The sequence below is a fragment of the Schistocerca nitens genome, chromosome 6 (assembly GCF_023898315.1).
Source record: "Schistocerca nitens isolate TAMUIC-IGC-003100 chromosome 6, iqSchNite1.1, whole genome shotgun sequence".
NCBI lineage: Eukaryota > Metazoa > Arthropoda > Insecta > Orthoptera > Acrididae > Schistocerca > Schistocerca nitens.
Window position 1 is genome coordinate 573,700,671 of NC_064619.1, and position 288,358 is coordinate 573,989,028.

Consider the following 288,358-nt stretch of genomic DNA (forward strand, 5'->3'; position numbering starts at 1 on the left):
AGATTTTGGAGTAGGAGAATCCGATGTGCCTCCAATGCCACTGGCTTCTGATTGTAGCACTGAAGGATTTAAATATCTTGCTGGATATGTAGCTTATCGATGCAGACAGTATGACAGATCACTGGCCACACCCACTGGAGAGTTACTGACACTGCCGGAGGAGACATCGAGAGGATGGCTGGGCATGGTTTCTCGTGGGGGTTTGCTTGTGCCTTCAGAAACGTGGCTCCAAACAATTAGCAAATTTGAATTAATTTTTGCCCAGATCCATGGACACGACAGTTTGTCCAGGGAAACTGGTGTCATCAAGAACCTGTGCGCATTACTTACCGAGCGATTCTCCACTATTCACCCAGAAATCATTAAGATTTACGCTAGGACGACAACATTTATCCGACTGCGTTGGCTGTCTGCAAAGGACAAGTCGAAGAAAGCGGTTGCCGCTCACCAACGGAAAGCAAGGAAGTGGTATTTGTCATCGCTTTAGAATCTAAATAAACAATATTTGTGAAAGTTAAATAATATATAAACTTAGTGATAGAAGTGAAGGTCCTCTGATTGTGTTTGTTTCACAACTAGCAAGACTCTACACTGACAGTGCCAAGGATTGGCTTATTGTTTCCCACACTACATACCAACTTTGCTGAACGGCGGACTCGGTAAGTTAATTTACCACTATTTCCTGTAAATCGTATTTTGCAGCACTTTTTTGATTCAAAGCCCTTTTATATAAGTGAATTTTAACAACTAGGGCAAACATTATACATCCACCTTGATAAAAATATAAGCCAAAGGTTTGAAGTGTGAGAAAATTTAGAATGTGTGTGTGTGTGTGTGTGTGTGTGTGTGTGTGTGTGTGTCAGTTCAGGTAGGTAATTCAAATGGTTCTACAAATAAGGCAATTGCATAATTTCTTGAGTGAAAACGACAGTGTTTTTGTAGACATGATGTAAACAGAATATAAATGAGCGTTACATAGAGCTTGTCTATAAGTTAACACTTTTCCCAGAGCCAAAGTTAGAAAATTGAATGCTCATTTCAAACGTTTACTTCGTAGAGTACTGCAAAACAAACTGTACTTTGCACTAATTTTTGTATAGTTTGATCTATAGACGCTTGATTTTATTAAAGTCAGCACTCAGCAGTGTCTGTTTCAAGCTGGACAAGCTACAGAATATAGCAGTAACTTTCTAGAAATAGCAGAATAACAATTAACCTTTTACTATTTCTGTAGAAACAAACATTTCACAAATACATCGCTTAAATGCGCGGGCTGCGTCTTGTAGCGCTGTTCCAGAGGCAGCGGCGGTTCCTTCGTGACGTCACAGCCTCAGCCAATGGCAGGACAGAACGCTTACTGCTCAACCTTATTTTTTTTACGGACCTTGGCCCAACCGTATATAAGTGCCGACGGAGTTCGGCCAGCTCTCATTTTGTTGGCATCTCATTTTCGTCGATTCTCTTATTTGCTTAGCTCTTATTCGTTTATGGCTCATGTTATTGTGCTCTTTTTCAGCCATTCTGATTGTTTTGATTTACTTCCAATTGAGAAGTGCTCATTTTGGCATTTCACTTTTGCATATTTCTCATTTTGCTAATAATATACTCCTTAGCTTTTTACAGTTAAATTGATTAACAAAGTCTCATGTACTGTTTGTTCATTTCAGCCTGTTCGTATTTTCATGTTCTTTAAATACTGTAATAATTATCGGAAGCATTTCTTCCCTTAAACTTGTGTAAAGTATCCTCGATGTAGAATTTGTTCTGTGACACAGATGTAAGGTTTTGAATATAAATTATATACGTAACTGTGCTTTAAAAGGAATTTATTTTTTCAGTTTGTACTACATCAGACGACAATTTTGTGATATGAGGGAGGAATTTGAGGGGCGAACCCATGGAAATAGTCTTAAGTGATCCTCTTTAAAAATAAAAATTTGTGTGACACTGAAATATGTGACACTATAGGCACCAAAAAGTTTTATAGGTCACACTTGTCAGTGGCACTTTTGATTTGCCCCTGTAAAATGGGTTGTGATCGCCAGAAGTAGACATGGAAACGCACTAGTAAGAGGTGAAGCGACTTACAGAATGGTCGCTGGTGAATGAAGAGCGATAATCGGACGAGGCAAAGCCTACTCACCCATGGAGCCAAATGTCATCCAACTTGGAAGAGCCTTAAAGGAAGCATATTTCCTGCTCGAAAAGAATTTCGGGAAGACTTGGGAAGAAGGCGAAAATCTTGCTTTCTGCAACAATATAACCTGTACTGTGAACAATGAAGAGGAGGGCTCAGACTTTGAAATTTATCCAGGGAACAAGGAGTTGCCGGGGTAATTTAGACGGGACAGGACTGGACTTGTAAGCTTGTGACGTTTTAACTACTTTCAAACTTTTGTTTAATGTCATTTACTTTGTAATCACAGTTAATTGTAAACATTAAATCATTTTCTTCTCTCCCTTGTACCAGTATTGAGGTGCCTTTTTACTGTGATTTATGTTAATATATGCACATCTATCTCCATAGAAGCACAACTCTGTACATCCGTGGGAACAGATGCAAAACTGAGGCGGGGTCCGCTCCAGGGGCGAACAAGTCGGAAATTTGTCAGGGGCGCCAGTTTGGCTATAAGTGTAAGAAAAATATTGACATGTTAAATATTCAGTAATAGAAAAATATTACTGCACGCAAACATGAAATGTAAGTTGTAGTCGTGCGAGTGGTTTATTTTCTGTCATATCGGTTACGTAAATTTTCATTGTTATGATGTCTCTCGCTGCACGGTCTGGTGCTGCGTAATCGAAGGCGCCCGTTTGACCTTCGCCGCTCCCGGTGATGGCAAAGTTTCTCCGCTTGCTCCGAGTCAACGGTTATCGCTGTTGTGTAATCTATTGTAATGTGGCAAGCTGTTGTCGGGAAGTATGTTCATTTTTAAATGTAGTGCGAAACCTTTATAATTTTTTCTCTGCTTCTACAGTGCTGGGATAAACTTCTTTCTTTCATAAAACTAGGAAGCAAAACGGTAAACAGTTTATAAAAAACACGTTGGTCAGCAAGAGAGGAAACGTGTGTGAGTCTATATGAAAACTGGGAGGGCGTTATCAATGCCCTCACACATATTGCCAATAATACGTTTGAAAAACCACTTGTGCAAAATGAGGCTTCAGCTTTACTGAATCACCTCAGCAGACTAGAAACAGTATTCATGATGACAGTTTGGAAGGACATACTCCAGAGATTTAAAAGCGTAAATCTGAAATTGCAAAGTGTAAATATTGATACTAAAATAGTGCATGAATTATATGGATGGATCACTTGTAGGATTTATTGCATCTATTCGTGGCATGTTCGACTATTATGAAAATAAATCCATGGAGATTGTAACTGATGTAGACTATGAATGCACTTATAAAAGATCACGAAAAAACCAAACTTCATGATGACGAAGAAGTTTTCACTGAAGAAGTTTTTCTGATTAGAAGGGAAAAATTTAGTGTCGAAATATTTCTCCCGGTACTCAACAACTTGCACGCCGAATTAGTGAGGAGGAAGGAAAGCTATAGAACACTGTTGGACTCCCCAGTTTTCAGTAACCTTAAGAACATTTAGCCTGACGATATTGCTGAAAGTGCAGCAAAACTCCAAGCGTCATAAGACACAGATTTAGAGCTTCCTTCCCTAGTGAATGTGTACATTTCGTCGAACTTTTGAAATCTTCTGTGATTAGACATATACCTGTCAAAATGAATAAAGTTTTACAAAAAGAGAGGTTACAGTCCGTGTTTCCGAATGTTGACATTACACTTAGAATATTTCTATGTATGACACTTAGAAATTATTCAGCAGAACGCTCGTTTCCTGTTCTTAAAGGACTGAAATCATACCTACGTTCTACTTTGTCTGAGGAGAGATTGAACGCCTTGTCCATTCTTCACATCGAAGCCGACCTCCTAACTGATAACCGTCTGAACTATGAAGATATGATCAACGAGTTTTCTGCCGTCAAAGCCAGACGCAAACTCTGTTGACTGGTGAGTTTGTTTATTTATTCATATTAGTTTTTAAATTTAAGATTATAATGTGATTTTTATTAAAACTTAGAGCACATTCTTTGGATTTAAAAACTACGTATTACCTGTTTATTTTACAGTTGCCAATGGCAGAACAAGGAACAAAACCTCGTTTACGTGCAGACGTGACCGAAGGTGCCCGACAATACTAAACAATACCCGAATGAAAATTGGAAATTTGTCGTAAGTTCTATGGGACCAAACTGCTGAGGTCATCGGTCCCTAGGCTTACACACTACTTAATGTAACTTAAACTAACTTACTCTAAGGACAACACACACACACACACACACACACACACACACACACACACACACACACACACACACACACATGCCCAAGGGGGGACTCGAACCTTCAAAACATGTTTTCTTCTTTTTTTTTTGGGGGGGGGGGGCATATAATATGGTGTGCCTAGGGGTGCACAATTTTTAAATCCGCCACTGGTCACCCTACAGGTTTAACCCGCGTGGTTCCAATTTTAGAGTTGAACGTGACAATCCAAGGCAGCGATCTGTAACATCATCGATAATGTCAGAATCCAAGATGGTGCTCCAAGATGATGATCCAATATGGCGATCCACAACATCATCAATGATATCAGAATCCAAGGCAGTTGACCTGGGGATAAGGTCGTAATTCAAAGTAGTGTTCTAGTTTACGAAGTGCTGCAGTTGGTATGCAAAAATAGTCGATGGACACGTTGTCTTTTCGGTCATATTTATGTGGTTATTGTAGTTACCTGTAATTCCGGTTGGTAATTCTCATGCTTGGAGTTGTGGGTATGTTTACATTTTGCACTCTACAACTGTCACTGGTACCTACTGTGGGACTCATGACAATTTGTGGATACTGGATACCAACAGACTGTGGTTTGTTCACTGTAGCCTGTGCATTATATACATGCACATTTCGAGATCTGGTAATATTTTCTTCTAAAAGATTGTGGATCCTATTTTCCGCGGCTTGTAGCTTAATGTTTAACTTGTTCACTATTTCATTTTCTATTTTCTGAATAGCCTATTCTACTACATCTGTGTACAACTTACAATCTGTTACTGACTTCTCTGCAATGGTATTATCTTTATCTAACGTACCTGCTTCAACTTGACTAATGATATCACTCAAATTTTCATCGATCTTCTCTGTCTCTCTCCTCCTTAGCACATGCTGAGTCAACTTCCAACGTTGCTACCCTTAAAGTAAGCTCTTCTACACCTGGAGGTACTCCTTCATAGTCCTTATTTAGTTTGTTAATGACAGTGGTTACCTTTTTTATTGCCGAAAACTACTGGTTTTCTGTGGCTTCAATGTTTGTGTTTGCGTCTGTGATTTTCTCTATCTGTTGTTCTACTAGATCATTACGGTTGTTAAAATAATCTATTTTCTGTTTTTACTCCTCAATGTTACTGTTAACTTCAGAAAGTACTTCATGCTTTACCTGTATTTCCATATCATTCAATTTTTCGGCGATTTCAGTGCGAAAGTTTTTGGCTAAGTCATCGAATTTCTGTGAGACCGTGTCTTGCAAATCCTTGAATACTTGTTTTTGTTCTTGTTCATTGTATTTACATCTTGTGTGATGGTGTTCAGATTGTGTGTCAAACTTTGGTATTCATATAACTGAAATTGGTGTTCATATTACGTTTCATATCATCAAATTTCACATTTGTGTTAGATAATAACTGCCATATTAGTGCTTCAGTTGTACCACTGTGGTTGCTGTCAGCTGTATTTTCCAAGTGTTCGTGTTGTAACCAAGTGGTGTTTGTAACGTGTTGTCAAAATTCATATTGGAATCGCTCTCCAATGTTTCATTCATGAGCGGTCTGTCACACTGGGAGATGTGTGACATTGACTTTGTCTTGTCAGTTGTGAACATTGTGTCGTCAAGTTAGATCTGCTGTGGAGCGTCGCTATCATTTGTCACTCCAGCGTCAAGCTTTCTGCAGTAAGCATGCATGGCACCTGAACTTCAATTGTGCAATCTCGCAATTCTACACCATCTTGGCTGATTACGTTTTCACTATTGTTATCAACAATGGGCATATATTTTTCAGCCTTATATGAATATGCAAAAAAATAAAATACCCACAAAAACGTTAAAAATTTCATATGCTAACCATTACACTTGACAAATGAAGTTCACGTGATGTCAAAGCCTGCTTTACGTCTATTATGATGCGCAATCTATTGTGCCACAATTCTTTATGTTTTACTGACAATATGTATCACACTGAAAAATTTATGTAAATTTTTCGCAAATAAAATTCAAGGAAGGGAATAATGAGGAAAGGATCTATTTACATCAAAGGAAGCGCTACACGCGTAACCATGCAAGCAAATTGCGTAGCCGTCCTACGTTTACTGCGCCAAACAAAACAGCTTACTAAATGTTACGTGACCTGTGTGTAATTCTTATTACTTTCCAAAATTTCTCCTCAATTTTCGCCTTTTTGTAATACTTGTTCCTCGTCGTGATTCATGCAAACAGAAAATACAGACAATTAGTTTTTTTTATGACTCATAACAACGTCATACAAATTTCTCACTTTAACATCAATTAACAAACACTACCCACAACCGGTGCTCTGAAGTCCTGGAACACAGGTCAACAGTTGTAATAAAAAAAAAAATTAATTAGTGAATATTACTATATATTATTGACTATGCGTACAAAGACACATTTTTGTAGGACATAATACGATTGCATTATTGAAAATGTTCTGTGCTTATTTGCATCTTTTGGCCACTGGACTTCGCTTACATTTTAATTATGGCTCCAGGAGGACGACTCCGGGAGCACCGGCGCTTGTCGTAATCAAGAAATTCCTCCTTATACGTTCTTCACTTCAATAAATAAAAAAAGACTTGATACTGTTGTTCAATATAATATTATTTACGCACACGTATGATACATAGAGCTCGCAATACATCATATCTAAAATCGCAAATCTTCATCGTCCTTCCAGCTACGAGAAAAAGTACGAGTAAAAACAAAAAAACTACAAAAACTGAATGCTTTTTCTTTCATTTGTCTGCGACTTATCGTGCATTCATAATTAACGTCTTTGCCAACTGTCTGGTCGCTCGGTGTTTCATTTTTTTTTTCTTTTTTTTCCTAATAAATCTTAATTTTACGGCATCCTGGGGGAGCCTTTCACCATGTACCTACACACCACAGATAAGAAAATAAACATGCTTATATTGTAATGTTAACTGGAAAATATAAAGCCATTCCAAGTTTGAAGAAAAGAAAGGCACTGAAGGTGCTCGTTTTTCAGTAGAGATGTTAAATCTAGAAGCAAAGTAATATAAAAAGAACTTGCAAAATCTTTAACAAAATGCCCCAATAGAAAGACAGTTGCTGAAAGCTGGAACAAAGCTATAATTATTTTGCTCATAAGAAAGGAGAGATATGAAAGTGAAAAGCTATAGCCCTATCAGGTTTCACTCTGAAATGTACACTTTCATCCTAATATAAGCGACATCAGTTCAGTCTGAACTAACAAGTGTAAACAACAGATTTGAATTTGACCTGTCAATTAGTTAGCAGGCACTAAGAGTAGTGGATGTGTCGAAAGTTTTAAGAATGTAATACAAATCCCAGTTTTTCCAAAACCTTACCTTCATGTCTTCCCATAATACTTCATTTCAAGCAGTATACAATGCTGCTTACTTTCAAATTGATTTAATTAATTTCAAAAATTCCTTTTTTTGTAGTAGGAAAAAAAAAACAAAAAAAAACCAACAGAACTATTCTTCTACTAGTGACGAATCTGTATCTTTTTTCCCTATTCAAGCAGTGTTTTTTCGCTTATATTCTCCAGTTATTTATATCAGCTGAGCTTGAAGTAACTCCACTGAATGTATTACTAACAACTAACTAACTACACTTACTACAAAATTTTCCAGTTACAATTATTAACAGAGGACATCATCAAAAAAAAAAAAGTAGTACAACCATGCTGAAAGGCATGTAAGACAAAACACACCTAATGCAAGATTTGCTGGTCCGTGAATTTTATCAACAATGAAGAAATGGGTGCTCAGATACATTCATACATACAAGTAGCTTAGATTAAATGTTCTGTTAGCCACTAAATATCTCATCTCTTGTTGCAAGTGCCACTAGTTGGTCCACAACCACCAAACCCTACTGGCCTTGACATATAGTCTCCAACACCGCCTGTGTGAACTGTCTCCCCAGCAGATAGAATTCACCTTCATTACTAAATGCATCACTCAAGGTATAATTGTTTTTTAACACTACCAAATATGTTATCACCTGCTATCATAAACTCATCCTAGGTTCACAAATACAAGGTATTAAGGCACCAAAATACCAGTATATAGCATTTTCAGTGCCAGAGGAATATCATTCACAGCTGCAATATGCATTACACTGAATACTGCAGAATTCTCTTGACGGCTTTTTGCCAATATCTCCATCGGATACATCCTCATGGAGAATGTTTGGAGCTGTACTTTCATTGTATTCACATTTTATTCGATGCAGTGTGTTTTGATCTAACATCAAATTCTTCCTGTGGGTAGTCTCAATTTCTCAATTTAATAATTATTGATTAAGAATCAACTCTTATCAATTCATATTGTACTGCTTTCTTGCCGAGAGAGAGAGAGAGAGAGAGATATTGAGGGGGGCGGGAGGGGGGGAGGGACTACTGAATTAAATATAGTCACAAGAGCTGTATACACCCAATATGCCACCAATTTTTCTCTTATTTTGGGCAATTGGAGTACATACATAGATGTAACAAACTGCTGTTCTAGTACGAGAAAGGAAATACCAGCCATTGAGCAGTGGTGGTTGCGCAACCCCCTCCAGTGACAGACTGGAAATCTGCACAAACTGCATTTAAGCTATTCCTTTTTTGTTCATCTTGTATTACTACAATGAATCACATTTCTTCAGAAAATAATAATAATAATAATAATAATAATGGTGACAATGACAGTGATACATTTGAGATGAGATATAATAAGGAATCGTGTTAACTGCACATTTATTTACCAATACATCCATGAGCATATTTAAAAGTTATCACAAGTCATTGGATTTATAATTTTTGCCATCACTGGTAGGCCAATACTACTTGGGAGGTGCCTATCATAAAAAGATTGATCAAGACATTGAGGGTTCAGAACTTAGGAGTGGACATAAACTTTGCTAATTATAGAACATGTAATTCATTATATGAAGTACGAAGGAGACACCTAGGGTGGGAGGCCCGGCTGTCAATGGCTTCAAGGAACCATTCTAACCAGGTTATGGAGGAGTGAGGAGGCTGCAAGCAGAGAGCGATGACTTGGGGTTCCACACACTGCCAGCAACCTCCTATGCCTCATGTGACATCCTTCTGCATTCCCTATTGGTGGTGTACTGTAGGTGATGCATGCTGACGTGCACTGCTAGCAGTATCCACCTGTGGAAACTGTGCGTAGCCCGGCAAAACGGGCCTTTACTGGTACAGGCTGCGGGGCAGGCTTCCGATAAATGACTCACAGCAAGGAAAAGGAAATTCTTCCATTCATAAAATTTGCAATAAATTTTCCAGATTTTCCCCATGCAAGTGGCCACCTATACACCCGTCTCATTTCAACAGGAGTGACAACTCATAAAATTTACAAAGGGTGGCAGACACTGCTGGGAAGAGCAAGTTCCCCTGATAGTGGCTTTGTAGACTATAGGAACGTACATCATATAGGGAAGGTACTGTTAAAGCATAAGTCGGGCCCAAACCCAGCTGGAACCGGAGATTTTCTCCACTCGTGGACTGGCTGTTGTGTTGTCCTTCTCATCATTTCATCCTCATCACTGGCATGCAAGTCGCCCAATGTGGCGTCGACTGAAATAAGACTTGCACTTGGCAGCCGAACTTCCCCGGACAGGGCCTCCTGTCCAGCAATGCCATATGCTCATTTCATTTCATTTTAATCTGAAAATAGTTTCTCTTTAAAACAAGTCTTTCAATTTACCATTTTGTAGATTTTTAAATGCTTTTACAAAAGAAATCAAAATTAACATCAGTTAATCCCAACATCTAAGATTTCTCTAATTTTAAACTCAAGTGGGCACCTTGTAATCTTGACAATACATTCCTTAATCACACAGAGTGCACATCAATGATTCGGGAGAATACTACAATGACATCTAAATAGACTAAGCGTGTCACGGCCTTCAACTCTCGTAACAACAGGTGTGTGAATCTCTGACACGTAGCAGGCCCTTTTCTAACAATGAAACTCACGAGTGCGAAGCTGCAAATTGCCTATGATGTTTACGGTATTTGAAACCCCACATATTGTCTACCGTGCAACCACAATATTGGCTGATAATGGTAACAGAGGGAGGGCCAGGAGGTATCAAGTGGTGAGCACAGCATGAGGCTATGGAGTGTAGGTGAACTGCTTAGTTGATGAGTAACCCATAGCAGTGCTACAGTGCTAGTGGTGTTGATACAAAGCATAGCATTGGCAATGATAAACAAAGCAAACATTGCATCATATTTACAACAACAGTTGCTGAAGTTGACATTTCATCAGAAAGGAACTCAAGGAATTTTGCAGAGTTTGAAAGTAGTGGCAGATGAAATATTAGCGTTACTGCAAGATGAGTCAGTAGAATGCGTGGTGTTGTATACGCTTGACAGTGCGGACAATGTACATGAGGAGTACAATGAATGACGATACATGTTTAACAAGTGAAAGTGATATTGAAACAGGTGTCGAATTATGTATTTCACCATCCCTGTCTGACAGGGAGCCACAAATCCCATCTCCAGTAAATGTAGGAAAGTATGATCATTACCCAAGGAGTGGGTACTAAACATCATTAGTACATGGAAGATCCGAGGCAGGACTAGGTGCACGTGTTACAAAAACTGATGATTGTGCATTTCAAGGGTGCTCGATACAGTTTAGAGGATGTGCATGACAGTGACCTACTACATTATGCACATCAGATTGCATGCGACACAGATTATGGTGATTTCAAGGGAAGCAACCGAGCGAGGTGGCGCAGTGGTTAGACACTGGACTCGCATTCGGTAGGACGGCGGTTCAATCCCACGTCCGGTCCTCCTGATTTAGGTTTTCCGTGATTTCCCTAAATCGCTCCCGCCAAATGCCGGGATGGTTCCTTTCAAAGGGCACGTCCGACTTCCATCCCCGTCCTTCCCTAATCCGATGAGACCGATGACCTCGCTGTCTGGTCTCCTTCCCCAAAACAACCAACCAATCAACCAAGGGAAGCAGTGAATGTTTGCATAACTTCAAACAGTGCTACAGAATTGGAAGACATAAGATAAAGAAATTTCAAACAAAGCATTAACTTGACAATGCAGAGCAAACTGTGGAATCGGCCTGAAAATTTGTAGATGAAATAAACAAACATATCCCTTCATTCAGTAAATAATTTTTTTTCAACTACAACAAACTGGGATTTGAAGAGAAAATGTGTATGAAGGAAACCATGGAAATTAAGAGGTACCAAAAGAATTGTATCGAAATCAACTAACATCACTTTTTAATGCATTCATATACAATTATGCCGGCTGTTAACCTGGATGGTAAATTGGCTGGAAAGTTATTTATCGTGCTGCGAGAAGTTGGAGATTCTCTGCCCCCTACAATTCTTTCTCGTGTGCCTGATCTTACAACGGCAACGGGGAATATTTATGGCACAGCAAACACAAGTTGGACAATAGGTGTAAGAGAACTACAACTATGGTATGAGCTCTGCTTTTGGCCAAGAGCTGGTCAAAATAACTTGCTTTTGCTTGATTTATAGTCTTTGTACAAAAAACATGCTCCTTTATAGAAAATTATTCCTCCTGAAAAGTGAATGACTTCACAGTTCATACCACCTGGAACCACTGGATCAATTCAACCTCTGGATGTTTGTTTTTTCTGTGTCTAGAATACATACTATCACACTATTTGGAGCTATGCCTTAAAGGATAGTCAGTTTCACAATAAGCTCCATGACACACTGTTTCGCATTTGGTTGCTGCCACCACAATTCATCACTTCTCATTAACGTGTTACACCAATGTGATTCTAAATGCAGTCTTTAAGAGTGGATACCTATTGAATGTCCTTTACAGTTTGCAACTCTCAAGTTCTCCTTTGATCTTGATGGTGTGAACCTTTTGATCACTTTGGCATACCATTTTTCACTCAGTGTTCATGGTGCAAGTTGATGGTTAGTTTTGAACATTTCTCGAATATCGACAGTGTCCATTTTGTGAAATGTTATATATACATACTATAGAAGGTCGATTCTGCACCTTCTGGACACTTAATTTCTGTCGCCTTCCTGATGCACATGATGGGTCATTAGCAGCTAATATTTTTCCTGTCATAATTGTTAACACAACACTTTCAAATGAACCTTACTAAAGACTGAACATATGACCTCACACTCAAGGGGTTCTTTGTTAGACCAGAATACATTCTCAAGAACTCGTACGATGCAGAGGGTACTACAAATACAGATACTGGCCTGTCTTGGGGTGCAATCAGTATCTGGTGATATCCTGATTTCAAATCCAATGTGATGAAGAATTTGCAATTTCCCAGTTTATCCAAAGTTTTGTCAATATGAGGCAAAGGGTACACGGCAGGGGTGGTGACTTTATTTACAATAACCACTCATAGGCAGGAAGTCTTCTCACCATTAACAGATTTTTTATTAGATCATCCACTATCGGTGATGCCAAGGAGATGGTAGCGGGTAGTATAATTCATGCATCAGGCTGTTGCTAAATACATTTTTCCACAACAGATTGTAAGTGATATGGATTCTGTACGGATTGTGGGCTATTGGGCTAGCATTTTCAGCCGGGATTTCATAGTAAATGACATCAGTAGTTGGTAAATATTGCCTCTCCTTGAACAACCATGTGAACTCATCCAAGATTGTTCACTTTCAGTTACCTGGAATTACTTCCCTTGCAAATGAATTTTAAGGGATGACAGAACTGTGTATACTTCCCTTACAGGCAATGACTTCTGTCTCCTACTGCCTCCCTTCCATGAAAGGTACCTCACTCTCAAGTACTTCTTGTATACTGTCCAGTATAGCTCCAGGTGGTATTATTGCATGTCTTGTTCAAAAATTATCTAAGCACACTGGGACACAAATTTTCATCCCCACAGTTTCCTGCTTACATAGACTTACTCTTATGAGAACCAGAAATCTACCACGAATGTAATATTGGGCAAGCAGGTCGACCAAAATGACAGTCCCTTTAGGCTCCTGGGTCTTGACGGTCGGCCAGAGAACCCTTCCAGTACCACAACTTATGGTTACGGGCCAGTTGGATTTTAACACCACAGCAAGCGGTTCGTCAGAACTTCAGAGAATAGCCTTCTTCTCAAGAGTTCCTCATGTCTGTATGGCGTGGTCACTATTGAAACAATGAGTTGTCTCACTGTATCGAACAACACTCAACATATAGTAAATTACATCCTGATAATGGCACAGAAAGTCACTCCCCAGGATGACACCAAACTCCCATCCAGCTTATTTAATGCTTCTATTTCAAAATCAAACTGCTCCATCAATTTCTAACTCAAAACAACATGTCCCCGCTGGCTTTATTACTTCTGCACCCAGACCACTAACACAGCAACAAAGATGCTTCTGCACCAGCTTGTTGGCAGGAGACAAAAACACTAACTTACTTAACCATCTGCATCAATTACAATTTTCATCTTTCTTTGCTGTGCCTTACCCTTCACAATCACACTTGCCACCTCCTCTAAACCTCAGTAATTTTGGTACGTTATGCTGTAACATTTAGTTTTAATTTTGTCCAAAGAAGGTGTCCCTTGTGACACCGAAACCTAGGTCACAAATTAATTGTGTTCGCGACTTTCAAAATTTTGTAATTAACAGAGTTTCCTGGTCTTACTGGGAGAATGAAGAGAGGGCTACTCTGGTTCCCTGGACGCTTTCCTGATTTGGTTTCCTATTCTCTTTGTAAATTTAGGAGCTAATCCACCCACAGTTTGCTCTACTCCATGACCACAGACAATTTGCACCCACATGCCCCACTTCTCTACTGTTAGGACTGCAGGTTGCCCAACACTTGTCTGCAGTATGACCTATCCACCTATACCGTACACAATTACTTTCAATTGTAAAGATGCACCACAGCTCATTACTGGATGAAGTAGAAACATTTTGACCCACTTCTTCAGATAACAATTCTGCCTTTGTGCAAGGAGGTAGATGAAGCAAATTTTACTTCCCCACCAATTTGCAGGTTAATTCCTGGATGAACACATCAACTGGTCATACTTGAACCTCCTCAAAGAGCAGTCCAACAGGCCTTAGTTCTTATTCATTTGGCAAATGTCTTGAAATTTTCCCCTGACCTCTGTCTGAGTGTAGAGAGACTGTCACAGTAATAACTTGGTGAAGAGAAAAGTAACCTCAGGTGCACCACAAGAGAGTGTTATATGACCATTACCTTTCACAAAACATATAAACGACCTAGTTTGCAGTGTTGACTGTTCCATGAGGCTTTATGTGGGTGATACTGTTGTGTAAGTGGCATGCCCACAAAAAACTAGTTATCGGTAAGATAGATGCCAGAGTGAGGTTCATTGGAAGAATCCTCATGAAATTTAGTCCATTAACAAATGAGGCAACTTACAAAACATTTGTTTGAGCAGTACTTGAATACTGCTCATTAATCTGGGATCTATAGCAAATAGGATTGGCACAAGAAACAAAAGATTCAAAGAAGAGCAGTTCATTTTGTTACAGGTTCATGTAGTAAGTATGAAAGCACCATGGAGGGGCTCAGCAAACTCCAATGATAAATACTGCAAGAGAGACATTCTGTACCATGGTGTGGTTTACTGTTAAAGTTCCGAGAGGGTATGTACCTGGATGAGTCAATCAATATATTGCTACCTCCTACATATATATCACAAAAAGTCCATGGCATAAAATGTGAGATATTTGAACCCACATGAAGATTTACCAGCAATTGTTCTTCTGCAAACCCTTCAAGACTGGAACAGGAAAAGTGGGAAGTGACAGTGGTGGACAAAGTACACTCCACCACACACTGTAAGATGGCTTATCAACTATAGATGAAGAGGTAGATGTATTGAAGTTATAAAACAAAATGGTACGTACAGAGTGTTACAGGCTTCTAGGTGTTGTAGAGGGAACTTAGAAGATAAAGTTTTGTCAAGGAAACTGTGTCTGAAAACATACTGTTTAAATATAAAATAAATTTGATCAGATCACTTTCAAATTTCCCACTTCACAATATGCACATAAACCGATAAGAGGACATCATCATCAGTCCCTGTTCTAATAATGACATGACATACTATTTTCACTTAACTGGAACAGTGGCTGCGAGAAACTAATGCATTCAAAACTAAGAGTGTTGACTATTCTGTGCTGCACTCTCAACTTTGAAGGGGACACCCTATGTCATGTGCAAGAGAACCTGATGATGAGAACTCAAAACATTGCCCATGCCACGGGCTCCTGTAGAACACACAGACGAGAGCTCATTGTCTCCACTGGGTCAGTACTGTTAAGAGAAAGATTTGAAAGTGGTCCAATCTGCAAATTTATTTTATACCCAAACCATATATTTCCGGACATGGGCCCTTTGCCAAAACTTAATCTACTCTCTAAAGCCCCTAGAAGCCTGTAATAAGAATTGTGGAACACCCTGAGTGTAGTTTAAAGTAAAGTGACTGAAATTTTGTTTCAATTTATACAATAACAGATCCATAAAAATTTGTTTCAATTTATACAATAACAGATCCATAAAAATATCTCCAAAATAACAGACACAATGCGCATGAGAAGAATCCAATTCATGGGGCATTTAGAAAGAATGGACTCAAACAGGTTAACACACAAAATCCATATATTTTTAAAGAACAAAACAACAAGACCGAACTGGTACAAACAGATGGAAAAAGACCTGAGAGAATTAGGGTCTCCAAATCTACATGACAGAAATGAAATCAGAAAAATCACAAACACACGGGGTTTTGAGGAAGAAGAGAGAAAAACTAACTGACATACGTGGGTCCGTGCAACAAAAACTAGCCCATTCGTTGCATATGAAGGAATACTGGGTGAAAAGGAAGGTCAACAAATGTTGATTACGCATGGTACTAAGTGATCCATTTGCGAAGATGAAGAAGAACAGATCCATCTGTTGATACAAAGCCATTGCCTGTTTAAAATGTACCGAGTGGTTACAATTAAAGTGCAGCTATTCACGGAGGTCCAGTGTGGGCTGTAGTTATCATATGGTGTAAAACTGATAGATATGCTAACACGTTAATACAGAATCACTTTACACTGGGGGAAAAAACTTCAAATTTTGACCACAAGATGCATATTTGGTGTTGTACACTGTTTATATTGTGGTGACATCCAAGCTGTCATTTGACAAACTATAACATGTGTGAACAGTATGCTTATCAAGAAGAGAGGCCGTGCGTTGATAAGGAAATGGTTTTATGTGAACGACAGCAAGATATTGAAATTCAAAAACACGGGTGAGCTTGGTGTAGCACTTGGAAGAGGAAGGTGTCCATACAAGTGAAAGTTACTGATGAGGTTGCTGTTGCTGTAACTGACTATGCAGCAAGTGCCCTGGGCAGTGCTAGTGCCTGTGCAGTGTCGAGAATTGCCCATCCCATAGTCAACAGAATACAAAGTTTTGTGGTCTATTTTATGCTGGTACCCATGAAAGATCCAGATGGTGCAGCAACTGAAATCTCATGGTCCACAGCAAAGTTCTGAATTGGCGCTCTGGTTTCTGCCACAGATCAAAGTTGGTGACATGTGGCTGGGTATTCTTCTATGAACTGACAAGGCTCATTTACATGACAGGGTGCAGTGAATAGACAAAACTGCTAAATTTAGGGTAATGTTGAACAGTGTGTTGGGGACACTGTATGTGACAATGTGGTGTGGATTTACAAGCACCTTTACCCTCGGTTCGTTCTTCTTTGAAGAGAGTACACCCAGAATGCCTGTCAGGTGTCTGTCATGTCCGCATGTTTGTGAGACCTCCTTGTACAGCATGTGATTCCTACTTTGGAAGAGCACAACTGTGTGGAAATCATTTTCTCATGGGCAACACCTCATGCTGCTTGCCCAGTGAAAGACCTCCTTCATGTGTTACCTCCAGAGGATTTCCACATGCATGGCCCACAAGATCACCTGACCTGAATCCATGTGACAGTTAGCTCTGGGGATATCTAAAAGAACACGTTTACCAGGAACGCATTCAATCTCTCACTGATCTGAAACCTAGTATACAGGAACATGTTGCTCAGACACCAAAGGAAGTGCTATGAGCAACTGCCAATCACATCGTTTTACGGATGCAACATCTCGTCAACATCTCTGGTGCTCATATTCAATAAATTGTGTAAGCAGTGGTTCATGTAAAATCAATATTATGACTTTCTAACTCGTTTGCCCTTTTTTGTCCATGTATCATTCCCAGTCTATTACATACGGAAACATGTCTGTGAGTCTTTCTTGCATGTATAGCATCAGATTTGCACCTAGTGGCCAAAATTGGAACTACACATTTTTCAACACAAACTGGTTCAGTATTAATGCATTAGAACATCTACGAAGTTTCACTGCCATGTAATAATTACAACCCACACCGGACCTCTGTGAGTAGCTGCACTTTAATTATAAACACCCAGTGTAAACGTTTAACCAACAATATGTGCCTTTTTATCGAAATGTGTTCCACAGCACTTCAAACATATGTACATCCCCCCCCTCCGCGTCCGCACTCTCTAAGATTTGCCACAGGCCATTTTGGATGAGTTTCAGCTAAAGCCACAGTTTCCACTTTATATTCCAAAGGAATAAAATCAAAAGGCTGTTTCTGGAGTTCTGATTTGAAATACCCATCCTCATTCCTTTTAAGTTGTTAATGGTAATGAAGTTGCATAATAAAATCTTCATATTTGTATGGCACATAAAATCCAACTATTTCCTTGCTAAATTGTCACCCATCAACAGAACATTCATAGTAATGTACAGAATCACTTTCATCGAAGTAGTCTGCAATTCAGGCCCGTTCCTCAAATTGGGGACACAGCTTGTTTCTATTGATGCTCCAACAGCAATACAAATAAAATGTAAATTATTCAAACCAGATATAGCATAGTATGATTTCACTCTTTAAGTGAACATGAATGTATCAATAAATAAATGTTGATATTTCACAATTTTTTATTACACTTTGTCAAGAATTTACCACTATGACTACAATTATTTTTATTATTATTGTTGCTTTCTGAAGAAACATGATTTGTTGTTGCAATAAATTTGTTTGGGTACTACAATTGCACAAAAGAAGACCGAAACTGGTGACATCATGGGTGTGTTCTTCTCTTGTCAGTAGGGTTACAGGGCTTGGATAATGCAGCTGGGTGTGGATGTGTGTGTGTCTCTAAGAGAGAGAACACAAGATGGTAAGCTGAGCTCCTATATTTCAGTTCTTATTTACGAAACAACTGATTGCTCAATGCCTCCACTGTACAGTGAGGGCAATGTTTCCTTAATAAATTGTTTGCATAATGTTTTGATAGTGATCTATATGTTAAAATAAATTACTCCTTAACAGCCAGGGGGGGGGGGGAATAACAAATTAAATACCACAAGAAAAATATTAAAACCCATTCTATTTAGAATTTATACATAATTTGCTAGTTGAAGGAAGGTCTTGCACAAACACTAAGTCTCTAAAAGAGCCAAAAAATGTTATGAAAGAAAAAATTGAAATGAGAGTTATAGAAAGACTAATCAATGGTGACAGCACCTACAAACTCAGCACTGCTTGACAACCAGAAACTGGATTAATGAAAAGACAAAATATGTACCCAGCAGCAACAGTGAAGAGATATCTGATGCAGGCAAAACACAAATGGATACACTGCTCACTGCATGTGCTGCTGGGTGCTAACTTTGGACAGAGCACTGGACACAAATCAGAGCATGAATGGGGTTGGGCACATATACTTCCAATTGGGAATTTATTTGGAAGGAAATGTGGGGAACAGTTCTGACATTCATCTTACAGCCAAGGGGGAACCTCTGAAAACCCAGTCCAAAACTTCTCTATCACATGCCTTGCTGTCATAAGTCCTGGTGGACTACATGTAGATTGACTGTCAATCAGCATGCAAGCGTGGCTGTCATGATGCCAGATGTTTCCCGACTGCATCAATATTTTGCCACATGTTTCTACTGTTGACACTTAAAGGGCTGAGGTTTTGCATCCACTGGAAGGGCTCTATAGTAACTTGGAAGCCCAAGAGTGTTCTTAGCTTGAAGACTCTGTTGGTATCCTTTTTCCAACACTTGCTCCTGGTCATTGTCACAACCACAATGAATAGCAGTGATCTCTCTTTATTTGTCTGTTTATGCAGTTATGCCACCAAACTCTGAACCCAGCATACTGCAGCCTTTTCTGGACTGTAAGAGGTCCGCTCCAAAAATTCTGGAAATTTGCCCACAAAATTTTTCTGCACTTACCTTTTACTTAGCATAGTAATTTTGTTTCTGTACAATAGTCATGCACCAACAGGGATGAATGTGTGGGTGTGTTATCGTGATGCAGGAGCAGACAATTGTCTCACCACATTTCAGGCTGTTTCCTTCTCACATTTTCTCGCAGGCATTACAAAACATCTTGATATGTACCAACAATTAACAGTTTCTCCTTGTGGCATGAATTCAGGTTGAACTAATCCTTCAAAGTTAAGAAAACTATCAGCATGGGTTTGGCGGGAGCAACCTTTCCTGAACTATTGTGAAGATCTGAAACTTGGTCTCAACATCATAACTGTAGATCAAAGTCTCATCACCAGTTATGATTCTCTTAAGAAACATCCCATTCTCATTTGTGTGACCCAAGTGCTCTTCACAGATTGCAAGGTGAAGGTCTTTGGGCCGAACTTGGCAGCAACACAATGCATTCCAAGAGGCTTTGTCAGGATTTCATGACATAATCCAACTAAAATGTTACATTCTTCTGTAATCTCTTGGACAGTCAGTCTTCAACTGACATGCACAATTTCGTAGAAGTACCCGGCATGAGCACAGTCTATGGACATCAAAGGGAATCCTGAACAAGGGTCATCTTTAACTTCCATCCAACCATTTTTAAACTGTGTGCACCATTCGTAACACAGAATATGGCTTAAGCACTCATCACTGTAGGCTTCCTCCATCATTTGGTGTGTCTCTGTAAAGGTTTTCTTGAGTTTCAACGCAAAATTTAATGCAGATGCATTGCTCCTCTAACTCTGCCATCTTCAAATTCGCAAACTGTGTGACACAACGTACTACTCAATACAGTACTGAACAATAACTAACAGACATATAACAATGAAACTTCCAGCAGTTACACACTAAACACAGGCACTTGCAGGGATGCCAACCACATTTCATTCCAACACACCATTAGTGCAAAATTACGAATGTTCCGGAATTTTTTGAACAGACCTCGTATCCATGTCACCCCTTGAAGGAGTTTATCAATTGAAGACATTAAATATGTAATTGAGTGCACAATTATATTACATATTTTGTAAACGTCCGTCTTGATCACATAAACTGCACAGTTCACAACCACTAATTTTGACAGTTGCCATCTTCAGATCTGTTGCAAACATAAAGTTGAATTAGCTGAACCAATTTCTATAACAGGCCAAGTGATCCATTAGAAAAATAAAAAAATTCTAAAATGATTAACAGCCGTGCATACCAGCGATACATACCATAAAAATATTCTGATGTAAGCATCAGTGTCAATCTATGCATCTTGGTACATAGTAAGTGCTGGTAATGTCTGGGTACATCTCGTATTTATACAAATACAAGTGTCTGATATCAGAAAAGGGGACTAATAGTTGGGTACATGACTAACCAATATCGTAAACTCAATAGTTAAAATTCAATATGCTTATCCATTAATTAAAATTATTTTATGTGGCAAAAGAGCATCTGGCAATAAAACATGGACTGACATAAAATATATGGAAATAAAATACGTACTTACAATCCACATAAAACATGTAAAGAGTAATAATAGAAAGTGCCTAGCCAGTCAACACACAATTCTGTAAAAGTAAGAATAAAAAGTTTAAAAGTAACATCACCTCTATAGACTGAAAATTTTCTGCTTGACAAAACGATTAAACATAACCATAAGTGTAATATCATTAACACAACAATGACTTAATTAAAATCTCAATAGTCAATGACACATTCGGAGTGTAATCTCAGTGGCTCCACCTTGTGGCTTCTCTGTGAGAAGTTTCTATTTTCCTGTGGCAGAACCTGTGGAAAAAGGCTCGGTCTTTCACTGCTGGTGGTCAGCGTACCCATGTGGTAAGAAATATAGAGGATAAAATGAAAGTGTTGAATAAGGTGCCCAAAGGACAATTATAATACTTACTGGAAGAAATGGAAATTTATGTACGTTTAAAATGGCAACCATGATTACTGCAGAGAAGCCATGAGGTGGAGCCACTGAGATTCCACTACGAATGTGTCATCACCTATCAAGATTTTAATTAACTCATTGTCCTGTTAATTATCTTATACTTACAGTTATGTTTATTTTATCAAGCTGGAAGTTTTCATTTTATAGATGTGATATACTTTTAAGCTTTTTATTCTTACTTTTACACAATTATGTGGTAGTTACTTTGACAGGCCAGGTACTTCCTAGTATTACTCTTTACATGTTTGATGTGGATTGTAAGTACAGATTTTATTTCCATATGTTGTACATCAGTCCATGTTTTATTGCCAAACCCACTACCATATGATATAATTTTAATGAATGACTGAGCATATTGCATTTCTCTACTAGTCTCAGATACTCACATTTGTGGAGGCAGCCTCAACAATAGCATTTGCTGAACCAGAAGCTGTAATAAACAAAGAGACACGAGATATGGACAAGTACAAGCCAAACATCGTTAACATTATCCACGGCGTTACACATATGACCAGCACTTGCTATGTACCTATGACATTGATACTTATATCAGAATATTTTTATGGTATTATGGCCGGAATACATGGTTGATAATTGCATTAGTATTTTTTGCCTTATGCATCACTTGACCTCTTATAGAAATTGCTTCAGCTAATTTAGTTTAGGTTATTACACCACTGCTCTTATATTGGTAACAGATCTGAAAATGGCAATGATCGTAACTGGAAATTGTGAATTGTACAATTTATGTGATCAACATAGAGCTATAGAAATAGGATGCCTTGGAGGACTGCACTATTCTGTTGGCATCTTCTTCTTCTGCTTTGTCTTTGCTGGCACACTGACAATGTTCCTGTTAACAAAAGTTTACTAACCTTATGGTCATACAAGAAATCTGTTCCTGCAAATCACAATGCCTTGAAGTTCGTTGCAGAACTCCAGCCAGTATCTACCCGTGTACTGCATGTACAGAAAAGGTGCAGGTGATTTTAGCTCATTACAGTTCTTCACAATGACCCTAAGATCATTTACCCATGCAGACGTAAGAGGCTGTATCATTCTTGTAATGCTTATCACAGTGGTCCTCCTCAGGACCCCCAAAGGCCTTCCACTTCCTTTACCGTCTTTACTCATTCTCTGCATCTTCCCTTGCTAATGTTGTGCACAGAAGCAAAAAGAATTTTCTATTTGCTATTATAAACAACTTTGCTGAAATCTGCATGCAACATAGGTCCGTCGGCATTGCTCTCTTCTGCACAAGGTTGGGTGAAGATTCTCCAAGAGTTGTTAAATGTGCATGCTGCATTATGCTGAACGAGGTCCCACAGAAAGTCATATACGGTCACATCTCACAAAACTATCTCTCTCACTATTCTTATCTGACACTTTCAAGTCACAATGCACAGTTGTTGCACACTCTATCTAGTCACCCCCATATCAATGGTCCACACTATAATAATCAGATAACATGCTACCATACTCTCTCACTACTCACATTGTGACCCTTCTAAATCAAGCCAATCACTACCTGTGCTCATTACCTTGTCACCACACATCTCACAAAATGGTCCACAGTTAACATGGCACTGGAAACGCAACAGTGATGCTGTCAATAGTGACCTACATTACGGGATCTCTCAACTATTGAGCGGATGTGCCAATTTTCATAACACGAGTGGTGCACCATACTTGGTACACATGTAAAGAATACCGTATTTTCTCGAATCTAAGTCGCACTCGAATCTAAGCCACACCTGAAAAATGAGACTCGAAATTAAAGGGGAGAGAAAAGTTTTAGGCTGCACCTCCAAATCTAAACAAAGTTGATCCATTGTAATATGAGACACAATTTAGGTAGAATGAATGACGACACAGCTACAGTAGTTTGGTTCGAGTCGTAAGCTTAGTAGTTAAGCTTTACCAGGTAGCCATTGCTATGCGTCAGGCGCTCCGTCCGTATTTATATGGGTACCCTTCCTTTTTCACGTGCTTCGTCTGGGTTGAATCGATTATTGCGTATTTTTTTCATCTGATAAGTGCCGTTCCCTTTCTTATAGGTGTTTACGTAACTCTAAGCTGATAATGCATTACTGTACTGTGTCATGCATTGTTTGTCGCATTCTGATAATGAGTGTTTACGACCTATTGCCGCTCGCAGCATGGCTTGCTTTTGTGCGCGCCACCACCACTTCCAATTTAAAAAAAAAAAGAGGAATCGTCTCATTAGTGAGACAGTGGTAAGAGACTGCTATTTGTTGTTACTTACACTGCTGCTTTATTTGATAATGATCAACAAGAACCAAATAATATACTGCGTATGATAGAAGTTTTGAACGAGAGTTTAGTGAAAATTTTTCTCCGTTTGAAAATCTTTGAAGACGCCTTTTTAGTACATAACATTCTGCACAGAAATTAGAGTCATCTTAGATTTAAAAATCTAGTCAATTGCCGTGCTTCATTTCTGACTGTATCACTATTAGGCATAAGAATAATACGAATATAAGCATGACATGATATGTATATTCTTCCGCGTTTGCTGTTGTCTCACTCTAGTTTCGTAGTTTATTAGGCAGACAGGATTTAAATGAGATACCAGCAAAACACGAAACAATACATGACAAAATGTTTATATTCGTATTATTCTTATGGTGAAGAGAATACTGCATGTGATTCACAGTTCATAAAAGTTCCTATTAGCAACCATCTCTTCTCACAGGTAGGAAAAAATTGAGAACGTAGAGTTGGCCATATTGACAAACATTCCAAACAGTCTTGCCAGTCGGATTTTCGTAGTACATTGAAAGGCTGCTATATTCGTAGATGAACAATACGGAATTTGTATTTACTTCGTTGGATAATGTATGAAAATGCAGTGGTGGAAACTCGGAGCAGGGAAAAAAACTTGTCTTCCACCTCAATTTATTTACTGACACAGAGGTTTTGGCGCCAGTATTTATCTTTGTGCCTGCAAAGCATGCCTGTGTAGCGCTACATATATTCAACGGCAGAAGTTAATTGTGGCGGCACCTACCAACATTTTAGGGAACTTCTGCTTACTTTGCACTCGATTCTAAGCCGCAGGCAGTTTTTTGGATTACAAAAACTGGAAAAAAAGTGCGGCTTAGATTCGAGTAAATACGGTAGCTGTCTTTATGTTATGAAGGTAGACATGTATGGGGGAGAACATGGTTTAATATTAGTTTAACTAAAATACAATAAAATAAACTTTTAAATGAGATAAATCACTCTTTAATTACACAACAATAAAATAAACTTTCATTTATATCACTCTGTTACCACATACAAGTGTTACCCCACAGTAATGAACCACTCAACACATTCAGTGGCACAGTTGTATCAGACCCCAAGCAAGTGGTTATTCAATTACTATCTCTTAGACAACTGTCTCATAGTGGGATTGTGTTGGTAGCTCGGAATTTGGGCATTTTCTTCCACACACGGCGAGTTTTTTCACACATAACTCACTGTTTATTTTGTATTATTGCTGCTCACTTGGACGTATGACGATACAACTTATCACTATGTTGGCTCTGAGCACTATGGGACTCAACTGCTGAGGTCATTAAGTCTCCTCTTATCACTATGTTAGCTGAAGCTATAATGATGGAATACGTGCAGGTCAGCAATAGTGAAACTACAATGGAATGCTACAAGACAATGTTATTTATGGTTCAAATGGCTCTGAGCACTATGGGACTTAACATCTGAGGTCATCAGTCCCCTAGAACTTAGAACTACTTAAACCTAACTAACCTATGGACATCACACACATCCATGCCCGAGGCAGGATTCCAACCTGCGACCGTAGTGGTCGCGCAGTTCCAGACTGAAGTGCCTAGAACCGCTCGGTCACACCGGCCGGCTGTTATATATGGTTGGTGCACTTTATACATAGGTGTGCCTGCTCAACGGTTAATGCTGCTATGGACCTTGTCTATATTGGCCATGGATCAGTGATGAGATCATATGAGTCACCGGGATACATTTTGATTGTTGAACTGGGTAGCCATTACTCTAACAGTAGACCTCCATTTGGCCAAAAATTTTTCACAGTCAAGGACCTTGGACTAATGGGCATCAACAACAAGGGCTGCTGTTCACATTACAGAAGTTCCCAGAGTTCCCCAACAATAAAGACCAAATGATGTTTGCTCTCACTAATACACTCCTGGAAATGGAAAAAAGAACACATTGACACCGGTGTGTCAGACCCACCATACTTGCTCCGGACACTGCGAGAGGGCTGTACAAGCAATGATCACACGCACGGCACAGCGGACACACCAGGAACCGCGGTGTTGGCCGTCGAATGGCGCTAGCTGCGCAGCATTTGTGCACCGCCGCCGTCAGTGTCAGCCAGTTTGCCGTGGCATACGGAGCTCCATCGCAGTCTTTAACACTGGTAGCATGCCGCGACAGCGTGGACGTGAACCGTATGTGCAGTTGACGGACTTTGAGCGAGGACGTATAGTGGGCATGCGGGAGGCCGGGTGGACGTACTGCCGAATTGCTCAACACGTGGGGCGTGAGGTCTCCACAGTACATCGATGTTGTCGCCAGTGGTCGGCGGAAGGTGCACGTGCCCGTCGACCTGGGACCGGACCGCCACTTCCCAGCAAATTAGGGACACTGTTGCTCCTGGGGTATCGGCGAGGACCATTCGCAACCGTCTCCATGAAGCTGGGCTACGGTCCTGCACACCGTTAGGCCGTCTTCCGCTCACGCCCCAACATCGTGCAGCCCGCCTCCAGTGGTGTCGCGACAGGCGTGAATGGAGGGACGAATGGAGACGTGTCGTCTTCAGCGATGAGAGTCGCTTCTGCCTTGGTGCCAATGATGGTCGTATGCGTGTTTGGCGCCGTGCAGTTGAGCGCCACAATCAGGACTGCATACGACCGAGGCACACAGGGCCAAAACCCGGCATCATGGTGTGGGGAGCTATCTCCTACACTGGCCGTACACCACTGGTGATCGTCGAGGGGACACTGAATAGTGCACGGTACATCCAAACCGTCATCGAACCCATCGTTCTACCATTCCTAGACCGGCAAGGGAACTTGCTGTTCCAACAGGACAATGCACGTCCGCATGTATCCCGTGCCACCCAACGTGCTCTAGAAGGTGTAAGTCAACTACCCTGGCCAGCAAGATCTCCGGATCTGTCCCCCATTGAGCATGTTTGGGACTGGATGAAGCGTCGTCTCACGCGGTCTGCACGTCCAGCACGAACGCTGGTCCAACTGAGGTGCCAGGTGGAAATGGCATGGCAAGCCGTTCCACAGGACTACATCCAGCATCTCTACGATCGTCTCCATGGGAGAATAGCAGCCTGCATTGCTGCGAAAGGTGGATATACACTGTACTAGTGCCGACATTGTGCATGCTCTGTTGCCTGTGTCTATGTGCCTGTGGTTCTGTCAGTGTGATCATGTGATGTATCTGACCCCAGGAATGTGTCAATAAAGTTTCCCCTTCCTGGGACAATGAATTCACGGTGTTCTTATTTCAATTTCCAGGAGTGTACATAGTCTAATGACATAGCTGAGAAGATGGTGCAGATTCTTGAAGTTAAAGCAGTACAAGGATCCACATCCCCATGACAGGGAGAGGAGGTAGGAATTATTGTGTGGTCTGACTCCATGAGAGAATGTGTCAAGCTGAGAGTCAAAACGTGTGTGTGTGTGTGTGTGTGTGTGTGTGTGTGTGTGTGTTGTGTCAGCTGTTGGCAGTGGGGCTAGGGACACATGAGCCTGGAACCATGGATCACATGACAGATAAGAATTACCTAACACGATCTATTTGTTGTTCACCTGGTAATGATGCTCTTGATATTAAATGGAGTTTTGCTGCTCGCGTTATTTTGAAATCCAGCTGTGGTCTCTCCCTCAAACTGTTTTTAGTTCATTTCATTTGATTGTTTCTCAAAATGTTCGACTTAAAATTTATACGCGCTTGAACCTATTCTGGAAACATTTTTTCCACTCTGATCCTAGTATCTTGAAAACTTGGTTTGTAAAGGATTCAATAGCTTCTCAAAATGAAGCAAATCACTGTCCATGCATTTTCTTGTTTGATATAAGGGAACGAACAAATAGTCAATTATTTGACATGTTGTGTAACTGCTGGTACTGTCATGGTGAAGAATGACATGGTATTTCCAGCTGTTTTACCCAATGCCATCAATGACTTGTGGGAAGCAAATTCTTGAGGAGCATTATTTGTTTTTCAGTCCTCTACAAAGGAATGATCACAGTGTAAATGAATCAATTTTGCTTACTTCAGTTCACCTTGAAACACTTGAGCAGCTGACTGCTGCTTACTTTCCAGCTCATTTGAATATATCCAGGCTCTTCCTTGTTATGATCAGTATATTGATTTTGTATTTCCTTAGTAGAGTTTTATGAGCAGTTCATTACAGCAATTGATATAATCCGAAGGAATCCACTGAGAACCAAACTATTCATGGCTGAATGTCAATGCAAAACTGAATATAAAGCACTCTTTGATGTGTTGCAAGATGCCTTTATCTTTCAGAACATCACATGCCGATCCTCTTCAGTCATGTTGCACACTTTGAATGTTTTTTGGAACAGATTTTGGTCGACCTTCATAAAATTCCTCGCTGATGGAAACATGGGCATGACAAAATTCTGCAAACCAATAGTACATAAATTTTTATTTTAAATTATATATTTCAGCCTGAAATTAGATAGATGGTGTTGCTACTGGTTTCAGCTTCTTAGCAAACTTTCATTAGATGATTTGACTAAGTCACAATTTATTTTGTCGTATCATAACTCGAAAGGTAACAAGAGGCACTGCCTTGGCCTACATAGCAATATTTTGGCTAGTTGTGATTTAATATGTTAAGCACGGCAGAGTTGGGACAACCTTTAAGACGTCTGTCAATGTGCACATTTCAGTTGTCATTGGAACATGCGAGGTAGCATTCAGAGCCCTAAAGTTAAAGAAATATTTGTGTTGGGTGAATGGGAATTTCCCAGGACCACAAAAAGTAGGAACTACACAAATAGGAGACTTAATGACGACTTAGGCTAAACACTGAGAACACTGGCAAACTGGCAATGTCCAAAATTTGTACGAATTATCACTGCCAGGACCAGTTCATATTCTTCAGTAAAACAAAGTAATCACTTGAAACGAAAGAGCTAATTGATCGTATACAAAGCTGTAGAAGCGTGAATGACTATGTGAAATGTACATGCCACATATAGGAAAATTAATCTACCACTGTAATGAACAAGAAAACAGCTGTATAAATATCTAGATCTCAGATGGCAACCCAGTACTACACTTTGTGAACAGCAAGGGATCATCCACCTTCTCATGACACCTTTTCACCCTGAGTCTACTAGTAAAGCTGAGCTATGGTATGCACCTTTACACATAATACGCAAAAGGTTTTAAGCACTTGACAGATAAGATCCTGACAGCCCCAAGTAATTGTCTTTGCATTCTTTCTGACAGACATCAAACCCGTAGACACCACCAAAACCAACCCTTGTTACAGTGCCAGCAGCAACTTCTGTATGCACTAACACCACTGCTTGGCTTACAACATAGGCTAGAGGTTTTGACAGTCCTGTGGCTTGTTGTTACTTGGACTGGCATAGGGAGTGGCCATCCCTAAGTGTGAAGTACCCCTTAAAGGTCCCACATTGCCTTCCAAGCAGCCGGTGTTTTTCGCTACAGTAATACAGAACCTTCTGGAACCACCAGTACCTTTGCAATGAGAATGTAACCCTTGCCCATACACAACTGATGCAGCATCCCCAGCATCACTCGACACAAGCCCAGTGGCTTGCCCTATATGTCCAGGCTGTGGAACCACGACTGTCACCAGTCGCACTCTTCTCTGCCAAAACTAGAACCTATATAATGTAAATGGATAGATAAAAAACCTACTCACCAAGCAGTGGCAGGAGCATGTGCGTGCGCACACACACACACACACACACACACACACACACACAAGAGGTTTAACTTTCACAAGCTTTCGGAGCCAGGGGCTCCTTCTTCTGGCAGAAGTGTTGATGGGGAAGGAAGAAGGGTGAAGGAAAAGGACTGGAGAGGTTTAGGAAAAGTTCAGAAAAGTCACAAAGAACACTGGTCAGGGGAGACTTACTGGACAGGATGAGAAGGAAAGACTGATTGTTGGGGACTGCACCGGACAAGATTTGAAAATCTAATAGCTTGAAGTTGGAAGACAGGGTAGTATACAAGACTACTAAGACATTGTGCACAAGTATAATAAGAGTGAAAAGCTAAGTGCATAGTATGTAACAGAGGTGGAAGGGCAGACAGCAAAAAATAGACAGGTCAGGAAATGACAGATGTAGAAAACAAAAATGGAGTGAAGAAAGTAGTAGTTACTGTTAAGAAATGCTGAGATAGAAGGAGTTACCATAAATTAAGGCCAGGCAGGCGGTGAGAACCAAGGACATGTTGTAGCACTAGTTCCCACCTGCGGATTTCAGCCCCTCATGTTTCTTTGGGTCGTATCTTCTGCCAAGCCAACTTCAGACTGTTGTTGTTGTTGTTGTTGTGGTCTTCAGTCCTGAGACTGGTTTGATGAAGCTCTCCATGCTACTCTATCCTGTGCAAGCTTCTTCATCTCCCAGTACCTACTGCAACCTACATCCTTCTGAATCTGCTTAGTGAATTCATCTCTTGGTCTCCCCCTACGATTTTTACCCTCCACGCTGCCCTCCAATACTAAATTAGTGATCCCTTGATGCCTCAGAACATGTCCTACCAACCGATCCCTTCTTCTGGTCAAGTTGTACCACAAACTCCTCTTCTCCCCAATCCTATGCAGTACCTCCTCCTTAGTTATGTGATCTACCCATCTAATCTTCAGCATTCTTCTGTAGCACCACATTTCGAAAGCTTCTATTCTCTTCTTGTCCAAACTATTTACCGTCCATGTTTCACTTCCATACATGGCTACACTCCATACAAATACTTTCAGAAATGACTTCCTGACATTTAAATCTATACTCGATGTTAACAAATTTCTCTTCTTCAGAAACGCTTTCCTTGCCATTGCCAGTCTACATTTTATATCCTCTCTACTTCGACCATCATCAGTTATTTTGCTCCCCAAATAGCAAAACTCCTTTACTACTTTAAGTGTCTCATTTCCTAATCTAATACCCTCAGCGTCACCCGACTTAATTCGACTACATTCCATTATCTTCGTTTTGCTTTTGTTGATGTTCATCTTATATCCTCCCTTCAAGACACTGTCCATTCCGTTCAACTGCTCTTCCAAGCCCTTTGCTGTCTCTGACAGAATTACAATGTCATCGGCGAACCTCAACGTTTTTATTTCTTCTCCATGGACTTTAATACCTACTCCGAATTTTTCTTTTGTTTCCTTTACTGCTTGCTCAATATACAGATTGAATAACATCGGGTAGAGGCTACAACCCTGTCTTACTCCCTTCCCAACCACTGCTTCCCTTTCATGTCCCTTGACTCTTATAACTGCCATCTGGTTTCTGTACAAATTGTAAATAGCCTTTCGCTCCCTGTATTTTACCCCTGCCACCTTTAGAATTTGAAAGAGAGTATTCCAGTCAACATTGTCAAAAGGTTTCTCTAAGTCTACAAATGCTAGAAACGTAGGTTTGCCTTTCCTTAATCTTCCTTCTAAGATAAGTCGTAAGGTCAGTATTGCCTCGCGTGTTCCAGTATTTCTACGGAATCCAAACTGATCTTCCCCGAGGTCGGCTTCTACTAGTTTTTCCATTCGTCTGTAAAGAATTTGTGTTAGTATTTTGCAGCTGTGGCTTATTAAAGTGATTGTTCGGTAATTCTCACATTTGTCAACACCTGCTTTCTTTGGGATTGGAATTATTATATTCTTCTTGAAGTCTGAGGGTATTTCGCCTGTTTCATACATCTTGCTCACCAAATGGTAGAGTTTTGTCAGGACTGGCTCTCCCAAGGCCGTCAGTAGTTCCAATGGAATGTTGTCTACTCCGGGGGCCTTGTTTAGACTCAGGTCTTTCAGTGCTCTGTCAAACTCTTCACGCAGTATCGTATCTCCCATTTCATCTTCATCTACATCCTCTTCCATTTCCATAATATTGTCCTCAAGTACATCGCCCTTGTATAGACCCTCTATATACTCCTTCCACCTTTCTGCTTTCCCTTCTTTGCTTAGAACTGGGTTTCCATCTGAGCTCTTGATGTTCATACAAGTGGTTCTCTTATCTCCAAAGGTCTCTCTAATTTTCCTGTAGGCAGTATCTATCTTACCCCTAGTGAGATAAGCCTCTACATCCTTACATTTGTCCTCTAGCCATCCCTGCTTAGCCATTTTGCACTTCCTGTCGATCTCATTTTTGAGACGTTTGTATTCCTTTTTGCCTGCTTCATTTACTGCATTTTTATATTTTCTCCTTTCATCAATTAAATTCAATATTTCTTCTGTTACCCAAGGATTTCTACTAGCCCTCGTCTTTTTACCTACGTGATCCTCTGCTGCCTTCACTACTTCATCCCTCAAAACTACCCATTCTTCTTCTACTGTATTTCTTTCCCCCATTCCTGTCAATTGTTCCCTTATGCTCTCCCTGAAACTCTGTACAACCTCTGGTTCTTTCAGTTTATCCAGGTCCCATCTCCTTAAATTCCCACCTTTTTGCAGTTTCTTCAGTTTTAATCTACAGGTCATAACCAATAGATTGTGGTCAGAGTCCACATCTGCCCCTGGAAATGTCTTACAATTTAAAACCTGGTTCCTAAATCTCTGTCTTACCATAATATAATCTATCTGATACCTTTTAGTATCTCCAGGGTTCTTCCATGTATACAACCTGCTATCATGATTCTTAAACCAAGTGTTAGCTATGATTAAGTTGTGCTCTGTGCAAAATTCTACCAGGCGGCTTCCTCTTTCATTTCTTAGCCCCAATCCATATTCACCTACTACGTTTCCTTCTCTCCCTTTTCCTACACTCGAATTCCAGTCACCCATGACTATTAAATTTTCGTCTCCCTTCACTATCTGAATAATTTCTTTTATTTCATCATACATTTCTTCAATTTCTTCGTCATCTGCAGAGCTAGTTGGCATATAAACTTGTACTACTGTAGTAGATGTGGGCTTCGTATCTATCTTGGCCACAATAATGCGTTCACTATGCTGTTTGTAGTAGCTTACCCGCGTCCCTATTTTCCTATTCATTATTAAGCCTACTCCTGCATTAACCCTATTTGACTTTGTGTTTATAACCCTGTAGTCACCTGACCAGAAGTCTTGTTCCTCCTGCCACCGAACTTCACTAATTCCCACTATATCTAACTTTAACCTATCCATTTCCCTTTTCAAATTTTCTAACCTACCTGCCCGATTAAGGGATCTGACATTCCACGCTCCGATCCGTAGAACGCCAGGTTTCTTTCTCCTGATAACGACATCCTCTTGAGTAGTCCCTGCCCGGAGATCCGAATCGGGGACTATTTTACCTCCGGAATATTTTACCCAAGAGGACGCCATCATCATTTAATCATACAGTAAAGCTGCATGCCCTCGGGAAAAATTACGGCCGTAGTTTGTTTCCCCTTGCTTTCAGCCGTTCGCAGTACCAGCACAGCAAGGCCGTTTTGGTTATTGTTACAAGGCCAGATCAGTCAATCATCCAGACTGTTGCCCCTGCAACTACTGAAAAGGCTGCTGCCCCTCTTCAGGAACCACACGTTTGTCTGGCCTCTCAACAGATACCCCTCCGTTGTGGTTGCACCTACGGTACGGCTATCTGTATCGCTGAGGCACGCAAGCCTCCCCACCAACGGCAAGGTCCATGGTTCATGGGGGAGAACTTCAGACTGCAACAACAATTAGACTTCACCTCAAAAAGCTATCCCACCTTCTCCTAAACTACCTCAACAGTAGCCTTTACCTTCTTGTCCCTCAGCAACTCCACAAACAGCCACATCATCAACCACCACTCTCTCCTACAATCCAAACTTGGCCAAGCTCCTTAACATCCCGCAGCCTTCAACACTGCCTCCCACACCAGTAGTAACTCACAATCACAAGAAACAGTCATGGTAGTACAGCAGTGCTCTCAACCCCCCTCCCCCCACCCTCCCTATTATCCAAGGGTCTCACTTTCAGCTCTAAACCTGCATTTACTCATGCTGCTTTGGTGAAGGACCTACTTCCCTTTACATGTAATGTCAACAGGAAGTATAACATTGCATCCCAATAGTAAACCTTTCCAACAGCAAACCTGACATTGAACGATACCTTGAACAGTTATGGCCATGATCCCAACTTGAACCACCACCACTACTACATCAAAATCATCCCTTACCAGCCTTCCCAGAATTCCTCACATCCAGCACTGCTTCACACCCTTCCTCATGTCTTTACAACATGACCCTAATCTGTCCTCTGCAGAACTCCAGGCTATACATTATCTAAAAGCTGATGACTCCATCACTATCCTCTCAGCAGACAAAGGACCTACCACTGTCGTAGTTGACCAACTGGAGTATGTTAGTGAAGGTCTACACCACCTGTCTTGACACCTCTACGTACAGCATCTGCTATCAAGATCCCACCCCTGTGATTCAAACTGACCTGCAGCCCCTCCTAAAAACCTCAGGCCCTCTCAAGAACATGCACCTCAATCCACAGATCTACGTACCTCCACCTTTTATCTCCTTCTTAAGAGCCACAAACCATCCTGTAGTTGCTGACTTCAAAGCACCCACCGAATGTATATCTGCCTTAGTTGATCAACACCTGCAACCCATAGTACAAAGCCTTACATCTTATATTAAAGATACCAACCATTTCCTAGAACATCTAAAATCCACACTGTACCACTCCAACCACACACCTTGCTTGTCACTATTGATGTCATCTCCCCCAATAACAACATCCCATACGTACATGGTCTACATCCTTCTTGCTCACCTTACCAAAAATTGCGTCACCTTTGAGGGACAGACATACAAACAGATCAGGCGTACAGCCATGCGAACCAGGATGGCTCCTTCCTATGCTAACCTTTTCATGGTTTGCTTGGAGGGTGCTTTCCAGGGATCCATAAGCCTTCATCCGCTGGTTTGATTTAAATACATTGAGGACATCTGTGCCAATGGACTCATGGTGAGGCTGACCTGTTAAAATTCCTGGAATCTCTAAATACCTTCTCCCAATTAAATTTCACATGGCGCTAATCTGAATCCCGTGCCACTTTCCTTGATGTTGATCATCTTCACCGAAAGCCAGCTACACACTTCCATCCACTAAAAAACAACAGTTGCCATCCTTTCCATGACACACGTATTCGAGGCAAACATATTTGTTCGGGTGCAGACTCTTTACAGCAGTACACCACCATTCTCACCTCAGCCTTCACTGGATGTAATTACCCCATGAGCCTTGATCAAAAGCAGATTTCCCGGGCCTTCACATCTAGTTGTGGTACTGCTGATCCCTCAAAAAACAACTTTGGATAACACCACTTGTCACTCAGTAATATGCTAATGCTGAATGTATTAATTAGCTACTTCGACAAGGCTATGACTTAGTAAAATCATGCCCTGAAACGAGATCCATTTGCCCACTATACCTAGAATAGCTTTTCCTTTTCGTAATCCTCATAATCTCCGCAATATCATTGTAAAAACCCTATGCTCCTTCTGCATCTATCTCCCTACCCCACGGCTCCTGCCCCTGTGACCACCCCTCGTACCACCACCTATTCCATCCCTGTAACTGGAAAAACATATACTAACAAAGGGAGAGCCACCTGTGAAATGACACGTCATGTACCAGCTCTTAGGTAAACACTGTTCGGCCTTTTATATCAGTATGACTACCACCCAGTTATCAGTCAGGATGAATGGGCAGAGAGAGAGGGTGCATACCAGCAACACAAAATATCCCATTGCAAAGCATGGTCTACAACATGACAATCATGACCTTGGTGCCTGTTTCACCACAAGCGCCATCTGGATTGTTTCCCCAGACACCAGCCTCTCAGAACTTCGCAGGTGGGAACTGGCACAACAACATTCCTTGTTGCAGCTTTTATGGCGGGTCATGGCCCATCGAACATAGGCCGGTGTGAAGTGGAGGTAACACCATTAAGTTAAGTAACAGTTTAGAATTTGTACATATGTACTGTTTGAGTTTCCCCTTTTTTCGTTTATAAATTTATAGCTATGATGTACTTTTAATCATTGACAAATGTCTTCTTAGGCACTTGTGGGTTTTATTGTTCTGAAGAAGGTGTAGTTATCTATGCCGAAACCTAGGTTAACACTAGGTACTTTTTTCGCAATCGAGGCGGGTTTCTAGTTTTTTAATATACCCATTCTCCTGTGCAATTTGTTTTATAGTGTTCAGTTCTTGTGTGTAATCATGTTTGTTCATGGGTATTTTGTTCAGTCTGTGTAGTAAATACCTGAAGCTGGTTTCTTTGTGAGTTACTGGGTGATTGGATTGGTTATGAATAATGGTGCTGGTGATTGTGGGTTGTCTTTAGATTGTGAATTCATGTTTGTTGTTTCTCTTGTGTATAGTGAGATCTAAGAAATTAAGTTTTTCATCTGTTTGTGTTTCAATGGTGAAATGTATTTGTGGGTGGATGGAGTTTATGTTATTTTATGCGAGACTGTGGTTCATCTTTTAAGCAAATTATGTCATCTACATATCTGTACCAATATATTATTTTGTACTGTTTTGGTATTACTATTTTGTCAAAGATTTGTTTTTCTATCTGATTGAGGAAAACGTCATCTAGGAGGCCACATTGATTGGGGATCCCATGGGTAGTCCATCTTGTTGAGAGTAAAATCTGTTGTTGAATGTGAAGTAGTTTTGTTCTGTGATGAGCCTGAGTATGGCTGATATTTCATGTATATTTGTTGTAAGTATGTTTCCTTGCAGTTGGAGGTTTCTTTCTATGATGTTGATGGTTTCTTCTGTTGGCATTTGTGTGTACATTGAAATTATGTCAAATGAAACCAATGTTGCTGTGTTTGGTATGTTTTCTATCTTATTTTTTCTATTAAGTCATTTGAGTTCTTTAGACTTCTGTTTTCAGTGTATTTGTATATTGTCTGTAGCAAAGTGTGTGTGTGTGTGTGTGTGTGTGTGTGGCTAAGTGGTATGTTGGTGCTTTGGTGAAGTTTATCAATGGACGTATGGGTATTCCAGGTTTGTGAACTTAAGGCAATGATTTTAGGGTGGGGCCTTGGGATTTTTCTCATTCATTCTTTTAATTTGTGTTTCAGTGAAAATTGTTACTATGTTTCTCAGGGTTTTCTGTAACTTACTTTGGTATCGGTTTGTTGGGTCACTTTTTAATTCTGTGATGTTGTTGCTTTGGATGAATTCTAATGTTTTGTGAATGTATTCCTGTTTGTTTATGACTACTATTGAATCACCTTTGTCAGATTTTGTGATGATGACATTTTCTTGTGTTAATTTGTTCTGTAGTTTTCTGTAGGTTTTTTCTTTAGGAGTCCTAGTGTTTTCCTTTATGGTGGTTTTGTTCTCTTTGATTATGTTTCTTATTTCCTCAGCAACTAGTTCTCTTGTTAGGTTTGCATTGAATTAAGGTGTGTTTAGTTTTTCTTGTTGCTTTATGATGCTTTCAGTTTCTGTTATAATATTTTCTACTGTCCTGTGTGACACCATTGTGTTAATGTTATTTTTGGACCCTTTTCAAGTAGGCTGCTTTCTTGTTCAGATAATTTTATGTCTGTTAGATTAATCACTCTTTTGTGAAAGGTGTGTCTGTTGTATTGGTGGTGAGATTGGTGGGTGTTTGTGTGATTTATCATTTTGGTGAGTTTCTTTTGTTGGATTGTCTGTTTTCTGCCTATTATGGTATCTGTGTATGTTCTAACCCTGTACATTAGTTCATCAAAAAATGGTGGATATGTTATGTGATTTGCTAGTTCTATATGCATTCTGTATAGTTCAATATTCAGAGTCTGTTTTCTGGAACACAATCATCACCCAACAAACATTGAAACGGACCTTCACATCCTAAAAACTAGCAGCAGCCTATACCAAAAATTAACTATAGAAGAAAACTACCACATCCAAAAATCAATAGCCCAAGGAAAGAAAGTACTCAATGAATACACATCACTGTGCAACAAAACTCTCTTCACCACAATAAAAGAACTATACAAATAACATCCACACCACACACCAAAACTACTCACAATGGGAAGAAGAAGAAGAAGAAGAAGAAGAAAAAGAAGAAGAAGAAAAAAAAAAACCTTTCTACCCCCCCCCCCCCCCTCTCTCTCTGCCCCAGTACTCATCACACACATGCAAACCCACACAAACCACACACCACTGATGCCAAATACAATTCAAACTTGCGCGCCTCACCCAACAAAACACGCTATGAAACAAATGAACACCACACAGCCACAACATGTAATGGCAGCGAAAACTCCGCCTATGTTTTGAGTAATCAAAAAAAGTGCATTGCCACACGACCATAGGCTAAGAAGTAAGCCTATTTACTTCACCAACAACACAGGAGAATGCACCACAACTTCAAAACTGTAAGTTACAGACAGAAAATGCGATACAGTCTTATTTCCGTTCGTAAATGCATAACAAACAGAAAAATAAATTACGTTTTGCTGTTTGCAGATGACAAGTTGTATATTGTGTACCAGAATAGCTACCAAAATAAATGGACAGTAACGTCATGTAAGGTATGTTAACTAATGCTTCAACCCACTTTTCACAAATTAAATTATAAATGCAACTTCTACATAATGTTGTGCACAACACAAATGTTAATATATAACAACAATCTTACAGTTAAAAATAAAAATTGAACCCACTGACTATAGCACAAAAGTGCTGAAACATGTATGGGTGAAACAAAACAAAAAAGATGTCTTGCATAAGGTGGAACTTCTCATCCCATTTTCTTAGCAAGCACGGACACAACAAGAACTGCACAACAAGATGATGAAAAATTTCCTTTATCTCATCATACATTTTTTTTTCCAATACCTTCATTATCTGCAGAGGTAGTAGGCACATGTATGAGTATTACTTTGCTGAGTCTTGGCTTTCTCTATATCTTGACCATGATAATGTGTTCACCACACTGTTCCTAGTAATTCACCTACATTCTTATTTTCTTATTCATTATTACACCTACTCCTGCATTATCCCTACTTTACTTCGCATTGATCATCCTGTACTCACCTGACCAGTATTCCTGTTATTCCTGCCATGGCATTTCACCAATATCTACTATTTCTCAGTTCATCCTTCCCATTTTTTCTTTTCAAATTTTCTACCTCACCTTCCTGGATAAGGTACCTTAATAATTCACAATCTGACCAAGGGAATCACATTTTTTTTGTGATGGTATTCTCTCAAGTTCAGAATGGGAAACTAGTTTACCTTCAGATTATATGCAAGGGGATGCCATCATCACCCAACTGATAATCTAGTAAGTCTTACGATAGCCCTACATTTTCTAGGGAAATATAACCACATTTTTGCTTTGTTTTCAGCTGCACACTGTATCAACATAGCAAGCCATGATGGCTGATGTTACAAAGCCAGGTCAGCCAATCATTCATATTGTTGCTTTTGCAACTACTGGAAAAGAGCTATTTCTACAGAACCCTCTTCACAGATACGTTATCAATGTGACTGAACCAAAGGTATGGCTATTCGACAAGATGCATGATTTCGCGCGTGTGTGTGTGTGTGTGTGTGTGTGTGTGTGTGTGTGTGTGTGAAGCGGGAACAGCCAGGTATGTGTCACTAGACTGCGATATGCACACAACACAAAATTGTTCCACGTTACGTAATATAATTTGAATTTTACAATCATCACTAAATTCTTGGAATTTCTGATAAGCTATGCACACACAAAATTAGTTCACTAATTTCAGAGTCTTTATTATTACTTGACATGAATCAAATATATACCAAATATCTACTCTCTATGATTGTAAAAAAAGCTACTGTATGGAGGAAGAAACCACAGGTAACTGTAACTCTCTGGAGATACTACGATTGGTGAAAGTAACTAATATACCTGATGACTCAAGAACAATAGAAAAATGGATAAATAAGCAATTCAAAAAGTATTTGCTGGTGTGACAGAGCTTTCGCAGTAATATATGGAATATTTAATCAAACTTACCACCTATAAATAAACAAAAATAATTTCTTTAGATTTAGTTTACATAAACTGCTCCAGTAAATATACCTGTGTATTTCTGCAAAAAAATCTTCCAGCACAACAATATAGATACAGAGATAACTGAATATGCTACATAAAAGAATTACGTGTTGCCAATGTAAAATCAAGAGAAGTTACACAATAAAGAGTCTCTGGCAACATAATGCCTCACATCTGTATTTTTGATACACTTAAACAAGGAAAAAAATGGAATATTACTTATTTCTAGAACTTCCAGATATTACCAGTTCACTACACTCTTCTAGTCCACACACTAGTTTCTCACAATTAAACTTTATGAACTAGAGAAACACTCTTAGTATTCTAGATTACAAGATGATGAGTTCTAGATAACTGACAACACTTCATTTCACCAACATCCAGATGGGTTCAAATTTCTACTTGCACCTATTTGCATGTCCCCTGGAATATAAATGCCTGTAACACATCGCAGTGAAAAACCAACCTCGAAAGCATTATTTATCCATAATGGTAATAAAGTAACAAGTGCGTGTGCCACAGTTGAAAATGGTTCTGTTTTCCTATCGAGGTTCTCGAACAGACAGCGAACCATCTCCTTATCTTCATCCACTATTACAGTAAGGTAGAATGAAACTTCCTCACTCCGGAATGATTGCTCCAAGTACTTTGAAATTAGGACTTCACGCTCCATTGGGTGGATGGATGGAGCCAGCTCAAGTTCAACAGCAACCTTCTTCCGGTGCTGCCAAGAGCATACAACGGGACATCCCCTGCATAACCACTTTTTTGTCACACCCTCTTCTGAGGTGGTTTTACTTGAATTCCACTTGCTGGAATTGCTCTCCTCTGACAGTCTAGGTACTTTTGCTCGAGGTTCCCAGAAATTCTGTTCAGCTGGAACATCTTGAGGTTCAACTTGCAACCTGCACACATTATCAGAAAGTATGATAGTAAACCCTACAAATAGTTTATTATGACTTTTTGATATTGCAATTTTAAAATTTTAGCTAACTAATTATTTATCTCTCAACTCTTTTATCAACTTCCCAAATCACTAGTGAATTAGTCAGAGATGAAACACCTATGTACAATGCAGGCTATAACTGTGATTCATTACTGACTATATGAAACATGAGGTATAATTACACAGGAAAATTACATTATATATTTATGAAGGCAGTTCAATAAGTACACATTTTAGGATTAAAGATGTAAGTTTTTACACAAACAAATTAATATCTTCCAACATATTCCCATTTTACAGAGATACAGTTTTACCAAGATCACTATTTACATCTACACCTATACACGAACATCTGTCAAGTGCATGGCAGATGGTACCTCCCATCATACCAGTTATTAGGCTTTCTTCCTGTTCCAGTCAGTCACATGCAGAGCACGAGGAGAATGATTGTTTAAATGCCTCTGTGTATGCTGTAATCGATCTAATCTTGTCCTCACGATTCTTATGTGAGCGACATGTAGGTGGTTGTAGTATATTCCTTGTCATCACTTATAGCTGGATGAAACTTCGTAAGTTGGCTTTTCATGAAAGTTTACATCTATCTTCAAGAGTCTGCCAGTTCAGTTTCTTCAGCATCTCTGTGATACTCTCCCATGGGTCAAACAAACCTGTGAACATTCGTGCTGCCCTGCTCTGTATACGCTCAATATCCTTTGTTAGGCCTTTTCGATATGTCTCTAACACACTTGAGCAGTATTTCAGAATGGGTTGCACGTGTGATTTGTAAGCAATCTCCTTCACAGGCTGATAACATTTTCCCCATATCCTACCAAAAAACTTAAGTCTACCACCTGCCTTACCCATGACAGAGATTAGCTGATTATTCCATTTCATATCCCTACCGCTATTAATTTTTAAACACTCAAAGAAAAGAAAATGAGAAAAAAGGGTGGGATTATGATGATGACAGCCTCTGAGAGCACGAATCCCAGAAGTAAGCCACATCGAGTGAATATAGGGTAGTGTGGTAGCCATACAAGCAGCTTTGTGTTCACAGTTCCAGATAAATGTGGTTGAACACTGTCACTGTGAAATAGCAGTTTGTGTTTGCCAAATGGGGTCATGTTTTTTCAATTACTTGTCGCAGTCCAATATCTCACTTCAGTATTGCCCAGTTATCAGTTTTTTCTTTCTCCAAGGAGTCTACATGTGTGACACTGATCACATCTCAAAAAACTGTCACCATAATTTTTCTGGCCAATGGGACTGAGATTGCCTTCTTTGGAGATGATTCACTGGAAGCAATTCTTGTTTTTATTGTAGCTTGGTTTCATGTTTCTCTTGTCAAAACAGAATATTCTCCTGGTGTCACTTAAATTTATGTTGAATACCACTTTGAAATTTGAGTGTTACACTCATCTGTTATCCTTCATCAACTATTGTGGGTACAAGTTGGGCCGTCAATTTTTTTCATTGCCAAATTATCATGCACAATATTGTTATTCCTGCTTACACACAATGGCCTCCACAATTTTGTGTACTTCTGTTTGACAATCATCCAGCATCATGTTGTGGACATTTTCAGTTGTTTCTTCAGTAACATCTGCTGGGTGCCCTGAGCAATCCGTATCGAAAATGGATGTTCATCAATGTTCACATTTATTTGCACCAATATCTAACTGTTGTCTGGTGGTGATGAGCCATCACAAATCGCATCCAATTTTGCTTTTTACCACATAACACTTCTCCTAGGAAATCGTTTCGGTATTTTCCTTGTGAGAACAGATATGGTTCAAACCATAATAACTGTTTATCAAATCCCAGCAATGGTGATGATGTCCATACTGCTGAAATCCATCATCATCATCACCACAAATCTATTCACTGGATGAACATCCCCTTTTTCCATCTTGGTGATCCCATGCAGAACAGTTATTAAAATGACTACTGAATCAAAATTAACCTATGAATCAGTGTCATTTTTGTTAGGTTGGGGCTTACGTTCATAGGGTTTTTGTTTTGCATGTTGGTATTCCAGTTGCTATGCACTTATTTATCAATTGTCAGTTTTTATTTGTAGTTCACCATAGCTATTTGAGTTTACATATTGCCATTTTATCATCTGGAGATAATGAGTGGAGCAGTGGATTGCTATAAAATGAAGTGCAAGTGGAAAAATCAGAACATTTCTGACATATTCTGTTTGAGTTCAGTAGAGGGTTGACAACAACAGTGGCGGAAGCAGCCAGAACCATTTGAGCCACATATGAGGACAATGGTATTGGGCAGAGCACAGCAAGAAAATAACTTTCTTGCTTTAAGGAGGATCTTTTTGACATTAGTGACTCTCCACTCTCAGGAAGACCTTCAGGGTTTAATGAAGACCGTTTATGTTATGTCTTCCTTTGCATGCAGTGTGGTTCTTTAGCAGATACATGAGTGAAGAACAGATACCACTAATGAATAAAGAATTCAGATATTAATTTATTCTACATCTAATAACACATAATTTAAAAAATACATAACTTTGTTGCTGTATTTGCAGCATCAGTTACGAACAGTAGCTTTTGAATGCTGAAACACATACAGACACAAAAGATTTATAAAACTGTCTCTCTTCAATACAATGTCTATTCAGAAAATCCCTGGTCATTATAAAAATCTGTAAATGTTATTCAACTGGCAAACAAACCAAATGTGCACGAATGTTCACGCTTAAATATACCCACCGCTGGAGCTCCACAGAGGGGACGCTTGCACCTCATTGGCAGCGGCGTATTTGTTCATGGCACCACCCTCGCACCACAGCAGCAGCTGTAGGAAGCGCGGCAGCGTAATTGGCGATGTGCATATTTGAAAGTGCAGTGATACCGCACCTCAAATGCATTAATCCACAATGATTCATGTCAGTGAACTCAAGAACTGACAAATGTGGTGAACTGTGACCATTCCACCATCAAACACAATGGGGAAGGTTCAAAAATCAGGTGTGTGGGTACCACACGCTCTATGCCAAAGCCATATAAATCAGCGGGTCGCCATATGTGCATCTCTACTTGCTAGTCAACTGGCTTGTGAACACCATCAACCATTCCTTCCATGAAACGTTATTGATGCAAGAAATTGTGTCTTTATGCTAACAGAAGGAAAAGAAAGGAATGGTTGAGCCCAAACAGAGTACTGTCTCCCTGTAGAGAGACCTGCACGCGTCCACAGAAGATAATGATGCTATGCACGTGATGGAGCAGTGACGATGCAGTGTACTACAAACTGCTTCCCTGAGGTGTAACCATCACTGCTGACATTTACTGTCAGCAACTCAGAAGCCTTACAGAAACAATCCAAGGACAACAACTAGGTGAAGTGATGCTATTCGATAATAACACCCGACTGCATTCTGCTAGACTGACAAGAAACACTATACAGGAGTTGAGTTGGGAAGTGATTCTGCACCCACCTAAATCACCTAATCTTGCTCCTTCAGATTTTCTCCTTTTACATGCTCTATCAAACAACCTTCAAGGAACTTACTTTCCAGATGAAAACGCATTACGAACATGCCTCAACGAGTTCTCTGTCTCAAAACCACGACTTATACAGTCCTGGAATTGGAAAGTTACCCCAGCACTGACAGATTGGTGTAAATAGTGAAGGAGAATATATTACTGGTCACTGAAGACTCTCTTTATCTGATGTATTTATTATACTTATGGAAAAACTACAAACTAATGCACCAACCAGATATTTTAGAGCAATTCTGACAGGGGATGGCACACAACAGTAACAACAATGTATGATAGCCGTATCCTTCTTCAAATTATGGATTTGAAATCAGAAAATCCCAGTATTTTGCCAACATATATTTTAATACATAAGGGTGAAGGTGAGCTTATTGACCCAAATACCCAAGATCAAGATTTTCTCTCATCCCTAGTATTTTTATGGCAGTTATTATGGCTATCTCATACCAACTCCCAGGTTCCATGTTGAACACTATTCACCATTAAAACTGAGTACTTACGCTCTTTCTTAGTTCAATGGCCAGCAACAGACTACCAGGTCTGATGGTGTTCCATCCACTCTCTTAATTGTAAAAGTTACTGTAATCAGAAAATGGTGTGAAGAGGGAACGCTATAAGAGTTTAAGGAAATAATCTAATCCTCAGGCATTTGTGTGTGCTTCCCTACTTCCTGTCAACTTATCGTCTTCAATAGAGTTAACAATATTCAGTGCCTAGCACCAATTAGGTCAGGGCTGGCCACAGTGTACCAAATTTAACGCCGGCCGGATGTGTGGACTGTGTGCGAGCCAAGGCTCAGCTTGTCTCGGCTTTGCTTGGTCCTTCTTGAAAGTACCCAGTACAGTGGTATTTTTTGGTCGGCAAAACTCTTCAGTTCAACAGAGTTGTGATATCAATGCTGTTTATCCTTCAATATTTATTTGTGGCATGAAGGATGTTCACATGTCCAGTGGCTGTTTACACAAAAAGGGACCGTGTAGCAAGCAATCACCACAAGTCTGTAAAAATGAATGGGAATGACACAACAGATGGTTGAGAATTCTCAATATATATTAGGCAGTCGCATAAGCAATATGTAATGTACATTTGCTATGTAATGACATAGCAATACCACACAGGAAGAATTTAAAGATACAATGATAGAGCAAAAAATTTAACAGATGGGATTCATTGTTCCATATATCAAGAAGCACATTGTTCTACACTACTGGCCATTAAAAATTGCTACACCAAGAAGAACTGCAGATGATAAACGGGTATTCATTGGACGAATATATTATACTAAAACTGACATGTGATTACATTTTCACACAATTTGGGTGCTTAGATCCTGAGAAACCAGTACCCAGAACAACCACCTCTGGCCGTAATAACGGCCTTGATACGCCTGGGCATTGAGTCAAACAGAGCTTGGATTGCGTGTACAGGTACAGCTGCCCATGCAACTTCAACACGATACCACAGTTCATCACGAGTAGTGACTGGCATATTGGGACGAGCCAGTTGCTCAGCCACCATTGACCAGACGTTTTCAATTGGTGAGAGATCTGGAGAATGTGCTGGCCAGGGTAGCAGTCGAACATTTTCTGTATCTACAAAGGCCCATACAGGAACTGCAACATGCAGTCGTGCATTATCCTGCTGAAATGTAGGGTTTCACAGGGATCGAATGAAGGGTAGAGCCACAGATCGTAACGCATCTGAAATGGAGCGTCCACTGTTCAAAGTGCCGTCAATGCAAACAAGAGGTGACCGAGACATGTAACCAATGGCACCCCACACCATCACGCCGGATCATACGCTAGTATGGCGATGACGAATACATGCTTCCAATGTGCGTTCACCGCAATGTTGCTAAACACAGATGCGACCATCATGATGCTGTAAACAGAAGCTGGATTCATGCGAAAAAATGACGTGTTGCCATTCGTGCACCCAGGTTCGTTGTCGAGTACACCATCGCAGGCGCTCCTGTCAGTGATGCAGCGTCAAGGGTAACCGCAGCCATGGTCTCCGAACTGATAGTCAATGCTGTTGCAAACGTCGTCGAACTGTTTGTGCAGATGGTTGTTGTCTCGCAAACGTCCCCATCTGTTGACTCAGGGATCGAGACATGGCTACACGATCCGTTACAGCCATGCGGATAAGATGCCTGTCATCTCCACTGCTAGTGATACGAGGCCGTTGGGATCGAGCACGGCGTTCCGTATTACCCTCCTGAACCCACCGATTCCATATTCTGTCATTGGATCTTGACCAACGCGAGCAGCAATGTCGCGATATGATAAACTGCAATCGCAATAGGCGACAATCCGACCTTTATCAAAGTCGGAAACATGATGGTATGCATTTCTCCTCCTTACACGAGGCATCACAACAACGTTTCACCACACAACGCCGGTCAACCGCTGTTTGTGTATGAGAAATCGGTTGGAAACTTTCCTCATGTCACCACCAGCACCAACCTTGTGTGAATGCTCTGAAAAGCTAATCATTTGCATATCACAGCATCTTCTTCCTGGTGGTTAAATTTCGCGTCTGTAGCACATCATCTTTGTGGTGTAGCAATTTTAATGGCCAGTAGTGTAAATTTGCAAGAATGCAGCACCTGAAGAAATTGATGCTAAGAACAGTGAAATTTCTGAAGTCACATGCTTTATTCTGCTGTCAATTGCAACAGTTTTCGATGGAACTGAATCGATAGTATGGAAATCTTACACTGAGGTGACAAAAATCATGGGCTACCTCTTATAATCGTGTCAGACCTCCTTTTGCTTCGAGTAATGTGGCAACTCGACATGGCATGCACTCAACAAGTAGTTTGAAGTTCCCTGCAGAAATATTGAGGCATGCTGCCTCTATAGCCATCTGTAACTGCGAAATTATAGTTAGTGCATGATTTTGTTCACAAACTGACCCCTCTTGATTACGTTCTATAAATGTTCGACGGGATGCATGTCAGGAAATCTGAGTGGCCAAATCATTCACTTCCTCCAGCTGTCCAGAACATTCCTCAAACCAATCGCGAACACCTGTGGCCCGGTGGGATGACATCGTTGTTTGGGAACATGGAGTCCATGAACAGCAAAAACTTGTCACCAAGTAGCCGAACATAACGATTTCCAGTCAATGATCTGTTCAGTTCGACCAGAGGATCCAGTTCACTCCATGCAGACACAGTCCACTCCACGCAGACACAGTCCACTCCACGCAGACACAGTCCACTCCATGCAAAAACAGCCCACGCCATTATGGAGCCACCACAAGCTTGTATAGTGCCTTGTTTACAACCTCGGTTCTTGGCTTTGAGGGATCGGCAACACACTTAAATCCTACCATCAGCTCTTATCAACTGAAATTGTGATTTATCTCAACGGGCCCTGTTTTTCTAAATGTCTGGCCACAAGCCCAGGATAGATGTCACAAGCAATGTCGTGCTGCTTACAAAGGCACTTCTGTTGGACATCTGCTGCCACAGCTCATTTCCACCAAATTTGTTGTATGTCCCACATTCACTTTTGTGGTTATACCATGCTGTGTTGGGTGTCTGTTAGCACTGATAACTCGATGCAAACACTGCTGCGCTCGGTTGTTAAGTGAAGGCTGTCGCCCGCAGCATCATCCGTTGTGAGAGATAATGTCTGAAATTTGGTATTCTCAGCACATTCTAAACATTGTGGACCTCAGAATATTGAATCCTGTAATGATTTCCAAAATGGAATTCCAATGCATCATGCACTACCGACCATTTTGTGTCCAAAGTCTGTTAATTCCCATCGTGTGACTAGAATCACATCAGAAACCTTTTGCACCTGAGTACAAATGACAACTCTGACAACACATTGTGCTTTTATACCTTGTGACACGAGATTGCTGCCATCTGTATATGTGCATACCACTATTCCATGACTTTAGTCACTTCAGTGTATATATTATTGTGAAGTACATCAATAAGTCAAGGGACATGACTGGAATGATTTTTCAATTTAATACCCACTATTGTTGAACTTATGAAGGACAAAAGAGTGGAGGAATGAAAATGAGAACATCAGGAATGAATTGGTCGACCTTTTATTTTAAGTGGACTTCATCGTACATTGCCCATTGTAAGACATCACAAGGTGAGAAACAACTTCTTTCTGATTTGATGGGGATGCATTTAAAAAGAAAATCGCATTGCAGCTGGGACACTTCCTAACACACACAGTCCAGTTTCCTAAGCTCACTGGCATTAAAGAAAATGTGAGGTTTGAAGAATTCATTATGGTCTTGAAAAAATTCCTAAACGTTTTGAGTGTTCTGCCAATCTTACATCTGTTTTCAAGACCATTTAAGATGAAAGCATCCCTGTGAATGAGAAGATGTAACTGATTGGTCTACAAGGTAATTACAATTTTAAAGACAAATTCTTTTACATTAAAATTATCCAGGGTGTCTACTTGTAGAGTTTCCACATATCCATAATGAGGTTGCAAGAGTGCTACAATATTTCGATCATCATATGTGCATGAAAGGTTGGTTTTTTTTTTTTATTTTTTATTTTTTTTATGAAACTAAATAAGTTACAATTACATGTCAACCTCACTGCAAAAATCTGCGAAACTGTCTGCACCTGTAAGTGTGCTGACAGTTCACACCAGATGAAAACTACACTCCTGGAAATTGAAATAAGAACACCGTGAATTCATTGTCCCAGGAAGGGGAAACTTTATTGACACATTCCTGGGGTCAGATACATCACATGATCACACTGACAGAACCACAGGCACATAGACACAGGCAACAGAGCATGCACAATGTCGGCACTAGTACAGTGTATATCCACCTTTCGCAGCAATGCAGGCTGCTATTCTCCCATGGAGACGATCGTAGAGATGCTGGATGTAGTCCTGTGGAACGGCTTGCCATGCCATTTCCACCTGGCGCCTCAGTTGGACCAGCGTTCGTGCTGGACGTGCAGACCGCGAGAGACGACGCTTCATCCAGTCCCAAACATGCTCAATGGGGGACGGATCCGGAGATCTTGCTGGCCAGGGTAGTTGACTTACACCTTCTAGAGCACGTTGGGTGGCACGGGATACATGCGGACGTGCATTGTCCTGTTGGAACAGCAAGTTCCCTTGCCGGTCTAGGAATGGTAGAACGATGGGTTCGATGACGGTTTGGATGTACCGTGCACTATTCAGTGTCCCCTCGACGTTCACCAGTGGTGTACGGCCAGTGTAGGAGATCGCTCCCCACACCATGATGCCGGGTGTTGGCCCTGTGTGCCTCGGTCGTATGCAGTCCTGATTGTGGCGCTCACCTGCACGGCGCCAAACACGCATACGACCATCATTGGCACCAAGGCAGAAGCGACTCTCATCGCTGAAGACGACACGTCTCCATTCGTCCCTCCATTCACGCCTGTCGCGACACCACTGGAGGCGGGCTGCACGATGTTGGGGCGTGAGTGGAAGACGGCCTAACGGTGTGCGGGACCGTAGCCCAGCTTCATGGAGACGGTTGCGAATGGTCCTCGCCGATAACCCAGGAGCAACAGTGTCCCTAATTTGCTGGGAAGTGGCGGTGCGGTCCCCTACGGCACTGCGTAGGATCCTACGGTCTTGGCGTGCATCCGTGCGTCGCTGCGGTCCGGTCCCAGGTCGACGGGCACGTGCACCTTCCGCCGACCACTGGCGACAACATCGATGTACTGTGGAGACCTCACGCCCCACGTGTTGAACAATTCGGCGGTACGTCCACCCGGCCTCCCGCATGCCCACTATACGCCCTCGCTCAAAGTCCGTCAACTGCACATACGGTTCACGTCCACGCTGTCGCGGCATGCTACCAGTGTTAAAGACTGCGATGGAGCTCCGTATGCCACGGCAAACTGGCTGACACTGACGGCGGCGGTGCACAAATGCTGCGCAGCTAGCGCCATTCGACGGCCAACACCGCGGTTCCTGGTGTGTCCGCTGTGCCGTGCGTGTGATCATTGCTTGTACAGCCCTCTCGCAGTGTCCGGAGCAAGTATGGTGGGTCTGACACACCGGTGTCAATGTGTTCTTTTTTCCATTTCCAGGAGTGTATATCATGTCTTCAGTGCGCGAAATATAATTTACTAATACTGAAAATTTGTTTCATTTGTAACATATGTTGTTAAGAAATGTGAAATATAAGACCAAGCCATATGTAGTGCAACTGCACTGCCATTTAAATGTGGTGTTTTCACACTTCCCTCTTTCTCGTGCTCAGAGACCAAGCTGTAGACATGTGCAGTGAGGTTGACCGCTGTAACACTCATGCCAGGACATGTCTCACAAGCCAAATTCTTGATACCCCACGAATCAGATTTAAAAAAAACATAAAGGGAAGGGTGTGTGACACAACTGTGGAGGAGGAGGAGGAGGAGGAGGAGGAGGAGGAGGAGATTAGTGTTTAACGTCCCGTCGACAACGAGGTCATTAGAGACGGAGCACAAGCTCGGATTAGGGAAGGATCGGGAAGGAAATCGGCCGTGCCCTTTCGAAGGAACCATCCCGGCATTTGCCTGAAGTGATCTAGGGAAATCACGGAAAACCTAAATCAGGATGGCCGGACACGGGATTGGACCGTCGTCCTCCCGAATGCGAGTCCAGTGTGCTAACCACTGTGCCACCTCGCCCGGTACACAACTGTGCATTGGATTAATAAAAAGAATTAAGAGCTACATAGTGAATTGGTCTGATTGAGTAATTCAGGATGAAAAATACAATACAAGATCTAGCTAGTAATATGTAAAAAAAGTGTCACATTTTTAGGAACACAGATTATTATTTATTTATGCATTTACATTAGCTGGAAGGATTAAGGCTTCAGATCCTCCCTTATGTATAATCAAACACCCTTTGACAGTTGACATGACAATGTGCACTGTGCACAGTTGTACACCACAATAACAACAATAATAAAAGTTGTATTAATCAATATACATATTAAAGCAATCACTTGCACTCTTTTCTTTATCAACTGTGTGGCGACCCACAGTTACCACACCAATTGTGCCTCACCATCTGTCAGGTGTCAACGGGATGTGAGATGCTGGCCAGCAACTTGTCTTCTGATCTGCCCACACCAGCACTTGGCAGTAAGCTCAGCCACCTTCAGATATTATGGACAGCCACACCTCCTGGGTGCCACATGCAGCCCTTGCACAGCACCATCATGCAGAGACAACTATGATTTGGCAATTTACCATGATGCTATGAGCATTCGTCCTTATTTTGTTAAGTTTAATACAACTGATAACTACACTCTGCTCAAGGACCTTGGCTTGTTCATTCTGCACCAACCTAGCACTGTAGAGGGACACTGTATTGGATGGAATTGTGCTTTATGTATTAAAATGATTGTCTATTTACTGGTGTTCTTTGTCTTGCATGCTACAACACAACTGGTGATAAGTAAGGTTTGATTTTCATGCATACATCATCAAAACTGCGATGTCAACAGGTGTGCTCTTGGGGGTTGTCCTCCTGAGTTTCCTTCAACAGCAAGGGCATGTGGCTATGTTGGAGAGAATTAATCTAGTGATGCAGCCTCAAAATTTGCCAACCTACCCGCTGCCTTTCCCCACCTACGATGAGGCTGCTGAGGACTGTGAATTGTATGAAAAATACCTACAGCAACATTTTGCAGCCTTCACAGTAATGGGCCCATTAAAACTCTTTTTCTATCATCAATCTCTCCCCAAATGTACAACTTGTTAGGGAAGTTAGCGTCCAACAGGATCAGGTGTTTATCATTCTATGATTTGTCATTTACTGACTTCATACCACAAAGATACCCATGTCATTTCCAAGAGTGTGGAGTTATCTCAATGCAGGAAGCGACCTCATCAGTCATACTGCACTTGGGCAGAAGAATAGCAAGGGTTAAGCTGCAAGTGTCATTTTGTTACTACTCAATCTTGTGTGGACTCCATGGTTTGGGATACTATTGTTAGGTCCACCCACATAAAGAGGTCTACTGAAAAGTGCACTGCAGTTCAAAGATTTCTCCTTAGAAGTAATACTCAAGATACCACAAGCATTTGATGTTTCTTGAGCCACTGGCAGCCAGTTCCGTTGGGCCGACATAGCTGCTGTCAACTCAGACAGCAACAGGTTTACATGTTCGGAAGAAGAAGTTGCGGCAGTACAGCATGCCCGGCCGTATACTCCGCATTAACACTAACATGGTGGAAAACTTTCCAAAAGACGCTGCCCTCCTGCCTTACTAGTTTTGCTCAACATGACCAGCCCGAGTGTTCATATCGTTGAACATTGTGCCATCTGCCATATATGTTGTAAGAAAAGTCACACTGCTTCTGTGTACAGCACTTGATCAGCATCTGCCGTGCCTCCCACACCTAAATCTAGGATGTTAATGCTGTTAAGCATGCTACTGTTTCTAACAAACTATTCATTGATGTGCACATTGATGGTACTCCCACATTTCTTCAAGTGGATATTGGTGTAGCTGCCTCACTACTGAAATCTAATACATATCTGCACCTTGGTTCCCCTCTACTGTCGAATACCTCCAACTGTCTTGTCAGCCACAATAAACATCAGATTCCTCTTCTTGGTCAGTTTACGGCAACGACATACAAAGCAGTGATCCGACGAGTAACATTTTTGGTCATGGACAGTGACTTTACAGAAATTCGTTTTGGTTTGGATGCTTTCCATGCTTTTGGATTTATAGTCTCAGATTCCATTCCATTTAGTGTCTGATCTTGTATCCTATCAAGAGTTGGATGCTTTGCACAAGGAATATTCATCTTTGGCAAGGCTAAGGATTACATAGCACACATTTCTCTGAAATCTATGACATAGCACCGTACCGAACTGTACCACTCACACTTTACGGCCAAGCGAAAGAAGAATTAGACCAATTGACTGACCTGTGGGTAATAGAACCCATTTATTCTGGTCAATGGGCTACACCACTGGTCACTGCTAAGAAACCAACGAGTAAACTCAGTCCTTGTGGTGACTTCAAGGTGATAGTGAATTCATAGTCTGTGGTTGTTAAGTACCCCATTCCTCATCTGGATAAACTTATGACAAAGGTGGTGGACGGACAATACTTTTAAAAAATTGACTTGTTGTAAGTATATCAACAGCTGCCACTTGATGACAAACCACATCAACTGCTTGTTGTGAATATGCCATATGGCTACTGATGATATAGCCACTTGGTTTTAGGTGTTGCAAGTGTGTCTGCAATTTTTCACCACTACTTGGAACAACTAGCACAGCGTGTTCCTCATTATATCTATTACCTTGATGACTTTGTATTAGCAGTCCCACCCTCAAGGGCCACCTTTGCAACCTTCGTCTGTTGTTTTGGATCTTGAGTGATTTTGGTCTTTACTCCAATTTGGAAAAGTCTCAGTTCTACTAACCCTTTATAGAATACCTCCCATAAAGGGATCTAGCCAACTGACAGCCACATAGTGGCTATCACAGCCCTCCTGCACCCTTCAAGTGTGACTTGAGTTCCAAGCAATCTTGGACAAACTCGTCCACTACCACAAGTTCCTTCCACAGGCAATTTCAATTTTCTATCCTCTAAATCAATCGTTTAATAAATATGTGGCATTTGAGTGGACACCAGCCTGCGACCGTGCATTCAAGACAATGAAAAAGAGTTTGCGTTCCAACCCATGTTTGGCCACCCATCTGCTGGGGCTCCAGTTTCTGGCTGCAATGGATGCATCACATTACGGCACAGGGAGCATATTGTCCCAACTTTGTGCTGATGGTTCGGAACAGCCCATTGCTTTCGCATCAAAGGTGTTTAATGATGCACAGAAGAATTATGCCACAATAGAGAAGGAGCTCTTCCTATTATCTACACTATCGAAAAACTTACTGTGATCCTATATGGTATTAACTCTCATTTGGTAACTGATAACAAGCTATTAGTGTCTCTTTTTGGTTCCACAGCACACTTGCTGGACAAGACAGCCCTTAGACTGCAATGATGGGCCCTGTTCCTGAGCAGGTAAAATTATGAAAGTCACTTCTGTCCCACAGCTCCACATTCAAATACAGATGCTCTTTCACATTTGCCGAGGGGACTCAATCCTTGTTCTTATCAAGTACTTTGTTTTCATCCCAATGAGGAAGCTCACTGGATGTCCCAATTACCATTTCCCGCATCCTTCAAGCAATCAATGATGACCCCGTCCTTTGTTGGGTGTGCCGATACGTTCTGCAGGGTGGCCCGACCAGCGTTTAGCATGTTTGTCGCATCCCATCTGCAATTATTTTTTGTTATGACACAAACTTACTATCATTGATGGTGTTTTTTTTGTCCACAGAAAATGCTGTTCCCTGTGTGGCCGGGCCAAGCAGCATCTGTCCAGCACAATATTCTTTGACTTCTGCACCAGGATCATTGGTCCATCTCACTAACAAAGATGCTGGCTCCTCCTCATGTGTATTGGTCCAGCAGAGACCAGAAGATAGATAACTTAATTCTTGCCTGCTCTAACTGAGCAGGTAATCGGGCTGCTCCCAAGCAAATATAGTGTTAAGAAGTTGATAATGGCAAGGTATTGGCAGTGTTTCTAATTCAACTTCAGCTCAAACTCCAGAAGCAGTTGCAAGCATTTTGCAGAAAATTACTAGGGGAAAAAAAAAAAAAAAAAAAAAAAAAAAAAAAAAAAAAAAAAAAAGAAAGAAAGAATGAATCTCAGGTGGCTTTTGCAAAAGATAGCAGTTAAATGTACTTCTTCTGAATCTGTGCCTAAATGTTTACACCTGAAACATTACCACATTTCAAGTGTTCGAGCATAGCTTGCAAGTTGTTGTAACACACAATATAGAGAACACCAGTAAACAGACGGTCACTTTAATAAATGAAACACAATTGCAACCGACACCGAGTTGCTGTACAGTGAGTGCTAGGTCACTGCTGAGTTAACAAGACAAGATCAGTGAATGGAGTGTAGTCATAAGTTGCATAGAATTTTTTAAAATTAATAAGAGTGTTCTCCACTCTGGGGTTAAATGGCCAAATCATAGTTACCTCCAGATGGTGGCAGTGGGCAGCGGTTGAGTATGCCACTCGGGAGGTGCAGCAGTCCATAGTGTCTGAAGGTGCCAGTTACTGGCATCTGAGCTTTGCTGCCATGTGTTGGTTCGGATTGATCAAGAGAAAATGCAAATGTGTTCATGTTGATTTCTTTGGTTCCTTCTTGCATTCCTATTGGTTGGTGGTCATCAACACCTACTCCTGGTTCCTGTAAGCTGTCAACTGCCACTCAATGCGGCAGAGGCAACAGTACAAGCTCCTCACGTGGATATTCTGCATCAAAGTGCTATCCTGGGACAACAGTCCTCAATTCATCTCTCAAGACTTTTCATGATTCCCATGCTCACAGTGGTACGTGCTATATGTGTTCACTCCATTCCACCACGAGTTGGCAGGGAAGGCAGGAGGGAATGTCTTGTCCACTCATTTAAGACACAGATGAAGAAGTACACTAGTGACACTGTGGTGGATGAAGCCCCTCATGTTTATATAGTTTGTACGGGTCTATGCCTATTTGCTAGAAGAATCGCAGAACTCCTGCATGGCCACCAGCAACAGATGGTGCAGGGAAGGGCCCATCCAGCAACTTCCAATTACCAAACTAAACCTCTCCTCCACCTCCAGAAACTGTGTAATAAGTAATTTCCTCATATTGTTTCTATCAAATAGGAGTAATGTCACACTAACAGAAGTTCATCACAGCAATGTTAAGAATGCTGTATCCTGCCTCATAGTGAAGGCAACAAGAAAGAAGAATTCTGTCATTTACTTTATTCTTTAAATATAACAATCTATCATCAATCTCGAAGCACTATTGTAACTGTTTACCTGCAACTCTCCAACAAGGCAGAGAACAATGGTTCACATCTTTAGAAGCTGATGAAATAGGATACTGAGAACCATCATGACACATGTTGCTTGGATGACCGATGCCCAAGACCGTCAGACATAACCACTCGGCACTGAAATCCAGCAACACATGCAGGCATGCCATCTATAAAGAAAACTCTACCATTCTGTCCAGAACCCTACATATCAGCCCCATTCCGTTTTGCTCCCTGTGTTTCAGGGAAGAAATGAGTTGATGCAGATGGTCAACAAGTAGCATCCACCACTGGAACCCACAAATATTGGGATAATGAATGATCTTTCTGTGGTGTCACCGCCAGACACCACACTTGGTAGGTGGTAGCCTTTAAATCGACCGCGGTCCGTTAGTATCCGTCGGACCCGTGTTTTGCCACTATCAGTGATTGCAGACCGAGCACTGCCACATGGCAGGTCTAGTCTAGAGACTCCCTAGCACTCGCCCCAGTTGTACACCCGACTCTGCTAGCGATGGTTCACTGTCTACATACACTCTCATTTGCAGAGACGACAGTTTAGCATAGCCTTCAACTACGTCATTTGCTACGACCTAGCAAGACACCATATTCAGTTACTATAATTACTATCTTCAAGAATGTATTCTGAACAGATAATATTGTGAATCATGTACCATGAAGAGCGACGATCATCATTAATGGATTAAAGTTAAGTATCAAACTAATTACGTCCGCTTTCTGAATTCTCATTCCTTGTCATGTTCCAGACCTCATGTCAGTATAGTTCTTCCCTCCTCACGCCAGCCTGCATGAGCTAAAACGTGTGCATTTCGGCCTCCACTCGTAGCACAGTGTTGACTCTTCTGCTAACACAAAATTGGCGATGAGTAGTAAAAACGGTGTTCTTAACTATACTGACATCTGTCGTTGAGACTGCCCTGATTTCATTGTGTAATGGTTTCGCCACAATCTCCAGATGTACTGTCTGAATTTTATCGCTTACAGAATCAACAGACGCAGGCATTACTGGATGCCCTTGGACAGTTTGTCTAGGGTCAACGTGCAATGCAAAACGATGCGGCAGCCGCCGCTCCACCGCTAATGCAGCCACAACACGCAGTTGCACCGACCTTCAGATCTTCTGATGCTGCACTGGAAAGCTGGACGGAGTGGTCACGCCAATTTGGATTCCATCTCTCTGCCTACAGAATTCAAGGTAACGAGCGGCAGCCTTTTCTTTTGTCGTCCGTCTGTGTGCAAACCTACCATGTGATAGTCAAATTATTTCCCCGACGCGATGTAGCAACTCTGTCCTACAAAGAAATTTTGTCTGCATTAGATGCATATTTCAAACGATCAGTCAATGTAGTTGCGAAACGGTATACCTTCTTTCGTACAAAACGTACGGCAGGTCAGACTAATTGGGAGTGGGTTGCAACCTTGCAAGGCCTTACTAGGGATTGTGCTTTTGAGTGTCAATGTGGGCTCCCATATTCGGATACTATGGTACATGAAGCAATTGCACAGAACGTTTCTGATGTTCATATACGGGAACAGATTTTGAAACTAGTCAATCCCTCCCTTCAACAAGTGATGGACATACTGGATTGGCAGGACACATTTGACTTTGCTCAGGAATCATTTGACACTTCGCCAGCCGTATGTCAGGTTAACAGGCCCACCGGGCGAGCTGCACGGAGCAGTAAACAGCCCTTGCGCCCGGCCGCACCGCTGCTGCCAGGCTCTCCGCCACGTGTGCCGCGCCGGCAAGCGAATGCAGTGCTCAAATCATGCCCGCGGTGCGCTAATAAACATTCGCATGAGAATTGCCCGTCATGCCAAGCTCTTTGCTTTTACTGTAATAAAACAGGACATGTTCAGAGTGTTTGGCAGAAAAAGCTCAGATCGGAAACTCCAAACCATTCCAGGCCCTTTGCTTCGCGCCGGAATCGGAGTCGAACCAAGGATACTCAGGCTCGCGAAACTTCGCCCATGGAGATTCATGTAGTTCATTCCACTCTGCCCAGTGCCACTCTCTCTAACAGTGACTGTGTTCGTCCCACGAATAGTGTGCGTCGACATCGGTGGAACTCCCGTCAAGTCGCAAGTGATTTTGTACCAGTGTCAGCTCATGTTGCATGAGACAGTCGCTCTTGTCGTCAGCAGGACAATAAACTTTTTGTAGACTTGGACATTAACAGCAAAGTGATACCATTCCAGCTCGATACCGGAGCTGCAGTTCCACTGATCAATCAAGACACTTACAAACTGCTGGGCACATCTCCGTTGCATGCCGCAAATGTTAAGTTAACTAGCTATTCAGGTCAAGAGATCCCTGCATTAGGACAGTGCAGCCTTCTTGCAACATACAAAGGACAAACAAAACTTGTGTCATTTTACGTCCTTCATTCTTCTTCTGCAGTGAACTTGTTTGGTTTAGATTCATTTCAGTTGTTTAACTTGTCTATAGTAAATCAGGTCCTATCAGTGAACCAGACTGTGCCTTCTGACAGTGTTTTTCGTCTATGTGAAGAATTTGCAGACATTTTTGCACCGGACCTCGGTTGCACTAAGAACTATAAATAAAGCACATTTGGAACTGAAAGTAAATGCGCAACCGAAATTTTTCAGAGTGCGCAATGTTCCCCACGCATTGCGTGATGAGGTCGCAAAAAAATTACACGATTTGGAATCACAAGGTGTAATTGAACGTGTGCAGGCTTCTCTCTGGGCATCACCCTTAGTAATTTTGCCAAAACCTTCGGGAAAATTGAGACTTTGCGTGGACTTCAAGACAACAGTGAATCTACAACCAGTGATTTCAACTTTTCCTTTACCCCGCCCGGAAGATCTTTTTGACAAACTGTGCCCAGGCACATCTTTTTCAAAGGTGGACATAGCAGATGCGTACTTGCAAATACCGGTGGACAAAGAATCCCAGCGCGTTTTGGTGGTTAACACGCATCTTGGTGTGTATCAATTCAAACGACTACCATTCAGGTGTGCATTGTTTCAACAATATCTACAAACTGTTTGTGCATCGGTCCCTACTGCAGCAAACTACGAGGGTTGTTTTTTAAGTAAGGGCCGTTTTTATTTTTAAAAAAAGATACAAATACTTTTGTAAAAAAACTTATTTTCTGATTCTACACACTTTTACCTATTTTTCTACATAGGTGCCTTGTTCATTTAAGCACTTGTCATACCGTACAACTAAGTTTTTAATCCCCTCTTCAAATAATTCGGCCGCCTGTTCCGATAGCCAAGAGTTCACGGCCGCTTTCACTTCATCGTCGTCATTGAAGCGCTGCCCGCCAAGATGGTGTTTCAGGTACCGGAAAATGTGAAAATCGCTAGGAGCAAGGTCAGGGCTGTATGGTGCATGGTCAAAAACTTCCCAGCCAAAAGAATCAATCAAATCCCTAGTCTTTTGAGAGGTGTGAGGCCTAGCGTTATCGTGCAGGAGCAAAACTTCTTTTGTCACCATGCCGCGCCTTTTGTTTTGAATTGCTCTGCGGAGATTCTTTACAGTTGCACAGTAGGCATCTGAGTTGATTGTCGTTCCTCGTGGCATAAAGTCCACTAGCAAAACACCGCGCCGGTCCCAGAACACAGTTGCCATAATCTTGCGCTGTGACAGCGTCTGTTTGGCTTTGACCTTGACGGGTGAGGTTGTGTGTCGCCATTCCATCGATTGTCGCTTGCTTTCGGGAGTGATATGGGATACCCATGTTTCATCTCCAGCGACAATTTGACTCAACATGTCATCCCCTTCTTCCTCGTAACGAATCAAAAAGTCCAATGAAGTGGCAAATCTCTTCCCTTTGTGGTCCTCTGTGAGGAGTCTGGGTACCCACCGAGAACACAGTTTCTTAAAGTTTAGGTTTTCAGACACAATTTTGTACAAAACCGATCTTGAAACTTGTGGAAATTCCAAAGAAAGAGTAGAAATTGTGAATCTTCTGTCCTCACGAATCTTTGTTTCGACTGCAGCCACCAAATCATCAGTGATCACAGAGGGCCGGCCTGAGCGTTCTCCGTCATGGATGTTTTGACAGCCATTTTTAAACACTCTAACCCATTGACGCACTTTACCTTCACTTATTGCATTCAAACCATAAACTTCTATTAACTGACGATGAATTTCTGCAGCTGATAGGATTCTTGCGGTCAAAAAACGTATCACTGACCGTATCTCACACACGGCGGGCGATTCAATAATCGTAAACATTATAAAGTAGCACAGCGATGCGTACATGTCAGCTACAGAGCTGCAACTTGCATCAGTGTGAACGGGAAGGATGCCGGCAAGTAGCGCAGTGGCTTGTTGCGGCGTCTGCGCAAACTACGGGACTATACGCGCGAACGGCCCTTACTTAAAAAACAACCCTCGTATCTGGACGATATTGTGATCTCCGGAAAGACGGAAGAAGAACATTTAGCCAATCTCAGAACATTATTTCAGGTCTTGCGACAAAATGGTCTTCTTACAGAAGGACAAATGTGTGTTGTTTGCTCGTGACTTACCCTATCTGGGACATCTAATCAATGCCCAAGGCATACATCCCAGTCCCGAGCACCTCCGTGCCATACAAGACTTGCCTTCGCCGCAGAATTTGAAGCAGCTACAGAGTGTGCTGGGAAAAATCAACTATTATCACAGATATGTGCCGCATGCCTCTTCCATTTCAGCTCCGCTTCATCGCTTACGCGGTAAAGGTGTTCCGTTCATCTGGACGATGGAATGCGAACACGCCTTTCGCCGGTTGAAATCGGCGTTGCTTTCCAATACTTGCCTTATGCCATTTGATCCCCAAAAGCCCCTTTTGTTGATGGTGGGTGCATCGGATTTCGGGATCGGTGCTGTGCTTGCGCACAAAGATGGCTCACACTATCGCCCTATTGCCTTTGTGTCCAAATTGCTCTCGTCTGTGCAAAGAAATTTTTCGCAGATCGAGAAAGAAGCATTGGCTCTCATATTTGGTGTTACAAAGTTTCATGACTTCTTGTATGGTCGTCACTTTACCATAATCACAGACCACAAACCTTTGACATCGCTTTTTCATCCGAACAAGACTGTGCCTCCACGTACAGCGCAGAAATTCATTCGCTGGTCTATTTTTCTCTCGCAGTACTGCTACGATATCTTGTATCCGTCCACTGCTAAGCACGGAAATGCCGATGCGTCTTCCTGTTTGCCTGTTGCTCAGGATAGGGTATTCAATTCCTCTAAACTTGCTTGCATGTTCATTGATTCGGAAACCAATGATGTGGTTGAATCATTTCCGATTGATTTTCGTTGTGTAGCTACAGCCACAAGTGCCGACCCTGTCCTTGCTACCATTCTGCGTTTTGTTGCTACGCAATGGCCCTTGTCAAAGTCATGGATCGGGGACCCGTTGGTTCGCCGATTTTTTGCTCACAAGGGGAGACTTTTTGTTCGACGTGGTGTTTTGTTGTTGCGTTCTGATAATGATCAGTCCAGAGTCGTGGTACCAAGTGCGTTACAGTCCTCTGTCATAAAGCTCTCCACCAAGGACATTGGGGTATAGTGAGAACAAAACAACTTGCTCGTTACTTGGTTCGGAATCGATGCCGCGATTATGAATATGTGCTCTTCTTGCATGGTGTGTGCCGAACAACAATCAGCACGACCGCGGAAATTCTTTGCATGGCCAAAAGCCACTTTCCCTTGGCAACGCTTACACATCAATATTGCTGGTCCATTCTGGAATGCTCAATGGTTGGTTGTGATAGATTCATTCAGTAATTTTCCTTTTGTTGTCCAGCTGTCTTCCACGACATCATCTGCCACCATCCAAGCGTTATCTGCTATCTTTTGCGTTGAAGGTCTTCCACAGACAATTGTTTGCGACAATGGCCCACAATTCCGGTCTGCAGAATTTCAGTCATTCTGCAAGGCCAATGGTATTCAACATGTGACGTCTGCGCCATTTTCGCCACAGTCAAACGGTGCCGCTCAACAATTGATCAGGACTTTCAAGCCACAGATGTTGAAGTTGAAAGAGTCACATTCTTGGGAGGACGCGTTATTGCTCTTTTTGTCCTCGTATCGCTCTCAGCCCCGAGATGGTCGCTCGCTGGCTGAGTTGCTCCACGGTCGCCATCATCGAACCTTGATGTCCTTGCTATTGCTACATCTGCCGCATCAGGTTCCTGTGTGGTGGCAGACACCTGTGTTTGCCCCAGGCGACGTTGTCTACTACCGCCACTATCGAGGTTCACGGCGTTGGCTCGAAGGTAGCATTCTTCGCTGCCTCGGACACGCTATGTATCTGGTTTTGGGGGCCTCTGGTGAGGAGCGCCGGCATCTCAATCAGCTGCACCTCTGTTGTCGCACGGGATCTGCCGCTCGCCGTCTGATTTCAGCGAGTGCCGTCCGGTCAGCGTCCCATGAACCCGTCTACTGGCTCGCCTCAGCCCCAGGTGTTACCGAGGCTGCATTCCACTTTGCCCCATGGCGACGCGCCGCCGCCGCCGCCTGTTCTCTCACCGGCGACGCCCGCAGTGGACATTTCGCTGCAGCCGCCGGGTGCCCCCCGTGACCAGTTGTCCTCCGACATGGAACTCTTGCCCGCTTTAGACCATATGTCGTCTTCGCCCGTCGGGTGCCCCGGCCCGATGGAGGTCGCCCCTCTCGTCTCTCTACGGGCGCATACACCGCATGTTGGTGTGCACCCTGGAGTAGGTTTTCAGGTGTTCCCTAGCTCCCCGCGGTCCGAATGGCAGGGTGCGGGTGGCACAGCGTTGCCTGTTGTTCGGCTCCCCACCTCATTGCATACGTCAACATGGGGTCCTCCCCACAGCGGGCGGAGGGCTTATACCACAACCGTACGCCAATTTGCGGGGGAAAAATGTGGTGTCACCGCCAGACACCACACTTGCTATGTGGTAGCCTTTAAATCAGCCGCGGTCCGTTAGTATCCGTCGGACCCGTGTGTTGCCACTATCACTGATTGCAGACCGAGCGCCGCCACACGGCAGGTCTAGTCTAGAGAGACTCCCTAGCACTCGCCCCAGTTGTACACCCTACTTTGCTAGCGATGGTTCACTGTCTACATATGCTCTCATTTGCAGAGACGACAGTTTAGCATAGTCTTCAGCTACGTCATTTGCTACGACCTAGCAAGGCGCCATATTGTTACTATAGTTACTATCTTCAAGAATTTATTCTGAAGAGATAATATTATGAATCATGTACTGTCAAGAGTGACGTTCATCATTAATGGATTAAAGTTAAGTATCAAACTAATTACGTCCACTTTCTGAATTCTCATTCCTTGTCATGTTCCAGACCTCACGTCAGTATAGTTCTTCCCTCCTCACACCAGCCTGCGTGAGCTAAAATGCGTGCATTTCGGCCCCCACTCGTAGCACGGTGTTGGCTCTTCTGCTAACACAAAAGTTTCTCTACTAAAAACGGCCGCGCACCCTTTCTTCCAAGCTTATTAGCCCTCCTGTATTGGGGGTGGGAGGGAGATGGCAGGAAGGAGAATGATAAGGCAAAAGCAATACTGGGTCATTCTGGGAGAAACACATAAGCCCACAAAGGCCACAGGAATTAAAACATCCAATTTCAATGATCAGCCAATTTATGAAGCAAGGTTTCCAGACTGATATCAACACTGGAGAGAATGTTAGTGCATCATTTTCTAGAATCACAGCACAGAACACTGCTCACTTTGTCATCCACTTGCTCCTAACACCTCTGTGTATCTCTTTTCCATGTTGTTTTTCCAGCTAGGTGCCAGCAGCCATACCACTACATTTGTGCTGGATTTCTCTATACCTGCACCCCAACAGACTCAAACCTTGGGAGAAGGAATGCCTGATGACACATAACCAGCCACTGGCGCACTCCTCAATGCTATCCAGCTAATAGCCTGAATCAGTAGCCTTTCAGTGCAGTAATTTTGGCCACAATGCCTGCTGTCTAATAAATGATTTATGGCAAATACCATATTTTGCAGAACAAAATATTGATATTCACATACTGATATAACACATCAATAGATTGACGATACTGATTTATCTCCCATATCTAGATATCAGCTAGTTTCATAATTCTCATTTCTACATACCTTCACAATCAAAACAACAAAACACAGATTCATTAATATTTCTAGCACCACATCTATGCAATACCTCTCATATCTGTAAGGTTGGTACCTATTATTTTATGATTTTATTTTGATTTTGAAGCAATCTTGATATATCACATACAGCACACTTATTTGTCTATTAGTTGGTGAAATGATATATTAAATACATTTTTGATCTCTCACTGAGCCTGGCAGACCACTGAACTGGCAGATTCTTGAAGATAAGACACCAACCATCCCATAAAGCTTACTTACAAAGTTTCACGAACCACTGTTAAGTGAGATATCTAGGAATATACTATAGACTATAGCCTCCTATGTATTGCTCCTGCAGGGACCATGATGTTAAGGTTATATTAATTACCATGAGCACAGAGGCATTATTCATGCTTCCTGTTCTGCATATGTGATAGATGGAAAGAAACCCTAATGTGTGGTACAATGGAAAGTACCCTCTGCCATGCACTTCTCTGCATAGTGATGCATTGCTTCTAATAGAGATGTGTGGAGATTATTTACATGAACTTTTTTTTTTTTGGGGGGGGGGGGGGGGGGGAGAAGAGATCATTTAGCTACTTCGCATATACTACTGCCACATCACAAGTTTCTCACACTTAACACAATCACGAAAATGGACATTTAACATGACCAAGAAAATGTTAGCACCTTTCTTCTTTGCCATATACCTTAACTAAACACAAATATCACTCTTTTTGTCAACATTACTAGCTGTCAATCACAAAATGGTTCTTTTTTTTAGAGATGTAAAAAAATCTCAACTGTGCGTACCAGATATTTCATGTTTTAACATGAAAGTACTTGAGTTTTGTTGTGATTTCTGTCCCAGCTAAAAGGTTATGTTGAAAGTCAGACTGCACCACAACTCAGAAAAGAAATAAGACTGTGGTAAGCTCTTATCAAAGCTTTTTAAAAATTTTTACTTACTTATTTATTTTTTGAATGGTTTTCTTCAAAAATATTTAAGCAAGCATATGCCAATTTTTACTGCAAATCATAACATATGCATAACAATGTTGTATGTAACCTACAGTTTCTCATGTGTGAAAAGTTAGCATTTGGTTGTTTTTTTTTTTTTTTTTTTTTTTTTTTTTTTTTTTTTTTTTTTTTTTGGGGGGGTTTAAGGGCGCTCAACTACTGAGGTCATTAGTGCCCAGTCACAATTGTTAGAGCACATAGAAGCTAGTAAAATTCAAGGGGGAGGGGGGGGGGGGACACCAGAAAGTTCTTACAAAGATGCAGATAAAATAAGTGAAAGAGTTAGATGTCTTTGGACAAGCCAGTCAAAGTAATAAAACGAAGAACACGAGCAGCTGCTCGAGCATCATCAGCTAAAATATCCTGTAAAGTAGATGGCAGAGACAGGACAACACGAGAGTGACTAAAACGGGGACACAACAATAAAACATGGCGCACTGTCAAGGCATGACCACAAGGGCACTGCGGGGCTGGGTCACCGGAGAGCAGGTAGCGGTGGCTAATCCGGCAATGCCCAATCAGCAACCTGGTCAGAAGGACCTCTTCTCGCCGAGATGGTCGGGAGGATGTTGTCCAAGCAGTTGGGAACAGTTTTACTGCCCAGAGCTTGTTTCCTTGAAGTGATGACCAAGTATCCCACCACAAGGACACAAGCCTCTTACAAACAACCCCACTAATGTCAGATGACGGGACACAATGGGAGGCTGGCCGAGGCAGGAGGACTGCAGCCTTGGCTGCAGCATCAGCAGCCTCATTCCCAGGCACTCCTACATGGCTGGGAACCCACAGAAAGCTGACAGGGGAGCCATCATCAGCAAAAGAATGGAGGGACTGCTGGATCCGTTGCACCAAGGGATGGACCGGATATGGAGCTCCAAGGCTCTGAAGAGCACTGAGTGAATCAGAGCAGAGTACATACGATGAATTGCGGTGGCGGCGGGCATACTGAACGGCCTGATGGAGAGCAAAAAGATCGGCCGTAAAGCTGGAACATTGGTCGAGGAGCCGGTATTTAAAGGTGACGGCCCCGACGACAAAGGCACAGCCGACACCATCGTCAGTTTTGGAGCCATCAGTGTAAATAAAGGTGTGACTGGCAAGTCGCGCACGGGGTTCGACAAACCGTGAGCAATACACTGCAGCCGGAGTACCCTCCTTCAGGAGCGAGCTGAGGTCGAGATAAATATGAACCGGAGCCTGGAGCCAAGGTGGTGTCGGGCTCTCACCCTCTCTGAAGGTGGTAGGGAGGGCAAAATCCAATTGTCGAAGCAGGCGACGAAAGCGGACTCCAGGGGGCAGCAGGGCAGACACATACAACCCATACTGACGGTCGAGAGAATCGGCGAAGAAGGACTGATAAGAGGGATGGTCGGGCATTGACAACAGCCGGCAGGCATACCGACAAAGCAGTACGTCGTGCCGGTAGGTCAATGGTAATTCGGCAGCTTCAGCATAACGGCTCTCGACGGGACTAGTGAAGAATGCTCCGGTCGCAAGACGTAACCCCCGATGGTGGATGGAGTTGAGACGGCGTAAGAGGGATGGCCGAGCAGACGAAGCTCCCATAATCCAGCTTTGATCGGACTATGGACTGATACAAGCGAAGCAGGACAGTGCGATTCGCTCCCCAAGATGAACCACTAAGAACTCTGAGGACATTAAGGGAACGTGTACAACGGGCAGCCAAATAAGAGACGTGCGGAGACCAACAAAGTTTCCTGTCCAGTGTGAGCCCTAGAAACTTAGTTGTGTCCACGTATGGGAGAACAACGGGACCAAGATGTAAGGATGGTGGAAGGAACGCTTTATATCGCCAAAAGTTGATGCAAACCGTCTTCTCTTCAGAGAACCGGAAGCCATTTGCCACACTCCATGAGTATAGGCTGTCTAGACAACGCTGAAGGCAGCGCTCCAGGAGACATGTTCTCTGGGCACTGCAGTAGATTGCGAAGTCATCGACAAAAAGACAGCCTGAGACATTAGGTGGAATGCAATCCATAATTGGATTGATCGCTATGGCAAAAAGGGCTACGCTCAAGACGGAGCCCTGAGGCACTCCGTTCTCCTGGAGGAAGACGTCGGACAATACGGAACCCACACCCTGAACTTTCGATCTGTTAAAAAGGAATCAATAAAAAGGGGCAGACGACCGTGTAGACCCCATCTGTGCATAGAGCGGAGGATACCTCCTCTCCAACAGGTATCATAAGCCTTCTCCAAATCGAAGAACACGGCTACCGTTTGGCGCCTTCGCAAAAAGTTGGTCATGATGAATGTCGACAAGGTCACAAGGTGGTCAACAGCGGAGCGGCGGCGACAAAAGCCGCATTGAACATTGGTAAGTAGCCGTCGAGATTCAAGAATCCAAACTAACCGAGCATTAACCATGCGCTCCATCACCTTACAGACACAGCTTGTAAGAGAAATGGGGCGGTAACTAGAAGGAAGGTGTCTATCCTTCCCGGGTTTGGGTATAGGAACGACGGCGTCACGCTCCAGACGCGATTGTAGGTACGAAAAAGGAAGCTTTTGCCTGCCGGAGAAAGGTGTGCCAGCATCTGAATGTGAATGGCATCTGGCCCCGGAGCAGAGGACCGGGACAGTGCAAGTGCACGTTTGAGCCCGCATAGTAAAGGGGGCATTATAATTTTCCAGATTCAGCGAGTGGAAGGAAGGTTGCCGAGCCTCTTCTGCCTCTTTCCTGGGAAGGAAGGCAGGGTGGTAATGGGCGGAGCTTGCAACCTCCGCGAAAAAGGGGCCGAAGGCGTTGGAGACAGCCACAGGATCAACAAGGACCTTATTACCTGAAGTCAGGCCAGGTACCGAGGAGTGGGCCTTAATGCCCGACAGCCAGCGCAGGCCACCCCAGACGACAGAAGAGGGAGTAAAACTGTTAAAGGAGCTGGTGAAAGAGGCCCAACAAGCTTTTTTTGCTGTCTTTGATGACTCTATGGCATTGCGCTCGGAGTCGTTTGTATCCAATACAATTCGCCAACGTAGGATGGCGGCGAAAAGTGCGTAAAGCACGTCGTCGAGCACAGATAGCGTCTCTACAAGCCTCATTCCACCAGGGGATGGAAACACGACGTGAAGAAGAGGTAGTACGAGGAATGGAACGTTTGGCAGCATTGATGATAACAGCCGTGAGGTATTCGACCTGACTGTCACAACTGAGAAAATCGTGGTCCTGAAAGGTCGCCAGGGAGGAGTAAAGTCCCCAGTCAGCTTTCGGTATGTTCCAGCTCGAAGGACGTGGGGATGGGGTATGGTGCAGGAGACGAACGACACAGGGGAAGTGGTCGCTCGAATAGGTGTCAGAAAGGACATACCACTCGAACCGATGGGCAAGAGTGGTAGAACAGATCGAGAGGTCCAAGTGGGAGTAGGTATGAGTAGAGTCCGAGAGGAAAGCCAGTATTGAGGCAGACAAGATTGAGATGGTTGAAGACATCCGCCAAGAGGGAGCCTCTCTGACAGGATGCAGGAGAGCCCCAAAGGGGATGATGGACATTGAAGTCGCCAAACAATAAAAACGGCGGAGGAAGCTGAACAATCAGGTGCATCATGTCAGCCCGACTAACTGCGGATGACGATGGAGTGTAGACGGTACAAACAGAAAAAGTAAAGGCAGAAAGAGTAATATGGACAGCTATTGCTTGGAGTGGGGTGGTCAATGGGATGGGATGGTAATAGACATCGTCCCGAACGAGCAACATGACCCCACCATGAGCTGGAATACCGTCCACAGGGGTGAGGTCAGACCGCTCCGAGGTATAGTGGGTAAAAGCAATACGGTCAGTTGGGCGCAACTTGGTTTCCTGGAGACCAAGGACGAGCGGACAGTGCAGGCGGAGGAGCAGTTGTAATTCCTCCCGATTAGATCGAATACCTCTTATATTCCAATGTAACAAAGCCATCGCTAGTCAGAAAAAAGGGGGAACGAAACGGGTGAAGAGCTGGTCACCTCGACGGCCGCGGAGGGCCAGGTTTCGAGGGAACAACGCTACAACCGGCGGGAGGCGGATCCTGTTCCATCGAGTCGTCGCCAGCTGCGGCCGCTTTCCCGGGTTGCGTAGGAGGGGCAGCAGCATTCGCCGACGAGAGGCCAGCTGAGCGCCTGGCAGCAGAGCGTCCTGGCGAAACTGAGGACGGGTGGGAGCGGCGACTCACAGATGGAGCATCAGACGGAACGCGCCGTGGTGGAGAGGGGGATAAAGACTTCTTCTTGGAGGCCTTCTTGGAAGTCCGATGAGGCATGGGGATGGTGGGCTGGACCCGAAGAAGGTCCTCATGCGCGGGGTTCGTTATGGAACGCCGGACCTCGGAAGCCGGGGTCCGGAACGTTTCCCCAATGGACGCCTGAGAAGAGGATTGCTTCTCAGGCGGCGGAGGGGGAGGAGGAGGAAGGGTGGCCCCTGGGGCAGAGGGGGCAGGGGCCGCGGGGGAGGAGGATTTGGAAGGGAGGGATTTGGGAGGCGGAGGCATAGAACCCGGATGGGGGGAGGAGGTGGAGGGGGGACAGGATAGGGGTGAGGATACCATGGAAGGAGTGGACACGACTGAGGCAAACGAAGTGGTCATCGTCACAGGATGGAGGCGGTCATACTTCTTCCTGGCCTCAGAATAAGAGAGACGATCCAAAGTTTTGAGTTCTTGAATCTTCTTCTCCTTCTGATACGCGGGGCAGTCTAAGGATCTAGGCGAGTGGATGCCAGGACAATTAACGCACCGAGGTGGTGGGGTGCATGTATGTTCCTCACGAAGAGGACGTCCACAATCGCCACAAAGGGGCTCAGCCTCACACCGTGACGACATGTGCCCAAAGCGCAAACACCGAAAACAGCGCATAGGAGGCGGGACATAAGGTCGCACGTCGCACCGGTAGCACATCACCTTTACCTTCTCCGGGAGAACGTCCCCCTCGAAGGCGAGGATAAAGGACCCGGTGTCGATGCGATGGTCTTTGGGGCCGCGCTGGACTCGCCGGACGAAATGCACGCCTTGGCGCTCCAGGTTGGCCCTGAGCTCCTCATCAGATTGCAGCGGGACAGTGGACACCGGGATGTTCCCTAGTCGGTCGCACACCTGGAGCGCCGCCGACTGTGTGGCGGAGGTGGTCTTTATAAGAACGGACCACGAACGCATTTTACTGAGAGCCTCGATTTCCCCGAAGATGTCCTCGATGTGCTGGACAAAGAACATGGGCTTGGAGGTGGCGAACGTCCCCTCATCAGTCCGAGAACAGACTAAATAGCGGGGGAAGTACTTCGCCCCAAGCCGGCGGGCCTGTCCTTCCTCCCAGGGAGTGGCCAAGGGGGAAAGGGCAGGAGAACCGGAACCAGAGACAGTACCTTTCTTTTTAAAAGACTTGGCCGCAGAGTGACCTGATACATGTTGACGTTTCATCTGTGAAACGTCCGCCCCGATACCACCCACTCCGACCAGGGGCTCTCCCCACGGGCGCCACCCAGCCTCAGCAAGGACCACCTGGCAGGATGACCGTTGCCGGGAGTCCTGATGCCCCAAGGAGACGGGCATCTACTCCTTGGCCGACGTGGGGAGGGTGCAGCTCAGGTATCGGCAGTACGATCCCTGTGTTGTCAGGGGGCTACAACCTAGAGGGTACATGACGACCCCACCACAACGGGCTGGCTACCGTGCTGGATTTCGGGTGCCATGGAAAGTCCATCATGATCGTAGGAGCAGATGGGGACGCACTATGGGCATAACTTGTGCAACCCATCAGGCGTTTAGGCCCAATTTGAGGAATAGTGGGTGTGGTTACAACGCCGTTACAATGCTGAGTGCCAAGGTCTTAGTGCACTGAGGACCAGTGATACACCACGTAAGGCGTCCTTCCCCAAAAGGCTCGTACTTCTGTAGAATTTTGAAAAATGGAGGTCAAACCCCAAGGGGGACCATCACATGGAAGGCCGAAACGGTTGAAACTCCTTTTAGTCACCTCTTACGACAGGCAGGAATACCTCGGGCCTATTCTTACCCTGGACCCGCAGGGTGTGTGTGTGTGTGTGTGTGTGTGTGTGTGTGTGTGTGTGTGTGTGTGTGTAAAAGGGTTCTATTCTTGATCTGTTAGTATCTAAATTGACAACACTTTTTAAGATCATTTCTAAACACTGAACTTGAATATTAAGTATAGCTTTAAGATCTGTTAATGTTTCTGCTCTTTCAATTGAGAAAAGTTTTCTCTCTGGTATCTGTAAACATAGATTTAGCATGATTAACCAGCTCCAAAATATTCTTTTAAATTTAATAGCAACAAAAATGTTAAAGCTATTTTTTTTTAATAGAAATAAGTTTATCGATAATATGCCTAAATCAATGATGACAGACTGCTGACAGAATAAATTTAAATAATAAGTTCCCTGATTCAAACCTAACAACTTTTTTAAAATAAGAATTACTCTTTATGAAATTTTGAAAATCCAATATGTTGAAAAGACATTTGAAATATCAATAGTATCAGTATCACTGAGATGAGTTATTGAATAGTCAATATATGGGTAGAGACCAATCACTTAATAGTAGAAGCGTTGTCATTGGAAAAAAAAGAGAGAGAGAGAGAGAGAGAGAGAGAGAGAGAGAGAGAGGAAAGAATGAAAACTTGCTAGCTGTCGGAAAAATTCTGCAGCAACAATGTGCCAGCTGAACACACAATACCATGACTGCAGTGCTTTAGGTGGACTGAGATGAGGGGTTCTGTTGGGTCAGTAGGGTGGAGGAAGAAAGAGGTGTCTTCATTCGTAAAACTGCTCTTATATTACCTAATGACACTTATATAATTTCAATAGTTTGGATTTCAGAGAAGTGATACTGTATGAACCATTGTGCATAGTGATAAAATATCTCTTCCAATACTCCAGTTAACACCAAAGTTTATTTCCTACATTATGCAGAATCCATGTCCATTTTATTTCTATCTTTCATAGTAAGTAAAATAAATGTGTTACTGATGTCAGCTTCTGAATTATTTACAATAAGATATCAAGTGCAAACAGAGGGTACAAGGAAGGTTTTGTGATAGTGATCTGTTTTATTTTGTCTTTTCAAAATAATTTTTACTAATCTCAATAAATCTCTACATTTTCAATACCACTCACAAAAAAATGTTTTACATATTTTATGGTGCTGCCAATGACAGAGGTTGTTTAGTACAGAAAATGAGAATCTGTCAGTCAAGTATTTATGAGGGCGGTTCAGAAAGTAACCTCCGATTGGTCACAGTGCGGGTTGTGGGGGGAGTAGCGACGCCATCTGTGCGTTCACGCACTCAACAGGTCAGTCGGCATCAAGCCGTGGTCGAGTGAACGTCGTACCTGCGCTAGTTTAGTTTTTGTGGCAGTTTGAAATGTGTGCTGCAATAGAAAACCCCGCCAAATGTGAAGTGCGTGCTGTCATAAGGTTTTTTACAGCCAAAGGATATTCTGCAGCAGCTATTCATCGTGAGCTTTGTGCCGTGTACGGACCAAGAGTTATGAGTGAAGGAGTTGTCCGTGAATGGGTACGTTTATTTAAAAGTGGACGAGAAAACGTTCATGATGAAGAGAGGAGTGGTAGACCATCATTGGTGACTGACGAACTCGTTCAGACAGTTGATGCAAAAGTTCGTGAAAATCGACGTTTCTCAATGTCGGAGTTGTCTACTGGTTTTCCACAGATTTCTAAGACTCTCTTGTACGAGATAGTGACAGCAAGATTGGGTTACCGTAAGTTCTGTGCACGATGGGTGCCCAAAATTCTTACCGACCACCACAAAACTCAAAGAATGGCCTCTGCATTAGACTTTCTGTCACGTTATGAGGACGAAGGAAAACCATTGTTAAACAGAATCGTGACCGGTGACGAAACCTGGATTAAGTACGTGAACCCTGAGACAAAAGAACAATCAAAGATGTGGGCACATTCAAATTCGCCTACCAAACCAAGAAAAGCCTCGCAAGATTTTTCTTCCAGAAAACTGATGGCAACGGTGTTTTGGGATGCCAAAGGGGTGTTGTTGGTTGAATTCATGGAACGTGGTACGACCATTAATCAAGACGTGTACTGTGAAACAATAAAAAAGTTACGACGGGCTATACAGAACAAACGCCGTGGTATGCTGACTTCCGGTATCGTTTTTTTGCACGATAACGCCCGTCCTCACTCTGCTCGCAGAACAACGGCCCTTCTTGAGTCCTTCAAGTGGGACGTTATCAACCATCCACCTTACAGCCCAGACCTGGCGCCAAGTGATTATCACCTCTTCATGCATTTGAAGAAATGGCTCGGGTCACAGCGGTTTGATGACGACGAAGAGCTCAAAGATGCGGTCACAGGCTGGCTCCAGGCACAAGCGGGTGATTTTTATGCAGAAGGAATTTCAAAGCTTGTGAAGAGATACGATAAGTGCCTCAATCGCTATGGAGACTATGTAGAAAAATAGTGCAAAGATGTAGTTGTAAGATGTATATATTAAAATATATTTAACTTGGTGTATTTTTTTAAATCAACCGGAGGTTACTTTCTGAACGGCCCTCGTATTTTGGGAGCCAACTAAAATCAAATTGGACAAGATAAGGGCTATGGAGCCAATACTGCTGAATATTTACAACAATTTTTAATAGACACATAGCTGGGAACAAACCTGATCTTGGAGTAATTTTTTGTACCTTAGCTATTTGCAACATGTTTTATTTTCTTTCCTCTTTACTGAATATTGAGCATTATACGTGTAAGCATTTGTCTAATGGAAAAGTCAGCAATGTCTTCTCAACAGACCAGATTTGCAAAAACTATTTCTTCTTCTGTTGCTTTCATGGAATAATATAGCTATGAAACTATGCACTCTTCAGCTTAATTGAAACAGTGCTATTAATGTAGTCAGAAGTAATACTACGAAACTTTTTTCATACAAAAAACCTCAATGTGCCAGCTGCTCACATCCAGGGTTGTGTTGTACCCACAAAAAAAATATCCACCATTATAAAGTATACACATTCGCAATACACAGCCATACAGACACCCAAGAGCACACTTTCCATGTGTCTATCTGGTTGTGCGTGTGACTGTGTGCATTTTCACTAGAAAAAGGGCAAGAGCTCAAAAGCTTGTGTGACTGCTTGTTTCCTGTTGCATGGTACTGTGATCCATGCAGCAATCCACTATAGGTGAGATGTTGCCTTTCCCTTAATATACATATTAGTCCACCTAGGAATTTCCATAGCTGTTATTCCTCATTCTAATGTTGTCTTGTAAACTGCAGGAACAGGCAGTCTTAACAATCTTCTACTTGATGTTATGTTTGAATCTGCCATCCTTCACCAGTTTCCGAAATGCGCTGATATCCTCATTACCCACCAGTGAAGTTTAATGAAATCATCTGTATAAGGCACAGTAGTGTAGACAGTCTTCTCCAAGCTATGGAGATATAGCCTCAAAATACTGACACACTGTCAGACATTGAGAAAAATGGCACTGTGACATTACTGATTACTCTTATTCCTTTTACAGTGACCTCTCTCCATGTTAACTCACCCAATCTACAGGAAAACTGACGAAAGAAGCTTGTGCTCTTAACTACAATACACATATATGCAGGTCTAAATTGTAAAGAAGTGGGTTGATACAATTCGACCTAGAGTCTCAAGTCGTTAAAATACTCCTAGTAACCTTTCCATCTGAAACACAATTTCATAACACTGAATTTATTTACCACTTATGACAGGCAATTAAATTAATATTTGTGAATTAAATATCCTCAAGTGCACCTACCGCATTAATTCTCTATGAAATTCTGAGCCAACAAGTCTACCACAAAAAACACCTGTGGTCAAATTAATATTCAACCTCAATACAGCCATTTCTCTCAATTTTACTACCACTGTGTAATTAAAATCAGAAATCACAGAAATCAAATGTCCAAGTACATATTCATTTATAATACAACAATGAAACAACTATATTGACAGTCCAAATAATTTCTCATTACTAATCTTAAAGATATTTAGTGTGAAGTGCAATATCTTGATGCCTGGAGAAATGCAGTTATGACAACAGTGTGAATAGTGTGAGAGAACTGCACACATTCCAATTCTTACTGTAGTCTAGTCAGTGGAAGTTGCTGAAAAGTCAAGGGTAAGAAACAGCTAATCTGACTTTTTTCAATTGCTTCACTTTGTGATGTAATATGGCTACAAAAATTGGCTATGGTTATTGGCAGTCATGCTGCAAAACTGCGTAACTATTTGTTACGCTGCTTCTGACACACTGTAACCCCTTCATTATTCGGCATGCCAGTTGAGTTCTATGGTTGTGAATTAAATTATTCAAAAAATTAAAGTAACCTACAACTTTATTATGCCAATGCATGTTTTGGGTTGTCACCCATCCATAATCGGCATAATACAGTTGTATATTCATTGTTATTTTGTTTATGTCAACTGATTTTTGGTACCACATTTTTGCATGCTGTATATTTACATCTAATTTACATTAAGGTGAACATAATTTAACTTGGTATCCTGTAGATTTTTGATACAATGATACGTATAAATCATACACACTTTCAAAAATATTGGTATTCTGTTGCAGCGCAACATTAACCATTTGGCTAACTTGTGCATTTTGAAATTACAAGTTTGTGTAGGTTTGGAAACTACTTCTGATGTCAGTCATGTTACTGGCCTTAATAGTGATGATCTCCAAACCTGATACAAGACTCAGTATGAATTAAAAACTGAAGCTACTTTTGGTGTCATTCATTGCTTAGCGTACAATACATGTACTGTAAGAACTATAATTTGCTTATTGTTCAGGCAAACTATTGCCTAATCAGATTAGAAGAGTGATGAGGAGTTGGATAGCAGAAACAGAAGATTTACACATAGTATGAATGACACAAAAAAATTACACACATTAATGATCACCTATTTAATACAGTGGTGTACCTTTGGAATGCAATACAGCACTTATTCTGCATGACATGGATTTGATATGTGGTTGATAAGTTTCTAGGGATATGTTTCATCACATGCCTATGCACAGGTCACATAATTCCCATAAATTATGGACTGGTAGTTTGCAGACACAGAGCTGACACTGAACAGCATTGCAACTGTGTTCCATTTGATTCAGATGATACAAATTCAGTGACCAAGAGAGCAATGTGACTTCACTCGCATGCTCCTCAACCACTGTAAATGATTCTGGCCTCGTGGCATGGACACTTATTCTGTTGGAAGATCCCATCTCCGTCAGGGAAGGCATCAAGCATGAAAGGATGCTGATAGTCTGCAATAATGTTCACATAGTCTGCAGCAGTCATGGTGCTTTTATTACCACAGGTCCCACAGAAGCCCAGGTGAATGTTCACTACAGCATAGTACTGATCCCATTGGGCTGTACCTGTGACGCAGGCCATATTTCAAGCAGACATTAACCTGCATGACTGCATATCTGGACATGACCATCAACTTGATGTAATAAGAGATGTGGTTCATCCAACCAGGCAACATGTTACCATTTATACAAGGTTCATCCTCAGAGCTCCTTTGTCTCATACAATCGTAATTGATGATGTGTATCTCGAAGTTTTCCCGGCGTATTGATTGGTCCATCATATTTCGGGCTTGCAGCCGGATCACGTTGACATCCTGGCACGATATTTCGGCTAGCAAACATGCAGCCATCTTCAGGTGAGTACGAGACTGAAGATTACTGGTGCGCGTCGTTCTATATATACCGAAAATTGGCGTGGCGGCGCCTGCGCAGTGGAGAAGGCTAATACCGTGCCCCCTATCTAATTTGGCGCGCTCTGCAGCAGAAGCGGGCCGCACAAGCGTAGTGGTGTACCTACATTTGCGCTATCTGTCGTAAAGCGCCTTTGCGCAGCTGAGGCGCGGTAGTCAAAAGTATAAAATCAATTTTCGTCAGCCGTCGCACTAGATGCAGACCAATGTCTCTGTGAAGCGATTACAGAAATTACAGGATCCCATGCTTTATCCATCTGAAAGCCGCCGTCTCAATTAATAAGATCTTCTGCCAATCATATCTCCACGGACTCCTTGATAATGGATTCCCAAAAAGATCTAGCCTGGCTCTAGTAAAGGAGAGGATTTGCTTCACTCACCGTGAACTGGATCTTATTTCAAGACAACTGTATCACCTTCATTTGGAAATAGCATCCAGTCTTCCTTCTTTCACCTGGGAGTGGGTTGACGGAGTCACTTGGGCCAAAGCGGACTGGGCTCACAACAAGTCATCTTCTAGGCAGTCATCGAAGTCTGCACGTCTATCGACAGCATCACCGCAAGAAGGCACTTTTCGACGCTCCGTGGTTAATTTGACGGATAGAGTTTTGACAATGCGATGCTGTCTGTACTCGGAAAAGGACTTAACTTCGCTCCTACACCTAAGACTCCACCTTTCGCGGATTTCATAAGTGCTATTGAAGAAGCTGTAAGACCCCTTCCCAGCGACGCAGCTGGAGAAATCAGGCGTGAAACATGCCGTGCACTTAAGAAAGCGACTCCTCTGAAGAACAACATTTCTTCCAGCGAAAGGGCCGCACTTCGCAAACTACGTGAAGATCCCCACACTGTGGTTCTCCGAGCGGACAAGGGCAATGCGACGGTAGTTTTGCCACGAAACATCTACAACGAGAAGATTTATAGCCTCCTTGGTGAATCCACATATCGGAAGATCGATAAGGGTCCGACGAGCAGAGTAGAAAGAAAAACGACAGTTTTGTTAAACTCTTCTACGCTTCCACCTGAAGTCATTAAAAGACTGAAACCGCATAGCTCTGTTCCACCGAGGCCTTATGGTCTTCCGAAAATTCATAAAGAGGGACTGCCATTACGCCCTATTGTCAGTAATATCGGTGCGCCAACCTATGACTTAGCACAACATCTGTCTTCGTTACTGAGACCTTATGTGGGCAAGTGTCCACATCACATTCGTAATTCCGCCGATTTTATTAGTAGACTGAAGTCGCTCCAACTCCACAATTCTGACTTATTAGTGAGTTTTGATGTCGTCTCTTTATTTACTAAGGTTCCACTGATGGATTCACTGGCACTCATTAGCAGAAGGTTCAAAGCCGACATAACAGCATTATTTCATCATTGCCTGTCCTCAACTTATTTCTTATTCAATAATGAATATTTTGAACAAGTTGACGGTGTTGCCATGGGCAGTCCTTTGTCCCCTTTGGTAGCAACCCTTTTTATGGAGGACTTTGAGGAAAAGGCACTCAAGTCGGCTGAATTTAAACCGAAAGTCTTCTGGCGTTACGTGGATGACACATTTGTAGTTTGGCCCCATGGAGAAGAAAAACTGGCAGGATTCTTAAAACATCTGAATTCCATTCACAAGAAAATTCAGTTTACCATGGAGGTCGAAAAAGATAGATGTCTGCCGTTTCTGGATGTCCTTGTCAATCGTAGAATCGATGGATCTTTGGGGCACTCCGTCTACCTGAAGCCCACACACACAGATCTGTATTTGCAGGCGACAAGCTGCCACCACCCTGCACAAACCATGGGTTTGCTGCGTACTCTGGTGCACCGGGCACATGTGGTATCTGATAAGGACAGCCTTCCTAAAGAATTAGAATATTTGCAATCCGTCTTCAGGGAGAATGGATATTCTACACACCAAATCCGCACAGCTGTAACAAAGACGAAATGTAAAGAGAAACAAGAAGAAGAAGACAAAAAGATGGTCAGGTCCAGGGCGTTTCTTCCGTATGTGGGTAACCTCTCCTCTAAAATAGGAAGGATTTTAAAGAAGCATTGTGTTAAAGTGATCTTCCGACCACCTACAAAAATATCGGCTTTACTTGGCTCTGTGAAGGACGATCTGGGTCTGAGGAAGGCGGGTATTTATAAGATCTTTTGTCAATGCAGCAAATCCTACATTGGCCAAACTACTCGCACAGTACGGGAAAGATGCGTGGAGCATGAGCGCCACACACGTCTACTACAGCCCAACAAATCAGCCATAGCAGAACACTGTATTTCGACGGGACACTCCATAGATTACTGTGGAACAAAAATTTTAGTGACAACTAGATCTTTTTGGGAATCCATTATCAAGGAGTCCGTGGAGATACGATTGGCAGAAGATCTTATTAATTGAGACGGCGGCTTTCAGATGGATAAAGCATGGGATCCTGTAATTTCTTTAATCGCTTCACAGAGACATTGGTCTGCATCTAGTGCGACGGCTGACGAAAATTGATTTTATACTTTAGACTACCGCGCCTCAGCTGCGCGAAGGCGCTTTACGACAGATAGTGCAAATGTAGGTACACCACTACGCTTGTGCGGCCCGCTTCTGCTGCAGAGCGCGCCAAATTAGATAGGGGGCACGGTATTAGCCTTCTCCACTGCGCAGGCGCCGCCACGCCAATTTTCGGTATATATAGAACGACGCGCACCAGTAATCTTCAGTCTCGTATTCACCTGAAGATGGCTGCATGTTTGTTAGCCGAAATATCATGCCAAGATGTCAACGTGATCCAGCTGCAAGCCCGAAATATGATGGACCAGTAATTGATGATGTCACTGGGTCAACATGGGATCACATACAAGTCATCTGCTGTGGAGCCCAAAACATTTGCACCAACATTGTACTCAGTCATCAGATCTGCCACAGATTGTCACCTATCATGCTTTATAAAGCGGGGAAGTTTCCAACTTCATCATGTGATGAAGTCTAGACGTCCAAAGCTTTGTCACCTACTTGTGGTTTCACTGTCCTTCTACCACTTTCCAAAGATACTTATGACAACAGAACATGAATAGCCAACCAACTTCTGTGAGACCCAATTGCCATTGCTACATTATTCCAAATAAATATCAATATTCTGGCTTTGAGATCATCCAGTCATATATGTAAACCACGCCATATTACATGTATATTATTTATGACAATTTAGTTATCATTCTGTTAGTGCTATCCAGTCTGTAATTGCTCCACTAGTTGAATAACCATTTAAAGTCTGCCTTAAAATTTGCTGTTTCTTAATTTAAAATATGTCTTTTTTTTACATCATTCATCCTAGATGCTAATGTTCAATTTGTGCTTACTAAAAGCCATTGCTCCACCAATCTGAATAAGCAAACGTTTGCCTGTAAAATAAGCAAGCCCTAGTCATTATATTTCACACCCACTACGGGGGGTGTTTGAAAAGTCCGTGCCAAGCCCGAGAGATGGCACCACCGGCACGTATCGAGGTCATGTTTAGTTAGTTGCACCTTTGGAAAGAACACACACCAAGTTTCAGCCATATTGGTCTATGTATTTGTGTTTGGAATTCGTGTGACTCAAGGAAGTTGAGTGATTGTCAAAAAATGGACAAAAAAGAATTTCGTGTGGAGATTAAATATTACTTTATGAAAGGCAAAACGCCTCAGGAGACTAAAGAGAAGCTTGATAAACATTACAATGACTCTGCACCTTCGATTAGAGCAGTTTATAAGTGGTTTCAAAATTTTTGGTGTGGCCATATGGGCACAAGTGATGCTGAACGTTCTGGACACTGTGGAGGTTACGATTCCAGAAATCATTGATAAAATCCATGATATGGTGATGGATGACAGTAGAGTTAAGGTGCTTGAGATTGCTAGTGCTGTGGGCATCTCAAATGAATGGGTACATAATATTTTGCATAAACATTTGGATATAAGAAAGATATCCACAAGATGAGTTCCACAATTACTCACACTTGACCAAAAACAGAATCGTGCGAAGTGTTTCAAGGATGGTTTGCAGCTGTTCAGGAAGAATCTGCAGAACTTTAAGCGTCGTTTCATCACTGTGGATGAAACATGGATGCATTACTATATTCCTGAGACCAGAAAACAATCTAAACAGTGGGTTAACAAGGGAGAATCTGCACCAAAAAAAGGCTAAGAGCATTCCTTCGGCCAGAAAGGTTATGGCGACTGTCTTTTGGGATTCGCAAGGGATAATCCTCATGGACTATCTGGAAAAGGGGAAAACTATTACAGGGGCGTATCATTCATTGTTATTGGACCGTTTGAAAACCGAGCTGCAAAAAAAAACGCCAGCGACTGGACCGCAAAAAAAGTCCTTTACCATCACACAATGCACCAGCACACACCTCAGCAGTTGTGGCCACAAAATTATTGGAAATAGGATTCCAACTCATTTCACATCCCCCCTATTCTCCAGACTTGGCTCCCTAGGACTACTATTTGTTCCCTAATTTGAAGAAATGGCTGGTTGTACAAAGGTTTTATTCAAACGAGGAGGTGATTGCAGCAACTAATAGCTATTTTGCAGACTTGGACAATTCCTATTATTCGGAAGGGATCAACAAATTAGAACAGCATTGAACGAAGTGTATAAGTCTAAAAGGAGACTATGTTGAAAAATAAAAAAGGTTTACCCCAAATCGTGAGTAGTTTTTATTTTTGTACGGACTTTTCAAATGCCCTTCATATGTTATGTAATGAATATGACACAATCTGTAGTTAATTTTTTCATTTATACAGGGACTTGGATCAGGTTTCAAGTTCAGCAACATTAAGTAAAAGAAATACAATGGAAATAAATGGTTGTAGCTCCATTATAAGTTGCATCTGTGTCCAAAACTAGTCACCATCAAGAAATAAAAATTAGATTATTCTCAATGCAACTTATGATGGAGCTATAACCATTTATTTCAATTGTAAGACAAGCTGCAGACCTACTTTCACCTGCAGCATGCTGCAAGTTTGTGAATACAACTGACTTTGGAAACTGTATCTGAACATGCAAGAAAATTGTAATTTGATTTTAAGTGAAATTTATGACACACAAACAGTTGCATAAGTTAGTCACATGGCAAATGTCATGCAACAAGTGTGTTTAAAAGTGTGTGTGATATAAACACAGCTGCAGCACTGAAACTTCCGCAAACATAAACAGAATAATAATGAATATGTATTATGGAAACTGATGATGGGCGAAAACCTGAAAAGTATTTTGGCATAAGTGAATTTAAAAAAAAAGTGACCAACAGCTATACATTTTCAAGTAATCCTTTCTGAGTTTCATAATGTAAACAGTTTAGGGGTGGAGGAGACCACTCACAAAATAGCAGATGTGTTGAGCTGTTGACAGGCACATAAGAATGAGAAAGAAAACTTGCTGGCAAACAGAATAAATCCTTTGTTGAGCTAGAATACAAATACATACGACATGTTTCGTGCATGTATTTGTACTGTAGCTCGACAAAGGATTTATTCTGAAAGCGAGCAAGTTTTCTTTCTCTTCTGCGTGTGCCTGTCAACAACTCAATGCTTCTGCTATTCAGTGACTGGTCTCCTTCATTCCTAAATTATTTATATACTACCTGAACTTCCTGAGTTTCATACTTAAGTGATCATACGAGTTTACAGAGCTTGGAAAAAAATGCCAAGACTTTATTTTACTCCAGTTCATAATGTGCATATTACAGTTCTTTTCATGTGAAAAACACCACAGCTTTCTGCTGATAGGACTCTGATTCAATCTGTGATGTGCAACTTGCTTGTCTTTCATTGCTAAAAGATGTTGCACATGACACCAAAGAACTGCTAGTCTTTCATTAAGTCTCAAGACTTCACCAAGGTATTAACGTGAATCTGATAAAATGTTGTGACAGACTACAACAGCAATGAACTATGCCCAGTTCTTTATCCTGTCTTGTTTGAATATATTTCTTATGCTGTACCATGCTAAACTGTGTCAATACCTGAGTTCAGATCATACACATATTTTCCTGGCAACAAGAGCCTCTGAAGTATTAATATGCATCTAATGTAAATACACTCTTTAGCACTGTTTGCAATTAAATCTCTTAAAACAATAAATGGTTAGCAGATTTACTTTATTAGCTATGAGAAAGCACCACAGTTACAGAGCTCAAAAAGTAGAAAATTATCAGAAAGAGGGTAAGTTTTATAAAGTCACATTGACATATTGATAATTACAGATGGAGCACTAGCTCTGTTGAACAAGAATCAGCTGTGGCCTTGTTAACAATTGAGCAGGCATGTGGTTTATCATAACATGAGCGGGTGTGTGGCATACTTTGTACACATGTAATGAATAGCTATCTTTACATTACCAAAGTAAACATGTATGAGCAAAATCACAGTTCAATCTCAGTTTAATTAAACAATGATAAAACACACTTCCATTAAATGAGTTAAAGCACTGTTTGATTAAATAATAATCAAATAAACTTTCATTATATCTCTCTGTTGCCCAATACAAGTGTTAGCCCACAGTAATGCCCTGCTCGTTCGGATCCCAGCCAATCATTTATTCCATTACTAATTATCTCGTAGACAACTGTCTCATTGTGGGATGATGCTGTCAGCTCAGAATCTGGTGTTTGTTTTTTTTTTTTTTTTTTTTTTTTTTTTTTTTTTTTTTTTTTTTTAAGAATTGTGAATTTTGTCTCACGTAGCTCACATATTACTGATGCTCACTTGGATGTATGACAAAACAACTACTCACAGATAGAGAGGAGAGTTTCAGTGATTGTTTTTGCAATTAAAAAGTTTCATGTGTCTATGTTCAGGATGAAGTTAATTTTAATCACAGATTACAAACTGCTGGTAGCACTATTTTGGCCGTGCCTCAGTCGTCTGGAATGGTCACAGCGCAACAGCACCAGCATTTGGGACTGTTCTATCTTGCCTACCCTCAGAACCAGAGCCAAACTACTGGTAGAGTTACTCAGCATAGTGCAACAGCTCCAGCATTGAGTGCAGCTTTATCTTTCCTACCCTCACAACTGATTCAAACTGCTGGTAGAGCTATCCAGGCTGTGCTCCAGTCTTCCAGACGGCCATAGTACAACAGCTTCAGCATTGGGGGTTCTCTACCCTGCCTACCCTCAGAACTGGATCCTATCTGCTGGTAGTGCTATTTGCACTGTGCTCCAGTCTTCTGGAATGGGCACAGCACAATGGCTCCAGTGTTGGGCGCCACTCTATCTTGCCTAGCCTCAGAATTGGGTCCCATCTGCTGGTAATGCCATTTGCGCTGTACTCAGTCTTCTGGAATGGACACAGCACAATGCTTGCAGTGTTAGGTGCCACTCTACCTTGCCTACCCTCAGAATTGGATCCAAACTGATGGTAGTGTTATTCAGGCTGTGCTCCAATCTTCCGGAATGGGCACACCACAACGGCTCCAGTGTTGGGTGCCGCTCTATCTTGCCTACCCTCAGAATTGGATCCAAACTGATGGTAGTGTCATTCAGGCCGTGCTCCAGTCTCCCAGAATGGGCACAGCACAATGGCACGCTCGTTGGATGCTGCTCTATCTTGCCTACCCTCAGAATTGGATCCCAACCGCTGGCAGCGCTACTCGGGCTGTGCTCCAGAGTTGGGTTCCACTCTATCTTGCTTACGCTCAGAACTGGATCCTGCCCTTCACCAGCAGGTAAGACATGGAACACTGACACACTTTGGATGGCTTTCCCATTACATAGTCTTCTGGTGAGTTATGTGCTATGTGCTCCACTGGTGGCTCATATGCTTTTCAAAGACCACCAATTTGGAGCTACAGGCCTGGACTCGTCTTCCCAATTGTCTGTCAGTCATCACCAATGTCTTCCTGCACTTACTGACCAGGTTTAAATAAGGGCATAGAGCCATGGTGTGCCTTTGTTTTACTTGTACACATCATCAGGTCACTCACACCACCCAAATCTTTCATCCCCTTGTGTGACTCCATTCATTTCAACTTTGTGCATCTCTTCCTGACGTATATGTGGCTCACTGTCATGGACACTTACTCTCACATATGTGGACAGCATGACTTCACCATAACAGATGCCACAATTAATGCACTTGTCTAGGTTCTCACTATCAAAGGACTTCCTCGAACCATCCTATCTGACAGTGAACCCCAATTCACAGCAACAATTCTGTGACTCAAACAATTATTTAGTCTACAGTTTCACACACCCTCAAATGGGGAAGCAGCGCATTCGGTGCAGACATTTAAGCATAAAACATTGCAGTGGGAATCACCACCACAGCAGCACTCACAATGTTCCTGAGCGCATACCAGACCACTGCCATCCATGACGGCAGCCCAGTGGAGCTCCTTCATGGATGGCAACCGTGACATCTCCTCCATCTCTTGGCCCCATAGCTCCGGAAACACCAGACCCAGCACACCAGGCAATATCCACCGAGCTACGCAGTGTGGGGACACTTGTACAGGACAAAAGACACAAGGATGCCAACTACAGCGGTTACCAACCATCAATGGTGCCTTATGATGGTTGACACTTCAAAGAGGCTGGAGCACCTCCATACCAACCAACTTTGTCTGCATCAACCAACTGCCACCAGTGGTCCATCCTGACCTGGAAAGCCCTCCTGTGCTCGTCCCACAACTGCACAGCTGTAACTTTTGCTCCAGTTTGCTCCAGAACATCAATGTCGGTTTCCATGGCTATGGGGCTCGGAGGTGGAGGTCTCCATGTAGCCTCTGCAACCTCAACCGACACCAGCTACACTGCCGCCCCGCAGCATGTTGCCAGATGTAACCGGTTCCTAACACCAGCCAGCAGGTTTAAGAGCCAGTACACCAATCATAACCCCAGTTTGCCTTCCAAAGCATTGCTCAGGACTTTTCTGGCCATACATACCTATTTCGTGGGCAGGAATCTGGTGCCCTGGCCTGGTGATTTAGAAAGCTAATTTTTCTTCCCCATCGCATCCATTTGTTTTGGCCACGGATGCCTCTCCATATGGCATTGGTGTAGTGCTGGCACATAGCAATGATGATGGTTCTGAGCAACCAATTGCCTATGCATCAAAGACGTTGACACCTGTTCAAAATACCTACTTGCAGATAGAGAATGAAGCTTTGCTGAATGTTTTTGCAACTGAGAAGTTCCATTTCTACAAGCTCAAGACTAAATTCATTTTAATTACGGACTACAAACTGCTGGAAGTGCTATTCATGCCATGCTCCACTCTTCCGGAATGGATGCAACAGCTCTATATTTCGCCCTTATATCACTAGCCATAACACACCACTGCTGTTTTTCCACATCGCTATGTTGTGTTTTCCGTTCGCACTCAGTGATCTGTTGCTGACAACTCAAGGCCGGTCAGATATTCCCAATCTTGCCAGATTCTTGTCACAGTACATATTCCTGACACCAATCTGCAGTAGGATTTTGGAACATATACTGTGACCCAATGTTATGAATTACCTTGAAGAAAGATTCAGAAAATATCACTGTTGCGTAACACAATTAGTTCTTAAATCACACGAAGTCATGAGTGTTATAAACAAGGTGTCTCACATTGAGTCCATATTTCTAGATTTTAGAAGGCTTTTGACATCGTTCTTCACATGACTTCTAATCAAATTGCACGCCTATGGAGTATAGTCACTGTTGTGCAATTGGATTCATGATTTCCACTCAAAGTATTCATAGTCATTGATGGAGAGGATCAAGTAAAACAGAAATGATATCTGGTGTTCCCAAGGAAGTGTTATGAGCCCTCTGCTGTTCTTAATCTATATAAACGATTCAGGATACAATCTGAGTAGCCCTCTTAAATTGTTTGCAGATAATGCTGTCATTTACAGTTCTGTAAAGTCATCAGAACATCAAAACAAATTGCAAAATGATTTAGTGAAAAGTGGCAACTGACTCTAAATAACAGAAAGTGTGAGGTAATTCATGTGAGTATTAAAGGAATCCTTTAAATTTTGGTTATATAAACCTAAAGGTTTCAGTTCTAGTAAATCACTGTGCTTCATACTTGATGTAAATTGTGATTAGACATGTCGCTATGAGAAATTATGCGCAACCTGTTATCGACTAATGCCTGAAGTGATGTGGATTGCAGAAACATTGGATGAGGTATGCAGATCACCACTAAACACAGTTACTCTGTTTAGTTTTGTCACCACTTAGGACGATAGCTGGGGATGTACTCTATGTTGGTGAGTAGTTGGTACAACCTACAGTACTGAAAGAGTTTCTGTTGGTGAAACTGAATATTCAATTTTGATTCATTGAGACTCATGAAACACATTGTCTGTTCAACCAAAAAGCCGTTAAACAGAGTAAGTATGACAAAGCTAGAATTTACTTTTTACCTTTAACAAAATAAATAAACTATTAGGCAGAATCTCACACCATTATTTATCTTCAGGAGGCAAAATGTGTAGTACTGCCGATAGATACACAAAAACTGAAAGTTACACAACTTATAATGGGGGAGGGGATTGAGTTGGGAAAATTTAACAAAGAAAGGCAGGTTACTCAGACACCAGGATGAGGGGAGGATCCACCTGTAGTGTGCATGATGGTAAATAAAGATGAAGGGGGAGGGGTCAGAAAGAGCATGTAAGAGATGATACATCAGTAAGCTTTGTGGCAGCTTCAATCGGCAGATGATATGGATAGAGCAAGCAGCTACGAGGGAGAAGACAGATGACTACTGCAATAAAAAAAATAGTTGAAGTATAATAAAAAAAGAGAGGGGACCATATGTAAAAGTGGATTAAACCCAGGAGGTTGTGGAAACAAGAATGTGGTGGACTGCAACTTCTGTTCACTGGAATTTAGATAAACTATTATCTGGTGAGTGGATCCATATAACTCATGTGGTGTAGGAAACATTCATGGTGGGGCTGGAGTAGATGGTGGTGGGTGGGCACAAGGGGCATGTTTTACAGCAAGGACAACTGCACTTATATTTTTATGTATACAAGTTTGATTACACCTTCCTTGTAATTCCGAGCTACCGCTAAGACAACATTTACATTCTAGCATATCACTCACCATTTTGACTAACAACTGATTGTTGAAGCCCATACATAACTTATGAAACAACTAATTAGTGTTGCCAAGCAGTCCCCAGTTTGGTAACTTTGGGTTTACAAAAAATTAAGGCAGCTAATGTTGGCTGAGCTCCCTCAAACACTTTCCTATTTGGTAACAATGTAGAGCATATGTGAAGCTGAGAGATTACTGTGTTACCCAATTCACAATCATAATAAGCTGGATCACAGTTTAAAATTACCATTATATCTCTCCTAATCTCATGACAGGACTGGCTTCTAATGGCAAGAAGAAAATCTTTTGTGTCGACATGTCCTAGTGCATCTAGTCAGTCAAAAAGTGTAAAACCAAATTTTATACCATTCTCAAAATACACTGACTTCTTACACCTTTGAAACTTTTTGAGTACCCCAGTTTGATGCACACTGAAGATACTTATTCCAATGTTTGGTTGATAATACGAGGGCAATGTATCCCCACAAAACACGCAGATGGTCAGTCACAATTAATTTTACAACACTCAAATGTGACTTTAGGCAGGATCTATGCATTTTAAGAGTAATCTGTTTTATGTTACGAACTGCAGAATCATTTTACAACTCTAGTCAAAGGAAATTAATATATTTCATGCATGTGTGAGTTGTGCTTGCATGAATGTGGGAGTGCTGTCTACTTTAGGAGGAGGTCTTTTGGACGAAAGCTCTTTGTTGTGCCTGTCCGCAACTCAACATCTCCTCTACACGGTGACTAGCAATCTATCCTTTACATAATACTGTGAGATGACTTACATGTGTATAAAAGTCAAATAATGTCTTCAACATGACCATACTTGTTACCACACTTTTGCAAGACGATTTGATATACAATATTTGGAAAAACTGTCTTGCGAGAATGATAGTCATTACTTGATATTATATTCACTTATGAATATAAAATGACTATTTTTTGTTGTGTGTCATGAAATTTTGTTGTACTGCCAGTCAGCTATATAAATACTTAGTTAATGAGGAAAGTCTTAAAGATGTACTTACCTCACAAAGTTTATCAAGAAGTCTGGCAAAATCACAAACATTACATTGAGCCACCTCTGAAACAGTTCCTTCTTTGCTAGTACAACTTCATTTTGTGGTTCTGGTACAAGATAATTTGGTTGCAAAAACCTTGCAGCTTTAAATGAAGTGTTAACAACTGCAGAGGATGGAGGTTTTTCTGAGGGTGTGGATGAGCAATGTGCTTTCAGAAGATGCAACAGATTTCCTGCAACAAAAGATGCAATATTTGTGATCAATTAATACCTATGTAGTTGTAACTTGTATTATTTCATTTCTGACAACTGAAATAAATAAAAAGAAGACCATATTAGAAAAAAATCCAAATGCTGAAAATCTGCAGCTATTCTATGTCTTCGCATTACAATACGAATCAAAGAATATTACTATACTGTGACTTCCAAGGTATATCTAAAGTGTTGCCAAATAAATCGCAGCACTTTTTTGTCCTCAGATATATTTCTATCCTATGTATTTTAAACCATCACGAATTCAGTAAAATATATTTACAATTGCTTATAATATTCTCATTACAGCTGTTATAAAACTTTAAGTATACCATTTCATACTTCACTACCTATATTTCAGGAGAATGATAATACTTGATATCTGCAGAAGTGAAACACTTGTGGCAGAAAAATATAAGTTAAGTCTCCAGAATTATGAGTTTTCAAACAAGATATGTTATCCCATACAGGTGTACATGAGGTAAACTGCAGTGGCAGTCAATCTGGTCCTTACCACCCACTACCGTATTTACTCGAATCTAAGCCCCACTCGAATCTAAGCCGCACCTGAAAAATGAGACTCGAAATCAAGGAAAAAGAAAATTTCCCTAATCTAAGCCGCACCTGAAATTTGAGACTCGAAATTCAAGGGGAGAGAAAAGTTTTTGGCCGCACCTCCAAATTGAAACAAAGTTTGTCCATTGTAATATGAGACACAATTTAGGTCGAATGAATGACGATACAGCTACAGTAGTTTGGTTCGAGTCGTAAGCTTAGCAGTTAAGCTTTACGAGGTAGCCATTGCTATGCGTTTAGCGCTCCGTCTGTATTTATTCGGGTACCCTTCCTTTTTCATGTGATTCGTCTGGTTTGAATTGACTGATTATTTTTCTTTGATCCAATAAGTGCCATTCTCTTTGTTATAGGTGTTTACGTCACTCTATGCTGAAAATGCATTACTGTACTGTGTCATGCATTATTTGTCGCATTCTGATAATGAGTGTTTACGGCCTGTCGCCGCTCGGCTTGCTTTTGTGCACGCTACCGCCGCTTACACACACACACACACACACACACACACACACACACACACACACACACACACACACACACACAAAGGAGGAATTGTCTCATAAGCGAAACAATTGCAAGAGACTGCTATTTGTTGTTACTTACACTGCTGCTTTCTTTGATAATGATCAACAAGAACCAAATAATGGACTGCGTATGTTAGAAGATGTTCTGAACGAGAGTTTAGCGAAAATTTTTCTCCGTTTGAAAATCTTAGCAGACACCTCTTTAGTACATTACATTCTGCACAGAAATTAGAGTCATCTTAGATTTAAAAATCTAGTCAATTGCCGTGCTTCATTTCTGACTGTATCACTATTAGGCATAAGAATAATACGAATATAAGCATGACATGATATGTATATTCTTCCACGTTTGCTGTTGTCTCACTCTAGTTTCATAGTTTATTAGACAGACAGGATTTAAATGAGATAGCAGCAAACACGAAAGAATACATGGCAAAATGTTTATATTCGTATTATACTTATGGTGAAGAGAATACTGCATGTGATTCACAGTTTGTATTAGCAACCATCTCTTCTCACAGGTAGAAAAAATTCAGAACGTCGAGTTGGCCATATTGATAAACATCCCAAACAGTCTTGCTAGTCGGATTTTTGTAGTACATTGAAATGCTGCGACATTCGAAGATGAACAATACAGTATTTGTATTTACTTCGTTGGATAATGTATGGAAATGCAGTGGTCGAAACTCGAGGCGGAGAAAAAAAGCTAGTCTTCCACCTTTTTGTTTTAATTTTGTTTACTGACGCAGAGGTTTTGGCGGCAGTATTTATCTTTGTGCCTGCAAAGCATGCCTGTGTAGTGCTACATATAGTCGACGGCAGAAGTTGGTTGTGGCGGCACCTACCAACATTTTTCAGAACTTACGCTTACTTTGCACTTGATTCTAAGCCGCAGGTGGTTTTTTGGATTACAAAAAAGCTTAGATTCAAGTAAATACGGTAGTGAGTGTTCCAGCTTTTGCTATCAGTAGTATGCAGTAGGAATTTTAAAAAAACATTTTTATTAGTTTTCCATAAAATTTTGACATTGATAATTTAGTAATCAATTATTATTATTATTATTATTATTATTATTATATGCTTTTACTTGCTGTAATTCTGCTTTATGAATTTTTTAAAGTAAAGTTACTTCCCTACTTTATAAGGCACTGTCATTGTGGAATTTGTGGGTGGTCAGAAAATTTAAAACTCCCCCCCAACCTACCTTTTCTCTTCTATTTCTCTCTCCCTTCTTCCACCTGCTTCATTACACTCTTTCCCTTTTCCACCTGCCTCCTCCCACCTTGTAGCTCTTCCATCTGACTCTTCACACACTGTACCTCTTCCCCTGCCTCCCCACACCCCCTCTTACTTCCACCTGCCTCTGCACACCTTGTCCCTCTCACTCCTCACACCCTCTTTCTTTTCCACCTGCCCACTACCCCACTCCATCTTCCACTTGCCTCCTACACTTTACATAAATTTTACAACTAAGAAAGACACAAAGTGAGTGAGTGGTAGGTAAAAAAGGTTGTGGAGCCCTGATCTAGTGGATAATGTAGGAAGCTCCATGTGGCTACTATCTATATAAACATTGAAATGCCAGATGACTGTAGCAAGATGGATGAAGACATGCAGAGGGTTGATTGGTCCAGGGAATGACAGCTGAATTCTAAAAGTAAATAAAGTAACATGCAAAAATATGCAGAGGTACCCGTTACTGTTTCATTACTCCTCTACATACATTTTAAACATGGATGTATGTATAGATGCGTGTTCCACATCTCTTCCTATATCACTGATTCAACTTCAGTCAAAATTCTTACACTTAATACTTATTGTTTGGAAAGGGACACTGTGGCTGTGTCAACCCCCTACTTCCCAAGGTGGGGGTGGTAATGGTGTGACATAAGTGAGGGTGAGGAGGAGATGAACAAGAGAGAAGGGGGAGGAGGGTAAAGCGTAGGAGACAAGCGGAAGATGAAATGGGGTAGTTGTCACGTGGAAAAGGAAGAGGGTGTGAAGAGGAAGAAGGAAAAGATGTGAGGAGGCATGTGGAAGTGAGAGTGGGTGTGGGGTGGCAGGGGAAGAGGTACCAAATGTGAGGAGTCAGATGGAAGAGGTACAGGGTATGAGGAGTCAGATGGAAGAGGTACAGGGTATGAGGAGTCAGATGGAAGAGGTACAGGGTATGAGGAGGCAGCTGGAAAAGGGACGGAGTGTAATAAAGCAGGTGGAAGAAGGGAAAGAAAAATAGAAAGGGAAAGGTAGATTATGGGAGAGTTTTAAATTTTCCTTATTATTTGGTGTGTGAGTGTTTTAAATTTTTCCTTATTATTTGGCACGTGTGTGTGTGTGTGTGTGTGTGTGTGTGTGTGTGTGTGTGTGTGCGCGCGCGCGCGCGTTATTTGATGGTGTTGCGGGGTGGCTGGCAAAGACGGTGACATGTCAGGCCATCTCTGACACACATGAAGCAACTTCTACCAAATATTGCACACATATCACTTGCGATCTTGAAAAGGACTGCTGTGACAGTAAGACCACAAACGATTCCCATGACTGAAGGTGGGGATGGGGGTGGGAATGAAGAGACCTAACATAAAAGCATGACTCAGGGACATCAGCAGCAATGTCAACAAAATTTGGTATATACTTGACTCATTTTCTGGATAAAAGTTGTCTGGTATTAAGATACCGATCTATCCCTAAGGATGGGGATGTGGATGGGGATGGGGATGGGAATGAGGATGAGAAGGTGATGCAGGTAAACATGTTCTAATGAAATCTGTTGGTATTTCTTTCTCATACTTAGCTGACTTGGAATACTTTACAAAGCATAATTTGTCTCTAACTTATAACCATGTTTGATTCCATTGGAAGCATTGTGCACAGTGACTAGTAAATTTGAAAAAAGGAAAAGGAATTCAGCAATCCATCAGCCCAATCTGTATTTTTAATCCAAATCTAGATTTCAGCTATTGAACAGAAGGAGACAGGGAATGGCCTGCACAGTGAAGTAGAAGTTAATATCACTTGAGTTGTGATGTGCAGCAATTCAGCAGCTGTGTGATCAAGTTGGCACAGTCTGGCCATGGCCATTCATGCTAATAGACAGTTTGTTACCTGCCTTGCACACATAGAATCCTGTAAAGTAATTGGAGCTCAGCTGATATGTGTAACATGGCTACTTTCATACATGTCCCTGCCTTTTAGTGCAGGGAAATGGTTGCAACTGGGCTGTGGAAGGAATTGCTGGGCTTATAAAGGACCTTCTCTCCTTTACTCGTCCTCTGCATGGGAAACACTTCTTCACCACGCACCCCACTGATACAAGACAACCAAAAGCCCAGATATAATCTCATTTAAAACGGTTCCAATTTCCCTCCATTCATAATCCACTGTCATCCCCTGGTAACCTTTCAGGGATTCCTCAATTCTAACCTCACCTCACCTTCTTTTCCTACATCTCTCTCCTGTGACTCCGTCACTCCTATGAAACTCACAGCTATATGTAAGCTGAAAACCAATACAGATCTTATTGTCCTTTCTGTGGACAAAGAACCACACAGTGGTCTTGAATCATAGTGACTATACGGTTGAGGTAACTGCCAACTTTCTGACACCTCTGCATACAAACTTTACAACCAAGTTCCCAACCCACAAGTCCAACATAAGGCCTTATGTCCATCCCAAAACTTGACCCCGAACCCATCTTCCTCCTCTTGCCCCCCCCCCCCCTCCCCCCCGTACTCCTAACCTTTTATCTACTCCCCCAAACCCACAAATCTCTCTGCTTGTTGTCCTACTGCAGCTGAGTGCAACGCCCTCAGACAACAAATCTTCACACCTGTTGGCCAACACCTTCAAACTGTTATCCATAACATCCCACCCTATATCCAAGACAATGCTCACTTCCTTCACCGCCTGTCCATAGTTCCTGTCCCTTCATCATCAGTCTCCTTGTTGGTCGCTATATATGTGACATCCTTAAATACCAACACCTTCTACACCCATGACCTTGTGGCCATGGAACACTACCTTTCCCTGATACCAAACCCACCACTACTTTCTTAATCCTCCTTGGCAACCACATCCTGACCCACAGTTATTTCACTCTCAAAAGGAAATACAAACAAAAATGTTGTACTGACATGGGTACTCACGTGGCACAATTCTATGCCAACTTATTTATTGGCCACCTGGAGGAATCCTTCCTATCCAGTAAACACCTAATTCTTTGTCTGGTTCCTATTCATTGATGACATTTTCATGATCTGGACTCATAGAAAAGATCCCTCAACACCCACTCACAAACCCACTTCACATTATCTCAATGAACCATCTTCCTCAATGTCAATATCCACTCTTAGATAGTTTCATAAATACAACTGTCCATATCAGGTGCATTAGCCAACAGTAAATCCACTTTGACAGCTGTAGCTTGTTCGATGTCAAAGAGTCTCTTCCCGGCAGCCTCGCCACCCGTGGATGCATCAACAGGAGAAAGCAAACATCCATCACCAGGGCTTTGACTAGCTCCCATCGTGCCCCTAGATGAGGGATATCCTACCCACACCTCTCTAAGTACTTTTGCCCACTCACCCAACCTGCAGGATATCCTTGACTGTTCCTATTTCAATCCTGCTGCCAATCATCCAACCCATGGGTCATTCACTTGTGATCAGATCAGGTGCAAGACATGTTCCACATGCCAACCCATTACCTTTCATTGCAATCCAGTGACAGGTATTTCCTGGCCAGTATAAGGCAGGCCACAGGTGAAAGCAGCCATGTTATGTATCAACTATGCCGCAATTACTGTACAGCATTCTTTGTGGACATGACAACCAACCAATTGTTTACTTGCATGACTGGACACAGCCAAAAAGTGGTGAACCACAAACAGGGTGTCTACGTGGACAAGCAAAAAAAAATTCCCGGATTTCACGGTTAAAAACACAATTTCTCCCGGATGAAATTATGTATAAAGCGGGTGAACATACATCCGTGTTAAGTAACAGTATACTTTCCCTCGGAGCTGTAAAACCTATCAGTCCTTTGAATCGTAAAGGTCTTATACCGGCGGAGGATATCCCAGCACTTTAGGAAACGAAATCCAGGAAAAACAATGGGTTTGGAAATTTGTTTGATGCGAGACAATGTGCACAGAGTTTATTTTCGTATTGCGAAAGTATATACACAAATACCACAAATTACAACACGGTAGCTTCCGAAACTCTAAAATAGAGATTGCGTTGAGTGATGCACTTTTGTCAGCCAGTCATAGCTCATGTCACGTGATCTCGCTAGCGAATGACGGCAGTTATTCAGAGCACGAGGCCTGCGAGAAAGACAGGCCACGGCGCATACGTTACGAAGATAGGCCGAGCTCGCTCAACTCAGCAAAGTGCGTTTCTACACCGGTTAAATCGTAAGTAGATGTGTATGTACAAACGAGAATTGCATTGTCTATTGGCATCCACTGTTATTAGTCCTACAATGATAGGAAGTCTGTAGGCCTACTGACAGGCTCTAATTTGGCAATTAAAATCGTGCCAAAATGATTATCAGTTGCGTAGAAAAGTCGAAGTCTTCTGGCATGAAGAGATTTGTGACATTGCTCAGTAACACATTACGCACATTTTTTTGAAGGTCAATTACACTTTTTGCCATCGATTGCATAATTTTTTATCTATGAAAGAACAACATTAAATATGAAAACTAACTTGAAGCTGTCTTGTTTTAGCGTTTGTTACACGTTAAGTCATATCAAATACAAATGTGCCGGTAAAATTTTAAATAGTGGCATAAATGACTTATCTTCTGGACCAGACATTTTTCAAATGGCAGATCCTCAAAGTGTTACATTTTGAATGAGAGTTATAACGCCCTGTGATTTAAGAAATTCCCTGCACATTCTCACACGTAACATAAATCATCTTGCGTGGAAATTTACTTTGAAAGTAACGCATCTCAAGCCACTATTCGTAATATTTTCTGTTGATCTGTTAGAAATGTAAACAATTGTGACGTCACACACATCGAATGCACGTTAGTTGTTACGGACGTACTGCATAATCTTCGACCTAAAGCCTTTGACACTTTTCGGTGTCGGCGCTTTGGTCTGTGCATTGTGTAAATTACCCATTTTCTATGCAACTAAACTTTTATTTTGGTGTTATACTCTGATTTATGTTTCATTGCTGCAGTATTATTCAGCAGTAGTGGACTAAAGTTCTTTGTCAGCGTATCAGATCTTACATGTCAAACCTACAAAACTTTAACTAAAATCTAAAACAATGAAAAATCCCGGAATTCTAGAAAATTCCCGGGTTTTTCCCGGATGAAAAAAGTCCCGGGTTTTTCCCGGATGAAAAAAGTCCCGGGTTTTTCCAGGATCTCCCGGGTCGTATACACCCTGACAAATTTGACAATCCAGTTGCCTAACATGGTGCACATAAGAACACAAATGACTTCAACATCTGCTTCACTGTGTGGGAACAGCCTCTCCAGCAAATCCTGCTCTCTCACAATCCCCCCTCACCTAAACTGTTTTCCACTGCCTCACCTTACCTTTCCCCTTCTCTCTACTGTCCACACCATTCCTTCCCAATCCAGACCATGTACTGCCTTCTCTCACCACTCTTCTTCCAACTACAGCCTCCCCCCCCCCTCCCCCGCTCCCATTGTGGGCATTCACTTATTCTCTCTTCTCCTACTCCTCTACCTCACCTCTATTTCTACTTCATCATCTCCACCCCCAACTCACAAAAAAATCACTCTATCTATCTTCCTTAGATGCTTTGCCCTCAGAATTCCTTTCATCTTGTTGTGCAGCCACTGAGCCATCTGTTGAAAGATCTTCCTCGTACTATTCCATTGCCCTGCACTATTTGTGAATCAATCCCTACCCCTTCCCACCTCCATTGGCCCCGACAACTTGATAATCAATAACTAGCCTCGCCATGAAAAAAGGTTAAAATGTATGTGAATTCCCAAGGGACCAAATTGCTGAGGTCATCAGTCCCTGGACTTACACACTACTTAAACTAACTAACACTACGAATGACACACACAACCATCCCTGAGTGAGGACTTGAACCTCCAGCAGGAAGTGCCACGCAATCCGACATGGCGCCTTAAAACTGCGTGGCTCTCTACCATGTCCATGGAATCTGTAGTGTGTGTGTGTGTGTGTTTTCAGGGATATGACAGAAACCATCATTCAAAGCAAAAAAGTTTCATAAACATGGGCTCTAAAATGCTATGAACACTTCTTCATCTTCAATACTGTGAACCAAATTTCTTCTACTGCAGGCATGTGTGGATGGATATGTGTGTGTGTGTGCGAGTGTATACCCGTCCCTTTTTCCCCCTAAGGTAAGTCTTTCCGCTCCCGGGATTGGAATGACTCCTTACCCTCTCCCTTAAAACCCACATCCTTTTGTCTTTCCCTCTCCTTCCCTCTTTCCTGATGAGGCAACAGTTTGTTGCGAAAGCTTGAATTTTGTGTGTGTGTTTGTGTTTGTTTGTGTGTCTATCGACCTGCCAGCGCTTTCGTTCGGTAAGTCACATCATCTTTGTTTTTAGATATATTTTTCCCACGTGGAATGTTTCCCTCCATTATATTGATATCAGTAATTTGAACCCAACAATCACGTTTGTTATTGTCACTGTTGCATTTCGAAATCTTTTCTGTCATCTTATTTTCTCTTTCTGTTTTTGCCAGTAGTTTCACTTTGTATTCACCTTCTCCTTTTTACCGTAATCTGCTATACAATTTTATCCCGCCTATATATACTCAATAATACGTAACCCACTTCCAAACCATAACAAAAAAAAAATTTTTTTTGCCGCTTTCAACACTACCGCCGCTATAAAATCCACCATTTCTAGTTCACAAACAGTTCCTTTCACCTTTTAAACAACCATTTCGGCTAGTTCTAATAACTTTCGCTTTATTTCCATTTCCGTTTTTCGCACATCACTGATAATTTTTATCCGCTTCCCACAGGTTTTAACATCATTATTTCTTCGTCAGACAATTGTTAGCCTCATTTTCATAATCTGCCACCACAAAACCACTCCTTTTAATATATTACACGCAGTTTTTTCGAAATTTTCCCGAATTTCTCCGTCCTTAAACGTGTTTTGGCGGCAACACAACCACCTAACCTTTGTGCACATCGTTGTCTACCAACCCAAGTCCAACATAGCCCAGCTGTAACCAACACCTTCTCGCCTTTTTTCACACCAGATCTCCAGTTACTTTCCAGTTAACCTTTATCTCTCCCCATGTATTTTTATTTTCATTTTCATTTCAGCCTCATTTTACACTTTCCACCTTCTAATACCATGTCACCCTCACAACACCCCCACAACGACCCCATTAAGTTTTATTTACATTCCCTCCGCAAACATGCCTTCTCCCTAGCCAGATTACGCTCCCATATTCTATTTTCTCAGGCTTGTCTGACATTTGGCATTACCCCCAAAGGCCTCACACTTAAAGTTCCCATCTCTGGCTGCAACCCTTCTTTCCATCAGTCCCTATACCAGTTCCAAAATGAACAATCCATTGCCTTCACCCACCTAATCCTTCACCTACACATCAACTCAGCCAATGAACACACCCGTCAACTCCTATCCTTAATAAAAGTCCTTAATCTTTCTTCTCCCACATCCACACCGGCTGTTCAGAGCATCCTCCTACAGGCCAACCGTAAATTAGAACAGCATGCCACCCTCCACCTCAAAAAACTATCCAATCTCCTGGTTTCCCACCTCCGGAAAGGCAACTCACTCACCCTTCACAACCTTTCCAGCAAACCTCAACCTCCTCTCATTGCACACAAACCCAGTCTCTCCCATCTACTCAATCTCCCACTTCCAGCTCCACTCCCTTCAAAACCTCAAAATTCCAATCAACACAACCTGGAACCACAACACCCTAATTCAGTAGTTAATCTTTCCTCCAAACCTCTCTCCCAATCCGAAACCTCTGTCCTATCCAAAGGCCTCACCTTCAGCCCCACTCCCAGATTCAACCAAACAGCCCTCGTCAATGATTTACTGTCCTACATTCGTACTCTCTGCTGGAAATATCACTTTGCCACGAAGAAAAATGATCCTAATCCTACCCCTAATGATCCAACTCCCCAAGACACTATCCAAATTGAACCCTCCCTGGAACAGTTCCGTCCTCCGTCGCAGCGGGACCCACCTCCTCTTCCTCAAAATCACCCTCTCCAAACCTTCCAGGAATTTCTGACTTCCAGCCTTGCATCTCAATCCTTCTTAAAAAACCTTAATCCTACTCCCAACATCACCACTGCTGAAGCCCAGGCTATCCGTGATCTGAAGGCTGACCGATCCATCGTCATTCTTCCAGCGGACAAGGGTTCCACGACTGTGGTACTTGATCGTCGGGAGTATGTGGCTGAGGGACTGCGTCAGCTTTCAGACAACACCACACACAAAGTTTGCCAAGGTAACCCCATTCCTGATGTCCAGGCGGAGCTTCAAGGAATCCTCAGAACCTTAGGCCCCCTGCAAAACCTTTCACCTGACTCCATCAACCTCCTGACCCGCACCCCTACCTTCTACCTTCTTCCTAAAATCCACAAACCCAATCATCCCGGCCGCCCCATTGTAGCTGGTTACCAAGCCCCCACAGAACGTATCTCTGCCTACGTAGATCAACACCTTCAACCCATTACATGCAGTCTCCCATCCTTCATCAAAGACACCAACCACTTTCTCGAACGCCTGGAATCCTTACCCAATCTGTTACCCCCGGAAACCATCCTTGTAACCATTGATGCCACTTCCTTATACACAAATATTCTGCACGTCCAGGGCCTCGTTGCGATGGAGCATTTCCTTTCACGCCGATCACCTGCCACCCTACCTAAAACCTCTTTCCTCATCACCTTAGCCAGCTTCATCCTGACCCACAACTTCTTCACTTTTGAAGGCCAGACATACCAACAATTAAAGGGAACAGCCATGGGTACCAGGATGGCCCCCTTGTACGCCAACCTATTCATGGGTCGCTTAGAGGAAGCCTTCTTGGTTACCCAGGCCTGCCAACCCAAAGTTTGGTACAGATTTATTGATGACATCTTCATGATCTGGACTCACAGTGAAGAAGAACTCCAGAATTCCCTCTCCAACCTCAACTCCTTTGGTTCCATCAGATTCACCTGGTCCTACTCCAAATCCCATGCCACTTTCCTTGACGTTGACCTCCACCTGTCCAATGGCCAGCTTCACACGTCCGTCCACATCAAACCTACCAACAAGCAACAGTACCTCCATTATGACAGCTGCCACCCATTCCACATCAAACGGTCCCTTCCCTACAGCCTAGGTCTTCGTGGCAAACGAATCTGCTCCAGTCCGGAATCCCTGAACCATTACACCCACAACCTGACAACAGCTTTCGCATCTCGCAACTACCCTCCCGACCTGGTACAGAAGCAAATAACCAGAGCCACTTCCTCATCCCCTCGAACCCAGAATCCCCCACAGAAGAACCACAAAAGTGCCCCACTTGTGACAGGATACTTTCCGGGACTGGACCAGACTCTAAATGTAGCTCTCCAGAAGGGATACGACTTCCTCAAATCCTGCCCTGAAATGAGATCCATCCTTCATGAAATCCTCCCCACTCCACCAAGAGTGTCTTTCCGCCGTCCACCTAACCTTCGTAACCTGTTAGTTCATCCCTATGAAATCCCCAAACCACCTTCCCTTCCCTACCCTCTGGCTCCTATCCTTGTAACCGCCCCCGGTGTAAAACCTGTCCCATGCACCCTCCCACCACCACCTACTCCAGTCCTGTAACCCGGAAGGTGTACACCATCAAAGGCAGAGCCACATGTGAAAGCACCCACGTGATTTACCAACTGACCTGCCTACACTGTGATGCATTCTATGTGGGAATGACCAGCAACAAACTGTCCATTCGCATGAATGGACACAGGCAGACAGTGTTTGTTGGTAATGAGGATCACCCTGTGGCTAAACATGCCTTGGTGCACGGCCAGCACATCTTGGCACAGTGTTACACCGTCCGGGTTATCTGGATACTTCCCACCAACACCAACCTATCCGAACTCCGGAGGTGGGAACTTGCTCTTCAATATATCCTCTCTTCCCGTTACCCACCAGGCCTCAATCTCCGCTAATTTCAAGTTGCCGCCACTCATACCTCACCTGTCATTCAACATCATCTTTGCCTCTTCACTTCCGCCTCGACTGACATCTCTGCCCAAACTCTTTGTCTTTAAATATGTCTGCTTGTGAGATGTCTGCTTGTGTCTGTATATGTGTGGATGGATATGTGTGTGTGTGCGAGTGTATACCCGTCCTTTTTTCCCCCTAAGGTAAGTCTTTCCGCTCCCGGGATTGGAATGACTCCTTACCCTCTCCCCTAAAACCCACATCCTTTCGTCTTTCCCTCTCCTTCCCTCCTTCCCTCTTTCCTGATGAGGCAACAGTTTGTTGCGAAAGCTTGAATTTCGTATATATATATATATATATATATATATATATATATATATATATATATATATATATATGATGTGACTTACCGAACGAAAGCGCTGGCAGGTCGATAGACACACAAACACACACACAAAATTCAAGCTTTCGCAACAAACTGTTGCCTCATCAGGAAAGAGGTAAGGAGAGGGAAAGACAAAAGGATGTGGGTTTTAAGGGAGAGGGTAAGGAGTCATTCCAATCCCGGGAGCAGAAAGACTTACCTTTGGGGGAAAAAAGGACAGGTATACACTCGCGCACACACACACACATATCCATCCACACATATACAGACACAAGCAGACATATATATATATATATATATATATATATATATATATATATATATATATATATAACAAAAGAAAGAATTATTGCAGGACTATGGTCACATTCTGAACACACTTTGAAAGATAACGAGGTCGTGCCTGTCTACAACACCTATTAATTGCAGGTGTAACCACAGAATGAATGTGGAAGGACTAAAAATGGTAAGTTGAAGTAATGGACATGCTCTGAATATTTGCACTCTTATAAAAAAGACTGGTTTTGATCATTAAAAAAGAGTTGATGACTTTACACAAGAGATCACAGTATGTAGAATATGGTTAAATGAAGCTTAAATCTAGTATTACCAAGGCAAGAAGAGGTCAAGCCATATATTAGAAAGTGCATGTTATTGAGATGAGCACCAAATATGAGTATTCATGATGCATTTAGATAGGATCACTACTTATTTGAATGTTCATCTACAATATTTTCTCGGCCCAACCTTCGTAGTGACATATTTCAGTATATTATACAGACAAGAGTGGTATCCTGAAGATATTGATGTAAGTTAGGTACATTGAATTACACTCACTACAGGTACTTTCAAACAAGTAATGTTGATAACTTATATGATGCTGCACTGTCAGAATTCTGAGATTAGTTCAGCAGACACTAAGTAAGTAGTTTCACAAAGATACAAAGATGTGAGCACGAAGAGTTTACTCAATTATTCTATGGCACGTAGATAATGGAACTCAGCAGCAGATAACAATAAATAAGATAAAAAAAGAACTTGCTTCTTTCCATTCCGTCACCATTCCTTGTAGACCAGTAGATGCTTTCCTAGCAGACTTGAGAGAGGCAGGGCTAAGCATAGCTACGTTTGCTTGTGTTGGTTAACATGCAATGAAGATTTCTTCACTTTTGTTTGCAATCTGTATTTACAGGCATACGAGTCAGACGAAATGTGAGGACAGCGGTTTATGCATATCAACAAAATGTATGTTTTGTTTATTGTCCTTTCAAAATTGAAATTGGAAAAAAAAATTTTAATTGCTATTCTGTGTAAAGTAATATTATTCCATGAGCTCAAAGATTAAAAGAGTTACCTGCTCATGACAGATCTGTAAGAGATAAACATCCTTTGAATGGTCAAAGAAAATTTCAAGTATTGTGTATTTAAAATGTCATAATATGTTGTTATATGCATCCTAAGGGCGAAAGCAAAATTTTAAAGGACATACGGTGGTACTGAAATGTTGTTTTCTGCGCGAGTTATAAATGCTGTAATACATGTAGATGTGACTATGTATGAATTGTAACATATATGTACCCAACGTGTCAGCAACATGTAGATATATGTTTATATATGCTTAGGTTAAATCAATGTTGAACTGTAATGCTTATTTTGTATATGTTATGTGAAATGGCATATATGTATTGACAAAGTCGATATCAAGAGGAACTTTTCAGTTAGCAAACACTTGGCGTGTGCTGTAAAAAGGTTGCATTTACATGCGTGATAGTAAGTGAAGGTGCAGTTGCTTACAGTAAGCCAGACTTTTTGGTTCATTTTTTGTTGTGAGGGATGCTAGACTTTGCTACAAGGGACCATTCAAGGTGAAAACGTTTATTGACTAACCTCAAAATTTATGGGCTGACCTTGGACATTGAAATATGTGATGCACATCGTGGTTGCAGTACTACAGGGCAGAAATGATGGGCATTTCCATTGCAGACTTGGAAACTTTCAATCACGCACTTGCCTATAAACATTGTTCTACAGAACAGCTCTATGGACGTTCATCGTTATCCAAAAACTGTCAAGACAAACTGTACTGCCTAGCCGTGTTTCCCCAATGTACTTACAAGGTGTGCATGCAACAAAAATTGCTTAACATTTGTAAGCACAGTCCTGCAAGAGGTGTGTAGCAGTTACTCCACAATAATACAGCAGCGGACTCCGACTTTGAATGTGCCCTTTGTCGTGGCATGGACTTGGAAAATCAAACTTTCAGAATATGTAAATAAAACTTTAAAATAAGAGAGAGCTGGCATGTTTAAGGTAAACATTAAAATAAGTTTGGCCATCAATAAATATGTTATATAAATTATAGCCAAAAATTAATTTGCATATGTTATGATTGTACATAAAGGCGCACCGCTCTACTGTATACTGCTGTCCAGTAAACGTAGACTATGTCAGTATACAGTATGGGGCCAGTTGTATTGGGACTTATGCTGGTTTACCTATATGGATAGATGTTTTATTTTTCTCTTTTTATTTTTATCCATTAATTTGCTTAAGCAGCTCACAGCAAAGATTAAAATTTGGTATGCCCACAACAAACAAGCCTATGGAGTTAGCAAAAAAAAGAAAATGAAAAACATTAATCTTCTCATGTTTTGTAAAAACTCCTATTGAATGTTTCATGATCCTGTACTGTCTCTCTTTTTCCATCCACAATAGAGAGAGGATGTGGATTTTTATTTAGTTCACCAATAGTGTGAAATATATTAATTCTTATGCTAAAAAGTCAATGTCACTTATTAACTCTTTATTTCATCTGATCCACATATCTGTGTCACCAGATATGTAATATTTTGGAGAAACAAGAAAGAAGCACAATGGACGCCATAACATTGTCTTTAAAAAAGAGGAGGAGGTAAATAACTTCAAGACTCACACAACTATCAACTAATAATACAATATTATATGTTTCTGACTGTCTGGAGTGTGTGTGTCTCTGTGAGTAAATTAGCTAAGACACACTCCTGAGCGAACTCACTATTGTTGCATCCATTGTGCAGCACCAGCTAACTTCCATCATAATTATTATTCTTAAAATTATTAATTAATCAGTAAAAGAGGCACATATGTTGTATGATAAATACTCCTAGCTCCTTTATTCACTGAGATGTGGAAGTAACTTGTCCCCAAGAGTGAGAGGTCGGTTGCTCAGGACACATACAAGTTTCCATAGCATTATAGGAAAACTTAAGCAGCACCCATATAAACATCCACAGTACTTAGGGAATGGCAGCGCAGGACATGTATACATGTCCACAGCAGCGAAAGGGTTAAACGGAACTTACAGTTAAATTTTAATAAAACCTATTTTTATCAGTGCAATATGATGCTGCCAACAAAAGTATGTACCTTGCCAAGCTGTTTAATCTGACTCTTTGATCATTACTGTATCAGCCTTGGTTAATACCTTGAAGCTATCTGTTTAGAGCTGAGGTATCCCATCCTTGTCAGGAAACAGGCATTCCATCCTTATCAGAAAACATCTGATGCCATTATTCAAAGCTTGCTACTTATTTTAACTATTTATTATCTTTAATTTTTCAAGATTTGTCTGTTACCATTTCCTTCGCCCTAATGGAACTCAATAACTTTACACGATACTGATACTTATGTTAACTTGAAATATTCTGTACATCATGCTCTTGAAAGGGATGTATAATGCTTCTCAGTACCTCACGCGATTGTCAAAATACAATAAAATAAGCAACAAGCCTTGAATAATGGCATCATATGCTTTTCTAACCAGTGTGGGATGCCTCAGTACTACACTGAAAGCTTCAAGTGGCCATGTCACATCCCCTTTACTGTCATGGAAGCCAATGGCTCGGAAGAGCTTGTCGCATTACAGCAGAAGAAAGATTAGTACAATAGTAAGCAATGTGTCAACTTTAGTCCAGAGATGATAAAGAGAGAGAGAGAAATAAAAAAGGATTTATGGAAGAGAAAGGAATAGTGTAATTAAGAACTGGGAGGAAAATATGAGGAAAAGATAACAAAGAAAGGAAGGAAGAGAAAGCAAAAGCACAAAATAAAACAATGAGACAAAAATAAATAAAAATATATATCATGAAAACAGAGAGAAGGGGATGCACTAAAGGAGATTAAGTATGGGAGGGTGTCGAGAAGAGAGGATATACTGTAGGGCAAGTTCCCATATTTGAGGGTAACAACACACACACACACACACACACACACACACACACACACTGCTGATCATTAAAGCTGTACCAGGAAGGATAGAAAATAACAAAATTTTACTTATTGTGCATATTAAGTGTAATAGGAAGAATACATGATTAAATTTATAGGTTATTCGGCGAATGTCAGGTGTAAAATGTAAGTGCACAGAGTTGCCACCTCTGGCTGCAACAAAAGTTTTAACCCAGATGGGCTTTGATTCAAACTTTGCCCCATGCTGCTTCAGCTCTATGCCAGAACTTGTTAATCATACAGGCTGATGAGTGTTGGTATGCTCCAATCATGACAAGATGGGTAGATCCAAATGAAGTGGTCCAATAAAAATTAAGTTGGTTGTTTGACCATTTTTAAATATTTTAATTTTTTTTATATGTGATTACCCTATAATTGAGAAGTTCAAAACAGTTTTTTAAAAAAATTTTACCTTTCACCTTTACTGAATGGCGGCCATTTTCATTTGTAAGCATGCGACGATGTTTCAGTTTAGAGATGTTAGCAAAAATACGAATATCTCTGCACTGGGTTAAGTTAAAACATTGCAATTGACATGATTGTTTTTAGAAAAGTGTCCCCTAAAACATTGTCTATTACACAAAATACCTCAAATTCAAAACTAACCAGTCAAAATCACCTCCAAAGTTTGGTATCCAAATTTTCAAAAATCCACTTTTTAGGCCCAAAAATAACAAACAAGGAGTGATTTATGAGAGTCTATTTTTTTCCTATAGTTAGATATCATACACCAGTAGCCTCATATGGAGCAAGAACACTTACAAATGTTTCCTTAATTTTTTATGAATTTTTGAAATTTGAAAATTTTCATTTTTTGTAAAGTTTGGGGTCAGTTATCTCAGGTGGGCCTGAATATAAAAATATGATTTTTGCACAGTTTGTAGACCTATATGATAGCAACATTGATATCTGACTGTGAACAAAGATACGAATTTTTCAAAATGAGGAAATAACTCACATTACTCTACAACTGCTCTTATGGCTGTTGCCTATTTAAATGCTTTATTGTTTCATTGTAAAAATTTAACTGTGACATATATTTAGTTAGCACTATCACCCAATATTCATTTAGTTCATTCATTTTTAATAATGCAATATCAAACAATAGGAGCTTTCGCTTTTGTTCTGTGGTAATAAAAATGCCCATTTACGTTTAGGTTTATTGTCAATACAGTACATTATTGCTGGGTGTGGCATTGTTGTAGTTAGTCTGTTCTGAAACCTCTTTTAGAGTGGATGTTCATAGTTCATTGTGAGTGTAGAATGTGTTATGTGCTTTGTTCTGTGTGTAATTTGTAATTAATTTTGAGAGATTAACTGGAATACAATAACATGGATGAAAAGTGCTCTGTTGGACAGATAGCAAGTGAAGTGTGTCACAAAACAGTTTACAGTTCAGTTTCAAAAAACTTGAAAAATGTCAATGACTTTGATGAAGTTATACAAACTTTGTTTAAATTTCGAGTAAGTTCTTCTGTAACATCAGTGTGTGAGTATCATGAGAAGAAATATATTCTGAAGTACAACCACATTTTTGGAAGAAAGTGCTGTGATCCACTTAAAGTTCATAAAAAGCCTATAACTAAAGGTTGAGGGAAATAAAACTTGAACATTTGTCCTTGTTATGTGAGAGTGAAACATCTTCCCAAATGAAATGTAATGTGATTCCTGAAAATTCCCTGTGCCAAAATTGTTACTCAAAAATATTTGTTGTGAATCCAGAACCAGAATCATGTAACCTTGGTAATGACATTTATATTCCTAAAGAGGAAGCTGTTAGCATATTGGATATTGTTTGTTCTAAGTTAGACGTATCTCCTACTTCGAAAATAATAAAATTAAGTAGCAGAAAAAGAAAAGCAGCGATTTAAAATAAGGTACAATAAATTTCAGACAAAATTAGAAAAGTCTTGGAATCATGCTTTAATAATACAGATACCAACATTATTTATAAATAAGAAGAAAATCTACCACCAGCATCATCTGACACTGAATATTTGAGCTTAATAGAGAAATTAAAAATTAAATGTTCAGTGACATCTAAAGAGGAAAAAGTTAAAATTTTAAGTTTGCTCCCTGACTCATGGTCAAGAGAAAATATAGTTCATGAATTCAACATTTCTCATTGTTTGGTTAAACTAAACTGAAAATTAGTGAAAGAGCAAGGCATTCATCTAGTTTTAGAAAAGAAGAAAGGAGTTGGTATAAGCGAAGAAACAATTAAAAAGATCCAGCAGTTTTTTGAAGATGATGGAAATAGTAGAATGTGCCCAGGTTGCAAAGATAGCAAGAGACTTGTTACAAATGGAGTTAAAGTAACAAAGCAGAAACGACTACTGCTGTCAAATTTAAATTAACTGTATGTAGCTTTCAAAAATTCTCATCCTGAATGCAAAATTGGAAGGTCAAAATTTTGTGACCTCCACCCTAACTAGTGTATTTTGGCTGTATCCTCAGGGACACACTCCGTATGTGTTCGTTTATATCTTCAAAATGTCAAACTGATGATTGCAGGTGCAAAACTCAGTGATCTTAACTACAAAGAGTTACTAGATTTAATGGTCTGTGACACTAACAGTTATGACTGCATGATAAGTTTGTGTAATAAATGCCTGGTAAGGGAAGCATTATTGAATTGTTTCACGAATATGATGAGGAAATGCCAGACAGTATCACCTTCAAACATTGGGTCACAACTGACAGGGCAGAAATGATAACAGTGGTTAAATCTCAGAAAGAGTACTTGGAATCCTTAACTGATAACTTACAAAAACTCAAAAGTCACCTCTATGTTTCTAAAATCCAAGGTAAGTTTTTGAAGGACAAAACAGCACAACTTCATGAAACTGTATGCATAGTGCTAGCAGATTTTGCAGAAAATTTTACATTTGTGATTCAGGATGCAATACAAGGGTACCACTGGGTCAATGATCAGGCAACAGTGCATCCATTTATTCTCTACTTTAAAAATGAGAAAGATGAAGTTTGCAGTTCTTCAATTTGCATTCTAAGCTACTACTCGGAGCACAACACTTTGGCTGTATATGTGTTTCAAAAGTATGTAATAAATTACATAAAAGAAAATTTTCCCAAGGTTGAGAAGCTCATATACTTTTCAGATGGAAGTGGTAGTCAGTATAAGAACGAAAGGAATTTTTCAAATCTGTGCAAGCACAAAGTAGACTTTGGGTTGGATGCTGAATGGCACTTTTTTGCATCTTGCCATGGTAAAAATGCATGTGATGGAGTAGGAGGTACAACAAAATGTGAAGTAAGTAAAGCCAGCCTACAAAGACCAACCACAGACCAAGTTCTCACATTACAGGACATGTATGTCTTTCCAAGGATAATATTAAAGGCATTACCTATTTTATGATCAAGAAAGAAGAAGTGGTTCTGCATACAAAAACAACACTTCAAACCAGATTTGAAAATAAAAGGAACAATGCATTTCCACAAATTCCTCGGCACTGAAGAAAACTTAGTTCGATGCTATGCAACAGCAGAAACCGAAATTTATGAGGATCATTGTGTTAGTAAAATTACATCTCTGTCTTTAACGTTGAATGATATAGTGGCATGTGTGTATGATGAACAGTGGTGGCTTGCAGAGGTTGAAAGAATAAGTTTGGAAAACAATGATGTCTTTGTGCATTTTTACAATCCTGCTGGCCCAAGAACATCATTCAAGAAATCTACTAGTGACAAAGTTTGGATACCAATGAAAAATGTTTTAAGGAAACTTTCAGTGCTTGAACTTACCACAGCAACTGGGAGGTCTTATTCTATATCACAGAAGCTGTCTGAAGAAATAAGTGTTCTTAACATTCACAACCAGGTTTAGAAACAGTCGCATCTTGAAGGACGTTAATTGAAAATATTTATTTTAAGTATGTCAAAATAATATAAATGTTAATTTCAGTGATGTTTCCAATGTTTGTCTTGTGAGCATTATCTGTCCGTATGCTAGCTACTGCTGACTGCCAAGACAATGAAAGTCTGTAATCTTCATTACAGTTCATGTTGGTGGTCAACTTTACTATCTTGATTGTGTCTTGTATCTTCATTTGGTAGGCAAGTGGCTCTCTAGCTAGCACACAAGTCTCCTCAAAATGTATATGTTGACCATATGATTTCGGTGTTCTGCCACAACAGATTTCTATGTCTGTCCGAGCCGTACGTGATGTTAATTGTCTATGTTGTTGGAAGTTGCCACAACTCACAATCACAGCTGACCTCACAAAAACCAGCCATGTATAGTTCATTGATGGCATCTTACGTGGTCTACAGCAGGTCAAAAGTTTTGTTGTTGCTCCAAAAAATCAGTTTAATGCCCAACTGGCAAAGAATTTTTCACCACATGGTCTGTGATTCCCCCAGATATGGTACAAGAGTGAAGCATAATTGTTCTACCAACTCACATCTGTAGTTCTTGTTCGTTGTGGACATGACATGGTTATAAAAGGTTCTTCACTGCATCCATTAGTTCTGTAGGTGGAGCACAGCTTCTGCAGTTCCAACTACGACAGCAGTACTGCAGATTTGATTATCCCTGACAGTCAACATAGGCAAATTCCATTCTTCTGCTGTGAGTAATGGTGATTGTGGGGAAAGGCAGGAGGGGTGGGTGGTTCATAGCACGCAGGTATAGTAAAACCCTTTTTTAACGAATCTCTGGGGACCTTAATATTTCTTCCTTAAATAGGAGTTTTGCCAGAACACACGGAAAGAGTGATCCAGAATCACAGTTCAAGCATTTTAAGGTAACATAAGAGCTTTTTAATTACAAAATTACCAATACCTTGTGCTACAAATTTAAATGCAGTAAATATATTCCACTTTTCACAATGCACATCCTTTATTCATTCTAAAAAAAAATCAAAAAGTTTTGTTTGTTTTGTCCTTCCAGAATATTGTAGTGAAAGAAGTTGTCACTTCAGCTGGTTGACAGAAGTTAGAATTGATCCATCTACATCAAAAGAGGAAAATCAAACAATGGAAACTCTTGGTAGGAATATCCACAACACAGGAAAAGATAGATTGCTACTTACCATAAAGATGACACACTAAGCTGCAGACAGGCATAATTAAAAGACACTTACACACAAGCTTTTGGCCACAGCCTTTGTCAGGAAGAGGCATTCTGGTCCAAACTGCCAAAGTTGGCAGTCGTGTGCAAGGTATGCTTGTTTGTGAGAATGAATGGTGTGTGTTTCTCTTCTTCTGACAAAGGCTATGGCCAAGAGCTTAAGTGTAAGTGTCTTAATTGTGCCTGTCTGCAACTTAGCATATCATCTTTACGGTAAATAGTAATCTATCTTTTCCCACATTGTTAAAAGGGGAAAAGAAATTCCTAACAGTATGATTTTCTTTCACAGCAGCAGGGAAACTTAATGCAAGTCTCCTTTTTTCCTTCTTCTTCATCACTGTCACCGCTAGGTCCTACCTGTGTTCCTTCATAAGCACTTCATTTGCACCCATCTCAGGTATGGAAGTCGGGACATCAGTATCACAACAAACATCTCCTGGATTGTGGCATTTTCAGATATACCAGTTTTGGTACACCTACTCCAGTTTTCTTCTAGATCTTCTTCAACAGTTACTGATGAACCATAGCCAGACTTTGTGAAATAATTTAACACAGTCTACTGTGTTACAGAATTCCAGGCAGCGACAAACATATGCTTAGGCTGTACAATGCTGAGTCTCATCATTACTTTCCTCTCAAAGGATGAAACTGATTTCTACACAGCTGCTACTCTGCATTTGGTTTTAACAGAGTGTATTATGCCCACGTTCAGAGACTACAGATAACCTGTGTAGTTCGGAGGAAGAAACAAAACAGTTACATTCCTCAGAAATTGTGTTTCCTTGGGGTGTACAGGGCTTAAGTCAATAATAAGTACAATTTTCCATCCTGTTGCACCCATTGTGGCATCCAAATGTCTGAAAAAGTCAGTGAGATTTGTGACATCTCCAGGGACAGGCGTTGTACTCATATGTACAAAATAGTGTTTTTATGTTTTGAAAGCATCTGGGAATTAATAGTGGAGGAAACTTTTCACTTGCATCACTATACACACAATAGTGTCATCATCCTTTCTTTACTTTTTTTACCACTGTGGAATTTTTCTTCGTTAACTGCATATGATTTTGCAGGAAGTGAACTATAAAAGACATCAGTTTTATCAGTGCTGAAAATGTAGGGATCATGACCTGTACGAGTTGTGTGAGAAAGGAATAAGACCGACAAGACTGCAACCGATCTGACAACGCAGCATAAACATACTTGTGTAGACAGGTGTGTTCATTTCTTCTAGATGTGCAGTCCAAGTTTCAGCTCCGTACAGCCACCACATGATTTTTGAAAGTGGCACCAGTGAAGTTGTGCTTTGTGTTACAAAAATGGGAAAAGTGGAATTTAGAGCAACATTTTGCCCTCAAGTTTTGCGTTAAATTTGGGGAATCCACGTGGACGACCTTTGGAAAGTTTGAAACAGAGCTATGGGGAACATACATTATCAAGAGCACAAGTTTTTCACTGGCAGAAATTGCTTTTGGAAGGGCAAGAGTTGATGAACCTCACTTCTTTCACTGTACACCAAATTTTGACAAAGTTTTGCACATGTGTCAAAATGATGCCAAGAAGTCTCGCAACTGAGCAGAAGTATAATCGAAGTAATGTGTGTGTTGATCTTCTTGAGAGGGTTACCAGTTACCACAAATGGTTTACTTATATGGTCACAGGTGATGAAACCTGTATTTTTTAGTACAATCCTAAGTCGAAGCAGCAACGCCGGGAGTGGCACTCCTCGAATGAAAAAAGCTCGAATGAGCAAATCAAAGATCAAAACAATGATGATTTGTTTTTTTGAAAGAAGAGGTATCATACATAAAGAACTTGTTCCTCAAGGTCAAACTGTCAACTAAGTGTTTTACAAAGATGTCCTTGATAGACTCACGAAAAGCGTGAATCAAGTTAGACTCAACATTATAGACAAATGGATTCTGCATCATGACAACAACTCATGTCACACGGCCACTACCATCACTCAAAAAGAAATCCTGTTGTTCCACAGCCCCCTATTCACCTGATCTGAGTCCTTGTAACTTTTTTGCCTTCCCAAAATTGAAAAATGTCTTAAATTGAGGTCATTTCGGGACTCTGGAGAGCATTCAAAAGAATATGACCGACATCTTAAAGGCCATACCAGTTGAAGCGTTTTAGTGCTGCTACGAACACTGGCAACAACAACTCCACCGACATATAGCTGCCAAAGAGAACTATTTTGAAGGGGGCAATATTGTTGTTTGCAACAAATAAAACTTTGGTAGAGAAAAGCTCAGTCTCATTACTTTTCTCACACACCTCATATCAATGGTGGCAGTACAATGTTCTCCCAATAGTTCATGTTTCTATGATCAAAGCCTCACTAATGCCATTCTTCAGATTGGGTTCACGAGTCTTCTCTTGCAGTATGTTTCCACTTATGGGAATGTTTCCCCTTCTCAGTCCTTGAAACTACTTTAGAAGAATATTTTCCACAGCTCTTAAAGTAGATGTATGAATGTTCTTCCTTTCTGGATCTGCAAGAATCGTTAGGTTTGGCATTTAAGAACTTTTTGAATATACTACACATGCAGATTGAACTAAATTGGATTTCTTCACCATGTCAGAAAGATTTATGTTACAATTGCCACTGACATAGCGGATGATCACCTGCTTTTGTTGAACTGTAAGCTTTCTACATTTGCAAGCCATAACTCCACAAAAGCAAAATTGATAGCTTTGACATTTCATTAAACAAACAACTACACTTTTTGTGCTTGGTAGACTCAGGGACTGTGACATCTGATCATGTGATGTAAGTCAAACGGAAATCTATTTCTGATTCTTTCACTGCATCTGCTGGTATTGATACAAGGGAAGTTGAGTTGGTGACTACGATAGTCTGCTTGAAAGCAGACTTCTTGTTGAAGCGGGGTTTTTAAACATGGGGAAACATAACACTGTTCTTATAGGAGTGTCACTAGGACCAACGGAACTATTCCTTAAAAGCAAGATTTCCTTATTAGTGGGTTTGTTAATTCAGGGTTTCATTGTATGTATCAATGTTGCTCAGTTTCTTGTACATTAGACACCTGCTCCTGTTGATACACAGCACATGCTGGGAGTTTATGAAGTCTGATGTAAGTGGGAGGTAATTTACATTGGAGGGACCTAACAGAACATGGATAAAAAAGCACGAGCACTTCCTATGGCTCAAACAACCTCATAAAGTCACGTGGAAAAATGTCAAAATGAATGTGGCAAACATATACAAATCAAGACGACTTGGCAGCCACTTCCCTTCGAAAGGAAGCTATGAGAGCTGAAGGTAGTCAAGTGGTCCATAACATGAACCACAATAGTAGTAACAAGTTTCCATTGCTTTGGCAGCCAGCAGTAGCCAGGAAAAGACTGCTCTGCCACACAAGTCCATGAACACTTTCACAGACAGCACACAATGTAAAAATCTGTCCTAACTGGTAATACACACCATAGGAACAGCAGAACATTACAGAATCATCTCCCTCCTGATTTCCATCTTAAATTACAATGAATAAAGAACTACTGCTTCCTTCCTCTTCACTTTGACACTCAATCATATGAAAACTTTTATTCCTGCTCCTTTTAATAAAATATAGGGGCAGGCCTGAAGATTAAAAGTTGTACTGACCCGGATTGGTTGATTTGGGAGAGAGGACCAAACAGTGATGTCATTGGTCCCACCGAATAAGGGATGGATGGGGAAGGAAGTCAGCCATGCCCTTCAAAGGAATCATCCCAGAATTTGCCTGAAGCGATTTAGGGAAATCTCGGAAAACCTAAATCACAATGGCCAGACACAGATTTGAACTGTTGTCCTCCCGAATGTGAGTCCGGTGTGCTAACCACTGCTCCACCTTCCTCGGTGACCCAGATGAATTAAATTCCCAAATGAAGGCTGTTTGCAACAATGGCTGAAATGATGGTACATCATTTTACAAGACAACATGGTCTACAACCGAGAAGAATTTTAAGTAAGTGTTACAAATTGTTTGGCTTTAAAAAACGTCAAAATGATCAAGTGGTTACATTAAATAAAATTAAGTAAATTAGCAAATAAGACATTTCTTAGAGCATAAACGTTTCAAAGGCTCCGCAAATCACCCGTATGGGAAAATAATCTCGATGCTGGGTCTCAACACAGCTGGCTAAATTCTCAGTGCAACAGCACTTCGTACCTTCACTTCAGGAGTCAACCTCTCTGGCCAATGTCTATCATATCATAAAAATTTTTAAGTTTTAGATTTTTCATTTCTCATCAATTCCTGAATTGAATATGAAGCAAATATAAATTCTTCATAGACTTATCTAATGATGATTATAAATTTTCTTGTAGAATAAGATGTTCTCAAGGAAGAATGTCTTGAAACATGTGAAGACTCAATAGTTCTCAGTGTTGAATTACAGTCAGTGTCAGAAACAACTGCTTCTAATGTCATTCTGGAAAGTATTTTTACCTGAGTTTTATTCCGATATACTGAAACAAAGACAAAGAAGTGAACACTGCACTCTAAGGTGTCGTTAATTAAATATGGCTGAGTGTCGAACATTAACAAAATTGTGAAATTTCCTGGGTGACTAAACCTGTGTACCAAACTACGATATCCACTTTCAACCTTCAGGAAGTTTCACAATATCGAACAAACTACTGCAGAACAAAATATATGTTATGGAATTAATTAAAATGCATTCACTGTGTTACCCCAAAGCTCCAGATTCACGCTTAAAATTGCAGCACCATGAATATAAGTCACATGCATTTGAAAATGGTATAACAGTTTACCAGATATAAAATCCTAGTCACATGATGAACAACAGCCATATAAATAGCAATGTAACATTTGTACATGTCCTTTAAAACTGTTATACTGTGGGGCACAAATATTTTTTCTAACTTATTTTGTGATACACAAAATTCAGGGCTGTAGCAGAATGTTGCATGGAAGAGTACTAACATAAATATGAAATACATATTATTTACACAGGTCAGGCAAGAGAAGATGAGGAAACTGAAAATCAAACAAAAGCTACTAGAAGACAACATTAAAGGAAATGTTCTAAGAGATGAACAACTAAATGACTTGGGAATGCAGGAAGTAACAGGTATTGAAATCTGCAAATTTACCATACAATGGGTACGTACATTTAAGGCATAGTTATGAAGCATTTTTTAAGTTGCATCATAACATGAAGAGATTTATGCAGCACTCTAATATATGGAGCCTTTCACGACTTTAATGGCTATGCATCATTATAATACTGTGTGTGTAGAGTTTTATCATTGAGCAATGCACCACTCCTCAGTGTTTTACTACCGACCTATAAATATCAGTGATTAACAAACAAAAATGTACATAAAAAAGAAATATTTGAACTGAAAACAACAGTGATATAAAGACCATTTTCAATCTCTCTTTCCTTCAGTGGTTATGCTCTGCCTGCAAACCAAATACAATCTTCCTAATATAATGTACACACACTCTCTCTCTCTCTCTCTCTCTCTCTCTCTCTCTCTCTCTCTCTCTCACACACACACACACACACACACACACACACACACACACACACTTTCACTAACCACACCTGCCCCTTTGAAAATCAAAGTGAAAGGTGGCTCTCTCAAGCACTTTTGATGCCTCCAACTTCTGTCATTCTTTGACAAAAAGGAAGGCAGTGACAAAGTTGCTTTAGATTGTGCATACAGAAAGATGTTCCCTTCTATTTTTCTGATGGAAAGTTTTCATGATAAACAGTTTTCATGGTAAACAGACAGCCCCTGCCAATATGCTTCATCTTTCAATATAGCAATTCCAAATACTACACAAACGATAGCTTAAGACTGAATCTCATACATAAATGCACTTTACTTTTCAAATTTTGTTGTGTAGCTAAGGAATGTAGCACACACAATTATAGCAGAAATATCTCAAAATAGGAGTATAATTGAGTCACTTACCGGTCTTAACCATCTCATATGCTTGTTTGCATTTAATTTGAAACTCTGATACAGTTTCTTCATCAACTCTACTGGTCAGATTCACATTTAATTGATACGGGTCCTGTAAAACCATAGGGGTGTTTACCATGAGTGGTCTAGCACCACTATACATTATTATATTGTACAGCTGCATTTCTGGTGGGATTGCCATTCCTCCTCTAATGAAAATTTCACGGTCCAGCACATCTCCCACGTATGGTGCCAATACTACTTGCTCCAGTCTAACTTCTGAGAAGTAACTGCAAAAAAATGTTGATAGCAAAAAAATGAAAAATAAAATATTACAGACAGACTTTACATCATAATTTTTAGGAAAATAAGCTATATTGTAAAGACAAAGTAATGATGAGATAGAAGAAAGAAATGCTCACATCGACTTCAAAATACATAAATTTTTCAAGAACCTCTACCTCTTAACTGCTCAAGAAAGAACCGATAAACAAAAAGGGAGGTAATGGGCAGTAGACAAGCATATTTGAAGTTCATTTAAGAGTACTGTCAGCTATCGGAGAAAAGCCTTCCTCACACACACACACACACACACACACACACACAATCACTATTGTTTCCTCTGTATGGGGAGGGATAGTAGGGTAGGGATTGGAGGAAGATGCCATAGTGCTATCTTTGGAAGTGTGCAAGATGCAACAAGGATAGGATAGAAGGTGGTTAGGCACACAACATCGGGAGGCTGCACTGGGAAAGGGGGGAGGGGGGGAAGCAAAGAAGGGGAAAGAAGTATGCAGGGGGTCTGGGGGGTACAGCAAGCATGTGTGACTGGAATGGGAGCAGGGAAGTGGATAGCAGCAAGTGTGGATGGCGACTAGCAAAAGTTTCGGGGGGATAGGGGTGGTTAGGGGGGTGGGAGGGGGATGACAGTTTACAAGAATCCAGATTATGCTGTAGGATGAGTTCCAAACAGCACAATTCAGAGAAGTTGGTATTTGTGGAAAGAGGGAAGACTTCAGATGACAAAGGCTGTGAAGAAGTCACTCATGTCGAGCACAGCATGATGTGTGGCATGCATGGCAGCCAGGTGTCTCTTGGGCTCAGTATGGTGGCGGCTGTTCATGTGGACAGGAAACTGTATCGCAAATATATGAAATAATTTATACTGCTTCAGTCACTTTTTTTATTAACATTTAATTAGCACAAAGTGTTTCAGCGGCGTGCTGCCCTCATCAGGTACATTTACATTATATTAATCTGAAAGGGTTTTTATGTTCATTTGCTGTCTGTGCCAGTGAGGTGACGTATTGACATACAGTTGTTTTGGTTGGAAATTTAGTTGTCTGGCACATAGAACACAGTAGCACACACATCACAGCTTATCACTTTCACATACAGATGATGTCCCTGTGCTATGTGTGCCAGACAGCTAAATTTCCACAAAAAATGCTCCTACATCAATACATAACCTCAATGGAACACACAGCAAATGAACCTAAAAACACTTCTTCAGATTAATATAATGTAAATGTAATTGCAATGCACCTGATGATTTCAGCATGCTGCCAAAACACATTGCACTAATTAAATATTAGCAAAAATGTGGCTGAAGCAGTATAAATTATTTCATAAATTCACAAACAAGCTGTCTGTCCACATGAATGACCTCTGCAAAACTGCCAAGAAAGAGCTAGACCACACAGTTGCCAAGTATGCGCCCCCCCCCCCCCTCCCCCGAACACAGTATCTGACTTCAGTGACTGCTATACATCTTTTGTTTATGTGACCTTCCTCGCTTCATCCTTTGGAAGTGCTTGGCTCTATCCCCTTCCCTTTCCTCACTCCAAACACATGTGCATGCACACACACACACACACACACACACACACACACACACAACTTAACATCCTATCATCCTGTTGCCATGACATCCCTGCAGTCTCCAACAGGCAGCACTACATCATCTTCCTCAGCCCTACCCTGCTACCACTACCCCTCCCAACCCCAAACCCCGTTTGTAACCCAACGACCCACCACAGCCGAGAATGCTGCTCACCGCATTCAGCCCTTAGTGCACAGACAGTTCTCTCTCTCTCTCTCTCTCTCTCTCTCTCTGTGTGTGTGTGTGTGTGTGTGTGTCTACTTTTAAATGTGCCTGCCTACACACCTGCGTGGTGAGCAGCAATCTATCTTATTTCGCATTATTGTTATTTCATCCTGTATTTTCCATTGTTTAAAAAAAGAAACCATCAGCTCACTGTTAACCATTTCCTAGGAAAAGCTTTATTATCTTAAACTAGTTACCCCTCCTGTTCAGCAATTTTTCTGTGTTAAGTCCTGAGAACTAGTTACTCAACATGCAGCAGAAATGTTAATTATTCATTCACTGATCACTTGTTTAATAAATGAGTCATAACTGATTACATGAGTGACAGTTCACATGTCTTTCCATGCCCCTATTTCCTGAATTGTATTGTAGCTGTTGACTGGAGACATACTCTGCTGTTATAACTGGTGAAATATTCTGACACACTTGACAATTTCTTTTTACCCCCTTTTTATGTTTATTACCAATAAAACCTGCTTCATAACTAACCTTTACAAGCAGCTCCACAAAACACCTGTGACACACTAGCAACATAATAATAGAATCGTTTCACCCACAACACATGGGAGCTGACACTGTTACTAGGGATTATGGTTGGTCATACTGTCATAATAGCTGTTACAGTCGTAACTATCCTGCTTATTACTATACAATGAAAAACAACAAATGACCTTATGGGAGAACACAAATATCAGTAACAACTCAAAACTACAATCCAATTGCACTTCTACTAACATATCGCCATACTCACTATTTTATATATACATCGTAGACAAAAGTGGTTAAAAAACTTAAAAATAAGAATCCGCAGGATAATAAGTGCAGTTTAATGGGTAAGCGAACAATTACTATGTCATTTACTACTTCTTTCACCTCTGGAAATATGTTACTTTGAGAAATTCCAAATTTTCCCATGGTTTGGAGTTCATGTTAAATTGTACATACCCTTATAGCTGGATGTTTATGCCAGTTCAGGGGTCAGAGGATGGCAAGGATATATCACTTCCACTGTATTGTTCAAAACAACCTTCAAGTTGAGAACAGTTTTCCCTTTCTAGGATAATAACTCTGCTACAACTATACTCAGTCTTTCATATTCATCTGCACTATCGGATTCGGCCCCCAAAACATAAATGTGCAGATACGGTCTTTGATTTTAAGGACGGTGTTAAATCACACATAAATTAACAGAATAAATGCTCAAATAAGAAATATGGAACTGTAGTTGTGTAATACTTTAGATTAGACAGGACATTGCACAAAATTTCAAAATTTTTAATATGTATGTGCTCTCATTTGTTAAAATAGAGCAGATAGCTGGTAAATTAACTACTGTTCTAGTGTCAGAACACAAAATATAAACAGTTTAAATATAACATATTAAGATCTCTACTGTGGTAGCTGCCACCTGTTCCATATCAAGATGTCTTACTCACAGCCTCATCACAATTTGACACTGCACCGGCAGTGGGAAGCAGGAGTTGTCGAAACATAGTGATAAGCTTACCAGAGCCCTTATTGACATACAATATCCTATCCTGCTCATCCATAAACTGACCTCCAACATCAGAAATTCTGCTAACCTGCCACCAACCAGCATTCCTCTGATCACCCAGACCTTGAATCACTCAACCACATCCCTCACCAGGGTCTTGTGCTGAAACTACCTCTCATCATGCCCTTAAATGAGTGAGATCCTACCTAAAATCCCATTCAAAGTAGAGTTCCACCACCCACCCAATCTACAGAATATCCTTGTTCATCCCTATTCCAATTCTGCTCCCAATCCTGCACCCCTCGTGGTTGGTCCAGGTGCAAGACGTGTCCCATACACCTCCTAGCACAGTCCAGTAACAAGCATTTTATACCCAAAGTGCAGGTTCATGTGTGAAAGTGAAAGCAGCCATGACACATTTCAGCTATGCTGCAATTACTGTACAGCATTCTATGTAGGCAATACCAGTAACCAACTCTCTACTCACATGAACTGTCTCTCACTCACTCTCACCCCCCCCCCCCGATTCCCACCCCTCTCCTTCTCCATCTCCACCTTCCTCTCTTTCCCCCAGTCGCCCTCTATCTCATGTGTTCTTTCATCTTGTTGTGCAGCCACTGATTCGTTTGTCAAAAGGCCTAGCTCATACTATCCCGCTATCCTCTCCTTGCCTTGTGCATTCAGTCTTACCCCCCCCCCCCCCCCCAACTTCATCAGCACATGCAGCTGGTCAGTCTTACCTCATCTGCTGGAGTGTTCCTTTTAGGTGTGTCTGTGGTTGTGCGTATGAATGTGTGTACTTTTCTTAGAAAAAGAACAAAAACTCAAAAGTAAGTGTGAATAATGTTTTCTGTTATGCATGTCTGTGCTACATACCTCAGTCCACTATCGGTGAGTGGTTGCCTTTCTTGTATTTTAAACATATTAATATCTGTATTGCAGATGAATGTATCATCTCAACAGGCCAGGAAGCCATAAGTTAATGGTAATACCATGGGGCTGAGACACTCTTAGAAATGGATGCTGAGTGAGAAAAAGTGACATTTAAAAATAAGTGCAACTCTGATAGATCTGGAGCAATTACAACTTAGCTTTATAAATATTTGACTTACTGGCAGGAAAAAAACTTTGAGAGACACTCATAACTTCCCTTGAGATAGCAGTTGGGCATTTAAAAGACATCACCAACAACCAATATTAGTGTTTAAACAGCACTTTTTGTGGCCACTAGAATGAATGCTAACAGTGCTGATAACATGTGAACCCACATTTACTTTAAAACAATATTTAAATGTGCAAAACATCCATTTCACACAGGGCATGAGATCAGGCTGTTGCAAAGACTGTTCCATATTCCCCGGAAGTAGTCAGCATTCAAGCAGACACAGTTGCTCTAAATGTCATTGCAGTCAAGGAATGTTTCATTTGTAAGGGAAATAACTATCAGCGTAATCTTGTTTGTTGACTGACTTGGTGTGTACTGCGGTGTGGAGCTGGTCTTCACTGAGATTGGGTAAACATCAAGAAAAGTTACACGAGATTTAACTGTGAAAGTGAGTTGCGGGATTACAAGAATTACAACAGGTCAGTTTCATCTTGTACTCATGCAGTCAAAATACTGTAAATGTAATAAAACTGTACATGACTGTAAATCCATACCCAACCCCTTAATAAACATAAACTTAACAATCTAACCAACAAACAGCAGTATTAACACTCTGATGTATGTCATCCGATCCATGTGAAATTTTCCCCCTTTGCAGCATTTACATTTTGAGCAAGCATATTTGTGCTGATGCAAGCTACACCATCAGTCTCCAAAACAGCCTCCTGTTCAGAACCCTACATGCCTCATGAACCCATTTCCTCACCTTATGATGATTATTCTTCTGACCACCCCTACTATAATACTTACCCTATGTATCCTCCTAACAGAACCTTTCAAACTGTGTTACTGGCAAGCCCCGTTACATCAAAGGGAAGGTAGTAGTTTATGTGCAACAGTTGTCCGGCTTTTTGTATTCATATGACTATATTGGTATGATAACCACCTACACACATAGAGTGTGTACTAGTAACACACAGTAACACGTTCAGAGCACATAAAAGTTGTGATATTGGTCCCACCTGGCTTCTCCATCCCACTACCAGTTCCTCAAAAGTCCACAGATGAAAAATGGGCCTGATTCTCATTACCCACATGACCCCAATACATGGCAATTTTTCTGATTTTCTTTTTCTTTATTGTTTGTTTTGCTACTTTTTATTTTTATTTCATAAATTTTTTAGACCTCTGTGCCATTTTTCTTGCACTTCAGTTTCCCTTATTTTTTGGCTCATTTACAAAATATTTCCACTTCTCTCTGACTCATCTACTACTCACTCTTTCATTTTCAACTCATCAAATTTTCTAATCTCATTCTGTAGCTATAATCAATCCTCTCATCCTGACCAAATTTCCTCCGAGGTGTCCTAGGTCACTGTATATTGTTAACTCTTACCAGTTTCTTTTCTTTATCTTCACCTCTTTCCCTGTCCGCCCCTGGTAGCTGAGTGCTCAGTGCGACAGAATGTCAATCCTAAGGGCCCGGGTTCGATTCCCAACTGGGTCGGAGATTTCCTCCGCTCAGGGACTGGGTGTTGTATTGTCCTAATCATCATCATTTCATCCCCATCAACGCACATGTCGCCGAAGTGGCATTAAATCGAAAGATTTGCACCCGGCGAACGGTCTACCCAATGGGAGGCACTTGTCACACGACATTTTATTTACCTCTTTCCCTCTCTTCTACCAGGATGACAAAAATTGAAGATAACGCTTACTGTTTTGTCAACAATGAGATCATTAGAAATGATGCCAAAGTTTTGATAGGTCAAGACTCAGAAAGGAAATCTGCAATGTCCTTTTCAAAGTAACCATCTGACGGCCCAGGCATTTACCTTTAAAGGAAAAATACAGATGAACAAACCCTGTAAACTTTGATGACTGGACAATAATTATAACCTCACTTCTCTTGAACGAAAGTCCCATGTCCTAAACTCTATGTCACCTTGCTGGTAGCAGAAGCAACTTTTGGTCAGAGCAACAACAATGGAAGCTATCCATTCTAAATGTGTTCCTACTACTGCTTATGATGGTCAGTACACTGTCAAGTTACAGTTTGCATAAAGAATCAGCCCGATAAGCATTCAAGATCCGCAAACAAAGCCAACGTTGTCATTAACAGACCACTGAACAAACACAAAGAGCATAAGCCAGAAAGTCCAAGCCCAAAGCAGGGTCAAATACCAAATAGCAACTAAGCATGACAGAACTGAACGCATATGGCATAAGATACTGAACTGAGTCACAGCGGCTCACTTGGCAGGGATACTAAAAAACGTTATTTTATGACATTTTTACAACAGTTAAGGTGGTATGGTGTGTCTCGGTGGTTTAGGGGTAAAGTGCCAGACTATGGATCCAAAGATCTTAGGTTCCATATCCGATCACTTTCACCTTGGGTAATGTTAGCTGATGTGAATAACACCAAGTTGCATTGCAGTTCAGAGTTCATATTTAACTGTAGTTCCCCATATAACTGGCAGGTTACATCAATTTAGAGGTTGAAAAAAGGCAAGAGCAAACTATCTCCAACAGGAGCATGCCTAGTACAGCACTCTTTAGACTCACTGAAAATAAAACCTGTACAATGAGAAGTTAAGTGATTATGACACCCTCTTCCCCTCCACTCTCTGAAACAAAAAGTTGTTACTGCACAAGATTTATTTCAATATACTTTACCAACAGTGAGTAGACCCATGATGACATACCCTTTATGACTGGGGTACATCATAAAAAACTTATACACAAAAACACAATAGTGGGTAGATCCCCAATCTAGCAAGACTTCATTGAACATGCATGGGCTATACCAAACTATGATATTAGAACCAGTCCAATACTCCACAAAATGTGCACGACTGAAGGAGCTGCAGCAACGTTTGAAGCAAATACGACAAACATGACCCACACAGCAGAAACTGTCCCTGAATTCCAAATAGTAGTGGTCAAGCCAAAAAGGGGAACATTTCATCAACACAGCAGTGTTCCTAAAAACTGTCTGTATAGTGTATACTTAATTTATCAGTTAACATAACAAAGAACATACCCGAAAAATTCTTCAATTAATATTCTCAGAGGATCCTTGTTAGTTATGTTTTCTGCCATTTCAGGAATATTTTTATCATGCAATACACGTAATGCAGGAACCATGGCTTCAGGTATTTGTTGAAGGTAAAACAAAACCAGCACTGTCATTGCATAGCTGGAGAACCTGTGAAACATAAAACAGGAAGTTAACAACATAGAAAGTTTGTTTGGACCAAATAATATTAGTTACAAGTTTTTGTTGTAATTTATTTTTCATTGTCATAACATGTACTGCATACTTTTTGGTCCCTCAGAAATTAGCTTAGAAGGAATATATGTATTCATCACTAAAAACTCAAAATAATGTTCTCATCTAACAATTACACAGTAGTGACACAAATTGCACCAAATTCTTGAAAAGCAGCACTATTAAACTGATTTCATATGGAAAGACATTTCATGGTGAAATCCTATGTTATTCTTAGAGCCCCGGAGGAGAAGCTAGTCTGATGGCACAACTATTAAAAATAAAAGCTACAGTCTTGTGAGGTATTAGTCAGCTCTTACAGATGGTCAGGAATGGCAACCAAGAAATATCATCTAACATAAGTGTATTTTCAAACAACAGAAAGTCCACAATGAAATATCACCAACATTATGAAAAGGACAGATTGCTGCTCACTGTAAAGATGACAAATTGAGTTACAGACAGAATCAAAGGAAACTCCAGGTAGGTATATCAACAATGAAGAAAAAGATGGATTGCTATTTACTGTAAAGAAGACTCATTAACTTGCAGGTAGGCACAATTAAAAGCCACTTACATAAAACTTTTGGCCACATCCTTCATCAACAAATGACACTGACACACACACACACACACACACACACACACACACACACACACACACCATTCATATACACAAGCAAGCACACCTCACGCACACATGACCGCCAACTCCAGCATCTCGGGTCAGAATGTAATTATCGTGTGGGATGCAGGAAGGGGTGGGGAAAGGGAAGGGCTAGTAGTGTACGGGTGGGCTAAATGGCTTCCTTACATCCTACATCCCTGTGATGTTTTCCTGTGTTATTCTTCTCTATACTACTACTCTTCTCAGTGTCCATTCTCTCTCTTCTTTCTTCTGTTTATTCACCGTCTTCTAAACTGCATCTACTTCTGAGCCACACTGTATCAATAATCGCCCTTGCACAACAAAGACTTCGTGACAACACTGATTGTTAATGCACTGTCTGATGCCCAGATTCTTTCCTCCAATAGTTATAATCATATTTATTCCTACTGATCCCATCCTGACATACTTTAGCATTTTGTTTTCCACACCTGCTCGTGCCACGTGAACTTTTTATCTTCGACCTAACCCAACCCCCTCCCATTCTCTTCACTTTTCACAACACACACACACACACACACACACACACACACACACACACCTCATCATTCCTTTTCTCCCATGTTTCTGGACATTTTTAACATATTTGTGTGTATTTTTATGTGGTTTCACGCATTTTCACATACCTGTGCATATTTTTACATGTTTGTGTGAATTTTTGTGTGTCTGTGCGTATTGCTGCATATATGTGTGTATTTATTATGCATTTTACGTGTCTTTTAGCTTATCCAACTCCTCTCACAACTATTAACACCTATTTTGTTGATTTCTGTGTCATTCCTGTTTCCTTTAAACCATTTCTGCCACAGAGGACCCTTGCTCCATTTTTCTACACCAGTTCAGGAAAGTATCCCATTCCCTCACTAAAACCCAGTCCCACAACCTGTTTCTCCAATGCTGCTTAAACCATGGAACACCCACAAATGGCCTAACCATAAAGATTCCTTTCTCTGCATCCCACCTCTCCTTTCACAATGACCAACACCTTTTCAGATTCTGCCAATCCCTGGCCCTCACAAAAAGGGACTCAGAACCAAGACACCCTCTCTTCATTCCTTCCAACCTCAACACCTTCTCTCCCATTCGTTTCACGTAGTCCTCCTCAGTCTTCTTCCTAGATGTTGACCACCTCCTCTCTGATGGCTCCATCCGCACCTCCGTCTGCATTAAACACATCAATCACCAACAGTACCTGCATCCTGACAGCTGTCATCCCTTTCACACCAAAAAATCCCTCCCATAGAGCCTGGCTACCCAGGTACAGAAAACTCCCTTGCTCACTTTGCTGAGGGTCTCAACAATGCCTTGAAAGACAGGCACTATCCCCCAGACCTAGTTCGCAAACATATCTCCCACGCCATTTTCCCTCACACCACCAATCCTCCCACCACCCCCAAGAACCAGCCACAAAGGAGTGTCCCCTTCATCACCTAGTGCCATTCCACACTGGAACAAATGAACCACATCCTTCACCAAGGCTTTGATTACCTATCATCTTGCATTAAAATGAGGAACATCCTACCCAGGATACTTCCCACTCCTCTTATAATGGTGTCCAGTCGCCCATCCAACCTCCACAACATCCTAGTCCATTCCTATGCGTCTCCCAATCCCAACCCCTTACCACAAGAATCATATCCCTGTGGAAAACCCAGGTGTGAAACCTCCCCAATGCACCCACTCAGCACTTCCTATTCCAATACTGTCACCAGGTTTATCATACCCCATCAGGAGCCAGATCAACTGTGAAAGCAGCAATGTCATTTACCAGCTCTACTGCAATCATTGCACAGCTTTTTATATTGCTGTAACTACCAACCAGCTGTCCACCAGGATGAACGGCCACCACCAAACTGTGGCCAAGAGCAAAGTAGACCACCCTGTGGCACAACAAGCAGCTGAATACAACACACTTGATTTCAATGGCTGCTTCACTACCCAAGCCATCTGGATCCTTCCCTTCACCATCAGCTTTTCTGAACTGCACAGATGGGAGCTATCCTTACAACACATCCTCTGCTTCTATAATTATCCCGGCCTCAACCTATGGGGACCGACGGCCTTTGTAGTCTGGTCCCTTCAACCCCACAAACCAACTTACCAACCTATGGTAACTACTGTCCCCACACTCTCTGCCCAATAGTTTCCACCCCTTCTGCCCTATCACCTCCTCCTCATTCTCATCTCCCACCCTGTTTATTTGCAGCCCCCTGCCAACACATCTGCCCAGCTTTCCCCAGTCCTCTCCTTCTTTCCCCATTTCCCTGCCCCACAACCTCCTGATGCGGTGCCTGTTGGCATTCTAGTCCCTGTACACTCCACCAGACAGTGTTTGTCTCTCCCCATCTGTACACTACTATCCCTTCTCCTTCCCTGCCCCCTCCAGATTGCTGCTTGCATCCCACATGATAGCTGCACTCCAGCCTGAGATGCCAGAGTTGGCAGTCATATGCAGATGAGGTTTACTTGCCTGTATATATGAATGGTGCATATCTCTCTCTTTTACTGATGAAGGCTGTGGCTAAAAGCCTTATGTAAGTGTCTTTTAATTGTGCCTGTCTGCAACTTAACATGTTTTCTTTAAGATACATAGCAATATGTCTTTCACTTCATTGTTGGGTTCAGACAGGCACTGCAAAAGGATGTTACATATCGAGATTTTGGTTGAAGCCTTCTTCACACACACACACACACACACACACACACACACACACACACACACACACACACACACACACACGAGACCGCTATTTATGGGCCACCCTAGCTGGATTGGCCAGAGGAAGTGATCATGTGTGTGTGAGTTGTGCTTTTCTTTGTGTGTGTGTGTGTGTGTGTGTGTGTGTTTTCACTCTACGTAGGCTTTGGCCAGAATCTCAGTGTTTTAACAGTCTTTCTGTAGTGCCTTGTCTGCAAATTGACACCTCCTCTTTACCGCCTACCACACAGGGGGTCCGGGTTCGATTCCCGGCAGGAGACTGGGTCTTGTGTGTCTTTCATCATCATTTTCATCATCATTGACTCGCAAGTCGCCAAAGTTGCGTCAACTAAAAAGGCCTAGCAATACGGCGGCCGAACTCCCCCGAAAGGGGCCTCCCGGCCAACAATGCCATCCGATCATTTCTTTTTCTTTTTTTAATCCTTTCCATAAATAGAAGTGTATTTTCAATACCTTTCACCAAGGGACACCGGTAAAAGGATAGAAGGGAAGTTCCCACAACCCTTCTCACTGCCATAGCCACGTTTTTAATGAAGCTATAAAGATAAAATAGACTTTATACATGTTGATATTAACATTACTACACTTCATTCAAATCTACTGAAGGGCAACATACAGTTGATCAAAGAGCCATATTAGAAAAAAAAAAAACATTTGTAATTGTGAGAGGCATTCATTTACAGCAAATTGCAAAAAACAAAAGAGATCTCAATTTTCAATGCATTTCTATTCCATAAATTGTTTTCAGACTATAAAACAGGTGTATCACTGAATTTGACTCATTGAGACCCACACTTGTCCTCTGGTATTTGCAACTGAATTATTCATGGATATGTCTATAAGCAAAATTAATTTTACTGACAGATATTTATTACCTATGAAGATACAAGAGCACTTTCAAAATCACATAGTCATTAAGAAGTGCATACAAATACCAACATGTTCTGTGATTCCATGGAAATGAAAAGAGGAAATGGTATTGAAAAACTGAATCTAATGATGGTTCAACTGTGACAAATAGAACCAATGCAAGATGATTTTGAAAATGATATTATTTTGTCATAATCATGGTACTTCACTCAGCGGAAAATAATCTGATGGTGTAAATTTTTAACAGCTACTTTGTTTCCATATTGGCACAAGAGATACAATTCTTGATCACCTAAGGATATATTAAGCAAAATTTAAATATACATATCACAGAGCGCAGAACAATCTCATCATCATTTGTGACACTAAAAACCAAAAACATTTTGTAAATGACATCAATGACAACTAAGCATTTTCGTTACTGGCTGATAAGGCTGCTGACAGTGGCAAAGAGCAGCTGTCTCTTGGAATACATTAAAGATGTTGACATTGCCTGTAAACAAAAGAAGTATTTCTAAAGTTTTATTGGGCCTGATAATTGGATTTAGGTACTATTACAGATGTTATTCTGCCATTCACCGAAAATATGTGCTTGGAGATGACTGATCATATTGGCTCAGCGTGTGACGGGTGTTTCTTAAACGGCGGTACTGTTACAGGTTTTCAACATACGATCACAGATAAATTCTCAAAAGCTATATATTTTCATTGCGCTTTCCACCAGTTGAGCCAATTAACAGTAACATCACTAACGCACCAGAAATTAGAAGCACAATTTAAATGATGAAATCAAACAATGGAAAATCCAGAATGGAATGTAACAATACTATGAAAAGGGTAGTAGCTAATCACCATACAGCGGAGATGCTGAGTTGCAGACAGGCATAACAAAAAGACTGTCAGAAAGTGAGCTACTGGCCAACAAGGCCTTCTTTGACAATAGACAATGCGCACATGCAACTCACACACACATGACCACAGTCTCTGGCTGCTGAGGCTAGACTGTGAGTGTGTGTGTGTGTGTGTGTGTGTGTGTGTGTGTGTGGGCACGTGCGCACATGTTGTCTACTTTCGATGAAGATCTTGTTGGCCAAAAGCTCACTTTCTGACAGTCTTTTTGTTATGCTTATCTGCAACTCTGCATCCCAGTATAGGGTAAATTTAAATGATGATGTACATAAAATATTTTCTGCAAAAGAACTCTTAGAAAGGAGCAGCTTGAAACCATGGTGTTTTGCAAAGGAACTCTTAGAAAGTTGAAACCATGTTGCCTAACAAGATGGCTTGAAACCATGTAAATGTTTTCTACAAGTTTTATAATTATCAAGGAAGCCCCAAGCAGCCTTTCTACTGATTATGGGGTGAAGGAAGAAACATTTTCACAAGCTTTCCAGTTAGATGTTGCATCATCATGTGTAACATTCATCATATGTTTGAAAATCATACAAAGCTATTGTTATTATCTACAGCCAGATGTGGATTTTTACTTGCATTCTGTACTCCAGGGTGTAAAATATTTCAGCAGACGGCAGCTGGTATGTTTTGTGAAGAAGCAAGAGAGAACAACAATTGCACTAATAACATATACTGCCAAAACGTCGTTTAATGCCCTCAACAGAGTGCACTTACTCAAGAGTAAAATTTATGTTTATTCAATGCTCATGCAGGAAGAACAAAAAAGATCAGTTAGGAAGATTTAGCCATAGATTAGTAAAAAAAGAGTGAAAACATTCAGTCTACTTTTTATGAAAATCCTGGGTATCGTGGCGTATTTATAATTCTCCATCAGAATGTTCTCCACAACTTGATTCCAACTGCACATTTTATAGCTCATTTTTAACTTCTACTCATTTAATGAGCACAAAATTTTAATTGATTCCAAATGTGATTTTGTTGCATCATCTGACATTCAATATTAATGCAGTGCAGTGTCTGAGACACAATCGCTTCAGTGTAAATGAGGTGTTACACTAGTTCACGCACGTTCACTGTAGTACGAACCAAGCTTTATAACATGGAAATGATACAATATGATGATTTTTACTTGGCTAGGGGATACAGTCAAAATATAAATGGCTCTGAGCACTATGGGACTTAACATCTGAGGTCATCAGTCCCCTAGAACTTAGAACTACTTAAACCTAACTAACCTAAGGACATTACACACATCCACGCCTGAGGCAGGATTCGAACCTGCGACCGTAGCGGTCGTGCGGTTCCAGACTGAAGCGCCTAGAACCGCTTGGCCACACTGAGTCAAAATATACTTTTTAATTGAAATCATTGCCTCAATTTCTGCTGTGGAGATATTTTCAAGTTCAAAATCACAATTAAGACTGCTCCTTAAACTGTGCTGTTTATGAAATATTATAACATAAAGTCTTTCCCTTTTTATCCATGTGTTTCATAGGTTTCTATTACCTTGCACTTGAAAATGGCTCTACAGCTGAAATTGCAATATTGAAATAAATAAAAAAATAAATAAATAAGTAAATGTCAAATGGCAGCAATGATTTCATTCATAAGTATCATATGGCTTCTGAGTGCAGGAAGCCCAGTTGCTGTGTTGTATCAACATGTAAGTTTTAAAATTTAGACAGTATCAAGTGCGTAAGGCTCTTTTATTAGTTCTTAATCGTAATTAATGTATTCATTCATCTGAATCCAAAATCCACTTCCATAATCTTTCTTCATCTCTGACGGGAAATCTGAACATTTTTATTCAGGACTTTCCATCTGCTCCTTCCACAGTTAATACACTCACAGGCACTCAGCATGATGACTCAATCCTCTAGCACTATTCAGATAGAGCTGTCCTTCATAGTGCCAGCCAATGGAAAGTGAGTTGGGGCTGCTTGCTGCTTGGCAAGGTTGCCACAAATGTAACCGAACAGTCTCTTTCTTATGAGATCTGGGTCACTACCCTCCACAAGACCACATCACTTGGTGATGTTGTGGGTATGTAATGTGGTAAGTAAACTTTATAAGTGGAGCAGAGGTAAATAGCAAACCTTTACAGTGACAGTAAGGTCTGCAAATGGGAAAATCCACTAACATAAGTAGCTCCCACAAAGGGTAGATTGTTATAGTCCAGTGCCAGGAAATAAACATAACGGACACAGCGAAGTTGGTCAGCTGTTACTGTGGTACTGTCATGATCATCTGTGGAAAGCAGTTGGAATATGGTGAAACTACAAGTAGGTGACAAAGTGTTTAACATGGAGGACAGAGGCTTGCCCACTTTGTAAAGCAAGATGGGCAACAATCTGTGGCAGATTGGATGTCACAGTACAATGACAATGCAGGCACAAATGTTTCAGAGCATGCCATTCAGCGCACACTGCTGAACATGGGGTTATGCACCAGACGACCCACACGTCTTCCCATGCTGAACTAATCACATTGTCAATTATGACTGCAGTGAGTACAGAATTGCTGAGAATGAACTGTGTATCAATGGAAACATGCTGCCTGTTGCATGAATCACATTTCTTGTTACACCGGGTCGCTGGTCATTTCTCAACACTCTATCATCTACACGAACAGCTGGTCAAAACATGCACTGTGCAAAGGATGCAGGCTGAAGGAGGTAGCATTATTCCCTAGGCTTCCATTGGACCCTTGGTGCTAATCAGAGGCATCATGACAGCTATGGATAACTCTCTTTCATGCTTTATGTCTTCCACATCAATGATAGCTTCCTCCAGCAGGATAAATACCCCTGTCACAAGTACGGAATCATGCTACAGAGGTTTGACATACACGACAGTGAACTCATGTTGATGTGTGGGCCACCAATTCACCTTGTCTGATACTGATGGAATGCACCTGCGATATTATTCGGCATCAGCTGTGCGAACACAAACCATAGGACCCATAGGACCATAATTTACACGGAATTGCATTATTTGTGCATAGACATCTGGTGCCAAATACCTGCGGAAACCTACCAAAAAATTGTCAAATCAATGCTATGCAGAATCGTTGCTGTATTGTGCTCAAAAGGTAGACCACCCTGCTATTGTATATAAATACACTATTTCTGCCATCGTCAATTATTCTGCTACCCAAAACGAATAACTAACCTAAAACTTTTAGTTTCTCATTTCTTAATCTAATTCCCTCACCACTGACCAATTTGATTCAACTTATGTCCCATCGCCTTCTTTTCAAACATTATACCATTCCATTAATTGCGTTGCTGTCTCTGAAAGAATTGCTAGGTCGTCCACAAACCTCAAAGTTTTAATTTATTCTCCCTGAACTTTCAATCACTTTCCAAATTTCTTCTTTGTTTCCTTTACTGCTAGTTCAATATATAAATCAAATAACATCAGCGATACACTACAACCCTTTCTCTTTCCCTTCTCAATTATTGCTTCACTATTGCTTGGTTTTAATTTAGGTCCTTCAGTACTCTGTCAAATTCTTCTCTGAGCTCTTGATATTTATAGAGCAGTTTCTCTTCTCTCCAAAGGTGTTTTTAATGTTCCTATAGGTTGAATCCATCAAAGCCCTAGTCATGAATTATTCTACAGTCTCACATTTGTCGTTTAACCATTATTGCTTGGACATTTTGCACTTTCTGTCACTCTCATTTTTAGATATCTGTATTACTTTTCATCCACTTCATTTGCTGCATTTTTATATTTTCTCCTTTCACCAAAAATATTCAATACCTCCGGTGTCACTCAAGGATTTCACTAGTTCTTGTCTTTTTGCCTATTTGATCATTCACCATTTCATCTCTCAAAGTTACCCATTTGTCTTCTTTTGTATTCCTTTCCCCTGTTTCAGTCAATCACTGCCCAATGCACCCTCTGGAACTCTCAAAACTTCTGCTTCTTTCAATTTATACAAGTCCCATCATCTTAATTTCCTACCTTTCTACATTTTCTTAGGTTTTAATCTGTAGCTCATAACCAATAAATTATGGCCAGACTGTTTCCGGAAACATCTTGCAGTTTAAAATGTGCATTCAAAATATTTGGCTCATCATTCTATATAACGTATCAGAAAACTTCTAGTGCCTCCAAATTTCTTCCAGATATAAAACCTTTCATGAAAGAAAATCACACAGTATAATATCTGCAACTGTGCACCACATACACGTTGTGATTTTGGTGTATGGGGGCAAACTGCAGGAAATGATCCATGAGAGGATAGGTAGCAGAAAAAGTCATATGGGCTTATGGCCAGAAGTGCGTTCCAAGGGAGGTACACTATCTCGAAAGTGGAGATAAAAGATCTCTGAGAGTGTAGGTTTCAATTATTGAAAGCATACACACCAGATACATGGGAATGTTCTACTTGTACTACGGTTTTCGATCCACACTCAAGAGGCATTAATGTTGTCCATGATGGCACTGCACTCACACATTGGTACTAGGTGACATCCACTTGAAGACTGTTGCCGACTCACTCAGGTGTGGACGTGGGTCAGGTTCTGCAGCACTGTGTACCAACCAAGAACAGATCAACAAGGTCTTTACATACAGACAGGCGAACGACAGAGGGAAGAAGTCAGTATGATTGTTTGCAACAATATTTCTCCATCTGTGAGAGACAGACTCATTCATAGGAATGAGTAACCATGACAGGTGGCTGCACTCAATATGTACACATGACTTGGAGGAGGAGGAGATTAGTGTTTAATGTCCTATCAACAAGGTCAAGATGGAGAGCAAGCTTGGATTAGGGAAGGAAATCGGCTCTGCCCTATCAAAGGAATCATCCCAGCTTTGGAGGACAAGGCTACCTTTATGAAATTTGGATATTGTCAACCTTCACAACACCCACATTAGGGCTACACAGAATCCCCACTGTATGGTGGCAGTAAATCAACACCAGTTGAGCCTCACTATGTGGGCAAGGATTACTGGCGACCGCTTAAAGGACCAATCATCCATACATAATGCCTCACTGACGTGGTATATCTCTGCACTTTCTGCAGAGCGCCCTGTGCTCCCTGCGCCTTGGGTGGTATAAACGACGATGTGGCTACTATGTGCTGGTACTACAGCTCACTTTGCCATTTCCATGCAGAGGCTTCTTAATATCTACACTGGCTCACAGACTGGATGAGGTAGTCCGATCACCTGGTCACCAAATATCAACCCTTTTTATATTTCTTCCTGTGGAGACACCTGGACGAAGTTGTGTGAGGGGCCATCCCAAATGTGCAGACACTAGAACAGTGCATTCACATTGCCTATGATGCCATTCAGTTGGAGGATGGCAAGTCTGAACATGTGCATGAATCACTGTTGCGTCATGTTCTTGTATGCTTAGAGGACCATGCGGCCATTTTGAACACATTGTCACAGGATGTCGTACATTGCATTGTGCTATACAGGCACACTGTGTATTTCCTGCCATACATTTACATGACCTTTCACACTCCATATCCCCTCAGGGATTGTTTCCTGCAATCTATCCCCATTTTGCAAAATCATCCTTTGTAAGACATTTACATCAACCGATAGTAATTGACTGTTCTGTGTGTCATTCCCTTATTGCCTATTTTCAGGTACCAAAAAGTTGTGGTCTGAAGGAATCAAACAATGTAAAATCAAGGATGGAATGTAACAATATTATGAAAAGGAAAATTGCTATTCACCATGTACCGGCTATTCACTATATACCGGAGATACTGAGTCGCGATAGACACACCAAAAATACTGTCACAGAATAAGCTTTTGGGAGGATAATTACAATCTGTGAAGGCTTCAGTGAGACCCTCCAAACCTTGTACAAAAACAATCTCCCATGCCTTATCTTTCCAGTCTCCCACCACCTCCCAAAGTCTCATCATCCGGCCACAGAGGAGCATTCCCCTCATAACTCAGTACCACCCAGGACTGGAGCAACTGAATTACATTCTCCATCAGGGTTTTGACTACCCCTCGTCATGCCTTGAAATGAGGAATGCCCTGCCCACTATCGTTCTCACCCCTCCCACAGTGGTATTGCGCCGTCCACCGAACCTACACAATATACCCATCCACCCATACATAACGCCTGCTACCAACCCCTTACCTCATGGCTCATATCCCTACAATACACCTATAGATGCAAGACCCGTCCCGTACATCCTCCCACCACCACCTACTCTAGTCCTGTCACAAACATTATCTATTCCATCAAAGGCAGGGCTACCTGAGAAAGTAGTCACGTGATCTACAAGCTAAGCTGCAACCACTTTGTTGCATTCTATGTGGGCATGACAACCAACAAGCTGTCTGTCCACATGAATGGCCACCGACAAACTGTGGCCAAGGAACAAGTAGATCACCCTGTTGCTGAGCACACTGCCCAACATGACACGCTTCATTTCAATGACTGCTTCACAGCCTGTGCCATATGGATACTGCCCACCAACACCAGCTTTTCTGAATTGTGCAGATGGGAACTCTCCCTGCAATATATCCTACGTTCCCGAAACCCTCCTGGCCTCAACCTTCATTAGTCATTGACCTCACCCATCCAACCCCTTTCCTGTTTACATTCCAGGATTACACAGTCCTCATTCCACCAACACACCCAGTCTTTTTTCTTCTCTGCTTTTCTGTTAAACCCCCCCCCCCCCCTCCACACACACCTCTCCCCTGCCCTCTGTCTAACCTCCTGACTGCACATAGCTGACCTACTCTCTCTCTCTCTCTCTCTCTCTCTCTCTCTCTCTCTCCCTCCACCTTGTCCCTGCACGCTCCCCAGTAGCACTTTCAGTGTCCCTCACTTCTACCCTGCTATCCCTCCCCCTTCCGCACCCCATCCTCCTTACACACACACACACACACACACACAGGTGCCACTCCCATCATGCACTGCTGCCGCTGCTCGCAGTGTGGCTTCAGCTGCCCGAGATCGCAGTCATGTCTTGTGTGTGTGTGTGTGTGTGTGTGTGTGTGTGTGTGTGTTTTTGACAAAAGCCTTGTTGGCCGAAAACTTATTTTGTCACAGTCTTTTTGTTGTGCCTATCGCGACTCAGAGTCTCCGCTATATAGTGAGTAGCAACTTTCCTTTTCATAATATTGTTACAGTCTGAAAGAATTATAGATGTGGAACTCTCTTCTTTCAAGATGTGCAACCTTGTCCCAAAAGAGTTCACAGTAACATGTCTGCAGATTTATCTTAGTTTTTAAAGCAGCTACATAACAAAACCACTAACACAACAGAAATGTTTATTTTCTTACTATTTTGATGTCTGTGACTCTTAATATCATTTATCTCTAACACTGTAATACTCCACTTAACACTAGTTTTAGTCCTTGAACTAATGCTCACTCAATTCATATCTTGAGCTTTACCCTTGGAAGATTTATTTTAAGAAAATCAGAAAAGAAATCTCAGATCTTTGCTGACTGAACACGAGTAAAGCACCTCCTGAGTTCAAGGCCAAATGCAACAATCTATTTAATCTGTCAAGTTATTTCATTACAGCAAACACACTTGTGTAAAATGAACTTTTCATTCTGATTAATGCTCGACACTTGTTAACATAATTACAATTTTAAAATGTTTATTTTCTGTGCTTTTAGTTCAATAAGTAATGCAACACTTTTCTGAAAGCAAGATGATTTTATTCAGGATTCCAGTGCCTCATATTATTCCCCACTCTTTTGGGTACACAACCCTATTTTTCAACATAATCATCACTCAATGTGATGGGCTTATGCCACCTTACTGAGAGGGTCTGTATGCACACATGGTACCACTCTACTGGTTGACATCAGAGCCAACGTCTTGCTGCACCAATAACCTCCCCATCATCCATGTACTGCTTCCCACAGAGTGATCCTTCAATGGGCCACATAGATGGAAGTTGGCAGATTGGTGATCTGGACAAGGAAGAACAGCCTAATGATGTTTTGTGATCTCCCGGATGCACAGGCTTGTGTCATGTCTTGTGTTGTCAAGGAGGAGGAGTTTGTTTGCATTTCTGGGGTGATGAATAAGTGACAGTGTTTCTTCAATTTCCTAAGGGCAGCACAGTACACTTCTGAGTTGATTGTTGCACGAGTCCCAGAAGACTGTTGCCATCATCATCATCATCTTGGACAGTTTCCAGCCACTGGCTGGGTCTGTCGGGAACACAAGCCTCTCCATCGTGTTCTGTCTTTCCACCATTCCCCCTCTTCCACCTTCGTCCAATTCTCTCCTCTTCTCATCACACATTCCTTCACTCCCTTCACCCATCTATCTCTTGGTCTTCCTCTGGGCCTCTTCCCTTCCAGTTGCAGATCAAACATCCTCTTTGGAATTCTTCCCTCATCCATTCTCTTCATGTGTCCATACCACTGCAGTCTTGATTTTTCTATCCTGTCCTGTACTGGTTCCTCCTTTAGTCTTTCCCTCACATACACATTTCGCAATCTGTCTCGTCTTGTTACACTCAACCTGCTCCTCTGGAACTTCATTTCACTAGCCTGTATTCTACTTTTGTCGCTTTTGTGCATTACCCATGTCTCACTTCCGTATGTCAATATGGGGACAAAGTAGGTTCGGTATATAATTCCCTTGGATTTCTGTGGCACCTCCTTGCTCCAAATAAGCCCCCTAATGCATTTGTAGAACTGCCCTGCTTTTCTGCACCTTTCATTTATTTCCGTTGCGTTTCCCCCCTTACTTTCAATCATGCTTCCCAGGTACTTGAAGTTCTCTACCACTTGTAGTTTTTCCCCTCCACAAGTTATATCCACATTTGGCCTATTCTTCTTCCTTGTTGTGACAATTATTTCACTTTTCTTTGCTGCCGTTGCCTCCCATACATCTAACTGCTCTTGCACCTCCTTCTCGCAATTTCCCCATAACATCAGGTCATCGGCAAAAAGCACTGCTTTCATTTTATGATCTCCAATTGCATCTGATACTTGCTGCAGGATTTCATCCATAACAATAATAAACAATAAAGGCGAAAGTGCACTTCCCTGTCGCAGCCCATTTTCCAGCTTGAACCATGCAGTACGTTCCCTCCCCACTTTCACACAACTCTCACTTCCCTCATACATTTTTCTGACTTTTCGTGTTATCTCTTCATCTATCCCTTTTGCGTTCAGCACATCCCAGAGCTTGTCCCTACAGATACTGTCATACGCCTTCTCAATATCTAAAAAGGCCATGATTAAGTCCTTCCCATACTCATAGTGCCTTTCCTGCAGTTGCCTTACCGCAAATATGAGGTCCGTTGTTGATCTTCCCGGTCTGAAACCGTACTGCTCCTCTTGCAGTCTACTTTCAATACTGCTTCTTATTCTCTTCTCCAGGATCTTTTCATAGATTTTTCCGCAGTGGCATAGCAGGGTGATTCCTCTGTAGTTCTCACATCTCCTTTTATCCCCTTTCTTGAAGATCGGGACTATAATTCCTTTCTTCCAATCCTCAGGAATTCTGTTCTCCTTCCACACCACCCTCAGCACTCTGTATAGCCACTGGGTTCCTACTACTCCTGCTGCTCGTATCATATCCACTGTTACTTCGTCCCAACCTGGTGCCTTGCCCCCTTTCATCCTCTTTATGGCTTCTTCCACTTCATTCCAAGTTAGATCATCAATTTCCCCACTATTATAATCGTCTGCTGCCTTAGGCTCTCCATCGCTGTTAGTTACCCGCTTGGCGGCATTCAACAGATCTTCAAAGTACTCCTTCCAAATCTTTTTGAGCTCATGCATTTCCTCCACAACTCTTCCATTATTATCCATGATCCTGAGGCACTCGCTTCTGTCGTTCTGTTGCCATGACTTTATCAAACGACGGTGTGGCTTTTTGAAAATTTTCTTTGGAGGAGAGGTGATGTAGCGCCACTCTATTGATTGTCGTTTTGTTTCCGGTTCAAAGTGATGAAACCATGTGTTTTACATGTTCGACAAAAAACTGTCACAATCAGCCTTGTAATGCACAAGCAATTATGTACAGATGGTCCTTCATAGTTCTTTTATAATATTCCATCAGGCGGCAAGGAACCCAGTGGGCACACATGTACGAATACCTCAACTGGTGGACAAGTGTATCAGCATGACTAACAGAGGTATCCACTTGTGCATAATTTATTTATTTATTTATTAACATTACAGTGTGACCCACCACCTTTGTAGCTATAGTGGGTTGTTTAGTACTACAAACTAGAAAATTTTCAGATTTTTAGTAGTTTTCTAGTTTTTTTATATAATTAAATTGTTAATTAAAAACAAAACAAAAGAAAAAACACAATGTACAAATGGAAAAATTGGCTATATTCTTAAGAAGAAAAAATACATGAAAGGGAAGATTCAGATAGCAAAAGAAAGATCTCTTTACCTAGCTATTTCAAGTGTGTGTGTGTGTGGGGGGGGGGGGGGGGGGTGTCTTCGAGCCCGTCTCACCTGAATTAGCATATTCTATTATGGTTACTACTACATGTATGTACTTTGTAATATTAACTCTTAAGTGATCTGTGTATAAGGAAGGTATGACAGTACTCTTTATTACTACAATTGCTTCCTCCAATTAACTGTGCCATAAGCATGAGAGGAGTCTCGGGAGATGACCTCGAGCCTCGTCTTCCCGAAGGGCACATCTTATCTATGTTGTGCGCTTGTGTTTGTGTATTTACGTCTTATTATACTGCATATGTATGTTTATGCACAATTTTATAAAGTTCACTGTTTTACAGTTTGCATCTTACACATTTCACAAATTTGTTGTTTATTTATATTACTAATTTGTTTCTAAATTCCATGTTTGTATTACTTGTAGTGTTGTTGCAGTAGTATGTTATGCTACTACCCTGTATATGTATCTAGTAACTTGGAGTGTTCATGTCATCACCTGTGTGTATATGTTCATCTGTTCCCATATTGGTGTTTATTGTCCCATGCATCATGTTCTGGTGTAGGGTGTGTTTTGGGTTGTGATCTTGTATATGCTTGTTGCTGCTACTAAGTCTTGCATAACACTTTTGATATTTCATCAGTGGTGCAGTTAAGCACGTTCCAGTTATCAGGGTCTCTTAAAGCTTGACTTACATCTTCAATTTCTGATGTCAGCCTTATGTATGTGAGCGTGCCACATTTTGGTGTTGTGTGTTCGGGGGATCCATGTTGCCCATATACACACATATCACTCTGGCTAAGGCCAAAGCAGGGCAGGTGTGTAGGGTAAGAGGCCTGGATTGTCAGGAAGCATACCATAACATGACTTAGGTCAACACGTCTGAGCCTCAACTGTTTCTGGATGTCCCAAAAGGAGGAGAAAACCTGACAGTCCTTGTCAAATATTTCCCATTTTTTTTGCCACGTCTCAACCTTCCAGAGATTTAATTGTTGTTCTTCTGTAATATGCTCATGCTCCCTTGTTATCTCATATACCTTACACAGTCTTCCCCTTTTAAGCCAGTATGCTGCTGCTCTGTGTCTAATGGTTATGTCAATAGGGTATGTTTCCAGTACAATGCATATGACTTCTGCAGATGTAGTACCAAATGCCCCTGACATTCTGAGCAATACACCTCTTTGTCCACACCTCACAATGGTTTTTTGGGTCACAAGTGAAAATTGATGTGCCCAGGTATTTCCTGTGAAACACATAGATTCATACAGAGCTGTATGATACATTCACAATGTCTGCTATGGTAGTCTGTAGTGAGTTGAGTTTAGCATGGGGTATTTTTCTTGTGTGTACCGTATTATTTCCAGTGCACAATTAACTGCACCATCTATCGAACTTTTTGGTCTAAAACTATACTGATATGGACTAATGCTGAAGAGTGTCCTGTGTGAATGTAGTTGATTACACAGGAGCCTCTCCTGCACCTGAGCCAAAGTGCTCAAGGGGCAGATGAGCCTGTAAGTCTCTGGGTCTGTTAAGTTCCAATCCTCTGATTTTTTTAAAATTACTATGTTCGTTGTTTTTCACATGGCAGGGGCCCTAATTTGAGTAGTGCTTCATTCAGTAACTCTTAGAAAGAAGGTGACCAGTGCTACAGCATTTTCTAGTGATTCTGGGTGTATGCCATCTGGGCTGAGAGTGATCTTATTCCTAATTGTCTTATTGCTAAGGCTATCGCTTCTTGGGCAAATGGGGCAGTAAGGGGCCATTTGTGTAGATGTCCTCCATTTGTCTTTGTAAAAGTTGTGTGATGTTGCTTGTCATTCGCCTTTTTGTCACAGGGAGAAGCTCGTTCAGTAGCTACTCTGCTGTACATTTCCAGCCTCTTGTAGTAGTGCCATCTGTGCACCTAGAGTTGACAGTACTGTTGGCGTCTTAAGAAGTTAGAAGTTTAAATGGTACCTCCCATGTATTGTTTTGGAGCTGAATTTTGACAAAATCGTTCCAGTGATCCTGTCTGGTCTTGTATAATTTGTTTTAATATTTTTGCTTTGCATCATGGTGTAGTTCCAGTCTTAGCTCCCTCTCTTATGCTGTTTTTGATTTTTTGCAATGTATTCTTTTGCCTCTAGTGCCTTTCCTTAGTTCTGTTAACTCAGTGGACCAGGGCAGTTTCAAGTTCGGTGCACAATTAGTCTCTGGGATAGCTAATTGTTCTACTTTTTGAAGCACGTCCATCAGAATGTGACCTTTGTATAGCTACCACCAACTGTATGGACAGAAAATTTATCAACTATGTTCTTTAATTTTTGCCAGTCAGCTTCGTTTAGAAGAAGACGTCATTTTTGTAGATGTGAAGTTTGTGTGTTTGTGTCTGTTTGTATGAGTATGGTATTGTGGTCATTGTGTGTAAAATTTTCTAGTACTTTCCATTTGCTGATTTACATTATAGACTGTTGTATCTGCTAGTGAGATGTCAATATTGCTGGATCCTCCTGCACTGTTGCAGTATGTAGGTGACTGTCCTGCTTTGTTTGGAACAAAGAGGCTATATTCATTTATTATGTCAACTAACATTTGCCCCCAGTGCCTGCTCTGTTTGCGTGCAATAGAGTCGAGCGTGCTTGATGTCACTAAATATAAGTAATCTTTTGTCCACAGAAAATTGTGCTATATCTCTTATTTGGTCACTAAAAGGCTCTATGTCATATGAATACTGTGGATACATGGATGTGATAATCCAAGATTCTCATTCATGCGTAATTTCAGCTGTGGCTACATGTTCAGAACAAAGTTGTGTTATTTTTGCCACTACGTAATTTATGTTCCCTATTATAATTGCATTTTGGGTCCCAGTAATTGTTATGAGATGTTTGGGAAGGCCTGAACTCTCCCGCCATGAATACATGGCCCTTGGAGACAGATTACATCTGCCTGTACTCCGTTCAGAAGTCTACCCAGTTCCACTCCAACTGAAGTGCTCCTTTCGTAGTTTAGTTGTAAAATTTTCACAGCACGGGGTATCTAGTAAAGGCATAGCTCTTAGGTGTTGTCTCTTTACGTTCGTAATAAATGCAACCATGTGCCCTGACTAAGTCCTTATAAACTTTATCTATGTTTAAACCTCCATCTCTTCATGCACATGCTTGTCCTAAGAGTCTGTAGAGCTCATGGTGGTTGGTTGTCAGGTGCCCTAACCAAAATATCTTTCTGTCAGTCTGCTCTGTTGTAGGGAAAGATATTTTTGGCCCTTCCCCGTGATTGACGTGTATCACCAGATGCAGAAAAGTCTGGAAAATTTCCCCATTTTCTAATCTACTTGTGTGTAAGTTAATCTCCAAATTATCATAATCAATTACATTATTATTGTGTTGTTTGGGGTTTCTGTGTGTGTCCTATGAAACATCCTGACATTTGTCTTCCTCTATTGTTTGTGTACACTGGGAATCGTGTGTGGATGAAGTATTTTTAACTTATTATCAGGTAGATTGTATTTAGCATTGGACTTTCAGTATCTCTGTTTTTGGAATTTTGTTTGCCTATCTTGAGGTTATTTGGCAACAGAGTGTTTTCTTTGTGGCTATTTCCCTGTGTGTCTGTGCTGTGTGTTCTGCCACCATATTAAAAACGTACGGACTCTATGTATGATCTGCATTTGCTACAGTCACAGTCAGAATGTAATTTTAATGATCTGTTTTGACATAGTGAACTGTTAACAAGTGTTGTATCTTTTTGTGTTTCTTCTACTGGTGTGTCAATACATCTTTCTGTTCATTGTTTTTTGGTGTTGTGAGATGAATATGTGTTGATATCACTGAGTTGCCCAAGAGCATCCTTTTGTGTTTGTTTTCTGATTGTTTTGTATCATTCCCCACTACACTTGTAGAAAACATCCTCTTCCAGCTATAGCGTCCCCAGTGCCAAATTTTTATCATGTAGCCGTAAAATAATAATTTCTCTGTGTAGGTTTAGATTGCAAAGAAATAATTTATGACAGAATGATCTAAAGAGACGACAAGATACGCTCTTTTGTTAATTTTTTTTAGTCAACTTCACTTCTTCTCTTGTCTTTATTGTGTACGTACGACATCTTGCGAGTGCTGGCAAATGTAAGCATACTTGTATGAGTTAAGCATATAATATACTGATTTAATATTATTGTGCACTTTTAATTTGTAAGAGGTGATCCCGATTTCATGTCCGCCTTCCTTGAATTAACCTGCATTCAAGTAATTTACAGCTCAACAATCGCAGCGGCCGATGCAGCCAACGACGCCATTACGTGGCGATATTAAGTTATGAAAAATTAGCGGAAGCTGAACACTCGCCCGCTATTAGCATAATATTTAATAATTTTTCTCCACAGCCGCCCGACGTTGCAGAAAATACTTAGCTTTAAGATTCTTATTTTCAGTACCATAGCCGAGAGCCAGAGCCAGGACTCTGACTACAATACAATGGTTAATGGAGGTAAGAAAAATACTCTCGCGCGTGTGTGGGCCGCAATTTTAATTAATAACTAAAGATTTCTTGCTTTAAAGTGAACTGACTAGCCGAGGAAATTAATATGAAAAGTTTATTACATTGTTCAACTTAAATATCATTTTTAATAAGGCCCACCACGTAAGTCGGCAACAATCAAAAAATAATAATATATATATTAAATTACGACGTCCAACGGACGCGAGATTGGCGCCGCAACTTTGGGGCCCGATTAATATGATTCTATTGTACTGAATGTAATTATGTATGTGTCTAATTGTTGTAAAATATTAATGCTTATATGAATTCTTTTTCATGTACAACAACAAAACCACACCCTGAGGAGATCTGGAGAGGAAAAAGAGTAGAAAAGAAAAAGGATTGCGAGAAAGAAAAATAACTAAGGTAAGGCCTATTGTGCAAGCATCCTGTGTAGCTCTGTGCGGAATATCGAACCCATGTGCACATGAGATACCTTCGGTGTTTTGTGTATTTATGTGTTTATTTTTGGAGGGGATAATTAATCGTATGTGTATCAGTGTTAAAGATTTGTCAGTGGCTTAAAGTTAATTTAGTATGGGTAAGATAGGACAACCTAAAGCATCCGTACCAGAAGAACAAAATTCTGTTAATATGGAAAGTGAGGATCATTTGCAATACGTAAACGAATCCCAAGCCACCGCCTCGGATAACATAATTTCCGGAGCGGGGGGCGAGGATCTGTGGACGGTGAATGACGCTCCACAGCAGAATGGGAATAGAGTAACAACTCCACTGCCTGGGCAGGGGGTCCAATCGAGTGCTAGATTAAGCAGCGGGGCACCAGTATGCTCACCGATTGCAGACCCATTTGCAGAATTTCTGCGCAGGTTAGAAGAAAGAGATAGGGAGAGAGATCAGAAACTGGCTCAGATGCTCCATGAGCAAGAGCAAGAAAGAGAACAGAAAGAAAGGGAAAAATAAAGAATGTCAGAACAGAGGGAAAAACAAAGAGACGAAAAACTGGCTCAGATGCTACATGAGCAGGAGAAAAAATTAACTCAAATGCTACATGACCAAGGGAAAGAATTTACGCAAAAGCTCAGTGAGCAAGAGCAGCGCAATGAAGCAAAACTAGATAGGATCCAAAGCGAACTTGCCGAGATGCGGGACGCGTGCAAAGAAATACCCGATCTTGTGCAAAGCTTGGCCGGCGAGATGCAGAAACTACAGATATCGCAGGCTAGGCTTGAAGATAATGTCCAGACTTTAACCAACCGCGTGGATAATGTGGAGATAGATGCACGGAAAAGTATTGACGCATATTTGGAAGTGCAAGCTCAAAAAGTAGAAAAAGAATTAAATGAATGGCTAGAAGTAAAGGATCGCGAGATATCTGCAAAGATTGAAAGCGACGTAAAAACAGTTGTAGAACAAGCGACTGCGGCCGCGAGTATAAATATTGACGCTAGCGCTGCTGCACTACATGCCGAATTAACACAGATCAAATCCCGTGTGACAGCGGAGTTGCCAAATTGGCAACAGGAGGTCGCGCGAAGACTGTCTGCGTTGGAAAGCAATGTAAACAGTGGCGGACAGATCATGAATCCGACTCCGCGTACTGATTACTGTAATAACGCTGACGGTATGCAGGGTACGAGTGCGCAACCGCAACCTAATGCGAATTATGAGCACGAACAACATGCGATACCGTGCAGCGCACATCACGAAGTGATGAATGTCCCAGAATGTAGCAATCAGACATGCAAAAAAGAGGACAATGTAATAAAACACAGGACATTCCAACCTTTCAATAGCGAAAAACGAAATGTCCACCCTGTTGTATTTATTAAGAGCTTCAGGAATGTGTTTCCCAGGACATGGACGGAAAGACAAAGAATACAGTTCGTGGTCTCCTTTATTCAAGGTGACGCGGCACTGTGGGCCACCGACGTGTCCGAAAAATGTCTAACGATGCAACAGTTTGAAGGTGCATTCTTGCAAAAATTCTGGTCCGATAGCGTCCAAGAAAGACTACGAAAGGAGTTGTACAGTCCAGAAATGTACAATCCTAAGATGGGAACGTTACGCAAATATTTCGAAAAGTATATAAACAAAACCAGGTACTGGGACGAGCCAATGTCCGATCATGACATAATCAGATTAATAAAAATGAAGTTGCCCAGTGAAATTAAAAGATATTTCATCAATGTGCCGGAATACGATATAGAACAATTCATGGAAATAGTGGATTCTGTTGACTTATTGATCGAAGATATGAAAACCGAAAACAAGTGGAACCATGCAGGCTGTAATCAACAAAAAGCCGATTACAATAGCAGCCACAGTAATGGTAGTAACTTAGTACCAAATGGTAACGGGAATAGGGAAGAGCACCGGCAACAGAATCGAGGCACAAACAATGGCAATGGTTATAACGGCAACGGTTATAATCGTCAAAATCGAAAGAGACATCATGATGGACGCATGAGTAATGGATATAATGGTAACGGCAATCCGCAATGGCGGAACAACCGAAACCAGTGGCGTGGTTGTAATGAACCGACACCACAGTGGCAACATACAGTGCCACAATGGAACGCCAACCCAGGTTCGTCACAGAACATGTCAGGAAGTTACAACCGACCACCGCAAAACCAGGGCCATACACAATATCAAAATACACCATCGGGGAGGCAGGGCGGCCAACCCAACAGTAGCAACAACAACAACCAGAACCACAATGTGAGGTTAGTGGAAGTGACAGACAACTGCCAACCCACTAATGCTCATCCGTTAAACTAAAGACAGCCACAATACGCTCTCCGTTGTTGGCTGCAGGATGGTGTAGTGAGGGCACATTCACGGATGACAGCCATAAACTCTGTATGCTGAGATACAATGAAGGAACAAAAATAGAAAAGGAACTTGTAGACATACCGCAGAAATGTAACCGAACTGACAAAAGTGTTGTGCAAGCTATATTGCAAGCAGATATGTATGGAGCACCAATACACATAATAGTCGATACCGGTGCGTCAACCAATGTCATGAGTGCAAATTTTTACAAGTACTTGAGTCAAAATAATAGAATACCAGTATTGCCAGTGAAGAATTGTCGTGTAACAGGTGCAATAGGTGCACAATCTCATATCATAAAGCACCAGGTGCAAGTTGAGTTTACGGTAGGAAATGAAGCAATGAAAAGCTCGTTCCTAGTAGTTAAAGGATTAGGTGTTGCTTGCATCCTGGGGATGGAATTTTTACGCCAGAGGGACGCAAAAATCGACCTCTTGTGCGGGGAAGTAAGCCTTATGAATGAGGATAGACGTGTAGTTTTGCCGTTGTTGAGGACATGGGAAGTGCACGGTAAATATTGCCAGAACTTTCAAACGAGATCCGAAGGAATACAGGTAATGAATTTATATTCTGACTTAAGTACAAGACAAGCATATTATAAAGAATTTATTACTGAAGATAAAGAGGAAAAAACGAAACTGATAGCCATGAAAGTCAGAGAGTCAGAACATTTGACTGAAGCACAACAAAACGAATTGACTCAGCTACTTACAGATTATGAGAATGTGTTTTCGGAAAAACCCGGTGTTATCGAGGGTTACACCTATAACATCGAAGTGGTACCTCACGATACTTTCTGTCACGCAAACTACACCATCCCGTGGTCAAAGAAGGAGGCAGTTACGAAGGAAATAAGAAAAATGCTTGATTGGGGGATAATTGAACCATCTCTATCCCCGTACAGCAGTCCGCTAGTGGCCGTAGCGAAAGCGGACGGCAGTATACGTCTCGTGCTTGATGCGCGCGATATTAACAAAATAATTGTACCTGTCAGAACGCGACCAGAAAACCTGGATGAACAGATACAGAAGTTTTATGGAGTTAAATATCTGACCTCTGTCGATATGCGTTCATCGTATTGGCAAATCCCACTAACTGAATCATCAAGAAAGTACACTGCCTTTGTGTTTGCCGGCAGAAGTTAACAATTTAAAGTTTTACCATTTGGATTAAATGTTAGTGCAGGTGTCTTCATTGCAGCGCTCGATAAAGTATTAGGACCGGATTTGTTGGACCGAGTAACGTTGTATGTCGATGACTTATTAATAGCTACTCCCGATTGGGAAAGCCACATGGACACGCTGAGATGCGTACTAAAAAGATTTTCTGAGGTAGGCGTAACAGCAAACCTCGCAAAATCCAAATTTGGCAGGGAGAGAATAAAATTTCTTGGTCATGTAATATCACCTACAGGTATTGTGCCCGATCCGAAGAAAATGGCAGCAATTGAGAACTTCCCTCCTCCTAGAACCAAGAAACAGTTAAAGGCATTTCTGGGTCTAGTGTCATTTTTCAGATGATTCATACCTGACCAGCTTTTAAATGATAATACCCTGTTAAACTTGTTGAGAAAGGATACACCCTGGATATGGAATGAACTGTGCCAGCAGTCATTTGAGCAAATACGACAAGCCCTTCTAAATGCTAATCTACTGTCACATCCTGACATGTCAAAGGAATTTTGCCTTGCTACAGACGCCTCCACTGTCGGACTAGGCGCGTGTTTATTTCAAATCGATGAGGATGGTGGAAACAAGAACGTAAGAATAATCGGTTTCGCAAGCCAAGTGTTGTCAAGTTGTGAACGATCATATACAGTCACCGAACTCGAAACACTAGCAGTAGTATGGGCCATGAAGAAGTTCAGATACTATGTGTACGGAAAAAATGTAAAAATTTTCTGTGATCATCAGGCCTTAAGTTTTTTGCTGACATGCAAGTTAATGCACGACAGGTTGACTAGGTGGGTGCTTGCTCTGCAGGAATATCAATTTCAAATAATGTATATAAAAGGTTGTGACAACGTAGTGCCTGATGCTTTGTCACGGTTGCCGCAAGGTCTGCCTGAGTTAACAACAATACTAGAACAGGCAACAGAGTACAAAATTTTAGTTATGAAAGACCCTACTTGTCAAAAAAAGTTCCTGCAGACGTGCAAGCAACTGCCCAGTTTACAGGACGAAGATCTCGCCCTGGGAAAAGTCAAACAAGAACTCCTATCTTCGGGTGGAAATCAGATAGGTAGCCATTATTCTGTGCAAAATGGGGTATTATATTACCGGAAGGATGTTAACAAGGACTTGTGGTGTATCTGTGTACCGGAAGTATGTATCAGTGATTTAATCTGGCACGTGCACCTTTCGTGGGGACACGTGGGTATTGAAAAATGTAGAGCACTTCTTGCAAGACAATGTCATTTTAAGAATATGAAAAGAATAATTCAGAATGTTGTAAGGACATGTGTAGTTTGTCAAAGGACAAAACCTACAAATCTGCCCACCGTAAGTGAATTGCACACTGTTGTTCCTAACAAACCATTACGACTAGTTTCTGTTGACATTCTAGGGCCACTACCCACTGGCAGAGGTGGTGTGAAATATGTATTTGCTGTATATGATGCCTTTCCCAAATTTCTAAAATTGTATCCTGTAAAAGCTTCAACGGCCACACCCCTCATTCAGAAATTACAAACAGATTATTTTGTTAATGTTGGCAAACCACAGATCATATTATCCGATAATGCCACCTATTTTACTGGTCTCAAATGGAAAACGTTTCTACAAGAGCAAGGTGTTACCACATTTTTGTAGCTCGATTTCACCCGGAGAGCAGTCTTGTAGAGCGTACCTTTAAAGAGTTGAACAGGTTCATGAGAACTTACATTCCGAATCGCCACACCAAGTGGGCAGAATACGTTTCGACTTTTGAGGAACTCCACAATAGATTGCCACATTCAGCCACCGGTTATACTCCACTAGAAGTCATGTTTGGAAAGAATGAAACCGACAGCTGGTTGTCACCATTACCAACTGTACCACGACAAGTTGTACCTCACGAACAAATTATAGCTGAGACTCTAAATAACTTAACAAGGTGCGCGGAGTGCCGAAAGGAGAAGCATGACAAGAAAATAAAGAAGGTAACAGTGTATCAACCAGGTGACTTGGTGCTAATAAGGACTCATCCCAAGTCATCTCTGTTAGCGAAAAAGAATAAAAAATGGCAACCGGTGTATGCCGGGCCCTACAAAATCATAGACATACCACATGGATGTAGCTATTTGTTGGGTGACGTAGAATCGGGCGAGATTAAAGGACTCTATCCATACAAAGACTTAAAGAAGTTCGCTCAGTAGAGCAACGTTTACATTTGTGTGTAGTAGGTTAAGTTCATAGTGTATTTTTTTTTTCTGTGTGTAAATGTTAAGATTTTAGTGTAACATTTAAAGACAATGAGGCACACAAGATTAGTGCGATTCAATTTTGTAGATGTTAAGGAATAATAGTATTTTTAAGCAATTGCATTTTGAAAAAAAAAAATGAACGTAGGTTTAAGAATATGTTAAAAATTTCATGTTGAAAAATGCTTTAAAAAATACTTTAAAAAAAAATTCAACAGCATGTAACGATGAAAGAATTTTTCATGAGTGTATCATGAATATTTTTGAACTGTAGTAGTAATGCAACTTATGAAATTCAATATTATAGTGTATAAGTCGTTTCAGGTATTTATGTCTATATCGATCTTGAAATATGCTCAATCATAATTTACTTAACAATATCAGTGCAGGGTGTACATCACCCAAGGTACCTCATGTGTTGTGGACAAGGTACAAAGCAAATCAGTAAACGCGACTACCGCTAAGCACTGTTAAAATATATTGCCATCTGCTAAGGCAGAGATTTGCATGAATTTGCAGTGTAAACAAAAGTCACAAATCTAACATTAATCTAGGAACTTGCACGCTAGGCCTAGATTATAAAATGTCTACAATAATGCGAGAGGCAAAGTTTTGTGAAGTCGAGCCTGGCTCTGGAGGGCAAGTACGCAATAAATGGGCAGACATGACATGGGGACTTACCTCAAATGAGACGGAAATACAATTGTATAGTCAAAAAATCTGAAGGCAAGTACGACTCTAAGTGGAAAATGAAAAGAGATAATTAGTGCGAGAGACTGGTAAAATCCAGCACGAGCCAAAATCCAGTTCAGACGGAATGAAATCATTAGTGTTTGTGAACTAATCGAAACAGTTACTTTAAACAGTGTGAAAAACTGTGAAGGTGAAACTGTGATATGGACAGTGAAGTGCTAGTATTGAACGTTCAACAGCGGTAAGGACGCCAAACGCCAATATTACGCACGAAAAACTGTGAATATGCTTATAAATGTGAACTGTTAACGTGAAGTGAACCCACAGTAGATATTTTTGAGACAGGCTGTAATTTCAGTGAGTACAACAATGCGAGATTGGAATGCGATGCGTGGACTGTTGCAAGACAGCGACCGCAGAAACGGAGAATGTTTGTGCTAAGCTCGTATTGGGACACTCACCAGTGCCTGCGAGTGCGGCGAAAACATAAATAATTTTGTCAAGACAAAAACTGACGTGTGATGGAAACAGTATTGCATCAAAACTGCATTCACGGGAGAAGGTCCATGTCATGTATTCTGCAAGACAGTGCTAGCTTGACACTCGGAAACTGGCGAAAGCTTAACAACAACTGCCGCACTAATAAATGCTTCTTTCCCACTAGCGTAACCATCTGCAGCGGGAAACAAATACTACGTTGGTTGTGTGTATGTTTCATGTACTACGTCGGAGATGCGTAGCAGAGCTGACTCCTGCCAACACTGCCAACAAGAACGGGGGGCGGATATCATCCCACTCCGCCACGCCCGGGCGAGACAGAAGCGCATCGCCAACGGTGAAGCCGATCAGCTGATTCTGACGTTCCGCGACGGCGAGAGACACGCTGGCGTCGAGCGGGCGTTGACCTCTCCGCAGCCGCCGCGAACGCCGAGCACCGAACACACCAACCGACGCCGTCGCGAGCCAAACGTCGCGGCGTAGATCATCAACGACGCCGCAATCAAGTGTTATAATGACCTCATTTTTTGCATAGTGCAACAAAAATATTTGTATGCACATCCTGTACTCCAATGACATTCCAGAAACAATTAAGCGAAAGTGACCAAAGCAGTTAGTCTGTCGCTCCGCCGAGGTTTTCCCCAGGTTTCCCTACGGCTGCGCCAAATGGGGAGCGAACAGTTGACACCCCTGGGACTTCAAATATTCCGGACTAACTCGTGGTTGTATACCTTGAACCTCATCTGTATTACACTTTGTGGACCACACACCTCAGTAATTTAACGCTTTAAATATACGATGTGACATATGTAAACTGTGAAAGAAAATCTGCGTGTGGACACTGTGGACATAAAAAAGGAAATATTTATGTCAAAAAACACGAACATTTTTTATGACAAAAACATTTCGGGGGGCAATATAGCATCCCCAGTGCCAAATTTTTATCATGTAGCCGTAAAATAATAATTTCTCTGTGTAGGTTTAGATTGCAAAGAAATAATTTATGACAGAATGATCTAAATAGACGACAAGATACGCTCTTTTGTTAATTTTTTTTAGTCGACTTCACTTCTTCTCTTGTCTTTATTGTGTACGTACGACATCTTGCGAGTGCTGGCAAATGTAAGCATATTTGTATGAGTTAAGCATATAATATACTGATTTAATATTATTGTGCACTTTTAATTTGTAAGAGGTGATCCCGATTTCATGTCCGCCTTCCTTGAATTAACCTGCATTCAAGTAATTTACAGCTCAACAATCGCAGCAGCCGATGCAGCCAACGACGCCATTACGTGGCGATATTAAGTTATGAAAAATTAGCGGAAGCTGAACACTCGCCCGCTATTAGCATAATATTAATTTTTCTCCACAGCCGCCCGACGTTGCAGAAAATACTTAGCTTTAAGATTCTTATTTTCAGTACCATAGCCGAGAGCCAGAGCCAGGACTCTGACTACAATACAATGGTTAATGGAGGTAAGAAAAATACTCTCGCGCGTGTGTGGGCCGCAATTTTAATTAATAACTAAAGATTTCTTGCTTTAAAGTGAACTGACTAGCCGAGGAAATTAATATGAAAAATTTATTACATTGTTCAACTTAAATATCATTTTTAATAAGGCCCACCACGTAAGTCGGCAACAATCAAAAAATAATAATATATATATTAAATTACGACGGCCGACGGACGCGAGACAGCACTTCCACTCGTAGCAGAAGTCCAGTCTGGAAGATTGCCCACTGGAATATCTCGTGTTTTATCTGCCTTCCTACATTGTAGCCAACGGCTCCCTGCACACACACTGTCTACGTAATCATTGATGTTAAAATATATTTGCTGTATTATGTCATACATTTGCAGCAAGGTAAGATCTTTCATTTCGAGAACTGTTAATTGTGCTGTACACACATTGTCGCCAAGCGACTGCACACTGCCAATCCCACATTTTAGTTGATGGAGACTTATGTTTGTGCTTGCATGCGTTGTTTCTTTGCATACCTATACTGTATTTAAGGATGGCTTCAGTGTCTGACTGTTGTATTTGTACTACATGTTAATGAACATTGTCGGTAATGTCATATTCGGTGCACACTATATGCCTCTTGTGCAACTGCTTGTAGGCAGGAGAGTCAGCTTCCCTGCCTTATCACATGTCCTGTTTCTATATTTGCATAAGGTACGTCAAACTATTGCTTTCTCTTGGCATTCTGACTTCTTGTGGCCTGGCTTCGCACATTATCCACAGACTGGTTCTTTATCACAATGTTTTGGTGGGTGACCTAGGCCCCAGCAATTGAAGTATTTCTGAACGGCCACAAAATCTTTGGTGAATAAGGACTCAAACTGAATACAAACTCTTTCCCTTTGCAGCACTACAAAACAAACCCTTTGAGTGACTTCCAGGGCGCTATTAACTGTTCGTTTACCTTTTGGGCCTGTTTTGAACTTCTGGCTAGAGATGCTGGAATTTGTGGTTGTGTGCGCATGAGGTGTTCTTGCTTGTGTGTGTTGATGGTGTGTGTGTCTCTTTTACTGATGAAGGCTGTGGATAAAAGCTTTATGTAAGTGTCTTTAACTGTGCCTGTCTGCGACATGACATGTCTTCTTTACAGTAAATAGCAATCTATCTTTTGCTACATTGTTTATTTTGACTTCCTCATAGAACTCTTCCTTAGATTTACGTTCACTTAAGTTGATCTCATATAGTCCCTCCAGTAAGTCCTGATCAGTTAAGAGTAGTTGCGACCTGATATACTGCAATTAGAGGTCAGGATTTCCTTGGCTCTTCACATCTAATATCTTTTAGTTTGGCTATCTTTTCTACGATTTTTCTTTTGTCTGCTTGTGTTTTTGTTTCTAAGATGACTGTGTTTGCTATCTTGTGTGGGATTTATTGTTTTAGCAATTGTTTCATGTAAGGCCTTGGGATCTGAATTGTTTTATGAGTTGATGAAGGGAACACTCAACTGTTTTGATTTGGTTTGCTGTATGCATTCTTCAACTCTGCTATTTGGTTTTGAAGCCTGAGCAAGCAGCTGCAACTGCTGCAAAGGACAGTGGAGTTCACTTGATTTCTGTTCTTAACCTTTGATTTTCTGATGTGAGATCTTCTATTTCTGATTTCAGACAGTGAATTCTTCCCAGGGCATCTGGTGCATTGGCGTTATCTAATCCTTTACACAAATGCTCATTTTCTTTACTTAATTCCTCATTTTGCCCTTCTAATTTTGTTTGAGTAATGACAAGTGCCATTTTTCACTGTTGCTCATATTAACTGTTAAGGTTCTTTTATGCCTCAGTTCGTTCGGAAGTTCCGATTTGAAGCTCAGTTGTGCAGTGTGTTGTTTGACTGTGATCTGTCAATCACCTAGATTGAGTGTGTCATAACATTCCAACACTGCAGGAGAGACAGCTGTGTGTGGCGGGCCAGCACATGGGAGATTGGATAGGTTTGTGCAACCTCGTTGCGACGAAGACTAATGCCTCAACCAATGGCTCGCCATGATTTTGTTCACCACCAGGTTTCCACAAACATTCTGCAAGTGCCTATGAATATATCCAATGCTCTGGTTTTCTGCCGAAAGAAACTCAATTGTATTCTCTGCTTGAACGCACTTCCATTATGTATGCCATTCTGAAAGCTATGTATATTGCCTCCATCTGTCTGAACATCATCATGGAACTACAGGGGATGAAGTGGGAATATTCCTAGATTTCACATTTTTTTCAACCAAAATTGGCAGCAGGGGCAAAAACAAAAGTATTGCATTACTTATTGAACACCTCTTGTATGCATAACTAATAAACAGAATATGGCACAGAAAATGTGCATTTACCTAACAACTGCTGGTTCAAAGACTCCAGCAATTTCCCTGTCAAATATAAAAAACAAGTCTTGCTTTCTTCATCCAATTGAAACAATCTCTTCTTGAAAGTTTTGGATTCTTTCACCTTCAGACAAAGCATTTGTGGCTGTTTCTATCTTTCATTCTCTTTATTTACATCCCTAATCAACCATCTTCAGCTGATTTCTCCATCTTGTGGATTCTTTCTCTGCAAATCACCAATTTTAACACTTACAGCTCTTAATTTCTGATCAATTAACTTCCATCAGCAAAGCAATAACAAACAGAATTTTCAGTATGGATATAATGACACACCAGTTGTGAATAGTATTAGTACATTATTGATTCATAACACAAACTGATTTTTTAAGCACTATCACTGTTTAGCATTCATTTCCTAAAGTGCCCCTTAATTATTCTTGTAGTGACTTAAGAGTTATTCTTTTCTCCGTCTATGGGAGTATTTTTCAACATCCATTCCCTCTATTCTTTTTCATAAAGCTCTGGAGATGGTGTCCTTCAGCTTTCAAAAACAAAAGATTCACATTAGACACTTTCCGTTGTTACTAGCTTTGCAGAATTTGCAAAAGGACACAGTGGGAATCTGAGTTTGAATTTCAATCCATTACACAATTTAATTTAATTTGCAATATATAATAAACACAATCAACACACTCTATAGAGAAAGATGATTCATTACATTACTACAGTCAAGTAATAGCATGCATTACTACAGTCAAGTACTACCATTTCTTTCCAGCATCTTAAAGACATTATATCTGCAAAAAATTAAGTCTATTTCAGAGATGTTTTCTAAAAAAATAAAAGCAGTTTGACAGAAATTGGAAAAAAATGAAAATTTACTTACTTTGCATTACTAATCAGTTTAAGAGATTTTGCCCAATATTTTATGAATACCATAATTAGTCGTATTCGTTCATCCAGGCACAGCACCCAACGCAACTGGCGACTAGATCTAGGACCTTCAGGGTAATTTATAACCAAATTGCACAAAATGTGAGTAGACCTATGGAGGAATCTTATCACAGGTTCACTTGCATCTGGTATTTCACCAATATTTGCAAACTTGTACGGAAAATTCAGCAAAAGTTTGCGAATGTTAGTAACAGATTCTTTACTCCCCAGCAGTGACACACTTCTTCCTAAAACAACAGCAGAAACAACAAATTCAAAAAACACTTCACACAGGATATTATGAAATGTTCATAACTAACTACATTAAGTCATATAATGAGAGCTGTCTGACCTTGAATAACTCTGTTTAGAGCCATCCAATTTCAATGTTCCATATGAACACTCATTACAATTTTCTGAAATGTCAATGGATTTCTTTCCCTAAATCCCTTCAACAATATATATATATATTTTAAAAAATAAAATTAATGTTTTGGCAATAATTTTTCAAATATTTTCTTTGTTAACTTTATAGAGTCAGTTATTTTTTACTTGTATTTCTGCTTCTCCACTAAAATTTAAACCTCTCATACTGATACTGCCCCCCCCCCCACACACACACACACAAACATATGCATAGGAGAGGAGGGAAGAGGGACCTGAGTAAGAGTATTAATTTCAGGATTTCTGCAATCATAAGTACTGTACCAGTAATGAAACAATTTGGCAACAAACTCACGACATGGTCCGTCGCATATTGATATGTCAATGGCATCTCCTGGTAGCGTTAACCCCGTCACTGCAGAACCAAATAACTCAGCTCGACAATCTGGAAACAGCTTTGCAAGATGCTGCTCCAAGTCTTCCACAATTGTTGCCACCTAGAAATGATAGAAAATAAACCTAAGATAGTTTGCACAACGATGCATACAAAAATTAAGTATGTATAAAACAAAGTTGAATTCTATGCAAGTGTAAGTGTGGAACTATATTATGATCTTTCAGAAGCTGGTTGTTGTTTTCATTATCTACAACAGAGGTTTGAAACATTTTTGGTTCAATGCTCCCTTAGTACATCAATTTTTTTCAATAGCACCCTTAATCAAATCACTTGTCTACCTAATGCAATTGAAATGCACAACTAAGGTGGTTAGGTTAGTTTTACAAATAACGTAATAAACTAAACACTGTTTTAAATTCACATACAAAATACTGTAAAGATTTATCATTGACATAATTACTGGGATGGGTGTCCTAGTTGTTCACTAGACAATTTCTTAAAATTGGAATCAACCTAGCTAGATATTGCTATCACCAGTTCCTGTTCAACAGTAAATTTGGCACAATATTTACTCTTTATTATAGGGAGCACCAAAATGCAGTTTCACACAAGTTGGGTATTGCAAATTTAATTAATTTTTATTGAGCCTTATCACTGAACAGTGGAACATCTTTTATTGTTATCCAAAATTAATGAAGCTACTGCTGCTAAATTTTGTCTTCAATTAACTGTCTCAAGAAAACTTAGTAAGATTTTCCTCTTCCAAAATGGTACATTCAAATGAAGTGCTGGCTCTAAACACATTCTGAATCCATGCAAATTTCATCAATACCGTATGTCTGAAGGTGTTTTTTCGGACAATTTGTGACAAGTGATCTTCAAAAATATGTTTTATATTGCAAGATAAATAAATTTAATTGGAGATTTCAAACTGGCACAACATGGAAAAACATTCTTTCCAATGCTGAAATCTTTTTGGTTAATTTTAAAATGTGCTTGTTTCCTAAGAATTCACACACATCACAGAAATACACTAGTTTCACCAAAAATTCTGTTTTTGCAACATGTTTAGCATATTTGTGTTTTCCTTCTTCAAGGAAAGTATACACTTGTTGCTCTAATTGGAATGTCATACACAGGTAAGCTAAACACAGGAATGGGGCAAATGTTTCCATTACACACCTATTTGTTATCATGTAAATCAGAATCACACATGGCATCTACCTTATGATGTATTGCAAACATAAGTCAATAGATTTCATTCATCTTCTCTGTAGAAGGTACCATTGCAGAAGGTGTCCGATGGAATATTTTTGTGGCACCCCTTCAGCACAGCTACGGCATCCCGAGGTGCCAAGTAGGACAATTTGGGAACTACTGATCTACAGCACTCCTAATCACATCTTTTCTCAAAATTCTACTAATCCTGTGCAGTTGTGGGGAAATGCTCTGCTGAGAAGAACCTGCCTGCCATTCAGCTGTCTGAAGTCTAAGTCAAAGTCATTAATGTAAGAGGCCCATAAAATTCGTCCTACTTCAGATTTCTAAGTCCAGCAATTGGTATGGTCTGGCAACACTGGAAGTATCTGGAGGATACTGGAAGTATCTGGAGAAAGTGTTGTCTTCTGCTCGAACTATTACAGTGCTGTTTCTGGTCATGATCTTATGATAAATGTCACTTAAAGGAGACACCAAATCATAAGCCCAAATATGCTTACTCATTTATTTTTTTAATCACATTTTGGCTTTCTGCTAAAAGTATCAGTCTCATGGAACTTCAAAGATAATTTGATTCACTTTCTAACCCACCAATAATAGCAAAGCCTTCCACAAAAAAGCAAGTGGCAGTTGTGACATTTCTGAATGTTGTTTAAAAAATAGAGTTGAAAGTGAAAACATGTCTGACATTTGCGACATATTGTTCACTTTGGTATTAAACCTGGTGAGGGGACAGGTTTACTTTATGCCCACAAGAAAAAGAATCATTTATTGTTGTTAACTTTAATAAACAACATACTTTCTAAACAGGTACCTATATGTAAGTAGGATCCAGGACTTGAAAATATCTTTTAGAACAATCTTAGCAATGTTGTTGTTGTTGTTGTTGTTGTGGTCTTCAGTCCTGAGAGTGGTTTGATGCAGCTCTCCATGCTACTCTATCCTCTGCAAGCTTCTTCATCTCCCAGTACCTACTGCAACCTACATCCTTCTGAATCTGCTTGGTGTACTCATCTCTTGGTCTCCCTCTACGATTTTTACCCTCCACACTGCCCTCCAATGCTAAATTGGTGATCCCTTGATGCCTCAGAACATGTCCCACCAATCGATCCCTTCTTCTAGTCAAGTTGTGCCACAAACTTCTCCTCTCCCCCATCCTATTCAATACCTCCTCATTAGTTACGTGATCTACCTATCTAATCTTCAGCATTCTTCTGTAGCACCACATTTCAAAAGCTTCTATTCTCTTCCTTTCCAAACTATTTATCATCCATGTTTCACTTCCATACATGGCTACACTCCATACAAATACTTTCAGAAATGACTTCCTGACACTATACTCGATGTTAACAAATTTCTCTTCTTCAGAAACGCTTTCCTTGCCATTGCCAGTCTACATTTTATATCCTCTCTACTTCGACCATCATCAGTTATTTTGCTCCCCAAACAGCAAAACTCCTTCACTACTTTAAGCAATACCAGTTAATTTTCCATGATATGTATGCCAAGGAGTAATACTTTACGAGCACCACAAAAAAATTCAATAAAATATTAATTTTGTTAATTGTTGTTGATTTTTATTCACAATATACTATTTAAAAATACGTTGATCTGTAAGAAATGTCCTGAGCCCGAAAATATGAATATGACATTTGTCAAGAAGAGTCGAATCCACTACTAATACTTAAATTTTTGGGTTAAGTTTTACTGAAAAATTTAAAACAATTGTGGAATCTGGTGGAAGAAATCATTAAAAACAATAAATATTATTTTCAAAATCTTAAAATTTAAGTACATGACTAGATTCAATATTCTGAAAAGGCGGGCGTAATGTATCACCCCACCCCACCCCCTGGTATTGCACGGGTTAATGGAAGGCTGAAGACAGAGAAAAAAGCTTGAAACATCTGTGTTGTTAGTGGGACAAGTGCTACCACACAAACCACACTGGAAAAGGATTTTCTTGTTTTAAGAAATCATTTAGGAAACCTCCGTAACTAACACATATGAGTATTTAATGTCCATGCAACATTTGCATTCAATAGGCAAGGTTCAGAATTTGCATGTAGGAGCACTGCATGTTCTGATTCAAAGCAGCAAAAATCACAAGTTGGCTATTACTTTTTTTTTTGTCTGAATGTCATCTGTTCGCTCATCGAGTATTTATGGGTGATACTGTTCCTGGTGATGAGTGATGATGAGACTATACTTCTTAAGAAGAAATTAATGACTGAGCCCTAACAAAAGGCATCACTCTGAGCAAAGGATAGTGTAGAGCAGATAATATTTTGCATCTGGTGGCACAAAAAGAGTGCTGTCCACTGCAAACTTCTACCCAAGGGTGTCTCTCCATCATAGTTGGCATTTATTGTCAACAACTCGGACAAAAACAACAAACAAAACTGCATCAGGTGTTGGTACTACATGCTACCGCACTGCAGATTTCGCTAAAAAAACTACCCAGGAGTTTGTTGGGAAAGTAATTTTTCACACACTTAATTGTATGATCCTGTGTCCTCAAATGTTCACCTTCCATGTTGCTTATCAAACAACCGAACAGAAAATTCCTTTTCAGATGATTATACACTTTAAACCTGGCTTGCCAAAATCTTTAACTTGTATCTAGTAGGTTTCTATGGGTTTTGAGTATTGTCAGAATGTTTAATCAACGTCAGAGAATATATTGTTGATGATTTAATTTCTCTCTTATGTCTACTGTTGTGCTTAAAAAACTAATGGAAGAGCTATATAAATAGAAATGAACTACATCTTACTGTGATAAGCTTACAACGAATGTCTATTTTCACAAAACAAAGTGTAATACAAGCATGCCTAAATCTGCACAAATTGGTAACATACTAGTAAACCCCCAATTCTTAAAAGAATCAAACTCTCACGTATAAAACTGCTTCAAGCATTTGACATCAAGCATGTAAGCAAGAAAAAGTTTAGAAAAACATTAGAAATTGCACTGATGTTTGTTGTAAGTCAGTAAGTGCTCTCTTATGAAACAACAAATGCATTTAGTCTGGCTTATTTGCACTCTATTTTAAGCAAATACGAGTTTTCACACATCTCAGTGTTTACGATGTACCTGCTGAACTACAAGGTGTCCCACGTAAACAGGTATGCCTCATGCCTGAGATTCAAGGAAAGATGAATTAAGTAAAGAAAACAGGCAGCAACATGTAGTAATTCTGCAGGCATGATAATGTTAATTTGTCTAGTAATTTTCCGTTTTGAATTGTCTATTGCATGCGAATCATCTATTGCATGCTTTTTACTGTGCCTCATTTTGCAGTGTCTTCATATTAGCAAATTTGCTAAATTTCAGGCAAAATCTTTTACTAGCCATAATTCTGTAACTAAACATTTGTGGATCCATGTTTATGTGAACTTTTTTCTTTAGTTTTGCTTGTAGAATAACATATTAAAATATTTGCAAAAAGGTATGGCCAAACTTTCAGGAAACATTCCTCACACACAAATAAAGAAAAGATGTAATGTGGACATGTGTCCGAAAACACTTAATTTCCATGTTAGAGCTTATTTTAGTTTCGTCAGTATGTACTGTACTTCCTCGATTCACTGCCAGTTGGCCCAATTGAAGGAAGGTAATGTTGACTTCGGTGCTTGTGTTGGCATGCGACTCTTGGTTCTACAGTACTAGCATCAAGCACATCAGTACGTAGCATCAACAGGTTAGTGTTCATCACGAACGTGGTTTTGCAGTCAGTGCAATGTTTGCAAATGCGGAGTTGGCAGATGCCAATTTGATGTATGGATTAGCACGGGGCAATAGCCGTGGCGCGGCACGCTTGTATCGAGACAGATTTCCAGAACGAAGGTGTCCCGACAGGAAGACGTTCGATGCAATTGATCGGCGTCTTAGGGAGCACGGAACATTCCAGCCTATGACTCGCGACTGGGGAAGACCTAGAACGACGAGGACACCTGCAATGGACGAGGCAATTCTTCGTGCAGTTGACGATAACCCTAATGTCAGTGTCAGAGAAGTTGCTGCTGAACAAGGTAATGTTGACCACGTCACTGTATGGAGTGCTACGGGAGAACCAGTGGTTTCCGTACCATGTACAGCGTGTGCAGGCACTATCAGCAGCTTATTGGCCTCCACGGGTACACTTCTGCAAATGGTTCATCCAACAATGTGTCAATCCTCATTTCAGTGCAAATGTTCTCTTTACGGATGAGCTTCTTCATTCCAACATAATCAAATTATAAATTTTCACAATCAACATGTGTGGGCTGACGAGAATCCACACGCAATTGTGCAATCATGTCATCAACACAGATTTTCTGTGAACGTTTGGGCAGGCATTGTTGGTGATGTCTTGATTGGGCCCCATGTTCTTCTACCTACGCTCAATGGAGCACGTTATGATGATTTCATACGGGATACTCTACCTGTGCTGCTAGAACATGTGCCTTTACAAGTACAACACAACATCTGGTTCATGCACGATGGAGCTCCTGCACATTTCAGTCGAAGTGTTCGTACGCTTCTCAACAACAGATTCGGTGACCGATGGATTGGTAGAGGCGGATCAATTCCATGGCCTCCACGCTCTCCTGACCTCAACCCTCTTGACTTTCATTTATGGGGGCATTTGAAAGCTCTTGTCTACGCAATCCCGGTACCAAATGTAGAGACTCTTCGTGCTCGTATTGTGGACGGCTGTGATACAATACACCATTCTCCAGGGCTGCATCACCGCATCAGGGATTCCATGCGACAGAGGGTGAATGCATGTATCCTCGCTAACGGAGGACATTTTGAACATTTCCTGTAACAAAGTGTTTGAAGTCACGCTGGTACGTTCTGTTGCTGTGTGTTTCCATTCCATGATTAATGTGATTTGAAGAGAAATAATAAAATGAGCTCTAACATGGAAAGTAAGTGTTTCCGGACACATGTCCACATAACATATTTTCTTTCTTTGTGTGTGAGGAATGTTTCCTAAAAGTTTGGCCGTACCTTTTTGTAACACCCTGTATTTGTGAATCGCCCTGTCATCCCATACGGTAAGTCTCCCCTGACCCACAGTTCTGGGTGACTTTCCCAAAGTCTACCCCTTTTCCTCGACCTCTCCAGTCCTTTCCTTTCACCCTTCTTCCTTCCCCTTCAACCCTTCTGCCTAAGCTTGAAGAAGGAGCCACTGGCTCCGAAAGCTTGCCAATCACAATAGTGTGTGTTCTGCTGCTGCTTGGTGAGTAGATTTTTTATCCATTCAATTAAATAATTTTATCAAAGATTGTAAACTGATTCATAACCGAGTTATTAAATAAGTGGCCATTTAGATGCTGCTACCTGGGCATACAGTAGAAGACAGCAGATGTTCCCTTTGGCCATTCACTACGCCCATGTATAAATAAGGCCTGAGAGGTAGTGACACACACTTTGCACCAAGCTATCACTCAGTCCACTTCAGTCAAATGCCTACTTACGCCCTGCCTCGGATGACGTCACAGCCAATCTGTTACTAAATGTACGTTTTCGGTACAAATAAGAAGTGAATTCGCAAGGACTGGGCCGTTCTTTGAGACTAAGTGTTTGAATTTAAAAGGTTGATGACTGATACTGTTGCTGAATACAGTACATCAAAAATACAATCAAAAAGATGAGACAGTTATAAATGGCACAAGAAAAGGTGACAGCTGGGCCCCTTCATCATGTATTGGTCAAACATTTCGCATCAACTGTCCTGTTTTTTCACTACTGCCACAAGCTAAATAGTTGCATAGCTAAACGTTGCAAGTTGTGTTGATAATACTGATCATGGATTATGTCAGCATTTTCTCTCATGTCTCCCCTCTCTACAATGGCCTAAAATATTCCCTTAACTTCTCCTCCTCCACCACCACCACCACCACTCATGGTGCAAACTGTCTGTCTTTTGTGCCACTTATAACTCTTTCAGTCATGTCAAATGTCAATAAGAAGAAAGTGCAATGAAGTCAAGCGAGACAAGGAGTAAGAACATAGAATCGAAGTAAACCTTACTAGGAAGAAACATGAAATGGGGAATTTTTAGTACTGATTTTATGGGTTTTTCACAGAGGCTACAAATTTATCGTGTAGAATCAGAAAAAAAGTAAGATTGGAGAACGTAAAATCAAACAGACAGGAAAACACTCACAATGAAAAACCAAAATTACCCAAGTATCATGTTGGGCAGTGGGTTATGCTATCTAACCCTCACATTCCGAAGGGGAAGACAAAGAAGTTAATTCCATGGTAACAAGGGCCCTATCAGGTACTCAAAACATTCCCAGTTAATGTTAAAATAAATATCTCCACCTGAACCATGACTGTCCATATGAATATAATCTGCCCGTTTCAAGGTGAACAAGAAGCACTGCTTCAATTGTTGGAGGTCCCTTCCAAAGGGGAAAGAGTGTATCTGAGCTTTCTCTAACACATCCACACACATCTTAAGACCTCAAGGTGGTCTCATGAGTTGAATGTTTGCAGTTCCTTATCAGTTATGTATTATGGTTATATTTATGTTGTTTTATTTCTATTAGAAAGGTTCATGATGAACAATTGCTTATAGGTAGTAAGTTAGAGAACTATTAATAGAACAGTAGTGTCTTTTTATGCAGTAGGTATAGAAGTTGGTAGTAAGTGAGAGTGAATAAGTTTATGTGTGACACACTTTGGCATGTAACTAATGTTGGAGATTCTTTATAATGGATGCTTTCTAGGTTAATTCAGTCGTTTAAGATGATATGGGATTTGAGGAAGTAGGACTCTCCACTGTGGAGTCACTACAGTGCCAATCCGATAAAGACACAGTTTGCCCCACAAAGCAAATACACACCATATCTGAGTCATGTGAATATACTCTGTTTCGCTCCACAAAGACAGCAACTAACTGCCCCAGGGAAATCATCACAAGTGAAACTGAATTTTTCCAGAGGACAGAGTCACATAAGCTGTACTCAGAATAAAAACTGATAATAGTCATTGCCATCTACTATGACCAAAGACATTTTGGCAGCACCCAGCACATACAGCTTAAAGGTCAGGCATTACTAATGAATAGTACACAATGAGACATTTCAGGTCCCATTTTCCAATTACTCACCACCATTACCAGAGCCACAACTCTAAATACCAGTCACTTATTAATTTACCTATCGGACCTACCTTTCAAAATCCTACCCAAGGAAAACCTGACTTTCCACAATGCCGCGTTAAACTTAATTCTTCTGGCTACCATGGCGCAGATGATGGCAGCACAAAATGGTCGTGTAACAATGGAGCACCTACTTGATCACCTATGAAAATATTGGGATGAACAACACAACCAATTCATAAGCAAAGGGACTAGTATATCAGCCGTTTGTGTAATTCTGAGCCTAAGAAGTATTGTGATCTGCCATCTAAGATGTATAGTTGGCCATATCCTGTTCTTACCTTCCTTCAACCCGCAGGTTCCCAATAGTCATGCCGATGCCAGTGAAACAATAATAAATTATGAATGAAAATAAAGTACAAGGAGAAGCAAAGACAGTCGCAGAAATTCAGTGCTTAAGCAACGTGAGACACTGTATGTAGTGTAAAATAAAATGAATAGGACGACATGCCAAAGTCTTATTCAAGCAATGAACAACCTTTGATATGTGTGAAAGTGTCTGTCTTACAGTTAGACCAACAAAATAGGAATCTGGAGGACCATGTTACTCTAAGGAGGGAGGAAATGTAATGACTTAAAGACACCGGCAGCTGGGATTGCAGCCCTGTAACTTAAGCCAGTCAACAGTTACCAACCAATGCCCTGAAAGCTCAGCAGTGTCAACAGACACTGGCGCTTCCATGTATGGACATCATGCAGACTCCCATTGCGCAATTGACTAACCTACTGATTATGTCACACCAAGTCATCTGCTCTGGTCCGGATGTTTCGATGGCACCTCTGTACAGGGGGCTTTTGCAACTGCCAGCTTGTGGAAACTGGATTTAAAGCAACAGAACCAGCCCATCAGCAAATCATCACAGATGGGCCATCCGATGACACAGCCTGTGTCAGTCATTACCACATCTATGACATGGCCACAAACAATGCTGCCTGAATATCCAACCCAGGCACAGGGGATCTGCCAGCATGCTTTGGTGGCCAGGTCACTGTTACCATCTATGGGAAATGCACATGCCAACATGCCCCTACCAGTGTGCTGGGCACCAAGGGTCACCTACCATCGTCTGCAGTATGTCTGTTTCAGATGGGCTGAACTACATCTGTTCATGTTCAGTGTTCTGCCAACTGACTGGCTGCCTTCTTTGACTACTCCATTGCCATCCTGCAGCACAGAACCACTCTCCCACTCCTACCCTGCAGTAAAAGCCTGTTACAGTTTGCAGTTGGTGCATCAGGGTATTATTAGTAATTACACTCTAGTCCCTGAACCTAATTACAGAATGGGAATAAAACTCCTTGACGTATGTTTTCTTTATTCCAACCCTTGGCGATCATGTCTGTGACGTGCTCGTACATCGACTCGGAGACGTATTCTCCTGCTTGTAGTATAGCTGAAACCTGGCAATAACACAGAATACGTTTGGTATCCGTGTGATCATTGGGTTACTGGATGAGACAGAATTACTCAACTAAATTCACCTGATATCTTCTTGTCATTTCCACTGACTAATCTTAGTGATTTTCACTTATTGTGGATCATCAGGTTATCAATTTATCGTTTTGAATCAAAGAAGTTGTTCCATGGGGGAACTGCCAACTAATCTCATCTTTTTCATTGCAATTTAGCTGCCCTAACCACCACTGGGGCAATAAGAGAGAGAGAGAGAGAGAGAGAGAGAGAGAGAGAGAGAGAGAGATGCTGCAGTTCTTTGGTAGCTCTGAGGTAGGTAGCGCGCACACTATAAAGTGAAGGAGGTGTTGGCTGTTAATTCAAATCTCACTGGAGGCCAGCCTTTTACCTATTATGTGTCAGAGCTAGAAGCAAGCCAGACAGAAAATGAGTAAGGATATCTTGCAAAAACTTCTCCCCTGAGCCTTCTTGCTACTCCCAGTACCCCATAGTGCAAGTGTGAAGAACTTGTGACACTGCACACTTGATTATCAAACTGTGCCACTAAATAATTTATTAACTTTATGCATCCTCTATACCTGCTTCATTTCCATACTTCTTGAGTATGACACTTGTAAATGCAGATAGTTTCAAAGTCTGAAGTGTGCAATATGTTACTAATTTGTGTGGATGTAGGGAAATTTGTATTACAGATAATTTATGTTCTATGAAAATATACTTCCATTGTAAGGTTACTGGAATAAGTTGTAATTCTTTGCATTAGTGCAGTTCATATTTATTAGCATTTTTCCATTAATTTATTGAACACAACTGTAAACATTAGAGAGAAATTACTAATCAACAATATATTTGCTAACATTGACTAAACAACCTAACAATGCTCAATGCCTGTAGAAAACTTCTAGTTAACAGTTAAAAATGTCACCAAGTAAGGTTTGAAGAATATTTTCATTCGGAAAGGAATTTCCTTAACAATTGTTTGATAAGGAATGAGAAAGGTAAATATTTGAGACCATAAGATCATGGTAATAAGTGCATGAAAGAAGACTTCCACAACAAATTCTACAAAATTATGTAGTTAGATAGATAATCTATTGAATTACATTACATTATTTTGTTAAAAATAATGTACATTAAAACACATTCAACGATAGTCCTGTTTGTGATTTGGATTCGGTTTTATTTTGCTTTAGGGTGCAAAAAACAACTGGGGTCATACACACCCAATTCACAACTATAGAACACGAAGACACAGAGAGGAGGTAGAAAACAACTATACGTCAGTCCCAATTGACATAAGAGAAGACAGCTAAAAACAGGCAAATGGAGAAAGGGCGAAAAAAAGAGACCATACAGAAGTGGGAACGTAAACAGTTCAGAAATGGGCATTCCATCAGGAAGTAGTGGATAGTTAAAACTTGGGTGCAATGTGTCCAAAGTGGTGGGGTAGCGCCACTTATCAAATGACGATGGGTAAAAAGGCAGTTCCCTATATGCAGCCTAGTTAAACTGACCTCCTCCCAGCGGGAGGGCCGAGAGGAGGTCGTCCAAGCTGCTGGGAGAGGCTTGATAAGTCAGAGCTTATTCCCGTGAAGGGAGGACCATTGGCAATGCCAAAAGGACACCACCTCCTCAGAGACGGCAACACAGAGATCATCGGAGGGAATATAGAAACTAGCGGGCTGAGGTATGAGTACTGCAGCCTTGGCCGCAGCGTCAGCAGCCTCATTTCCTGGCAGAGCAACATGACCAGGAACCCACATAAACATCACACTGGCTCCACCAAGAGTGAGCAAGTGACAGTTTTCCTGGACTCGCTGCATTAAGGGATGGGCGGTGTACAGCGCATATAGACTTTGAAGGGTGCTGAGTGAGTCTGAGCAGAAGACACAATTGAAAAGTCTGTGTCACCAGATGTACTCCATGGCCTGATACTGAGTGAAGAGCTCAGCTGTAAATACTGACCAGTGTGCCAGAAGCCGATATCGAAAGATACGGTTGCCAATGATGAAGGCACAACTGACCCCACAGTCAGTCCGAGAGCCATCAGTGCGTATAAAGGTACCATCTTGAGGTTCCATGCAAAGGTCGTAAAACTTAAGGCAATAGAGTGTGGCTGGAGTAGTGTCATTAGGAAGTGAATGAAGGCCAAGGTTAACATTAACTGCTTCACGAAGCCAAGGTGGAGAAGGGTTCACACCCATTGTGAAAGTTGCAGGTAATGTGAAGTTAAGCTGCCATAACAAGTGCTGATAGAGGACTCCAGGAGGTAAGAGAGAAAACAGACATGCCCCATACAGGCGATCAGAGGAATCATCGAAGAAGAAAGCATAGGATGGGTGGCCATGCATGGCAGACAAACAGCATGCATTCCTGCTAAGGAGAAAGTCACAGCAGTAGCACAGTTGTAGTTCAGCAGCTTCAGCATACAGACTCTCAGTTGAGCTAGTGTAAAAGGCGACAGTGGTCACACAGATGCCATGATGGTAGATAGTGTTGAGACGGTGTAAGAGGGATGGATTTGCAGATGCATAAATAAAGCACCCATAGTCGAGTTTTGAACAGACAACGGACCGGTACAAACAGAGGAGAGTGGTTCGACTGGTACCCCAGGAAGTACCATTGAGGACACGTAGGACATTGAGGAAACGCGTACAGCAGGCTGCCAGGTAAGACACATGGGACAACCAAGAGCGTTTCCTATCGAGCATGAGCCCCAGGAATTTTGTAGTTTCAACAAATGGAAGGGCAACAGGCCAGAGATGTAAAGATGGTGGGAGAAACCAATTGCACTGTCAGCAATTGTCAGTGGAAAAGCGAAAGTCATTGTCGATGCTCCAGGAGTAAAGACGATCAAGACATCGCTGAAGATGCCGCTCAGTGAGACAGGTCTGTGGAGAACTGCAATAGATGGCAAAATTGTCAACAAAAAAGGAGTTGAGAGACAGGCCATTATAGGGTTAATGGCAATAGCAAAGAGGACGACACCGAGGATGGCACCCTGAGGCACACTGTTTTCCTGGATAAAGATATCCGATAAGCCAGAACATGCATACACCTAGAAAACTCGATCATTTAAAAATTCCTAAAGGAAACAGGGCAGGCAGCCACGGAAGCCGCATGTGTAAAGAGTACAGAGGATACCAGTTCCCCAGCAGGTGTCGTAGGCCTTCTCCAAATCAAAAAACACTGACACAGTCTCGGATTTCTACAGAAAACCGTTCCTGACTGGGTGGACAAAGTAACGAGATGGTTAACTCCAGAACGCCGCACTCAAAATCGACACTGTGCATTTGTCAGTAAATTGCGAGACTCGAGCCACCACACCAGCCAGGCATGAATCATAAGTTCTATCACCTTGCAAATGCAGCTGGCGAGAGAGATGGGGCAGTAGGTAGAAGGAAGGTTTTTGTCCTTACCGACCTTAGGTATGGGTATGATGGTGGCTTCACACCAACGTCCGGGAAATGTGCCCTCTTTCCAGATGCGGTTGTATGTGTTAAGCAGAAAGTGCTTGCCTGCAAGAGAAAAGTGTTGCAACATCTGAATGTGGACAGCATCTGGTCCTGGGGCGGAGGATCGGGATGAACAGAGAGCATGATCTAGCTCCTTCATAGTAAAGGCGGCATTGTAGCACTCACGATTCGGAGAAAGAAGGGTATTGCCAAAGCCTCCTCTGCTCGTTGCTGATGGAAGCAGGCAGGATGATAGTGGGAAGAGCTCGAAACGTCTGCAAAATGGTGTCCAAGGCGTTGGAGATAGCAATAGGGTCCACGATGACATTGTCTGCTACTGTCAGGCTGTAAATTGGGGAATGGATCTTGGCCCCAAAGAGCTGTCGGAGGTTGGCCCACATGACAGAAGAAGGGTGGAACTGTTAAAAGAACCAGTGAATGAAATGCAGCTAGCTCCCAAAGAATGTGAAGACACTGTGCACACATCTGTTTATAATGAATACATTTTGCCATGGTAGGATGACGGTTAAAAACGTGGAGAGCATGTCTCCATGTGCAAATTGTGTCGCGGCATGCCTCAGTCCACCAAGGGACTGGGACATGACGTGGTAAAGAGGAAGCGCGAGGAATGCTACTTTCTGCAGCAGTAAGGATAACGTTTTTGAGATATTCCAGCTGGTCGTCACAACTGGGGAAATTTTGTTTTTGAAGGTTGCCAGGGAAGAGTAAAGCTGCCAGTCAGCCTTAGTAAGCTGCCATTTGGGTGTGCACGCAGGTGGAGTAGGAGTTGGCAAATGGATAGCACATGGGAAATGGTCGCTTGAGTAGATGTCAGAAAGAATGGACCACTCAAGACGATGGGCAAACTGGGTAGTGCAGAAGGATAGGTCCAAATGGGAATAGGTGTGCAAGGAGCTGGAAAGGAAAGAGGGTGCTCCAGTGTTAAAGCAGAAGAGGTCAAGTTGGTTAAGAAGATCAGCCAACAGGGCATCTTTCTGACAGGTCTTGGGAGAACCCCAAAAGGGATGATGCACACTGAAGTCACCGAGTAGCAAAAATGGGGGAGGTAGCTGCCCAATAAGCTGAAGGTAGTCTGCCCTGGTGACATCGAATGACAGAGGAACATATATGGTAAAGAGGGAAAATGTCGGATCGGGAAGGAAAGGGCAAACTGCAACAGCTTGAAGATGGGCAGTCAGGGAGATGGCTTGACTATGAATGTCATCCCGTATGAGCAGCATGACACCCCCATGAGATGGAATGCCGACTTCAGGGTAGAGGTCAAACCGAACCGAGAAGAAATGTGAAAGTTAAAAGCGGTCATCAGGACGCAATTTCGTTTCCTGAAGGCAGAGTATAAGGAAATGCTGCAATGCTAAAAAGCAGCTGCAAATCCTCTTTGTGGGACCAAAGGCCAAGAAAGTTCCATTTGAGGAGTCATGATGAGGAAAAAATGAAGGAGTGTCATCTCGGCAGCTGTCGAGAGATAGCCTGTGAAGAGTCGCGGCGACAGGGCACACAAGCATGAGGATCCTGCTCTGTGGGATCCACAGAAGCATCGGCTTGCATGTGCTATCGGTCTGTGGAGTCCAACACTGAAAAACAGTTGGTGGTGTGCACCGGCAACACGGAGGCCTGTGGGGGTAAAGTATCACGTGGCAACACCTTCGAAGAGATCTTCGAGTCAGGGAAGGAGAAGACCATTTGCTTTTAGTGGACTTCTTCGAGTCTTTCCAGTTAGCAGAGGAAGACTTGGGTGTTGTTTGGCTGCAGGGACATAGGAAGTCTTCATGGGAGTACTCCTTCTGTCTTTTCCGGCCTACTGGTTGTGTAGCTGGTGGTTTTGCCGCTTGAGGTGAGAGTTTGATGACTTGTTGCACAGCTAGACAGGGGATGGTGATGCTACCTTGACACTGGGTGATTTTACAACCTCAGAGCTGAATTTGAGGTTACTTGTCTGCGTGGCCATGTCCTTCATGGAGCGAGGGGTAACAAGAATAGAACTATAGGTTCCAGACGGGAGAACGCAGGGTTTGCGACTAACCAATAACTTGTAAGTGACTGGGTAAGGCACTTTTTCCTTTACCCGGACCTCTTGAACAGCCTTCTCATCAAGATACATGGGACAATCCTGACAGGAGGTGGCATGGCCCCATCTGCAGTTGATACAGCATGGAGGAGGAGGAGGAGGCGGACAACTGCCCTCATGAGCATCACTACCACAAGTTACACATTTGGCTGGGTGTCAACAACACGTTCTAGTGTGGTTGAAACAATGACACTGGTAGCAGCACATTGGGTTCGGAATGTATGGTCGGACTGTGGTAATTTTATAACCTGCTTTGATCTTGTATGGAAACACCACACTATCAAAGGTGAGAAAAAGAGTGTGGGTGGGCACTAAGGAGGAATCTACCTTTTTCATCACCCGATAGATGGCAATGACACTCTGATCAGAGAGGTAAGACTGGATTTCGGCCGGCCGGCCGGAGTGGCCGAGCGGTTAAAGGCGCTACAGTCTGGAACCGCACGACCGCTACGGTCGCAGGTTCGAATCCTGCCTCGGGCATGGATGTGTGTGATGTCCTTAGGTTAGTTAGGTTTAAGTAGTTCTAAGTTCTAGGGGACTTATGACCACAGCAGTTGAGTCCCATAGTGCTCAGAGCCATTTGAACCATTTTTTGGATTTCGGCCTCAGTTAGATCGTCGAGCAGCCCAATGTAAATAACACGATGGGAAGAATTCAGAGTTCTATGGGCCTCGACACGAACAGGGTAGCCATGGAGAAGTGAGGTGGCAAGCAGTTGTTGTGCTTGAGAATCAGAAGTAGTCTCCAAAAGCAAAGCACCATTCTGTAAATGACAGCAGGATTTCACAGGGCCGGCAACTGCATCAACACCTTTCTGAATAATAAACAGATTTACCATGGCGAAGGATTGGCAGTCTCCAGTACGTGAGACCAAGAGGAACCGTGGTGCAGTGGGAAGGGTCTTTGAATCATCAGCCTCATTAAGTTTACATTTTGTAGATGTCGACTGGGAAGACGATTGGCTCATCGCGAGAAAATCCCCCATGAATGCCAGCATATCTGATGGTGCACTCCTTGCAACTGGTGGCCCTCTTCACAAGGGGGCACACCCACCTTAGGTGATTGTTCACACCTCAGGTCACACCTCCCCAACACCTGACAGAGGGACCAATTGGAAATTTGGTCAGGTTGCAGCTCAGACAATCACCCCTCTCTGGGCCTGGCCTATACCAGGGGGTACATGTGAGCCCGACCTGTCAACCCTGGGCTGAGAATTATGCATTACACAGTCACCTGTTACACGTCAGTCACGTGGACAGGCCTTCAGGAGTGCACAGGGAGGGAGAAGAAAAAGAGGAACCTCAAGTGCCGAAGCAGTGGAACGAGAGGAGAAGGGGAACCAAGAAAGGAAAAGGGAACAAAAAACAGTGGTGACACTGTTCTTATCCAGGGACAGACAATGCAGAACATTCCCAATAACACCACAGAAATGTTTCCCAAGGGAGGGGAAAAAGAATAGCAAGAGGATAGACATGCAGCACAGAAGGGAAAAGATACTGCAAAAGCTGGGGCTCCATGGTAGCCAAGCACGAACCTGCCAGAGTGGTGAGCCCCTTGCTGTTTGTGGGATCACCAGTGTGGGGTATCATGTGGTAGGAACACGCAATGCAGTTTTGTTGGTTACTTTCCTTATACTGTGACCAAAAGGTTAGTCAGCTGTTGGCAACATAAGCTGGCTATAATGGACACATGAATGGATAGGAGTTCATAGTGCACAGCCCACTTTTATGCCACAAAGTGCAAAATAATGTATGTTCACACTGCCTTTTGCTTGAAGCGATGTCTTTAGTTGGAGCTGTCATAAATTCCTTCCTACAAAGTTAACATAAATGCAACATCACTTACCCATCAAATTTTTGCTGCTTTGGATTAGAGTATCAAGTACTCCTACACACAACTTCTGAGCGTTGCCTACTGAATACAAATCTCAGATGAAGGTTAAATGGTCACAGTTCATCACATGTCAATTACAGTGGTTTCCTGAATGTGGAAAATCATTCACGCCAGAACAATCTTTCTTGACATAAGAAAATCCCTATCCAAAGTTATTTGTCTGACAGCACTCATCCCACACACGACACAAATGTCTCAAGCTGCCTCCACTGTCTTCATCCCTGTGTTAAATCCAAAGTGAGCAATGTGTCAGGAATGCTATACCTTTTTTCACTTGTGACTATTTGATAATGCTTAAACAACAATAAGAATCAAGTATGTGAAAAACAATCTGTAACTGCAAGACAAATACTAGACTTTCAAATAAGAAAATTACAACTGACGCATGGAGCACAGAGCACACTAGCTTCCAAAACACACACACACACACACACACACACACACACACACACACACACACACACAGAGGTGGGGGGGGGGGGGGCAGACACACCCAAATGTGCACTACAATGGCTCTGGCAAGACTGACTACTCAAACGCTGGAAGCACTTGCCTGAGCTGAAGAAGGTGGGGATGCAGTAGGCAAGGACACAAGGAAGGTGTGCAGAGGGAAAGAAGCAAGCAGATGATTCTGCAGCTGCACAACCACCTCTCCCTCTCCTCTTATCCCTTTTCGACCCTCCTCCATTTCTCCCTCTTCATCTTCACCCTCCCCTTTCCCCCTGTTCCTGCATCTCTTTTCCCTCCACCCTCCATACTCTTTTCATTTTGCTGTGAGGCTGCAGAGTCATTGGCCCAAAGACCAGCATCTTTTCCACTACACTGTCCTTGCACCCTTCCTTACCTCATCCTCATCTTCATCGGCTCAGGCAACCGCTTTCAATAACCAAGCATCAATAATCAGTCTTGCTGTGGCCACAACCATCTATGTTTGGTTGTGTGAACATGTGTACTTTTGCTAGAAAAAGAGCTATTGCTTGAAAGCTGGTGTGAATGTTGTTTTCTGTTACATGTTTCTGAGCTCCACACATTGATCTGCTACAGGCAAGTGGCTGCCTTTCCCTTATTTTATGTATTGCTCCCCCCAAGAACTTTCAATACTGTTGTACAAAATGACAATCTATAATACACTCATAGTAACATAACCATGATGTGTAACTCCACAGTGTTCACTTGCTTTAGAGAAGTTACTTCCTGCGGAAATTCAAACTGTAATTAGAAACAATTTCATGCTTACCGATGAGAGAGCAGAAACATTTCAAAAGTGTGTGGTGCCACATTGACCTAGTTGGACTGTGGTCAACATCTAGCAGTTAATGGCGGGTGGCTGGTAGCCGCTCGCCACTTTACGGTGAGGAAATTCTCATGTGTGAACTGTTCTGGTCTGGAAGCAGACACAAGCTCCTTTGTGGAAAGTTTTGCTATTACTGGTGGATTAAAAAGTGAAGCAAATTATCTTTGACATTTCATCGGACTGGTATCATTACCAGAAAGCTGAAATGTGGTTAGAAAATAAAGGAACAAATGGATTCCAACTCAAGAAATTGGTTCTCCATTGTACAATATTACAACTAGGCTATGTGTAGATACTGCACTGTAACAGCTCGAGCAGAAGACAACACTTCCTCCACACACTTCCTCATCATACAGTGGAGCCAGACTGTGCATCTGGCTGGCCAGTTTTATTAGGCACTTACATGAATGACTCAGACTTAGTACCTGCGGCAACCAAGTTTTATGTCAAACAGTGCACCTCCAATAATACATCAACAGCCTTGAAAGCAAGAATATCAGTTTCAACAAAAATCATTGCAGATAGCACACAATTATAACCATTCTTTCTTTCTACATCTACATCTATGCTCAGCAAGCCACACTGCATTTTGTGGTGGACGGCATCTCGCCAATATAATGCAATTGGACAGATAACAAATCTACTCACCAAGCAGCAGGACGTGCATATAAAGAAATATTATAATTATGCAAGCTTTCGGAGCCAGTGGCTCTTTCTTCCGGCAGAAGATTGAAGGGGAAGGAAAAGGGGTGAGGGGGGAAAAGGACTGGACAGGTTTAGGAAAAGGGGCAGATTTTTTTGGAAAAGTCACCCAGAACTGGGGGTCAGGGGAGACTTACCTGACAGGATGAAAGGGAAAGACTGATTGTTGGGGACTGCATCAGACACAATTTGAAAACCTGAGATCTTAAAGGTGGGAGACAGGATAGTATGCAAGACAGAGATAACAGCTAAAACATCGTGCATAAGTTAATAGGAGTGAAAACCTAAGTGCATTGTATGTGGGAAGGGGATGGCGAAAAACAGACAGGTAAGAAAATGAAAGATGTGGAAATCTAAAATGGAGAAAAAAAAGAAGTAGTTACTGTCAAGAAATGCTGAGATGGAAGGAACTAACGTAAATTAAGGCCAGGTGGGTGGTGAAAACCAAGCACACGTCGTAGTGCTAGTTCCCACCTGAGTTCTGAGAAACTTGTGTCTGGGGAAAGAATCCTAATGGCGCATGTCGTGAAACAGGCGCCAAGGTCACAACTATCATGCTGCAGAGATGCTCTGCAACAGGATATTGTGTGTTGCATTATAAACCCTCTGTCTACGCCACTTCATCCTAACTGATAATTTGGTGGTAGTCATGCCAATGTAAAAGGCCGAACAGTGTTCACATATTAGCTGGTATATGACATGTCGGTTCACAGGTGGCTCTCCCTTTGGTAGTATATGTTTTCCCAGTTACTGTCACTTCACTCCTTTCTTGTTCCAGTTGCGAATATTTCACAGTAAGAATGATTGCTGGTAAGCCTCCGGGCAGGCTTAAATCTCTCCGATTTTATCTGCATTGACTTTTCCCAAGATATACGTAAAGGAAGCAATATATCTGATGACTCTCCTATGAACAAATGCTTTTGGAACTTTCCAACATAACTCAGTGTGGCAAATTATTCTTCCCCATAATTAAAATAATATTACAGAGAGAAAATGTTACACTAATTTGACAAACAAGTATGTACACAAAGTATATGAGATATCTGATGAGAGGGTGATATCTCAGGATTTTACCGTATTTACTCGAATCTAAGCCGCACTCGAATCTAAGCTGCACCTGAAAAATGAGACTCGAAATCAAGAAAAAAAAATTCCCGAATTTAAGCCGCACCTGAAATTTGAGACTCGAAATTCAAGGGGAGAGAAAAGTTTTAGGCCGCACCTCCAAATCGAAACGAAGTTGGTCCATTGTAATATGAGAGACAATTTAAGTCAAATGAATGACGATACAGCTACAGTAGGTTCGAGTCGTAAGCTTAGCAGTTAAGCTTTACTAGGTAGCCATTGCTATGTGTCACGCGCTCCGTCCGTATTTATACGGGTACCTTTCCTTTTTCAGGTGCTTCGTCTGGTTTGAATTTATTGCTTATTTTGCTTTGATCTGGTAAGTGCCGTTCTCTTTGTTATAGGTGTTTACGTCACTCTAAGCTGAAAATGCATTACTGTGCTGTGTCATGAATTGTTTATCGCATTCTGATAATGAGTGTTTACGGCCTGTCCCCGTTCGCGGCATGGCTTGCTTTTGTGCGCGCTACCGCCACTTACAATTAAAAAAAGAGAGGAATCGTTTCATTAGCAAAACAATGGCAAGAGACTGCTATTTGTTCTAACTTACACTGCTGCTTTCTTTGATAATGATCAACAAGAACCAAATAATAGACTGCTTTTGATAGAAGACGTTCTGACCGAGAGTCTAGCGAAAATTTTTCTCCGTTTGAAAATCTTTGCAGACGCCTCTTTAGTACATTAAATTCTGCACAGAAATTAGAGTCATCTCAGATTTAAAAATCTAGTCAATTGCCGTGCTTCATTTCTGACTGTATCACTATTAGGCACAAGAATAATACGAAAATAAACATGACATGATATGTATATTCTTCCGCGTTTGCTGTTGTCTCACCCTAGTTTCGTAGTTTATTAGGCAGACAGGATTTAAACGAGATAGCAGCAAACACGAAAGAATACATGGCAAAATGTTTATATTCATATTATTCTTATGGCGAAGAGAATACTGTATGTGATTCACAATTCATGAAAGTTCCTATTAGCAACCATTTCTTCTCACAGGTCGAAAAAATTCAGAACCTAGAGTTGGCCATATCGACAAACATCCCAAACAGTCTTTCCAGTCCGATTTTCGTAGTACATTGAAATGCTGCTACATTCGAAAATGAACAATACGGAATTTCTATTTACTTCGTTGGATAATGTATAAAATGCAGTGGTCGAAACTCGGGGCGGAGAAGAAGGCTCGTCTTCCACCCTTCTTTTTTTTTTAATTTATTTACTGACGCGGGGGTTTTGGCGCCAGTATTTATCTTTGTGCCTGCAAAGCATGCCTGTGCAGCGCTACATATATTCGACCGCAGAAGTTAGTTGTGGCGCCACCTACCAACATTTCTCAGAACTTCCGCTTACTTTGCACTCGATTCTAAGCCGCAGGTGGTTTTTTGGATTACAAAAACCGGAAAAAAAGTGCGGCTTAGATTCGAGTAAATACGGTCTCTCCCAGCTAAAATGAACAAAAAGTTTTCCATAAATGTAAGTCAAGTATAGTGCTAATAATTTCGTTTTGAGTATTGGAACACCTGAATCACATACCATCTTTTCTTTTGCAGCCCTTGTAGCACTATCACAAAATCCTGCCAAAATTGATTTATGATGAAACAAACATACTGACCTATTGTGGGAAAGGAAAAACGCGGATTGAGTTTCATTTGAAGACTAAGTGAAATATAATAATGTGAGAAAAATTACCACGAAAAAGGGAACACAGATGGTGGAACATAACATCCAACAGAGTCATAAAAAACAAAATACAAACGAAAAAATTTAACAGCCACTGAGCATCCAAAAATGGGAAGAATTCAGCAAGATAACAGAATACTTCTTTGAAAATACGCTGAAGAGACAAAATTCATGGGATACCGATATGCACATATAGCATACAGATGGCAGTAGAATCGGTACACAAGGTATAAAAGGATAGTGCGTAGGTGGAGCTATCATTTGTACTTAAATGATTCATGTGAAAAGGTTTCTGAAGTGATTATACCTGTACAAGCATTTTAGCCCACTAGCTTGAAATCAGCTGCATAAACCATTTGCTATTTTAAAAAAAATATCCTGTATCTCCTCATCAGCTAAGGTGGGTTACTTGCTTCAAAACTGTGGGAGAACTTCACAGTCTATCATGAGCATATTTTGTGGCTCATGGGCAGTTCAGAAATACTTAGCTTAGTAGGCAACAATGGTTGCTGTTGAAGACACACTAAAAGACTTGGCTTTAAAGACATGTTACACGGTCAGGAACAGCCCAACGATAGGAAAAACTTGGTGGCTTTGGTGCAGAGGCTAGGGATAGAGACTGTCCTAAATTAGCATTGCCAGTCTGATACAAACAATGCACTGCATCGGCAATCTTTACTTGTGAAGGTCGGGCGGAACCATAAATAACAGACTTGTTGTCCAGCAGGGGCTACATGAATGCTCTGTAGAATTATTGTAGGCAAGAATTTTCTGCACCCGGTACCTTTCCTTTCAGATACTTCAAAATACTTGAAGATTTAAATTATCTTCTCCAATGTTCTGAAAGTGTAGGATCCATGTGAATCTCTCAATAAACAGGAGGCTAAGAAACTTGAATGAATGAGTGGAATGGAGAATAGAATTATTAAAATGTAGATATGATTCATTTACTTTGTAACAGACCTGATTTAAACAGAGACACTATCTTACTGACCAGTACCACCTTCAGAAGTCACAGTTCCTAGTGATGTCAATAGAAATAAATACAGATGAAAAGAGGAATCCTTACTTTTCAAACTATACACTGCATCTTCAGGAAGGAAAGAGGAATTCATTGCAGAATCCTTGAAATGAGAGGGGGCAGTTACTAGTAGGTTAGTCAGAATCTAGGTTGAATGATTAATTCCACTTCCTGTAAACCATATTACCAATAAATGTTATGACATGGAATGTGTCAACTGAACAAAATATTTCACAGACAGTTCCCAGATATTTACAGACTGTAACTAACTATTTCTACTCAAGAACACTTTTATGTTTTAGGAGGAGTTGTTTTGAGAAACAACTTTAATTTACAATTGAAAACGTTTCTGCTGTACAGCTATTTCACTTTCAGGGGCAGAATCCTAAAGAGTTTTATAGCTAAGTGTTGCATTTCTTCCTGTGTCAAAATTAGATTCATTAGAGGAAAGTGCAGATAATATTTCCTTCTATTAGTCTATTGGTAAACGTCTCCCTTGCTCTCAGATTGCAATGGACTGTTGACAACAAGTTTTGTGTATGAATAAATGTGCTGCGAGGCTGTGGTTAATATTCCCAATTACTTAAACAGGTGCCTGTCAAGAAGTACATGTGTGAACTCCAAACACAATTATAATAACTTTCCTCTGTGCAAGTAATGCTTTTAGCCCTAGTTACCTGTTAGAACAGCATATTATGCTACAGCACTGAAAATATGCAAAATATTTTAACTTACTGATTCTGATATTATTCTCATGACAATACTTGGTGAACCTAAAATTTATAGCCAGTGTAATATCCCTTGACCCCCCCCCCCCCCCAACCCTCTCCCTGCCATGCCATACACGCACCAGAACTTAGAATTTTCTACCACTGTGCATTATTTCTTGCTGATAAACTGCATTAATTGTAGGTGGAGTATTTTCAACAGTACAAAACTGGATGAGTTGTGTTTCTTCAAATTTAAAGATAGTCCATTCATGCAAAACCAGTTAATAGCTTTAATAAAAACATCATTTACTAATTTTCCTGTGGATGCTTCTTGAATCAACTTGAGAATAGAACTTGCAAAAAGGACTAATTTAGTCTCATGATTCAAGAGGACTGCCTATTGTGGGAATAACGCATCAGGAGGGAGTTGGTAAGGACTGTGTCAGCTGTAGTTCAGAGATGATAAGAGACAGAATGAGAAGGAAATTTGTTAAAAAGACGTGCACAATTAAAAATATTTCCTCTTTCTTTCTTTTTGACCTACTACCACCACTGACGCATTCTCCTTATCTTTGCCTTCTCTTGTCCTCACAGCAGTTGAGCCCCACTCAACCTAAGGTCAAGTGAATCCCCCCCTCCCCCCTTCCAGTCTTCTCTAATCAATCCCTGTTTACTACCTGAAGAATAATAATAAATACTAATGGGAAATGATACAGGCAGCAGTTTAAGAAAAATTAATCTGTTGGAAGACTGGACATTTGGTTTCACAGCAAACACAACAATTCTACATTAGCTAAATATCTCCTCTCATTTATCTGAAGACTCAAATGGAAGTACAACTTTGAACCATATCTGGGAGGACAAATTAGAAAGTAAATTAGTGGCATCAGTCAATATGAAAATAATATTAAATTTTAGAAATTTTAATTAATTTGTAATGCTGAAATTGTTAATTACTTACAGGGAAAGTGACCCTCTCCAAGTTGCCAATAAAAAATTGTACAAAGGTTTGTGAGCTCTAAAATGCTATGTGACAAACTAACTTTCACGTAAACTGAATTTTTTTGTATAATGTTATTACCCGTAGAAACCAACATTGCTTAAAAGCAACAATCATAAATTATGTTAATAAAATAGATCAAAATATAATTAATGTAATATTTCACATTTATACACCTATGTAATACTATAAACTAAAGCTTTTATCACTTGAAATCTTCTAAATTCAGTAAAGAAAGAATTAACTTTGTCATGTACTATTTAAATATGGTATTCCTTGTGAAACAAGACTGTGTCATTTTTGCTCTTATCATGCTTATTACTGACACATTTTCTGGTTTGCACTCATGGTAAACTTTTCTTTCCTCAATGCATATAATCCTGATCAATGTCCAATTCTAATTCCATTTGGACTGCTGTGCCACATCTGTTATGATTCAGAGGCAAACACCAAATGCTGAATATGGAGGGTGGGGGGAGTTGGAATGGGTATATATCTGTGAAAGCACAGGTTTTATACCATCTTATGCATTACAAGCAGCAAGTAAACTCTGAGTAGAAAAAATTAAACATCCTTGTTTTAAATGAAGGGACAGAGGCAAAATGTTCATGGTGCAACATTGACAGCAACAAAATATTAGGAACCTGTGTACTACTTGTTAGTATAAACTGAATTTCCTTAACAACAATAGCAGGTAACTTACCTTGTCATCACGTGCTGGATCTCTCAAAATTATAAAATCCAGCACTATTCCTATGTGCTCTTCCATGTTGGTACTGGGTGACTGACAAGCTTGCTCAACAGCAAAAATAATAGCTGCATTATTGATGCCAGCTTCAGGTGAAGTACTTTCTGTATGCAAAAGCATAAAATCAAGTGAAACAACAGATATTTATAAACAGTAGGCTATTATATACTTTTCTATTAAACGTAGTGTTCCTACTTTTAAAAGATATTCCATAAACTTGAGAAATTCAAATTAGTGCACCAATTATGTATTAGCAAATGGTTGTTTTGTCTGGACAAATCAAACACTGCAACATGTGTGTTTCTTGTACTAAGGCTGATTTATCAATTTTGCTTTTCACCACTTTTAATTTATGGATTTCACTTAAGTTATTTTCGAGTGAGTGGAACTCATGTTCCTTGAAGAGTACCACAGAAAAACCTGGTAAAACCTCATGGATAATCTGGTTTAAACACACAATAAAAAGGAAAAGAAGGATTTAAGAAATTAACTATATGCTTTTACCAAACTAAGTCTTCTTATATCGTTTCAAATAAAGTGACAAAGGTGAACCTTAAAAGACATGCAAATTCCAATCCATAGAGCTCAATTGTGGTCAAGCAGTCAGACAGACACTGTAAATACATTTTTCCAAGTAAAGATACATGTGAAATCAAAGGTTTTCTCTGGGTTGAAGTTGTAAGTCTGGATAACATCCAAATTTTAAATCATACAACACAAAGATTTCTCAATTTTGCACAGCAAAAATTGTAAATCTTACACAGCAAACAACAGAAGGGTGATTTGTGACATGGGGAGCAGTGACTGGATGAAAGGGAAGGAGTGGAGGTAGGAATGCATGAAAAGAGTGAGCCTTAGGAGTAGAGGAATGAGACAAGGCGGAGTGGAGAAATGGAAGAGGAGAGAGGGAAGAGTGTGGGGAGAGGTGGGGGTGGGGAGGAGATAGGGAGAAGTGGGGAAGAGGAAAGGGGGACGAGATTGGGACAGAGGAAGATAACATGAAATTAATGTAACATTTCCTGCATTCAAGCATCTTTAATTTTCTGGTTCCCAAACTTGGCTCTGATGAAAAATTTTAGAACTTTTTTTAGGCTCATTATTCAAACTTTTTTATGTTTACCTAACATACAACTGGAAATTTAGTTTATTTTTCTACATAGTCCACACACACTGTATGTTCACAATTGACATAGCTATTGAAGAGAGAACAAAATTACATATGGCGGCCACACAAGCATACTAATATTACATTTCAGATATATTTCACATAACTTACTTTTCAGGTTGGATTCTGATATTGGTTCTGTGTGGATGAGTTGATTTAAAACATGCACAGATGACTTGAGCAATGCTTCAGCCGCTTCTCTGTAAGAGTAAAAGGAAAATAACAATGATACCATCAGATTGGTTATCCCTCATTAATGAGCTGTACATTTGCAAATGCAAAAATCTGTGTATTATGGTGACTGATATAAAAAGTTTCTACTTACTAGTCAGTACTGAAAAGAGAAACAAAGTAAAAAAGAGATAAAAATGCTAACTTTTAGAATCCAGTAGAAAAATTCCCTCTAAAAAATCACAGCAGTATGTTATGCATTTCTCTGAAAACACTGTTCACAAATAATACAAACCTTTTCTACAGGGTATATCCCTAAGGGGTTAGATTTCTCCCAACAGTACTTAATGTTCTATAGCATTCCACCATAATGAGCAGAACACTGCCATTTCATATGGTATTTTGTAATGACAGTAACATGAAAGTCTTGTCAGTCATAGGCAGATAATCAGCCACAAAAGTGAGAACTTGTGCATTTTTTAAACTATATATCAAAGAAAACAAAAAGTTTTTATTTATTTAAAAATCAAATATATTGATGCAGTATTCTTAAATGCTTTATGGAAATAACATTCTTCAAGTGGCAGCAATACTAAAAACGACTGAAGGGTACGAGTTTGAGTTCAATCAATGACACTATCATAAGAACAGAGCATGTGCTCAGCTCAGTGAAGGAAACCACACCATGTGCTTTTCAAAGAAACCATTCCAGTATTTGCCTTAAATGATTTAGGGAAATGACGTACTGCCAAGTATTCGGCCAAGCGAAAGGCAAGATTTGACAAAGTTCCCTACTACATTACAAAATTTCTTTGACAAAGAAATATGATAGTGTAATGCTGCCCAATCATATGCTGTGTGGGCTCCCATGACAGCAGATGCTGACTGCAGAACTCAATGTACTTGCAGCCACTGATATCATTGAGGGGCAATAACCTCCCATCTGCTACAACCCTGTCTCTGCAATACGAGTAAAGGAGTATGTAAACCTCAGCAACTCACTAGCCAGTGAGGATGCAGGACCTTCTCCTGTCTCACAAATGGCTGATTCCTTCATCCACATGAGGTCACATGCCAACCTCAACATATCACGTAGAATGCAGTACACATCTGGCTTTCGGAGACCTAGATTGACTTCAACATCATGAAGAAGACTTTTTACCTTTGTTGATGGAGCAAAACATATTGGATGCTATATTTCTGTAGGAGTCCACCAGTCCTTCCGGATATTGGGCCAGCAAAAGGTAGATAAAAAATTCTTAGATTTTTTCCTCTGCTTCTGTCTCAACCTCTTTCTCAGGCATTCTTTATTTTTATTGCAACAGCTACTCAGTTTTATGACCTGAATACCCATTATTTCTGAACACTATTTGTAAGTTCCTATCTCTTCAACAAGGCCTCCTTATCTGAAAGTCTTTGAGCTATGGATCAGAGCCTTAAGAACTGAATTTCTTTGTGAATGGATGGTGAAGGCTTGAGGCTTGGAGACGAAGGTCACTGCTCCACCCTCTCTGTAAAGATCCCGTCCACCATATGCCCCTGCTGGTTACCAGCACACGTTGTGCGTCAAATTGGTTGCCTCATCTACACCCTTCGAACTGGAGACAGGGAGGTCCCATGCCAATGATATCAGCTCCAAGTCTGTGTGGATTTTCTATATACCTCTGACACAGGGATCTGTCTGGTCTTCTGTTGAATAACATGTCAAGGAAAGGTAGCTGGTTCTCTTTTTCAAGTTCCATTGTTAATTTTGTACTTAGATGATAGGTTTTTAATGGTCCAGGGACACAAATTCACTCTCTCTCTCTTTGTCAGCCATGTATCAATAAAAACACAATGGACTGAACCTGGCCGAGTCTAGTGGCCTTGCTTCAAAGTGTTCCATGTACTGGTTCACCAATGCAGGTTATAATGGACTACCAATTGCCACACATCAGAGTATGCATAGTATTTTATGTCTAACAGGAAATAAGTTGACATTAGAGTGTGCCTTCCAAGTTCGGAGAAACAATCATTGAACTTTTCCACGATTAGTTCCAACCCTTCTGAAAGTGACACTCTCTTAAACAAACTGACCATATCTGCATTCCAGAGCAGCAGTTGACTTAAGTGTTGTACAAAGTGAGCAGAATTGTGAATGTGCTGTTTGCACTCCTCCACATAGTCTCCGAGAATGCGTTTTAGGTATCGTGCCAGCTATTATGTAGACTTGTCAACATTACCAACTATGGGTCTTGGAGGGCTGCCATCCTTGTGTACCTTAGAAAGGCCATATGGTCATGGTGGCACAACTGCTTCTGTTCTAACATTTTGTCGCAAAGCTGACTCGGTGAGAAGAATCATTATCTTACTCCCGAATTCATTTTTTTACAGTTTCCTTGTTCTCAGTTCTCAGAGCAACTTGTTATTTTCTGGAGATGCTGAATCTTAGTACTGGCATCATGGAAAGCGCTCCACAGTGTTGCAGTGAACCTCTTCTGCTGCTTCCAGGGGGAGTCAAACTGCAACATGCTCCATGGAGCCACTGTAATCTGCTATTGGTGGCATTTCTGGAGCCATTTGGCAAGGATCTCCATTGTATACTTGCCCAGATGTTTCTCAGTGAGATTAATTACTGTACAGATCCCTGTATCATGTCTTGGTTTTTTGTGCAAGCACTCTGATTTTGTTTTTAGGCTTGCAGACATTTTCAACTGCTTTAAATCTGCTTATAATCATGCTGCATTGTCAAACCTTTCCCAAGAATATGGAGAGAGTGTAGTGGACATGTAAATGTGGAGGTACAGAAGCTGTTTTGACGGGACATCCAGAATTCTCTTGCTACCTGCGATGGTTGTTCACTGCCGCACGGGAAGCCAGGAACCATTTACCATGAGGCTTTCTTCTTTGTTGTTGATGCTACAGGCACCCAGAGATGGGCAATGATGGTGGCGCAGTGTCCTCAGCTGGTGCCAGTGGAGACTCTCAGCAGGGCTATTGGAACCAACAGAAGTCATCAGAAACAAATTGTAACATGTGAATGCCTGACCGCACACAGAAATCACAAAACAACGGAGACAAGTATGATGTCCATTGTCATAAATGAGGGTAACCAAAAAGTTTTTGAGGGGGCCTGACTAGTGACTTTGGTAGTGGCTGAGGAGCACTGGACTATGTATGGAAAATGCGAAATCATGTCAATGGCAATCAGTCAAAACACATTCAGAAACAAACCAGCAAAATCCACATGGATCGGTTCCCAGATCTTGGTTCCTGGAAGCTAAGGGGAGAATGTATCCTTGGGAGACACCTGCTGACTAGTGCACTGGGGACACACAACAACCAAGTGCTCCAGCTCCTGGTCAATGCCGGACCAGTACACATCTGCAAGCCAAAGCTTTGGTGCGGGAAACAACCCAGTGATTCTCTTGCAACAGCTGTAAGACATCCCGCCGCAAACTTCCAGGAATAATCACCCTGGGCATTACATCTTCTGTGGAGAGGAACAATACCCCATCTAAGACAGAGAGACGATGGCACAATACAAACTAATTATAAAGCAGATAAGAAGTGTGGACTAGATGACAAGAAGATCAACCCTGCTGAACAAGGCAGACCACTTGCTGGAGGACGGGGTCAGACACTGTTGCCTTGGCAACTCGGGCACTAATGATCAGAAACAAGTCTACTGCTTGGAAGGAGGAGATATCCAAATGAAAACACATGAGCTCCTCTCAATCAAACTCATGGCTCTAGCCAACGGGCAGCCAGGATAAGTGTCCACATTGGCATGGCAATCAGTGGAGCAAAAATGAATGTCATATTGTACTTGGAGAGGAGCAAAGCCCACTGCTGAAACTTGTGAGCTGCCTGCCTTATCAGGGAATCCAGGAGAACGATCTAAGTCATGAAACTAACAGCTTGTGGTCTGTAATTAGTTGGAATTGTTGCCATATGAGAAAACATGAAATTTGGTGACCGCATACACAATAGCCAGAGCCTCCTTCTCAACCTGAGAGTAGTGGAGGCACGCTGGACTGAGAGTTCTGGATGCAAACAGCAGTGGCTGCTCTGAGCTGTCTGCATTCTGATGGGAGTGGACTGCTCCCATTCCATACTGTGAGGCATCCTTAGCCAAAACCAATGGTTTCCCAGGGTCAAAAGTATCTCTAGAGACATTGCCAACCTGAGATATTCCTTCAGCATGGTGAAGGCCTGGTAGCTTGCAGGAGGCCAGACAAAGGAAGCACCATTGCTGAAGATGAGGTGGAGAATGCTACGGTCGACGCCCTGGGAATGAACCGGCAGTAACAGGCAATTTTACCCAGGAAAGCCTGCAGTTTTTGCAACGACGATAGGCGTAGCAGGTTCGTAACGGCCCTAACAAGACTCTCCATGGGTCGGATGCCCTGCCACAAGATGGTGTGGCCCAGATACTCAAGACATCGGTTAAAAATTTGGATTTTTGCAGATTGTAACAAATACCCATGGCCTGGAGTTCTCGAGGAAAGGCCCCTTAGATTTTGCAGGTGATTGCTCGTAGTGCAACCGGTAACAACAATGTCATTCAAATAGTTGAAACAGTGCAGAACAGTGGATGTGACCTGTTCCAGATAGCACTGAAAACTTGCGGGGCATTTGCAACCCAAACATCAACTGTTGGTATTGATATAGGCTGAAAGGCGTACTATGAACCATGATATGCTTGGACTCCTCATCCAAAGGTAACTGGTGATATGCTTCAGAAAGATCAAGTTTGTAGAAGCACTGACCCCTGGAAAGCATGTGAACAGTTCAGCCTGACATGGCTACTGGTATATGTCGACCGCAGACTGGGAATTCACAGTGATCTTAAAACCACTGCAAAGTCGCAATCTACCAGACAGTTTCTCCACAATGACAAGAGAAGAATGGCCTAGTCCCTTCACAAAGATCTTCTGAAATTTTGAGCATAGAGATTCCAATGATTGAAAGGGTACTTCGGCAGATATCAACTATATGGAATCCATGACTAAAAAGCCAAAGGCCTGAAAGGCATTAAACCCAAAAAGGTTTGCTGAACTAGAATTGGAGATAACAATAGTGGTAACAGGCTGTCACTGATTTATAGGCAATTTCGGCCCTGGTGCCGCCTTTTTACCAGCAACAGCGGATATGTTTGCATATCAAGCAGGAAAACTGCTGCACTGGTTCCTGGATATCCATATCCACATTCTCTGATGCTGTGTTCTGTGCAGATGAATGACAGGCTATCGCAATGTGGCCTTTTCTTTCTGACACGAACAACAGACAGCCCAATGCTGGTGAAATTCTGATTTGTCGTGCAGGGAGTAGCAAGACGCACATGATGACAACAATGAGAAGCAGCTGGAATGCTGTTTACACACTGTGAGGAAACTACTGGATTGGTCAGCTTCCAATACCGCTACGTTTTCCCCCCTGGAAGAAGTGGATGCAGATGAGTTACCCTGTACCACCATGACATTGCACTACACTTCCAGCTGCTGACCAGTAGCGTTTAAGGCCTCATATGACTGGGTGATTGACAAAACCTCTTTGATGGAATGGTTCTCTATCTGGAGGGCATGTTGCCCGACTTCATGTTGCCTGACTTCCTTATCAGGGACAGAGCAAATGACAATGTCGTGAACCGTGATGTCTGCATATCATTCTCTTGACTTGGCTGTAAAAAAATGGCACTTGTGACTAAGGCCATGGAGGGTCACGGCCCAGTCCTGATAAGACCGATGGGGCTGCTTCTTGTGTTGGTAGAATTCAACCCTAGCTGCCACAACATGTGTGTGGCACAGATGATAGGAAGACAACGATGAACATAAACTGTCAAACAAGAAGGAAGCTTCCTTCAAGGGGGCCAACTGCCACAACAGCTGATACAAGTTGGGAGATATCCATGACAAAAACAGCGCATGACATACCTCTGCATTTATTGTGTGGAACGTGTGGAAATGTTGCCATAGGCGGTGTTTGTACGCTTCTCAATCTTCTGCCACCTCATCAAAGGGCAGGAACAGAGAAGTAAACAGAGGCTAAGAAGAAGATTTAGACAGCATGCCAGCGAAGCCTATTGCATGAACATGATGAGGTCCTTCTGTTGCACCAATGTTTGAAGCAGAGTCTCCACGCCACAACAAAATGCGAAAAACAACTGCACAATGAAAAACACATGAAAATACAATCCTACTCACCACCAATGCATTCTAACCACAAGTACACAAAGACAATGACAGACACAACAATTTACTATATCTAGAATAACTTGTACAAGAAGACACTTGCAGTAGAGTGGCTACACCACTAGTCCGATAATCCTAGTCAGAATGTCAACATGTAACTGAGGGTGAGGTTGGCCAGGCCCAACTATATGAACTGTCGGCTGGCTGGTAGAGCACACAGAGGAGAGGGTGCTTATGCGTCCATAAGCCTCTAACAGTACTAACATCTGTAGACTTCTAAGGCTCACCTTACAACTACATGTCCAGATCTCAGGTGTGGAACCTATGCCAATCACTACACAAATCAATGATAAACATGAAAGAACGAATGAAAATTTTTCACATCGTAAAAGTATTTGATCACAAAATGATCAAATAAAGCTTCTTATAAAAGCACCTTGTACACTGATATATAACACAAATTCGCATACTGGAATCTAAAGTCACTGAATTTCTGGATGCACTGAGTTTTATTTCAACTGTGTGGTATGCTATGAAATGTCATGTCATCAAAACTGTTTCCAAGAGGCAATACCTTTTTAGGTATGTTTATAATCTTTCTTGAAATTTTTGGAAAAATGGTTTTGTAGTTTAACTGGACAACTTTTTTTACAATACATCCACACTGTAAAACATTTATCCAGTTATACTGAAAGGCATTTTCCCAAAAGTTTCAAGAGACTGATGTTGTTGTTGTGGTCTTCAGTCCTGAGACTGGTTTGATGCAGCTCTCCATGCTACTCTATCCTGTGCAAGCTTCTTCATCTCCCAGTACTTACTGCAACCTACATCCTTCTGAATCTGCTTAGTGTATTCATCTCTTGGTCTCCCTCTACGATTATTACCCTCCACGCTGCCCTCCAATACTAAATTGTTGATCCCCTGATGCCTCAGAACATGTCCTACCAACTGGTCCCTTCTTCTTGTCAAGTTGTGCCACAAACCCCTCTTCTCCCCAATTCTATTCAATACCTCCTCATTAGTTATGTGATCTACCCATCTAATCTTCAGCATTCTTCTGAAGCACCACATTTTGAAAGCTTCTGTTCTCTTCTTGTCCAAACTATTTATCGTCCATGTTTCACTTCCATACATGGCTACACTCCATACAAATACTTTCAGAAACGACTTCCTGACACTTAAATCAATACTCGATGTAAACAAATTTCTCTTCTTCAGAAACGCTTTCCTTTCCATTGCCAGTTTACATTTTATATCCTCTCTACTTCGACCATCATCAGTTATTTTGCTCCCCAAATAGCAAAACTCCTTTACTACTTTAAGTGTCTCATTTCCTAATCTAGTTCCCTCAACATCACCCGACTTTATTCGACTACATTCCATTATCCTCATTTTGCTTTTGTTGACTGACAAACAGAGCTAAAAAATTCTAGTCTCTCTGAAATAGTTTTTTATGATACAGACATGTTGTAAAAAACAGTTATTCAGTTAGACTAAAAAATCATTTTCTCAAATTTTCAAGTTGTAAACATGTAAAAATATTCTAGCCTCTTGGAAACAATTTTTGAAGACATGACATTTCACAGCATCACACAAAGTTGAAATAAAACTCAGTGCATTCAGGAATTCAGTGTCCTGCAATTCCCGTACATGAATTTGTCTTATATGTCAGTGGATACATGGGCTGAAATTTGCTGATTGTATTAGAAGGCAGTAGGCAGTTGTTTACAAAAAGTTTTAAAACTAAAAAAATATAGTCATCAAGTAGCAGCAAGGGAGAACACATGATATATGTGGAAAACTGTGAGCTTTTGGAGCCAGAGGTCCCTTCTTCTGGCAGAAGGGTTGAAGGGAAGTAAAGAAGGATGAAGGAAAAAGACTGCCAAGTTTAGGAAATGGGAAGTGTTACAGAAATCTGGGAAGACTTACTGGACAGGATGAGAAGGAAATTACTGTTGGTACCTGCACTGGACAAGATGTGAAAATCTGAGAGCTTACAGGTAGAACACATGATAATAAGCAAGACAAAGGTTACTGAAAAAATACTGTGACATAGTCAATAAGGGCAGCGAAAAGCTACGTCATTACATATGGTAGACCAGTGTCAGGGCCAAGAAAAAACAGACAGATGGAAAAATAAATAATAAGAAATGAAAGAGAACAAAGAATAGGAATAGCTGCTGAAAAAAAATTATCAGACAACAAAAATTAATGTAAATTTAGGCCCAGTGGATGGAGAGAATCCAGCACACATTGTAAAGCCAGTTCCCACCAGCAAAGTTCTGAGAAACGTGTTGGGAGGCAGACTCCAGATGGCATGGGTGTTGAAACAGGCACCATGGTCACGACTTTCCTGTTGTAGAGTGCGTTCCACAACAGGATATTGTGTGCTGCCTGTTTACACCCTCTGTCTTTGTACACTCTCTTTACTGACAAACTGGCGTTCATCATAGATAATATAGCAGCTGGTACATGACATGTCTCCTTTCCCAGGTGGCTCTCCCCCAGACAGTATATGTCTGCAGTTCCAAGCAGATGTTTTTGGTTGGTGCTGTACAATTTTAACAGTTTTGATACATATAAACTTATGCAGCAGTGTTCATGTTCGGCAAGCTAGTATAGAAACTGTTACAGAAACATCCGAGTAAAAACGTCCATGCAATTCACACATTTATTTACATATAAAAGTTGAGCTCCTAAGTTTCCTTTACGTGAGACTGCTTGTCTGATATTCAAGTGCTGATTCAAATCTATAAATTCTAATATTTTATTTTACTGTTCACACTGTTTTGCATAACCTTTCTTTGATTGTGTAATATTTGTTTGTGTCATGATATACCGTGAAATTTTGAATATTTTCGAGTGCTGCAATAAACTCTTACTATTATTGTTAGTTGTAGGTCTAAACTTAAGTCATGCTCTTTTAGAATTTTCTGACAACAGTAGGTCTATCCTTATTCTATAACAATTGTCTCATAAATTATTGTACAATGCGTGAGAAATGGTTTCTTTTTCTGAATTTTCAGATGTTTACAAAATTATGTTTTTGAAAGTTTTCACGAGTTAGGAGTACGGAGCATAACTTATTTCGCAGCAAACCACCATTTGTCATTTACAGGAACTGTCAAAGAATAGTTCACTCCAAATTTCAGTACATATCTAGGGGAGTAAACATAAATTTTTGAGAATTTTTGAAAGTTATCATTGTCATCTGCATAAGCTATTTCATAGTAAATCAACATTTGTGATTTTGTTACTATAGCATGTTATAACTAACATATTGTGTTACATACAGTTTTTCCTTAGTGCATATTATCTACATTTATCACAAATTAACCCTATTTTTGAATTTGTTGGCAAGTATAATCTCAAAAGTTTTAGGAAATTGGTAATTTTTACCACAGGTTTTCAGTTGACTTAACAGAAATCTCACTTTGTGTATTAAATGCTTCAGTTCTTACAGGGAAATAATAATATTTCAGCTCAACAGATTAAAAGATAAACAACAGGCTCAAATTTATTTGTTTACTATTCTTCAATACACTGCACTAGCCATAGTGCAGCCCCTTTGTGAATGTTCTTCAGCCCCATTGTGAATGTTCTTCTCAAACATGGGATGAGTTAGTTGACATTCGTAAGTAGCTGGAAATCGCCCTGACTACTGTCAAATGATTGGAGCTGCTGGAAATCACCGTATTGGGAGAACTCCTGGGAGTTATGTACCAGCATTACTAAAACTGTCTCAACTACTATCCTCTCCTGTGAATCCTGTCTCCTCTGCAGGAAATACGGGATCTATTACTACACGTCCACGAGAATGCAAGTGGTGTCAGTGGTAGATCTTGGCATCCTGTACAGGATAGACAGGGACCAGAGAGGATTCAGAGTGTCCCCTCTAACCAGTAACTTCATTGAAACAGAAATTGGAAACTGAGTTAGTGGGACTCACTTCACCTGTTGGGAAACCTGCTTTGTCCTGCGACAAGAAGAGCAAAATGTTAAAGAGTGGGGGCCTATTAATTGTTGCCAGTTAAATGTACAATGAATAATGGTTACCCTTAGAGAAACTTCAGAAAGCAACAGGAAGGAGAACCAGCTGCATTCAGTGCGCATGCCTGGACGCCTGATTCATCATGTTGAAGAGGTTACTCTAGCGGGAAGGTTGAGACAACCAGCTTTGCGCATGGTGTTCCAATGGAAGGCTAGTGTGAAATTTGCAGACGCACACTCATGGTCTAGTTTCGAACATACAAGGGTTGGTGCAAATGGAGGAGGGTGATTCAGTCTGCTCCCCAGGAAGTACCACTGAGGACATGCATGACATTGAGGGACCAAGAAAGTTTCCTATCAAGCATAAGCTCCAGGAATTTTGTAGTTTCAACGAATGGAGGAGCAACAGGCCCAAAAAATAAAGACGGTGAAAGAAACCAACTGCGCTCTAGAAATTCATACAAACGGTCTTGTCTGTGGAAAAACGAAAGCCATTGTTGGTGCTCCATGAGTAAAGATGATTGAAACATTGCTTAAGACGCCGCTCAATGAGACAAGTCCTTGGAGAACAGCAACAGATGACAAAATCATCATAGAAAAGGGAGCTGGAGATGCCCAGCACGAGACAAGCCATTGTAGAGTTAATGACAGTAGTAAAGAGACACACATGACGGAACCCTGAGGCAAACTGTTTTTCTGGAGAAATGTATCTGACAAGGCAGGACCCACATGTATCTTGAAAACTCGGTCTTTTAAAAATTCCTGAAGGAAACAGGGCACGCAGCCCTGGAAGCCTTGTGTTTAGAGTGTACAGAGGTTACCAGTCCACCAGGAGGTGTCTTGGGCTTTCTCCAAATCAAAAAACACGGCCACAGTCAGATTTCCGCAGAAAACCATTCACAACATGGGTGGACACAGTTATGAGATGATCAACTGCAGAACAGTGCACTAGAAATCCACATTGTACAGTGGTTAGTAAATTGTGAGACTCAAGCCAGCATACCAGCCGGGCACGAATCATACATTTTAGGTATGACAGTGGCTTCACACTAGTGTCTGGAAAATGTGCCCTCTGTCCAGATGCAGTTGTACATTTAAAGCAGAAAGTGCTTACCAACAAGAGAAAGGTGCTGCAAAATCTGAATGTAAACATCATCTGGCCCTGGGGGGAGGATCGTGATGAAGTGAGAGCACGATCTAGCTACATGGCATTGTAGCACTCTCAATTTTGAGAAAGCAAGGGTATCGCCCGAGCCTCTTCCACTCAGGAACTCAAAATTTGCGCAAAATGATGACCCAAGGAATTTGAGATAGCAACAGGGTCCACAATGACATTGTATGCTACTGCCAGGCTGTGCCAGGCCGAAAATTGGGGAACGGATATTGGTCCCAGAAAGCTGTCAGAGGTTGGCCCACACAACAGAAGAGGGAGCAGAAGTGTTAAAATAACTAGGGAATGAAATTCAGCTAGCTTTTTTTGCTATCCCGGAGACTGCGACGACATTTCGCATGCAACTGTTTATAATTAATGCGGATTGCCATCGCAGGATGATAGTTAAAATTGCAGAGAGCACGTCTCCATGCACGACTTGTGTTGCGGCACACCTCAGTCCGCCAAGGGACCAGGACACAGTGTCATCAAAGAGGAAGTGTGAGGAATGGAATGTTCTGTGGCGGTAAGGATAACGTTTGTATGATATTCTACCCGGTCATCACAACTGGGGAAATGTCATACTTCAAAGGTCGCCAGGAAGGAGTAAAGCCTTCAGTCAGCCTTAGTAATCTGCCATTTGAATGTGCACATAAGTGGGGTAGGAGTCAGCAAATGGATAGCATGGGAAATTGTCGCTGTAGTATATGTCAGAGACAACGGACCACTCAAGGCAATATGCAAACTGAGCAGTGCAGAAGGGTAGTTCCACAGGGGAATAGGTGTGCGTGGAGTCTGGAAGGAATGTGGGTGCTCCTGTATTAAGGCAGAGGAGGGTAAGCTGATCGAGAAGGTCAGCCAGGAGGGCACCTCTCAGAGAAGTTCAGCCAAGAGGGCACCTCTCGGACAGGTTCTGGGAGAACCTCAAACAGAATGGTGCGCATTAAAGTCACCAAGCAGCAGAAAGGGGTGAGGTAGCTGTCCAATAAGCTGGAGGAAATATTCCCTGGTGACATCAAATGACGGAGGGATGTAAACGATACAAAGGGAAAAGGTCAGGTGAGGAAGGAGAAGGTGAACTGCAACAGCTTGAAGGTGGGTAGAAAGGGAGATGAGTTGACAATGATCGTCTGCCCGTATGAGCAGCATGACTCCCCCATGAAATGGAATGTCATCCTCGGTGGAGGGGTGGGGGGATCAAAACAGATAGGGAAGAAATGCGAGAGCTCCAAGTAGTCATGGGGATGCAATTTTATTTCCTGAAGGCAGAGAATAACTGGACACTAAGACTCTAAGAGCAACCATAAATCCCCTTTTTTGCATTGAAGACCGCAAACGTTCCATCGCAGGAGAGTCATGATAAGGAAAAAATGAAGGGGTGTCACCTCAGTGGCTACAGAGTGCCAGCCTTCGAAAACTCGCTGCTACAGGGCACACAAGCAGGAGGATCCTTCTTCATGAGGTCTACAGAAGTGTTGTCATTCTCTTTCTGTTGGCCTGTGGAGTCCAGGGCAGAGAAACAGTTGGTGGTGCGCACCAGCAACACGGAGGTCAGCCGAGTGAAGGTATCTCGTGGCAACACTGTCGAAAAGGTCCATCGAGTCGGCAAAGGAGAAGACCGTTTGCCTTTGTTTCACTTCTTGGAGCCTTTCTGGTTGGCAGAGGAAGACTCAGATGTTGGGTGGCTGGAGGGACATCAGAGTCTTTGCAGGAGTATTCCTTCTGTCCTTTCTGGCCTGCCAGTTGTGTGGCAGGTGACTTCGCCCAGGGAGGCAAATGTTTGGTGGCATGTTGCACAGCTGGAGGAGACATGGATGCTGCCATGACACTGGGTGACTTCGCAACAGTGGTGCTAAATTTGAGGTCACATGTCAGCTTGGCCATGTCCTTCGTGGAGCGAGATGACTGTAGGTGCCAGATGGTAGAACACAGGGTTTCCAACTGGCCAACAACTTGTGGGTGACTGCATAAGACACTTTTTCCTTCACTCGGATCTCCTGGACAGCCCACTCATTGAGATACATAGGACAATTGCGGAAGAAGGTGGCATGGTTGCCACTACAGTTGATGCAGCGGAGAGGAGGCGGACAATTGCCCTCATGAGCATCCTTACCATCATAGGTGACACATTTGGTTGTGTGTTGACAGGACTGTCAACTGCGGTTGTAACGATGACACTGGTAGTCGCACATTGGGTTCGGAATATACGGTCTGATTGTGATAACTTCATAACCTGCTTTGATTTCTGATGGAAGAACCACTCTATCAAAAGTGAGAAAGAGAGTATGTGTGGGCACAAAGGAGGCATCTACTTTTTTCAGCATCCGATGGACTGCAATGACACCCTGATAAGAGCAGCCTAGTGTAAATAACAGCAGAGGAAGAATTCAGTGTTTGATGAGTCTCGACATGATCAAAATAGCCATGTGCTTGAGAATCAGTCATCAGTTGCAAATAAATTTTTATTATCTTTACTGCTTTTGGCAAATTAATTTTTCATCTTTGGAAGCCTAAAAAATTAGGAATATTATAAATCTTTAAACCACAGCTATACAATTATGTGAAGCATAAAAAGTGTATAACAGAAACTTAGAACGAGATTTTCACTCTGCAGCGGAGTGTGCGCTGATATGAAACTTCCTGGCAGATTAAAACTATGTGCCGGACCGAGACTCGAACTCGGGACCTTTGCCTTTCGCGGGCTAGTGCTCTACCAACTGATCTACCCAAGCACGACTCACGCCCCATCCTCACAGCTTTACTTCTGCCAGTACCTCGTCTCCTACCCTCCAAACTTAACAGAAGCTCTCCTGCGAACCTTGCAGAACTAGCACTCCTGAAAGAAAGGAGAGCAGGAGAGCTTCTGTTAAGTTTGGAGGATAGGAGACGAGGTACTGGCAGAAGTAAAGCTGTGAGGGCGGGGCATGAGTCGTGCTCAGGTAGCTCAGTTGGTAGAGCACTTGCCCGCAAAAGGCAAAGGTCCCGAGTTCGAGCCTCAGCCGGGCACATAGTTTTAATCTGCCAGGAAGTTTCAACAGAAACTTAGTTTAACAAACAGTCAATATCTTCTTCATAGAAGATAATGCCATGGTATGTTCAGAAATTTACATATTGTATGTGTTTGTTTTAAATGCTCTTTGACAATTTACAATAACTTAATCACATCTATGTATCTGTCATGCTAGCAGCAAGAAACATATATAAAAGCACACACACAAAATACAACCAAGGCATATAAAGATGTTATATATAACATAATTGAAAAAACAAGACACACAATTCTAATATATGAAACGGGTGGGCTGATTTTCACATTTTATAAGAGATGATAAGCAATCAAAATAGTATCTGTTTTTCAATGCAAGTTGGACCTTCAACAAATCTTTTGAATTTAAGTAGGATATTTACATATTTCAAATTCTTCTAAAAGATTCATTGTGTAGCTCTTGTCAGTTACATGTACAATTTCGATATTAAGCAAGCATGGGGAAGGAAGAGTGTGTGTCTGTTTTTGGGTGTTCTGCAAAAGTTGACATATACAAATTCTTGCCATTTTTGTTGAGCAAGTGCTCACAAAAGTGGATCCTTCACCACCAAGTTGCTCTTTATACACAATGAGAAACCTACAACTCACAAATTTCTCACATCTGGAGTATATAAAATACAATATAAAATATGGGTTATATAAAACACTATGTAATAAATGTCCAAGATTTTATATAGGGCAGACAGGGAGAACTTGCTCAACAAAGATAGCAAGAATTCATATACATCAACTTTCCCAGAACATCTCAAAACAGAGGAACACACCCTCCCTCCCCCATCCTTGTTCAATATGAAAATTTTACATATTACTGACACAGGCTACAAAATGAACCTTTTAGAGGAATCTGAAATATATAAACGTTCTCACCTAACTTCAAAAGATTTGTTGAACGACACTATTTTCATTGCATATCATCTCTTATAAAATGTGAAAATTAGCCCATCCATTTCATATATTAGAACGGTGTGTCATGTTTTTTCAAATGTAATATATAACTTCTTTATATGCCTTGGTTATATTTTGTGTGTTTGCTTTTATATATGTTCCTTGCTGTTAGCACAACATATACATAGATGAGATTCAGCTATTGTAAATTGTCGAACAGCATTAAAAATAATCACATGCAATAGGTAAATTTTGGGAACATACCATGGCATTATCCATCTATAAAGAAGATATCAACTGTCTGCTAAACTAAGTTTCTGTTATATACTTTTTATACTTCACATAAGGGTACAGCCAAGGCCTAAAGATTTATAATATATCTAATTTCATAGGCTTCCGAAGATGACAAATTAATTTGTCAAAACTGGTAAAGGTAATAAAAATTTATTTGCTGAAAATTACAGCCATGACTAAAATAACTAATCAACTTTATACTTACCCATGAACAATTCTACATTTGAGGGACAGACACAAACAAACATCAGGCATATGGCCCTGGGGGAGAGGTTACTGCACTAATTTTTCCAGGGCTTGCCTGGAGAGGGCTTTCCTAACATCGCTAAGTCTACAGCCCCTTGGTTTCTTGACATTTTTCCCAGCAGACAGAATATTCTATCATTTTTTGGGCATTCATCCGGGATATTTTTAATTCATGTTTCAATATTTCAGCTGATTATCTTTCAGCTTTTTTCAAGACGAGTCACTTACAAGTTTTTACATCACTTTACACATTATGTAGTAAACACACACGTATCAGGTATTTGTATGACGCATGTGCATATACTCCACAGTGTGTAAAGTGATTTAAAAATCTACAAGAGACTCGCCATGAGAATGGCTGAAGGGTTGTCGGACGACATATCGGAATATAACTTAAAAATATCCTGGATGCACATGAAAAATATCCTTCTTCTCATACATCATTAGCATTTGAGGCAAATGTTTTTGTTCACATGCAAACTCTTTACAGCTATACACCACCATTCTCATCTCAGCATTCCTTGTGCATTATCCCATCAGCCTAGTTCAAAAGCAGATTTCTCAGGCCACCACATCCAATCCTAGTGATGCCGATGCCTCCAACCAACAACTTAGCAACACACCTGTCATCATACAGTGCCAGTATTATCCTGGCTTGAACTTGTTAATCAGTTACCAAAGTCATACTCTAAATTATGACCCACTTTGTCTGATTTTGCCCACCACACCTAGAATAGGCCCCCTCCCCATCTCTGCAATATCCTAGTTAGATCCTTTGCTCCTTCTGCACCCATTTCCTGCGGCTATGGCTCCTCCCCGTATGCCCATTCCCACTGTAAGACTTGCCCAATGCACCCTCCTGCGACTACCTACACCAGCCCATGGCTGGTAGAACATACACTGTCAAAGGGAGTGCCACCTGGGAAACTAAACATATTGTGTGCCAGCTGTTGTGGAAACACTGTTTGGCCTTCTACATTGATACATTGATATGATGACCTCCATTTCATCTGTGAGGATGAATGGGCATAGACAAATGATGTATACTGTTAACGTACAATACCCTGTTGCAGAGCAAACTCTACAACAAGATAGTCATGACATCAGAGCCTGCTTCACAACACATACCATCTGGATTCTCCTAACCAACAGCAGCTTCTCAGACCCACACAGGTGGGAACTGGCTTTACAATACATGCTTGGTTCTCACTATACACTTGGCCTAAATTTATCTTAATTTCCGTTGTCTTACCATTTCTTTTCAGCAACTATTCCTTGTCTTTGTACCCCTTTATTTTTTGTTGTTTCAGGGTGTATGAGGACAAGAAAAAAAAATCCAAAATACACTTCTTCCTGGGTGGGAGTATGCTATCCACTGCAGCTGTATAACTTCTCAATCCTTTGAGTGGTAAAAATTTTATACGTTGACGTAGAACTTTTTGGCGCTTTAGGAAACAAAACCCAACAAAAAACAACGTGTTTTGGGAAGCTCTTTGTTGCATGGTAACATGTACATTGTATATTTTTGTATTCTGAAAGTAGAAATATAAATTCCACCACATACAGCACAGTAGCTTCCGAAGCACTGAAATTGAGATTGCAATCTCGTCAGCCAATGACAGCACATATTCAGAGCATAGGACACATGATGTAGTCAGCCAACAGCAACATCACTGTTAAGTAGCGCAAACACACAGGTACAAAAAGTTAATGATTTAAATTAATATACATGCACTAAAGCTAAGTTTTCACTTACAATATTGGTCATCAAAAATTTGTTGCTGTTTTTCCCCCCACCAAGGGTGGGATTAAGCAAGACCCTAAGAGCACACCTTAAACTGCAACAACTGAATATTTCTTACGTGCACGATTATAAATTTCACTGCTATGTGCAGAACTTTTTGTGGGTTACCTGGCTGAATACAAGTTCCATGGAGCACTTCGGGTTTTCCATAGAAACGTCTATTATGTGTGAAACTGCTCAAGAACTCTCCTCACACTTTTTTTAAGGATAGTGGTACTCTTTCCCATTGTTTTTGTATAATTTGTGATCTATGAAAGGCCTAAAATAAATATGAAAACCTAATATTGAAGGTTGGTCCTTTTTAGCATGTATTACCCTTCAAGATACATTAAAAAAAACGTGCCAGCAAAATTTTAAATAAGGGCATAAATTGCTTCTCTTCTGGGCCTGAAGTTTTTCTGAGTGGGTGGTACTCAAAGTGTTATGTTTTGCATGAAAGTCAAACACTTCTTGATTTGAGACATTCATTGTACATTCTCATATATAGCACAATTCATCTTGAGTAAAAGGAAATTTACTTTGATGGTAACACTTCTCATAACACGATTTGCAATATTTTCCCAAGAACTGCTAGAAGTGTAAACAGATGTGACGTCATGTGCATCAAAAGCAATTTGTTGTTACAAAGAATTGCTTAGTATTTATCCTATAGCCTTTGACACATTATGCTGTTGGCTTGTATGCATAATATGTCTTGTTGTTGTAAATGGTGCATTTTCTTTGCAACTTAAGTTTTATTTAGGTGTTATTCTCTAGTTTATGTGTTGTTCCTGCAGTATTGCTGTGCAGTAGCATGCTGAAGTAAAATTCTTTGTTAGAGTATCAGTTCATACCAGTCAACATTACATTAATTTAACCGAAAACTGAAATGAGAAAAAATTCCCAGAATTATAAAAAATTATTGAGTTTCTCCCTGATTTTTTTTCATAAGAAAAAATTTCTGGGCTTTTCCCGGATTTCCTGTTTGTTCCGGGCCATATATAACCTGTGCTTATTTTCAACTGTCCATTTTTTCCCCAGCCTTGACACCTGTCTACTTAGTTTTCCAATGATCTTATGTGTTTTCGGCAATCTCTGTCTTGCTTATACCCACTATTCCACCTTTAAGGGGCTCTGGAAAGGCTCAAAATCATGAAAAGTTCAATTTTTACTTTTTTGCGTTTTCTGAATCTGCAGACTATTACCTTTTAATAGATATATAATTTATTCAATTCCGAAGACTACAACTATTTTTAAATTTTTTTTGAAATGTGTTCTACATGGGCGTGACCCACTGTGGTGCTGTTAAACTGCTGTCAAATGGTGTTATTATTAACGTCCGTGTTCATCAGGTACATTTTAGTGATGTGAGATAAAGTATGTGTTGTGGCTAACCTGTGATGGTTCAATATATAGCGCTGGTGTGATTGTCGATTGTTTCATGTTTATTTACTCTGTCGTTATCTCGAAAATATTCGTAATTAATTCTGTTTCTTGAGTCTCTGTTTTGTTGAAGTATAATAATGAATAAAAGTAAAGTTATTAGAAATCCTCTGAAGGCTTTTAAGAAAAGGAGAAATGTTGGAAAGCCAAAGGTATTTAGAAATATGGGAATGAAGGTAGGTTCTAACATGGTACGAGCGATGCTTGCTTTAGACAAGGAACGCCTTCGGGCTGCAGACAGGGCTGTAAAGAGTCTAGAAATACAAGCAAGAGTAAACAGGAGGAGGAACAAGAGGAAGCTGGAGGAGGAGTTTGCAGAGGATGAAGATAATCCATCCTATGGACATGGAATGCACTAAAAAGTTAATCCAATCTTTGTCGCTCGATTCCCAAAACTTTTATTTTCTCATACTAATTACATGTTTTCTAAGGATCTTCCAAACATATTTGTTTCAAACTTTCAGTAAATGTTACACAGTACCTTCTGTATAATTTAACACAGCCTTTTTCCAAAAAAACTTTATATTTTTGAATATATAAATAAAAAATTGCAAAAAAATGTTGTGAATTTTCATTACAATTGAAAAAAAATCATCTTTAATAACTGAACTAAAATTTTGTAAAATCCCCTTGTTAAGTTGTAGCCATATTCCAATAAATAATCTGTAAAAAGTTCAACTTCCTACCTCAAATACTTTGTGAGGAAAGATGTAATTTATAAGCGTTATTTTAACATTGCAAGTATAGGGCGTTCCGGAGCCCCTTAAGCTCCCAGATTTTCAAATCCAGTCCACTGCAGTTATCATAAGTAAGCCTTTCTTCCTCATCCCATCCAGTAAGTCCTCCCCAATCTGGTGTTCTGGGTGATATGGGTAACTTATGTGTAACTCTTCCTACTTCCTAAACCTACCCATTACTTTTTCTCCACTCCTTTTCCTTTCCATCCAATCCCTCTGCTAGAAGCAGCCAGTGGCTCTGAATGCTAGTGTATTTCCATATCTTTTATACGTTTTCTCCTGCCATTGCTTCTTGAGTAGCTTGTTTCATCTATCCATATTACCGCGTACGTTATAGTTGCAAACACTGGTTCTTTTCGTGGATAAATTATTTGTCGTAGACACGTGGAGGGACAGAGGTCCGTGTTTACAGTTTGGATGATGTAAGGTGGTAGCAGTCTGCAAAAAACTTAGTGACATATAATTTCAAGACTTTGTTTTGGTTGATGACAATACTGCAACAAATCAGATACCAGACGTAAACTACTACAGATTATGATGCAGTATACAACAGTGTTACTGATCAAGCATGGGAAATGCAAATAAGTGTCTCTTCCTGTATGCAATTAGTCTGATTTGCAGTCAGGTCTGAGCACAAAACAGTGAATCACTGTATGACATTTTCTGCAGATTTAACCACAAGGAAAAATGTGTGCTTAAACACCATGGCAGACTAAAGCAATAGACACGACATTACTTTACTTAAAAATGTACAATTTTCATCCTACCAAAAAAAAGACAATGTGTATTTTACTGCAAGAATTAATTAAATTATAATTATAATACTGCATTTATTTCTTTTTACATAATCTGGAATCCCTTTATTTAGATAAAATTTATGTCACTTCTCACAAAAGCAGCTGTCACGGTGCGAAAATGGCTTGTTTCTTACGCTACGCTCTGGCCAACTAATTGCTCCATTGATTTTTAAATGAACACACAACAGCAGCTCATAAAATGCAGGCTTTCATGGCACAAAAATATGTTCTGGACAATACATAAAACAAATATCATCAAGGACACACACCAGCAAGGTCTTAGGGCCCATACTAAAATTTTATGAGACAACTGTAGATAAAATTGGGAGAGCAACAGAACTTCAACTACAATTAGAATATAAAAAGTCCCAAAAAATCAATTTTTTAAAATATAATGTAAACTTAGAGACAAAAAAATCAACTTATCCAATTGCAGGAGGGGAACACACATATAAAAGGCATTCAATTTTGCAAGCTTTTGTCTGGTATCTTCTGGCAGAAAGGTTGGAGGGGAAGGAAGAGGGAGGAAGGAAAAGGATTGCTGAAGTATAGAAAAAGGGCTAGAGTTCACGGAAGTCGTCCAGAACACCTGGCCACTTACCGGACAGGATGAGAAGGGAAGACTGATTGTTGGGAATTGCACCGTAGGAGGTTTGAAAACCTGAGAACTTAAAGGTGGAAGACAGGGTAATACGCAAGAGGGAGATTACTGACAGAGGATCATACATGAATTAAAGATCGAAACGCACAGTGCATTGCATGTGACAGAGTTGGGGGGGCGGTGGGGGGGGGGGGGGGGGGGGGGGATAGACATGTCAGAAAATGAAAAATGTAGAAAACTAAAAGGGAATGAAAAAAGGAATAGTTACTGTCAAATAATGCAGTAATGCTGAGAGCAAAGAAACATAAATTAAGGTCAGGTGAGTGGCGACAATCAAGGACATCTTCTAGCGCCAATTTCCACCTATGGAGTTCTGAGAAACTGGTGTCTGGGACAAAAATCCAGATGATACATGTGGTGAAACAGGCACCAAGATCAGGTCTGTCATTATTGTAGAGCAGACTCTGGGACAAAAATCCAGATGATACTTGTGGTGAAACAGGCACCAAGATCAGGTCTGTCATTATTGTAGAGCAGACTCTGCAACAGCAGACAAGGGATCTACCACTGTGGTATTTGATCAATGGGTGTATGAAAGTGAAGGCCTTCACCAGTTGTCTCACACCTCAACGTATACCATCTTCCATCGAGATCCCACCCCTGTGGTCAAACTGACCTTCTGTCCCGCATCACAAGGACTAACATGTCAATCCATAGAACTTCTTACCCCAACCAAATGACACACCCCCACCTTTCACCGTCTTCCTAAGATACACAAACCCAGCCGCCCTGGCTGTCCCATAATTGCTGGCTTCAAAGCACCCATGCAACGTATAACTGCCTTAGCTGATCAACACCTGCAACCCATAGTACAAAAACGTCCCTCCTATATTAAGGTTAAAAGCCATTTCCTAGATCATCTGAAATCTGTGCCCGCCCAATTCCCACCACACCCCTTGCTTGTCACCACTGATGCTACATCTCTCTATACCAATATCCCCCAAGTACATGGTCTGTCTGCTCCTTAACATTCCTCAACCAGCACTTGTCTGATTCCAAACCTGTGACATCCTTCCTGCTCACCTTAATCAACTTTATACACACATCAAAAAAAGTTTTGCATCACCTTGGTTCGAGAGTTCTGGAAGCTGTACAGAAAATTGTAATAGAGATCAACACAAACATCATTTCTCCCCTTTCTATTGCTCATGAAAACCACACACTGTACGTTGTATCACCATACAGCGAGACCTTCAGAGGTGGTGGTCCAGATTGCTGTACACACCGGTACCTCTAATACCCAGTAGTACGTCCCGTTGCTTTGATGGATGCCTGTATTCGTCGTGGCATACTATCCACAAGTTTACCAAGGCACTGTTGGTCCAGATTGTTCCACTCCTCAACGGTGATTCAGCAGATCCCTCAGAGTGGTTGGTGGGTCACATTGTCCATAAACAGCCCTTTTCAATCTATCCCAGGCATGTCTGATAGGGTTCATGTCTGGAGAACATGCTGGCCACTCTAGTCGAGCGATGTCGTTATCCTGGAGGAAGTCATTCACAAGATGAGCATGCGAACTGTCGTCCATGAAGATGAATTCCTTGCCAATATGCTGCCGATATGGTTGCACTATAGGTTGGAGGATGGCATTCACATATTGTACAGCCATTACGCCGCCTTCCATGACCACCAGCGGCGTACGTCGGCCCCACATAATGCCACCCCAAAACAGAAGGGAACCTCCAACTTGCTGCACTCTCTGGACAGTGTGTCTAAGGCATTCAGCCTGACTGGGTTGCCTCCAAACATGTCTCCGACGATTGACTGGTTGAAGGCATATGCGACACCCATTGGTGAAGAGAAAGTGATGCCAATCATGAGCGGTCCATTCAGCATGTTGTTAGGTCCATCTGTACCGCGCTCCATGACGTCGTGGTTGTGAAGATGGACCTCACCATGGACATCGGGAGTGAAGTTGCGCATCATGCAGCCTATTGTGCACAGTTTGAGTCGGAACATGATGTCCTGTGGCTGCACGAAAAGCATTATTCAACATGGTAGCATTGCTGTCAGGGTTCCTCCGAGCCCTTGGGCGGCCTGAGCGGGGCATGTCTTCGACAGTTCCCGTCTCTCTGTATCTCCTCAATGTCCAAACAACATCGCTTTGGTTCACTCCGAGACGCCTGGACACTTCCCTTGTTGGGTGCCCTTTTGGCACAAAGTAACAATGCGGATGCGATCAAACCGCGGTATTGACCACCCAGGCATGGTTGAACTACAGACAACACGAAATGTGTACTTTCTTCCTTGTGGAATGACTAGAAATGATCAGCTGTTGGACACCCTCCGTATAATAGGTGCTGCTCGTGCATGGTTGTTTACATCTTTGGGCGGGTTTAGTGACAGTGCTGAACAGTCAAAGGGAGTGTGTCTGTGATACAATATCCACAATCAATGCCTATTTTCAGGAGTTCTGGGAATCGGAGTGATGCAAAAGTTTTTTTGATGTGTGTAATTACCAACTACTTTACCTTCGAGGGCACACATACAAACAGATCACGGGCACAGCTATGGGAACCAGGATGGCTCCTTCCTATACCAACATTTTCATAGGTCACTTGGAGGGGGCTTTCTTAGGATCCACAAGCCTTCAGCCCTTGGTTTGGCTTAGATACATTGATGACATCTTTGCCACATGGACTCAAGGTGGGGCTGACCTGTTAAAATTCTTGCAATCTCAAAATTAAATTTCACAATTTCCTATTCTGAATCCCACACCACTTTCCTTCACACTTATCTTATCCACACCAAAGATGAGCTACACATTTCTGTTCACATCAAACATATTAACAAACAACAGTACTTACATTTGCACAGCTGGCATCATTCCAACATCAAACATTCCCTCCCATACAGCCTTGGCATTCGAGGCAAACGTACTTGTTCAGATTCACTCTTTACAGCAATACACCACCATTCTCGTCTCAGCCTTCACTGGATGTAATTACCCCTCTATCCTAGTTCAAAACCAGATTTCCTCGGCCATCACAACCAATCTTTGTACTGCTGATCTCTCCAAAAAAGCAACTTCAGAGCACACCACTTGTCATTCAGTATTAGCCTGGCCTTGAATGTGTTAATCAGCTACTTTGACAAGGCTATGACTTCCTAAAATGCCCTAAAATGAGGTCCATTCTGTCTGAGATTTTGCCCACCACACCTAGAATAGCTTTTGTCTCCCTCCCACTCTCCACCATATTCTTGTCAGACCCTATGCTCCTTCTGCACCTATCTCCCCACCCTATGGCTCCTACCCCTGCAACTGTCCCCACTGCAAGACTTGCCCTATGCACCCTCCTTCAGCCACTTATACCAGCCGCGTAACTGGTAAACATGTGCTATCAAAGGGAGAGTCACCTGTGAAATGACACATGTCATATACCAACAATTACATAAACACTGTTCAGCCTTTCACACTGGCATGATCACATCAAGTTACCAGTCAGGATGAATGGGCAAAGGGAGAAGGTGTATACTGGCAAAACACAATATCCTGTTGCAGCACATGGTCTACGTAAGTGTCACGACCTCAGTGCATATTTCACCACATGTGCCAATTGGATTCCTCCCCGAAAGACCAGTTTCTCAGAACTCTGCAGGTGGGAAATGGCGCTACAACTTGTCCTTGGTTCACACCATCTGCCTGGCCGTAATTTACGTTACTTTCTTGGGTCTCAACATTACTTCACAGCAGCTATTCCTTTCTTCGCTCTCTTTTAGTATTCTACATTTTTCATTTTGTGACCAGTCTATCCCCCCCCCCCCCCCCCCCTCCCGGCTCTGCTATATACAATGCACTGAGCTTTTTGCTCTTACTAATTAATGTATGATGTTTAGGTATTAATCTCTTGCATATAACCCTGTCTTCCACCTTGAAGCTCTCAGGTTTTAAGTGTTGTCTGGTGCAGTCCTAAACAATCAGTATTTCCTTCTCAACCTGCCCAGTACACCTCCCCTGACCCCCGGTTCTGGACAACTTTTCCGAACTCTACCCCTTTTCCTAAACCTCATCAGTTATTTCTCTTCAACCCCTCTTCCTTCCCCTCCAACTCTTCTTCCAGAAGAAGCAGCTACTGGTTCTAAAAGCTGCAAACTTTAATGTAACATATGTATGTTCTGCTGCTGCCGCTTGGTGAGTAGATTTTTTTATCTCTCCAGTTACCTTATAAAATGCTAAAAAACGTATGTACGTGTGTGTGTGTGTGTGTGTGTGTGTGTGTGTGTGTGTGTGTGGGTGGGTAGGAGGGAGGGAGGGATGGGGGGAGAGTGGGGAGGGAGGGAGGGAGGGAGGGAGTGGGGAAGGATGGAGAGGGAGATACACCACTGGAATGATACGGATGGGCCAGCCACTCTGCAACACAGTAAAATCTTCATCCTGACACTACACAAAATTTTAAATGTTTTGCCTCACTTGTCTCATCATCAGCTAAAATAGAGGGCACAACCCCACCTATGTTTGTTTCTGCCCTCTTAGCACAATACCAAATGCAATCAGTTAAACTGTGGCATATAGTGAATTATCCACCACAGGTAACACAGACTGGAGTACGAAGCATGGGACAGAGCCTTACTTGCGGGTAGGTCAAGGTTACTTTGCCCTGCCAAAATTACTGCTAAGAGGTGCGCCCTGGCTAGATACCTTCACTGACCACCGCTTACTCTCCTTCATGACCAATCACTCCTCCTTCCACAGTTTTATGGCTCTCTGACTCCACAGTAGAATAACAGCTTGCTGGGGAGCGGCACATGTCATATTTCCTGCAGACCACCTAGGCTGCTTGATCTGCTTACCCGTTTCTCGAAATTTCCAGATATTCAGCAGAATGATATGAGCTGCTCTTGCTGGTCAAAAAGGAGCAGTTCGTCCTGTATTTTTTTATAGTTTTCTCTGCTGGGAACAAATGCTTCAATACTTCTAGGATACTAAAGCGAAGTAGATGAGAAACTTTTCACTTCGAAGACACTTCAACTGCTCCAGTGCCTTCCGGATAGCACATAGCTCTGCAGTGAATACAGCGAATTCAATGGAACAGAAAATCCTGAAGACATGGTTGGGGAATACTGTCAAACAGCTGAGAGACCCTCCTTGCTTTGAATCACCAGTATCACAATGTAAAGTGTTACAAAACACAGCTATAAAGGTTAAATCTGAAGCCCACCTTTCTTAAAATTTGTCAGATCTAAATTAAATCCGGACTTCTTTAGAAGTCAAGGTGCAGATCTGCTTTGTGTAAAATTTTGATATGGCCACATCCATCTGAAAGGCAATCCAGTCCTTCATGTAAATCCCATATACCCTTGATGCTCGCTGACAGTTATTAATGTCTTTTCGTTGGTGGCCAAGAAACAGTGTGGTATGCACTATCTGTGGTGTGTATATCGTGTTGTAGGCCTGTCACACCATGAGAAATTGCTGACTGAAGCAAAGCAGTCGGTCACCAGCCTCACCACAGATGCTTGGTATGGGATTGGTTCTAGCCTAATTCCTTCACGGTGCACCATGCCCAACATTTTGAAATAGGAGGTTGTCAAAAGTGGAACGATATCTCCTGAACATATACGAAAGCAACTGAGGAGCTGCCTGGATTAAAAGATCCAGATAACGCAGCTGTTGGCCATCCGATCCAAAGTCTTCCCCTTACAGCTAGTGAGCCCAACACTATGATGACTACTCAGGCATGTATGGCATTTCCCAAGTTCTAAGAATGGAATGAAAACAGCTTGTCTCCCCAAGTCAAGAAAGTATCCTGACAAATAAACGAAGTTAAAATCAGTGAAAGGATTCCTTTAGTTTGATCTGCAATGAGCCGTAACATGCTATAATGAAGTCTATTGTGATCTGGAGCAGGTGTATTATTCATCACTGGTGGAACTGAAGCATCAGGGGGCAGCCACTACACTGCATCAGATCCTAACTGGCAGTGTCATGAACTTTGACAAAATATTCCACTATTGTCTGGGCAATATTTTGCAAGTTGGTCTGAAGATTTACATTCCACATTACAGCCGCCACAGAACACCTCCTACCTCTTCCAAAAATCCTCCTGACGGTCTTCCATATGGTTTATAGTATTAAAGAACAGTAGTAACAATCTCTTCTTGCTCTCTCAAATAATTCGGAGACATTTCACTTTCAGTACCTGAAAAACTGTGAGAGGCTCTGTAGCTGACCATCACTGGAAAACCTATGAGGTGTGTGAGAAAAGTAATGAGTCTCACAACAATGTGAGCGATATGGCAATGCTGCATTGTTCTACTTGTGCAGATCAGTGTGTTCAATCCTTCCAGATGTTCAGTCCAAGTTTCAGCTCCTACAGCCATCACAATTTTTGAGTGAGAGCAACATTTTGTCATCAAGCACAAGTTATTCACTGGCACAAATCATTTCTGGAAGGATGAGAACACGTTGAAGCTGAACCTCACTCAGGGAGACCTTCAACATCAAAAATTAATGAAAATGTTGAACATGTGCGTGCTCTTGTGAGATCAAACCAATGTTTTGCACATGAAAAAGGTTTGTGTCAAAATGGTGCTGAAAACTCTCAAAATTGAGCAGAAAGACAACTGAAGAAATGTGTGGTTTGATCTTTCGGAAAGGAATTCCAATGAACACAAATGGTTCAGTCATATGATCATAGGTGATGAATCCTGGATTTTTGAATACGATTCTGAGACAAAGCGGCAAAGTGGGGAATGGCACACTGAGACATCTCGGCTGAAAAAAGCTTGAATGAGCAAATTAAAGATCAGAACAATACTGATTTGCGTTGTGACAGTAGGAGTATCGTACACAAAGAATTTGTTCATCCAGAACAAACTTTCAACCAAGTGTTTTACAATGATGTTCTCCAAAGGCTCTAGAAAAGGGTGAATCGAGTGAGACCGGACATCGCAGACAAGTGGATGTTCCATCTTAACAATGCCCAAAGTCTCACAGCCACTTCCATCATGGGCTCTTTGATCTAAAAAGGCACTCTTGTTGTTTCACAGCCTCCTATTCACCTGATCAGAGTCCTTGTGACTTTTTTCCTTTCCCAAAACTGAAAAATGTCTTAAAAGGACATCATTTTGGGGCTCTGAAGAACATGTGACCAACATGTTAGAGACCCTACCAGTTGAAGATGTTCAGCACTGCTACCAAGACTAGGAATGACGTACTTTGAAGACGACTATACTGTTGTCTGAAAAAAATAAAAACTTCAGCAGATAAAAAATCAGGCTTACTACTTTTCTCACACTCTTCATACACAGAGCCACTCACCTTATCCTGGTTGTGGAGTGGTATCTGTCACTCCATCAAGGGACAGGCTGCCTCTGTAACTGGCCTGAGGGCTCTGGAATGTGAGCTTCAGCTGTATGGTAGATCATTTGGATAATATGATCCACCCATTCCTATATGTTTTCAAAGTGTTTGAACACAGCACGTTGGCTGTGTTGTGTTAACTTTGCCTAACTGGGCACATATTCTGGCAGTTTTCTTTTGGCACCGCTCAGTCTGGCAGAACAAATCCAAATCTGTAAGTGATCAGTTGACTTAAAGTCATTAATCACTTCCCATTGAGCGGTGTGTGTGAGGACTGGAGAGAACACCAAGAGATCAACAGCTATGAATGTGCCTACTGCAATGCTGAAGTGTGTGCTCTGCTCCTTGCTCAACACGTGTGTGATGGCAGGAGACTTTTCATAGCCCTATGCCTGGGGCAGCTGGTTGAAAGCCCCAAAGCACACTGTGCATGTTAAAATCTCCACACACACACACACACACACACACACACACACACACACACACACTTACAGCAATTGTCCATAGACTTGTGGTGATGGATGATGCGAGGGATCGTATGCATTGATTTCAAAAACAGCCAGTCCTCCCCTAGCTCTGCCTCCACTAAGATCATCCTTTTTGAGCATGTAGCTCAGGGGCCTCAGATCTATATTACTTGGTGACTCAAATGTTGCACAGTGCACAGTCACCGGTGCATGCTGCTCATCTAACAGTTTCGAGGGGCAACACAAATTTGATTTTCAGTATTTCGTATAATTATTGACTGAAGTTAAAAATTTAAAATGCTGACATAATATACAAATTAAGACATATAATTTTATGTTTACAGTTTAACACAATACATCATGGATTAAAGTTAAGTTACAAACTGTGCCTATGTCTTGTGGAAGCATAACTCATAACGCACACATTACCCAGACTATATTCATCCAGTATTTGAGAATGAGAGCACTTAATGACTTCCAACAAAACTTACAGATAATTTCAAACCTTTTCTGAAACATTATTGTTCATCTCTACGTGAATAACCCAAAACTAATAAAGCCAATGTCATTATGGTTTTCATCTAAATCATAAATGTTTTACATGTTTAACGTCAAAAATTTACTGCACTTATTCATTTGTAAAGTAACAAATGTTAGAAACTGTTTTATACGAGGGAGTTCAATTGTTTAAAGAACTGGGATTGGGAGTGGGATGTTACCCGTAATTTAAAATGTGCCCCGAACAACATATAGACATTGGTCTTCCCTGAGCTGAGTCATGTATCCTGAACTCATTCATGTTGCACTGCAGTATGTAAGGCATGAAGCGATGACTTATCATGTCTTTCCCCACTATTTCTCCATGATGGGAAGTTGCAGCAGTAGGAGGCTTGCTTGAGAGACTAGATGGTCTCCTCAGGCAGACAGTGACATCCATATCATCAGTCACTGTCCGACCCATCAGACAAGATCAAGGTCACAAGGTCTGATGGTTTTGGAACTGATCTTTTTGGCTTGTTACTTTTCCATTACCATATTGGCTTTTGGGGACAGTCGTAAGGCTGTTTTAAAAGCAACATCTTTCCATTTCATTTTCTGTCTGTCAAGAGGGTGTATTATTTTTCTCGACAGCACTTTATGCTACCAGCACTGCTTCAGATGTAGGTAAACTTGGTTGTGTAACCAGTGGCACAAGTTTGCCGCTATCTTTAAAGCTGTAGGTTGTTGCGCTTCATTCACCTATCAATGTCTGGGTGCCTTTTTTTGGTAAAGACTGAGATGTATAGGTGGCTGTACAGCTTTAAATGCCTCCATCACCTAAGAGAATGAGATGCATTATGTATGTCCTGCAGTTCCTTCTCTGCTTGGAATACTAAACAGCCTTTACTGCAAACAGGGTTGTTTTGGAGGCAATTAGCCCTTTGACTACCAATTTTTTCTTGAGGCGAAAGATATCAATGTAAGTAATTGCTGTAGTTTAAAAGGAAAATGTCTTTTCAGTTGCTGAGCACAAAAAGATGTTTTTCTTTTAAACTACTACAAATTGCATACAGCTTCTGTAAAATGGCCACTAAAAGAAACTTATTAATGTTAAGTATTTCAATTAATGTCAAAGTCAGAAGTAACAATATCAAAAAGTTGTTTCCTGCTGTTTCATTTTTCAACATGGGTATGGGTGGGACGTATGCGGTTATTCATAGGTAACACCAGGGTTCGCATCTCTCCAATTTGTAAGTCACATTACAGGAGTTCAATATGGGCACATCAGTAAGAGCATGCAATTCCCTGACACAAATTTTGTGGGAAGGCGCAACAACAGCCCGCTTTGCAACTATGTTAATTGAGTTGCCTACCTGCAGGCTCAAACTAATTCAATGCAACAATACAGAGTAGAAGGTTAAGATGAAACTTGAAGACACCATAACCTACAAGTGCGGGCTGTAATTATAAGAGTTCTGTAAACTATTAGCTGGCTTCCCTTCACCAATGGGACATTGATACATGACAGTAACATGCAGCAAATTCTCACCACTTCTCTGATAGCCTGTCATGGGAAGTATTTGTCCCAATGGTAGTGAAAGCATTAATATATGTGGGTGATGCAGTACAATGAGAGTCTGATTATTGCAGCTGAAGTCCCTCTTCTGCACGAAGCCTCAGTTTTGCAAACCATGATGGTTTGACAGAAGTGTAACATTTTTAGCAGTATATAGGGTCAGGTATGGAGGATCTAACTTTAAGGCATATAAAGTCTGCTGCAATGTACTTGGGTAACTATGGTAGTGGGAAGCAAGAATAAAACCTCATGTCTCCTTGAATTCACAACTTACTCTTTTCATGAAATTCTTTACTTCTGCTTTTTTTTTATTTGGGGGGGGGGGGGGGGGGGGCGCAAAACTTCTATGGTCATTAGCGCCCAGTCTGTGACTTAGGAAACAGTAAAAAACCGAAACTGAAAACCAGCAGCAATGAGAACGAAAGTCATAAAATTAGAGAAACTAAAAGCAGAAGGAAGGCTTAAAAATCCACTACAGAAAGGGGTTGGTTGTCCCCAAAAAAAGCTTCAAATGACGGACGTCAGTTCACTGGCACTAATAAACTTGAGAACGCGGTCGGCGGAGCGCGTGTCATCTGCTAAAATCGACGATATATCAGGCGATAGCTGTAGACGGGAGCGTAACGGATTAAAATAGGGGCACTCAATTAAAAGGTGTCTTACCGTCCACAGCTGAGAGCAGTGGGGACAGAGTGGGGGAGATCGCCGCTTAAAAGATGTCGATGGCTAAAACGACAGTGCTCTATCCAGAGTCTAGTTAAAATTACCTCCTCCCGACGACGCGTTCGGGAGGAAGAGGTCCAAGCACAAGGAAGAGCTTTCACGTCCCGCAATTTATTATGGGGAAGTGTCAACCAATGCGCGTGCCATAAATGAATAACACGACGACATAAAACGCTCCGTAGATCGGCGAAGGGAAGCGATTGAATAGCTGGCCGAGGAAGTGAGACTGCAGCCTTGGCTGCAATATCGGCCGCCTCATTTCCACAGATACCAACTTGTACCGGGAGCCAGAGGAACGCCACCGAGACGCCCCCCAGGTGGAGCAAGCGCAGACAGTCCTGAATCCGGTGGACCAGAGGGTGCACAGGATAAAGAGCTTGAAGACTGAGGAGAGAGCTGAGAGAATCTGAGCAGATAACGTACTGTATCCGCTGATGGCGGCGGATGTAGTGGACAGCCTGGAGAACAGCGTAAAGCTCCGCAGTATACACCGAACACTGGTCGGGAAGCCGAAAGTGATTTGGGGTGTCGCCAACAATATAGGCACTCCCTACACCTAACGATGTTTTCGAGCCGTCGGTGTAAATAAATGTGGCGTCCGTCATTTGTGCACATAGAGCAGCAAATGCCCGACGATAAACAAGTGAAGGGGTACCATCCTTGGGAAATCGACAAAGGTCACGGAGCAGGCAAATCCGGGGACGGAGCCAAGGCGGTGCTGTACCCCAAGTTGTCAAGAAGGTTTTAGGAAAGCAGAAGGAAAGAGAATGGAGTAGTTGACGGAAGCGGACTCCCGGTGGTAGTAGGGAGGAGGGGCGGCCTGCATACCTACATCAAAGGAGGCGTCGAAAAAAAGGTCATGGGCTGGATTAGCAGGCATGGAAGACAGATGGCTAGCATAACGACTCAGAAGGACTGCTCGCCGATTGGACAGCGGAGGTTCAGCAGTCTCAGCATAAAGGCTTTCCACAGGGCTGGTGTAAAAAGCTCCAGACACTAAACGTAATCCACGGTGGTGGATAGAGTCGAGACGCCGAAGAATAGACGGCCGAGCAGAGGAGTAGACTATGCTTCCATAGTCCAATTTCGAGCGCACTAAGGCGCGATAGAGGCGGAGAAGGACCACTCGGTCCGCTCCCCAGGAGGTACCATTCAGGACACGGAGGGTGTTAAGGGATGGCAGACAGCGAGCCGAAAGATAGGAAACGTGGGAGGACCAGCACAGTTTTCTGTCAAACATAAGACCCAAGAATTTAGCGACGTTGGAAAACGGAAGGTTGACAGGACCTAGATGTAAGGAGGGCGGAAGAAACTCCTTACGTCGCCAAAAATTAACACAAACGGTCTTACTGGGAGAAAAACGGAAGCCGGTTTCGATGCTCCAAGAGTGGAGGCGATCGAGACATCCTTGAAGATGTCGTTCAAGAAGGCTGGTCCATTGAGAGCTGTAGTAGATCGCAAAATCGTCCACAAAGAGGGAGCCCGAGACATCAGGAAGGAGACAATCCATAATTGGATTGATGGCAATGGCAAACAGTACAACACTCAGCACGGAGCCCTGGGGTACCCCGTTTTCTTGGGAGAAAGTACAGGAGAGAGTAGTGTTCACCCGCACCCTAAATGTGCGCTCTGCCATAAATTCGCGAAGAAAAAGGGGCAGCCAACCTCGAAAGCCCCAAGAGAACAGTGTGCGGAGGATGCCTGTCCTCCAACAGGTATCGTAAGCTCTCTCCAGATCAAAAAATATTGCTACTGTTTGGCGTTTCTGGAGAAAATTGTTCAGGATATAAGTGGAGAGAGCAACAAGATGGTCAACTGCAGAACGATGCTTTCGGAAACCGCATTCGGCAGGTGTTAAAAGACTGCGGGACTCCAGCCACCAAGCTAAATGACAATTCACCAAACGCTCAGAAACCTTACAAACACTACTCGTCAGAGAAATAGGGCGATAGCTAGAGGGGAGATGTTTGTCCTTTCCAGGTTTCGGAACAGGAACGACGATAGCTTCCCGCCATCGTCTGGGAAAAGTACTATCGGTCCAAATTCGATTATAAAGGCAAAGGAGGTAACGCAGACTATGGGTTGATAAATGCAGCAACATTTGGACGTGGATACCATCCGGACCTGGGGGGGAGGAGCGAGAAGAAGAGAGTGCATGTTGGAGTTCCCGCAAGGAGAAAACAGTATTGTAGCTTTCGCGATTGTGAGAGGAGAAAGCAAGAGGTCGCACTTCCGCTGCACGTTTCTTCGGGAGAAACGCTGGCGGGTAATTTGAAGAGCTCGAAATCTCAGCAAAGTGCTGACCCAACGAGTTAGAAATTGCGACGGGGTCCACTAATGTGTCATGCGCGACAGTGAGCCCAGAGACCGGGGACAAACTAGGCGCGCCTAAGAACCGTCGAAGCCGACTCCAAACTTCCGAGGAGGGAGTGAAGGAGTTAAATGAGCTAATAAAGAATTTCCAGCTTGCCTTCTTGCTATCGCGGATGACACGACGGCATCGCGCTCGGAGCTGCTTATAGCGGATACAGTTGGCCAAAGTAGGATGGTGGCGGAAAACGCGGAGAGCATGTCGCCGCTCACGTAGTGCATCACGGCATGCCTCGTTCCACCAAGGAACTGGGGGGCGCCGGGGCAATTCGGAGGTGTGTGGTATTGAATGTTCCGCAGCTGTAAGAATAACGTCGGTAATATGTGTGACCTCATCGTCGATGCTGGGAAAGTGACGGTCATCGAATGTCGCTAGAGACGAAAAAAGTGTCCAATCGGCTTGGGCAAACTTCCAGCGTCGCGGGCGCATGTAGGGCAGTTGAGGCTGCAGTCTAAGGACACATGGAAAGTGGTCACTCGAGTGTGTATCATCAAGGGCGAACCATTTGAAGCGCCGAGCTAGCGGAACAGTACCGACCGCAAGGTCCAAATGAGATAAATTTGTCGTGGAGGCAGACAAAAATGTAGGGACCCCAGTGTTGAGGCAAACTAGATCTGCTTGGTGGAAGACGTCTAGCGATAGTGAGCCACGTGGACAAGGATGTGGAGATCCCCAAAGCGGGTGGTGGGCATTGAAGTCCCCAACCAGCAAATACGGGGGTGGAAGCTGACCAAGAAGATGAAGGAGATCAGCTCGTGCCATTGGTGTGGACGATGGAATGTATACAGTACAAAGAGAGAACGTGTATCCAGAAAGGGAAAGACGGACGGCGACAGCTTGGAAGGAAGTGTTTAAGTGGATTGGGTGATAATGAAGAGTATCATGGAGAAGAATCATGAGTCCTCCATGGGCTGGAGTGCCTTCAACAGAGGGGAGATCATATCGGACGGACTGAAAATGAGGGAGAACAAAGCGGTCATGGGGACGCAGCTTTGTTTCCTGAAGACAGAAGATCGGAATGGCATTCAGCCGAAGGCAGAAGATCCTGATCCATAGGTTGGTCAGCAGCAGCTCCTGCCACCAGCGACCGGCCGGATGATCGGCCGCCAGCAGTGCGCCTCGGTGACACAGAAGACGGCCAAGGGCGATTTCCGCCAGGTGGTGCTGTAGATGGGACACGCCTTGGCGGAGAAGGAGAGGAACTGTGTTTCTTTGTAGCCTTCTCGGAAGTATGATGTTTAGAGGAAGGAGGAACCGATGGTTGGGAAGTTGCCGTACGTAAAAACTCGTCACGAGTATGCTCTTTTTTCGAAGTCTTGGTGTCTGACTTTTGGGCACGAGATTTAGCAGAACTCGACGAAGGGTGAGCCAAAGAGTGGGCAGGCGAAAGTGGTGAGGTCGAACGGGCGATCTTTGCGCTGGCCGATCTGACGACCGTGGCACTAAAGCTGAGGTCGCAAGTCTGCGTGGCCGCCTCCTGTGTTGGCCGAGGAGAAGCAAGGACAGTGCTGTATTTTCCTTTCTGAGGCATGGTGGGCTGTCGACTGGCGAATAATTTTCGAGCAGCAAAGGTCGACACCTTTTCCTTTACTCTAATTTCCTGGATGAGCTTTTCGTCCTTAAAAACGGGACAATCTCGAGAGGAAGCAGCGTGGTCACCCATACAGTTGATGCAGCGAGGGGATGGAGGTGGACAAGCACCCTCATGGGCATCCCTGCCACACGTAACACATTTGGCCGGATTGGAACAGGACTGGCTGGTGTGATTGAACCGCTGGCACCGATAGCAACGCGTAGGGTTTGGGACGTAAGGGCGAACGGAAATTATCTCATAGCCTGCTTTGATTTTCGATGGGAGTTGAACTTTGTCAAATGTCAAGAAGACAGTGCGGGTTGGAATGATGTTCGTGTCAACCCTTTTCATAACCCTATGAACAGCCGTTACGCCCTGGTCAGACAGGTAGTGCTGAATTTCTTCGTCAGACAGTCCATCGAGGGAGCGTGTATAAACAACTCCACGCGAGGAATTTAAGGTACGGTGCGGTTCCACCCGGACAGGGAAAGTGTGTAGTAGTGAGGTACGCAGCAATTTTTGTGCCTGGAGGGCACTGACTGTTTCTGACAACAGGGTGCCATTCCGTAATCTGGAACAAGACTTTACAGGACCTGCAATTGTGTCTACACCTTTCTGAATAATGAAAGGGTTGACCATGGAGAAGTCGTGACCTTCGTCAGACCGAGAAACAACAAGGAACTGTGGCAACGATGGAAGAACTGACTGTGGCTGAGACTCAGTGAACTTACGTTTGTGAGCAGACATAGTGGAAGGTGAGGAAACCATTGCGGAAGAATCCCCCATGATTACCGGCGTCTCCGATGGCGCGCTCCTCCCTTGTGGGTGCCCTCTCTGAGGGCACTCCCGCCTTAGGTGATTGTTCACACCTCAGGTCACACCTCCCAACAAATGGACGGAGGGACCAATCGGCACTTTCGGAAGGTATCAGCTCGGGTAATCACCCCTCCCTGGGCCTGGCCGTTACCAGGGGGTACGTACGTGTCCTACCTGTCTACCCGGGGCGGGGAATTATGCGTTACCCCGTCACCGGCTACGCATGGAAGTGCGTGGGTCGGCCTTCAGACACACACAGGAAGGAAGAAAGAGAAAGGGAAAGGAAAGAAGAGAGGTCTCAAACGCCGCAGCAGAGAAAAGGGTAGAGAGAAGAGGTAAGGAAAAGAGAAGGACAAAGGAAGGATGAAGACTTACAAGCAAGGAAGGCGAAGAATTTGGTACATTTACAAGCGTCCGTCTCCGGACGTAGGCACAAACCATACCCCCAGAGGGGGAGAAAGGGAAGGAAAGAGCCAGAGGTGAGGGGGGGGGGGGGGGGCGAAGATGGGGGATGGGGAAGGATGCGGAAAGGGAAGGTATGCAGCCCGGAAAGGAAGGAGGGCCACATCAGCTCGGGGTCCCGTGCTCGCTACGCACGTATCCACAAAAGAGTTGTGGATCCCCTGGGGGATACTTCTGTGGTGCCTTCACTTTCCCATTCCTGTTGAAGCAGTTTGGAATCTACATTCATGATATCATGACAGGTTACAGCTTCTTTGCAGCAGTTTAATTATGTGTGCAGCTCACCATTGATGCCATACTCTCCAATTGATCTAGCATTTAACAGCTTGTTTACTTGGATAGCTTTCATTGTCTCGACTAGGTGTGTACCCCTACGCAGTCTCTTGATAGATTTAAGTTGCCCTGAAAGTCTCTCTAATGCTTTATGTATGTCAAAAAGCAATACTTTCTCAAATGCAACTTTCATATATTTATTAATGATGAAAGTGTTATTCAACAAGGGATGTCATCAATTACTGGTGGTAATGGAAATCCCAAGTGGACTAGCTACATGAGGTCTCTTTGAGGTTTGGACCAATGGGCCACAAAAACCTCTGGGAGTGATAGACAAAATATTGGCTTCATGGAAATCCCACGAAAAGCTAAGAAAATAACGGTGCATCAAGACACAGCCCCAGTTACCTGGGTAAGCTTTATACAACAGTGGTGCGGCAGGTGCCTGCTCGCGAGTATTCCACCTCAACAGCCGTCCATCTTATCGGCATCCAGAAAACCTTGACATTGACATCCTCTTTTAATTTTTACTTGGAGGTCTGCACCATCCTCATGACCCAGGTAGTTACGCAAAGATCCCTGCACCCTGTGGCATACAACATTCTACTGTCATGCCACACAGTGGCCAAACCCATACACAGCCAATGAGGTGCTCACTGTTTGGAATTACCCAGGAGGCATGTGTGGTGTATCAGTTGTCACTGATTCATGACTATTACCTCTATTTAATCTATGTAGGACAAGCTCTTGAGATCTGCAACTAATACAAATGGAACACATTTGAGCATGCGTCATAAAAAGTGATGCTACTAACCTACTAAATATTCCTCCTCCTCCTCCTCCTTCAGTAGCACTACACCCCTTGGTGAGTCTTTGCTTCTTCAACGATCTTCCTCCACATTTCTCAGTTCTTTGCTGCTCTTTTCGATCCCTGGACTCCCATACTGGTGAGATCCACTATTACATCATCAATCCATCCTCTTCTAGGTCTCCCTTTTTGCCTAGCTGAATGTATCACACCTTCCATTATTTTCTTTGGAATTCTATCCTAGCCATCGTATTTGCTGGGATTTCACAAATTTTACTATGTCCCTATCTTCTATTTACACTTTTAATTCAGCATTGTAACGTATTCTCCATCCTTCTTCCTCCCTTATTGGACCATATATCTTGCATAGTATTTTCCGCTCACAATTCTTAGTGCACTTATGTCATGTTCCGTCAATGTCCATACCTCTGACCTGTATGTGATAACTAGGTTGACTAGGGACTTATATATTAGCATTTTGTTTTTCTTGTAACAAGACTATTTCTGAAAAGTTGCATATTTGCATTTCCTGTTTGTATTCTTTCCCTTATAACCTTTCCAATACTGTTATCATTTGTTACTAGGGCTCCCAAGCAGTTACAAGAGGACACTCCTTTAAAGCATTTCCCATTGCTGCTTAGGTCTTTAGGGATTCTTCTGGCCTCAGATTGTGACATTATCATGTACAGGGTGTTTATAAATGAATATTAGGTTTTTACCCTTTATAATATTTATTATATTAAACTTACAGTTATAAATGATATGTCAAAAGAGAGAGCAACTCAGTTTTACCAAGAACCTTATAAATGTTCAGTGTGAGCACCGTTTGTCACACAGCACACATCAAGTCTATAGCCGAGTTCTTCCCAAACGTCGATAACTGTGTGTTCAGCGATTATAGCAACAGCTGTTTCTTAATTCAGGGAGGTCTGCTGGTAGCGGAGGCATGTACACATGATCCTTGATGAAGCCCCAAAGGAAAAAATCGCATGGTGTTTGGTCAGGTGAACATGGAGGCCATGCAAAGCAAGCCCTGTCATAGGGTCCCTTGTGGCCTATCCAGGGCTCGGGTACAGAGAAGTTCAACCAATCACATACTTCGCTATGCCAGAGAGGTGGCGTACCATCTTGCTGAAAACGGAGTTCTCTGGCTCATCTTCGTCCAACTGAGGCAAGAGCCATTGCTCTAGTGTATCAAGGTAAGAAGTACCAGTTACAGTAGGTTCACCAAAAAAGAAAGGCCCATAAACTTTGCACCGGAATACGGCACAAAAAACAGTCACTTTAGGCGAATCTCGTGGTATGTGTACCACCTTGTTGGCACGTAATCCATGGTCTGCCAGCTTTAGAGCCTGTAATAACTGTAAACAGTAAGGACGTAGTTCTATGCGTTTTCTTAAAACTTCCCAAATAGTCGACACAGGAACTTTTAGTTCACGACTAGCCTTCCCAACTGATTTCTTTGGGCTACGAGTGAACGACTCTCTCACTCGCTCAACAGTCTCTTCACTAACTCTTGGTCGTCCTGTGCTCTTCCCTTTACAAAGGCAGCAGGTATCTTCAAATTGATGTTACCATCTATGAATGTTATCATCACTTGGAGGATCACAAGTGAACTTCAGCCGGAATGCACGTTGCACAGTAACTACAGATTTGGTCTTTGCAAACTGCAAAACACAATACGTTTTGTGTTCACTAGTCGCCATCTTCGCTACTACCACCGTTTAGTGGATTGTGGCGGAAACACTGCATGCTGCACATGCACACTGGTGCCAAACACAACTGTTTGAGTTGTTCTTTCGTTTGACGTATTATTTATAACTGTAAGTTTAATGTAATAAATATTAGAAAGCACTAAAACCCCAATATTCATTTATAAACATCCTGTATTGTGTTTTGCTTTCATTTACTGTGAAGCCAATTTTTAAGGTTTCTGTTTCCATTGCCCGGTATGTTTCTTGGAGTGTATTGATATTTCTTCCTACTCTATCAATGTCATCAGTGTATGCACATATCTGGCTAATTTTCAAAAATATGGTGCCTCTTTCATTGATTTTATTTACTACACTATGTAGAACTATATTGAATAGGATAGTGGAGAGACAATCACCTTGCTTCATGCTTTTATTAAAGTCAAAGCTTTCACTTGTTCTGCTAAGGGCCTATACTTTTTCTCTTGCTTCTGTCATTGTCATTCTGATTAGTCTTATTAGTTTAGCACATATACCAACTTCTTCCAGTACTCTGTGTAGTCCTTGCCAGTTTACGCTGTCAAAGGCTTGTTTGAAGTCAATGAATAGGAAATGCAGATCTATATCATATTCATAGAACTTTTCCATCATAAATATCTGATCAGTTGTACCTCTGTCTGATCAAAAGCCTCACTGATTTTTCCCTAGTATGTCTTCAGACTTACTAAATACTGGAAGAATGAAATTCTCACAATTATCCATCTGAAGATGATTGTATGAACTATCAAAATGTGTAATGGTGTAAATAAAACACACGAATGACACAAAAATCTGTTTCATTTAATTCTGGAGGTGGGGGGAAGGGGGAGGAGAGGGAGAGAGGGGGTGAAGGGGGAAGAGAGAGGGGGAAGAGAGAGGGGGGAGAGGGAGGGGAGAGAGGGGGAGAGAGGGGGAGAGAGGGGGAGAGAGGGGGGGAGAGGGGGAGAGAGGGGGAGAGGGGGAGAGGGAGGTGTAGGGGTATAAACGGGGGAGGGGGAGGAGATGGATAGAGGGGGAGAGGGGGAGGGGGAGAGAGGGGGAGGAGATAGAGAGAGGGGGAGGAGAGAGAGGGGGGGAGGGAGGGAGAGGGAGAGTGAGGGAGGAGGAAAAGGATTAGTACGGATATAGTACAAATAAATGGGAATAAGTGACAAGTGAGAATGCAAAATAAGTCACAAACAAAGGGCAAATCAGAACATGTAGGAAAACATGAGACAATGTGCCAAAGTAGTAATAATGTAATTTTTTCAAATAACTTATCACTTCAGGCAGCAGGGCCCTCATGAAAAATTCTCGTGTGTGTGTGTGTGTGTGTGTGTGTGTGTGTGTGGATGGACAATACTAACCATTTCTACAGTACTACACACTTTGTGAAAATTCACTAACATGTACATTTGACACACATCAAATTTCACTGAGACAACTCACCTGTCTTCAAAATAAACTATGGCTGTGCCTGCGTGTGAATTTAAAGAATACGCACGAACTCTACCAAACCTTTCCAATACTCCCACTAGTATTTCCTTTGTTACTCTCAATGGTAGTTCTGAAAAACAGAAACACATTCAGATATTAAAGTATTATGATGTTTGCAAATTAACAAAGATGGGAGTTAAAGTCTGTGTTGGCTGCAGTGTCAACAACATCCCTAAGTCACAAGGTTGTTAATGAATCAGTTTCTCACAGCCAATGGGATGATGTTTTAAGTAAACATTTACAGGTAAGAAAATAAAGTATGTATTTCAAGTACTAAAATGTATATAATCTGAAATTCTTTACAGGTTATTCGAGGATTGTGTAAATTTTCACTGGCACTGTTTTGGCATTCTTTTATATCTGACTTGGAATGCGAATTATTGTCATTTAGTTTAGGTTATGGAATTTTTTTACACTGCCTGGCTGTCTCGGCTCCCATTTGACAATGTCCCAAATAGTTTCAATCTCACTAACTGCATTATTTATTTCTGTCAGGACGTGCGCACTTCTGGATATTTTGATGACTTACCTTAAAATCCTACAGTGTAGTATGCAAGTGATGTTGGATCTTAACTTCTTGCTCTGTTTAACTGTCTGTTGGACTTTTTACTTATGTAGCTAAAAGACTTCAAGATCCTCTTGAAATGGATTGCATTTGAATCTCTGCAGAACTTTCCTCCTCTCCTTTAGTGGTGAACAACACTGTTCATTCCACCAAGGGACAAGCTGCCTCCTACGATGGCCTGAAGATTTCTGTATGGACCTATCAGCAGCAGAAAGGCTCTTCAAATCCTGTATGCTGTCTCCGTGTTTAAATGCAGCAAACTGGCTGTAAAGCATCCAATTTGCCTTTGTCATCTGGGGGCTTTTAATTTCTGGCTATCTTCTTTGCTTAAAGTGAACAAAAACTAGACAGTAGTCACTGGGATAGAGCTGTCTACTGTTTTCCAATGAGCAAAAGAGCAAACTGAGAGATCAATCACAGAGAATGATCCTGCCGATTTTTGTGTGTGTGTGTGTGTGTGTGTGTGTGTGTGTGTGTGTGTGTGCGCGCGCGCGACTTTATGAAGGGATGCGCGACTTTATGAAGGGATGCATGTCTCCACAGACCTTTTCTTAAAATTTCTAAGCAATCTAGAACCTCAGCCAAACTAATTAAACTAACAGAACGTACTATAACCAACACCAAATCAAAAGTCAAGTTAAGATTAGAAATTTCTGAATCATTGACCATAAAAAAGCTTAAGACAATGTGACTGTGAGGCACCACTGCTTTTCAACTGTGCACCGGAACATATAAAGAGAGACTGGTATAAAGGAGGATATAGAGGAATGTTCAATACAGGTCATCGGCTTTGACCAGTGACACAGGAAACATGCGACAAAAACTGTAAACAATAGGGCAACTATAACATCATGTTATTGCCATTTTTTCAGATGAGCTAAGCTACAGATCAATCTGTCATCACAATTTGGTTTTTTTTAGTATCATAACCACATTGTCACCTCCCAAAGAAACCTAGACCTCAAGCAATGCTACAGACTGATCTGTCACAAATCAGTTTTTTTTTTTCCTTCCCTAGCTAACAACACAACTGTAAATATATGCACAAAAAGGGAATTAGAAGTGTTAAAAGTGATACGAGTTTATACTGCTTAAAATTTTTCGATTGTCGTGCTCTTCTAGCCAAAAATTGTTCAAGAAACCAAACAAGTCAAATTGCTATAAGAAAGAGCTTGGAAAATTGGTCTTAGAATATTATTTGAAAAGCAGAGATTATGCTAACTGATCCATAAAAGCAAACAAAATTACAATACAAAACTCAAAATTGCTGATAAATATAGAATGCCAACATAAAATGTAAATGAGAACCTAACATATCAAAATAGTATTTAAAAAAACTGAACAAAGTAAATCACATCAGCAAAAACACAATAAAAAAAGCCCACTGATAGCTGCAAAATTCAAACATTATAAAACAGTTACATAACCAAAAATAACACATGCAGCTGAAACCAACTTCAAAACAAGTAATACATAAAAAACTGACAAAATGCTAAAGACAGAAAGAAGAACAATTAGGACATACATAAATAAACAAGGCACTGGAGAATAGCAAACAAGGAAACAGAAACAGTAATGATCATGGTCAGGAAGAAATTCATCTCATTCTTTGGACCTGTGAGAACACCAGGAACCTAAGATCCACAAACCCAATCATCCTGGCTATCCTATAGTTGCTGGCTTCAAAGCACCCACTGAACGTATATCTGCCTTAGTTGATCAACGCCTGCAACACATAGTCCAAAGATGGCCCTCCTATATTAAAGACAAAAGCCATTTCCTAGATCATCTGAAATTCTTACCCACTCCACTCTCACCAAACACCTTGTTTGTCACAATTGATGCCAGCTCCTTCTATACCAACATCCTCCACGTAAAGGGTCAGTCTGCTGCTGAACTTGCCAAGAACTACTTCACCTTTGAAGGCAAACATACAAACAGATCAGGGATATGGTCATGGGAACCAGCATGGCTCTTTCCTATGCCAACCTTTTCATGGGTTGCTCGGTGGTCTTTCCTGGGCTCCATAAGTCTTCAGCCCCTGATTTGGTTCAGATACATTGATGACATCTTTGCCATTATAATCTCAGGGTTAAAATTCCTGGAATCTCTGAATACATTCTCCCAATGAAATTTCACATGATCCTATTCTGAATCCGACACCACTTTCCTTGATGTTGATCTCATTCTCTCCAAAGGCTAGCTACACAAGTCTGTCCACATTAAACCTATGAACAAACAACAGTACTTACATTTTGACAGTTGCCATCCTTTCCATGTCAAACGTTCCCTTCCATACAACCTTGGCATTCGAGGCAGACATGTTTGTTCGGATGCAGACTCTTTAAAGCAATAAATAACCATTCTCACCTTAGCCTTCACTAAATGTAATGACCCCACTAGCCTAGTTCAAAAGCAGATTTCCTGAGCCATCACAAACAATCACAGTAGAGCTGAGACCTTGAAAAAACAACTTCAGAGCACACCACTTGTCACTCAGTATTATCCTGGTCTTTAATGTACTGATCAGCTACTTCAACTTCCTAAAATCATGTCCTGAAATGAAGTCCATTCTGTCTGAGATTTTGCACATCACACTTAAGAGTTGTTCTTGGTCACCCTCCAAATCTCCACAATATCCTTGTCAGAGTTCTATGCTTCTGCATCCATCTCCCTGCTCTATGGCACCTCCCCCATGACCGTCCTCACTGCAAGACTTGCCACATGCACCCACCTACCGCCACTTATACCAGCCCTCTGACAGGCAAAACATATGCTATCAAAGAGTGAAACAAAACGTGCAATACAATAACTGTTACATAAACACTATTCAGCCTCTTACATCAGAACGACTACCACCAATTTATAAGTTTGGATGAATGGGCATAGACAGAGGGTGTAGAATGCCAACAAAAAATATCATGTTGCAGAGCATGCTCTACAATAGGACAGTCATGACCTCGGCACCAGTTTCACCACAAGTACCATCTGAATTATCGCCCCAGACATCTGTTTCTCAGAACACAGCAGGTGGGAACTAACGCTACAACATATCCTTCGTTCTTGCCACTAACCTGGCCTAAATTAACATTAACTACTTTTGTCTCAGCATTTATTCCCAGAAACTACTCTATCTTCTCTCTGTTTTAGTTTTCTACATCTTTTATTTTCTGAACTGTCTATCCCCCCCAGTAACACATACAATACACTTCCTTTTTGCTCTTATTAAATTGTGCACAATATTTCAGCAGTAATATCTGTCTTGCATGTTACACTATCTTTCACCTTTAAGCTCTCAGGTTTTCAAATCTTGTCCGGTGCAGTCCCCAACAACCTGTCTTCACTTCACATCCCATCTGTTAAGTCTCCCCTTACTTGCGGTTCTGGCTGACTTTTCCGAACTCTACCCCTTTTTCCTAAACCTCTCCAATTCCTTTTCTTTCACCCCTCTACCTTCCCCTTCAACCCCTCTGCCAGAAGAAGGAGCCACTGGCTCCGAAAGCTTGCATAAGTAAAACCTTTTTTCATATGTGTGTTCTCCCACTGCTGCTTAGCGAGCAGAGTTTTTATCTGTCCAATTACATTATATGGTCAAAAATTGATTATTTTCATTGTTCTTTAGAAAATATAATTAGTACAAGAATAGTAGAAAAACTCTTGAATGGTAAGAGCAACATGAAATGGATTACAGGAATTAAGGAACTTGTAACGGAACTCTAAATTACAGCAGATGGCCCTTAAAAAAAAAAAAAAATAAATAAAAAAAAAATAAAAAAATAAATAAGTAAATTCAGGATGCATTAAAAATACTGCAAACAAAGATCAATACAAGGACTACAGAAAGGGTGCCATCCAATGAAGAACAAAAAATATCTGAAAGTATGTTGCCACTAGATGGCAAGCCCCCTTTCGTTGAGCACAGCCAGGAGTTTAACTCAAATTACATACTTACACTGAACTGGTTCCTCAATTGATGTACCGAATATCATGTAACTTACAGACAGAAAACTAAAAAGTATTGCCATTAATCAGAACTATAAGACTGTGAAAAATGTAACTATGTACGCTTCCGCGGCCAGTGTCATGAGATTTAAAATTCTTATGGGTGTTGTACTACACCACTGTATAACTGTAAAAGCAACATTACAACCATATTACAACAACCTTCCTCAGGGCAAGCCTAGTTACGGTGAAGGAAAGGTGCATCTATTTATTGCAGACAATCAGGGTCAATACAAATATCTGTGATACTTGTAATTGGCCATAGAATACAATGACAAAAAAGGAGACGGTAGGAAAGAAACTATTCGTGGGCTAGCCTGCTTGTCAGTGACTAGTGACAGTCTGCAAATCAATATTTGGGTTTTCGTGAGCATATTCAAGAAATAATTAACATATTTTATACAATGAAAAGGTACAACACCCAGAAGAATTTTAATCACTAGATGAAAAATACTAACAAACACAGAGATAACACAGGTTTTTTTTATCATACTATAACACTTATAGCCTATAGTTACTTACGACTGATATAGACACCACATTCCAATTTTGACGCCATCCTCCTTTCACGATGAGCTTTTGTTTTTAGATGTTCATGAAATTTACAAGCTGGTACTGGAATTTTGCAATAATTGCACGCACGATACTGGTCGTCCATCACCAACGTCTACATATGAAAAAAAAGTTCACGTAATGAATGCAGCCTTTTTTTTTTTTTTTTTTTTCTTAACTACAAAACTATACTGCCATCAGTGGACAACATTTCAATAATCCATCAACTGAGATACACTTTTAAAAGTGTGATACGATATCTTACAGCACAACACTAAGTTTCGTCTTTAAACTTTTTCTGAAAACTATACACAGTTTGGAAAATCACTCTTGCAGCAGGTTCATTTATTCATTCAAACCATCCAGCAATGTGCATCTGATAAAGCTCCTGAAACAGTTCAGTCATGGAATGAGAAAGTGAATAATGACTTTTTTGATGAACTATCTATAAGATAAAGGATTACTAAAATTCACCCCTCCCAATACTATGGGAAATAAACAGACATGTCACACCGTGAAAGAGCGAGTGTTCTACCGGTAGGGCTATAGCATAAGTGCCACGGGCAAACAGAACTACAGCAAATTTATTGAAAACTGCAGTGCATACTTCAAACTACCAACTAAAGCCTACTGAGAGCAGCCTGATCAATGAACGAAACCTAAAACGAATGGTCAACAGGACGCACAACATGCTTGTAACAAACACAAATGAAACGACTTATAAGAAGCAAATGGCTTTTTATTGACTCCGATGAAGACTACATAACACTCCGTGGAAACAAAACAAAAAGAAACGAACAAAAGCAACAAAACTGATAAATTCGGGAGAGTGGAGTGTAACAATTCAACAAATTTTATATTGTACAAGCAGCAAAACGGAATTGGACTTACAAGTGTACGGATAGGCCTGTGTTAGAGTTTATCTAGGTAGGTCGATAAAATGGATTAAAGGGCTACAGATGTAAACACAAAAATTACCCACAGTTTCTTGCACCTGATTGGGGATGCAGTTCTGTTCACAAGTATCTAGGTTAATTGAAGGCTTTTTATAAACATACAACACCTTTCCGTATGTGGGTGTACATATTCGATAAATTTGCGGCAATACTTCACCTGAAAACATATTTATATACAAAAATCACATACCTGCTTCCCATCAAAAATTTTGGATATTTAAACGTTTACTTAATACGGGAATGTTTTAACATCAGACGCCTCAGCACCGACCATGCTTATCACACTAGGTATTAGAAACGAAGAACTTACGATGCACCAATGTTATAAGACTACTATTTCGCACAAACATTACGCCTACACAAGCAGAACACTAGCAACAGCTATGAACTATGAAGTAAATTCAACAATCTCAAAACAAATCAAAGAAGTTACCGTGACATACAAACACCCGACGACCAGGGTCGCCAATGCCTATCAATGTAATAGCCCACCCAGGATCGTCAGATTACCCTATTATATCTCAAGATACCATCCATTTCAAAAATAGTTGCAACAATACTTACATACAAGAAAAAGACCATGAATCAGATTAAAAATTAACTATTTTACACACCTAACCGGAATTTACTGGGCTGAGCGATGCCATATACTGCTTCTCATCATTTATCTCGTCGGTTCGAAAGAAAAGAGAAGACAGGGGAGAAGGATGATTAATTCTCGTAAATTTGGGGAATTTGGAGTTTTGGCTGCAGATTTCATAGGTATCAAAAATTTTCTTCCAGTACACAGGGGCAGGTTTTAATCTAATCCAAATTTCTCCTGCTCCAGCATAGCACAATTTTTCCATTGACAATCAAATTGTTCACAGTTGATTAATTTTTGAAGAACAGGAAATCTCTTTACGACAGAGTACAAGGATTTAACAGCGTAAGATCGGGCTACGTTAGATTCCACTGTAGAAATGACTTCAAAAATGGGATTGGAGAGGTCAAATTGTCTTTTGATCTCTGAGACAAGCTCAATATAGAGATTCAAGTATCTTTTATAAAAACAAGTTATGTCCTGTTGCTATATTTCAGCCTTGGCTTTGAGTCCATCAAATGTTTCCTGTGCAGTGATACCCAAGTAAAACTTTCAAGTCCAGGAACACTAGCCACTCCACTACCACCTCTCACTATGGCGACAGTGAACCATCCATTTCCATGTGAGAAAGTGTCGTTTATGTCCAAGCTAAAATTAAGAGAACATCCAAGAAATACACAAGGTCCATCGACGAGAGCACGGGTTGCAACACTCTTCACTGGAATGCGATTTTTCTTGTCCCCAGATGTTGTAGTAAGTTCAATGTTTTCTATATTCTTGTAAACTGTTGTGCGAAGACGACGTCGATATCTCCTGTAAGGCATGTTGGCGGCGTTCAGTTCAGTTGCCTGTGCAGCAGCAAGACACAGAATGAGCGTAGCGCGAGTGCGCCCTCGCTTATATACTGTGCGTGGACTTAGCGTTTTCACAGTGGCCAGCGGGAGCGCTATTCCGGACGCGCATACTGGGCGTCGCACAACAGTTTACAAAAATATAGAAAACATTGAACTGACTACAACATCAGGAAGTGCCTTGGATTTGTATGGTCTAACAGCAAAACTGCAGTTGACTTAATAATGTCTAAATTAGTAAAATCAGAACACAATTATTTAGCATTGTTGTGATTCTTGAGTTTCTCCAGGCGTATTTGATATTCAAAATATCCACGGGTGTACTGCCGGTCTACAGTGTCCAACGGGCACAATATTTCGGCGATCATACATGTCATCATCATCAGGTGAACTGACGGACTGAGCTCCTCTGAACGTGCCGGCACGGAGAACCGTAAGCTATGGCTGCTCAGAGGGAACTGCGTTCGATCGCGGCGGCGGCCGATTTAAATACCCTCCGCCCGCGGCGCGCTCCCTCCGCTATCCGCGTCCCGCGCCACGGTCGCACAGTGGAACAGATTGCGACGGCGTCTGTGATGACGTCGGTGTGATGGTTCTGTCCGCCGTGGTCGTCACAATTATACGTTTGCTCGATTTACTGTTGATTAACCCAATCGCTGGTTCCCAAGCCTTGCTAAGATTATAGCCACAGTCACGGTTTATGAGGTCGTCATTGATGCGAATTTCGATGGCCTCTCTAACAACGCTGTCCCAGTATCTCGACGTCTGTACCGGAATCCTCGTGCGTTCATACTTCATAGCGTGATTTTCCGACAAACGATGTTCAGCGACCGCCGACTTGCTCGGATACATCAGTCGAGTGTGCCTCTGGTGTTCACGGCATCCATCCTCGACGGTACGCATCGTCTGACCAATATACGACTTGCCACATTGGCACGGAATCTGGTACACGCCGGCCTTCCTCAAACCGAGGTCATCTTTGGCGCTCCCCACCAGTCCACGAGTTTTATTCGGAGGACAAAACGCAGTTCCGGCCCGGTGTTTCTTCAAAATGCGGGCGATTTTCCCCGAGAGTGCGCCTGTATATGGAATAAACGCAGTGCCTACCTCCTCCCTCGTGATTTCATCCATCTCCACAGGTTGTACTGTAGTGGTTGGGCGGAGAGCACGTTGAATCTGCCATTCTGAGTACCCATATTTTCGAAATACAGTTCTCAGATGTTCCAATTCCTGTGGTAGACACTCTGCGTCAGAGATAGTGCGTGCCCTATGTACTAGAATTATTTAGCATTTTTTCTACATCTGACTTCTGTGTGTGAAGGAGAGGGACTTCAATTTGAAAAAAAGGTATTAAAATCTGTAAGTATACCTAAAACATATGACATGAATTCCAAATAAGCCGAAGTAAATGCGTTATCCATAGTTGACAGCTTATGTTCTATAATTGAAAATGGATCTTCCATGACAACATTTCTCAGGTAGACATTAAGTTTGTTACACTGTTCCAGTGCCCTGTCCACACATGATTTGACAAGCAAATATCGATCTGCACAGGGATGTAGAATGTTGTGTATTTCAGAACGGAAAAAAAACCACTTGAAAATCTTTAAATGTCTCTCTTCTGCTAAAACTTCTATTGAAATGAGAACCTAAATTTCTCAACAACTGAATGATACTTTCCAACCATAACACTTGCTGTGTCAGAGCTAAAACCGACGATATTATCGAGATTACTGCTTTTTTTTATTTTCTCCTATGAAACTTCAAATACCTCAAAGAAAGTGGTTTCAGTCTGGCATGAATTCGTATGAAAATACACGACTGCTAATGCACATTGTTTAGTAACCGTTAGATCAGTATTTTCATCCATGATCAATAGCTGGATGTCTCAGCTCATCAGACAAGGTCTTGAAAATGACTTTCCTCAACCCATTCTTAATAATACTTGAAGATTCTGTACGCTTTGAAGTAATCTGAGCGTTTGGTGAATTAGAAAAAACATTCTTACAAAGAGGAATCTATGTATCCAAGGTGCTGAATGGTAAACTATTGGAAGCGGCAAGTGCCATTAATTTAATTTCTGCTCTTTTTACGTTGTCTGCATCGTATTGTGCATTGAGTCTGGGAATTCCCCAGTTTCTCTGCTCTTACTTCCGCTGTTTGTTTGAACTGGTATGTGTCGTCGTAAGCCTACTAGTGAACTTGTTGTTTTTGTGACACCAGTTGTCACAGTTTTACCGAATTACTAGATGGAATGTTCTGGTGTGGGCTATACTTGTGGTCAGTAATAGTACAGTTATTACACTATACTGTCTTTATTTCACTAAAATCGATAAGTGTCTGCATAATGCAAGTGTTAGTGCGAAATCTGTAGACAAGCTGCACACTTCTCTTGAATTTCCTGTCTCAACAAATTTTCCTGAAAGATATACTGGAAGATATATTGGAAACAGGTGCAACAGTTTTCATTTGATTAATATGTGCCTCAAAACTGCAGATTTATGTGCTTTTAGAATACTATCATATACCTTGCAGTGCGCCAAATCCTGTTCATCCCTCTATTTGTTGCTCTTTTGTGACCAAGCAATGTACTCAGGAAAGCTTAACCAGGAATCACAAAATCTATTTATTTTGGATTTCTTTGATTTCTCATTCGAAGAACACAATGTTGAGGTAGAGGTAGCATTATCGTCCTTTCCGATAAGCTCACTTTGTAAATTAAGAGTTTTCAGTAAATTAGGCGAGGCAGGTAATTCAGGAGGAGCATGCAGATTGTCTACAGATTTGTCACTAACACTTGCTTTACGCAACCACTAACCCATTTTAGTGAAATAAAAGAATTATAGTTTAATAACGCTTCTATTATTGACTACAAGTATAGCCCACACCAGACCACTGAGCCAAGTAGATTGGTAAAACTGTGAGACACTGCTATCACAAGAACAACAAGCTGGCTATTAGGTTTACGAGTTATGACACATACCAGTCGAAACAAACAGTGGAAGCAAGAGCAGAGAAACCAGGTAATTCCCAGGCTCATTGCGCAATATAACACGTGCCACAATTCTGATATTCTCATACTGCATCTATACTTGAAATTTTAAACATTTAAAGAACGATTTGAATACAAGAAAAAATGTTTGGTGTCAAAATTATCAAATTACTTGGAAAATACTCACCATTTCATATAACCCTTTAAAATACCCACCGATGACGGTTTTACCCGAAAAACTGACAATTACGCTCCAGGTTGCAACACTGCATCCAGAAATCGTGTTTCCCAACGACACAAACGAACGACGCTATGAATCTGTGACATCGGTGGCGACCATCGACCACTAGAACACTATCGTTCATGTTTGATGTTATGGTCTTTTGGTCTTTTGACCGTGCTTTTTTGTGTTTGCGCGCCATTAAGAGTTAAACAATGGTACTGTGGTATCTAAGTTTCATTAAAATTTAACGAATCGCTTGTTGGTGATTCCCATTCTCCACAATATCGTCGTTAGAACAGGACTTACCACAGATCTTTGATCAGCAACCGAGTAAATAGGATCGCATGTAGGTTTCCCAAGCTTTTAATTGCAATAATTACAGAAAAACGCGCTTAAGACACTAACAAGTCGTGTGTATGCAGTTCTTAAATCTAAATCAAAGTATCACATAATCTGAATAGATAATGGTATAATGTAAACAGTGGTCCTCTCATGAGGGAGGGAGAGGTGTGAGGTGTGCCCCAGGCGGGTACCAGGTTGAGATTCATTGGGAGAGTCCTTAGAAAATGTAGTCCATCAACAAAGGAGGTGGCTTACAAAACACTCGTTCGACCTATACTTGAGTATTGCTCATCAGTGTGGGATCCGTACCAGATCGGGTTGACGGAGGAGATAGAGAAGATCCAAAGAAGAGCGGCGCGTTTCGTCACAGGGTTATTTGGTAACCGTGATAGCGTTACGGAGATGTTTAATAAACTCAAGTGGCAGACTCTGCAAGAGAGGCGCTCTGCATCGCGGTGTAGCTTGCTCGCCAGGTTTCGAGAGGGTGCGTTTCTGGATGAGGTATTGAATATATTGCTTCCCCCTACTTATACCTCCCGAGGAGATCACGAATGTAAAATTAGAGAGATAAGAGCGCGCACGGAGGCTTTCAGACAGTTGTTCTTCCCGCGAACCATACGCGACTGGAACAGGAAAGGGAGGTAATGACAGTGGCACGTAAAGTGCCCTCCGCTACACACCGTTGGGTGGCTTGCAGAGTATAAATGTAGATGTAGATGTAGATTAATGTATTGTACTTCACCGATTTACTGTACTGTATGATATGCTTAAATTATTCATGCCATTGAATCAATGTTACTGTCATATAACATGTATTTAAAATTGTGCGCTAATGTACAAAGTAAGCTGTATCCTGTATCAAATATTTGATGAAAGGATACTTAGCAGGTAAATAAATAATGCTGAAGCGATGAAGAGTCACTGCTCAATGCCAGCAACAACTAGTAAAGGAGGAACAAACTCATCATCTCTCACCACAGATATCCCCCAACACTTTTTCTTTAAATGAAGCATCAAATCCCCTTCCTCATAGGGAGACATTGAAGCCATCATCAGGTAGTAAATCAAATAACAAACAGCAGCTGCAACAACACAAAATAGTCAGAGATAAAGTTATTACTATTATTATTATTATTATTATTATTATTATATTCCTTTCTCAGACGTTATGTCTGGTTAAAAATGGAAAGTGACATGGACCTTGATCAAGTGTGACTTCCTTTTAATTGTGTGGTATATGTTACAATGCATTTAGGAACTTTCAGGTAATTGAACATGTATCAATAATTACAGATTTCTGTAGTTGTATATATATGTTTGGATGTAGCTGCATTGCGTTGATGTACTGATGGATATTGTGTGGTATGACTCCTGTAGTTGATAGTATAATTGGTATAGTGACAACTTTATCCTGATGCCACATGTATTTGACTTCCTCAGCCAGTTGGATGTATTTTTCAATTTTTCTCCTGTTTTCTTTTGTATATTTGTTGTATTGGGTATGGATATTTTGATTAGTTGTGTTAATTTCTTCTTTTTATTGGTGAGTATGATGTCAGGTTTGTTGTTTTATCTGTTATAATGGTTCTATTCCAGTATAATTTGTATTCATCATTCTCCAGTACATTTTGTGGTGCATACTTGTATGTGGGAACGTGTTGTTTTATAAGTTTATGTTGTAAGGCAAGCTGTTGATGTATTATTTTTGCTACATTGTCATGTCTTCTGGGGTATTTTGTATTTGCTAGTATTGTACATCCGCTTGTGATGTGATCTACTGTTTCTATTTGTTGTTTGCAAAGTCTGCATTTATCTGTTGTGGTATTGGGATCTTTAATAATATGCTTGCTGTAATATGTGGTGTTTATTGTTTGATTCTGTATTGCAATCATGAATCCTTCCATCTCACTGTATATATTGCCTTTTCTTAACCATGTGTTGGATGCGTCTTGATCAATGTGTGGTTGTGTTAGATGATACGGGTGCTTGCCATGTAGTGTTTTCTTTTTCCAATTTACTTTCTTTGTATCTGTTGATGTTATGTGATCTAAAGGGTTGTAGAAGTGGTTATGAAATTGCAGTGGTGTAGCCGATGTATTTATATGGGTGATTGCTTTGTGTATTTTGCTAGTTTCTGCTCGTTCTAGAAAGAATTTTCTTAAATTGTCTACCTGTCCTTTCTGCTTAATGTGAATCTTTCTGTTGCTGAATGTATGTGATGTATTCTATATTTGTGGCATTTTGATTGTGTAAGTGTATTGAGTGATTCTAGGTCTGTGTTACTCCATTTCACTACTCGAAATTAGTAGGTCAATATTGGTATAGCATAGGTATTTATAGCTTTTGTCTTGTTTCTTGCTGTCAATTCTGTTTTCAGTATTTTTGTTAGTCTTTGTCTATATTTTTCTTCTAGTTCTTCTTTAATATTTGTATTATCTATTCCTATTTTTTGTCTGTATCCTAGATATTTATAGGCATCTGTTTTTCCCATTGCTTCTATGCAGTCGCTGTGGTTATCCAATATGTAATCTTCTTGTTTAGTGTGTTTTCCCTTGACTATGCTATTTTTCCAACATTTGTATGTTCCAAAAGCCATAGTTATATCATTGCTGAATACTTCTGTTATCTTTAGTAATTGGTTGAGTTGTTGATTTGTTGCTGCCAGTAGTTTTAGATCATCCACATATAGCAAATGTGTGATTTTGTGTTGGTATGTTCTAGTAATATTGTATCCATAATTTGTATTATTTAGCATGTTGGATAGTGGATTCAGAGCAAGGCAGAACCAGAAAGGACTTAATGAGTCTCCTTGGTATATTCCACACTTAATCTGTATTGGCTGTGATGTGATATTATTTGAATTTGTTTGGATATTAAGTGTGGTTTTCCAATTTTCATTACTATCTTTAGGAACTTTATCAATTTAGGATCTACTTTGTATATTTCCAATATTTGTAGTAACCATGAGTGGGGTACACTATCAAAAGCTTTTTGGTAATCAATGTATGCGTAGTGTAGCGACCTTTGTTTAGTTTAGCTTGATATGTCACCTCTGCTTCTATTATCAGTTGCTCTTTACATCCTCGTGCTCCTTTGCAACAGCCTTTTTGTTCAACATTTATAATTTTGTTCTGTGTTGTATGTGTCATTAATTTATTATTATTATTATTATTATTAAACACCAAATGATCAAATACATTACCTAGATCTAACACAGTTGCAGGAAATCTTACAGATTATTCTTACAAATATTTGACATTGCAAATTACAAGCTAAAGATTTTTGTGTAAGAATAGTTTTACTATCGTTCTATCACTTGTGAATTGCCAAAAACTATGAGACTGACATACTTACAAACGACTTTTCAAAAATACAAAAAACTCACCTGTAGAATAAAATGGATTTTCAATTACAATTCTTTGTAGATGGTCTTTTAATTTGCTATTAGCAAGGACTTCGAGACTTTTTGGGAGAGCACCGGTGTAGCATGAAGTGCATATTTTCATATAAAGCTGTTCTGTGGGTATTTACATGTATCCTAATTTTTGTATTGTATTATGCTGGCGTAGTTCACAATTTAAGTTTGGATACATTGTTTTCATAAGTAATTTTTAGTATATATACACCTATAATGGTAAGCACACCGAATTTTGGAAATAGGTTTCAATGTGATTCTCTGCATTTGGCACCACAAATAATTCTGGTAACTTTTTTGTGTAGTGATAATTATGTAATGTTCTTAGGTTGGTCTGTATTGTTGCATCCCATATTTATTTATTTATTTATTTATTTATTTATTGTTCCGTGGGACCACATTTAGGAGAAGTCTCCATGGTCATGGAACGAGTCAATACATGAAATTATAACACGATTGTAGAAACAGAATGAAATGAAATATAAGAAACATATTCAGGCGACAAGTCGTTAGTTTAAATAAAGAAAATCAAGAATGTAACACTGGAATTTGCTTAATTTTTTAGCTCTTCCAGGAGCTCCTCGACAGAATAGAAGGAGTGAGCCATGAGGAAACTCTTCAGTTTAGACTTAAAAGTGTTAGGGCCACTGCTAAGGTTTTTGAGTTCTTGTGGCAGCGTATTGAAAATGGATGCAGCAGAATACTGCACTCCCTTCTGCACAAGAGTCAAGGAAGTGCATTCCACATGCAGATTTGATTTCTGCCTAGTATTAACTGAGTGAAAGCTGCTAACTCTTGGGAATAAGCTAATATTGCAAACAACAAACGACATTAAAGAAAATACATACTGTGAGGGCAATGTCAAAATTCCCAGACTATTGAATAGGGGTCGACAAGAGGTTTTCGAACTTACACCACACATAGTCAAAAATACCCTTTTTGAATCAGAAGAATTACCCCAAAAAATAATACCATATGACATTAGCGTATGAAAATATGCGAAGTAGACTACTTTTCGTGTTGAAATGTCACTTATTTCAGATACTGTTCTAATGGTAAATAAAGCGGCATTTAGTTTCTGAACAAGATCCTGAACATGGGCTTTCCACAACAGCTTACTATCTATCCATACGCCTAGGAACTTGAACTGTTCCGTCTCGCTTATAACATGCCCATTCTGTCCGATTAAAATGTCAGTTCTTGTTGAATTGTGAGTTAGAAACTGTAAAAACTGAGTCTTACTGTGATTTAGCATCAAATTATTTTCCACAAGCCACGAACTTATATCATGAACTACATTATTTGATAATGTTTCAATATTACACACAAGATCCTTCACTACCAAGGTGGTGTCATCAGCAAACAGAAATATTTTTGAATCACCTGTAATACTAGAAGGCATATCATTTATATAAATAAGAAACAGCAGTGGCCCCAGCACCGACCCTTGGGGAACGCCCCATTTAACAGTGCCCCATTGGGACTGAACATCATTACCACTCTCAATATTGCGGAGGATTACCTTCTGCTTTCTGTTCTTAAAGTAGGAGGCGAACCAATTGTAAGCTACTCCCCTTACTCCATAATGTTCCAACTTCTGCAGTAATATTTTGTGGCCAACACAGTCAAAAGCCTTCGTTAAATCAAAGAAAACACCTAACGTTCGCAACCTTTTATTTAATCCTTCCAAAACCTCACAGAGAAAAGAGACTATAGCATTTTCAGTTGTTAAGCCATTTCTAAAACCAAACTGTACATTTGACAGCAAATTATGTGAATTTAAATGCTGCAGTAACCTTGTATATACAACCTTCTCGATAACTTTAGCAAACACCGATGGCATAGAAATAGGTCTATAATTGTCAACATTATCCCTGTCTCCCTTTTTATAAAGTGGCTTCACTACCGAGTACTTTAATCGGTCAGGAAACCGACCACTCCTAAAGGAAAAGTTACAGATATGGCTAAGTACTGAGCTAACATACGTGGAACAATACTTCCGTATTCTGCTAGATACCCCGTCATATCCATGAGAGTTCTTGGTCTTTAGTGATTTAATTATTAACTCAATCTCCCTCTTGTCAGTATCATGGAGGAGCATTTCAGGTAACAGTCTCGGAACACTTTTTTCTAAGAGTGCTATATGATTCCCTGTTGGGGCTAGGTTTCTATTTAGTTCATCTGCTATATTCAGAAAGTGATTATTAAGTACTGTACATATATGCGACTTATCAGTAACACGGACATCCCCACTACGCACTGATTCTATATTCTCGACCTGTCTCTGCAGACCAGCCACTTCCTTTACGAGTGACCATATGGTTTTAATTTTATCCTGAGACTTAGCTATTCTATCTGCATACCACATACTTTTTGCCTTCCTAATAACATTTTTAAGCACCTTACAATACTGTTTGTAATGGGCTGCTGCATTTAGATTGTGACTGTTTCTAACGTTTTGATATAATTGCCACTTTGTTCTACAAGATATTCTTATCCCTTTAGTCAGCCACCCAGGCTGCCTGTTTGTGCTAGTACCCTGTTTTGAACGTTCTAACGGAAAGCAACTTTCAAAGAGCACGAGAAAAGTCTTGAGGAAAGCATTATATTTATCGTCTACTGTATCAGCACCATAAACATCTTGCCACTCTTGTTCCTTGATAAGGTTTAAAAAAGTCTGTACAGCAACTGGATCAGCTTTCCTAAAAAGTTGGTAACTATATTTAGCATGTGTTGCAGCACAAAAATCTTTTAGACTTAAAATTTGTGCATCATGATCTGAAAGGCCATTCACCTTTTTGCTAACAGAATGCCCTTCTAATAATGACGAATGAACAAAAATATTGTCTTTCTACTGTATATTTCAGCTTTGACAATAATAATGAATGATAAGCAGTTTTTTGTACACAAATATCCTTAGCTAATCATGTAAATACAAATATCTTTTAGACAGCTTACATGCTGTGGAATCTGTATGCTTTCCCATTTGACATTATCCTGGATTGTATTTTCCAAAAATGTTGTCCATTAATCCTTTTTTTCCAATCTCATTTCCTATGGATAATTTCATATCAAATTCTTTTTGTTTGCTAAATTCCATTATTGCAGTCTTTGAAGCACTTCTGTGTTTCATTGAAATAGTTGACTATGTCACTGGCCACAGTTGCCAAGCACCTCCATAAAGTCATAGAGTTTTTGCTCACATACAACTCATGTAGCATCCACATGTGCGCACACACACACACACACACACACACACACTCACTCACTCACTCACTCATTCTCTCTCTCTCTCTCTCTCTCTCTCTCTCTCTATATATATATATATATATATATATATATATATATATATATATATATATATATAGGGAAACATTCCACGTGAGAAGAATATATCTAAAAACAAAGATGATGTGACTTACCGAACGAAAGCGCGGGCAGGTCGATAGACACACAAACAAACACAAACACACACACAAAATTCAAGCTTTCGCAACAAACTGTTGCCTCATCAGGAAAGAGGGAAGGAGAGGGAAAGACGAAAGGATGTGGGTTTTAGGGGAGAGGGTAAGGAGTCATTCCAATCCCGGGAGCGGAAAAACTTACCTTAGGGGGAAAAAAGGACGGGTATACACTCGCACACACACACACATATCCATCCACACATATACAGACACAAGCAGACATCTCACAAGCAGACATATTTAAAGACAAAGAATTTGGGCAGAGATGTCAGTCGAGGCAGAAGTGAAGAGGCAAAGATGATGTTGAATGACAGGTGAAGTATGAGTGGCGGCAACTTGAAATTAGCAGAGATTGAGGCCTGGTGGGTAACGGGAAGAGAGGATATATTGAAGAGCAAGTTCCCATCTCCGGAGTTCGGATAGGTTGGTGTTGGTGGGAAGTATCCAGATAACCCGGACAGTGTAACACTGTGCCAAGATGTGCTGGCCGTGCACCAAGGCATGTTTAGCCACAGGGTGATCCTCATTACCAACAAACACTGTCTGCCTGTGTCCATTCATGCGAATGGACAGTTTGTTGCTGGTCATTCCCACATAGAATGAATCACAGTGTAGGCAGGTCAGTTGGTAAATCACGTGGGTGCTTTCACATGTGGCTCTGCCTTTGATTGTGTACACCTTCTGGGTTACAGGACTGGAATAGGTGGTGGTGGGAGGGTGCATGGGACAGGTTTTACACCAGGGGCAGTTACAAGGATAGGAGCCAGAGGGTAGGGAAGGTGGTTTGGGGATTTCATAGGGATGAACTAACAGGTTACGAAGGTTAAGTGGACGGCGGAAAGACACTCTTGGTGGAGTGGGGAGGATTTCATGAAGGATGGATCTAATTTCAGGGCAGGATTTGAGGAAGTCGTATCCCTGCTGGAGAGCTACATTTAGAGTCTGGTCCAGTTCCGGAAAGTATCCTGTCACAAGTGGGGCACTTTTGTGGTTCTTCTGTGGGGGATTCTGGGTTCGAGGGGATGAGGAGGTGGCTCTGGTTATTTGCTTCTGTACCAGGTCGGGAGGGTAGTTGCGAGATGCGAAAGCTGTTGTCAGGTTGTGGGTGTAATGGTTCAGGGATTCCGGACTGGAGAAGATTCGTTTGCCACGAAGTTCTAGGCTGTAGGGAAGGGACCGTTTGATGTGGAATGGGTGGCAGCTGTCATAATGGAGGTACTGTTGCTTGTTGGTGGGTTTGATGTGGACGGACGTGTGAAGCTGGCCATTGGACAGGTGGAGGTCAACGTCAAGGAAAGTGGCATGGGATTTGGAGTAGGACCAGGTGAATCTGATGGAACCAAAGGAGTTGAGGTTGGAGAGGAAATTCTGGAGTTCTTCTTCACTGTGAGTCCAGATCATGAAGACGTCATCAATAAATCTGTACCAAACTTTGGGTTGGCAGGCCTGGGTAACCAAGAAGGCTTCCTCTAAGCGACCCATGAATAGGTTGGCGTACAAGGGGGCCATCCTGGTACCCATGGCTGTTCCCTTTAATTGTTGGTATGTCTGGCCTTCAAAAGTGAAGAAGTTGTGGGTCAGGATGAAGCTGGCTAAGGTGATGAGGAAAGAGGTTTTTGGTAGGGTGGCAGGTGATCGGCGTGAAAGGAAATGCTCCATCACAGCGAGGCCCTGGACGTGCAGAATATTTGTGTATAAGGAAGTGGCATCAATGGTTACAAGGATGGTTTCTGGGGGTAACAGATTGGGTAAGGATTCCAGGCGTTCGAGAAAGTGGTTGGTGTCTTTGATGAAGGATGGGAGACTGCATGTAATGGGTTGAAGGTGTTGATCTACGTAGGCAGAGATACGTTCTGTGGGGGGTTGGTAACCAGCTACAATGGGGCGGCCGGGATGATTGGGTTTGTGGATTTTAGGAAGAAGGTAGAAGGTAGGGGTGCGGGGTGTCGGTGGGGTCAGGAGGTTGATGGAGTCAGGTGAAAGGTTTTGCAGGGGGCCTAAGGTTCTGAGGATTCCTTGAAGCTCCGCCTGGACATCGGGAATGGGGTTACCTTGGCAAACTTTGTATGTGGTGTTGTCTGAAAGCTGACGCAGTCCCTCAGCCACATACTCCCGACGATCAAGTACCACGGTCGTGGAACCCTTGTCCGCCGGAAGAATGACGATAGATCGGTCAGCCTTCAGATCACGGATAGCCTGGGCTTCAGCAGTGGTGATGTTGGGAGTAGGATTAAGGTTTTTTAAGAAGGATTGAGATGCAAGGCTGGAAGTCAGAAATTCCAGGAATTTCTGACTTCCAGCCTTGCATCTCAATCCTTGCTCTTCAATATATCCTCTCTTCCCGTTACCCACCAGGCCTCAATCTCCGCTAATTTCAAGTTGCCGCCACTCATACCTCACCTGTCATTCAACATCATCTTTGCCTCTTCACTTCTGCCTCGACTGACATCTCTGCCCAAACTCTTTGTCTTTAAATATGTCTGCTTGTGAGATGTCTGCTTGTGTCTGTATATGTGTGGATGGATATGTGTGTGTGTGTGTGTGTGAGTGTATACCCGTCCTTTTTTCCCCCTAAGGTAGGTCTTTCCGCTCCCGGGATTGGAATGACTCCTTACCCTCTCCCCTAAAACCCACATCCTTTCGTCTTTCCCTCTGCTTCCCTCTTTCCTGATGAGGCAACAGTTTGTTGCGAAAGCTTAAATTTTGTGTGTGTGTTTGTGTGTCTATCGACCTGCCAGCGCTTTCGTTCGGTAAGTCACATCATCTCTATAATATATACATATACACACACACACACACACACACACACACACACACACACACACACATATATATATATATATATATATATATATATATATATATATATGAGTTAGTTGAACAGTACTGTAGATACCACTAGTGTAAATCAAGAAATGAAGGGGTCCAAAAACAGAACCTTGAGTCACTCCACATTTGAGGATTTCAAAGAGGAGCCACTGTTTGTTTTAAGTAAAACAAATTGTTTCCTGTTGCTCCTCCACGATTTTTTTAACTCATAGCCAGTTCCTGCAATATCAAAGTTTCACAGCTTGTCAAATAATTTGGTGATGATGACACAATCAAATGCTTTTTTTAGGTCAAGGAAAACTCCAGTAATACACATCTTATCGTCTGTGGCACTTATTATTTCGTCTAATATAAGTATATTGAAGCTAGTGAAGTTGACCTGTTTTTCATAAACAATGCTGATTTTGAAATAGTAAATTGTTTTGATGCAGGAATGTCATTAGATTAGTATGAATAACTTTCTCAATTACTTTAGGAAATGCAGGTAAGACTGAGATGGGTTGGTAGTCTTTAGTTTAGATTTATCACCTCACTCATAACTCGGAGTTACTTGTGCTTTCTTTAGATTGTCTGGGAAACTACCTGATGCAATTATATCATTTACTGCTGTGGTACCATATATGTTGTCAGTGCTCCCTCTAAAGGTGTTTATAGACGATCCATCATATGATGCTGATTTTAAATTTTTTAGTGACCTTACTATGTATTTTATTTCGTTTCTATTAATGGGGTCGAAGTATATGCTTTGTCTGACTGGAATGTGCTTATATCCATACTGACTATTCTTGAAAAAGTACTTGATGGAATTTCCAGCAGAAGAAAAGTATCATTAAAAACGTTCGCAATCTGTTATTGGCTTTCGATGATAATCCCTTTATAGTTGATGGTAAGATCACTAGTTGATTTGTCCTTTCAATCACTAAAACTGTTTATGACTTTCCAAACGGCTGAGCTAGTGTTAGTACAGTTTCTTAACATTGTGGCTATTAGCTGTTTTAGATTTTCCCGACGTGGTACCTGCTTCATTGGTTCACGGGCGTCGCGTCGGATGATGTTATGGAAGCTGCACAGTGTTTCGACGAGACAGCTGCTCGTCATCTTCAGTTGCTTACTGACACGTTGGCGCAACGGCTCGCCAATATATACGCTGACTAGCTAGAAAAGCGCAGGCGCCAAGGGTTGAGGCTATAACGTCATCGTAGACGAATCATAGAGCACTGCAACATCCAGTGTTCCCTGCCATACAAACGGACCACGGGATTCTCATTCGCGATGCAGGAAAAGTGCAGCCACAAATAGCAACCCAGCGCGCGTGTGGGCAGTGTGTTTGCACCCAGTTTAAGTGTGCGGACTTCGATTCTCCGTCTGTGTTGACTCAGATTCGTTCGTCTGCGGCCGACGATGCCTTAGTACTGCCTGTGCTGGTTTCCATGCCTTGTTGAGTTGAAATGCCGTGTCCCTATTGATCAGATCGTTACTTACACGAATTTCGACTGCTTCTTTAGTGGTGGAGTCCCAGTACGTGGAAGTGGACAAAAGGATCCTTCTCTCTCTGTAGTTCATGCTGTGTCCCGTGTCAAGGCAGTGTTCAGCCACAGCAGACTTTTCTGGCTGAGCCAGTCTGGTGTGACGTCTATGTTCAACACATACATCCTTAACAGTGCGACACGTCTGGCCAGTGTACGATTTCCCACACTAGCAGGGGATTTTATATATCCCTGGTCTTTAGACCTAGGTCGTCTTTAACAGAAACCAACATGCTTTTCACTTTCGCTGGAGGGGGGGAAAGACACATTTTACTTGATGTTTTTTGAACAGCCTGCCCATATTAAAGGACACGCCACCAACATAAGGTAGAAAAATCATCCTTGTCGTGTTCTCTATTTCTTCTGGCTGTTCTTGAGCTTGAGAGGATGCAAGTTTAAATTCATTACGGATCTGTTTATCACAGTAACTGTTTATACAAACACAGAGCGAAGATGGCTAAGCTCTGCTGATAAGTTCCCTGCATCAGAGATAATTGTAGGCCTATGAACGAGAGTAAGCAACACGCCACTACGTTGAGATGGGTGATGGCAGCTCGTACTTGTAGATATAGGTCAGCGTGAGTCGGTTTGCGAAACACACTGTGACCCAAGGAACCATCTTCTTTTCTGCAGACCAAGACTTCAAGAAGCGGACGGTCTCCATTTTTCTTCACTTCCATTGTGAAGCTAATGCTGGGATGGAGGGGTTAAGGTGTTCCAGGAAAGAAGGAAGTGATACTGCTCCGTGTGGCCAAACTACAAAAGTGTCGTCCACATATCTCCAGAAATATTTAGGTTTCAATACCACTGACTGAAGTGGTTTTTCCTCGAAGTGTTCCATAAAAAGGTTAGCTACTATGGAGACAAATGGCTACCCATAGCAACACCGTCAGTCTGCTCGAAGTACTTCAAAAAAATGGCTCTGAGCACTATGGGACTCAACTGCTGTGGTCATAAGTCCCCTAGAACTTAGAACTACTTAAACCTAACTAACCTAAAGACAGCACACAACACCCAGCCATCACGAGGCAGAGAAAATCCCTGATCCCGCCCGGGAATCGAACCCGGGAGTGGGAAGCGAGAACGCTACCGCACGACCACGAGATGAGGGCTGCTCGAAGTACTGTTCAGTACATAAAATGTACGTGGAGGTAAGCATATATTTGAATAGATGTAAGACTTTTCTCCCTCAACTTAGTTCCTATAAGTTGTACTGAAGCTGCCAAAGGTATTTGTGTGAACAAAGAGACCACATCGAATCTCACTAACATGTCAGCTGGTTCGAGACGCAAAGTCTTCAGTTGTTGTATAAAATCTTCTGAGTTTCGAATGTGAAGTTCACATTTTCCTACCAGTGGGATTAGGAGAGAAGCCAGATGTTTCACCAGGTAATATGTTGGGACTCCTACAGGTATATTGCTCATGATGAGGTGAAGAGGAACCCCTTCCTTATGGATCTTTGGCAACCCATGAAGTCGTGTTGGAACTGGGTCTTGTACTCCTATGCTCTTATTAAGATGGTCAGGAAACTGGCTGGACTTGAGGAGCGCGGATGTCTTCTGTTGTATTGCATCAGATGGATCCTTCTGGAGATGGCGATACGCTACATCCTGCAGTAAATCCGTCATCTTGGTGAAATAAGATGTTGCAGGCAAAAGAAGAATAGCACTTCCCTTGTCAGCAGGTAAAATCACAACTTGTGTGTCTTCTCTTAAGGAATGGAGAGCTTTACTTTCTTCAGTGTTAATGTTCTACTTCGGTGTGAGCGTCCTTGTTACCGCCCTGCAAGCCTTTCGCCTTATTTGTTTAGCAGACTCACACGGAAGTGTCAAGACACCTTGGTCAACCGTACGATAAAATCCTTAATAGGCAAGGTTTTTGGAGTGGGTGCAAAATTTAGTAGCTTTTCCAACACCGATACCGCAGCGTCACTCAGATGTTTATCTGTGAAATTAAACAGAGTACGTCTATATGTTCTACGTTCTTGCGATGACTAGTGTGTAAGGCGACGGAACTTCGAAGTTCAGCGCGCCACAGCCTACTGCCCCGTCCAGTCCGAAAGCGACCACGTAGCACAGTCCACTCACTCCCAGGAATGCGTTGACAGACGCGACGAGATATTCAGATGTAGTGAAAGCAAGCTCCTGGCGGCTCTGTCCAATTCTCGCCTGGTACAACGGATTCTTTCTTTCACCAATGCCATGCTGGCCCGTTGTTTGACCCTCTTGGCGGCTGCGGAGTGTATGTAATGAGTGAACTTGGCAAATGTCGGTATAATTTGATGGTCCCGACGTCTCAGTAAAAACGCGAAGAGTACAACAGTCTGTTTCTCTTCTTGCGGAATTTATCGAACTCACGTACTCTGTTGACCATCTCCTCCCCGTAGAGGTACCAGACGTGCTGTTTAAGACTTACCGAAGTAGTAACTGCTTCATTGGTTCATGGGCGTCGCGTCGGATAATGCTGTGGAAGCTGCACGATATTTCGACGAGACAGCTACTCGTCATATTCAGGGGCTTACTGACGTGTTGCTGCAATGGCTCGCCAATATCTACTCTGGCTCGATAGAAAAGCGCAGGCGTCATGGGTTGTGGCTACTAAGTCATCGTAGACCTTAATGGAGACCTCCCGTTTCTTGATATCTTGGTCCGCAGAAATAAGGATGTTCCTTGGGTCATAGTGTGTTTCGCAGACCGACTCACACTGACCTATATCTACAAGTACGAGCTGCCATCACCCATCTCAATGCAGTGGTAAGTTGCGGACTCTCGTTCATGGGGTCAGAGTTATCTCTGATGCAGGGAGCTTATCAGCAGAGCTTAGCTATCTTCGCTCTGTTTTGGTACAAAACTGGTACTCTGATAAACAGATCCGTAATGCATTTAAACCTGCACCCTCTAAAGCCCAACAACAGCCAGAAGAAACAGAGAACTCCACGAGGATGGTTTTTCTACAGTATGTTGGTGGCGCGTCCTTTAAGATGGCCAGGTTGTTCGACAAACATTAAAAAAAATGTGTCTCCCATCCTCCAGCGAGAGTGAAAAGTATGCTGGGTTCTGTTTAAGAGGACCTAGGTCTAAGGAGACCAGGGGTATATAAAATCCTGTGCCAGTGTCGAAAATTATACATTGGCCAGAAGTGTCGCACTGTTGAGGATACACGTGCTCAACAGGTACGTCACACCAGACTGAGTCAAGCAGGAAAGTCTGCTGTGGCTTGTCTTGGCATGGAACACAGCATAAATTATGGAGAGACAAAGATCCTTTCGTCCGTTTCTACATACTGGGGCTTGTAATCTCCCCCTCCTTCCATCTATTGTTCACATTAAACAGTACCCAGTCCAAGTAATTAATAAGCAAAGTCTTTTACGAAGATTTGACAGGAGCGAAAATTACAAAAAACTTTCAAGTTTACTTAGCTTGTCATGTTAAGATGGCACTAGTTCTTTTGTTCTAGGGGTATGATTCTTGAAGCTGAACACGTAACTTTAGGTCCTCACGGTTGGTTTGAACTTAATAAATTGGAAGATTATTGTTGCAGAATTTTTTTACGTAGATATATTTTCCACTGATTTTCTCACATTTTAGTATATCACACAGTATTTTGATTTTCCACATTAACAAAGCCGAAATTACATTGTTCGCCCTACTATACAAAAATACAACCGATCACATCAGAGGTAAGCTTACAGCAATCACACTCTGCGGAAATAACAACATTCCAAGCGGTTTAGAATTTTTCTTAACAAATGAATTCCTACTGGTTTTTGTTACATTACTAACTTCGATTATTATTTCATAAAAGAATCCAACATAGTAAACAGTACAGGATCGCGTAATTAATAACAGAAATATTAGGCGTGCAAATAATTCGTAATTTCAAATGGTTCTAAAAAAAACTAGTACTTATCGATTATAACATCGAAACTAAACTATTTTACAAAGTAATTCCTTTTCATAAGTTGTAGTTTGAAATAAAACATAGTGTGTATAAAATTACACGAAAATTTTCACAAAAACAACTGAGATAATACAGACCTGCCCAAAATTCGAAAAAAATTAATACCGGTATCGACAACTACTGTTGAGGAAAAGTAATACTAGAGAAGGATGTCCCGTTACAGACTCCATCACTAAAGAAGCAGTCGAAATTAGTGTAAATAACAACCTGATCAATAGAGACACGGCATTTCAACTCAGCAAGGCATGGGAACCAGCACTGGTGGTACTAAGGCATCGTCGGCCGCAGACGAACGAATATGAGTCAACACAGACAGAGAATTAAAGTCTGCACACTTAAACTGGGCGCCAACACTCTGCCCGCACGCGAGCTTGACCACTACGAGTATTTGCGGCTTCTCTTTTCCCGCATCGCGAATGAGAATCCCGTGGCCCGTTTGTATGGCAGGGAACACTGGATGTTGCTGTGCTCTATGATTTGTCTACGATGACATTATAGCCTCAACCCTTGGCACCTGCGCTTTTCCGGCGAGTTAGCGTATATATTGGCGAGCCACTGCAGCAACATGTCAATAAGCACCTGAAGATAACGAGCAGCTGTCTCGTCGAAATGTTGTGTAGCTTCCCCAACATTATCCAACGCGACGCCTGTGAAGCAAGAAGCATTATGGCTATGTATTTAATTTTAGATTCTAAAAGCAGATCTTTTTAATAATCATGGCAGTTCTTAAATTCTACCATTAGTCTACTATTATTGCTATTTTTCAGAGCTGCATACTGGAAAACTTAAAGTTTTTCTGTTGCTGTTTCCACTTCGTGATATATTCAGTTATTGTTCGTATTTTGGAGACATTAACTGGCAAGGTCATTTCTGGGAATGAGACATTGAAGCAACAATAAAAATCTGATTCAAATTCACTAAAACCAATGACGTTCTTTTCATATCAATGCAGGCTTTTCAGCATAGTGTTGAGATCTTTAAAATTGTCGTCATAGGTAGTTATTTTTGTTATATATTGTTTCTTTTCGCTGTTGACATGGAAATTTTCAACTTCTATCAGTACCTGTACAGCACGGTGGTCAGAAATGGCAAGCTTCACAACTGGTGCATTGTATGTAGTGAAACATGTTGGTTATAACTTCATCAATACGTGATATGATGCTATTGGCCTCTCTAGTGGGCTCATTTATTAGGAAACTTAGGATAAATTGAACTAGTACTAGTATAAGTTTTTTCAAGTCGAGTCAGTAGACAGCAAGTCAAATGGCTCTGAGCACTATGGGACTTAACTACTGTGGTCATCAGTCCCCTAGAACTTAGAACTACTTAAACCTAACTAACCTAAGGACATCACACACATCCATGCCCGAGGCAGGATTCGAACCTGCGACCGTAGCAGTCGCGCGGTTCCGGACTGCGTACCTAGAACCGCTAGACCACCGCGGCCGGCTACAGCAAGTCAGTGTTTATATATCCAATTAGTATGATGTTAAGACAGCCATATTTATTTCATTGTTTACTGTCTTGTGTTAACAAGCATATCATTAAAAACTACAAAGAAAATGTCTAAACTACCACATGGTGGTATGTATCGATCTATAATAATTAAGTTCTCTTTCCCCCACTTCTAGTAAATTGCTGTTTGTTTTATTATACCCTCTATGCTGAAAGTACTCACATCTATTACATTATAGAGAACCATGGTACTCTTTTCTGTTGAAGGCAGAACAGAACTAATTCTCAAACAAATGAAAATACCATATATGATCATAATAGATCCAACCTAGGTGGCGCTTTTAATGTATTTGTTGAGGGCCTCAGTTGAAATGTTGGTAAGTATCATCCCATGGCTTTGGGCAAAGTATTATTCACGTCAGATACTGAAAGCAAGCATAAAATCATGAGTCTCAAAGTAGAGGGAAAGAATAGGTTTCGAAGTGATCTGTTTACAAGGAAGCTGGCGAGTGTATTTCAGGTAGACAACTCGCTAATTCATAAGCACATGGTAGCGTACATACCAAACCGCAGGATACACTACCAGCGATTTGTTCGAAATGTGGGCAATGAACTGACAGAGCTAGAGCTGAAAGAAGCTATTCAGTCCGTAATCCCTATCACACACGTGCATAGGACAATCAAACGAATGAACGAATAAATCCTCTGAAAAAAAAAAACGTGTGTAGTTACATTTGTGCCACAATTTCTGCCAGAGTATATGATAAATATGGTATAAGGTGTAATGTTAAGCCTTACATACCACTACTGCGGAAATTCCTCCGATATCTCTAATATGATCATCTTGGTAATCTGTGTCAATCAGATCCTCACTGCAGTTCATCTGCAAGTAATCATGAGGCAACGTAGTGTACAAGTCAGATAACATATTGTGTACACTGTGAAGGAAACCACACTTCAAGAGATAAATCTTGCCCAATATATCTTAAACAACAAGAGATTAAAGAAGCATCAGAGACCCTCAACATATTATTTAAGGAAGCTGAAGATTATGCAAACTGAATTTCTTATGCTGCAGTCGCAGGCAGTCCTAGTACGAGCAAAAATGGATAGAGAGAAGGAATTTCCTCTCTGACATAGCACACAGCAAAGATTTACGACAATTGTACACATTGATAGACCAAAACCAATGAAGCGTATGCTGATACCACGTTCCCACTTTGCCAATATAAATCTACAATAGTCTCCTATTAAAGAGAATGCTTATGCATTGTGCCCAAACGCATCTGAACTCCAACAGATAACCACAAGACAAGAAGACAATATTTATCAAGCAGTTGATATCTGGATTAATAAAAATAGTATTGGGAACACAGTCAATCACTTCAAACAAAGACAGTTTGGATCATGCAGACATATACAATATGGCTACCTCATTTTTAGCTAAAAACTAAATGTGGATCGGGACAAAAATAGTACATAAGTTTATCCTACATACACAAACAAAAACTGAAAATAAAAGTTGTCCTATGGAATGCACGATCACTCAGTGCCATTAGGGAGTCATTCATGCATGAGCTCTACTCCAGTGGTTACTCTACTGCTGTAGTAAATGAGTAACCAGCATCTGGCATGTGCCTATCATTCCACCTGAAGGAACGCTCATCATTATTTTAATTCTGCTCAGATCAAGAGAAGGAATAAGATCCTTTGGTAAGTTTCCATTCCAGTCACTCAGTGTTAAAAATACGATGGGTTACAGGGATTCAACCAAAACTCCAACAGAATTGGCAATTTATATTTGGGTGAGTTTTTAACCTTTTATCATTCGAAGAAGCATTACCATTTATGAGTAACGTTCACATCCCTCTTGGTGGCAGGTTTAATTGTTCTTCCTTTGCCAAAATACACTGTAATTTTCACGTACTCATCTTAGCTATTGCGACACAATTCTAAAACAGAGTGCCTCATTAAACAAGTAATTGGCAATCACAGAGCTCAAGAGCTTACGAGAAACATAGTGTCGGTTTGCAGTAACATAAGAGAAGAAATTTCATGTTTATTTTCATACTTGGAAACTCTTGTTTCGCTAGCTGTCGATATGTTGTTGTGGTGTTGTCCTGAGACTGGTTTGATGCAGCTCTCCATGCTACTCTATCCTGTGCAAGCTTCTTCATCTCCCAGTATTTACTGCAGCCTACATCCTTCTGAATCTGCTTATTGTATTCATCTCGTGGTCTCCCTCTACGATTTTTACCCTCCATGCTGCCCTCCAATATTAAATTGGTGATCCCTCGATGTCTCAGAACATATCGTACCAACCGATCCCTTCTTCTAGTCAAGTTGTGCCACAAGCTCCTCTTCTCCCCAATTCTATTCAATACCTCCTCATTAGTTATGTGATCTACCATCTAATCTTCAGCATTCTCCTGTAGCACCACATTTCGAAAGCTTCTATTCTCTTCTTGTCTAACTCTGGAGAGGAAAAAAAATTAAAAAAAATAAAACGGGAAGTGTAAGTACTGATATATCGTCATAAATAAGAAATTTCCGTATGTCTACGAATTGGCAAAATAATACTCTCCTCCTTGTGTGCTATCATTCGCCAAACTTTCGTTTCGATGTCTCGAGCGGTTTAGGAGAATTGCGAGTGTTTCATTCTCGCGGGCGTGTGGTCGGAATTGAGTGCGCTACATAGGATCCATTTTCTCGAGATCGGAGGCAGATATAGACCTCTCCCAAGTCTATACAAAAATTCAGCATTTTAACTAAATTTCATACGCAGCAGCATATAGTGTAATACGCACCAAACGCAAAATCATAGCGACCCCTATTTTTCATCGCAAACTTTTCGAAATTTGCGTAGCGTCTTACTAAAATGTTTATATCACAATAAGTATGACCATTAGCGAGATGACGGGCACTTCGCCACGGAGCTGACATATAATCCTATAAGCAAGGTAAAAATGAAACATTTTTACTGAACGGTTTTTGTAAAATCGTTTGAGAAAGATTACAGTATGTGCGCGCTTCGTTTCTGTCAGCGCAGAGATTCGTCAACCGGCGCGTGCAAATACGTGTACGCGTCTCAATATGCGTTGGACCCGCGCAACACACGAGGAACGTGCGCGTCGCGCGGTAGTGACTTGTCGCGTCTCACGAGCTATACGCGCTTAGCCTAGAGAAGCATTCTGCATTACAGTGTGGTTTATTGTTAGAGTTCCGAGAGGGTATGTTCCTAGAAGATTCAAGACAATGAAGATAAAATTAGAGAGATTCGAGCCCACACAAAGGCATACTGGCAGTCGCTCTTCCCGACAACTATTCACGACTGGAAGGGGAAAGGGGCGAAGGTACAGTGGCACACAAAGCACGCTACGCCATACACCGAAAGGTGGCTTGCGGAGTATAGATGTAGAACGTATTTTATTTCATGTCACAACAGTGAATCTTCGAAAATCAAATAAAGTTTCTGAAGATATGTTTGAAATAATAGATTTATTCTTAAAACTAATTTAAAAGAAACAAAAAGTACATTTGCTTAATAACTTGGAGCAATTAATGGCACTTGATTTCAAATTTCACTATTATTCATAACAATTTTTATTCATATATGACGAATAAATGTTTTTGTTTGTTAACAATGTTTCGAATAATATTTGTTATATACGAATAACGAGTAATAATTTATATCTGTATTTGTTATTCGTCATTTACATAAATTTCGCCCAACTCTGGTGGTAAACGAAGCGCGTTGCATATGCGCTCACTTCAAGTTGGTAGCGAAGTGAATGTGGAAGCATGGAGTCCGCATGTCTCACGAGGCTGCGCCACACGCGTGGCCTGTGTACACGCACTCATGCAGGAGTCACTAGTACCAATAATATTCAGCAACTTACGCCAATATTCACGAAGGGTATTATCGCGCGCTCTCAAAAGCCACAAGAGGGTAGGCCACACACTTACAGGGCTCTAGTGCGGCTGGCCTTCAAGGACGTAGTACTGGCAGGTGGGTCAGGGTCTATATAGTGCCACCCACCACTGTTCTCTGCCTCTTACTGTAACAATGTGTTACATACAACAGTATGTTGTCAGTTAACTTCTATCATTCCATATTATCTAAGTCTGCTGGTGTAGCTTTTTTTGCACCAACACTATTGTTAGATTCATAATAAAAAATAGTCTGACGAAGAGGATATCGAAATTGTTACGAAATAGTGCTTAAGCAGTTGGGGACCGATTTGCAATAAGGCTAGATAAACAAAAAAATGATTGAATATTCCTGGATGATTAAAACTGTGTACCCATGCATGACTCACAACCCGTCTTCACTGCTTTACTTCCACCAGTACCTCACCTCCTATCTTCCAAACTTCACAGAAGCTCTCCTGCGAAACTTGCAAGACTAGCACTCCTGGAAGAAAGGATATTGTGGAGATATGGCCTAGCCACTGCCTGGGTTATGTTTCCAGAATTACATTTTCAATATGCAACAGAATGTGTACTGATATGAAACTTCCTGGCAGATTAATACTGTGTGCTGGACTGATACTCAAATTCAGAACCTTTGCCTTTCATAGGCAAGTGCCCTACCGACTGAGCTACCCACTCACGACTCATGACTTGTCCTCACAGCTTTACTTCCGACAATATCGCATCTCCTATGTTCCAGACTTCACATAAACTCTTTTGCGAATCTTATATGATTACCACTTCTGAAAGAAAGGATATTGTGGAGACATGCTTAGCCACAGCTTGAGGGATGTTTCCAGGATGAGATTTTCACTCTGCAGTGGAGTGTTCACTGATATGAAACTTCCTAGCAAATTAAAACTGTTTGCCAGACCGAGACTCGAACTCGGGACCTTTGCCTTTTGTGGGCAAGTACTCTACTGACTGAGCTAGCCATGCACCACTCACTCCTATGAAGTTTGGAAGGTAGGAGATGAGGTAGCGGCGGGGTTAAAGCTGTGAGGACAGGGCGTGAGTGGTGCATTGCTGGCTGTCAGTAGAGCACTTGCTCACGAAAGGGAAAGGTCCCGAGTTCGAGTCTCGGTCTGGCACACAGTTTTAATCTACCAGGAAGCTTCATATCAGTGTGCACTCCGCTGCAGAGTGAAAATTTCATTCTGGAAACATCTCCTAGGCTGTGGTTAAGTCATGTCTCTGCAATATCCTTTCATCCAGAAGTGCTAGTCTTGCAAATTTCGCAGGAGAGCTTCTGCGCAATTTTAAATTTAGGAGGTGAGGTACTTGTGGAAGTAAAGCTGTGAGGATGGCTCGTGAATTCTGCGTGGATAGCTCAGTTGGTAGAGCACTTGCCTGTGAAGGGCAAAGATCCCAAGTTCAAGTCTCGGTCCGGCACACAGTTTTAATCTGCCGGGAAGTTTCATATCAGTGCAAACTCTGCTGTAGAGCGAACATTTCATTCTAAAAATAGACTATTTCAGAATGTTGTACGTCGGTGCCAAAATTCGGTAGAAAGTTTATGGAGTAATTGATAATTTGGTTCGTGGATTTTGGCAGATATTACCCAAGTGTGAGATACTTGAGTAAAACAGGTACGTTGCCCCCCCCCCCCCCTGCTTTGAGCACAGTAGTGGCATGTTGTTGCACTTGAAGCACTTAAATGGGCACAAATAAGGTCAACGGTTGGTCATAAAAGAATGGCTGTAGGTGGCTATGCGACAGCCCGGGACCAGGAGGACTGCTGCAAGGTGAAGGGCGCAGCAGGGGACTTGCAGCTGGGTGGAAGTTTCAGTGTACCTTGGCATGGCAGGTTGTGCAGCAGGGGACTATGTGCTGGTGGTTGCAACGGAAGCTAAGCTCTCATATTCTTACCAATTGTTGGGCACTCTATCAACCCCTGAATCCAAAAACGTCAGATAAAGTTAACGGCCATGTAGGTACCAATGTGCAGAATGATGAGCAAATTACTATGGATATTATTAAGAAAGAATTAAGCAGTACAGAAGTTTTTAGTCGAGATATGTATTCAACACGAGTATTGTTTGATGAGGAGATGCGCTTAGAATTGTCCAGTATTGTTGTATTAGAACCAATGAATCCGTAACCACTAGAAATCAATTTGAGCTGTTCAGTGCAGTCCACCATTGATGACACTCAAACAATGACAGATGAAGTGGTACAGCATTTGTCGCCAGAAGTAAAGCCTGATGGGCAAAATGACTTACTGTTGTCACTAATTGGAACGTTGGGTAATCTTCAGACGGAGTTCACCGCTGAAATAGATAAAGTAACCTCTAATGGGCCAGTGGTAAATTCGCATGTGTCCTCGAAAATAATGGGGTTAAAAACGGTGAACAGTTTACAAAATACGAGTTGCAATTAGAACACCAGATGAAAACACAACTGTAAATGATTGGTACCAAGGTAGGTATTTACATTGTTGCAGTACGCAATAATTGTGACAAATGCCACAAAGAATCAGTATTAAAAGTCGCGAAAATGTTGGAGAAGAGAATCAGACTGAAATTTCAATGAATTACAAACATCAGCTGTGTACGGGACGTCGATAGAAATCAATGGGAGAATGAAAATGTGTGCCCATCCGGGATTCGAACCTGAGATCTCCTGCTCACTAGGCAGGTACTCTAACCTCTAAGCCACCGAGGACGCAGGAATTAGGGCGGCTGCGTGGACTTATCCCAAGCACGCGCCATAGCAGATCCACATTCAACTCCCCGTTGATTTCTGTCAACATCCCGTTCACAGCTAATGGTTGTAATTCATTGACATTTCATTCTTCACGGCTGTCACAATCCACCATGGTGTCTGTTATTTCGGACATGTCCAAAAGAACAGACGCCAAAACATATAATTACGGCGATCACAAGCCAAGGATCACTTCTGTGCGGATGCACATATACGCTCGAACTTGTCACGAGCATTGAGATTAATGGGCAGGGAGCACTACTTTCGTAGTGTGGAGAAGTTGAGAATGTGCGTCTGCTGGGGGGGGGGGGGGGGGGGCAGGGGGGCGGACGTGCTTGGGATAAGTCCTGTACAGTGTTGCCAATTTAGCGACTTTGTCGCTAGAAATGGCGACTTTTGCCGACTTATCTGGCGACTTTTGGAGTACTCACGACTTTTGAAGTACAAATCAACGGCGACTGTGATGTCTTTTAAGAAAAAAAAAATGAAAACTATTTTGGGCCAGTATTTTCATTAACAAAACTAAGATTTTAACTATAGGAAGGGTACTACACTGACTTTGCTCTAGACTTACTAAGTTAAATTAAGTTCTTAGCAGATCATGTAGCATTGCTCAGCATTTAGTAAACCTGAATGTGGGAATTGCCTACAGAGTAAGAAAACCTTGACTATAGAAAAATTCATTATTCATTACCCACTAGCCTGTTATAGTCGATAGCATATGGATCTATAATTCTTCAACTTTTGAACTCCCTTTATTTTTCGAATCGACAAAAAACATACGTAATATTAAACATAATAAATTACATTTCTGTCCAGCAACCTCTAATTTTTCGAAATGTTAACTCGCATTCAAATTATTGCCACATGCACAGTGGTAACGCAAGAACAATGAACAATAGAACTGATACCGAGTTACCGAGTGAATAGATTGTTTCATGACCTCTAGTTCGCCTGAATTTTAATGTATTTTCAGTGATTATAAATTGGTGAAACTTATGGTGTGGTGGCTTACATAATGGATTTACCGCAGAAGAAGAAGCAGTACGCTCAAAAATATCAGGATGCGTGGGAAGCAGAACCTGGATTCAATGGCTGGGTGAAACCAGTCGTTGGAGACTTATCCAACGCAAGATGTCAACTATGTGCAACAGAGTTTAAAGCTAAATTGTGTGATATTAGAAAGCATTCGAAAACTATTAAGCATAAACAAAAAATTGATTTTAGAATAGCAAGCAGAGCGGAAGGCGCCCTTTCTTTATTTATTACTGAACATTGTTCTATTTTAGCTGTAGATCATTTAGAAATACTGTGCAAGAAGGTGTTTTCCGGTGATGAGGGCGCTAAAAACATTCAATTACATCGTACAAAGTGCACTAACATTATAACTGAAGTTTTGGCTCTATATTTTACACCATCATTGGTTGAAGATGTAGGTAACCAAAAATACAGTGTACTAATAGATGAATTCACAGATGTGACAATATCTAAAATGCTAGGTATCGTTATACGGTACTATAGTGTAAACAACCAACCCATTAGATCACCATTTCTCAAACTCGCTGTAGTAGAAACTGCACATGCAAGAAATCTGGCTGCTGTTCTTGTAAATTCTTTGAAAGATCTCAAACTTCCAGTCGCTAATATGGTAGGAATTGGCACAGATAATGCTTCTGCAATGGTTTGAATAAACAATGGGCTTTTCGAACAACTCAAAAGAATATGGTTTGAAGCATTTGGTATTGATCCGTTGCATTTGTCACTCTCTTTAGCTTGCAGTTTCGCACGCCTCAGTGAATACCATACCTAGAAACATAGAGTTTCTTGTACGGGAAACCTACAATTAGTTCTCCATTTCACACAAAAGACAAGAGGAATATAAAAAGGTTTGAGATAATAAATTGTGGAAAACAGCCACTAAAAATTTTGAAGGTCTGTGTAACACGTTGGCTTTCAATTGAACCAGCATTACGAAGAATTCTGGAGAGTGGGAAGAACTAAAGTTACATTTTTCATTTGCCATGTTTGAAGACAATTGTTACACTGCCGATCTTTTGTACAAGATTTATTGTGACGACTCAAATCATCTTTACACGTTTTACCGTAAACATGCTTTAAAAGACGTACAAATAGCAATAAAAGCTTTTGAAAGAGAAGATAATGACCCCACTGAATTACTAGATACACTTGTATTTCTCATGCAGTCACTCGGACAAAACAATTTTTCCACCTGTTGATTTGTTGACAACACCAGTTCCAAGCGAATGTATCTACGCAAATCCGAACCTTGGCTTTATGTTTGAACAGAAATTGTCGGCGTCAAGTTTGTCTGAAGAAAATAAAGTTTATTTGAAGAAGAGATGCATTCAGTTTAGTCTGAAACTCATAAAAGAAATTCAACAAAGACTGCCAAGTAACGTTACGATCCTGAAAAAAATGTCAATGCTGAACGTTGAAGAAACACTAAAAGTGAATAAAAATAATGCTGTAGCGGATGTAACCAAAGAATTGGCTTTTAGTGGCGATTTCATAGACGGTATGCTGCGAGAATGGCATAATATCAACTTCATTAGGTGGTATAACACTACTAACATGACGGTTCAATCCCGCGTCCGGCCATCCTGATTTAGGTTTTCCGTGATTTCCCTAAATCACTCCAGGCAAATGCCGGGATGGTTCCTCTGAAAGGGCACGGCCGACTTCCTTCCCCATCCTTCCCTAATCCGATGAGACCGATGACCATGCTGTCAGGTCTCCTTCCCCAAAACCAACCAACTACTAACACTGTTCGATTTTGGAGTGAGGTTTTGCAGCATAAAAAGGCCTCAGGGGAATATCCTTTTTCTTTGATTTCACAGCTAGCAATGACTGTTCTATGCCTACCGCATTCAAATTCAGAAGTGGAAACAATATTCAGTTCTATGAACATTATAAGAACTAAACAACGTAACAGATTATCGTTATAGACAACTAATGCTTTGATCATATTGAGAGACCAGCTGAAGAAACAAAATAAAGATTGTGCATCTTTTGACATACCATCAGACGTATTGGAGCTTATTGGAACGAACAAAAGTTACACTTTTGCGACAAAACCAGTCGAACTGCATCATCATCTTTTGAGCGACGTTCAACCCTCTACATCAACTACAGTTCTGTCAGAGCATGAAACGGAAGAGTTATTCGATCTTCTGAGTGACGACGATGAATAGCTCACATACCGCTATGTATATATTTTGTAACCTAATTTGAGTCCTTGCTTTCTTTTGTTACAAATATAGTTGTATATTTCTACTATATTTGACTACTGTGATTGAAACAACAATTTGTGTTGCGTCCATTACGATAACATGTTTAATTAAACGTTAGCGTATTTTATATGTATGTTGTTGCAAGCGATGCGTTATTTAATTAAGACAATGTAGCAATTACGTATGAGTCGATTTTTATTAACATTTTATTACCCCCCCACACACACACTGGCTTATTGCACCATTCACAGCACGAAATTTTCAGTACACCCCTAGTAAAATCAGTTATAGTGACTTTCTAGCGACTTTTGATATTGAATCTAGCGACTCGGGTTTTTTAGAGTTGGCAACACTGGTCCTGTATCCTCGGTAGCTTAGTGGTTAGAGTGCTGCCTAGCAAGCAGGATATCCAAGGTTCGAATCCCGGTTGGGCACACATTTTCAACTCTCCCTGTTGATTTCTATCAACGTCCCGTACACAGTCAACACTCTCCCTGTTGATTTCTATCAGCGTCCCGTACACAGTTAACGGTTGTAATTCATTGAAATTTCACTCTTTATGGCTGTCACGATCCACCATCGTGTCAGTTCTTTTGGATATGCCCGAAAGAACAGACACCATAAACATATAATTACGGCGATCACAAGTCAACGATCATTTCTGTGCGGATGCACACACATGCTCGAACCCATGCGGGAATAGGCCTTTCCACGAGCATTGTGATTAATGGGCAGGAACCACTACTTTCGTAATGTGTGGAAGGAAATTTGTGGCAAGTACCTATGGGACCAAATTGCTGAGGTCATCGGTCGCTAGGCTTACACACTACTTAATTTACCTTAAACTAATTTACGCTAAGGAAAACAAACACACTTATGCCCGAGGGAGGACTCAAACCTCTGATGGGGGTCTCGCGTCCGTCGGCCGTCGTAATTTAATTTATTACTTACTACAGAAATTCATTAGTAATGGTGATTGTTGCCGACTTACGTGGTGGGCCTTAGTCAAAATGATAATTCATTCAATTTTGATTTACAATTACATGCTTTTGTGAAGGGGGGGGGGGGGCGTGCTTCGAATAAGTACGCGCAACGCGCCACTTCCTGTGTCCTCGGTGGCTTAGGCTAAATTTACACTGCCCGCGATGCGATGAGATGCGATGCCGAGCCGAGCGGAGCGGTGAAGCGCGTGACAATGGGCAGGCTTGGTTTGGCTGGGCCGAGCGATGTGATGCGGTGCGATGACTCCGCTGTAGTCGCAACCGACTTTGCGTTTCGCGCGAGTGTTTGGAGCGATTGCTTGTTTGCGCTTGCGTCTGAAGTAATTGCTTGCTTGCAATGGACATCGAAAGACTAATTAACAGTGTGCGTGAACGCTCCGTGTTGTGGGAGCAGAAAAATAAATATTACCACAATAGGGATTTTGTTCGTCAAGCATGGAATGAAATAGCTGAAGATTGTGGAACAGACAGTAAGTACAAAAAAGTAAAATAAATAGCTACAAGACTCCAAGAAATAAGTAACACAAACAACTTCGTTTATTTTCTAATTTTAATTGTGTATAGATACTATTACAGTATTTTGATAATGAAATGACGTTCACAATAGTTACAGTATTTGATAATTTCGACATGAAATATATTTGCGTTAATGACTGTTGACATAGTTTTTGAAGGCCTCTCTGACACTCCTCGCTCTTCTTGAAGCACTACTGTTTGCTCTGTCATTTTGGAATTTCGCGTCTATATTTTCAGGCGAGGTACTGAAGAATAAATGGAAGAACCTACGTGACACTTTCCGCTTTGAACTCAAAAAAACTCTTGCTGAACGTTCAGGAGACGAAGGTGGCATGCCGCATTTCCAATCCAATTGGCCGTGGTACGAGCTAATGACCTTCCTGACTGAGATAATGACGCCACGGAAGACCAAGACTAATGTTCATCACAGTAAAAGAACAGCATCGCAACACGACGACGCACACGACGACGTACCATTTTCACCAACTCTTACAGAGAAAGAGAGTGTTTCACCTGATGAAACCAACCAAGCCAGGTCTTCAAGAGTGTCTGTAAGTTCAGAGGGTAGCGTTTCGATGCCTCCTCCCTCACCCACCCTAAACACAAACCAAAACAAGAGATCCAAGAAATCGACAAAATCTGAGTTGCTAAATATAGAGAAGCAAAAGTTGAAGCTAATTGAGCAACAAATGTCGAAATCAGAAACGCAAGATGACAGCTATCATTTTGTAGTGAGTTTGCTGCCAGCAATGGGAAAACTATCACCAGCAGCTCAGTTGAGAGCCAGGATAAAAATTCAGCAAGTTCTTTTGGAAGAATTGGAACAATCAACCAGTTCCACTGCACATTCGTTGATGTCACCCTATGCACCTGAAAATCCAGTTGAAATCGTAATTGCTGGAAATCCGCAGAATGAAATAGTCATTTCTGAAATTGAACCTGATGACATTGTTATTTCAAGCCACCAAGATTCTGAAAACTTTGATACTTAAGTGAGTGAACTGTGATGTATTTTACTTCTCATTGTCAACTATGTCAAAATTTATTAAAAGAAAGTTTGAATCTATCACAATTTGTAAATTTTTCATAATATAATGATTGCTGTAAACTTAATATTGTACTTACCTAATGGTGATCATAACTTTTTCAGGGGTAATAGCCATTCTGAAATTTGTGTTTTGCTTCTGTAATCTATTTGAAACAGATGACACTGTATAATAAAATGTCTCTGTACTCATTCTGAAGTAACTCCAAAATTTATCCTCAGCTTGTCTCAAGTCACTGTACAAATGATGAAATTCTCCTAAAGCCCTCCTCTCCTTGTAGATTTCATGCACCCATTCACGACTGCATTGAATTCTCAGAGCACCGTTTTCTAATAAAAAAGAATTTACTGGGTCGAGGAAACACGACATCGTGCCGAGACTGCTCAATTGCTGGCCAGATCGCGCGCGCGCTGTATGGTGTGCAATGTGAACGCTCCGTCGTATTGCATCGCTTTGGCCATTATGCTTCGCATCGCGTCGCGTCGCGTCGCATCGCATCGCAGGCAGTGTAAACGTACACTTAGGGGTTAGAGCGCCTGCCTAGTAAGCATCTTAGGTTTGAATCCCGGTTGGCCACACATTTTCAACTCTTCCGTTGATTTATATCAATGTCCCATACATTGCTGATGTTTGTAACTCATTGAAATATTATTCTTCATAGCTGTCACGATCCACCATAGTGTTTGTTCTTTCAGACATGTCCGAAAGAACAGACACCATACATATAGAATCAGACTGGTTGTTGCACCTTCACATAGGCGGTACAATTAAGACACTCAGAGTATGAACTTAAGATTAATAAACGGTTAAGTAGGATAAGTGATAACATAAGTTTGGAGCAGAATAATAATTTTAAAGGCCATATGACACATGCAACTTAGACGTTGGTGACTCAGTGAAAAGAGCGTGAATCGTTTCACAGAAAACAGGTTGTGCATAATCAGGCAGTTGATGCAAAACTGATTAAAAATGAACAAGCAATATCTAAGTTGTCAAGAAGCTGTGTGGTACTTCAGCAGGCATCTGTGTCATTCACTGTAGGAAATTTAGTTAGTTTGGTCTGTATGAAAATGGATGCCCAAAACGGTTCATACGCAAATTTCTGGATGTGTTACCTGTATTCTAGACAGAACAGGAAAAGATTTCTTTTGTGGTAGGACAATCATGAGGGCTTGCAGTTAGATGGACTAATGAGGCGTCCATTACTTTCACCCATCTATTGATATAATTTTAGGACCTATTTTTTTAAAAATATTGGTCTGAAAAATTCAAAGGGACTTGGTAGTGGGTTTCTGGAGCAGTGTAGAATATCAAGCAATGAAGGAACTTAGTGAAGTTTGGTGAAAGAGAATAAAGTATTTTGACTATGATATGGCGATCAAATTGTTCACCAGAACAAAGAATGAATGTTGCTGTTCTACATCCATTTGAAATTGGTAGCAGCATCAGGAGACAAGTACACTACTGGACATTAAAATTGCTACACCAAGAAGAAATGCAGATGATAAACGGGTATTCATTGGATAAATATATTATACTAGAGCTGACATGTGATTACATTTTCACGCAATTTGGGTGCATAGATCCTGACAAATCAGTATCCAGAACAACCACCTCTGGCCGTAATAACGGCCTTGATACGCCTGGGCGTTGTGTCAAACAGAGCTTGGATGGCGTGTATGCCCATGCAGCTTCAACATCATACCACAGTCCATCAAGAGTAGTGACTGGCGTATTGTGACGAGCCAGTTGCTCGGCCACCATTGACCAGACGTTTTCAATTGGTGAGAGATCTGGAGAATGTGCTGGCCAGGGCAGCAGTCGAACATTTTCTGTATCAAAATGGTTCAAATGGCTCTGAGCACTATGGGACTTAACATCTGAGGTCATCAGTCTCCTAGAACTTAGAACTTTAAACCTAACTAACCTAAGGACATCACACACATCCATTCCCGAGGCAGGATTAGAACCTGCGACCGTTGCGGTGACGCGGTTCCAGACTGAAGCGCCTAGAACCGCTCGGCCACAACGGCCGGCCTTTTCTGTATCCAGAAAGGCCCGTACAGGACCTCAACACGCGGTCGTGCATTATCCTGCTGAAATGTAGGGTTTCGCAGGGATCAAATATAGGGTAGAGCCACGGGTCGCAACACATCTGAAATGTAACGTCCACTCTTCAAAGTGCCGTCAATGCGAACAAGAGGTGACCGCGCCGTGTAACCAATGGCACCCCATACCATCACGCCGGGTGATAGGCCAGTATGGCGATGACGAATACACGCTTCCAATGTCCGTTCACCGCGATGTAGCCAAACACGTATGCGACCATCATGATGCTGTAAACAGAACCTGGATTCATCCGAAAAAATGACGTTCTGCCATTCGTGCACCCAGGTTTGTCGTTGAGTACACCACCGCATGCTCTCCTGTCTGTGATGCAGCGTCGAGGGTAATCGCAGCCATGGTCTCCCTGCTGATAGTCCAAGCTGCTGCAAATGTCGTCGAACTGTTCGTGCAGATGGTTGTTGTCTCGGAAACGTCCCCATCTGTTGACTGAGGGATCGAGACGTGGCTACGCGATCCGTTACAGCCATGAGGATGAGATGCCTTTCATCTCGACTGCTAGTGATACGAGACCGTTGGGATCCTGCACGGCATTCCGTATTACCCTCCTGAACCCACCGATTCCATATTCTGCTAACAGTCATTGGATCTCGACCCACGCGAGTAGCAATGTCGCGATACGATGAACCGCATTCGCGATAGGCTACAATCCGACCTTTATCGAAGTCGGAAACGTGATGGTACGCATTTCTCCTCCTTACACGAGACATCACAACAACGTTTCATCAGGCAACGCCGATCAACTGCTGTTTGTGTATGAGAAATCGGTCGGAAACTTTCCTCATGTCAGCATGTTGTAGGTGTCGCCACCGGCGCCAACCTTGTGTGAATGCTCTGAAAAGCTAATCATTTGCATATCACAGCATCTTCTTCCTGTTGGTTAAATTTCGCGTCTGTAGCACGTCATATTCGTGGTGTAGCAATTTTAATGGCCAGTAGTGTACGAGAGGTGTGTGATGTTCCTAGTGTGGATGGAACGCTTGCCTGTGAGAGACAGCGTGCCCCGCGCCTGCTGGCGAGCTGGGATGAACGAGCCATTGCCAGATTTCGGCGCGCCGATTGGCGACATGTTGTGCTGACAGAATCTACGCGCATACCCTGTAATCTTTTTCAAACGATTTTACAAAAGCTAATCGGCAAGAAAATCGATTTTTACGCCACTTATAACTCTGTATATCAGCTTCATGATGAAGTTCCCATCATCTCACTAACAGTCGTACTTATTGTGATATTCGCTGTTAAGTAAGACGCTGTGCGAAATTCGAAAACAGTTTGCAATGAAAAATATGATTTTGCATTTGGTGCATGTTACACCATGTGTTGCTGGGAATGAAATTTAGCTAAGATAATGAATTTTTCTTTAATATTGGGGAGGACAAATGTAAGGATGTAGAGGCTTATCTCACTAGGGGTAAGATAGATACTGCCTACAGGAAAATTAAAGAGACCTTTGGAGATAAGGGAACGACTTGTATGAATATCAAGAGCTCAGATGGAAACCCAGTTCTAAGCAAGGAAGGGAAAGCAGAAAGGTGGAAGGAGTATATAAAGGGTCTATACAAGGGCGATGTACTTGAGGACAATATTATGGAAATGGAAGAGGATGTAGATGAAGATGAAATGGGAGATACGATACTGCGTGAAGAGTTTGACAGAGCACTGAAAGACCTGAGTCGAAACAAGGCCCCCGGAGTAGACAACATTCCATTGGAACTACTGACGGCCTTGGGAGAGCCAGTCCTGACAAAACTCTACCATCTGGTGAGCAAGATGTATGAAACAAGCGAAATACCCTCAGACTTCAAGAAGAATATAATAATTCCAATCCCAAAGAAAGCAGGTGTTGACAGATGTGAAAATTACCGAACTATCAGTTTAATAAGTCACAGCTGCAAAATACTAACACGAATTCTTTGCAGACGAATGGAAAAACTAATAGAAGCCAACCTCGGGGAAGATCAGTTTGGATTCCGTAGAAACACTGGAACACGTGAGGCAATACTGACCTTACGACTTATCTTAGAAGAAAGATTAAGGAAAGGCAAACCTACGTTTCTAGCATTTGTAGACTTAGAGAAAGCTTTTGACAATGTTGACTGGAATACTCTCTTTCAAATTCTAAAGGTGGCATGGGTAAAATACAGGGAGCGAAAGGCTATTTACAATTTGTACAGAAACCAGATGGCAGTTATAAGAGTCGAGGGACATGAAAGGGAAGCAGTGGTTGGGAAGGGAGTGAGACAGGGTTGTAGCCTCTCCCCGATGTTATTCAATCTGTATATTGAGCAAGCAGTAAAGGAAACAAAAGAAAAATTCGGAGTAGGTATTAAAATCCGTGGAGAAGAAATAAAAACTTTGAGGTTCGCCGATGACATTATAATTCTATCAGAGACAGCAAAGGACTTGGAAGAGCAGTTGAACGGAATGGGCAGTGTCTTGAAAGGAGGATATAAGATGAACATCAACAAAAGCAAAACGCGGATAATCGAATGTAGTCGAATTAAGTCGGGTGATGCTGAGGGAATTAGATTAGGAAATGAGACACTTAAAGTAGTAAAGGAGTTTTGCTATTTGTGGAGCAAAATAACTGATGATGGTCGAAGTAGAGAGGATATAAAATGTAGACTGGCAATGGCAAGGAAAGCGTTTCTGAAGAAGAGAAATTTGTTAACATCGAGTATAGATTTAAGTGTCAGGAAGTCATTTCTGAAAGTATTTGTGTGGAGTGTAGCCATGTATGGAAGTGAAACATGGACGATAAATAGTTTGGACAAGAAGAGAATAGAAGCTTTCGAAATGTGGTGCTACAGAAGAATGCTGAAGATTAGATGGGTAGATCACATAACTAATGAGGAAGTACTGAATAGGATTGGGGAGAAGAGAAGTTTGTGGGACAACTTGACCAGAAGACGGGACCGGTTTGGTAGGACATGTTCTGAGGCATCAAGGGATCACCAATTTAGTATTGGAGGGCAGCGTGGAGGGTAAAAATCGTAGAGGGAGACCAAGAGATGAACACACTAAGCAGATTCAGAAGGATGTAGGTTGCAGTAGGTACTGGGAGATGAAGAAGCTTGCACAGGATAGAGTAGCATGGAGAGCTGCATCAAACCAGTCTCAGGACTGAAGACCACAACAACAACAACAACACTGGGGAGGTGGTCTCAATCTGTTTCCAGTCTCGAGAAAATCGAATTTATCTAGCACGTTCACTTCCGATCCCAAGCGCGTGGGAATGGAATATCCAGCAGTCAGTACGTACGCACATACGCAGAAATGAAATATTCAGTCGTCCGTGTGTTCACAGCTTCAGAGTTATGAAAACGTTTTGTTGGGTCATATCTACTCTGAAGCAAAAATGGAGCATTGTTCTATTAGAAATAACACATCTTGGTGCCTGTGTATCTCTGGTCAAGAAGGCTACATAAACATGACAGTCATTACTTTATTTACCTCTCGAGACTACACATTAAGATTAAAACATATTATAAATATGTGTAATCTGCCTTTAACATATCAAAATTGCATTAAGGTGAAGAAGATCACCATTTCACTCTGAATTGGGTACGAACAAAAAGTTATTACACTATTAGCTGCAAATTATTTTATTGTTTCTCGGATGAAGACCAGGGAGAAAATCCTATAGAAAGTTCCTATTTCAGTCGTTCACTATTGAATATACTATGGATTATGGGGCTGCCAAAATTCCAACAGAATTGGCGGGCTATTTTTGTCTGAATTGTAAACCTTTTCTCATTTGAAGAAGCATCATCAGTTATGAGTGACAACTGCATTTCTCTTGTTGACAGGTTTAATATTGCTTTTTTATCAAATACAATATAAATTGCACAAAATCGCCTCTCAGTAGCTATTGCGACAGAATCTCCAAACGGGTGTCTTACTAAACAGGCAATAGGCGACTAGAGAGGTCATTACCTTTTAGAAAACCACACTGCGTCGATTTTCTGGAACAGAAGAAAATAAATATCACGTTTATTTTCTTACTAGCAAATTCTCTTTTCAATATCAATCAATGACTTTTTAAAACTTAAAGCACTGAACTGAATAAAAACAATAAATTAAATAAAAGCTGTAGCTTAGGCTATATCGACGCCGATAAGTGTTCTGTACGTTAACCATATGGCAAATACTTTCCTCGTTGTGTGCTGTCATTTTCCATAATTTCGTTTCGATATCTCGAGAGGTTTAGGAGAAATTTGGTATGTTATGAATATTTCATTCTCGCGTGCATGCGGTCGGAAGTGAACGTGCTACAAATTTCGATTTCTCGAGATTCGAGACAGTGAGAGACCTCCTCTCATAATGTAAAGAAACATTCAGTATCTTAGCTAAATTTCTTTCACAGCAACATAAAATGTAATATGCACCAAACGCAAAATCATAGTGACCCATATTTTTCATTGTAAATGTTTTTGAATTTCGCACACCTTCTTACTTAAACGTGAATATCACAATAAAAATATGACCATTACCGAAATGATGGGCACTTCACCATGAAGCTTACATATAAAGCTATATGTAAGTAAAAATCAAATGTATTTTGATAAATAGTTTCTGTAAAATTATGTGAGGAAGACTATAGACTAATGGAGCGTGCATGAAGTTCTATCTGTAATGGCACGGCTGCACTTTGACTTGCAGGCTAACCAGTGTTCTCGGTGTGGACCCATAGGAGCATATAGCTGCTCTGGACAGCATGCCGAGTCAGCATGCAGACTTCTGGCTTTCTTTCTGTTCTTAAACTAACGCACATATAGGATAACAGAACGTGGTACAGTCTGGGAAAGGGTTAGAATATGGCAATAAGCCTATTCTTCACGACCCATTAAATTATACGAGAGTTGGAACTTAAATAGTGGCAACTATTTATTCACAACCGATACAAAAGAGTTACATGTTTGCACCTGTTACTGTCCTTCAAAGTGGTCACTAGCGTTGTGTAGAACCTGTTGCCAGGGATGTGGAAAGCGTAGGATACCGTTAGCAGAGCCTGTTCTGTTGATGGTGCGAATGGAGCGGTCTACTGCCTGTCGAATCTGTGGAACAGTTCTGAAGCGAATTCCACGAAGTGGTTCCTTCATCTTCGGAATCAAATCAAAGTCACAAGGACTTAAGTCTAGGCAGTATGGTAATGGTACAGTACTTCCCAGTCCCATCGACGGAACAGAGCAGCCACAGCTTGCACTGTATGCACCCGTGCATTGTCGTGCAAAACGATAGCTGCATTGTGCAGAAAGTGTCGCTGCTTCTTTCGCAAGCTGGTCGCAGGTGATGCTCCAAACCGAACAGTAACACTGTGCATTGACGGTCTGCCATGGAGGAACGTAATGCGTTAGGATAACACCATCTCGGCCGTACACGAGAATCACCATAACTTGCACCATACTGGGGCTCTGACGCACTTTCGACTTTCACGGCGACCCATAAAGACGCCATTCGTTGGATTGGCATTTCAGTTTTGGCTTCGTGGCATTCGGTTCAGAACTGTTCCCGAGATTCGACAGGTAGTAGACCGCTCCATTCGCACCATATACAGAACAGGCTCTGTTAACGGTATACTATGCCTTCCACATCGCTGACAACGCGTTCTACACAACGCTGGTGACTATGAAGGACAGTAAGAGGTGCAAACATGTAATTATTTTGTATCGGTTGTGAATAAATAGTTGCCACTATTTAAGTTCCAACCCTCGTACACTGTCTCAGTTGGGATCAGCCAGAGGAGGAAGAGAATTCTGAGGTTCCATTACAGACCTAAAATTCGAAGTGGAACGGGTACGAAATGTGCAGATATGCAGCCAGCCAGTGACAGCCTCAAGTGATCTTGGTGGTGAGGTGCAGGCGCTGGCGGGGATAGTAGTCCTAGCAGCTAGAATGCCAGCACCATTAGTCAGCCATATGAGCGGCTTTGGAAAAGGAGGAGGGAAAGGTAGCTCGAATGTGTGTTGTCGTGAAATGAAAGAAGAGTGCACAGGAAGTGGTAGATGGCTTGGCCAACACAGGTCTGTGAGAAAAAACAAAGGTCTGAAGGCAGAGATGTGTTCAGAATCGCGAAATTGTTTGAGGAGCAACCTCCAATTGCAATGGAAACAGTAAACTATACAGATTCACTGAGTCAACAAAAGAGAGATCTATGGAATTCAAAATCAGATGTTCAAAGTGATACGACAGAAAATATTCACGAGGAACAAACGAGTGAATTTTGACAGGTAGCAAGAATAGAAATCGCGGGAGAGCCGAGAGAAGAAAGCGATGTTATGTCAACGTTTATGTTCGAGGAAACTTTCGAATATGAGCGACCCTTGAGGTTAGATAACATTGAAATTGAGATTTTAGACTCGCAGGCTAAATAGGCAGAGGCCAAATGCATTTGTGAACTGTCGCTTAATAACAGGCTGCTTAACGAATTCCAGTGTTTGCCGGTAGGAAGAGTAAAATCAAAAACAGCCCTAAGAAGCCCTGATCTTGATCAGAGGGTCATAATGAACGATCTGTTAGCAGAAAACAAGCCTGTTCACATTATGGCAGATGGAGAGCCTGCAGTAAATATATGTGAGCTGGAAAATAAATTATTGGTAGATGGCAGTTCTGAGATTTTGGTCATTGCACAAGAGTATTTCGAAAGTTTGCCACACAAAAAAAGCGTGGCAGTGTGAAAAGTCTCGGGGCTAACAGGAAGATATCCAAAGCTATTCGTCATGAAATGATATTGCCAGTGTAAATTGTGGATATAGTAATGGATCACATATTCCTAATAATTCCGAAGTTCAGTGTAAACGTGGTGGTGGTGGGCATCGAGTTTTTTATGTATGTTACTGTGAAATAGTTTTTTTTTTTATTTGTGTATTATGATTTTGTATATTGAAGTAAGGATGGTAGTGGTACTGTCCTTACAGAAAAGGAAGACAGCGGAACCTCTGAACTTAAGAGAAGGCCCAAAAGAGAAATGAAAAACAAAGTTATATGACTTGAGAGTCCAAAGGGCAGTAGACAATGTGTGGAGGGGTTATCATGGTGAAAGTGAATCGAGGAGTAGAGATAGGAAAATTCTGGAAAAGGAAGGGAAAATTTCAGCTCTTCAAGCTGACTTAGACAAGGCAAGGGAGGATCTGGACAGGTTAAAGAGGAGAAGGGTGAACAGAGATGGGAAGTGGCAACAGGTAATAGGGGGAACAGACAAAGGAGAGCAAATGGCTCTGAGCACTATGCGATTTAACTTCTGAGGTCATCAGTTGCCTAGAACTTAGAACTAATTAAACCTAAGAACATCACACACATCCAAGCCCGAGGCAGGATTCGAACCTGCGAACGTAGCGGTCGCTCGGCTTCAGACTGTAGTGCTTAGAACCGCATGGCCACTCCGGTCGGCCAAAGGAGAGCATCAGGCAACTTTGTCATAAATCTTGAAAACAGATTTGATCTGTTGCCTCAGTCAGAATCTGATGAGCCTCATGTAGCTGAAGCTGTAGAAAGGGCGCAACAAGCTTTCAAGGACTTGAAAAAGGTAGGGAAATTTGTAAAGAGAAAGAAAGTTCTGGTGTTAGGTAGTTCCCATGGTAGAGGTGTTTGGCCAACTACTGCAGGAAAATCTAGGTCCAGAGTACCAGGTCACAAACTTTTTCAAGCCTAGTGCAGATCTGGGTCAGGTAACAAGAGGATGTAGGTTCTTTATGCAAGGATTTCACAAAGGAGGATTCCGTGGTAATAGTGGGTGGTCCGGGAAATGCCATTGACAGAGAGTGACATGGTGAAGATAGCATCAACAACGAAGCATACGACTGTGGGATTTGTGTCTGTGTTGAGACTCCATGATCGGCCTCATTTGAACTCTCCTGTTGGGAGGGTGAACTTGGAGTTGGAGTGGCTGCTTAGGACGGATATAGGGTCCCGTATTGGTTTGATTCCTGTGGATGCTATCGATAGGTGGGACTACACTAGGCATGGCCTTCACCTCAATAGGAAAGGGAAGGGAAAACTGTCTGGGTTGATTACAGAAAACTTAAGGGGGGACACTGTCACAAGTGGTAAAATAGCAGTAGTCACAGGTATCAGAGGGATGCCTCTTTAAGGATAGGGAAGGGGGAAAGAAAACGAGTTTTAAGAGACATTGGCAGACACACTCAGTTTGAGAAAACAGATGAACAGGAGTCAGATTTTAGCATATAGCCTCCATTTAAACAATGTTTAACAGAAAGTAATCAGAAACTGCCAGTTCATCTTCGCCAAAGTAGTTAAAATCCCATTAGTATGCAGTATCAGTTATCTTTATTACACCAGAACATTCTGGGACTCAGAAATAAAGTTGATGAAGTACTCATTTGTATTGATGAAATGAATTCATCTAACCAAATTGACATAATCTGCCTCTCTGAACATTAAGTGACCACTGGTATAGATATGTTACACATTTCAGGATTTAAGCTAGCTACCTACTTCTGCAGAGTAGATATGGATGGAGGAGGAGTTGCCACATTTATTAAAAACTGCCATAAATTCAAGAAAATTGACATTAATAAATTCTGTTTAGAGCAGCATCTAGAAGCATGTGCAACAGAAGTAGGGTTTCATAACAGAGCCTATATAATAGTAACTATTTACTGAGCACTTGCAGGAAGCTATAATCTATTCATAAATCATCTAGAAGCTCTTTTGGGTTATTTAACAGGAAGAAACAAAGAAATTTTGATTGCTGGTGACTGTAATACAGATATTCTAATGCAATCTTCCAGAAAACATTTACTGCATTACCCCAAATAGGGGTTTGATAATAAATAAAAAAATAGGAGTGCGGGTAAGCTACTACAAACAGCATAGTGAAAGCATTATTGTGGCTAAGATAAGACATGAAGCCCGTGCCTACTACAGTAGTACAAGTTTATATGCCAACTAGCTCTGCAGATGAAGAATTTTGATGAAATGTATGATGACATAAAAGAAATTATTCAGGTAGAGAAGGGAGACGAAAATTTAATAGTCATGAGTGACTGGAATTCGAGAGTAGGAAAAGGGAGAGAAGGAAACATGGTAGGTGAATATGGATTGGGGGTAAGAAATGAAAGAGAAAGCCATCTGGTAGAATTCTGCATAGAGCATAACTTAAACATAGCTAAAGCTTGGTTCAAAAATAATAAAAGAAGGTGGTATACATGGAAGAATCCTGGAGAGACTAGAAGGTATCAGACAGATTATATAATGGTAAGATAGAGATTTAGGAACCAGTTTTAAATTGTAAAACATTTCCAGCGGCAGATGTGGACTATGACCACAATCTATTGGTTATGAACTGTAGATTGAAACTGAAGAAACTGCAAAAAGATGGGAATTTAAGGAGATGGGACCTGGATAAACTGACTAAACCAGAGGTTGTACAGAGTTTCAGGGAGAGCATAAGGGAACAATTGACAGGAATGGGGGAAAGAAATACAGTAGAAGAAGAATGGGTAGCTCTGAGGGATGAAGTAGTGAAGGCAGCAGAAGACCAAGTAGGTAAAAAGACGAGGGCTAGTAGAAATCCTTGGGTAACAGAAGAAATATTGAATTTAACTGATGAAAAGAGAAAATATAAAAACGCAGTAAATGAAGCAGGCAAAAAGGAATACAAACGTCTCAAAAATGAGATCAACAGGAAGTGAAAAATGGCTAAGCAGGGACGGCTAGAGGAAAAATGTAAGGATGTAGAGGCTTATCTCACGAGGGGTAAGATAGATACTGCCTACAGGAAAATTAAAGAGACCTTTGGAGAAAAGAGAGCCACTTGTATGAATATCAAGAGCTCAGATGGAAATGCAGTTCTAAGCAAAGAAGGGAAGGCAGAAAGGTGGAAGGAGTATATAGAGGGTTTATACAAGGGCGATGTACTTGAGGACAATATTATGGAAATGGAAGAGGAGGTAGATGAAGATGAAATGGGAGATATGATACTGCGTGGAGAGTTTGACAGAGCACTGAAAGACCTGAGTCGAAACAAGGCCCCAGGAGTAGACAACATTCCATTAGAACTACTGATGGCCTTGGGAGAACCAGTCCTGACAAAAATCTATCATCTGGTGAGCAAGACGTATGAGACAGGCGACAGACCGTCAGACTTCAAGAAGAATATAATAATTCCAAACCCAAAGAAAGCATGTGTTGACAAATGTGAAAATTACCGAACTATCAGTTTAATAAGTCACAGCTGCAAAAAAATAACGCGAATTCTTTACAGACGAATGGAAAAACTGGTAGAAGCCGACCTCGGGGAAGATCAGTTTGGATTCCGTAGAAATAAATGATGACTAACTGACAACCTCAGCTGCTGATAGGTGTTGTTGTTATACCTCGATGTGGACAGCTGAAAATGTGTGCCCCGACCGGGACTCGAACCCGGGATCTCCTGCTTACATGGCAGACGCTCTATCCATCTGAGCCACCGAGGACACAGATGAATAGCGCGACTGCAGGGACTTATCCCTTGCACGCTTCCCGTGAGACTCACATTCCCAACTGTCCACAATTCTACATATGTATTGTACCGTAGAAATGTTGGAACACGTGAGGCAATACTGACCCTACGACTTATCTTAGAAAATAGATTAAGGAAAGGCAAACCTCCGTTTCTAGCATTTGTAGACTTAGAGAAAGCTTTTGACAATGTTAACTGGAAAATTCTCTTTCAAATTCTGAAGGTGGCAGGGGTAAAATACAGGGAGCGAAAGGCTATATACAATTTGTACAGAAACCAGATGGCAGTTATAAGAGTCGAGGGGTATGAAAGGGAAGCAGTGGTTGGGAAGGGAGTGAGACAGGGCTGTAGCCTATCCCCGATGTTATTCAACCTGTATATTGAGCAAGCAGTAAAGGAAACAAAAGAAAAGTTCGGAGTAGGTATTAAAATCCATGGAGAAGAAATAAAAACTTTGATGGACAGGATATAAGGAGGATATAAGATGAACATCAACAAAAGCAAAACGAGGATAATGGAATATAGTCAAATTAAGTCGGGTAATGCTGAGGGGATTAGATTAGGAAATGAGACACTTAAAGTAGTAAAGGAGTTTTGCTATTTGGGGAGCAAAATAACTGATGATGGTCGAAGTAGAGAGGATATAAAATGTAGACTGGCAATGGCAAGGAAAGCATTTCTGAAGAAGAGAAATTTGTTAACATAGAGTATTGATTTAAGTGTCAGGAAGTCGTTCTAAAAGTATTTGTATGGAGTGTAGCCATGTATGGAAGTGAAATATGGACGATAAATAGTTTGGACAAGAAGAGAATAGAAGCTTTCGAAATGTGGTGCTACAGAAGAATGATGAAGATTAGATGGGTAGATCACATAACTAATGAGGAGTATTGAATAGAATTGGGGAGATGAGGAGTTTATGGCTCAACTTGACAAAAAGAAGGGACCGGTTGGTGGGACATGTTCTGAGGCATCAAGGGATCACAAATTTAGTACTGGAGGGCAGCGTGGAGGGTAAAAATCGTAGAGGGAGACCAAGAGATGAATACACTAAGCAGATTCAGAAGGATGTAGGTTGCAGTAATTACTGGGAGTGAAGAAGCTTGCACAGGATAGAGTAGCATGGAGGGCTGCATCAAACCAGTCTCAAGACCGAAGACCACAACAACAACATCAGTAATGTTGTCTTTCAATCTAACTCACACTGTAAACTTTCCAGCTAGGATCACTAAATCCTCAAGGACAGTCATTGATAATATTTTTTACAGAAAAATCAAAGGATCAAAATCATATCATAAAAATAATAATAAATGGACTATCAGATCATGACATGCAGCTCCTTGTTTTAGATGTACATTCAAAGCATATTATCAAGACTGCTAAATATTAGTACAGGAGAGTAGTCAATCAACCTAAAATTGAGTGTTTTAGAAAACTGCTCAAAGATATGAACTGGAAAGATGTTTATAGTGGTCATGACATGAATAAAAAATATAACACATTCATGAACAATGTCACTACCATGTTTGAAAACTGTTTTCCTCTAAAAATTACTCAAATCAAACAGAAGTCTATAATAAAACCATGGATTACACAAGGAATAAAGATTTCCTGTAGGACAAAAAGGATTATGTATCTGTCGACCAAGAATAGCTCCAATGCTAATGATTTAGCTAAATACAAGGAATACTGAAAAATATTAAAAATGTAATTCAGACATCTAAACAAATGCACTACGAGAAGAAGATAGCAATGTCAGGGAACAAAATAAAAACAATATGGGATATAGTGAAAGAGGAGACTGGTAGAACCAGAAAGGAACAGGAGCAAATAGCATTAAGGGTAGATGACACATCAGTAACCGATGGGCATAGTGTGGCAAATCTATTTAACAAGTACTTTATATATGTTACTGATAGAATGGGATTGTGAGGATCAGTAAATAATGCCCTTGAATGTCTGAAACTAGCCTTTACAAATAGCTTCAGGTACATGAATATGTCACTCACTTCGCCAAAAGAAATAACTTCCATAATAAAATCTTTGAAAACAAATCATTCTAGTGGTTACGATGAAATATGAACAAAGTCAATTAAGGCATGTTCTTGTGAGTTTAGTACTTGTGTAACCAGACAGTTATAACTGGGACATTTCCCGATTGGCTAAAATATGCAGATGTTAAGCCACTATTCAAGAAAGGGGATAAAAAGATACCATCAAACTACAGACCGATTTCACTTTTGCCAGCATTCTCAAAAATTATAGACAAATTAATGTACAGGCAGATTATCAACCATCTGACCACAAATAACATATTATCAAGAACACAGTCTGGCTTTCTGAAGGGTTCTGATATCGAGAAGGCTATTTACACCTACAGTGAAAATGTACTTAATTCATTAAGTAACAAATTACAAGCAGCAGGTATTTTCTGTGATTTGTCAAAGGCATTTGATTGTGTGAACCACAACATCCTTTTGAATAAATTAGAATTCTATGGTGTCACGGGCAGTGCTGCAAAATGGTTCAAGTCATACCTTGCTAACAGGAAACAAAGGGTGTCAGTGCAAGGGACAGGTGAATTAAGTCATCAGTCATCATCAGAATCAGGAGAAATTACATGTGGTGTCCCACAAGGATCCATTTTAGGGCCATTGCTTTTTCTTGTGTACATTAATGATCTCTCATCAGTTGCACTGCCAGAAGCAGAGTTCGTTTTGTTTGCAGATGACACAAGTATTGCAATAAATAGTATGTCGAGTCTAGTTCTAGAAAGATCTGCTAATGATATTTTCATGGATGGATGGTTTAAAGCCAACTCACTGACATTAAACTTCGAAAAGACTCACTATATGCAATTCAGAACCTGTAAGAGGCTTCCACCCAGCATATACATAAAGTATGAAGAAGAGCAGATACAAGAGGTTGACAGTCTTAAATTCCTGGGATTACTACTTGATAATAAATTCAGTTGGGAGGAGCACACCACAGAACTGCAGAAACGCCTTAACAAATCTCTATTTGCAATTCGAGTGTTAGCAAACATAGGCGACATAAAAATGAAAATTCTTGCATACTTTGCCTACTTTCATTCCATAATGTCATATGGTATAATATTTTGGGGTAACTCTTCAAGTCAAACAAAAGTTTTCAGAGTCCAAAAGTGAGTAATATGTATTATTTGTAGAGTAAATTCACGGACGTCCTGTAGAAACCTTTTCTAAGAACTGGGTATACTAACTACTGCCTCTCAGTATATTTACTCCTTAATGAAATTTGTCCTAAATAATATATCTCTTTTTCAAAACACACAGCTCAGTTCATACATACAATACCAGGAATAAAAATGATCTGCACAACAACTTAAAAGCACTTATTTTAGTTAAAAAAGGGGTCCACTACTCAGGAACACTCATCTTCAGTAATTTGCCAGCAAACATAAAAAATTTAATTACAAATAAAGATCAGTTTAAAAGGAGCCTGAAATACTTATTAGTGGCCAACTCCTTCTACTCCACTGACGATTTTTTTTAATAGAAACAAATGATTGTGTATACTCATACTGTTAGTATTGTTATTTCAGCTTTAAAAAAAATTGACATGTTCCACATCCACAAGGATCTCCTCAGCACTGATCTATGGAATGAAAAACTAATCTAATCGAATCTGAGTGTCAGGTAAATGAACTGAGTGCTGTGGACAATATGTTGTCCTAATGTAAAAGCGTAGAGGGTCCTTCAGACTTTGAGAGACTTCACGACATTGCAACCATGTGCACCTCAGCTGCCAAGGGTCATTCTCCTTTTCTGATTCTAGTCTCTTTGGTGATCTATTTTCTGTTGCTTCATTTACGAAGTGTGGGGAGTTTTCATTATTAATCTAGGTTGATTTAAGGGAAAATTAAGGAGAAAGGGCAACTTGGGTCCAGCTGGTATGGTAAAGGTTCATACTGAAATAAGGCAAATGAAGTTAGCGGTAAGGATGCAGGGAATAGATGGATGCTTTGAAACACAAAAGTACATTGTGATAAATCGGGCTAATGCTGTATATGAGTAGCATAAACAGAGGGAGTGAATATATGAATAAGTTTGGCAATATATTTAAGGTTATATGGTTGACAATTTTGTGATGGTGTGAGAAACGTGCAAATGCTGAAATATGAGGCAAAGGATTGATAATGTGTATACATTGGAAGCGATTTGGGGTTTGTGACAAGAAATTGCTAAAGCAATCTGGATGGGCCAGCATTTATTACATGTGTGAACATAAGTGAACAAAAATTTGTGTGACTTCGACTGTGACTTCATGAAGTCCAGAGTCAGGTACAACTTGCATGTTGAAAGATGTACACATTTAGGGCTATGGTATTCACAGATATTGTGCGACCATGACTGCCAGCGAAAGAACAGTTTAAGCTAAGCCAGAATATATAAATACAAGAATATAGAGATAAGGAAGGTAAAGTAATGCATTCCAAAATGTGCGATATACAGTAATTAGGAGAGTGGCTGGAATAAAGTTTAAGTGGATACGAAATATGAGAACCCCCTCATGGGAACATTATGGGTCATGTTACAGAAAAGCTTCCAACATTTTCGCAAAGTAGAGGAGAGTGAGCATTAAGGCTCGAGTTAACAAATAAGTTTAGCCAAGGTATCTGGGTCAAGGACGTTACGGAAACTGGTGAACGGTTGAAACACTAGGTGCTGGTCTGACACCATGGCAAAACTACACTGAAGAGCTAAAGAAATCCGTACACCTGCTAATATCGTGTAGGGCACCCGTGAGCACGCAGAAGTGCCACAATACGACGTGGCATGAACTCGACTAATGTCTGAAGTGGTGCTGGAGGGAATTGACACCATGAATCCTGCAGGGCTGTCCATAAATCCGCAAGAGTGCTAGGGAGTGGAGATCTCTTCTGAACAGCACGCTACAATGCATCCCAGGTATGTTTAATAATGTTCATATCTGGATAGTTTGGTGGCTAGCGGAAGTGTCTAAACTCAGAAGAGTGTCACTGGAGCCAATCTGTAGCAATTCTGGATGTGTGGCTTGTCGCATTGTCCTGCTGGAATTGCTCAAGTCCATCGGAATGGACAATGGACATGAATGGATGCAGGTGATCAGACAGGATGCTTACGTACGTTTCACCTGTCAGAGTCGTATCCAGATGTATCAGGGGTCCCATATCACTCCAACCGCTTAAGTCCCACACCATTATAGAGCCTACGCCAGCTTGAACAGTCCCCTGCTGACATGCAGGGTCCATGGGTTCATGAGGTTGTCTCCATGCCCGTACACATCTATCTGCTTGATATAATCTGAAACAAGACTCGTCCAACCAGGCGACATCTTTCCAGTCATCAACAGTCCAATGTTGGCGTTGATAGGCGAAGGTGAGGCGTAAAGCTATGTGTTGTGCAGTCATCAAGGATGTATGAGTGGGCCTTTGGCTCCAACAGACCATATAGATGATGATTCATTGAATGGTTTGCACGCTGATACTGTTTGATGGCCCAGCATTGAAATATGCAGTCATTTGCAGAAGGGTAGCACTTCTGTCATGTTGAACGATTCTCTTCAGTCGTTGTTGGCCTTGTTCTTGCAGGTCCTTTTTCAGCCACAGTAATGTTGGAGATTTGATGTTTTACCGGATTCCTGATATTTATGGTTCACTCGTGAAATGTTCATACAGGAAAATCCCCACTTCATCTCTACCTCAGAGATTCTGTGTCCCATCGCTCGTGCACCGACTATAGCACCACATTCAAACTCATTTAAATCTTGATAAACTGTCATTGTAGCAGCAGTAACCAATCTAGCAACTGTGCCAGACACTTGTGTTATATAGGCATTGCCAACTGCAGCGGTGTATTCCACCTGTTTACATATCTCTGTATTTGAATACATACGTGTATACCAATTTCTTTGGTGCTCCAGTGTAATTTAGTCATGGTAATTCCCACAGTTAGGAAAGAGTGCCAACAAGTAGGAATGAGTATGAACAATGGCAGATGGTGGGAGGAGTTGATGGCAGCACAGCAGTGCATCAATCACAATTATCCTCACATGTCTCTTGAGTATGGTAGACCTTAAAGTGGATAAATAGACTCCTTTCCCAATTATGTCCACAGTGTAAAGTGATGATACATGTGAGAAAGTGAATAGAGATGAATGGAGAAAAATTAAGAGCGAAAATTAAATTTATGTATATAAAAGAGTGAAAAGTTCAATGGCTAAACAAAGCATACACATGGCATAGGGAAATGACATTATCAAAAGGCCGTTAGATTTAGATATTAACTAGATGATAAGAGGAAAATGTTTTTAATGTAAATAAGTGTTTTGATTGGATGCCATGTTATAATATTCATATTTCATGTCAAAACGAAAACATAATTCATGTAGGGGGTAAGAAAGCTGGAATCCACGGCAAATAGTTTGTAAATTATAATGTTAGTGAAAGGAAAAGCAGCGAAAAGATTCCCATGTAATAGCAATAATGATTAGAAATTTAGTGTAGGGTACTATTCTTTAAAATCCATGAAATGTTTAAAAACGATGGGGGTGGGGAGAAACGTGGCAGTGTGCTGTCATAACACAGCACATATTGAAGTTAATAACTGAACGAATTAATGAAGTAAGAACAATAATTACATAGTTATTAGTTGGAAAACATGTTAAGTTATACAGTATTTTATTACATTAACAATGATGAAAACAGCGTGCCAGTTGTGGTATTGTAATATTGTCGTCGCTAATAAGCCTTTGGTCAACACTCTCAGTTGTTGACCTGAAAAATATCAAATTATTTATTTCATGCTTTTCTAACTATCCAGGCTAGGCATGAAAATTCCTCATGGCAAAAACAGGAATGACATGATTTTGTTTCGATGTAATTATGAATGCACAACCATTTATTTTAAGGACACTTGGCCTCCACAATATAGCTTACTTTTACCAGAATTAGTTTCTTGGTAGTTGTATTAAAATTCCTTCTGAATTCACGTCAGAACACAGCATAGTCATAACTTCACAAAAGATAAGGTCAAGTGAGTTTCACAGGTTGGAGAAGTGAGGCTGGCCTTCAAGAATGCAGTACTAGCAGGTAGTTCAGTGTCTACTGAATCTTACTGCAACAGTGTGTTACACCCAACAGCACATTGTCACTTAGGTTTTGTCATTCCACATTCTCTCAAAGTTGGCCGATAAAGTTTTGTTGTGTTTGGAGCACCACAATTGTTAGATTCATAACAAAAAATAATCTGACCAAGGGATGATATTGGGAACGTTATAGTGGATTGAAACAAACCATAAAATAAGATACATCTTGAGAGAGAGCAATAATACTTCTGGCAGTTGAAGGCTTGTTAGATTGTCACTGAGTCTAAGTTAATTAAACACATACTTTATAAAAGTGAGTGTCCCATAGGACACTCAGTGTTAAAGCACAAACTGAATCAACAAAGTTTAAGCCCTGTAGGGTGCAAAATTGCGTAAGCCCACTGTATAGACATTTGGAAGTTATACAGGAATATACTTACAAGTCTGCCAAGAGGACCGAGTCCCTCCTTCTTCATTAAGGAGTCCATAAACGCTCTAAATCCACCACAGTTGCCAGCTGCAAAGTCAGGCACATGAATGGCAATGACATCACGGAGGCAGCTCTCGAATGAAAATCCTAATTGATGGAATCCATGCAGTATCAGTGTATGGCCAGAAAACTAACTCAGAACGAACTGGTCTGGTCTGGCTTGAGCACTGCCCTAAATACAGCTCAGCACTAGGATACAGCTAGGCCAATTTTCGACCATGTCTCTTGAGGAAGAGAATAGGCCTCTCATGGCACTTGGGTCACCTCATGGTTGATGGTCGGAGCATGGGCCTCTGTCACCCAGAAAGTGTGTTAGGCATCTTTGTTGCACTAATCTGATGTTGGCTGTTGACACTTGAGGAGTAACATATTTTGGAGAAAGTGATGTGTTATCTCCCTAAGAGACAAAGGATAGTCATGATTTTGAGCAAGCTACCTTGTTCTTTTATTATGTCAGTGTTTGTTTTTGGGCTGCAGGTAATTTTCTGTTTCTTTTGCACATGATGAGAGTTGGATTACTTCACTTACAGACAACTGCTGGTTGGGGCAGTAATTCCATGATAACGTCATCCAGCCTGGAGATTCGCTGTGACCATGGAACCGAACATGATAATTGTCATGAGGTCACTTGTCAAGGGAAACCCAAAAATGACAAAAAGAGCGCAAAAGAGAGGCTAATTTGTATTGTGAACTTTGTGAAAGTGATAATGCTGTACAAAAATATAATGGAGTGCATGTGCGAAAGTAAAATTCATGTGCAATCAAGAAGCAGTAAATGAATTTATTTTATCGCATTTGGTGTCCAAAATTTCAAACACTGGCATATTTTAGGAAGAATCTGCACCCTCAAGATACAGCCCAACAGTCAGTTAGATAATAAAGACAAGTAATGGTGACCACAAAAAAACCTTTATGCAGTCCACCTCCTTGTGCAACTGCATTACTTTCTATTCTGGTGTCTTTGAAACAGGACACCTGCATGGGCCTTTGCCAGCAAATGACAATATTAAATTGAAAAAAAAAAAAAGGAAATAAGTTTGTTTTAAAACTAAAATAAATTATCTAAGAAGCAAAGTTTCCACCAGAACATTATGTCATTGTCCTTGGCAATGGAGGCAACTACACTTATCTGCGGCAATGCGTTAGCTGTAGTTTTGCGCTGCAAATCAGTAAATTCTGTGAAAAGGGAATTTGTTGAAGAGAAATTTCTGAATTTTTGGCATTGGCGGTAGGCAACAGTAGTAGGGTAAGGCGAGTTTTGGCCCATTTCGTTTGTGCGGATTGCATACATTTAGTGGCAAGCATACTTTCAGGAGTCACCTTCACCCTCACCTTATCCTGATGTTCTGCTAAGTGGTTTACGACTCCCTGGGAATACCTTTTGTTACAAGAATTGATTTATGATCCTCTTGGGATAATTTGCCCTTCTGAGACCCCTCCCCCCATTCCCCCTCCTCCCAC

At 41.3% G+C, this 288,358-nt stretch overlaps 1 protein-coding gene across 1 annotated transcript; it reads right to left on the minus strand.

Moving 5' to 3' along the window:
- Window positions 1-39,905: 39,905 nt before the first annotated feature.
- On the minus strand, window positions 39,906-233,009 carry LOC126262851 (speckle targeted PIP5K1A-regulated poly(A) polymerase-like). Its single transcript, XM_049959719.1, has 11 exons — window positions 232,779-233,009; window positions 231,603-231,747; window positions 226,466-226,583; window positions 185,191-185,279; window positions 183,870-184,018; window positions 158,361-158,502; window positions 157,575-157,869; window positions 125,159-125,323; window positions 117,415-117,695; window positions 89,211-89,436; window positions 39,906-40,797 (listed from the first exon to the last, which is right to left on the minus strand). The coding sequence occupies exons 2-11, from the start codon at window positions 231,736-231,738 to the stop codon at window positions 40,263-40,265; spliced, it is 2,136 nt and encodes a 711-aa protein (XP_049815676.1). The 5' UTR covers window positions 231,739-231,747; window positions 232,779-233,009; the 3' UTR covers window positions 39,906-40,262.
- Window positions 233,010-288,358: the final 55,349 nt, after the last annotated feature.

Coding starts and splice junctions, on each gene's coding strand:
- LOC126262851 (XM_049959719.1), bottom strand. CDS start 231,738: ATGGACGACCAGTATCGTGCGTGCAATTATTGCAAAATTCCAGTACCA. Junction 157,870..158,360: donor AATATGCGACGGACCATGTC/GTGAGTTTGTTG, acceptor CTGTTGTTTTAG/GAAGAAGTGTGTCACTGCTG. Junction 40,798..89,210: donor TTCTTGATAAACTTTGTGAG/GTAAGTACATCT, acceptor TAATGTGTGCAG/GTTGCAAGTTGAACCTCAAG.